This window comes from Ammospiza nelsoni, chromosome 3, assembly GCF_027579445.1.
Source record: "Ammospiza nelsoni isolate bAmmNel1 chromosome 3, bAmmNel1.pri, whole genome shotgun sequence".
In the NCBI taxonomy this organism is placed as follows: Eukaryota; Metazoa; Chordata; class Aves; order Passeriformes; family Passerellidae; genus Ammospiza; species Ammospiza nelsoni.
Genome location: NC_080635.1, coordinates 94746921 through 94976963, shown reverse-complemented (window position 1 = coordinate 94976963; position 230043 = coordinate 94746921). Strand labels below are relative to the sequence as shown.

The following is a 230043-nucleotide window of genomic DNA, read 5'->3' as shown; positions in this document are numbered from 1 at the left end:
TATCTGAAGCCAATGTTGAAGAAAGTGTTTAATTCTGTCTTCCAGTTTCTTGCTCTATTCTTTACAGAAGTGGAGTGCTTTTAACTGTACTTGTATAGAGCTGTTGTTTGATTGCACTGGGTTTGGAAACTCTGGCAAATTTGACCCTAAACATCTCAAACTGGGCACCTGAAAATAAGGATGTAGCTAATGATTTCTATTTGTAAGTATTGAGCTAATGATAAGTATTTGTAAGTAACTTGCCAAATGGATAATTTTCCTATAGCAATATATCATGTGCTCGTGTTTGAAAACCATTACTTAAGATGATTTAAAAAGTGATACTTTTTTTAAAATAACATTCTCATTAACAATATGAATCATACAGCTCATAGTTGTCTTTACTGTGAAATTTGAAGTTCCCTAAACTGTTAAGTTCCCCAGCAGACTTAGCATCTGTGGCAAGAAGTAGTACCTGAAGAAAGTGCGATCACAGAAGGGGAGTAAATTACGACTCCTTATACAGTCAGAAAATTTTTCGACGCTTTCTATCTTCTTAGTGCTTATGTTTGTCTTACTTAATATGTGTTTTGTATTGTGCACACTTTGGTTTTTCTGACTTCCATTGTCAGTCCATGCGATGGTCACTCCTAGAACTAATGCTACAGTTCTCATTTTTGTTTCTCCATAAGCAGTCATAGTGTGTTGTCATTTTCCTGCTTACCTAGATGAAGACATGTGAGGGGAGAACTTGTTTTGGTGGTTTTTACAGATTTTACCCAAGCATCACTTGCCCCTTGCTGTTTTCCCTCCTTACAAACCCCTGATGAGATCCCTTGTATACTGGTTCTCCTCCCAGTCTTTCTTGGCTCTTACATCTGTTAATCTTTTATCATGTCTCTAAGCTCTATTCTTCTATCTACACTCTAAAAAAAAAAAAAGGCCACTGCTATCTTTTTCCCTCTGTGATCCTGTGTTGCCAACTTCATCAGCAGAGAAGCTGAGGAAGTATGGGCTGGATGAGCAGCCAGTGAGATGTATTAAGGGCTGAATATCTGGACCTGGAGGTGTGATCTATGGTACGGTATCTAGCTGGAGGCTGGTAACAAACTGGCCAGAGGCAATGGACACAAACTCAAACAGAAAAGGTTTTCTCTGAGCATCAGGAAACACTTTTTTACCCTGAAGGTGACCAAGCACCGGCATGGGTTGCCCCAAGAGGCTGTGGAATCTCCATCCTTGGAGATACTCAGAAGCTGTCTGACATGGTCCTGGGCAGCTGGCTCTAAGGATCCCTGTTTGAGCAGGGGATTACCAGGTAACCTCCAGAGGCCCCTTCCAACCCCAGCCACTCTGTTATTCTGTGAGTTTGCTCTGAGTTCCTGCACTTGGTGTGACGAACGTGGCTGATGCTGCAGAGGAAATACCGGGCACTGCTGCTGCAGGAGTGCTGCAGTTCCAGGTGTGCTGTTCTGAGAATGAAGCTACAGGGGTCAAGGCCAGGCCACATCTGATGCTCATCAGAAGTTCACATCTTCACAAAATCTGGTTATCTTTCAAGACTGTTGGCAAAAGGCACAACTCTGGCATAAAACACAACCTGCTTGCAAAATTTAAAACTATGCAACAAGTCTCTGGGCAACTTTATTAGAAAGTATAAACCATGTTACTGTTCTTTAACTGAGTAGAAGCATTTTAGCTGGCATTCAATTTGCAGCAAATACCTAATTTGGAAAACTTTAAACTGGGCAGCCAAAGGTTAGTGAAGGTATTATAAGCAACTGAAAGCAAAATGCAGCAGGTTTTGATACCTGCTATTTTTCTGCAATAATTTGAGTAGTGGTGCAATTCCTAGAAATGTTTGTGAACAGATAGGGGCTTCAGATTATTAGCAAATTTAGTAACTGAGTCAGAACTGGGCAATTTGGCAGTCTCTGGGCCAAATAAGCATGCCAGGAGAGAACACCATGCTACAGTGAGTGTTTAACTTCTCAGTGAAGTTTGCCTTATCTTGCACTTAGTCCTACCACAAGGGGTTGAAGAGCTGGTGGTGGAATTTAAGTGTGGGTGTAAAACCCAGCTCAAGGGCTGCTCACCACCAGGAAAGCACTCAGGGTGAGGGTTAGATAATCTAGTTATTATACATATGGGAAGGGTATGGGGAAGCAACTTGAGTCTGTCTGTGCTTTTGGTACCATTCAAGTGCATGTGTAACTGTGCTGCGAATGGATAGAGAGAGCTGAAACAATGTGCTGCTTTGGCAGCCTATTTTTCTGGCAAAAGTGTATTATTCCTTCATACAGTAATTGGGGGTCCCCCAGCAAGCTTGTTAAGTGGTTTGCCCAGATGGATAGCATCAACAGAGTTCACATCTTTGAGAGTGGATTTATTCAACAAGCAATGTAAATGAAACTCTCTCTGTTCTGTATAATAACCCTACAGTGATAAGTGAAGGCTAGACAGGAGGGTGGTGCCTGCAAGAGCTTTGCATTCCTACCTTAGTAGCGTTAACTATCTTCAGCATTTTTCTCATGCGTGTTTTTTTCTTTTCTTGCTTCTTACATCAATATGAAGCTTAGGAGAGCTACAGCTGGACCCCCATATTTTGTGAATTAGGTGATTGCCAGACCTCCTCTGGTCCCTGCCCAAAGGTGTGTTAGAATTTCAAGGGGATTACTTACTCCTCTTAATCTCTTCTTTCCCAAAACTAGCTCAAAAACTAAAGCGAAAAATGCCTAAAATGAACAGTCTGAAATGGGATGGAAAAAAAGTCTTCAAGGTATGTTTAACAGGCCATAATTGTTCAGGAACACACTATAAGAACAGTGGTTTTTACAGTAAGATTTACAAATTAATTAGTAACCCTACAGAATTCCCTTTGCTAAGAAGTATGAGAAGCTGTCAGTACCCTGATCTCAGTACTGAATCCACTCTGAAGTTCATTTAACTGCAGGTGAGTAGCCCTGCTCCACGAAGGAAGGACAGCTCTATTCCTGACATTTACAGGTCACCTATTTACTGCAGGCTACTTTTGGTTTTCAGCTGAGCCTGTGGTTATTTCATTGGCAGCTGCTGTTCATCGCTGAAAATTAATTCCATGTAGGTGATCACAGAGTGCATCGAGGGGGAGTAGGGGCAGGAAACAAAAATTTAAAAAAGCCAATTCTGTGGTAATTGCTATTGTGTGTCATCTGAGTTGCTTTTCCCGGGTTCTCTTTCCTCCACCAGAGCTCCTCCCTGTCCTCCAGATGATATATCTAAACCAGTGGGGTCCATTCTCCCTTTAAATATGCATGAGAGTGGGCCCATGATATCTTTGCCAAAGAGAAGCTTCAGCAGAAACAAAAGAAAATTCTTTCCCCAGAGACATGGGGCGTGTTCTACCAGGAATGGAATCCATCTGTCTTCAAACACTGGGATGGCTCCAGGAATATCGTCCAGCTACCCTGGGGTACTGTAATCTCATTTTCCTGTCCTCACCATTTGTGTTTATAGAATGGATTCACTCACAAAAGTAAAACAAAAAGCAGTGGACTTCTGAAGGATTGCAAGTTCACAAGTCAGGGATTCCCCTTACCTCCTTTCATGCTATTATTTATGCAAGCCTTGTTCTCTGGAGCTACCCACAATTCAAAATATTCTATTTGTTTAATTGAATTATCCTTTAAGAAGAGGAAATTGAAAAATGGGGCCAGTCCAAGAGACTTACTCTCAGTCAAAAAACAGCTTCAGAAACCAGTCACACATTGCTAGGGGTGAAAATGCAAAACCATCGATCTTCCTAAACTAACATGTTGTCAAAGAAAAAACTACTCACGAGTTGAAATGAAACAGGAAGACTTTAAATAGGAACTCTTTCCTTAAAACATAATGTCTAAAATTTTTTGTAACTTGTATGAAGCTGTTGAAATAGAGAAGGCCTGTGGAAAAGTTAGAATATTAAAAAATATGCAGGCATAGTCAAAATAGATGTTTATATAAACTCTGCCAGCAAGAGGGAAAAAAAAGGATAATTTCACTACTGTCAAAATTGGAGAATTATGTATGTGCACATAACATTAAGTAAAAAGGAGCAGATCAAATAAGACTTACACATTTCTTTCCAGTAAATAATTTACATGATAAGGAAATGAATGGTGCTTATCTAGAGTAAGCCTGCTTGGAAAGAAACTAAAGATTGATCCTGGAAGGAACGTCATCTACTACTGCTAAAATCCCAGCAAATTTTCTTGTTCTTTCTCTGAACATAAGCTGCTCAACCTTGAGCCAAGTTAGAAAGGTTCTTTTGCAAACATATGAACAAGCTATTCTTTATCCAGACAAATAATAGATAAATTGTGCTGGCAGCTTCAGCAGCCACATTTGCAAACCCTGCATGGGTAAGTCCAAAATTGTTCTATAACCAGTGACTTTAGTTTTTATCAGAAACTGACTGTAAAATTATAAAATAATTTTTGGAGAGTATCTAAGTGCTAAATCAGCATACTCAGCTGTTAGGAAACGCCAAGAGTTGCTGCTGGCAGGCTGTGAGGAGTTTTACCATGACCACTTTACACAGATACAGTGTCATTACATCACACATGAACACTCAGAGTATGCCAACAAAACAGTGTAAAGCAAATGAACTTCTGGCCTCACATTAAGTCATCAGCTGGGACTTCAGTCAGTGCCCATGGACGTTTTTACAGGCAGAACTTTACCCATTACCTGTGATATGTAAAACAGTTGTAGCTGTGTGGAATCCACAGGGAAAGCTAGCTAATATCAACGTGGTTCAAAAATAAGCATTCCACCTGGAGAGATGCATACAGTAAAGGCTTGAAATCAAGTAAACATGACAACCTGGATTCAGGTTAAAATGTTCCATTTTAATATCTGGGTGAATGAAGACACCTTGGACATCTGAAATATATTGTCAGCTCTTTGCGGCTGGGCTACAAGAGATGCATGTGCACGTCCAACATCAAAATGTCCTGCTGCCTTGTATTGTTGATCTTTCTGCCTTTGGAATGCTTGTGGAATTCCTGGTAGGCCATCCAGAACATGGAGTTTGTGCATTGAAGAAGGTGCTTGTACAGCTCTGGTATTACTGTGACTTGAGTGGGTCGCAGCTGGTGATAGAGAGACGGTGAATCTTGTTTTTTGATTAGAAGGCTTGATTTATTAATATATGATATAATACATTATAGTTATACTAATAAGAATATAGAGAGAGGTTTGCAGAGCTGCTAGCTAAGCTAAGAATAGATAGAAAAGAATCTACAACAAAGTTGTGTCTAGGGACTCAGTCTCCTAGCTTGCACTGATGATTGGCCCTTAATTATAAACATAGAAAATGAGCTAATCAAGGTGAATCTTGTTACATTCCACAGCAGCTGATAATAATTGTTTACCTTCTCTTCGGGGGCCTCTGGCCTCCCGAAGACACAGAAATCTGAAAGAAAGGATTTCTGTGGAGAAATGTCTGCGACACTCTGGTTCCTCACAAGAGACTCTGTGGCTGTGGTATGTTCAGTGTGAGCCTGTCCCGAGTTGGGCAGTGCTGACCAGCACCTCTGTGAATTGCACTTGGCAGGGCAGGCTCCTCCACTGCTGTTTGCCCTGCCTGGTGCACAGAGGTGCGGGAGGAGCAGGGTGGTGCTAAAGGCACTCTGCCCTCCCTCCCAGCCTCAAGCTGCATCTGCTCCTCACACAGCTATTAAACAAAGACTGCTGGGCAGCTCCAACCCATCCGCACTGTTCCTGGTGTTCTGAAAGACTGAAATTACAGAGGTTCATCCAATTTTCCTAGCAATGAAACTGGAAATGCTCCTTACATACAATGAGTACAGTTTTTTTACAGCAAAACATATTTTGCTTTATTTTCTCTTTCCGCTTCCCCCCGCCCCCTTCTTTGCTTAGGCTGAAGTTTTTGCACTCTGATTTCACTTGTGAGTCTTCCTGTATTTTCCCTGAAGATTCACAGAACAGATGTTGCTGTGTCTTGGGTTATTTTTAAATTTCCCAGGGAGAAAAGAGGAGAGAAAGTAGAGACATGCTTCTTCTGTTGAGGGAGGGGCACATCAGAGGGTAAGATAGTGCTCAGCACTGCTTGGATTGTTTACACTGGAAGTATTTTGTTGATCGTTTCCTGACATTATATCCTGTTTTGCTAACAGAGGTGGTTTTAGCCAGTCACCAAATTTACATTTTCATTTACTTGTCCATTCACTTCTTTTTTCCCCAGATAAGTTATCCTTATCTCTCTTTTACAAATAAAAGTAAGGCTGACTGTACAAAGTACTGAAAGGTAATGCCAAAGACAAGCTTCTGTGCTCTAGAAGTTATACAATGTTTTGATTGTCCAAATTGTCAAACATTCTAAATTATGTCAAGTGAAGATGCAACCATCAAATTCACCTTCCCACTTTGCAGGCAAGTGGAATGTTTTAAAGACCAAAATAAGTCCACAGCACATTTCAAGAGTTGTAGGAATGTTAATCCTACAGGACACAGGATTGAACTCCACCCGTGCTCTGCCCAGGATGCAGATTACTCACGCACCTAATGCACTGCCATTTTCCTTCCATGGGTACATCCACTCTGATCCTGACAGAACCCCCTGAGTTTCTCTAGGTTCCCCCTAAAGGAGCCCCTGGGATTTCTCTTTATCCTCTAAAAGAGGCCAAGGCATTGTTATGACAATCATATCTACTGAGCAGCTATGGTTTGAAGAAATTGATGTAAATTATTTATGAGCTAGTGGCTGTAACCACAATGTCCCTGGTGTTGTCCAAACACTCAAAAAGGATGCCATGAAACACACCTGCTTAAAGAAAGGTAGCTAGGACTGCAAAATCAAAGAAAACACAAGATTTTAAAGTATTAACTAGTTTGTTTCCCTTTGTCAGCAAAAGACGTATGAACAAACCATCATGTGGATAGCAAGGAGGGTTTGCACGTACAGTCGGGGTCATTGTGCTGCTCTTGAGCTATTGTGGGGAGAGAAGGACGGTGCTGTGGGAAAACTGACAAACCAGCTGGCGACGCCAGGAATGAATCGTGGTAAAGCCAAGGGACAGGGAGGTGACCCAGAGCTGCGGCACGGGAGGGGCGGCTGTGAGTGGCACCGGCGGTGTGACAGCCTGGCTGGGCATGATGCAACGCCGCCCGGCCGGGCCGCTCTGCCCGACTCCCAGCAGCGCAGCAGCCGCGCAGATGAAGGGCCGGGCGAGGCACAGGCCAGGGCAATCCCGCAGAGCCCCGGCTGGCCCGGGCTGCCGGGCAGGAGCTCAGGGCACAGGGCTGCGGCGGGCCAAGCTGTCCTGCTGCTCAGCGGGTGGGACCATGGCTGCTCCCAGCCCTGCGACACCCGGCAAGGCAGGAGCCTGGGGACACGGCAGGGAAAGCACAGGGCCAGGGCGAGCCTGCGAGAGGAGCCAGGCTGAAACAGCCTCTGACTGCCGAGGTTTGTGCGGCAGCAGAGCCGCCACCTGCTCGGCGCCTTTCTTTGTGGGGCGATAGTCAGTGAAGACAAAGATACCAAAACGACCCTTTATGTAACCGCATCGGTAAAAAATAAAGGAAGAGACCCAACACACACAAATAACCAGGGGCCAGCCCCTCAGCACCACCTCTGCCGCGGAGGGCGCGGGCTGCGGGCCCGGAGCTCCCGGCCGGGCGAGCCCAGCGCGGGGAGAAGGCCGGGCCGGCGTCCCCGGCCGCCCCCGCCCCGCCGGCGCTGCCCCCGCCCCCGGCCGGCCCTGTGGCGGTGACGTCCCGGGCCGGGCCGGGCCGGGCCGTGCCGGGCGGCGGGGGCGGCGCAGAGCAGCGCAGCGGCGGCGGCAGCGGCAGCAGCAGCAGGGCTGGCAGCGAGCGGGGCGCCGAGCGCAGCAGCAGCACCTCCATCAGCAGGTAAGGACGCGGCCTCTCGGCCTCCGCCGCCCCCTCCTACCCGCGGCGGGAGGCGGCGGCCGTCCGGGCCGGCCTTGGCGCTGCCCCGCGGCTGCCCCCGCGCCCCTCTCGCCCGGGCAGGTGAGGCAAGGGCCGGGCCCTCGGCGGGGCAGCGCTCCGGCCAGCGCCCCGCGGGACCGACCTGCCGGAGCTTAGAATCCCTCTGGACTGTGCTGGACTTCCTTAAATTGTCATGGAAATTCTTTCCTTTGTGGGCTTGTTTGGGTTTTTTAGTATCATCCTCTGTGAAATTCCATCCCTGCGGAGTTACAGCTAAGCTTCCCTCTTTGGTTCAGAAACATTTTTGTGCTGGTGGGATTGTTCTTGTAAGAGAAAATAACATTTGTGTAGCCTTTACTGGCCGGACACAGTACGACTGGTAGTTCAGTGGAAAAACGCCTTCTGGAGTTTTTCTGCTTGAAGTACTTTTGCAGGCTGCGGTTTGGAGAGCAGCGGGTGTCACTGTGATGTACAACTAAAAACCAATACCCCATTCCTGTAACTTACATCCATTACTGAACAGGAAAGCTTAAAAGAGTTTGTCTCCTTAATGGTTAGAATACAACTTGCAGCGCAGCAAATATACTGCTGGTGCTTGTCTGACACTTGGCGCTCAGGTTCTGAACTAGTAAATGCCACCAAGGCCTGTAGGATGGAGGCAGCCGAACTAATAATAGTTGGCCGGTTCTGTAAAAGGATGGTTGTTATCGGTTGTTTCAGCGAGCACTGCTGACTGCCAGCCCTGTGTTCCAAAGGTGCAGGGAAGTGTATGTCGTGACTTGTGCCCTGTGGTGCTCCCGGAGGGATCAGACCTTTGAGGCCGCCCAATTCCGCACAGTTCAGCGGGCATCGCCGGGCTGCGGGCAGCCCATGCACTGCGCTAAGAGCCGCCCGAGTACAAAGGTTGGCCGCGGGACTGAGCCTTCCTTCTGTTGCAAGTGTGACAGATTAACAGGGTGGAGATGAACTCGTGAGCTAAATGTCATCTGCGCTTTTAAACTTTATTTTTTAGTGGAAAAGAAAAGCCTAACAAGACCAGAAATATTTTAATTTTTTAAATGTTAATTTTGAAAACTTAAAAGTGTAAGCAAATCTCTTGCATTATTTGTTTAAATGCAATAAAGCTTCTAACACACAAGTTAACTTTTAAATGTATGGTTTATAAAATAACTGCAAAAGATCTGTGTTATTGAGGTGGGAGAGTAAATATCAGAATTACCAGAGCACAAGTTCCAAACCCTTGTGATGTTGCTTTTAATAACGTAGAAATTAAGATTTAGCTTGACACTATTTTTAGTGGATGGGTTTTTAATGTGTCTCAGTTAATAAACTATTTAGTGAAGGCACAGTTATGCCTTTGACTGTAAAACTATAAAGCCAGCAATGCAAACATAAAAGCAGTAAACTTTCCTGCCAGGCTGAATAGCTTTCTGAATTAAAACCAGGTCAGTATTAGTTAGCAGAAATTCTAAGTTGAATAATTTCCCCACCCCCATTATTTCTAGTCAGAGGGGGCATTCCTCTATAATCTGCACTAAGTACTGTGTCCTGCAGCCTCCGGCACTGCCATGTGCCTTTGTTTTGATAATGGGTCAGTATTTTGACCCATTAACAATAATGTTCTCATAAGGAAGGTGAAATAGTCCTTCCTTGTGCCTGGTCTGCCAGGGTGGAGAAGGCTTTGTATTTCTGTGCTATTTGATAACACTGGTCTGAGGAAAGATTTCAGGTTTTAGAAATTTTGACAGTCTTATGAGTGATGTGGCAAAGTTGAGTAGGGGCTAACTTTTTATCAGAACAAAATGTGAAAGCATACGATTAAGCTGGCAGGTTCAAAATGAACAAAAGAGGTGTGTTTTTGGTTTTGACCCAATGTGTGGTAAGTTAAGCTTTGGAAATCCTTCTGAAGCATGTGGATATTGAAAGTTTACAGGGACTTGAAAAGCAGCTGGACAAATTCATGGAAGAAAAACCCACTAAGGCTGACTTGTGTGGCGTACCTGAAGTAGCTCAGGGAGTCACCAAGCTGAGCTCAGAGCTGGGACAATAGACTGGGAAAGTACTGTCAATTATTTATCAAATTTTTATATTCATTTCAGGCATTGACATAGTGCAGACAACAGTCCTGCTGTCTGACCCAGTAGGGCTGCTCTTAGGAAAATTGCTCAACTGAAGTTTTTGAGAAGAGCTGAACCAAAGGGACCAGGTATGGAGATAACAACTCTAAGTGTTAATTCTCAGGAAATGATTATGAGTCACCATCAAACATCAGTTTAAGTGCTGCTGGGGGCAGTTCTGGCACCTTTGTACTTGTTGACATGGATATCTTTGATCAACAGAATTAGCACAAAATATGAAGGAGAGTGAGTAGGGCTTTCAGGCTGTGTTTTTGATGCTTTGCTTTGGAGGACAGAGGTTTCTGGTAAGTTCCAAGGCAGTATTTGAGTACAAGATACTATTTTCAGGAAGAAGATCCCATAATGCAGATGGGTAAAGTCGACTTGGCAGCAGCACCATGGAAGCAGATCTGAGGGTTATGTGGGATCACAAGAAGCACAGGGATGCAGTACTGTTGAAGTTCAGCATTTAGCTTTTCGTACTAGTGCAGCTTAAGTTAATAGAATAACGTGTCCAGTTTTGGCCACAGCCTGTTAGGAAAGATAAATTCAGATGACCAGGAATGGTCAACCGGGGCTTAGGAAGGTTTTGGAAAATGGATCTGCAAAGAATATGTGTGTTTGGAAAGTGTGTTCCACAAAGCTAGACATGCTCATTTCCAGCAGAAAGAGATGAGATGAGGGAACAAGAAGATGCTAGAGTATTAAAATTAGTGAGAAGTGGTTTGTGTTCCTCTGTCAGTGACTGTATCAAAAAAGATGAAACTAGTTTGCGCCAAAGACTTGATGAAGTTCCTAAAATCTGTTATGCCTTAGGGAAAACTGAAAGAAAGTAAGGTTGTGCAATCTCATTTCTGCAAAGGTTTTTGAAAGTCAAATAGTATTTGTGTTAAGGATATATTAAAAACACTCCTCAAAATTGTTTTACTTGTTCACATGCAGGGGCTTGAGTTTGAGGATTTCTTCAGGTGCCATCTGTATTTGGGCTTGAGTTTATATGGAAAAAAGTAATCTCAGTCCTCAAAAGATGAACAGTTTCTCTGATAAAGTCCTATAATCTTTCAGTTGCTGGTCATCTCATGTTACAGCTTAAGGCATTTGGTTTTAAAATAATAAGTGTTGAGGCAAACTACTGCATTTGACAGCAAAATGTTGTGGTTTAGGAGCATAGCCTGTAATACTGTAGGAAATGTAGGTGTACAACCATACTGTGATTCAAACCAGGAAAACCAGAGGGATAAAACCTGAGGTATTCATCATCTACTCTAGAATATACTGAGTGTGGCTTCATAACTTGTGTCCTAGTGTTACAGCATGTTTGGTCTGAAACACTTTCAAAAAGGACTTTCAAAATACCTAACTTAAAAAAAAAATTGCCATTTATCATATGTCTCTCATTTTGTATCCACTTTTTAAAGTATGAGAAGGCATTTTCTCATGGCAACATTTTAACATAGCTTGCTATCTCAAGTTTCTACTTTGTTATTTCTTAGAATAACTGTTGCAGGTTTGTACTAAATACTAGTGACAGTGACTTGTGTTTCTGAAGTATTGATAGTACTATATCAATATAAAGAACACAGAAAATTGTAGTTTTTGAATTGATGGCTGTGGATGAATCTTTCCCCCCTGCCCCCCGAAAAACCCAACAAAACCAGAAGTTTTGCAAAGCTGAATGAGAAGCATCAGCAGCCTTCATAGATTTTACTAAGGCTCTGATGTCAAGAAAAAAACAGATAAATCCATGGGCACTTTAATCTCTGGTAGACTGATTTCTGTAAGTAATGACCATATAAATTCAATATATGTATTTTATTGGGGAAAGAATGCTAAAGCTGTCTTTTGTTAAGTGACCATCTTAGACTACCTATTCAAAAATCTGATTTAGCCAAAGCAAGTTCTTGTTTTGTGGCTGTTGTTGAGCTGTGTGCAGAAACGGAGCAGAGGGTGATGAGGCTGGGGAGGGCTGGGTCTCTTAGGCCACTGTGCCATGGTGCTGCAGCTCCGAGGCAAAGCCTGTTGCCATCTGTGGACAGCTTAGCCTGGCCTTGAAAAGGTGCTTTGGGACTCCCTGGTGCACCTACACATCTTAACTTCTTCCTGCTGCCAAGGGAGCTGCAGCCGGTATGTTTAACCTGCTGGCTACTGCTCCTGTAGGCTGTGTAAGCTCTGCGAGCTGAACCGCAGCTCTGCCAGCAGCAGGGCACGCGTGAACGCTTGCTTAAGTGTGGGCTGGTGTCTGGCTGCTGTGGCTGTGCTGCCAGTCACACCCAGGCACTGTGTCACTCCTGAAGCACTTCTGTCAAGCCAAGGGACCTTCCTTGTACTGTGAGTGCTTCTTCTTCCTCTGCAAGTGTGTGCATAAGGGGCAGTTTCTGCTTGCTCCAGGGAACGAGAGCTGATGAGGCATCTGGAATTGAACTTCACTTTCTGTGCGCACAGCTTGCAGCACTGCTGCTGTGCAGAATGTGGCCAGTCTCCAAACTGAGATCAGGTCCTGGCAGTGCCAAACAGAGGTGCCATGAGCACTACCAGAACTGGGGTGGCCACTTCCATATGTGCATCTTTTAGGGCTTGATCTACTCTCAGAGAAATTAAAGAGAAATTCTCAGTCTTGAGCTGAAAGTCTGAATGAACCCTGGTTTTGTAAATGTTCAGCAGATGGCCTTATTTATCATAAAAGAATTTTTTTCTTTTTTTTTTAAGCAACATCTCTTAAGAGATGCTGAATTCATTTTGCAAAGGTAGTTACACAGACAAATTAAGAGTATTATTTACATAGTGGATAATTGTTTCACGAGCAAATTTGTTTTCCTTGTAATTAACAAGACTTAGTGGACAGATTTGAAATTCGTGGAGAAAAAAAAAGAGGAGTATTTACCAAAGCCAGTTGTGCACAAAAATCTCTTCAATATTAGCAAGATCTCTGGCTGTATTTCAGAAAAATATCAGCAACCTTCTGAATTATATCTAAATGTTTCCATGGATCCTTCAGGCCTGAGCTGAAGCCACAGAAATATCATTGCTTTTTACATTTTGAGCAAGTTCAGATTTGTATGGTCCAGAGCTCTGTCCCTCTCCTCTGCTATATTGTCTTTGTTGCCATGCACTCAGCAAGGTTTTGGTCGTGTTGGGTGCATTCTCAGAGTTCCAGATCCAAAGGAGCCCAGCTGTCAGGTGATACTGCAGTAGCCATGTTCAGGAAGAAGCTGTCTGTGGGAGGACAGCATGTCCTTCTCCAGTGCCTAGGTGTGCTCCGTGCAGAGGTCATGCCTGTGGTGAGCTGATGGCACCCTTCCAAGTTCACACCTGTGCTTTGCTCTTTCCTGCTTTCTTCAACTTCAGTCCATCACAGCTGCTCTGCAGTGAGGGGACTGACAGCAATAAAACACTTTCACCAAGTCCTCTGTGCCAAGGAGAGACAGTGTTGCTGTGTCTCCTTTTGCTTTGTCGGGGTGAGCGCTGTGTGCAGGCACACCAAACCTGCTTATCGTGGCACTCTGCTTGTTTGAGGGGAGGCACTGGAGAGTTTTGGGGAGGGTGCTCTGTAGCTGCTCATCCAATTCAAAGTTTAGCTGTGTGCAGTAATATTTTGTGTTGTTGGCCTTGCTTACATACTGTAAGGTTTTCAGCACAGGCAGCAGAGCATTCAGGAATGAAGAATCTGACAAGCATTTTTGATGACTTCAATTTTAACAATTCTGTTGGGTTGCAGTTTTGTAAGCAGTTGGGCTGAGGTAATTGACTGCTGGACCCTGAAAGGAGAAATGGCTGCATCTTCTTGTCCTTCCCAGCAGTGTGCATGGTCATGGGGCTCCTTCACACCCCAGTGCAAATGGCTGGCTCTGCAGAAAGCAACAAATCCCATCGCCTTTCTCTTTTCCATATCTGTGAAAATCCATATCCATATTTCCATTTCTCTCTGCAGAGGCAGAGCAGCAGAGAGGAGGGGAGGCAGACAAGGTGTGATAAGTCATTGTCGTTCAGCTCACCCTCTCTGAGGAAACCACAACCTATTTTGCAGTCTCAGACCTGTGTAACCTGCATTGCCTCTACCCAACGTTAGACAAATGCCTCCAAAGCCCTTTGCAGAGAGAAATAGAGACATAAAGAGTATACATAGGGAAATTTAATAGAATCATACAACTACAGAAGGGCCTGGGTCAGAAAAGACCCTAAAGATGATCTAGTTCCAACACCCTGCTGTGGGCAGGGACACCCAGGCAGAGTCACATACAAGGACAGAGTCACAGAGTAGGATGGGACAGGATTGTAAGATCATGGACTTCAAAGGGCCCTAGGATAATATGGACTTTTATTACTGTGTAAAGATAGAAACACTTGGGTTTAGTGCATGTTTTAGGGGAGAGAATGAGTAATGAGTTTATCTTGTGGTTTTGGGGGTGGGCGTTTCTTTGTGTTTTTTTTTTTTTTTTTTGTTGTTTGTTTGGTTTGGTTTGGTTTGGTTTGTTTTTTTTTTTTGTTGGTCTTCTTTTTTGTTTTTGTTTTTTTGTTTTTTTTGTTTTTTTTTTTTTTTTTTTTTTTTTTTGTTACCTGGGATCCTTTACAAAGATAGGGAAACTGGTGATATAAATATTTGTCTCATTTTCCAGGCACCTAAGGGAGTTATTTTTTCAGTGTTTGCCAATTGCTTTAAAGCCTTGGCAGCATTCATGCAGGCAGCCTTTATGGCAGGTGCTTGTGCACACAAATGGCATTCTGCAGTGGCTTCTATCTCCCTACTGGACAGCAAGGAGTGTTACTGATGTGGACATGCCAGGAATGATGCTGTTTCTCCTTCTCTCATACTTGTTGCTTTGCTTTTCAATGAGTGTACTGCTGGGCCTGTCTGTCCTCCTTTTCTGATTTTTTTCCAAAATAGAGCCACTAATGGTTTTTACAGATTTTAGTAGCTGATCTTCTTTTGGCTGTGGTTAAGAGCATTGCTTCAAATTTCAAAGTTCTTGGGAAACAGGAGAGGTGGGCTGTCATAGTTGTGTTGAATTGGGGTTGTTGGGAACAAAGCACTCCTGTTTCTTCTGTACACGTGCAGTTTTGCAGACGGTGGGATGATCTCTGTCTTCAGTTGTCATCCCATTACAGTACTCCTGCATCTTCTCAAACACCTGAAATTAGTATGGTCAGACACTTAATCTTGAATTATTTGGACCTTGAGATAGTGTTTGGTTCACTGCATGAATGTCCTACATTAATATTTTTTCTCTTTGGGTGTTTGGACATGCACTATGGACTTTTAAAAAAGTCTTACACCTTAGTATTTTTTATATCATTTATGCAAAAACAAATTTTAAGCTTTGTTTAGGGGAAGGATGTATTTTGAAATACCTTTTATGTCGTATTCTGATGGTAATCTGAAAAAAAATTTAGATCTTGTTTTATGTTTTGCTGTAAAGTTCTACATCCTTTCAAAGGAAAAAGATTATTTCTTACTAAGCCAGGCAGAGGAATGTGAGCCATGAAGTTTCTTAGCCTTTTATCATGCTGTACAAGTCATGTCTTGCTCAAAAGGTCAACACCCACAGAACATGCTTTTCTACAGTTCAGTGGTCTAAGCAGCTGCTTTTCTTGTGGCTGTAGGAATCTTTCCTATTATCAATGAACATGCAGTCTTTTGATGATATGACATCTGATGCTATGGCTATTTCTGGGTTATGTGTTTATAATGTAAATTATATCTATTCAACACCAAAGCAGCAATGACAAACATAAATAATGTGTTTGCCATGTACTCTTACAGATTATTCTTTCAGTTTAAATCCTTGCAGCTTTTCCCAGTTTTGCATACATGTATGTATGTATTTTTGTGAAATATTACATCAGATTTCTTTTAACTTAGAACTAAAAATAGTTTATTTTGGCATCTGTTGGAGTTTAGCTTCTTTGTTTCTGTTGGTACAGAGTTCTGTGTCTGTTCATGTAGTAGTCAGCCTAGCAAGGGTCATAATACATAAAGTTGGTTCATAGACTTTCTGGTTTTTTAAATTGCCCTTTGGAGCTTCTGTTACAGTCTGGGATCAGTTACTGATCTCTTTAGAAAGAGTTGTTTGGTCTTTTTTTGGTTTTGTTTTTTTTAATGCCTTAAAAATGCAGTTGTATTTCCTGATATTTTGTTTGCTTGTTTTTGTCTAATAAAATCTTGGGATATTGAGTGAGTAATAAGTACTGACTGCTTGAGTACATAGGATGGAAGTGGAAATTTATATGGTTTTAAAAAAAGCCAAACAGCTGTCTGAGATGAGTTGTTTTAGGATTAATCCTGGTCTCTTTACAAATCCCTTTGGGAGAGAAGAGGGCAGACAAAAGGCACTTCATGTCACTGGCATGTTTACTGAGTGGCTCTGCTGCTTTAGCCCAAGGGAGGAGGCGGGAGCAGGGAACGGGAAACTACGGGGATGAGGAGGAGTACTTTGGGGTGAGCTCCTTAAGAAATACATGAAGGCTGAAGGGTGACGCCAAGGTGGGAAAGTCTGAGGAGCTGAGAGGACCAAAGGGACCACAGCAAGAGGAAACACTTGAAGACTGCAGTAGAAGAAAAATGACTGCTTTTGTGAAAACAGGTTAGCATCGGGGGCTGCCCTTCCTGCCGTGCCTGGGCAGGACTTTGCAGCCGTGTCTTCCTCATCAAACGTAAGGTGCTGCCTGAGCCCGGTGCATGTCCAGGCACTGACCCTGGGTGTGCCTGCTGTGGGTGTAAGACCACGACACCTTGCAATTTGGGCTAAGTATTTCACCCCAAGACAGGTAAAGTTTTTGGAGTGACATCTGAAGGTGTGCTAAGGTGTGGTTAGTGGTAATTAATGAAAGCTAATTGGCTGATGTTTCTCTAGGACTCAGCATGTTCTCTCCAGCAGCCTCTTGTTTCCATTGGTCATCTTGTTGGAAACGTCCAAGTAGTTTTTAGGGGACCAGGCTGTACATACTTAAAGGAGAAATTTGAATGGGCAAGATGCAGCTGTGCATGAGGCTGCTGTAGCTTTGGTTTGTTCAGTTTCATCAGCTGCTTAATTTTAAATTCATGGCCTAATTTTGTGTGGAACATTTTATAGGCAGGCAAACCCACAAAACTCTAACAAGTAATCTCCAGTCTGACACTGAAGGAGGCACATCTGTGTGAGGATTTTCTTCCCAAGTGTTTGATTTTATTTTGTTTCAGGCCTTTGTGTAAGGAAAAGCTGTGTAACTTGCACACATGTAAAGACAGAGAACTGAGTTGAATGTGAAGTAACAGCCATCTTATGTAGTGAAAAATTAGCCTAGTAATATTAGCAAGCATTTGAACAAAGTTTGCTGATTGGTGAGGGTGCTGTTTATTTTTGAAGCTTGTGTTTTAGCACACTTCAAGTTACTACTGTTGACAAACAAGGATGGTTTTTTTCCTTTTTTCTAACAAATCACTTCCCTCAAGCATCTCCTGCAAATGTTCGGACTGTGCTGTTTTTCTAACATGAGCTAAAAGCTTGTACTAACAAGTAGGGAAGTAAAGGAAAACTATTGTGCCTTTGCTATTATTATACTCTTGTCAAAGTCTTTGCATCTGTTTAAATACTAACCAGAAGAAAATGTGGGAGGAGAATAAAGGTTTTTTAAAAGTCTTCCCTTAGCTGAGTAGAATTTCTCCTTTTTCAGACTATCTTCAAGGGCTTCCACCCAGCTGGGACAGGAATGGCATGGTGTGGAGCTTGGGTGCTGCAGGCTATAGCAAGTAATGGGATACAGACCTTAGTTCAGTGATAGCTGATATCACCTCTTTGCACTGTTGAATGTAATGGCAGTCAAATTTTGACCCAGATGCATGTGATAGCATTCATTTGGAGCTCAGTGGAGTGTAGAACATAATGAATGCTGCAGCGGATGTTGTTAGCATGTCACCTGGATTGGCTTCTGGGGTTGCATTGTGTCTTACCTGTCATTCATCTGCCTGGATCACTCTGGTGCAATCCAGATCCTTGCTGGTGCTTCATGTGCTGATATTTGTTGACAGCTTCACAATGTGTCTCCCTCTGCATCAGACTTCTTTTTTCAAGATCAGCTTCTGCCCCTAAAGAATCTCTGTGTAAATTATTCCCAGGACACATGCCTTTTTTTCATTTATGTTACAGTCCTTGCAGGATATCCTGCCTTTTGTGTTTCACAACCTGCTGGCAATGGGAAGGATTTGCATGGCGTCAATCCTACAGATGAGCACGCAGCTTCGCAGGCTCTGTGTCAACTGCCTATACCAAATCAGATTGCAAATGGAGTTTGTACAATCCAGCAAGTAAAACTGGCTGCATCACTGTGGTTTTCTGAGGATGAAAGAGATGCTGGCTTTTGCTTTACTTATCAGCCAGGCTTGGTGTCTAGTCAAAAGGGTAGTGGAGAGATGCAGGGCAGAACATTGGTAGAAACAGAATTTGAAGATTGGGAAGAGAGTTTAATCAAAATCTGTGTTTTCTTCTTTGTTTTCTGCCTTCCCTAGTGGAGAATGACCAATGTCATACCAGTTAGCACTGGATTGGGAATGGCTGTAATTGCTTGAAAGCTGTCAACCTGCAGTTAACCCTGCTCATCAGGCTGAGGTTTGGAGAGCGATGTGGAGGACACATTTGCTGCAGGGAACATTCCTGTCCTGGCAAGCTTTGCTCATGTGTGCCCAGCACTGCCTGGGAAGCCCTGCAGTAGAACGTGCTGGCTCTCCATGCGAGTCAGCAGGAAGGAATACTTTGTCTTGTTGCAGGCTATTGTGAGCTGCTGCTCTGCTGGGGACTCCTTTGGCTTTTCACAGTGGTCCTTGCACCAGATGATAACGTGCTGAGCTTGTTCTGGTCAGCAAAGCTCCTTGTCACTGTGCCAAGAGCACCCTCACAAAGAAAGCCCTATGCCTTTTACCTCCTAAGTGAATCCTAATGTGGATTCACTACATTCCTGGATCAAAGTAGCAGTCAGTCTTCCTGTTTTGAAAAAATGGAACTGGGGACAATACTGTTGCTTTGAGATGAAGATCTGCTTTTCAGGCTAATTTTAGGTGCAGCTTCATGTGTAAGTAGGAGGCAGTTTAGAGCAGAGGGGCTCGACAAGGGGACATCCAAAATGATGAATGCTGGTGTTGGGCAGGGTGGTGTGGGCAGATGCAGCCACATGGGAAGGCATGATCCGGAGCAGTGGCTGCTGAGCTGGGTGCATGCTGGACAGGGCAGGCTGAGCAGATGTGACTGACCTTCCAGGCAGAGCCTTGCTGCCTGGGCTCAGAGCCTCAGCACAGGGCAGGGTGAGCACAGCTCCACTGGCAAGATGGGCAGCTGTGGGCCTCTTGTGTTCCCCAAAACAAAAAGCAGTCCAGAGCATTGCAAGGCATTTCTTAGATTACAGTTTTAATTCCAAACGAGAGTTTCTTTCTAGAAAAAAAGGCATTTTTTAAAGGCATTTTGAGGCTGGGAGAAAAGATAAACTAAGGGATACCTAGAGAAAGGGGAGAAGCCAAGTATCAAAAAAGATGAAAGTCATTCACCACAATCAAAGCCTATGTTTTATTCCACTGCTACAATAGAAGAGCAGGTCAGGTAAAAAAATCAGTTGTGTGTCCTAAACCTCCCTGATGCTTTTCAGCATAAATCTAGTTGAAGAGACCTTCAGTGGTAGAAGCTTACAGGAAGGCTGCTGTAGTTATTACAGCATTTCCTGGGTGGCTCAGCCTTCATCTCTGAAGCCACACCTGGTGTATTAGGGTTTCCTATGCTGTTATTTCTGTTATGCTGGACACGTTCCCAGAATTCTGTCAAGAGCTTCTGTATCAAAGGAGGATCATCCCACAGCACAGGCTGCTGAGTGCGTGGAGAAATTAGGTAAACTACAGCAGCCAGTAAAACTTGAATGAGTTTTATAGAGGGAAGCTGAGAAAGCAAATGCTTCTTTTATTACCTTTGAAATATAATTGTGTTTCTCTCTTGTAATTGAGTGCCAGCAACTTTTGCTAACTTGTCACTTCTAAAAAAAGTTTTTTTTTCCTTAACAGACATGCAGTGATATTTTTATTTTAGGAAATTTAGATTTCTGTTCTTCACAGGTCATAACACTGGGAATTTAGCCAGCATATTTCACCCTTGTGTCTGAAGGCAGCATAGAAACTGGACGTGCAGGCATTAGAGAAGGCATTTGATTAATCTTGTTTCCTTTATTGTTCCCAAGTTATTGGAGTTATTCAAGAGGCATGCATTTTTTTTTGAAATTCGAGTAAGCCGTAATAGCCAGCAAGTTCTTTTCATTAATCACCCAAGTAAAGAAGAAACTCTGGGAGCTGTGAAATTCCTCTGAACACAACATTGATACCAAAATGCAATTGTTTGTATTGTTTTTTATTTATTAATAGAAATAGTTTTTATTATGGTTTTTATTTATTAATAGAAATAATAAGAGAATTCTTCAGACTTTGTGTCCTTCCTTCAGTCAATAAAAGGAAGCACATACCTCCCTGTAATTGAAGACAGGTATGCTATTGTGGAGGGTGGAACAGGACTCTCTGTAAGGAGAGGTGGAGTCTCCATTAAGTGGTGTGATTCATATGTTGATGCATTCTGCAAAATAGGTCTGCTGGTTGGTCGTGTTTTGTTTTGGCTTTTTCTTTAGTTCAGTGGGTGGAAAGTTGTATCATTGGGCTGTTCTGTACTACATTTTACTCTTTTTGAATTCAGTTGTTCTTGAGTTCTTGCCTCAAGACTTCATGCAGGTCACTGGGAGGAGGCTGAGCCCCATGTGATTGCTGCTGTCTCAGCACCAGAGGAACTGGAGCTTTCTGGGTTCCGAGGAAGTCCCTGACTTGTAATAATCCTCCAGGATCTTCATTGTACTTACATTCTACACAATTGTTTCTTTTACACTGTTTTGAATTTTTTCTAAGATGACCTTAGAGGATCTCTAGTCACATGATAATGTGAAACAACTGTACTTAAAAACTTTTAGTTTTTTAGTTCCCATGAATGATTCAAACCCAAAAATTCATCCCCAGGGAGGACTTTTTACTCTAGAAAGGAAATACGGGAAATCTAGGTGGAATTTAGTGTTAGCTTCCCCCTGCCCATCCAAGGTGGCACTCAGGTCATCCAACTGTGTGAAGAAATATCCATCATGACAGCATATTTGAAAAATTTATATTTGCAAGGAGGAATTTGAATTAATCATATCTAACTTTTGTGTTGAATTCCTGATCACTGTAGCTTAAGCTCCCATGGAGTTCAAATTTTGGTGAAAGAAAATATATGGGAAAAAAAAATCTATCTGAAGCAATGAAATATATTTGCTGGAATATAGGAAGTGCTGAAGACTTCCAGATTGGAGTTCTAAATAGAATGCTTGAGTGAACTTGGCTTGCTGCACTACAGACTACAGGTCCAGGAAGCTGAAGAGGATGCTCTGTAAAGCCTGGAGAAGAGGAGCAGCAGGTTGTCTTGTTGTGGGTCCGCTGATGATAAGTTTCACATGACCTCACAGTCTTTCCTTCTATAGCAGTACAGTCTCTTCTGCATTGTATTCCTTGTCTTTTAAAAACTAGTTATATACTAGTTTTCCATGAAAAAAATCAAGGACTGTTGACTGTTTTGTGGTTTGCTGTTTTGTAATCAGCAGGGTAAGGGTCTTGCTTGTAATCAGGAATATGTCAATTAAATGTTTTTAACCTGAGGACTTTACATGTGACTTACTGAACTGTGTTCTAGGCTTTTTGATTGACATCATTAGCATTTCTGAGTCCATGGAATATCTGTAAATGCTGAAACCAGCCAGGAATCTGGCTGGTTCTCAAGTGTTTTTGTCAAAAGGCATTAGTGCTTACCTTTGACTGTGTCAGTGTGTATAGTGAAAAAAACCCAAAGAAGCTGCTTTGCAGACTAGGTGTGACAACTTGTAAACCAGATAGAAAAATATTTAACTAGAAAGAAAAAAAATTAGTCTTAATTTAAAATCCGTGTTAGTGGTTAAAAGTAATTCTTCAAATAATTTTCAAAATTGTGTTTAGAGTAGTTTCTGTATCTAGTCTATATGGTTACTGTTTCCACTGGCTGTGTATTACAGCTTTTTCTGCTAGACTGAAGTATTCTGTAGTTTGTTTTCCATGTAAATATTACATGTACTTAACCTGTCATTATATGACCCTCACCTTTTCTTATTTGGTAAAGAGTTGTTTAAAACCAGATGGAATTTTTGTGTGGCTGGTACTGAGCATTTAGAGGAAAGTTGTGCAAGGAAGTGTCTTACCTTAGCCTTGTAAGAACAAAGGGATGTGTCTTTGAGGTTAGAAATTAGTAATAATGTATTTTCAGTGGGAAGGATTTTGAAACTATTGATTTAGATTGTTCTAGAACTGGAGGAAGGCTTTAAACATGCTGCTTTTGATCACAGAAGGTGTTAGAATTAAAGGAAAAAATTAAGACGATTTAAATATCTTTGAAGCATGCTTAAGAACTATTTCATGTTATCCTCTTCTCTAATTGATTAACTGGATAATAGGTTTAAATGTACCAAATAACAAAACCCCTGGATTTCATAGCAACTGATCTGAAATGATCTAATTAAGTTTGGGTTTTCCTCTTGAGTCACCTGGGTGAATCCTAATGATTTATAGCAGATTGCATTAAATTGAGTTGTGCCTGTTTCTTGGAAATAGTGTTGAGAAAATTAGAAATTTCTGCAAGAACATAAATTAGATAAAAGTACTGAGTGGAAGTGTCTGTTTCATGCTTTCTGGTCCTCCTCACTCATATAGGCAAATCCATTTGATTACTGTTCTTGATGGTTTTGATATTGATATCGACAGTGGTATATGCAGACATGTAGCTAAGACATGGTTTGAACTTGTGATGTCAGTTTTGCTAATTAAAAAATAATTTAATCTTTTTGATTTTTGAAGCTCCTGAAATTTCTGCTGAGCACCATTCTGCTGAATTTCAGTTATAAATTTCATGTGTGGGGTCTTTGAAATATTACTTTTTCTTAATCTTCTCAACCAGCAGTTATTTTTAACTGTTCTAGAGGAGTGTTATTTAAATCCCAAATTTTATATGGGCCGTATCTCTGTGATCCACAAAAAGTGCCCTACTTTAACAGTTGAGAAAAGCATTGAATGTGAACCCTGACATTTCTTGACATGAAGTAGCTCAAGGAAACTTTGGTAGTAAGTTCCAGAAAGTTTGGTAATGGAGGTTCTGTTACACTTTCCTTTTTTTCCCTTTATGTTGCATAAACACAAGAACAAAGAATACAGTTGTTAGGCAAATGCTATATGTACATTTTTTTCTTTTTGAAATGTTAAAAAAATAGTATTTATTTTCTGATAATCAAAGTCATAATTTTCTAGACTGGCCTTGAAAATCTGAAGTCAAGTTGTGTCCAAATAATTCAGGTCATGCTTGTATGTATTTTAGATTTATTTTATTTTTTTTTTTTATTAAACATTGTAGGTAATATCAGTTGGGAAGATAAAAACACTTGCTGAACAAAATTTTCTGAGCTATGGAAAAAACCATGGGGTTTGGGAAGGTCTGAGTTTTAAAAACCTGAATTGTGAAAATATGCTTAACATTGTGGATATGACTGTATTGTTGTATCAAGTATTTTGCTTTTAATAAAGGGAAAGTTTTATGTCTACAAAAGGATTGTATGCTCCTCGAGTCTACCTGTAATTCAAAGTTCATGTAGACTTTGTTTATTTTTAACACAGAATCATAGAATGGTTTGGGTTGGATGGAATCTTAAAGCTCATCTAGTTCCAACCCCTCTGCCATGGGCAGGGACATGTTTCACTAGGCCAGGTTGTTCAAAGTCACACTTTCAGGATGGGGCATCCAGAGTTCTCTGGGCAACTGTTTCAGCTCCTCCCCACCCTCTCGGTAAAGAATTGCTTAGAAGTACAGATCATACATGTTCTCAGAGATATTTCTCTGTTGTTCCTGGGACTTGTATTGCCTCTGTGGGGAAGAAGGACACCAAGAAATGGGAAATGTGACTCAGGTCCTGAGTACCTCTTGTCCTGGCAGAGGGATGAGAGAGCTTTACTTGGGTTTTTCTGGTGCTGGTATCTGTGGTTTTGTGGGGAAGAGTTAACATTGTGCCAGTCTTGTAGTTGGGAACTGTAAGCGTCTGTGTGTGAGCCTTTTGTGCTCCTCTTGAGAGTATTTTTAATAGTATCTTTATTGGTTTTGAAACAATTTGTGTTTTATACATTGTCCATAAATCAAATAAAAGTTTACTTTTTATAATGTGATGTTGGAACAGGAATAGAAACTTTGATACACGGTATTTGTATTTTTGACTTAAAGCCCTAATTCAAATCTCTCCTGTCTGACCAGCAGCAGCAAGATTAGTTACCAGAGAGGGGGATCTATACCCCAGTTTTAGACAAAACACGCTGATTAAAGTTATTTGTGGGCTGAGTAATACAAGCCTTTGTTTGGACTGCTGAACAGGGTTATGTTGAAACCTGCAGGAACAGGACTCACTCACATTCCTGTTGCTGTTGCTTCCACATTTCTAGTCCACAGCATCATCTGATGATGCTGAGCCAGTGGTGAGTTACCAGCTGAGCATGCAAGTAATGTTTTACTTTGACACCTGTTTGATCAGACAACAATATCTCCGTGTGTCCTTGCACAGCTGGGGGGAAGGCTGCTTGACAGGCGCTTGGGGTGCAGTGTCCCTGGGTGGGCTGGGGAGAGCTGCCTGCTGGGGGCTCACAGGATGGGCACTGCCAAAGCATCTTGGTCAACTGAGGTGGAACTAAAGATCATTTTAATCATACTTTGTGTTTAGAGGGCGAGATCACCACAATTGTATAAGCTCTAAAGGGTAGAACTTGTGCTTAGCTGGTGTTTGAACTCCAAGAAGCATAAATTTAAAGTGTTGAACATTGGAGGTCTAAGGCAAATTTTTGTGTTATAGTAGCAATAGTCTGTCCTTGAGGAGGAAAGAAAGAAGAAAAACTTTGTTTATGTTACTTAAAACAACTCTCTTGGTTTAAGCTGTTTTTTCTGGTTAAGTGATGATGTGTGATTGGTAGCTAGATGCTATATGATCACTCATGCCTGGTATTAAAGAATAAAGCCTAGATAAAAAAGACAATAAAGTTGAAGTGCAGATAAAAAAGGGGGGAAAGTACTGTAAGCTGGTTTGTCACTATATTAGAGCAAGAGTCTCTTCTCATGCTGGCAACCATCAGCAGCTGGATAAAGAATGAGTAGAGGCATGTCTCCATTGGTGTTTTAGTTCGTCTCAGGAGTTTACTGTGGTACTGAACCTCCTGGTTGTCTGCATTTGAGGCACTGCAAGCCCAGGCACCAAACTGCATCCTATTCGGAAGAAACCAACCTGGAAGATGCTCCTTAGAAAAACACCTGATACTCTGCAGCTGTGAATTCATATTCAGTCACGGAGACCAGACTGGAGCTACATGGTACAAACCAGAACTAGTAAAACCCTCCAGATGGTGCACAGTATGGGCTTAAAATCTTTACAATTAGTGAAAAAGAAAAAAAAAAAAAAAAAACCAGAAATATCTTAAATTGACCATTCAAGTCTTCTGTAAGATGTCTTTGATTTTGAATGCATAATATTTTGTTTGCCCTACAGTGAGTTCAGTGTAATTCAAAATATTGTAGGAAGGACTAAAAAGCAACAAAATGAAGGAAGTGTGTTACTTAGAGTTGAAAATTACATAGGTGTTTTCATTTATCATTTTGTTCCTGAGGTGAAAATTATTGTTATATGCTCCTTATCCCATCACAATGTTAAATTATTGAATATTTGATAAGACAGGAAAATGAAACTGAAACTAAATATCCATGTAATTGAAAAAGAAAAAAGTAAAAGTGCCCATGATAATTACAATATATTATTTAGCATAGTTTCACTCTGTTGTCTGATCTTAGATCCACTAATTCCTTAAAAATGTTTTAACAATCAGATTATCACTGGATTGAAAGTTCTTGAACATCTAGATTGAAACCATTGCAGCTGAATTAAATGAAGATTGCATGAGCAGGACTCGGTGACCTTCTTTTATTTCTTAGATGAGTTTCCCAACCTCTGGAGATTCATTTTTTGTATAAAATATTTTGCACGATCTGAAATGAAGGCTCAAGTGCCACGAATAAATGCTTTGAGCTGATGACCCCAATTGGGAAATAGCAGTGGCAGCATGACCATGCTCATTCTCCCAGCTATAATTGTTCAGGAAGTTTTGAATTTAAAAACACCTGAGCTGCATTTTGTGTCTGAATTTACAGCCTGACTAAAGCTTTCCTTAACTCCACTTCTTGCTTCTTTGCCAAAATAAACAGGCTGATCTTAGCATGTGACTGTGGCGGTTTGTCCTCTGCATGAGCTTCTGTATAGAATTTGTAATTATGCTTAAGGGCTGGTCCTGGGAGCTGTGATTCTGCATAAATTGTTTTCAGTTTACTTTCACTTCAGATGCATTGAGACTGTGTGTGCCTGTTCCCAGCCCCAGGGGTGGTTCTCTTCTCTTGCCTGTGCAGAGACAGTGTTTGCTCTGTTGCCTGCACATCGACATCTACCATTGAAAACCTTAAAGCTATCCCAGGATTTTTCTAAAATAGGCATTTGGCTAAGCCTGGGCAGAAAATTTATAACCATTTTTGTGGTGTTGCTGGTTGGTAATTTTTACTCATGGTTGGCTTTAACAGAATCATTAGCAGGGATGCACTTTCTTGCAGCATGCATATTAAATTAATAAATAACATTTTATATGTGATGGGGATGGGCAGTAACATTTAGGTAATCTATTTGAGATTAAAATCAGTTGATGAAATGCAGTTGGACTTCGATCTCGATCTTCTGAATAAGAAGTGAATGTGATGTTCTTGAGCTGCATTTCCTGTAACTTGAAGAGAGTGTGATGTTTTTGAGTTGGATTTCCTGTAATTCATGGTTCATAAAAGTATTGGAGCTATGGGAGCTGCATCAGTCCATTTAAGATAGTGAATCAGTAGTAAGAAAAGCAAGCTGTTTGTCTTCAGCTGTGGCAGAATCTGTGCAAAGATTAGTCCAGAGTCTGTAATCTGCATGACCCTGTACCAAGGTTTAGGAAGCCTAGAACTTTCTCAAACCTTGCAGAGAGCAGTGTCTTGCCAAAAAATGAGAGTTGAACTGTGGTCAGGATGTGGCTGATGTGGAAGTTGTTATGGCCTGCAGCTTTCCCTGCTGCCAAGATCCTGTCAGTCCTAATAGCAGATTTTGTCTGGTTTGCTGCTGGTCAGATGCCAAGCCTTTACAGTACTCAGCCTTCTGTGAAAATACAAACTACTGGTGAACAGTACAAGAATTAAAGGTTGTTTTAGAGTCACAGAATGGTTTGAGTTGCAAAGGACCTTTAAAGAGATCAAGTCTTACCCCTCTGTCCTCACTAGGTTGTTCAAAGTTCCATTCCACCTGACGTTGAAGGTTTCCAGGGATGGGGCATTCACAGCTTCTTCAGGCAAACCTCATTGCAAAAAATTTCTTTTTTACATCCAGTCTAAATCTGTCCTTTTTTAGTTTAAAACTATTGTCCCTTGTCCTGTTACTAGGGGCCTTGACAGAAAGTCTCTCTCCATCTTATAGGCTTCCTTCATATATGGAAAGGCCACAATAAGGTCTTTACTGAAGCTCTCTCTTCTTTCTTCTGAACACCCCCAACTCTCTCAGCTTTTCTTCATAGGAGAGATGTTCTAGCCCTTTGATAAATTTTATGGGTTTTCAGTGTATTTTATTCCTAAATTATCTACTCCAGAAAATTTGAGATTATATAAACGATCTTTATCTTTTGTTGTAACTACTGGGTTTTTGTCTCATAGTAATGGGCCTTCTATACTCATCTTTCCAAGGAAACAAATGGAGTTGCTGACAAAACACGTTCTGTGTCACTTCTTGGAGTAGCTTTCTTGTCTTTGCTGTTAAAATTGTCTTCAATGACTCTCATGATCTCATGATGTTAAGAGAAAGCTTTCAGTCACCTCCCTCAGAATTACTTTTATCAATGAGATCTGTGAACTTGGAAACAGGTTCTATTTTTTTATTTATTTATTTGTATACAGTATTTGAGTAGATTTTGACAAGAATCTTCCTTTTTTTAGTTGCGTGTTTCTGAAGAGAGGGTTTCTCATGAGTTCACTGGTCTATTGCAGATTGTCTGTGTTTCAGCTCATTGCTTATAAACTACACCCATGTAATAAGTACAAGCTGATATGGAGAGAGGAAAAAGCAGGTAATGTAAGTGTTTTTAGGAACTAATTCTGTCTTTGGAAGAGTTATGGATTCTGTACAGCAAGGGATGGTAATAAACATGGATTACACCTGTCAATTTGCATATGCTGCTGCTTGTCATTAGTTTCTAGTATTTTCTCCTCTAATAAAGTAGCCAAATCAAAGTTAGTACAATTTGAAAACATCTGATATACTTGCTATTTGTTATACTGGTACTAAGTCAGAAAGTACAAATATATTTTTTCCCTGCCCAGGCTCTTTGTATTGGTTTGAGGTCAAGTATCTGAGGTTTCCTGCACACCCTCCAGCAGCCTTTGATGATGCCATCTGAAGTGCTTAGTTTATTTGGCTTGACTTGGCTCCTGGCTGAGTATGTATTCTTAGTTTCCTAAAATATCAGTCCCATTTACACTGATATGTACCAGGAGTTTGGCAATGCTTTTTATAGTTGTACTTTAAAAAAACTTACCAGGCAAATGTGTCTCTGTTCAGTTATTTATGCATATGTATTTATCAAACTGATCAAACTCAGTGCAGGTTGGTTGCTTGCTTATTTCTGTATTTACCTCGTTTCATTTGATTATTCTGCAGCGAGAGGGTTATACAGCTGAAGTTCAAAACTTGACAAGACATGGGTTCAGAGGAGAGGTCAGAGGGTGTGTGGGTCACCCTCAGGAGCTCCTGGGGCATTTCTGAATTATTCACAGAGGCAGCCATAGAGAACCAAGTTACTGATAGGCTCTGGCTTATGATTCAGCTCTTGACTTTCTCTGCTGGAATTGTAGGGCTGCTTGAATGTCAAGGGCTTAATATCACTCATCTAAAAGCACAAAATAGATGGTACTGTCACTAGGTAGTGCAGGCTTTCTACTTCAAGTATTTTTCTGAAAAAATATTTAAGTTGTGAAGAGTTCTTGAATTGCTGGTGAATTAACAAAAGTACAAAAGCACTCAAACGTGGGATTTATTTTGTGGTATATTTTTTTTCTGTTTGGCTTGGGTTTTCCCCCCCTAAATCAGTGGTTAGGAATACTGTTCTGATTTTTTTGTATGGAGAGTATGAACTTTTTTTGGGTTTTTCTGTGTTCATATGAGTTAGAATAAATTACTGGGATTCAGTCTATCTCAGCCTCTTTTTGAATCAACTGGACAAAAGCTGGTATAAAATGCAATATATGTTTGCTTTAACTGGTACAAGGCCCTGCTGGCTGCACCAAGATGTGCTTTAGCCAGCATTGATGGTGGTCTACACAGGATTAAAATTCTGGTGTCCTGATTGCTTGTCATAATGGTCAGCTTCTGCAGTTCAGATTATGGAAGCCAGTGACCAGGTATTGGTATTTATATGATAAATAACCAGTATTTATGGTAAGTGATCCATCTCCTTTTAAGTATTTGGGAATCAAATTAAGGACTTTCTTAGTGGTTTATTTGCATAATTAGATTTTCTACTTTTTGTGCTGGAGGTGAGGTCCCTTGTATTTGATAGATTTAGGCCAATTGGTTGCTTTTGTTTTGCCTTGTATATGAAGCTCAAAGAGAGACTGTTGGGTGCATAAGCCTAAGAGAGAATAAACATAATCAGTTCTTGTATTAGGTCACCTGAAGATGAGCAATAGCTTGGCAGCAGCACATGCTGGGTGGGGAAACAGGGCACTCTAATTTGACAGTAGGAGAGTATGAGATGTAGAAGATGAATGGGTGGGGAAGGCTGAAAAATGACATAACCAGAGGAGAATTTAGAGTTCGTTAGCTTAGAGAGAGTCATTCTCAACCTTCAAGAAGCATTTGCTCTTTCTCATGTTTACACTTGGAAAAAGTGGCACATGAGGATATAAATAAATACACTGTTAAAGTGCTAGCTGAAGGAGTTTGAGGCTGCTTATGGAATATGATTTAAGCCATTATGCTTGAGTACTGCAGCCAGTGGTCACACAGCATGACTACTGCTATGGAGAGTTAATTCCAGAGTTCACCTCGTCTGCCTGAACTACTCCAGCTAGATCTGCAGGAGTTTATCCTATGCGTTCTTTATATATTATGAGATGGCTTAAGATACTTTTGATTTTGCTCTGATGTCTTTGTCTGTTTGGTGACTTCTGCCTTGGTATGCCTTTTCTTCCCCTCTTGCTGCCTGCTGGTTTCACTAGGGCTGACTTGTAAAGCCTGAAAGCATTACATTTAACAACCTCTTTCAAAAGTGTTTTTATAGCCTTGTTAGTTCTGTTTTTTCTAGTCCTCATTTCTCTTTTGTAATGCTTCTGAAGTGGTGTCCAGACAATAACTGAGGAACTTTTTCTTTAATTTTAACTTTGCTGCTCAAATTTGACACTGTTTTTTGTGTTTTGATACTTTTCCTCTTTCTGCTTGTTGCTATTACTGTAGTAGGCATTGCTGTTGGTTGAAAATGCTTATGCAGATCCCGTTGGCACACTTAATTCTTGGTTTGTCAGGAAACTCCACTCAGGTTATTTTAATGAACAAGAATTGGGACAAAGACCTCTCTATTTTCTTAGTAGGAACTAAAATAAGAATAACATTCTTGAGAGAACAGTAGCTTAAAAATTTGACAGAAGAGCAGGAATCACAGAGGAAATCATCACATCTTGCTGATTCTAAATGAATTGAGCTTTAATTTCTCAGTGTCACAGTCAAAAGACCACAACCTCTGTGATTAAAATTTTACAAACTTACAAGCTGTACAAAATTCCTCCCGGTCTTGTATAGCAGCAGTTGAATTGGACAAATATTTGCTAGTTAACATACCATATATGTTGCTGTCTTTTACTAGTTAACATCACATATATGTTGTGATCTTTTACTGTGTACAGCCTCTCTTGTGGACTCATTTCCTCTGCCACATCTGCAGAGTTGATGTGTTTGTTAAAATTGCCGAAATTGTCCTTCCTCTGCCTCCAATGGCAGATTTCCTTGTTCGTGTGAGGTTTATTTTTATTTCTTGAGCAATACTGAGAATTTTGCTCTTAGTGAACAACACCTGAAAGACACTTGGCCTTAGAGAAATCTGTTCAGTTGGTGTACAAATTATTTTGGATAGGCTTCCTACAATAGGTGTTTTTTTAGTGGGCTACAGTTTTGTTATATTAAAAGTGCACAGACTTTCAGAAGTGCTGACTGAGTCAATATGATGCATTTGAAAAAACCATAAAAGATATATTTCAAAACTGAGGGTTCTTGGGCAATGCCTGTATCACCTCATTTTCAGGATAGTAACATACATGAAATTCAGTTGCTGGAGGGAAATTTCCTACCATTAACTGAATTCCTTCTTTTTAACATCTTATTTTGACGCAATAGCTATGTAAGTATTTGCAGATAAAGCAGTATTTTTTTTTTCAAAACACCTGTTCTTACTCAGACCATCTCCTGCCCTGGATCAGTACTTCTCAAGGTGGTCAGGAGGAGAAGAGGCCGAGCAGGGAGCAAGGCCAGGAGAGCAGCTGGGCTGAAATGCCTCAAGCAGCAATTAACACACAGGAAGGTGAGATGGTTTATAGGAAGCTGTACAGGTCTTTGGCTAATCCTGACCCTACCAGACCCCTTCTTCTGCTCCTTAAAATTTGTTTTTCCAGGAGCATGGATGTTCCAGACAGAGGTGTTTTCAGCAATTGCAGCGGTCAGGCTAGAAGGACGGCCCGGCTAGACAGCCAGCAACCGCTAGCAGCACGGGGGCACTTAACCCGATAGCCGGGCTGCAGGCCAGCGCCTCAGGCAATCGCCCGGCGCTACAGCTGGCGACGGTGCCACATGCAGGACGAGGCTCACTAAGAGCTGCAACCAGCAGAATAAGAAAGCAAACTCCAACTGCGGTGAATTCCTACTTTTAATGAAACGCAGGTAAACCAGCAGAAGAAGAGCCAGAGGGAAGGATTACAGCAGCTTTTAAAGGGTGAGGGGTACAAGGGAGGAGTCAGTGTCTGCACCAATGAGGACACTGAGGGGGTGGGATCCAGGGGACTGACATGAGGAAAACACCAACAGGGACAATTTGAAGGAGGGGCTCCAGTGCCTGAGCCAATCATTCAGCTCTCCAGCTGGAAGCTTCTAGTAATAAAGGAGGGAGTGGAGAGTGAGTGGCTGGCACCAGGGAGGGGTTGAGAAAGGATACATTTGGTTACCAAGACAACCGGGGTGGATTTGGGGTAACTGACAATAACTGGAAAGGAGGGAGGAGTTGGGGCAGAACCATTACAAGATAGGGGGAAACAGAACATTCCAACCTAACACAGCACAACATCTCCCCCTTTTTTGTTTAAAAAAGAAAAATAATTGAAAGTCTAAAAAGAAATAAACTGAACTTGATTAGTATATTCAGAGTATATGGAGTATTGCAGTTGTGTTTTACTGATTGGGAATTGCCATGTTTAATGTAGAGAAAATAAGATTTCTCCTTAGCTTAACTCATGAGGGACTGTCTTGCCTTTTCTTATTGAATAGCAAAAACAACAGCAGAGAAAGCATTTCCTATGTGAATGTTAAATAAGTGAATACAAATTCAAAAGAGTGGTTCATCTGGAAATACTACAAAAATCAGTTTCTGGTTGCTCAGTATTGAAAATATGCTGATATATGCAAATACACAAAGAAGAAAATAAGCATGCTATGAGAATAATTTCATCAGCTGTTGTGCTCATGTTGTCCCAAGCAGTCAGACCAGGTAGCTTTAAAACAAAATTTTTTTTTAGTAATTCTCAGATGTGGACCTCAGATACTCTGTTTTGCATGCATCCATCTGCAAAGGTTGTGACAATTAACAAGTTGGGGTTAAGATTTTCAGATCAGGTTGGTTTTGGAAGTACTTCTGCGCTGTGCTGTATTGCAGTCTATTTCTTCTTTTCCAGTTTGGCAGAAGTCCCTGCCTCACTGAGTTACTTTACTGATGTTATTTTAGGTATGAAAAAGCTGCAGTGTGACATGAATAAACTAGAATGTGTTAGAGCAGAGTTTTGTAGTAAATTGGAAAAGTAAAGAATAAAAATGGTATCGGTTTAATACTGAGTTAAACAATAGAGCTATAACTGTATTGTAATTAGCTCAAATAAAAATAAATCTCTACTATATCTGCGGTTCATTTGAAATACTGTGTCACCTGCAGTAGAATGTTGCACACTGCCTGAGCTTTGATTTGGAGAAGTTTCAGTTGAGCAGTAAACTAGGGTTGCGTAAGTAATTTGTCTGACAGTAAGGTACCACTCAGGATGAATGTTTTTCTCTGTCTAGTCTCTTCTGTATGTTTATAGGACCTTTCTCAGAGCAGTCTCATGTGCCTGCTGTAATCAGCAGAATTTTGGGCAGCTCTTAAACACACATGTGCAAGGTGGTTTTAATATTAAAGCAACATTGTTTTACAATGATAATTTACTACTATACCTATTCTAATTAGTTCATTTTCCTTGGACTTAGCCATTTTAGTGAGTTACTGTTGGTTATTTAATGAAGTCTAATTTTTCATTTGTTTTAATTAGTTAATTGAGCAATCAGTACAGTGCCTCGGTATAGCAGACTGTTCATAGGATTGTAAGTAGGATCAGATCATGCAAATGCCTGTCTCTGAGCTCTGGCAACAGGTTTAAAATTGCATTAGTATATTTTGCCTTTGTAGAATTCTTTCACCAGATGGTAGCGTTTTATTTCTATTCAAATAGTCTATAACACCCAAATGTAGTTGTATTACATTATTTTAAAATCAATACTTAGGTAAACATAAGTGGGAGGAGCATAGTGTGTTAACTTTCAACTGAAGAATTCTTGGTTGTTTCCTATACACAATGTGTTACATAGATAATTTTTTTTTTTGAGAAAAAAATGTCATTAAGCATTCTCCAAAAGGGGGAATAATAGTGCAGAAAAAAAGTTACAGAAATATTGGTGGGTGTTTTTCTCTGAATCTGGGCAGTGATTTGTCTTGCAAGTTGTTTGAACACTAGATCTAGTGTTTAGCCAGTGCTGAATGTGTTAAGTACTCTTATTGATAATTAAGGAAAGGTCTATTACTACATACCAATTATAAAGAAATAAAATCTGACATTTGAAGGAATAGCTATTAAGTTTACCAGCTTCAGGCAAAGGCTTATTTTATATTGCTATCCCTCTTGTGCTCAACAGAGAGAAAAACTGCAATACTCCTGAGGTCTTTCTATGTAGAAAGAGAAAAGGGCAGCTGGCTTCCCACTTCTAAGCATAATCTCTGCAAATTCTCCTCTTTGTTTTGGAGATGTCTTAATTGTGGAGACCAAAATGATCCAGTAACTTAAAATCAATTAATGTAGGTTAAGTGCATATATACAAATACAAATGTGGATGATAACTTATTTTGTCTCCTTTTTTGGAAGCATTGTCCAGGTTACTCCTTGTGTTTCATGGTGTTGCTATCAAATTTGTTGCCTTAGAGCTTTTAGCCTGGGCATGAGTCTCTTTGCTTTCATTGTTTTCAGAAATGGTGTGGTGTTTTAGCAGGGTGATGAACTGCATGTAGATTGGATTTAGATGGATGCAGATGGGGACAAAAGTTGTTCCCACTGGTAGTTCCTGTTCATATAAAATGCTGGTCTGTAAACTGGCTGTTCAAGAGCTTGTTCAGGACTAGGCTTCCTGCACCTGTCTCAAGGCAATGGCACAATACATCAGATGAGGGTGTAAATAATAGAGCAGGTAATACCTGGTAAGTTTTGATATCCAATTTCAGTGTGCTCCCTGCCAGAGTCCCAGCTGACAGAGATGAAGTGGTGCTAAACCCAAAATGTTACAACTGGTTTTATGTCACTTCTCAGCCAGAAGACTGTATTTATTAAAATTAATTGTCCTATTAATATCTGACTCACTTGTATTTGGATTCCTTTCATCCAATGGCATCTTAGATGCTTGCAAAGCCTCAGGTACTTTTCTTAAATTTGCATTTCCTGGTGGTGGCTGAATTCAACCACTGCTCGGTCCTTCAAGAGGATTTCTTCAGCTTGTGACACTCCTCTGTCATAATTTATTAATGGAGTATGTAGTTGCCTTTAAGAATATGTAAGAATGCAAAAAGCCCTGTCAGTGAACAAAGCAGAAGCATCTGGATGTGAACTGGAGAGGTTGGATTCCTACTTCTGCTGAAGTTTTGGCAGTAATTTTAGGGTTTGTTTTTCGTGCAACATGGTGATGTCCAAAGCCCTGACCATGGTACTTGGGGTGTAAAAGACAGCCTTGTTTTTAGTGGTTGTGTGACATATCGTTTAACTACTATTTTGAACTAGCATTTTAAAAGCAAATGATAGGTTTGTGAAGAAATGAAGGCTTGGTTATATCCAGAAATAAACTCGGCTGTTTAGAAACTCTGCCCACAATGGCAGTTGAATCTAGAGGTCAGGTCTGGCTGGAAAGAAATTCCTTTTTCAGTATCGTAAAATAAAGAAAAAATGGCCAGCAGCCAGTTGTGAGTGAAGACAGATGTTGTTTACAGGATTTATCGTATAGTGATGGCAACACATGATGAAGATGCTATTTTGTAGAGTTCATGGGCTGTGGCAAAAGGGTGGAAGTATACAGGAGAAATTGTGATACTGGAGGTTTTAGAACATAACTTTCTGTGTGTAGTTAAAAGAACTTACTATGTTTTGTACATGGGAGAATAGAAAATCACAAGTTTTCATCAATATTTCACAATAAAGTTGCCAAGGAATAAGACAGCTTGCTGTTAACTAAGACCAGCAGCATTCTCAAAGAGATCACAGCCAGCCTTTTCCTTCCCTTCCAACTTTTCTGACCTGTCCTTGGAGGCAGTAAAAAGCAGATTATGTGCAGCATGTGGTGACATATCCTCTGAGGGGCAATGTCCTTTTCTGCTTGTAGTTGTACAGCTTTCTGGCTGGCCAATCACTCTTTTCCTTGCTGCTGCTCATGGCAAAGGGATCGGTAGCCTTCATTGTTCGTGAGAATTTTGGATCTTCTTTTTCCTTCAGATAGGGGAAAAGAAAAATGTGGGACACTCTCCCAGGCTTTCCCTAGACTTCTAGAGTTCGTTGCCAGTGTTTTCTTTGCTGCTTGGCAGGCTCATTTCTTTCATGCTAAGAGAGGCAAGTTACACCTTGGTGGTATGAGATTACTTTTTACAAATTTTGGAATCACTAAAACATGTCAGTTTAGTAGGTGAATGAGTTTTAGAGAGGAGTAAGGAACAGCAAGGAGAAGTGAGCCTTTTAAGCCGAGTGGACTCTATTCTTATTAGGGTAAGGACTATAAAGTAGGTTTAAAAGAAACCAAAACCAAGCTGACAAAACCCCCCCCAAAACAACCAAACACTAAAAAAGGGACCAATTCAGCATATCTAAAATGGCACCATTAGCTATTCAGAGTGTGCCAACCTTGGCAATTTTCCTGGTTAGCTCAGTGAGTATTGCGTGCAATCAAGTACTCCCTTTTAATTGAGAGCTTATTTAGCTGTATAACTTGAGGAGCATAAGGTTTGAATATCTAAGCCTTTGCATCTTTTTCACTTGCAGATAAAAATTATTTTTAAAACAATTTTCATATAATTTTTAATAGAAAATAAGATTCCTTAAGAGGAAGACCTGTAATGTTATAGTATCACAAGGGTCAGCCCTTAAAAGACTTACAGGATGATAAATCAATTGAGACCAAATATATTTGTGGGTTATTTGAAAGCCATATGTTCAGCCACACAAAAAGAGTGAACACATTCATTTGTCTCAAATGCCAAGAGACTGGATTTCTGCTCACATGCCTCAACGTGTGCTGTTGCAAAAATACAAATATTTGCACACCAGTTCAAATACAGACAACTAGCCATTAGTCATATGCCCCACTGCATGCACATATATATATGTGTATATATATATATATATATGTGTGTGTGTGTGTGTGTGTGCGTGCGTGTCTTTACATATGTATCCATATATGTGTATATACACACACTCCTAGTATATTCTTGGCTTTGAATCTATCTTGCACTTCTACTTTGATCATGAGATAGACTCCCTTCTTGATTCACAAGTTAGGGAAGCTGGATAAAGAGCTTCAGGAGGCAGTGTGTGGATGCTATGAAAAATGATTCTGGTCTTCAGTCTTGTCCATGCTGAAGTCCAAGGGGTGTCCTCTGTAGGCGAAGCATTGCGAGTTGGAGAAAGGCTGGCTCCAGTCTGCAGGGGCTGTCTCCTTTCATACTGAATAATAGATGTAAACATAATAAACTAAAGTCTGTGTCATAAATCCTGTTGGTTTATTCAATTTGTATACAAAGTGTTTTGATTAATTTTAGTTTTATTTTTTCTTACAGGAAATACTGGATAGATCCCACAATGGAAGACGGGAAGCCCGTTTGGGCTCCACACCCAACTGATGGGTTTCAGATGGGGATGATTGTGGACATTGGTCCTGACAATTTAACTATTGAACCTTTGAATCAGAAAGGCAAGGTAAGTGTGTCACAAACAAAGGAACAGAAAAAAAATACACAAAGAAACCACCTTACCTGTAGGCCACGTCTTTGCCCCTATCTTCAACCAGCTTTCTGTTCTAAGTTTGGCTAAGGATCTTTGTTCAGCTTTAGCTTGTATTGCAATGGACCCCTCACACTGACAAGAAGCATGTATTTGTCAGTTATCTGCACATGCATTGAGTATGTGCTCATGAAAGAGAGGAGGCTTGAATCTCTGTAGCCATTTGATTCAGTACTGTATGCTTTATTTTTCTCAATTAGACACTGATGAAGAGCCTGCTGTTAAGATTAGCTTCTCTCTTTTTCCTTACATGCATGGGAAGGGTCCTACAGGGATGTGCTGGGCCCTGGCTAAGATTAGACACCATTAGACTGATGAAGACTGAGAGATGAATCCTCTTAACTCAAGTGCCTTGAGAAGTAATATGACAAAAAAAAAGATGCTGTGGAATTGCTACATCAAATTAAAATCAAATAAATGTAACTTTTAAAATGCAGACCTAATTCATCCTAATTAGTGTGTTCCAATGGCTTGATTTATCATGACATCTTTCGGACTCATTATGTCGTAACTAAATGTCAGTTTTTGCAGGAAGCACCTTCAAGCTATCAATTATCCTAATTCAAATGGTCAGATTCCTGGGTTGTACTAGCTAGAATAAGATTAGCATTGCCTTAAAAGTTGTGGTTTCAGTCTTTTTGAGTATATTTTTTGTGCCCTTTCTAATAGTTTTGGTTTTTCTTGTGTTCAAGGATGTAAAAAAGACAACAATGTGTTTTGTTGTCTTTTTTTTATGTTAGCAGTAGGAGAGAATGCCTTGTCACAGGTCAAAAGGTTATGCAGCAGTCCTTCCTTTTGGGGGAATATTTATAGGCTTTCTTTTTTGTGCATCTTGGACAGGAAGTTGATTTTGCCTTCCTTAGAAATACAAAGTAAGTATAACAACTGATTTTTGAGTGAGAGAGATAAAGTGTATAGGTTTAGTAGTAGCAGTAGTATTCATTTGTCAGTTTGAGGAGGAGCAAGATTATTCAGACAAGGATATTAAATATTCCAGATCTATGGCTAATATGAAAATGACTTAAATAAATTTCACCCCCACTGCTGTTTCCGTTTATATTCCCCAATGGTCCTGATGCCATAAGGAGCAAAAGACTTTACTCTGAGACAGAAGCAATAATAATGATATTTCTGAGTCACTATTTATTTCTAACATATGCTCCTTTCAGGGACTATAAATAATATAAAAAAAAATCAACAAAAACCAAAAAATGATCCTAAAATACAAATAGTTTGTTTCATGGTTTTCTCAACAACAAAAAAAATCTCGTTTGTCTAGGGAGTTTGTTATTCTGCTGTTGGCTGTTTTGAATTAAGCAGATCAATTAAGAGCCTAATGTTCATTCAGCTAAGGGAACAAACACTTCACAGTCTAAATAGAGATTATGGTCCAGTATTTTAAACTATCAAACTTAATTTATTAACCATATATTAATAAAGGTGGACTAAAAGGTTTTCTTGGTTACCTTCTCAGTCTTTTCAAGGTGTCATTGGTTTCTTTTTCAAGAACTATTTCTCATTGCTTTTTGGCTTATTAAGACAACTCTGTCCTTGTGCACTTAGACCATTCATTTGAAGTAGTCAGCATTTATACTCATTATCACTTTGTTTTCTTAAAATGGTAGTTCAGAAGTGCTCTTCAGCAAGAATGCGTGATCCAGCAGCTCTGGAGTTGCCCATGATAATTACAGGGAGGAGAGGAGTAACCTGATCTTGTAAACATATCCCGGCAGTGTAACTTATTATTATTTTTTAATCTGGGTCATTACCATGTCATATGTATTCTCTGTAGGCACTGGTAGCTTGCCAGAGGTCACAGTCTGAAAAGGAAATGTGTATGCATGTGTTTGATTATTGCCTTTTATGACACTGTTGTCAATAGCTGCAGTAGATGCTGCAAGGCAGCAGTTTCACCGTGTCTTAAACCCCTCCCTCCCTTGCCCATCCGTGGCCAGCTCTGGCACTGCAGAGTGGCACCTCCCAGCTCCGAGCTGTGCGTGACACCCCAAACGAGGTCAGAGAACAGATCCAACTGGAAGAAGTGGAAAGTTTTCAGGATGGCAGAAAGCAGTAGAAGGGGGGCAGAGGAGCTGAGGCCATTGTGGTGGCAGGTTGCTTCACATTTCATTATTAAACCAAGTTACCCAGTCCAGGCTCTGCGAAGGTCCAACACACCAATTCACTTAAACCCCAGCAGGAGCAGTTTTGGGCACCACAGCCCATGCCCAAGTGTTTGCAGCTCTGTGCAGAACTGTGTGTCTAAGGGAGCTGGGGATCTGAGTCACTCAGCCTGCCCTGCATGTAGAGTACGGTGAGCCACAGGAGTGTTTTACTGGAACAGAGGATGTGTGTTACATGATGGGAACCTTTTCCCAAAAGTAGATCATTGGCTTGTAAGGTTTATAAATGCCAGAACTGGAAAATAAATACCAGGAAAAAACAGCTGGAGAAACTGGAGAGGCTTTGGTAATGAGCATGGTCACACCTAGAGCTGGAATCCTGCCCTGAGAACAGGCTCCAAACTGGATTGGTTGTACCAGAGCTGGCAGTCCTGGCCCATGGCCCACCAGCAGTCACCTGCTGGTGGTACAAGGAAGAAGGCAGGTAGAGAGGGAATCAGCTGTTAAATTCAACTAGTATTGTGCTTTCATTTCTCCTTAAAGTGTTATTTTCTGAATGTACTGGGATTCGTAATCTTGGATCCTGTTGCATATATCTTCTTTTTCTTTGAGGCTAAAACAAGGAGAAGGCAGATGACAGTGAAATTGCTAAACAGGGGATTTACTCTTTTCTTGGAGGTAGCAAATGTAAATAAAGTGATTAGGAAGAGATGCACTGGAAGAGCTTGCACCTTGAGATACCATTCTGGGCACCATGGGGCCCAGAGGAGTAGGGGGCAGGCACTTCTTAGAACATCAGCAGTCATGAGTTTCTGGCAGTCACTGGGAGGGTGTGAGGTGCTGCAGGCACTCGCTGACACCCCTCCTGCCATCGACTGAAAGACACCTTATGGCTCTGTGCCTCTTCTAAAGGGTCATGCAAGGCTTTATGGGCCACCTGCTCTGGTATGCTGTGAATAACCAGAAAGGTATTTTTCCCAGCTAAGTATAAAAGAATACATGTACTTTGAAAGTAAGGATCAGAATGTTCAAAGTTCAGTGCTTCAAGCTAAGGTGGTTTTGTTTGTTCTTTTTTTTTTTTTTTTAACAGTGAGCACAACTTGCTTGCACAAGTGAGACATGCTCTTGTCTGTCTTACTCATGGTTTGTTCTGCTGTAGGTTGATTTTGGAAATACAGCTGAGAGTAGGGATGTCTCCTGTCTGTATCTGGAAGGTATAAAGGAAGGCATGGTTACACGTATTGGATTACATGGTAGAAAGAAGATCCTGCTTGAATGGAAAGATATCTTTTTTCACTCATCTAGTTTCTGGGAGAATAGTTAAGATTGCCATTGGATTTCAAGGGTTGCTTCATTACAAAGACGACAAAAAAAAAACCCTTTCAGAATGCCCTAAACCTTGTTTTGCTTCCTAAGACCATTTTATTGTCTCATAAGATTAATACACTCTCCACTCCCTTAGAACAAACTTGTCCGAAGTTATGGTTAATGCAAAACTCATTAAGCCCCTCAAGTATCTGAAGGGCTTTTTCCTTAAAATAATTGTTTAAAAAAATTAAAAATAGTAAAATATAGTAAAGAATTTCTTTGAATATTTTCTTATTGATAGATTAGATTATTAGCTTATTTTCTTTTTAAAATACTAGATTTTAATACTTGGAGCTGTGCATGTCTAGCTATCATACTTATCTACATGACAAGTACCTTACCTTACATAAAGTATTCCAAATGTGATGTATGGCAGTGAAATTTTATTTTTTGCATATTGAAAGTGTACCTATGTTCTTATCTAAAAAAGCCCAGCGGAAAAGCATTAACTTTCAGATAGGAGATAAGACAGCATGACTTCTCTGAATTGTTTTTTTTTTTTTTTTGGCGGGGGAGGGGTTTGTTTGTTTTTTTTCCTTTAAATTTATCTTGACTCAGAAGGCTTAGTGGTGAGGACATTGAAAAAGCCATTCCTCTTCTGGGTTAGTTCTAGCATGACTGACTTTAGCTTCAGAAATGTTAAAGTATCAGAAGGTTAGGAAGAGTCTCACAGAATAGCTGGGAATCGTGTTTATTCTCTCCTGTCTTTGTTATTGATTAATGGGTTTACACATCAGCAGACAAGAACAAGAAGTGAAGTTACATTTTTGTGAAGCTCATCATATTATTTTTAAACTTTCCCACTGTTTCATGCAGAGGGAACTGATCATGTAGGGAAGTGTTGTATTCCAATACATCTTTACCAAACAAGATTTACCTTCAGTGTTGACGAACTTGTAGAGAAAATGATGATGATGATATGTAGCTACGGTAATACTGTGAGAGGGAGGAAAGGGTGTGGTGAATCTCTGCCCTGCTAAAACTCTGAATAGCAGCAGGCATCTTTCTGAGGTAGGTAAAGACACTGAAGGCTTCCATGGCCCTCACAAACTCTGATAAAGAATATTTTGGAGGAAGTTGGTGTGATGGATGTTCAGATGTTCCATCGTTATCGAGCAGCCTTGTTTCTCTTAGGAAAACATCTTGTACATACTTTTTTGCATTAGATCCTGACAAGGGGATGACAAAATGTATTTCATTATGGCTACAAATTGCATACTTTATGATAACTTGGTAGGGAAGGGATACTGTAGATTTCATGCTTTCTGTCTGGCAGCAATTAGTTCTGCTCTGAGACATTTTTAACTATTCCCACTTCAAAGAGGGTTGCAATTTGTGGCTGTTAATGATGGTGTAAGCCCCAGGACTTCTCAGACTGTTGTGCCCAAGAAAATATGAAACAAGTTGCTGTCTTTCTCCTAAATTTCCCTGTGAGATGTTTCTCATGGTACTACCTCACTGAGTACAATGTTAAACAAGCAAACATGTTTGTTTATTAAGTTCTTTAGATCCAGTTGGTTGCCTTTTCAAATATTAGACCAGACTTCTTGTCTCCATTTCCATGGGGAAAAGGAGCCTGTGCCTGCAGTGGCATGGCGGCTGTCATGTTTAATTGGTACAACAGGGGTTTTGTTCATTCATCACTGGCTCAAACGAGCTGTTACTACAGTAAACAAAAAAAAAAAAAAAAGATTTAAAAATCTCCTTTGTACAATAGGTATTTTTGTGCAGATGCTGTAATGCATGCTTGCTTGGATGTTTTTCCTTCCTTTTTACAGCAATATAAATTATGATTTCTGGAGATGAAAAAAGAAACAAAGATGCTTTTGTTATGAATTTTTCCAGTTGGATGTGAACACTTGATAAATGGTTGTTTTGTATAACTGGAATACAAGGGTTGAAGGAAGGTCTTGTTTTATTGATTTATTGAAGAAAAAAACCAAAAAACCAATGACCAAAGCTACAGTATTTGGTGATACAGAGGATGTTATGTATTGAACATTAATATTTTAAGTAGGAATATTTTAAAACAGACTATCATAACAACATCACAGTCCTTTGACTGAACTAATGATTTGCATTTTATTCTTTCTTCCTTGCAAAACTGAGGAAATTGTGTGTAATTTATAATGCTGTTACATCTGCATCACTTTTTTAGTCTTATCTTTTGTATTGCACAGTATGGCATGCAATTTTCCACCTGAGAATCAAATATTATTGCACTAAAATATATATTACAGTGAATTCATTTTTATAAGTGTAGTAATATAAATGCAGCACTTTTTGTCTGCATCTAGTAATTCAGTAAAATTTCCAATTCTGAAGTATAAATCTGGTGACTTCATTTGAAATCATGCATAATTACAGTGCACTCACTTGTATGATTGCATGAGATGTCTTTGAACTATATTTCTATTTTATGGAATTCTGACAATGTTAATGTTTCTTATCTAACAGACTTTCCAGGCTGCTATCAACCAAGTGTTTCCTGCAGAGGAGGACAGCAAAAAGGATGTGGAAGACAATTGTAAGTTATGAATTTAAAAATAAATTTTGCATTTGAAAAACATATATACAATGAAATGAATATTGTTTCCTTACAAGCTTCCTCTTTCTTCCTGGTTGTCTTTGTTTGAATTTATGTATGACCTTTGCTAGTCCTTTAAACTTCTCAAAGGAAGCCCATTTAAAATATAATTTATTGTGGTTTTTAGTTTTCATATGAACACTTCAGAGGAATGGACAGTTACCTAATTCCCATATAGAACTATTGCTTAACTTCAGAAATATTCTGTTCAGCATTATGGGTGTAACTATACTTTTTATATGTGACAAAAGACTCGGTGTCTTTATCAGCACCTGTATTTGTATAGCATTTTCCTGCATTTAAGGAATTTCTCAGATAGCATTCATGTGGAAGTAGAGGTAATGGAATATAAGTTTTAAGATTACCTTCCCAAAACTGGGGATGGGAATCTAGACCTATCAGGACCACTAAAAAGGATAGACTTGAATTGAATATAGGAATGCTGGTGGAGAAGGAGTTTTGAGGTGAGCTTGTGTAATAAATGTCACTGTTGATCTGCAGGACTTTTGTTTTGTTGAGTATTTTGTAGTTAGGTGGATGGAAACAGTTGTCAAATATGGGGAGAGGGGAGAGAATACTGGGAAAGCTGAGTGAGTGCTGTGATCAGCTTTTAGACAACTGTTAAATATTTTGCTGTTGCTGCACTCTCTGAGCAATCACAGAGCCTCTCCTGTCTTGAATACGGATGAAAGCAAATCTTTTCAACATTTCCTATAGTGTTTACTGCTTGGTGAAAATACTGAAGACTTTGTAAATAGTGGGCAAAAATACCTTCTATTGTTCTTAGTTTAAAATAAAGGCTAGGGGTCTGGTCTAGGTGATGTAACTTCAGTTCCTGTCCTTTAATAGGGTTTGGTATTTGCATCCCATGACAGGAATTGCAGCTGTTACAGCTCCTCCATGAGAAACAAAATGAGATCTGAGTCTTATGCTCTGACTTAGATGGTGCAGTGTGGTTAGAATCAAGCAGATAGCTTTGCTTCCAGCTGCTTATATTTTTGTAACAAGGATGTGAGTTCAAACTTTTCAAAGCTGTTATCTGTATTCTCTGTACATGGTGATTGTTAGGGAAATGCACTTAATCTGTGCATCTGTCCCAATGATTTTACTGAGATGTCCTGACGCTCTATGTCCTGGTCAGGGAATTGAAACGAGATTATGGAAATAATTTAAGATTCCAACAGAATACTATTCAACTAAGTTAGTCGAAGAAATTATCTTCTTTGGCTTTGTGAGAAGATAAAACTTAAAAATCCTTTGTTCAATAATCCCTTCTGTATCAAACATTATTTTAACTTTCCAGTATACTCTAACTTGCTGCTCAGAAGTTGCAGTTCATTTGCAGGATGTGTGAATCCCAAATTCAATTTCCTTCTCTGTCAGAGAGTATTTGCGTTCACTATCATTGATTTCTAGGAAAAACAACTATACTGAGTGCTTATAAAACTGTTCTAAAAAATCCTGAAAGGTAAGTAAAAGGACAGGGTATTGGATAAGACTGTTTAAAAAACCCCAGTTCTACAGATGCAGATCTGCATCTTGCCATTTCTTCATAAAATAATTTTCAATAGAAATCCTACTTTGTGGTATGGGCAGGAGAGCCACTGTGAGTAAATTTGGCATTGACATTCCCTAGTTTTTAGTCCTTCACTTCACTTATGTGAACTATGTGTGTGTGTAAGTAAATATATGGAGAACTAAATGCACATGTATACACTGGTTATATTTAGACACGAGCCATATGAATATTCAGAATTCTCTCTCTCTCCGGTGACTTCCTTTGCCTTTGGATATGGATGCCCCTTCCAAAGGATTTATTCTAAAGAAGATGCATTTTGAATTTGCTGACATAAGCCTTAGTTTGCATGTCTTGAGGTGGTGGCATTCCCTTGGGGAGCATGCTCCTATTGCACATGGAGTCTGCAGGTACAGCTGCTTTAATTGCGATGAGGGCACTGGGGACACAATGAAATCTGGAGTCCTTTGCTTTTGAGATAAGCAACCTAATAAAAAGTTGATGATTAACTGCTTCCTTTAATATACTGCAAACTCAGAGAGGTTCCTAAAAAGATATGGTCAAGGATGTTGATAGACAATTACTATGTAATAATTTCTCATCTCAATACTGAGAATCCAAATGACTTCAAGTTTGCTAATTTTTTACCACACTGTCCCCTCCCAGGCACATAGAGGGGCAGAAGGAGACTTCAACTTTCATTAGAGCAAGCAGGAGTTTCTGTTTCTGGCCCATTTCCTTTTAATGTCTCTTTCTCTTGGGATGACCTCAATAAAAGAGGTGAAGGCAGACCTGCAATCTGTGGTCCCAGTGCCATTTTCTCAGGCATGTGAGCTGAGAATGCGCGGGGAGGGGAGGATGAGTCTGGCTGTGCAGCACCGGGTGTCTGTGCTCGGCTGCTGCAGCTCCCGGTGACCGTGGGCTTGTGGGGGAATGTGTGTCTGCTGTGCTGGCAGAGGAGGAGCTGTGGGGATGGGGGCCAGCCTGCTGTTTCATGAAGGAGCTGTGCACGGCCACAATTTCAAGGCTGTTATGATCCAAAGGAAGAGTTTACCTAGGGTAAAGCTAAAGCGTGCCTTGTGTGCTTCTGTCAGGGCAGGAATATCAGTGCAAGGGGTTTTGTGGAGGGAGGAGGTTTCTTCTGAACAGACCAGAAGCTACAAGGTCCTTTGAGAAGTGTAAATGATTCCAGATATTTTAGACAAAGCTGTATTTAGTCGTGTAATGAAGGGAAGGGCTGTTATTCAGCAGAGCTATGCAAGCCAAAGGGAGGCTGCAACTTGCTGGTGAACCTGACTTTGCTTCAGGCCAGTCTAGTGCAGATAAGGAGGGGACAGAGCCACCTCCACTCCTCAGTCCTCTGCAGGAGGAAAGGTAAAATGCAAAACAGAAACACAGGTGTGTTTGAGAAGCTCCCATTTTCCTTTGTCAGTTCAGCAGGAGGAGTGTTGAATGAGATGTTAAGAGCTGCTTACTGAACTTCAAGTATCCTTGGGGGGATAGGTGGCTGGGTAGGTTGACTTTAGGTCATGCAAACTGGCAGCCCTTTTTGCACATTTATGTAAATAAGTTAGAATACTTTGCTGCTGCAGCCCTTGAGAAAGGGTGTCAGTTCAACATAAAACAACCTTGTTGGTCATTATAGATAAGAGGTGTGTATGTGACACTTGTGTGAGGTGCAAGCTAGTGGTTACTATTACAGAATCACAGAACCAATTAGGCTGGAAAAGACCTCTGAGATCACTGAGTCCAACCTCTGAGCTAACACCATCGTGTCAACTCGATTGTGGCATTAAGTGCCATGTCCAGTCTTCCCTTAAAAAGAAAAGACATTATTGGTACAGTGCTTATTTCATCCACAGTAGTTGGATGGATAGAAGTTTTTGTACTGTATTACTGTAAGGTTTATCAGTGTGGCAGTCTGTCAGTTGTCACTACACAAAATAGTGTTGTACATTTGACTTGAAGCAGTGAGATAAAAAGTATTGAGCATATTTAAAAATGGAGGCTGTGTAATGAGTAGTGCCCTCATTTGGTTTAGGGAAAATATTTTTAACAGTGTTATAGTGGGAACTGAAAACTACCTCTGTAATAAAGGCTGCTGACACTTTCCAGGGCTTTGTAGCTGAAAACAAGGACCAGCTTTGCCAGAATGTGAACCTCTGAAAAGTGAAAGTCTGAAGCTTTCTGTGGGTTCGACCATCCTGTAACAGTTCAGCAGTTACAGAATCACAGAATGTTCTGATCTGGAAAGGACCCACAATACTCATTCAATCTAGCTTTTAAATTAATATTGGCCCATAGAGGGATCAAACCCACAACACTGGTCTTAGTAGCACTGTGCTCTAACCAAAAGAGCTAATCTCAGGGTCAGGTGTTTTATGTTAAAGAACAAAGGAGAAAGATACAGCTAAGTTTTGATGTGTTCGCATTTTTTTACCCCTGACAGTTTCTCTGAGGAGGCCTAGTACTCACAAAATTCAGAACCGAAGCAGGGAAGGGTTAGTGCCTGGTATTGTGATGCTGCTGTTGCTGCCTCCAGATCCAGATTAGATGTTTATATTCAGCAATTCAAAAATCACCAGAAGCCAGCTGTTACTCCAAATGTCAGTTGGGTGGCATTACCCGGGGACACTGTGGCTGAGATTGGAGAGGGAAACAGGAAGTGTCGGAAGGAAGGAAGTGTCGGAAGGAAGGAAGTGTCGGAAGGAAGGAAGTGTCGGAAGGAAGGAAGTGTCGGAAGGAAGGAAGTGTCGGAAGGAAGGAAGGAAGTGTCGGAAGGAAGGAAGGAAGTGTCGGAAGGAAGGAAGGAAGTGTCGGAAGGAAGGAAGGAAGTGTCGGAAGGAAGTGTCGGAAGGAAGTGTCGGAAGGAAGTGTCGGAAGGAAGTGTCGGAAGGAAGTGTCGGAAGGAAGGAAGGAAGGAAGGAAGGAAGGAAGGAAGGAAGGAAGGAAGGAAGGAAGGAAGGAAGGAAGGAAGGAAGGAAGGAAGGAAGGAAGGAAGGAAGGAAGGAAGGAAGGAAGGAAGGAAGGAGGGAGTCATTGGTGGGGATTTTGGTAGGCAGCAGTTTCTGTGCTTAGAGGCTGGTGTGAAGGCAGATGCTCCATGTTTGACAGACAGGCTGTTTAAAGCAGCTTACACTGAGCAGAGCCTGTGTTTGAGGCTTCTGCAGTCCAATTGTTTGTTCAGCAGCTTTCTGTAACTTCAGTTACAGTTAAGAGCAGGTTAGTGGTTTTTAAAATGTATATAGAGTCAGTACTCCTGTTCTCAAGACAGTGTGAAGAAATGATAGGGTTAAACTGTAAACAAAGAGAGGGGAAGAAAATTTTCCTTAATTGAAGATTTAGGTTTTTTTCTGTACTTAAAGGTAGTCCAGAGCTCTTAATGGTATGTGATTGTTTTTTACTTGCAGGTTCCCTGATGTATTTAAATGAAGCCACTCTCCTTCACAATATCAAAGTTCGGTACAGTAAGGACAGAATTTACGTAAGTATTCTGTGTCATGACAACCAATCTAATAGATATGTCCTTTCAAAAATTCACCATGTGTTTCCACTTCTGTTTTTTTTTTCCTATAACAGAACTGCTAATGTGGAAAGGTCGAGGTTGTAGGCCTTTTTTTTGCTTTTTTTTCCTTATATTATACTTTTAGATCAGAATCCCATCTGATTTTTAGCAGGCAGAGCAGTAGGTTTTTCTCTACATGACTGTTTGTGTGCAACCATAGCACAGCTTTGTATCACAAATGTTCCTACAGGTAACTTATTTCACTGTCAACAAAGATGGTTTTCTTTCTTCATTATTTTTGAACGAAGCAAACAGGTGCCGTCTTTGACACCTCCTAGCTCAGATGTCCATCTTAATCTTTTATATTGCTATCAAATTGCCTAATTGTACTTAATGAATTCTGACTAAATTACATTTTGTCCTTGCCATCTGCCCAGATACTGACAGCTGTGAAACAGAAGATAAGAGTTTTCTTTCTTTTTTATTTTTTTTCCCCTAATAGAAAGCTGGCTAGGGATAATACAAAACAGTTCTACATATTTTAAAGTGTCTGTGTTAAAATAATCAACCTTTCTTTTAGCACATATTATAAAATTAATTTAGCTAAACCTTTTTATATAAATGTAAAAAGAAAGTATAATTGTTTTCTTCTGTTGCAGTTGATTTACATAGCTTTAAATTTTTTATGGCTCAAGGTCAAGCGCCAGCTTTAAAATATAAATAAATAAAAATGGCCATTTGAATGCTGCTCTGGAAAAATAATCCTTAAAGAAACCAAACCAAACAATAAAACCTCCCAAAGAAGCAAAATTCTGAATATGGACTGAACATGGGATAGGATAGTATTTTCATAAAGTAGGATAGTAGTTCATAAAGCCTTTCTTCAGTGTAAACAAGTACTACTAATATGTTGTCCAGAACACGTGTATTTTCTGAAGGAAAAAACAACCACTTTTTTTTCAGTTTATAATTTAACTGCATTTCCCTTGTGAACAGTTTTATGCCTTTTTAAAAATCCTGGTTAACAATATTTATCTTGTTATTAAAAGGAAAGTTAATATTAGTATTTGCAACTCTTGAAGGAAAGTTTTCCTTTGGTGAAGTAAGTGCTGAAAAGAGAACTACTTAAGAATCATCATATATTGTGTGATTCAGTCTTCTATTAATGTATCACACAATAGTTTCCAAATTTTAGTCTTCTAGGGACATTCTCAGTAACAACAAAGCAAATAAGTTATTCACCTGAAGGTTTACCTCATTTTCTTCAGATCTTTTCCTGCAAATCTGATTTTTAATTTGATTTTGACCCCTCTTCTTTCCTGTATGTAACCTGGCAATTATAACTGAGCTTTAAGAGTTTCTTTCAGAAACATTAAAAATCCCCCTCTCTTCAGTCTTCCTTGTCCTATGGAAAGGTAAAAAGCAGCCTTTGTCTGAGATTCTTCTCAAATTCCTTCTCTGTAAGAGAACATTTGCATTCTGTAGTTCTCTCTGTGGAAGCAGCTATAGCTAATATTCTTTTGGCTGAATGCTTTTATTGCCTGGCTTGAATGCATTCCCAGGCAGGATCCTGTCAGTCCTTCCTGCTGAGTTGCTTCCATTAGATATTGAAAAGCTATCCTCCTCACTGGAGGACAGTGTGTTATGCTATCCATGAGCTTAGTTCATTCGCTTTTGAGCAGGAGGATTTGGCGTCCTGTCCTTGATCCAGTAATGCAGACAATAGGAAATAATTTAAAAGGAGACTGGGAGAAAGGTCAGATTCAGGACATACTCCACAGCTCGGTGGTTAGGGAATTTTCCCAGGAGAATTTCATAGAAATGCTGAGAAGATAATTAAAGGAACTGTAAAAATATATCCTATCTTGTGTTTGCATTAGCTGGAGAGGATCATAAATGTAATTGTTATATGGAGGCTATAGTCTGTAATAGACAATTGCTGTTAACCACTTGTTTGGATACTGCCTAGTAATTTGCTGTTATTATTTTCTTCACAGACCTATGTAGCCAACATTCTTATTGCAGTGAATCCATATTTTGATATACCTAAGTTTTACTCTTCAGATACTATTAAAAAGTACCAGGGTAGATCGCTGGGAACATTGCCACCACATGTTTTTGCAATTGGTATGTATTGAGCCTGTATTTGTCTATTAAAAAACAAACATTGAATACTTCAGAGTTATCTGTAAATTGCAACCTGCAGCAGTAATTAACTTATTTTGAACTATTATAAAATAAAAGTACTAATGGCTAAAATTGCAAATCTTCTCATCTTTTTGAAGAACTTGTAAATGAGAAACTGTGACAACTCTATTAGGATTATTCTGCACTTCCAGTGTTTTAAGTCTAAGCAATTCAAATATAATTTGCTACCATTAAAAAAACCTAAAAAAGAAATAATGAAATTCAAATTTTATAAGTTAAAAAGGTGTAATAATGATTGGCATTGTCTTTCAGTGTAGTAATTTTCTTTGCCTTAAATTACATTGCCAGAGCACATTCACTATTTCCTTTTATATGCTTATGTTACAGACAGAAATACATTGAAATGTTATTTATGGCTTAAATCTGATTTCAATCACTTTTGAAAATAAAAAATAATTGGAAACTATAATCAAAGCCTGACATGTTAAAGGCCTTCTCATTGTTTTGTATTTTATTTTGAAATAAAAAATATAATTAGCTGGAGTTTTCATACCTGTTACATAGTAAGAGAGATTTTTTCCCAAGTTTTCTCAGATGTTACTTGTTGCAAAGTACAACTGAAAGTTTCCCTTTAAAAATATATATAAAATAAACACAGACTACTATTTTGCAAATACATTTCATGAAAAAGATTTAGCTTTAGATTCTTGATTTTGTTTTGTTTCATTCTGGAAAAAGTTGAGTAAGCCTTTGTTTCCAAGACTTTGAGTTCTTACATGTCAGTGTTGGAAGAATTACAACTGTAGTATAAATTAAAGGAAAACAGAATTTAATAAGCTATAATTAATTTAATTGTAAACATTTAGTTTCTATTCCTGAAAATGTTACATTTTAATTTTCTGCATTGCAGCTTAACTTTATCCTTGCAATTCTGCTGAGTATTAATTTTTGTCATGTCAACCATATTCTTCTTTTTAAGCTGATAAAGCATTCCGTGACATGAAAGTGCTTAAGATGAGTCAATCCATCATAGTCTCTGGAGAATCAGGAGCTGGCAAGACAGAAAACACTAAATTTGTTTTGAGGTTTGTATGTGAACCAAAGTTAGTATTTGAATTCCTTGTGTTTATGCATTTGGTTGACATAGAGGCAGAGCAAACTAAGGTCATCAGTGGGTTTAAGATACAATTCAGTAAGATATGTATTAGCTTCTATGTGCACTTTATTACAAGAAATTGAGTTAAAAGCCGACATGATAATGTGCAGAAATAGCTACATACTCACAGAAACTTTAACTCAGTTGTACTGACATCATGTAGTTATTATGGCTTATGATACAGTCGTTTTGGTATTGCACATCTGGTAATGTGGTTGATAAAAAATGTAACTAGACATTAATTGTATCTTGCAAGACACTGTTGGTTTTGCCATAAATGTGTGTTTCTGTGTTCCCCCTGACGTTTTCTTTTTAGTTTGTTTATCTTTTTAACTTTAAAATACTTTACCCAAGTTTACTGAGTAAGACTGAATAGTGGTATTTATTTATTTATTGATGTTCATGTGCGGCCGATACTAAATCAAGTTTATTAAATTATATGGAAAGCCATATTGCTGATATATATCAGCCTTGCTTCCATATCTGCATTATCTTTTCATGGCTTTTTATCACTCTGGAACACTAACTGGAAAGAACTGGTCCTTTAAATACACCTATGTCAATAGGTGGCCTGATGATGCAGGGAAGCACAGTGTGGGCAGTGTAAATATGCTTGCCACCTTGCCATGCCTTGGACTTGTTTCCCTCTACAAATATTTAATTCCCTTTTCCCTAAAATAATGTATTTTCTAGTATTTCTCTACAGTAGAGGTATTATTTTCCACATCCCGTGAAGAACTGTCACAACTGCCTGTCTGTCCTTCATACTGCTCTGCACTGGCCCTGGGCAACCTTTCACAGATAGCTGTAAGAACTACTGCAAGGTGCTGGCAGTTTTTTACAAGGGACACCTGACTCTATTCCTGATAAGCGTAACAGAAAAAGACAGCAGGCACTGGAAGAATATCTCACAAGAGATGCTCTTCAAGATTATTCTTCCACTTCTCAGCAAAGGAAGAGCTCATTATCCAACAGGCAAATATCATCGCTGCTGCTTCTCCCCAGCACCCTCCACCATAGAGTCCCTCTACAAAACATAACTGAGTTTTAAAAGCTGGAAGATTTTACCCTTGTGGGTTTAGAAAGTAAAAGCTGCTAGTACAGCTCTTTTAGTGCTTCTAAATTTTTTTGGAAAGCCCCATTTTCAAGAGCTGTTTTTAACTTGTCCCAGATTCCCTTGTGAATTTCCAGAAAGCATGCCCTGTGAACAGGGAAAAAAAATTTAAAAAGACTGGGACTTTGGAGCAAGTAGATTGTGGTTCTAGTTTCTAATTCTTTCTTCAATTGCTAAATTGAATCCTGCCTTAATTGTATACTTGTAATTCCTTATCCTTACCATCTCCATGTGGAATTTTATTAACACTGATAGTTATTAATACAGAAACACTATGGATGGCAACAGTCTTAAATTCAGGAAATAGACATGAAACCTAATGTATTTAAAAAGATTATTAATAAATACACATAATACAGTAATAGTTTGATTATATTTCTATTAAACTGTAATTTCCATATACATGTTAAAAAGAAATTTCTAGCAGGCCTTGGAGTATTAAAAAAAATTGGAAGTGTGCAAGAATATTTTTCTTTTAGCAAAAAAGAAAAGTAAAAGTAAAGTTAAAGTTTATTTCAAAGTGCATAGGTATTTGAAACTTTAAATCGGAATGCGTTTCATATAGTAATTAGTATTTGTGCACAGCCATGTTAAACCCTGCTTAAGTGAGGAAACCTGACATGAGATGAATGATACTGATTTTTTTTAATCTTACTTTACAGGTATTTGACAGAATCCTATGGCAGTGGCCAAGATATTGATGACAGAATTGTAGAAGGTACGGAAGTTTCTTTCATTTAACTACAGGTTCCAACATGATTTTTTTTTTCAGAAATGTGACTCAACAGCAAGCGAATAAAAGTAGCATAGAAATGCTATCAGACTTTCTAGAGCATAATTTATAGGCAGTTGATCTTCATCCTAGGTTTTGAAACATTTTTTATTTTTAATTCACTTTATTTATTATAGTATCATGCTGTCATTTATTAGAAAACATTTATGTGTGTGTTTGAATTGAGCTTTACACATATAATGTACTCAAGGTGGTACCCAAAATGGAATTTTAAACTGCTTAAAATCTTCAAGGACAAGATTGTTTTTTCATTACTATCTGTTAGTACCAGGAAAATATAATTCCTCGTCCTCATTATCAAGTTCTCAAAGTCAAATAAAGTAGGGAAGTTCTTTTAAATTATGATTCTGGATCATATTTCTGTTCTAACATTTTTTGTCAGAAATCACATAATTCAGAATAGCACTTTGACTGTATCTATCTTTACAGTAGACTCCAAACGAGGTGAAGAGAGGCTGTGTTGATCCTTCTTATTGAGCCTCTTGAATGTTGCATATACTTCCTTCTTGGACAGAAAATAGCTTTTTGAGAAAATAGAAATACCTGAAGAACAAACAACCTTCAGCCAACCTAATAATTCCTCATACATCAGTTTTAGTCCTCTATAGGATAGCATAAATTTATGTGGAAATTTCTTGACTCTGTGTCTCTTTCTTAAAAAAAAAAATTACTTTTGCTTTAGATTTTCCTGCTTTCAAATTTGAACCACTTATTCAAGAGAAGTACTTCAGGCTTTAATCTCTTGTTGCTGTAACTGCTTAAACCAGTTCCTTAGTGAAATCCACTGTGTGCTAAAGGAACTCAGAAAGTGGGCAAAAGTTGGATAATGCCTGATGCAAATTAATTGGTACTTGTAGGTATTCCTCAAAGAGTTTGGGCTTTTTAATTTAGAACAGCATCTGATGCATGAATTCTGAAGGTTTTTAGGCATGATTTTAATGAATATGCTTGTGGCATATGTATTACTAGAGGAACCTTCAGCCTACCTGAAATACTTTGTGCAATTTGGTTTTGTTCATAATCCTTTCTTTAAAATTTCATATTACATAAAATGCCTGAATAAGTATCAAAGATCTTGTAAGAAGTCAGATTTGCATTTTTATGAACTTTAATTGTTAAAAAAATGAAAATACAGCCAAACAAAAAAAGGTTAATTCTCATGTCCTATTATATGATGCATTATCACCCACATTTTATTCAAGCATTGATGTTATTTCTTCATTCTTTAATTTATGTAGGAGCAGATATTTAAATGGTTGTTAGTGGAGTTTTAAATCTGAGTATCTGCTCACTTAGTTTCCAATGCTTATTTTTAGCTAGAAGCCTTAAAATATCTTGCAGATATTTTTAGTGGTTTATTGATAATGTGGTTTAGTAAACTATTTTTCTTTGATCCTCAAAGCTAGTAAAAAGCAGTCTTTCAGAGGCCTTCTATTTCATAATTAATAAGCAGTTTCAAACTGTTTAAACTGTGCATGATATTTGTATGAGTGTGTATATATATAGATATGAGAATTAGATTGCTTGCTGCCATTCTTTCTGCATGGCTTTAACATGCTGAAAAGCAGCAGCCAGTAAAAAATAAAATCAGCCAGTCACTTAATTGACCTAATTTGAAAGGACAGGGTTAAGTGGTTTTTGAAATCAACAGACTTTTCTAATATGATATTTATTAATTTCCAAGTCAATCTAAAACATTGCATGCATGACATTTAAGTGACATTTTTGTCTGCGGAATAAGTGAGTAGTTTAGATTTCATGAATAATAAATAATTGGGAAGCATTAAATTCTGCTCTGTCTCATGTAGTTAATGTATCAGTTATTTACCTACTTCCTATAGAAAAACATCACTGAATAACTTTTGGTATTTGTCTCTGAATTTCTGGCAGTATTGATTCAAGTACACTGCACTGTTACAAGACATTTAAGTACTTAATTTCATGGTCCACCACAATATATCCAGTATAATTTGCAAAATATATTATTCCTAATAGGTAATATTTTTCCTTTGATTTTCAAACCTTATTCCAAATAAGTCCCCCGGTTAATTGTATTTGTTCTCTGTTTCTTTTTGGTAGTTTCCTGATTGAATTCTAACACTACAAAAATTAATTTTTTAAACAGCAAATCCCCTATTAGAAGCTTTTGGAAATGCAAAGACTGTTCGAAACAACAACAGCAGTCGTTTTGGGAAATTTGTTGAAATTCACTTCAATGAAAAGGTACTGGAATTTTGTTACAGATAACCAGTGATGGGTTTTTTTGCCATATAATGGAAATGCTAGACTGGCAGACGGCTGAACAGACTTACTAGTCTTGCAGCAAATAGCCACTGTCCTACTTTACAGATTCGATTTGAATTGTGTCACCTTGAAAGAAAAACCAGAGCCACACTGTACTGTCTCATTACTGGAAAGCAGTGGCAACTCAGTAGGAAAATTGCTTCTACCAACAAAAGATTAAAAATGGGTCCCTTCATTGCATATGTGAGTCTTCTCATATGAAGACTAACTCACTTGCTGTTAGGTATCCATCCATTCCTTTAATGCTCAACTAAGTGTAAGTTATGTATTAGACATAAATGTATTTTGACTTCAAACTTTTTTATGTATTTGTATGAAATTTTGAGACCTTACATAGTAATCTATGTATGACAGAAGTCAAGGAATTGGTTTTTTGATAAAAATACTATTCAACTGTGTATCTTAATAAAAATTTTCTTTGTTCAGGTGTAGTTTTGTTTGGGTGGGATATGTATACACACATTCCACAGTTAAGGATGGCTGTATGGTTGGTCAGTATGTCCAAGGTGACGACTCCTGTGGATGTTCTCTAGAGATTAAATACATGCTTCCTCATCTTTCTGACTGAGGACAAACAAACTGCAAAAATTTGTTTCTTTTCCTGCAGACTTAAAGCTCATTTGTTTGGTCTTGAGCTTGTGGTCTTTTCCTAAGTTTTCATCACTTGGTTTGTAATTTAACTTCAGAGCTTTTGTTAATAGTTTACCTAGTAAATAACCCTCTGAATATCTTCAGAAACTCCTTCAAGGTTGCTTCAGCTTTCCACTGCAAGATCAGCCTGTTTACTTGAGCCCCTTTTTTACAAGGCATCACTTCTCACTTTGTGGTCACATTTTTAGGTCTGGTTTCTCAAAGTGATATGAGTACAGACTGAGACCTCCTGAATAAGGGAATGACTGCATAACTGCAATCAGATTTGTCAGTCAGCTAATCCTTCTTAGTTCCTGTAATGGCCATTAAGTTCAGGAATTTCCTTGCCATTAAGGTTTCTCAAGGCATAGGGAATTTTATCATAGGCCAGATAAGAAATAGCTTTCAAAAATATATGTCAGAATTCCTTCTCCATAAAGAAGTGCAAGTGTTGGAAATAAAATGTTGTGTCATAATTAATTTGCCCAAGATGTTGTCCAAATATGTACTCTATAATTTTAACCTCTCCTTTTATTTTACAAGAATCTCAGTAAAATGCACCTAAAGAAGGCTGTAATAGCACTGTCATACAGAAAGTGTAAGGATGGCTGTAGCAATGCTCTTTGCAGTAACTCCTGAGGTTCTGCTATGGATTTCTGCTTTTTGGGGTGAAGAAGACCTTTCTTTTAAGAAGAGTGTATGTATATACAATACATGAGCTGGGGAGAGAAGTAATGGTAAAGACAATGGTTTTTTCCTAGGCTTAATATGTATCAGGTAGAGATAGTTTTAAATCTTTTTTGGAGCAGTTTCTATTGAGCAAGTCATGATCAGGTAAAAGTAAATTGAAGACCTGAATCTTAAATAATGCTACAAATATTCAGATAATCAGAAAAATATTTCTTCTTCCTAGAACTCGGTGGTTGGTGGATTTGTGTCACACTACCTTCTGGAGAAATCTAGGATCTGTGTGCAAGGCAAAGAAGAGAGGAATTATCATATCTTTTATAGGCTTTGTGCTGGTGCTCCAGAAGACATTAGGGAAAAGCTATATTTAAGCTCTCCTGACAACTTCAGGGTGAGTAGCAGAGTCAGCATTTGTGAAGTTTGTCATATCGTCATATGTGGATTCTTCATATAGAACATATTAAAATCTCTATTTATTATCTTTGGCAGACTCATTATAATTAAAAAACCTGGATTTTCTTTTTGTTAAGTCTATTTGATCTTGGACTAAAGCTACCTGACATTTTTCTTTACTGGAAGAATTCCTGTACTTTTTCTCTGTCTTAAAATTGAGGAATCTGTGCTCTTCCAGAAAATGTACTGTTGCATACCCAACTGTTAGTAATGCTGTTACGGGCTCTTCTAGAGATGTAAAGTGTGAATTTCTTCAGTGCAAATCAAATCTGGTACATATCAGTCAGTTCTTTGCTTGTGTTCTGTCATTTGTTTCCATCTCTCACCATTTCTTGCCTTATATTTGGCTTGGAACATTATGGAAGTGGAATTTTGTTTATTCCTTAAATAAACAGACCAAATCTCTTGGGTTTTGAAGGGTTTTGTAATACAAAGATGTGGAATTACAAGGACATAAGTTAAATGACTGTCATCTCTTTAGACTTCTTTGATCTTAAACGAGACAAGAAGCACTGCAAACAAAGAATTAAGTTATTGTGCTGACTGTTTTCTTTGTTGGTTGATCTTCCTACTTGTTCTAAATAAAACTTGGACTGTGCTTATAGATTGCTTTCCTTTTTGTACTCAGTTCCATCAAAATTCAGCGGAGCTTTAAATATACAAATGTCCTGCCAGTTTTGTGCAAAGCAGAAGGTGAGACCTGAATCAGTGCACTCGCTGTGGGGAAGGTGGGGGCACCCTGCCCACCAAACAGACAGCTGCTGTTTGGCCAAGGCAGTCAGTCTCTCCTTATGGATGAGCCAGGAAATGGGCACAGAGCTGCACTTCCACGTTGTGTGCATTGTACATTTGTACTGTGGTGTCAAGGTGATCCTGCTCTCTAAAAGCCATGACTGTATTCTAGGACAAGTTTCCTTACTTTCTCAAGGCATTCTCTAGGCATTCATAGATCTTACATTATTTCTTTAAATATTTCGTTTGTATCTTTTTTTTTTTTTTCTATTTGTACTCACCTGTGTGATGGAAACTTGTTCTGGTGCTTATGAGGAAAGAACTGCTTCCATTCCCTAGAAGGAAAGTTTTTCTTTTGAAACACTCAACAAACACAATACTTAAGAACAGCCAACACCATTTATATTTGTAAAATGTGGAGCTAGTTTTCAAAACTTTCTTTTTTACTCTGCAGTTACTCCATGCAGTATTCTCTTGTATGATTTAAAGCTAAAATGTTGAACAGATTTTCAAGTACATGTTTTTATTGTGCAGTCACTTTTCCATTAAAATTTATTTCTTGAAGTTAATAGATTTTATTTCTAGAATATGCTGCCTACCCACCTTGGGGATTTTTTTAAAAATCAAGAATTCTGCTCATGAGAGAACCCAAGGTTGTAGATGTCAGGGTCAGACATAAAACCTTCTTAAAATCAGGCTGATGCAGGATAGCACTTAATAGCCTGAGTTCTTTTACAGAGGACATTTTATTGCATATTTCATGTATGAAGAGTCTGTAGTCACACCAGCCTCATCATACTGTGACCTGTTTTTTTACTTCTACTAAGACTATAGCTGACACTTTAGTTTCCATTAAGGATTTTATTGCTTTATCATAAGTTAGTACTTGAATTCTGAGTTCTTGCATGTGAAAGGTCCACTCTGCATGTTAAATTGCAAAACTTTAATGCAGCTTCTTTCTCTCTCTTAAAGTAGATTATCTTTAATTAAAAACCAAAGAAACAAAACCTTAGGATATTTTTCATCTTTGTAAGCTTGTAAATGAATTTAAATATTCTTAAAGTTTATTACTCGTATTGCACTAAATTTTCATCAAGTACCATTTTATGGGAGATTTTTAGGAAAACAAAATTGTAAAAGATAATTTTCCTCCTAAATTTGCATTTCTTTTGTCAAGATGATTTTTGTGTTCTTTGTTCTCATTTACTACTTCAGTTTTCATCATAAAATGGTTCTGACTAAGCATACTTGTGTCACTTTTTTTACCACATTTTGTTGACTGCACATCTGTTTCAGAGTTCATAGAAATGCCATCTTTCGAGCTTTTGATAATAGATTGTGATATTACACAAGGCAAAGTTTGATGATTGATCAGTATTTTCCAATCAGTACTAAATTTTACAAGAAAGATATTAATAAAAAACCTTGAACTCTAAAATTGGTTATTTAGAAAAGCTCATCCCTTAAGTCACATTGCATTGGCTCTATTGTGCCCCTTGTCTTGAGCCTTATGGCTTATCGAGGCAAAGTCCAAATTAGGGCCAGCTTGAGTTCTAAGACTCAAGCCTGGTTTCTTTAAAGTACACTTTGTTAGAAATAGGACCATCTCAAGTTTTTTTTTTTTGTTTTTTTTTTTGTTTTTTTTTTTTTTTGTTTTTTTTTTTAATTTTGTTTCGGTTTGGTTTGGCTTTTTTGGCGGGGGGGGGGGTGTTTTTTTTTTCTTTTTCAAAGAAGCAAAACATTTTTAAAAGATAGAGGATAAATTAATTCTGTTAAATCTTTGGGCTTCCTGCTCTTTGACTTAAGTGATCCCTTGGAATCTCCTCCCCATCCATTTGGCCATCATGGCATAGGGACACATTGCTCTGGGCATATAAACCAAGACACTGCATTGGCTGCACCTGCCTGACCTGTCCTCTGGATTGCAGCAGCACTGATGGCCATCACCTCTGTAATAGTTCATCCTTCCCCTGCAGGTTCCCTGGGGAAGTGGGAATTTACTTGGCCAAGTATGAGGACTGGGAAGGTTTCACTGGGTGAATGGTGAAGGGATAAGTTAATTAGAGTGTAAAACACAGGGTTTAGGATTTCTGTACAGGGGGGTCTAAAGAAGTAAGATGGAGGAATTGGGGCGTGTCCTGTTCTTCTTCTTCTTCTTCTTGGCCTCCATCTTCTGTGGTGATGGTGGCACTTTGGGATTGGTTATTACTAGAAGTGCACCGGTTAATAAGGGTAGAAGGTATTGGGGAAAAATGATAAATATTGTACACGTAACTTCAGGTATAAAGATAAGTGACTGCCCCGGGGGCTCGCAGTGTGCCCATGGCTGACTTGCTGTGCAGACCTCTGTCGGGCTGAAAGAAAATCTTTTAGATAAACAATTAATAAACACCGAGACCGAGAAAAGATCAGAAGTCTCTTCTCGTCCTTTGAAGCATCGGCTCTTTCAAGGCCATCCCTGGGCCTTTCCAGGCCGCCTAAACAGCCGGGAGAAACAGAAAACCTACAGCCAAGGATTATGCAATAGCCCTGCAGTTCTGCAGGTTTCTTACACACCCATTGTCCAGCACAGCCCACATGAAAGCGTGCAGTCCTGGGGCTCGTGCTTTAGGTTGCCCTGCAGAAGCTTTCAGAAATTCAAGGTCACGAGGAAACCATGTGCTGAACTTGAAGGTCTTGGTGCCTTGGACTGAATCACATGGCTGTGAAAGTAAAGCTGCACAGTAAATCTGGAATAATTCTGTACCTGGAGAACAGTAAATGAGGATGAGAAGCTGAACTTTTTTCTCATCTACATTTCAGGAAGAGAAATGAAATTGCCTTATGTTTGGGTTGCTGAAGTTACAATAGTGTGTTATACTTCACAAAAAAAAAAAAAAGGTCAGACAAACCATACAAACCAAACCCCAAGTACAATGGTATTTAGATGTACTGTATGATAACCTGAAACTGTGTATTTGTGTTCTTTTAAAAATATAATTTCTCCCTAATTTAATATATAAATTTACTCAAGGTTTTAGCTTTCAAATGAAAGCCATTATCTTGTGATTAAATGTCTTTTATGTAGGTTATCATTTAATACCACTCTGGTTCACATTCTCAACCTGTCAGATAAGTTTCCACGCTCTCTTTTTGAAAAGTATGGCCTTTTTCACTTCCCATCCCCAGTTTCTGGGATCGTGTTACTAATGCTGTAATAGAGGATATATTGTGTTTAAAATACACTGTGATTTGCATTCTTATTGACTGATGAAGAAAAATTCTGTACTTTGTTAAACACCAAGCTAGCTTTGAACAGTTGTCACTTAGTTTTAATATTAAATTTGTCACCAAGTTTTTTCTACTGTTAGAAATGCTTTGAAGAATATTTTGAGGTTTTGGAATTTTGCATGTAAATTTTAATCAGAGAGTAGAATTGTCTGTGTTCACCTCTTAGAAAACATCTTTGTTCAATTAAAGAGTAAAGAATCAGTTCACTTCCTTCAGACAAAGGGCTCTGTCCAAGCTTTTGGACAGAGTTCTTACATTCAGATGAACAAATCAGTAAGGAAAAGCTGGTGATCCCATTTTTCAGAAGGCAACAGTAATTATTTAAATCTAAGTTCAGTCTGATTTACTGAACAGTAAATCTGAGATTACTATACAACAAAAGGTGGATATCAGAAGCCAGGTTCAAAATAAGGCTTCTGCTTAGACCATGCTGTAAGCTTTAAATATTCTTCAGACTTTTTAATACACTATGTCTCCTACTACCTATAGAAATATTTGGTGAGAAAAAATTAGTAATTTCACATTACATGTATGCCAGAAAATGAGTTCTTTTGGTTCCTAATTTTGGTTGTCTTTTCTGTAATCCTGGACTCCTTGAATAGGTTTAATAAAATCAAAAAGTAAGAAAATATTGTGTAGCTTAATAAATATCCCATTGTGTCAAAAAGTGTTTTAGTTGTCAAAATCAAGAAACTTTCAATAGAAGTTTGGTACTGTTGCAGTTCTTTAATTTTGTAGCTGTAAATAAATATATTTTCAAGGAATGAATTATGAGAGCACTTATCATGTTGTTTGTATCAAATTGTTAAATCAAGCCATGTAGGGCAAGCTTTAAATAAAAGCATATGTATTCCTTACTTCTATCTTTAACTATGCATTTCCACTTGTTTTATTGTTCCAGTATTTAAATCGAGGCTGTACCAGATTCTTCGCTAACAAAGAAACAGACAAGCAGATTTTGCAAAATCGCAAGAGTCCTGAGGTATGTTTTTATCTTCAGTTAGTTTATATTGTTACATAATGGAGATAGAGTTGAAAGTGATTACAATTTTATAGTGTGGAATGAAATGTTCATTTTACACATCTTTATAGGTCTAAGAGGGTACTCTCCAAGATGCTGTATTGAGAACTCTGCTTTGGAGTTCAGTCCTAGAAATACATTTTAACATGCATCATAAAATCCCAAATGGAACAGAGTATATAAAATGGTTTCCTCTTCATTTTTATAATAACATAACACTTAATGATGCAGCTTGTCTTCTGTGGAAAACAAAAATCTAATACTTTTGTAATTTTCTTTTTAAAAATCTTAACTACTGGCAGAAATAGGTCAAAAGCCATGTTTTTTTCTGGAGCCATTTTTACTACGTGGAGTTTTGAAATGATGCTCCAAACTGTTCTATAAATCAATAGTGCAACCTCACTTCTAGCCATGACTATATTCTTCTCCTCAGTGCACTTGAAAGGTTTTTGTTTTCCCCTTGCTATTAACTGCTAGTTATGCCAGAGCATGGAATTTCCTGGACAAAAGTCTGAAGCTTCAAACATTTATACCTCCTTGCTCCATCTCTGTTTACATTTTTTAGAACTGGAATTACCAGAATTTGAGCACTTAAACCTTTGAGCTGTTCACATGAGGATACTAAAGAATTTGTTCTGAATTAATAGTATATATGAATTGGAAGTTATTAAAACACTTAATTAAACTTCTGCTCTGTTCTCTAATAAAATTTTCATCTACTCAAAGTATGAAATTCACATTTGTGTAGCTGGAAGGTATTTCAAATATTAATCAAATCCATATTTGTGATTCAGTAGCAGGGCAAGCTGCATATATATCTGACAAAAATAACTTAAGAGCCTCATTCCACCAAGTGGTCATGCCATCTCTTTCACAATGTGGTCTTGGAGCTCGTGCTCAACTACAAGGGACTGTATAGATAGTTCCTTTCCTCAAGTCAACATTGTCAAGTCTGCCCCTGGATTTCTAGTGGTTGTATTATTGTAACATTCAGCATATAGTCCTGACTTCTGTTGTTAAATGTAGGCTATTTTTTTAATCAGGGATGATGGAGAATCAGATACAAAAATACTTATTTGACATCACTGTGGGGCAGAAGGCTGGTAGATACAAGCATATAGGCTAGCTGGGGAATTTTGCCTCAGTTTACCCAGTTTGCCTTTGACAAAGAATTGCAGTGAGTAGGCATAGAGTATCAACATTCGCTTATTTTTTCTTCTGGAAGATGAACCTGTGCAATTTTCTGTTATTGGTGTGATTTACAGGTGGGTGTTGTCATAAAACTGGTCCTCTGATGGACTTGAAATAAGAGAAGACTTGATTTAAGTGTTTGTCTAAATTAAAGCATATTCACAGAATAGTTCTGAAAATATATATAAGATATGAAGTAGCAGAACATATGATACCATAACACTTATATGTAACTGCCATATCCATTTGAAGGCTCAACAAAGGATCAAAGTTAAATGATATTTAAACCTAGTATAGCTGTTTAGACAGGAAATGTATTGTCTTGTTCAGGTTTTTAAATTGGAAGTTTAGTATTTGCTGTCATTTTACTAAAAATATTAAGATTGTTGTTTTGAATAAAAGTAGCTGGAATAGTCAATTAATACTTCAATTATTTTTGTGTTTTCCTTATCAGGAAGATGAGGTGATCATTTTACATAATTAACATGTAGTTTAATGTTATTGATGTGCCTACATGTTGTGTGAAGTGAATTTTTCAGATGCATGTGGTGTTTTGTTTTGATAAAAATCATGTTAGCTTATTTGACAGTAACAAAGCTTTTATTTAGTGAATTATTCTTTTTAATTGATAACATTTAAAAATAAGTGTTAAAATGTAGCTCAGTCTGTGCATGTTCATGTAGTTTTTTTGATTGCATGCAGATGTGTTACTTTCCATTATTTAAACTGGTTTATAGCTAAAATAGCTTTCAATGTATTTAAATTTGAAAAATAAGCAAAATGTTAAATTAGTATTTCAGAACATAGTTAGAATTCTTCTAAGCCATAGACCACTGCAAACAACTTTTCTGTTTCTTTATTACACCAAGAAGTTAACTAGTATTTTTCTCTAAATAAGCCTGTTTATAATAGGGGAAGTGCTCCTGGTTCTGATTTGTCCTGTGCTCCTGTCCTTCTGTCATTCTATTGCAAGGACCTCCATCTTCTTTTAGCTGCTTGGGGTTAGAAGGACTCCTTTGTATTAAATGCTCCAATAGCTCCCTTAGCAAAGTCTTCCTTCCCCCTGCTCATTATCTCATATCTCCCTGTCCTAAGCAGTCACATTCTTTCTAGCTTCTGCTTTCTGGAGATAGTTTGAAGTTTGCTGTGAAATTTAAGTTTGAAGATCATGCTTCCAAGTATCAACAATTTAAAATAAGGTTCTTGTGAAGCCCATATTGTATGAAGAACTTGGATCTACTTTGTTTGGCATGCTTTTGTATGCTTTTTGATGTGACTTATCCTTGACTGGAAATATTTGCTTACATTTACTTTAAAGCACTTACATAAGATTTTTGGTTTTTCGTGTTTTATAGTATCTTAAAGAAGGTTCCTTGAAGGATCCACTGTTAGATGATCATGGAGATTTCAACAGAATGTGCACAGCCATGAAAAAGATTGGACTGGATGATGAAGAAAAACTTGATCTGTTTAGAGTAGTGGCTGGTGTCCTTCACCTTGGAAATATCGATTTTGAGGAAGCTGGGAGTACTTCAGGTTAGATCAAAATAGAAATGATTTTTCCTAAAAATACTGAAAATGCCTCTTGATTAGAGACTTTCCCTTTGCATGTGAATTACTGCTTTTGAAAGCTTCTTTGTGTTCATGGGTAATTCCATCCTAATTCACCCCATTTTGAAGTCAAGTTTATCTGTTTGTTTTAAAGTTGTACTTCTTTCCATGCTCTGAAAGCAAATAGGGTTGCACTGAAACTGTTCAAGAACCTATTCAGTGAAAAGTTTCATATAAAGAAAAGAGCCATTATGCATTTTAATGACAGGTTTAAAATCCAACTTCTCTCTAATATCACAAAAAGATCTTGACTTTAGAAATTAGCAACTCCATCTGTAGGGAAAGGTATTATGTCCTTTGGCTTCCAAAAATAACATCATGTTAGTATTTTGAGAAATGAAAAAAAACAGTTACAGCAAAAACGTAGGTAAATATAACTTTCTCATTTTAAGACGTTGCTCACAAGGTGAAGCAGTACAAGTGTAGTTGGGACTTAATTGCAGAATGTGCATGAAGGTTGATGAAGGAGATTTAATGATTTGGGAATTGTTCCTATTACCTTACTACTGAAATCAGCCTCTCTAAATTGAGAACTGCTGTCCATATATTCTTGAAGGGTTGATTCCTCTGGGTCTGGATGTACTACAAATACAACTATAAGTATGTAGGTCTAGCTTGAGTTGCAAGACAGTGAAATTTGTTTCTCCTGGTCCTGCTTCAAGAATGTATAGCTGTTGGTGCAGTTGTTTGGAAGAGCAGACCAAAGAACATTTTAAAGTGTTCTGAATGATGAATTAAATGAGTGCTAACCTTACAGGTTCACTAGCTCCTGACCCCAAGTACAGAATCAGCACAGTACTGTACAAAACATTCTGTTCAGAAGAGATCTTGGGTGGGCTTCAGTCCCCTGTGTCAAATCAGGGCCAGTGCTGAATTCAAATTGGGTAGTTTAGGATTGGCATAGAGGTAGGTTGTTTTTAGTTTTTGTTTTCCTTGCTCTACTCTATAGATCAAATGACAACCTCCCCAGTGTCAGTTCATGCTGTTGCCATCTACATGAAGATGACAGAAATGAACATGATTGATGAGAATGAATCCGGGAAGATGCACGTGTAGAGATGGGTAGTGGCCTCATGTAGCTCAAAGCAGTAAGCTTCCCAGAGAGCTTCCCTGTTTGGGCCTTTTGTGAGTTGTGACATGGGCATTGATCAGGTTAAACAGTGAAAGAGGTGCAAATGTGAGTTTGAGGAGGAAATGAATGAGAAGAGTGGGAACCACAGATGGTTAGGAAAGTCAGGGTTTAGAGAACAGAATGTCACCAGAGAACCTATGACCTCTAAATACTGAAATTCAGACCCACTTTTTTTCTGGAATAAATTATAGATCTTCTAAAATGTAAATGAATGTATTGAACTTCTAAATTCCAAATACATGTTTTGTTTTTCCCTCACCATGCACACAGGGTGTGCATTTGAACTGCTGCAGGCAGTCTCTTACCAGAGAGAGACTGGTAAGACCCTCTAGAGTTCTGTTGCTCCTCTACTGCAAGCAACAGCAAACACATGTAAATAAGTGCTAGATTTTATTAAAGTGGGTGGTGTGCCAGTTGGAGATCTCTGCTGGCCGAGCCCTGGCGCCGAGGAAGGTGCAGAGCAGCAGGACTGCACCTCCTGTTGTTTACCTGGGACATGTACAGAGCCTTATCTGAAAAATCCAAGTGCCAGGAGCCTGCCCTAGCCGCCGCTTCTGCTGCATTGCAAGAGAGCCTGGAGGATTACAGGAATATTACAGGAGGATTACAGGACTAGCTGGCGACCAGCCACAAGTGGTGTCCCTCAGGGTTCTGTGTTGGGACCAGTTTTGTTCAATATTTTTATTGACGATATGGATGAGGGCTTAGAGTCTTTTATTAGTAGTTTCGCTGATGATACCAAATTGGGTATGAGTGTAGATCAATTAGAGGGGTGTAGGGCTCTCCAGAGAGACTTGGAACGGCTGGACAAATGGACAGAATCAAATGGGATGAACTTCAATAAGTCCAAGTGCCGAGTATTGCACTTCAGCCATAATAATCCCCTGTACCGATACAAGCTGGGGATGGAGTGGCTGGATAGTGCCCAGGTGGAAAGGGACCTGGGGGTGCTGGTTGACAGTCGATTGAATATGAGCCAGCAGTGTGCCCAGGTAGCCAAGAGGGCCAATGCCATCCTGGCCAGTATCAGAAATGGTATGGCCAGCAGGAACAGAGAGGTCATTCTTCCCCTGTACTCGGCACTGGTGAGGCCTCACTTGGAGTACTGTATCCAGTTCTGGGCCCCTCACTTTAAGAGGGACGTTGAGTTACTTGAGCGTGTCCAGAGGAGAGCAACGAAACTAATAAGGGGCTTGGAACACAAGCCATATGAAGAGCGACTGAGGGAGCTGGGGTTGTTCAGCCTGGAGAAAAGGAGACTAAGGGGTGACCTCATCACTCTCTACAACTTCCTGAAGGGTGGCTGTAGTGAGCTGGGGGTCGGTCTCTTTCTCCGGGCGACAACGGATAGAACAAGAGGACACAGTCTCAAGTTGCGTCAAGCTAGATGTAAGTTAGAAGTAAGAAGGAAATACTTCACAGAAGGAGTGGTCAGAAACTGGAATCATTTACCCAGTGAGGTGGTAGAGGCATCATCCCTTGAAGAATTTAAAAAAAGACTGGATGTGGCACTTGCTGCCATGATCTAGCTGAACAGTTAGAACATCGGCTGGACTAGATGATCTTATAGGTCTCTTCCAGTCTTGAAAATTCTGTGATTCTGTGATTCTGTGATATCTAAGTTCAAAAGTATTAAGTCACTAGAGTTAGTTTGTAGGGGTTAGCACTTCTCCATTTTGAGGTAGTTCTTCCCTCCAAGCAGCCTGGAAAGTGTTCTAGAAATACCGAATTTCACGTATAGTTTTTGGGCGAGATGTTATTTTTGTGTTTGTTTTGGGGGGGTTCCCTGGGCTCTGTGAGCTGCCTCTTGGCCCCGCGCTGCTCTGAGGCGCTGTGCAGAGGCAGCGGTGCCGCCCTGAGGGCGAGGGCGGCCGCTGACGCTGTGTGTCCGCAGGGGGCTGCACGCCGCGCGCGCGGAGCCAGGCGGCGCTGGAGCGCTGCGCGGCCCTGCTGGGCCTGGACGAGGACGACCTGCGCGGGAGCCTCACGTCGCGCGTCATGCTCACCACGGCAGGGGGCGCCAAGGGCACGGTCATCAAGTGAGTGGCGGCGCCGGCGGGAGGGGCGGCGCCGGCGGGAGGGGCGGTGCCGGCGGGAGGGGCGGTGCCGGCGGGAGGGGCGGGGCGGGGCGGGCGCCGCCCGTGAGGGGCCGCCCGCGCTGCTGCCATGCCGGGGGCCGGCTCCGCGCCGTCCCCTGGTCACCCACCGGCACAACCGGCCCCAGCTCCGCTTAACCAGCTGCCGGGCGGAACTGAGGTGCGCTCGCACCAAGCGCAGCTAAAGCGCTTCTTTTAATGGGTCACCGAGCACAGGTGCACCCCCCTTTGGTCGTAAAGAAATCACAGTTATACACTTACACCAGCTGAAGGCTAGCAGGCTTACAGCACTTTGAATAAGTAACTCCTGTGCTGTATAAAATCTCTCATGTGTTAGTGAGTACGCTGTGTGGCCAAAGAAAGTATAGCAGTCAGCCAGTTAAATCCACAGCCTGCACAGCAAATTTGATATGCTAAATCATTTCTCAGATACACTCTATTAAGGAATGTCAATGTGGTGCCTGAAGTCTTTCAGAAGGTGCTTGAATCTTTCTCCTGAGGGCTGCGCAGTGCTCCCGTGAGTGCTGCTCTGTAATAATTGGGGCCGGGATGCTTTAATTAGAGGGCAGGATGGCCATCCTTCTTAATGCCTGAGTGATCACTGTCCTTGTGTTTGTCATACGTAATTCTTCTGAAATCAAATTTTAACTTTAAAAACACCCCTGCAAATGGTAATCCAGAAATTGCTGCTTTTTTGCTGGTTTTGGTAAACACACATTTAATCTTGACTGTAAATAATGTTTCACAAAAACACAGATAGAAAGTGTGGTGGTTTTTTTTTAATTTTTTTTTTTTTTTTGAAGCTATGATCCAGGTAACTTCCGAGGCACAGAAGCAAGATAATGGTTCCTTTCTGTATGTACATGGAAAAGAATTAAGGGCAAAGAGTCTGTATAAATATGGTACTGGTGATAACATTTCAAACCCATGAAATTTATAACTCTTGCAAAACAGAGTTTTATGAAAATGACAATGCAGTTACCTTTTATTTATGAGAAACCTCTAGCTTCTACCACAAGTTTTCTCTTGCTGAGATTGATCCTAGCATGCAAGCTGTCAGGGATGCCTGCAACTGAATTGTGTGTTTTAACATTTAGTTTTCTGTGTTGAGTATTTTCTGGAGTTCACATAAAAGGCTGAGCTTGGACTAAGCAGTTTTGTGCACATTAAAGTAATTCTCAGCATTCAGCTGAATATATCAATCTTTTAATTAGGAAGCTAATAAACATTCACTCCTTGGAAGAATACAGGTGTGCTTTTTATTAACCTATGGAAACAGTCTGATTGTTTTAGTGAATTGGAAATACTTTATTCACATTACACCAAATGTTTAACATATGAAACTCATCATTTTCTGTACTAATGGGGTTTATTTGAGTTCCTTGCATATTTTGTATTTGCAATTTCTTTGGAAATGTATTACAGAAATTATTATTATAGAAAAAATTCTAATAAAGTGACAAATGGTAAATAATGTTGGGGGAAGTGGGAGAGGGTAATGTGTTACTCTACATTCAGTTAAAAGCTCAAGATCTAAACCTCTTAATTATGTATTCAAAAGTCCATTTCTGGAGAGTAAATTCTTCTCTCCCTGCCCAATGTAAATTCCTCCTCTCTCTCCTCCAGAAGTTACTAGAAATTGGGGACTTTGAGTCGTTGTCATCTTGCTTGTCGTTGTCATATCCAGATGATATGGAGTGTTACAAGTAATTTTTTCCCCTTCATTACAAGCTTAATGTATAGGAAGATGTCAGTCTTGCAGGAAAAAGTGTCTCCAGTGGAAAATATTGACCGAGCTTTAACTAGTTGCTCTTTTCCAGACCATGTCTAAATTGACAGCAAAATCTTTGATATATTCATCCAGGAGAAGCTTTATCAGTACATTAGAGTAGAAAATTTCTTATTTTACAGTACAGATGGCACTCACAGTAATTCATGGCAATATGAACATTGCAGGTTTTGAAAGTCAATAACATTTTTTACTTAATTCAAGTTGGGATGCACAATCATTGCTGATCTTTTTCTGTTGACTTACTGCTTACCTGGTTATTCTCCATCTTCCATTTGCATTTTTAAATTCTTCTCAGCTTACTACCACCCACTTTCCTTTACTGAAATATATCTTGTGAATTTTGACATTATGAATTTTTTGGAAAATAATCTTGTATGCTAATCTTGTTACAAGATTTTCTGCATTGTTAATTCGGTATTATTAGAGCCCATTTTTTGAGAATACCCTTAGTTTCACATTCCTTTTAAGTGAAAGTGTTAAATAGAAGCAGAAAGGCTTTGAACGAATTGTATCCATGTCAGATTCAGATGGCACCCCACTGGAAATGCTCTCAGGGAACTGCTGGTTCAGCCTCTGAGAAGGCTAGAAGCTTCATTTTGGCTGTTGTACATGTAACACAGACATAAAGCTTGTCTGTATATTTTCCTTTTGAGAATGTCTGGTGGGACATATCAAGCTACCACCATTATGAGGCAGACCATGTGATCACTCCTCAAGTGACACTGTCAGGGAATGTTTCTTAATTTTTGTTACAGCTTTGAGTTTACTTTGGATTAAAACTGTAAAGATTTTCTGATCAGTGAATTTATCCTGATACTCCTGTAGTGTTATTAGCACTGTGCAGTTTCAGAAGTCTGCAGACATAAGGAGCAGCAGATCTTACTTTTCCCGTGTTTTATTTTGGGGATGTCAAAAATGAGTTCAGCAGACTCCTTACACCTCTCAATGATTATTGCATTAAGCCTCTTTTGCTAGCATTTTATAAACTTGTGCATCTAAAAGCAGACATACTCTAATAAATACACCAATATCATCTTCTCACATGGCTTACTGCATGTAAAAGTGGATTGGACTATTTTAGACATTTTTTACATAGACACAATTTTTCTGTGGTAGTGTGGTTTAGAATCTACTTGACTGCTATCAGTATTAGAGTTTTGACAAGTACATTGTTTTTTTTGTGTTCCAGCAACCCAAAGAGCTGGTCATTTCTCTCTCTTTCTTAGGGACCTTTTGTGTGCAAGTAGATCATGTGAGTCCTATTAGGTCACAGTGAATAAATAGCTCAGCTGAAATCACTGTGCTCAGAGTATAACAAAGGCTTTGTTCTGCTGGGCACAGTGGAGCCAACAAGGAACAGTAGGAGGGTGATGCTAAATGCAATCTCTCTGAATTTTATTAAATAATCATGTGCAGTGAATTGCCTGGGGGACTTGACAGCTGCACTATGTCTATCTGTCTTTGTCTCCCAAAACCCCAAAATAATTACCTTGCTCGATGATGGTTTTGCCATCCATGTGAAGTGTATTTACAGAGAGAAATAATGTGTTGGATTCAAAATCTGGTGCTTCTCTTAGACTGTAAATGTGCTACTGTGCTTTTCTCTTGCCCAGTTTCTTCTTTTCCAAGAAGACTTTCACAGAGGACTCCATCATCACAAACTAAATTATTTAGCAAGGTGAAAAAAATTAACTTGCATCATTCCAAGTCCTTCAGCTTCTTTTGCAGTCCATTTTCTACCAAAATGCATTTTTTAAGTGATGCTACTGAAGTGTCCATCGGAAAAACTTTTTCAAAACTTTTTTGAACTTTGGCTTTTTTCAAATTAGAAGTTTGCTGCTTATATTCTTTAATTATGTGGAGTATTTAACTAGGTGGGGTTACTTAATCCAGGCTACTTTATTTATGAACCAGTAACCATATTGGATGACAGTAATTGATGGATATCACTTCACCTGCTATCTCCCTCAGTTGTTGTCAACCATGGGCAAATTATACATGGTTTTAATTAATTTGTTCTGGAATATATTTGGGAACTGCATGGAGTTTGCATGGAGAGATTTTGTCCACAGACTAAATCTACCCCATCCATGCTTTCCCCTAGGTCTCAAACTCTAGATCATTGGAAACCTTGCTGAAGAAATTGGCATGAAGACCAACAAGGGTTTTTCTTGCAGCCTTACCAAAGTATTTAGAATTTGGCAAATTTTTTCCCTATTGCATTCAAGTAGCTGATAAATTCAGGAGAGGGAAAGAAGGTAAAATGGAGGAAGGAGAATTTATCTTTTCCTGTTCAGGCAAGAAACAAGAGAAAGAAAGAGATTCATTTGTCTTTGTGCAGACCAAAGAAAGGAAGAGCTGAGGGAAAGCAAGTTCATGAAAAGAAAGCTACTTGTTCTGAACATCAGTTCTGTGATGGGGCTCTTGTGTATCTACTGTTTCAGGGCATTTTCAGCGTTGTTTAGTGGTTCTGAACTTTCAGTTGTGCAAAATGCTTTGCAGGGTTACATTTTCTTTCCATGCATGTTTGCTGCATACTATGAAATTTAGCAGCAAGGGTTTGCTTAACAGCAGCAGAATTTGCTATTTTGAGCACTGGGACCATTTTGTAAATACATGCTCTAGGAGTACAACTATTTGTCATGTTGTTTAAAAAAGTAAGTGAAAAACATAAATTATTTCAATATATTGTATTATGTAATAGGTCTGCAGCTGACAGGAATTAGTATTCTGATCTCTTAAACGTATCAGAACAGAATGCAAAGGTACCTTCCTTCTATTTATAAGCTGAGATTTCTGTCAGTGCTCATTACCTTAAGATGAGATAGATACTTAGTGGAAGACAAGATTGTGTGTAAAGCTAATTACTATCAAATGTAAGGTAGCTGCAAGTGTCCTTTGGGAATGGAGACTCTGGTTCCATGCCTTACCAGTCACAGTAGAATGTGATCTCCATCAGAAGTATTATCTTTGAAGAAATAAAAAAATAGTAATTATTAGTTAGTTAGTTTAGTGCTTATGAATTCTGGGAAGTGAAGGAAATTATGGATAAGCTGTTGTTGTGGTTTCACTCCAGCTGGCAACTCAGCCCCTTGTAGCCACTCACTCCCTGCCAGTGGAAGGAAAAGGGGAAGGGTAAAAATGAGAAAACACATTGGTTATTGATAAAGGCAGTTTAAAAGGTAAAGCAAAAGCTACACATGCCAGAAATGCAAACCCAGGAATTCGTTCTCTACTTTCTGTTGGAAGGTCAGTGTTCAGCTCCCCAGGACAGCAGGCTTCATCAAGTGTTGTGGTTACTTAGGAAGACAAAATATTAAATTCATAGAATCATTCCCCTTTCCCCCTTCTTCCTTCAGCTTTTATTGCTGAGCATGATGCCATATGATAGGGGATGTCCCTTTGGTTAGTTGGGGTCAGCTGTCCCAGCTGTGTCCCCTTCTCAGCTTCTTGTTCACCCTCAGCTTCCTCACTAGTGTGATGGGGTGAGGAGCAGAAAAGATGTCAGAGCAAAAACTGAACTTTAGGCTTTATTCTAACATAACAAATCATAAGTAAATAGTAGAAATATTTTTGTAGATGGTGTTGTATATAGTTTAAATATCTTTCTCTGGAAACTGTCAGTAGAATTTCTAATTATTTAATAAACAATTATGAAAGCATCTGAATCTCACTTCTACTGATGGTAGCAAAACATTATTGTTTTTTACAGCTAAGATAGTCTAACTTGGCAAGGTTGTTTCCTGCCTTGGCCTAGAGATTGGGGAAGGTTTTTTAGGTCCTAATTTATGGTACTGGACAGGCTGGTTTTAGGTTTAGAGTCTAATCTCAGCATTTCACAGCAAGGAATTATGAAAAATAAGGTTTGTATCTTATTTTTTTAGGGTACCCTTGAAAGTGGAACAAGCAAACAATGCTCGCGATGCCTTGGCTAAAACCGTGTACAGTCATCTGTTCGATCATGTAGTGAAAAGGGTAAACCAGTGCTTTCCATTTGAAACTTCTTCTTTCTTCATTGGAGTTCTAGATATAGCTGGTTTTGGTAAGTATACCTAAAATAATTTCTAGTTGTCACTTTTTTCCACCAAAGATTCCATAACAAATTCTGTAATGAAGAGTGGGAGGGTTTTTCTTTTTGGTGTTGATGGTTCTTATAAAGCTTTTGCTTTTTGCTTCTTTGACTCACTAAAATTCAAAACAGGGCATGTTTTGTGATGTGCTCTAGTCCTGCCAAGGTTGTCCAGGGGAACAGCCTTTGGTTTTCAGGTCTTTAGAGTTTTGGTATCTACTGCTAGCCTGGTGTATCATAGATGCATGAGGGTGTATTGGTACAATATCACTGTCTGGTAGCATCTTGCTTTTGTTTGCTGCCAACTGTCTGTCATTTATCTTAGAAATATTATCTGCTGCAGTATTTTTAGATGGCTTGTGTACAACTTGAAAATCTGTAAAAGATTTCATTTTGCTGAAAGAAATGACTATGGATTTGAACACATCTTTAAATATTAGCACTGTGAAGCTTCTCTTATTTACTATTTAATTTAAACTCTTGAAACACTGTTTTATCATAAAAGTTTAACTTCTGTCTTTCAGAGTACTTTGAGCACAACAGTTTTGAACAATTCTGTATAAACTACTGTAATGAAAAACTGCAGCAATTTTTTAATGAAAGAATTCTGAAAGAGGTATGATATATTTAATGTTATATTTGAGGATTTGTTTTTTTAACTGTTATATTTGAGGAATTTTTTTTTTTTGCTGAAGAGATGCTTTAAATAGCACTACTTTTCATAAGCTTACACGTTATGTTTGAATAAAAAAAAAATCAGTTGACATACTGTTTCCATATTATGTGACATCTGGTTGTGTCAGAAAAGAATGTGGATTTTTGAAAACCAGTAATGAGCTGTCCAGAGATTGGATAATCACCAATACCTAATGAAAATATTGAATTGAACAGGCTTATCATTAAGGCATTAAAGTTGGAATACATTAAGCTGTGTAAGAAAATTCTTAAATGTGTGTTGATTCCTGCTATATTTTTAAAAATTGTTTCATGTTTATTAGAAAAAATAACTTTTTTCTTGATTTTTTTTTTAGAAAAAAAATTAAGAGTGGTGTTTTCTCTTTTCAATTACTTTAGGAACAAGAACTTTACCAGAAAGAAGGCCTGGGAGTTAATGAAGTTCGTTATGTAGATAATCAGGACTGTATAGGTATGTACTTCTTGAATTGTCAATCTTTTTTGTTACTGTCATGGGGAAAAAACCTTCAAGCAGAGGAGGTGAAATATGCATAGCACTAGTAATTATATGGTTTTATATATATCCTCATTCAATTCACGATCTTCAGTGTTCATAGGCATTTCTGCAGTACAAGATTAGCAGTTTCATCCTTTCCACAGGAAAAAGTTTGTAGTAAAAATTCCTCTTAAAAGAGCAGTTTCATAGAGAATGGAAAAAAAAATTGCAAAACTGTGAGTTTGTGTCTAATAGTTTCAAGAGCATGAATTTCTGTGTCAGCTTTCAAGGGCTTGGGAATATCTGTGTGAGATCAAGGCAATTCAGTTGTTAAAAGTTGTGAAACCACCACTGTATGTTAAATGCTGGTCTGCCTTTCCTAAAACAAATTTCTACTTCTCACTGGGTCATGTTGTCAAATGGAAATATTAACCTTTTAGCTTTGACATGTGGTAAAATGTGTATGAAAAGCTTAAAAATCTCCCCCAGCAATTGAAGCTAGACCTAGGATCATACTGTAAGAAGTTTTAGGTGCTTTTTGTATTACTAATTTCAGCTTGAAATCAAAAGTTAAAATCAAACAATTGTTCCTGATCTTTTTCTCCCTTGTTCCACAAGCTTAGAACTTCTAGATTTGATGGATAACCTATACATGCCTATTAAGATCTGCAGAATTGATTTGCCATGACTTCTTGTATTTAGTTTAATGGCTTTCCATAGGTACTTTTGTAGAGAATCAGATCAGCAGCATTTTGGTGTGTAATGTTCAGTGGTGATACAAGTTGATATATTCAATTTCCATAAATATTTGGGGTTTTTTTATTAACAGATTTGATTGAAGCAAAATTAGTAGGTGTACTGGATATTTTGGATGAAGAAAATCGTCTTCCCCAACCAAGTGACCAACATTTTACTTCAGTTGTGCATCAAAAACACAAGGACCATTTCAGGCTCTCGGTAGGTTTATTTTTGTTGTGTCTTGTTTTAATGAAACAGTTCTTGGAACAGTTGATAGTAACACTTCAATGTAATAAAAATCTTTCATAAGAAATCTCATACCGCCCAGTCTGCACAGTCTGTACCTCTTTGTTAAGGACAAGGTTGGTGATTAGATTTGATGAAAAGTTCACCGAAGACTTCAAGCAATTCTAATATCCTGCTAAACTAAAGCCATATTCTTGACTTGCATTTGAAGTTTAACATGTAAAACATGAAAAGGAAGTAAAAACACATTTTAATTTAGATTGTTTCATATCAGATGAGCTATTTTGTTGTTCTTTTAAAAAATTTCTTGCTTTGGAGAACGTTTGACTCATGTCTAGTGTCTAGCTAGCACTTCAGAGATGAATATAGGAATCATACTAGGAAAATTTTTTTGTTGCTTATTTTTTAACATACAGCACTGTCTGGAAGATTAAGGCAAATTGTTGAAATTTATATCCATGAATTGTGTTGAAATTTAACAAAATGCCTAAAAAATATGAGTAAAGGAAGCCATCATTTAAAATCCATTGACATTTACCAAAATTGTCATACATTTACCTTGTGTTAAGTTTCCACTTAATCCTGCTTGCCTGAATTGGTGTGCAGTGAAACATTCTGATGGTATGTGTATGATCAGGTAGTGCTTGCCTGTTAAGATATACCATCTAAAGCCATATCTTGAGCTTCAGTCTAATCCTATTCATATAACAAGGTTTTTCATCAGCTGTCAAATTTATGATGAAGTGTTGATTAAAGGCACAACCAAAATAAACCAGCTGGTATTAGCAATCCTGGTGACATGTATTTTGAATGCAATGTATTTAAGAGTGTGAAGAGTTTGAAACTGGGTTTTTAGAACATCATGGTTTGGACAGGAATGGTAATGATCAGCACAATTGTATTTACAGGAAATATGATTTTAGCACCTAGTGCTCCTGGCAGATCATGATGGTGTTCTAAGAATAAACTTTTTCTTAGTCTCCATTGCAATACTTCTTTGTAATTCAACTTCTTAATTCCAGATTCCAAGAAAGTCTAAATTGGCCGTTCACAGAAATATCCGAGATGATGAAGGCTTCATTATCCGACACTTTGCAGGAGCAGTGTGCTATGAGACGGTAATTTTGTCTATGGAACACTATGTTTATTGTGTTTTGTAGAACATTTATATTTTTTCACTGTGTATAGCTTAAATGACAAAATTTCTTGTGATCAAAGGAGAGGTTCAAACATTGATATGTCTTTGCGAATTGACAAATTTCTTTTAACTTTTCAGGTTACAGCCCATTTTAATGACATGTGTTTTGTGTAAAAGTTTGTTTCAAATCTACAGGTAATGGTGTCAGTATTAAATATATTGACTCACAGCCTACTGCAAATTTTGCATCAAAAGGTGTTTACATCCTGGGGAGAAGAATAAACTGTGATATAAAAGTATTGTTAGTGAAGAGTATTTGGAAGCATGATTATCCTTGTACACAGTCCGCATCATACTTTGTGTTTTCCATTTCTACTGGCAATGGACTCATTCGTGTAAAAATACAAAATACCTGAAATTGCTACCCTCAAAATACATTCCAGATTCTTGTGCTGTTTTGGCTATTACTTATTGTACAAAAACATTGTAAGACCTGAAGCCGGTATCTAGACCATCAATTTTCAAAAATGAAAGTTTAAGTTAAAATGAAGATCCATAAGGCTTTGTTGGTCTGTATAACTTCATCATGTATGAAGGATGCTACTTGCATTACTTACTTGGCTGCATACATATTCCTCTCTTGTGTCTTCATGGCCCAAGGAAACTTTGGAGGCCTGTGTTAATCCTTTGATTCTTATCAAAGAAGAATCCCACCCTTTTGTGGGACGTCTGGCATTTTCTTCAAAGAAGTCTTGCCATCTTTTGTTCATTAATATTAGGGTCTCTATTAAGTTCCACCAAAAACTGTTGAGGATTTTGTAAATGGGAAATTGGATACTAATATATTGACCTCTTGACTTTCTCTGTAATGTATTGTTCTTCTCAAAGTTAGTGATCCAGTTTAAATAAATCAGATATATAAAGTCTGTAGGAAGTGACAATATGTTTTAATAAATCAAGTGTTCATAAATAGTCATAGTACTTCTAAAATAACCTGTTTTCATTTCATTTGCCAAACTGTGTAGGTTTAAGTATGCACATTGATTCCCATTTCAAAATAGATCTTAAGTGATATTACAGGCAGTGAAGAATTAAGCTTCTCAGAACTCCCAGGTGATGATGATGTGCTGCGTGCTGGAAGTGGAAGTCAACAAAAAAACAACTGCTCTCTTTAAAGGCACCAAACCTTTCTTCGGGTTTCATAATTCCAACAACATCCTTCAAATTTAGGAATGTCTTTTCTCTCTGGCATTAGACTTTTGTGTATCCAGCTAAAAAGTTGTTTGAAATAATATATTAATATTTACCCCATGTGTTCTTGCTAATTTTTTAAATATGTAACTATATTTCCTTTAGTTTTCTAATTAGACTGCAGTAACTTGGACAGTAAAACAAATGTGTTTTTATCTTTTGGGTTGTATTTTCAGATGCAATTTGTGGAAAAAAACAATGATGCTTTGCACATGTCTCTTCAATCTCTTATATGTGAATCCAAGGACAAATTTGTTCGACAGTTGTTTGAAGCCAACACTAACAACAACAGGGATCCCAAACAAAAAGCTGGAAAACTCAGTTTCATCAGTGTGGGTAACAAATTCAAGGTAAAATCATAGAGTAAAGAGTCCTATCTTGTAATATATGCCAGTTTTATGTTACTTGAATTAAATAGAACATAAGGTTGGGAGAACTAGCAGTAATTTGAGATTCAGAAGAAAATTTGCTTAAAGAGATGGTTTTCTTCTGGTGAATTATAAGAAACTGGCATTTTAAGCTACATGCTCTGCATTTCTGTAAAAAGTATCTTCCATAATAGTCCTTACAGAGGTTATACAGTGATTTTTAGGTCAGAATCTTTCAAAGTCACATAGAAGTCTTTATTCAACAGGTTTTGAGATGTAAATTTGGATTTGGTGGACTTTAAAATTTTCTAGATATGACAAAATGTGTTCTTCCATCCTATTGTAATTTTACCTTCTAGAAGATGTATTGATTCCCTACAGTTGGCCAAACTCTCAAAATTCAGTACCTAATTTAACCATAGTTTTTCCTTTTCTGAAATATATATATACTTAGTCATGGCTTACACAGGAAGATATTAATTGTGCTGAATGTTTCCCTTCCCAATACCTGAATCTGATGCTTCTCCTCATTTTCTCCTTTCTTCTGATATTGCAAAGCTGACCTTCAAACCTTGTCTTCTCCAAATGTTTTCTGCATCCTTTTCTCATTCAGCAGTTTTATTTTAGCTGGACTATTCCAGCTCAGGATGGCTAGAAAGAGAACAATAGGGGAATTAAGAGATGAAAAGCAGGCACATCGTGGGCTGCAGGTAAATTTTTCAGTCTCGTGGATTTACAGTTGGTAGAGCTGCAGCAATTTCAGCAAGAGCTCTTTTCAACACATCTGGGCCAGATCCAATGAAGGATTTATATGCCTTCAAGTCAAGTGCTGAAACAGTTTTGGTATGCTATCTTACCTAGGGCCACCAAAAACCCCCCTCATGTTCCTAGCTAGACTCCTGAAACAATCCCTGGGGAATGCAAGTGTCTTAGATAGTCCAAAACACCTGCACATGGAGTGAGGCATTGCCAGTAGCAGAAGAGTGTTTCTGCATTTCTGCTCCATAGCAAGGTTAAGTACTGGATCAGGACTGCAAGGTAAATTCCTTCTTGTATAATCATATTTTGTGGCTAGCATTTAGAACTGTTTTCTAAAAAATTGTTTTCTTCAGCAGGGGCTAAAAACCAGGAAGGATAACCTAGCAGCACACTTGCTTTTTATAGCGATAGTATTCTGCTCCAGGTCTATACTGTATTGTGTTCTATGGCTATTTTATTTCCTGTAGTGAACACCAAGATATTGGTCAGTCTGACAAAGGGTATTCTCATTACACCTTCCTGGAGTTGTTTGGTTAGGTAGCCAGAAATAAATTTTTTATCATGCCATGAAGAGCAGAATACAGGGCCTGACTTGTAAGGTAGTGGTTTGGGCATTTAATTGGGAATTGGGCAGGCTGCTCTCTTGAGTTTTGCTCTGATGAGTCTTTTTAACTCCTTCCTATTCTATAGTAGTTGTTGATTTAAAGTGCAGCAATTGGTTTAATATAAAATACATGATCATCAGGTAGTCTGAAAAGTTGAAAAGTTGCATACAGATAAGCCATGTCCTGAGCAAACCCTGCAGCCATGAGTCTGCTTTAAATCAAGCTAGGATCCACTATTTTTTAGAACTGTATTTTAAACATGAAATCAACTGGGGGATCTTTTGAGGTAGTTTCCTCTTCCTTCCATCTGGATTTTCAGTTTCTCTCGGATTTGGCAGCCCACCTTCAGTGGTGCAGTCTTGTGCGTTATACCACTGCCCAAGGAGAGGTGAATTAAAAGGGAGGCACTTTTAAAGTGAAGCAGAAATTTTGTGGGGAACTTCTTTGGATTTCCTTCTGTTACTTTGGTATTCCCCTCTCCACCTAGAACACAACTCATGTCCTTCTTGGATCTGGCCCATCAATCTATAATTCTTTCAATGTTTTCAAGTTCCATGGCATTTTGAATGTATGTGTTACTTCAGTAATTCATTTAGTGTTACCTTCCCAGACACAGCATGTGATGCTGATGAACACTAATAGCCTTGAATATTTCACTTCAGATGACATCAAAATAAGGTCTTTTCTCTTACTACATATTTCATCTCTTTAAGAATAAGAATTCTTTGTGCATTAATTTGTAAGTCAGTCTTCTGAACTACTGAAATTAGAACTTCTTCTAATTATATCAATTATTGATGATGTTACAGGGACTTCTCTTTATGAAATCCTTCGCACATCCCTTCCTTATAACTAATTAAAATTAATTCTCATTAATCAGTTGAGAAAATAATGATTCATTTATCACTGGATCTCTTCAAGATTGCCTGAGATGATTTTACCTTATGCTAATGATGTATTAAATTGTGACAATTCAAATAGCAGTAGTTTTAGCAATATGTTTTGCTCATATACAGATTTTGTTGAAGAAGTTCACCTGAGAATGTCTTTGGCTTATTTCTTGTCAAATCACAGCGTATAAGGAAGGGGTATTTTTCCTCAAGCAGAAATGTATTCTGTTGATGGAAATTAGTCTGTCTCTTGCAAACTTCAGCGTTTCTGACTTAAGAAAACATAATTATTATGATCAAGTTGAAATATAAACAGTATGTGTAAGTGAGAACTGAGCAGGAGGTTATTAGTGTTTGTCATGCTTCTTGTGGCACTCTTTCTAACCACATCCATGTTAAGTTAAAAAAATCCCAAACCAATTTTATCTACCAGAGGGACAACTGGCAGCTGTAGGTGATGCACACTACCCATACAGATCTTGTTTCTTGGATTCAAGGTAATTGAAAGATCTGGCTAAAAGAAATCAGTCAGAAGTCAGATCCTTCGAATTTTGCTACCAGTGCTGAAAAAGAATACGTTAGGACATACTGAATTTTGTATTGCTGCAGTCTATATACTTAAAGTTAGCTAAAAAACTAGAAAGGCTAGCCCAGCAGTAATTATGTTTAAAAAAACCCCAAAAAACCAAAACCCAGACACACCTCTAAAGTAAAAATATTGCTATTTTTCTGATGTGGTTTTGGAGTATTTAAAGTCCCTACCAACTACTTTCAATACCAACTCTAAATTATTTTCTCTGGTAGGTTTAAGTCTCTGATTATCCTGAAAACCTGACTGCAAATAATAGTAGTATTACAGGCTTTTCTCATCACAGTATATTTAAATGTAACCTCAGCAAGTGTAATTTTAAAATTGTAGTTTTTTGTCATCAATAGAGAATTAAAAAGTTGGAAGTTTGGAAATAGAAATAGATCATTGCAGGTAAATGTTGACATAACATAAAAAAAAACCTCAGAAGGAAAGCCTGGGAATATACTTTGTGTTAATTATGTAACACACAAATAATGCTTGTTATAGATTGAAATTGGGATTTCACAAAATTTCAGTGTGTTTTTTAAAAATGATTGCTGATTGGTCTAATTTTTTATATAATTTTATTACATAGTCATTATTTTTTATTTTCCCAAATGGACGTGCATGTTTTTGTAATAAGTGACTAGTCCATGCAGTATTGTTGTAAAGTTAAATACAAGCAATTTCCTCAGGGCCATTCATGCACACTTGCATGATTTTGTCTATTAAAATTGGTGAATGTTTGGTTTATCAGTTCTGTCTCACTAACAATGAACATGCATGCAGTAATGCTGTACCTCGATTTGGTGTGTACATTTCTGTTCATGCCATGGCAAGGCTCTTGAAGTACCTGTTTTCTTTTACAGACTCAGTTAAATTTGCTTCTTGAGAAGCTTCACAGCACTGTAAGTATATATACAGATGAAGGTTCACAGTTTTCTGATGTAAAACAAAGTAGATAATCTCAATATTAGGGCTTACAATAAATGTGATTAGTAATTACTTTAGAGTTTGCAGCTACGTGGAACATCTTCTTGTGCATGTAATGGTTATTTATTTACTGGAAAAAGGAAAACCAACCACCTTCAAAAAAGTTGTAGAATGAAAGTTAAAAAAACTGAATAAGCAGTATGAAATCTGTCTGTGCTGCAATCTCCTGTTTTGTCTCTTTTACTTCTTTCTGTGCATTGGTTATCATTGATGACTAATTTATAGAAAATTTAGAAATGTTTATTAGAAGTAAGTAATTTAAGAAATAATTTATTATTAATTATTGTTTTAATGTTCCATAAAGTCATTTAAATATTTTTTCATTTTACTTTTTTTGATAGGCTGTAAATGCACAAGTGGTCAAGGAAACTGAGTCCCCTAATGAATATTTGTTAATTTGGCTGATGTAATTAGATAGCTTGTGAAATTCTCCATGTACAACATGCCATTTTACTTTAGAACTTGGAATTGTAGGAACACAGTGCTGTTTCTCTTGACCACATGTTCTAACCAATTATAGATATTAGGTTATGCTCTGTCAAAAAAAGAAAAAGGGTGGAAAATTAAGGGAAACAAAGGAGTGGGGTGCTTGGAGTATAGCCAGCATATACGATTTTACTGCAGTCATGAGACTGGTCTGAAGGTGATCTATTTCACCCAGAACATTCTGGAAATGAAATACAGTCCAGGGAAAAAAGTGTGTGGCCAGGCTTGCTGTACTCTTGAGTTTAGCTAATCTGTGATTGGGGAGATATTGTTAATGTAGAGTTCCCTTGGCAGGTGCTGTCTCATTCTCAACTGAGAGATGGAAAAAGAGAGAATATGCCACAAATCAGGCTTAATACTATGTTTTCTCAGTCCCAATTTTGTTTTAGAATATGCAAAGTTGTCATTAGCAGTCACCTGTTAAAGGAAAATCTGAATAATTGGGTGGTGCTCGGCAAAATGTTTTCCTTGCTGAATGTCAAATCATCAGAGAGAGCAGTGGTGTAGCACTGTAGCACGCATGGTCATAGCAGAGGAGCAGACTGGAACATCAGGGAAGGGAGACTGCAGCTGTGAGCCAAAGGAAGTTGTAAAAAGTAGAAGTTAAGGAGGGTCAGGTTCATCTGGCATGATTCTGCTGTCAAGAGTCTGGTTTGCTCATGTGAACTCTGGGGCATTTTAGTGTTGTGACTATGGAAGATATTGAGGGTAGTAGGATCTAGAGTCATAAAACAGATTATATACATGTTAAAGAGAATAGTTGAGTGAAAATTCAACAGAATTGAGGATCCAATTAATGGCTTAGCATTGAGATCAGTTACATCAAGATCAAGGTTTCAGTGCAAAACTGGTATAGGAGAGAAAAAGGGTGGGGTTGGGACTTGATTATCTTTATGGCCCACTTCAACCCCTCAACATTCCATGATTCTATGATAATGTCAGCATTTCTCTTTTAGAATACTGTTATTTTGTATCTTCCCCTCCCCCCCACCCCCATAAGTCTTAATTATTTAACTGTTATTTTAGGAGTTTTAAAAATCTGTGTATTTTGCTAACTTCTTGCTTTGGTCATAGGGGTCGAGCTTTATTCGCTGTATCAAACCTAATCTAAAGATGACAAGTCACCACTTTGAGGGAGGACAGATTCTCTCTCAGCTTCAGTGTTCAGGTAATGTATGCCTCTGGTATTTTTCCCTCTGATTTTTACTTTGGTGATTATAAATTACTGTAAGTTTGAAATATGTGGGATGAAAGCAGTATTTCCTTGCTTGATCTGTTTTCTAGAAGGTAGGTTATTTATGCCTTATAAACAACTATTTAGATTTTTAATGACTTAGCATTCATTTTAGAAATAATTCATCTGAATTGGCATTAGGACTCTTCTTGCAAAGAAGAGTTGCCCACAGTATTAATAGGGCACCAGTTCAGCCTGGAACAATAAAATTTAAAATTTCTGTGGCAGTTGAAGTGTTAGAAACCCTGTGTGCATTTAGAGGCAGTCACTGTTAGCTGAGATATCTAGCAATTGAAGCACACCAGCATTCTTTGATTTTATAGATACTATGATTGAGTTTAATTATACTGGTTTGCTTTCTCAAAAGTTTCTTTTTATATCACTATTAATTTGATTTGGAGCTGAACACCTAACATGGATGAAATGCTGCATCTTTGTTATTCTTGAAATGCTAGATGCTTTCCAAATGTATAGCTTTATTTGCTCATGCCCCACTGAACTTTTTGAAAAACAAAGACAGTATAAACAAATTAAATTTCTATTGAAAGCAAGTATGCAGAAGATTAAGTTTTATGACAGCAACCACAAGTTAAGGTCTAACTTAAAAACTTACCTGCAGCCTCTGTGGATAAGAATATGTAAAATAGGGGTAAAAGCTGGTATAGCCTCTGCTGCTGAAGTAATTTGAATCTTACTGACAGTGTCTGGGATTTACTGATACACTAGTTGCAGCCAAAATATTGTAACATTATTGGGGACATTGATGTTACATCTTAGCAGCTGATACTTTGTACTTCAAGTACACTAAATGTTCTAGCACTGCCCTGCACATGTATTTGCACGTGGTATCTGCACCAGGTCTCACAAATACCATTCACATGATTGAAATAAATGCCTGGTTGGGCATTATTTGGTGGTTTGGGGTGTAGATTTGGGTCTTTTCGTCTTCCCTTTAAAAATGAAATTGTCAAATCTGCTGAAAAAGAAAAAAGGTTTTGGAAGAAATATTAGAAGAAAAATCATATGGATGATTGAGTGTTACTTCTCAAATAGGGAGAAAACCTTATGGGCTTTTCTCATGTGTTCAGTATTAACTTTTTGTGACTGATCACATAATCAAAAAATGCTACAGGCTTGATCAAATCCCAGGTGAACTTTGTGGTTTAGTCTCTGAACAATGTCTTTGAGTCTTATGTCATAAACCTACTTACTGTTTATCATAAAATTCACTGCTTAATTTGCATGTTACTAATCCCAGGTTTTATATATGTGTCTGTGAATTTAGGGATGGTGTCAGTTCTGGATTTGATGCAAGGTGGTTTCCCGTCACGAGCTTCATTTCATGAACTGTATAATATGTACAAGAAATACTTGCCTGAAAAATTGGCTCGACTGGACCCTAGGCTTTTTTGCAAAGTAAGAAAATAATTCTTCTGTATCATCCACATGAGAAAATATATTGTGATGTTGGTTTTCATGTTTCTTTGAAGGAGGCAGAATTTAATCCTTTCTGTTTTCTGTGTTTCAGGCCCTATTTAAAGCCCTGGGACTGAATGAAAATGATTACAAATTCGGACTAACCAAGGTGTTTTTTAGACCCGGCAAGGTAATCTTTTTCTTGGAGTTCATGATTATGAATCTTAAAATAATTTCCATTTGAAAGGACATTTGAAAGTGACATTGTTTAACACATTGATAAAAGAGTGGCCAACCTAAATAAGGTTGCCCAGGATTTGTATAAATAATTTTGTTCATTTTCTTTGAATAAACCACAAAATTTGTATGGATACAATTGGGTTTATAGTCTTGTTGCTGATGCTGCAGTATTTCTAATGCAATGTTTGTATTCCAAGAATTATGTTGACTTTTAGAAAGATGAAGTCAGAGCCAAGAAGAAATATTTTCTAGTAAAATCTGTTTATAACTGAAATCTCCTTCTGTGATTCTGAACATTGCTGCTTCTATTCAGAGTAAGGAGATAAGTTGAGAGCTATTGTGATGACAAAGGAAAATTATTGTAATCCCAGAAAAATGTTCTTCCTGTCTTATATTTACTGAAAAGCAGAAGAGCAGGATTTTCAGAAAACGTTGCCTTCAATGGGAAACTTATACAAAGGTTAAAAATTGAGAAGTGCTTTCAGCTTTTATTTTTTTCCACAGATACATAATTAGATGTGTTTTGAAGTTGTGGAAGGCCAGAGTTCATCTCCAGGATGTATAAAAACAATTGATTTTTAAAAATTTTGACAATAAGTATTTTTGGTGTTTAGTAAACGGTTATATTATTCAAAATGCCAAGTGTTGGACATCCATACAGCAAACATATAAAAAATCTGCGCTTTTAATTTCTGTTATCATCAAACAACAAAGTGTAAGAAAATTATCTACTGACTTTAATTGAAACCGGATATAATGACATACAGTTTATGTAAATAATTTCAATTCAGCCTGATCTCAAATAATAATACCTAACACTCTCTGTTCTCCTAATATGTAAAACTTGTTTTAATTGTCATTTAGTTTGCAGAGTTCGATCAGATAATGAAGTCTGATCCGGATCACTTGGCAGAGCTGGTTAAACGAGTGAATCGCTGGCTTATCTGCAGTCGTTGGAAAAAGGTTCAATGGTGTTCTCTCTCGGTGATTAAATGTATGTGTCTTATGTTTTATTAACTCAAAATGTTGGTTAAAAATACAGCAAAGCAATTAATAACACCTTGAAATGTGGCCAAGGACATGTATAGCAGATACATACTGAACTCTGAGTAACTGATTTCAAGGTTGGTGGGATTTTTCTTGAAGTTACTCAGCAGAATAGGAATAAGGTGGTGTGCAATAGAGATTGGCACTTGTGGTGTGCTTCAGAAAAGGTACCTGGGAGATGGGGAAGGGTCTGATGCAGAATGTCAGCAATCTGATAACGTGGAGGGTGAAAACTCTATTAGAATGGGGAAGAAGAGCATAAAGGCCTTATGCCAGTGTACACATGGCTGTGCATTTGGGCCAGCACAGTCTGTGACTGATTATTATTTGTTGCTGTTTATAGTGAAGAAAATAGAATTTCTGAGTTCTTAGGAGATTTCAGACATCAGAGATTGTAACAATAAAATCTTGGGTTTGCTCTAACTTTTAACAAAAGTTACTGGTATCTGAATCTGGAGGGATGTATGAGTGTGCCCACATTTCATTGTTCCTGTTGGCTTTGGGTGGGAGCCTCTGTGCCTGGCCCAAGATTGTGAATTCTGCTATTCTGTTTCTTAAATGTTGTGGTTCCAATATACAAAAAGCTCTCAGGCACACATAGTCTGCATACAGTTTTGCGACATCAAATGTATAAGGAAGATAGAAGTTGTGTTAAACTGTATAAAACATTAAGATTCTATCTTATGTGTGTTTACAGTGAAAAATAAGATAAAGTATCGAGCCAGTGCCTGCATTAAAATACAAAAGACTATTCGTATGTGGCTTTGCAAGAGAAAGCACAAACCACGGTAAGAAGATACTCCTTGGTTGAAGAAAGTATGTTTTAAATAATATTTTCATGGGACTGTAAGAGGAGGTTTACTTTATTAACTAAATCTATCTGAAATCATAGAGTGATACTAAGTACAGTTGAAGGAGACTGAGAGGTTCTGTGTTCCTTCACTCTTTTCCAAGGATGCATAGACTAAATCTGAACCTTTCCTAAAGATGTTTCTTTATCTCTTTGTTCATAAAATCCTTCAGTGACAACCTTGTTTTTAAAATTTTTTTAAGTCTGTCTAATTTAATTTAAGCTTGTTAATTGTTGTCCTTTACCAGTTCCTACCTTTATAGGCTCCCTTTCATTTTTATCTTAGAAATAATAAATGTCTTATCTCCTCATGAAATTTATTCCATTATCTGATGGCAGGGAATACTGATGGAAAAATTGCTTCAATAATTAAGCTCTGCTGACACCTTAATGTTCTTCGACAGAGACACAGCTCTGTTCTAGTTGTGGGCTTCTCATAAATTCTTTTACATCCTTTGAGAATTATGTTTCATTTTGAATCTTGGCGTTTCTGACATTTTTTTTTTAGCTAATTGGTGCTCATCTTTAATGATTTGATTTTGTTTCTACTTTTGTGTGTTGATTTGCAAATCCCAGTACAGTGATATCTGTTTAGGAAGATTGTCTGCAGTTTTGTAACTTCTGTGTGCGGCCTTCAATAGTGGTTCTTAAAAAAACTCTTGAGTTTTCCTGAACTCCTCCCCAGCCTTGTTTTCTCAATCCTTTGGGGTGTAATGGTGTTCATTCTGGGATGTAATACTGTGTAGTAGAGTTTTATCTGATTAATTCTGTTACTGCTCTTTGAATAAGTAGCCCTACTCAGCCTTTATCCTTTCCAGTTAAAATCCTCTAGTGGATACTAATAATCATTAGTATCCATTTATTATTGTGAGAAAAACATAAAGCCTACCCAAATTAATTCTCAAAATAAAAATGCATTTTTCCATTTTGAGCCACTGTTTGCTAAGTAATTTTAGTTACTGCTTGGAAAAGGCTCCATTGCTTAGTTACTTGATGTGATAATGTTCAGATTTCAGAGAAGAGGGAGAGTTTTGTCAGAAGGCATAACTTCTCTCCCCGTCTACCTTTTTTATATGAGTGACTTGTGGAGTTTTAATAATATCACCTTCCAAAATTATTTCAAATAAGCAAATAAGCTGTCTTACCTTCACAGCATTGATGGCCTGATAAAAGTACGTACACTGAAGAAGAGACTTGATAAATTTAATGAAGTAGTAAGTGCTCTGAAGGAGGGAAAAGCAGAGACAAGCAAGCAGGTCAAGGAGTTGGAGGCTTCTATTGATGCATCAATGACCAAAATTAAGGTATGTGATAATAATGAGAGAAAAAGTAGCTTTGTACTGGAATCTTTTAAAAGCTTCATCTAAAGGAGAAGGCCAATGCATTTTTTTTAACAGAAAATATACTTTAAAATTGTGGTCTTAATTTTCAGTCATTGGGTAATTCCTGTTTAAAACTATTTGTAAATATAACTGAAGTGAATCCTGAAAATAGGTGCATATGACTTTGGTATCTGTGTGTCAAAATTGGCACTGAAGGTTTTAAAGAAAAAATGCATGTTGATATTACGAGACAAGTGCTGTCAATAAGTTGTTTGTTGCTTTCACTATTGGAATACCAATTACCATTATTACCATTATCAGAATACCAATTACCATTGCCAATATTTTAAGTTAATAAGGGCTGAAACAAGGCATTTATCACAGACTAGAGACATTTCCAGTTATGAGGTTTTTCAAACTTGGTAGTAAAGAGAATTCAGCTTGCTGATTATGCTTCAGATCTGTAGTCCTCTCTTTCTTACCACAGAAGCACAAAGACAAAATGAAGGCACACTGGCATTTATTAATGTTAGAAAATGTTTCATGCAATATTATAGCTTTCTTAGTGTACCATATTAAGACTTCTCTATTTAAAATCACTGTTGAAAAGATGGTAGAGTTAACCTATCAGCTTAGGGTTCTCTTTTCTAATGAAAATGATGTCATTTGATTATCATCATGATACACTATCAGTAAAGGTCAGCAAACCCCCATCTTGCAGTTTTATTAGTAAGATGTGAATTGTAAAATGAAATTAAATTGTACCTGTCAATAAGGTTTGAAAATGTGTCTAGCAAAGGCTATTTTTGAAGCATTTTCAACCTGTAATTTGTTACTTATAACTTTTTAGAAAAAGTCACAACACAGTGCAGTATTTTTTCTGAGTGCTAGCAAAATATTAAGAAAAACTATTTTATACTATGACATAAAAGCAGAGCTGTAAATAACCACTAAAGAAGATAAGAGCACAATGCAAAATACACAGGGAAGGCCTTAATTTCCATCTTAGCATGCTAAGAATTAATTTCTGTTGCTTAAAACTGCAAGATTTAAAATATGAAGGTATGTTTTGAAAGGAAGTTAAGGTTAATTTCAGTGATGAAATGGAGATGACTTTGTATGGTTTTATAGGAGAGGGGAAGAGCAATGGGTCCTTAGATTTAGAAAGAAAGGGAAGAGTGGACTCAAGCTTCCCAACTCCGAGGTGTATTTATGATTTAAATATAGTGCTCAGTGATCTCATTTCACTTAATATTTTTAAGTATGTTCTTTTAAAAGTGAAGTACAAATAAAAAACAATTACCCCCTTATTATTTTTGCAGACCACTATAATGACTAGAGAACAGATACAGAAAGAATATGATGCTTTAGTTAAAAGCTCAGAGCAGCTTCTGAGTGCACTGCAAAAGAAGAAGCAGCAAGAGGACGAAGCAGAGAGGCTACGGCGCATCCAGGAGGAAATGGAAAAGGAAAGAAAGAGACGTGAAGAGGAAGACCAAAAACGAAGGAAGGAAGAAGAGGAAAGACGCCTGTGAGTCTTGAGTTTGAATAAGTTGCTGGTTATAGAATCAGAAGAAAACAGGAAAGGCTTTTAAATGAAGTTGTTTTTGATACATTTTCACTTACAGAATAATTTGTATTGTATTTCTGTGCAGTGTTGAAACATTTCCTTTCCCAGTGATTTGTAAGGCAAGTGACAGAAGATCATATGGAAGAAATTATATGATGCAGCTGGAAATACAGATGAACTTGAAAAATTTCATAATTTACATATCCTGTAATCAGAACTGTACTGATTTGTGGACTACCAATCAGTTTTATGAAAGAGACTTCGTATTTCTTACTATTTCTTGTTCATTTGTGTCATAATAACATGTTTTCATTTTCTTCTCCTCTTATGTAATAGGAAATCTGAGATTGAGGCAAAGAGAAAACAGGGAGAGGAAGAGAGAAAAAAGAGAGAAGAAGAAGAAAAGCGTATTCAGGTTAATGCATTAGCTGTGTGTGGCTTTGGGGGATTTCTTGTTACTGTGATGGTTTTGGGGTTGTGTGTTTTGTTTTCTTGTATTCATTTACTTATTTATAAATCTTTTTTATAGCATATGTTCTCCACCAAGTCTACTGGCTTCTTTCTATAAATGCATTTCTCAGAGTCATTCACCAGTGTTGCTTTATTAGTAAATATAGGGCAAATGTCATGTTCAGGATATGCCAAGACAGATGACCTATTTCTAGTTCCTATGCAACTTCAAGTATTCTGAGGGAGGTGCATCTGTTTTTAAAGGATTTTAAAAGTTATTTTAAAAACATGCAACGTTGGAGAATCCTAGTTTAGCCTTTGAAGATTTTGTGGGTGGTCCATGTCAGGCAAGTTTGGCATTATTTTACTAAAGTCACATCTCGACTTTGATTGTGTTATTTACTTGCTTAACTGCAAACACTTTGAGAGTACCAGTAATAATGAGAGGAGGCAGGACTGTCCTTGGTAGCTCCTTTGGCTGCACTCATGTACACTAAATACATGCAGCTCAAACCCCACTCCTCTACCTTTCCCCTTGATTTATGGCAATTCTTACTGATTTCATGATGAGATCTCCTTCAGAGGTGTGTTTGGATCCTATATCCCTCTTTTCCTTTTTTGTTGGAGATTGCTTGGGTGACCTGGGATAGCAGTCTTATGAAAAAAGAACATCTATAGTGATTGTCTTTATCAATGTTTCTTGGCTTCTGAGCTGTGGATATCTGCGATGCAGAATGTAATTTACACTTTTACTTTAAAATGCTGTGTTTGGATCCAAGTGGATACATAATCCTGTAAGGTGTTTCATTCTCCCACATACACTTCCTTTCTCATTATCTTTCCTCCTGGTGGTTGGTTTTATCAGCTAATCTAAAACAAGATTCATAAAGTAAAGTCACTGGTGTAATGGTACAGGTTTTAGTGGTGCAACTTCACAATGATGGGTGGGAAGCAGCTTTGTTTCCTTGTTAATTTTTGGGCACTGCTAAAACTTGGTGTATGTGCCTTTTGAAGGTATGAATTGGATGGTCCTGTTCTATTTACTGTGTGTGCAAGGCTTTTTGTGAAATAATGATGGTAAACTGCTGCTGTTGTTTGACTCTGCAGAGGCAGTATATTTGAATTGCTCCTGCACTGCACTAAGTTGGAAGTTTTACCATTTGCTTAAATTCAAGTTAGATCAGTTCCACAGAGAATTCCAGTGTCTGTCTTAATCCCTTTTCAAAATGACATACAGACCTGTATCCAAAGTAGTGCCTATTACAAAGTCCTGTGATGCCAAGAACAGAATATCAAGGAAGTATTGTGTTAGTGCTATGGAGGAGCAGCCATAGCCTCTGTTTCATTTGAGTTTTAATGATTCTGAAAACTTCTGAACATTAATTTTTATATTAATCAACAAAATAATTCATATATTAAAAAAATTACTTGGCACTTTATTAAAAAAGTTAATATAAGTGGTGGACAATATTTGATAAGCTATATGAAAACCAAGATTCAGTTTGTAGCTGTTTCATTTTTCTTGGGTCAAACTAAATACTAATGCTGTTAATTTTTCATTTCTGTAAACTGTACGTGTTTTCAAAAGCTAATATACAACATAGCAGTTTTTTCAAATATTGCTCATGTAGCATTTTGGTTTTTATTGGGTAAGGCTAAAGGTGTCCTGTTCTCAAACAGGCTGAGATTGAGGCTCAGCTGGCTAGAGAGAGAGAGGAGGAGACGCAGCACCAGGCAGTGCTTGAACAGGAGCGCCGTGACCACGAGCTTGCAATGAGGATTGCCCAGAGTGAGGCAGAGCTCATCAGTGATGAGGCACAGCTGGATTTAGGTTTGCGCAGGTATGGAGTCAAGGAGTTACATTTTCCTCTCTGTGCTTTCTTTTCTACCTATCCTGGTCCCTTTGAAAAGACTATGCTCTTGCTTGGTTAATGGAACTTTGTGTTCATTAAATGGAGCTTTAAGTCAGTATATTGGAATGTTTTTCAAATTAAATTTTGAAATTTGTTAGATTGCTTTTGCTTAGACTTTCTTCATTTTGCATTTTGCTACATCAGTAATTTTGTAGGTGCTGTTGGACATGACTGTAGGTCTCTTTTTTTGAGTTCCAACAAGGATGGCTAATTTAGAATCCTGATTTTTATGACTCATTTAAAGTAGGGGATAGAATTTCTTCAGTGGTAAGTAATAATAACATACATCTTTGCTAGGACTTGATGGTTCCATTTTTACAGTGAATTTGTGTGAGATTTTTCTTTTTAAACAAGAAGCTCTCTTTGACTGCAGAAATAAAAGTAATTTCTGGGCCCTGACTGGTAAGTTTTTTCAAGTGGAATGAAAATACCTAACATAGATGAGTTCAAATGTTAAGTGTTAGTCTTGTTTTGTGTCAATTTTTGATGTGCGATAAGATGAGCTTCACCTTTGATACACAGAACCACACTGCCTGTCTGCAGAGCAAGAGCTCTCCATGTGTAAAAGGTGATGTCTTGAAGCAACTTAGAAGTTCCAGTAAAAATGGTACTTATTGGTCAAGTTGCATAAAGGGACCTGTGAACATGGTCACATACTTGGTGACTTCATTAATATGACTACTCAGCTTGTTGTTGTTGAAATGAGTGCAAGAAAATCCCTTGTGTTGCCACGAAATTTCAAGCTCCTAGATGTGTTTCTTTTGCTACCCAAATTTCATCTAGATGTATACTTTTTTTAATAACTGTATGCTTGCTTGAGATAGATGGGTAATTTTTTGTCATGTTCAATACTGACTTCTGGGCAGTTCCACTGAAATGGTTGTGTTTTTTCCCTCGGTACCACAATAGCTGTCAAATTGTCTCTGACTGAGACTGACATGCTCCATTCACAGAATCAGAATGGTTTGGGTTGGAAGAGGACCTTGAAAACCATCTCTTTCCTGCCCCCTGCCATGGTCAGGGACACCTTCCATTAGACTAGGTAGCTCAGAGGCCCATCCAAGCTGGGATGGGGAAGCCACAGCTTCCTTGGTAAGGCTGTTCCAGTGCCTCACCACTCTCCCTGTCTGGATTTTGGTGCAATACTTTAAAGGTAGACACAAAGTCACTCTAGTCTTGCAACCTGGCAGAGTTCTCTTAAATATGAAAGAAGGGATGCAATAGACAAGAGCTCAGAGAATTCAGTAACTTTCTGTCAGTGAAGCTCTAACCTCCACTGTGTTTCCTACTGCTCATAGGTGATTTTGGCATTGGTCTTTCTTGTATAATCCCAGAATGGATGATGAGCTAATTGTCGTCATAACTCTTTGACTGCCAGTTTCTCTGCTGTGTAGCTAGCACAGTTCTGCTGTGCAGCTGGTAGGTGACTGAAGACCCTTCTTAGTGTTTGGAAAGTACTCAATGGTCTGAACATGTTAGCATAGAGATGGAAATAATTTCTTGAGCAAGATAATACCTAAATCTAGAAAAGAAGTTATAGATTTTTCTGCTTATATGAATGATCTTTTTTATCTCATTGGCAAATTTTTTTCCCTTGTTTCCAAAGTCTACTTCAAATAGTTAATTGCACATTCAAAACCTGAATAGAATGCTTTTAATTTAATATTTGATTTTATTTTGGCTTGTTTAAAATCAAACTAAAACCTTACCCAGGCCCCAGTATCTTCTATTGAAATCAGAGGATTTTCATGTAATTTCAGGAGTTGCCTTAAAGGTAGCAGCTAAAGAAATTCAGTGAAATGAAAACTATTGGTTAGAACAAATTATGTAATTTAATAATTAAATCATAAAGTCTCAGGACTTCCTTTATATTATACCAATCAAAATTTTGCTAGACTCTAAAGAAGTTATAGTCTACAGTCTTCTACATTTGAGACTGACATATTAGCGTGTGATACACTAAAATCACTGGCTTTTCTATAAGTATCTATACCTTCCCTGTTAAATTTTGCTGTAATAAGATAAAGCATGTGTGACTTCATACTGAATTCATGCAGTGTACTGCTTTTACAGTGTTATGGCACTTCTGTAAAAATTGGTTTCATCCTTACATATTGGCATGAAGAAAATAAAGGTATTTTCCATTGTATGGTTGTAACTGTTGAGTGAAAAGAGGAAGAAAAGTGTGATTTTATGTGCTCAGTTTTAAGAAATACACGACACTTTTGTGTTGTCATATTTGAACTTGAGTGCCTGTAGTTTATTTCTTTTTTTCACAGTGCCTTGCTGTATTCACTTTCATAGCTTTCATAGATATTTCAAGGGGCATAAGTATTAACAGTTTCCTTGAAAAATATATTTGTTGGCTTCTATCAAAGAAGAAAAGTTGTTTGTTCTGGCAGCACATCCAGGATTTTCATTTGGGCTTATTCTGTGCTGGATCTGCTGGACCTCTTCTAGCTTTATTCAATTTTACTATTCATCCACCATTTGAAAGGATGTGTAATATGTGATTTACTGCACCCAGGGGTAAATTAAAGGTAATGATTAGCAGTTAAGTAAAAAAATAATTTAAATAGTAGGTATCTGCTTTCAACTGGTAGTTTTTATTCATTTATGTGGCTTATTGAAACGTACAGTATGGCATATAACATCAAAAGAAAGCTAGTCTTAGAAGAGTGTTGTGAGTGTATCTGTCCTGGGTTTTGCATTGGAACAATCCAAAAGTCCTAATTTAGCACAGATAGTGCTACCTGTGCTCACCTGTGTGTTTCCAGTACAGCAGTTAGACTTGGGGTCTGTTCACAGCTTGCATGAAGAAGCACCCATTCTGTTCCCAGAGCAGCTACAGGAGGATTGCTGCTATTTCTTGTGACACGCTTATCCAAGCATGAAATAGATCAGTAGTATGCCTCAAAGTCTCTGATTTTGAAAGATTGGACCGGGGAGAAAGGCTGGGGGAAGCTTTCACTTGTACATTTTTTTTTCCCCAGATTACAATTTAAGTCATAATTGAATGAGAAAGTTTTGGGGGGGAAAAGAGGTTTATATAATCAGCTAAAAATAATAATAATAAAAATTCATAAGATAATAAAGAAGATGTGAGAGAGCAGGAAATGCTATGACCCACCTTTTCTTGCTTCAGATTATTAAAATATTAACTAGGTAGTAGTTTGTCTAACATTAAATGTCTTCTGTTTGCAGAGCCAATGGAACAAAGCCACAAATGACTGCGTATGGCATTTTTTTCCATTTGAATGCTCTAATAGATAAAAGCTACATTAATTAATCAAAAGAAATTGATATTGTCATCTTATTTACTAATACCCCATAGTAATCTTTGTTAGTATGCATCTGTAATTTCTAAATCAATTTTTAATGCCTTATATTCATTACTTTGCTTACATCTAATAAACCCTTTAATAACCAAATATACCAAATAACATCTATTCAAAAATCATTATATAATTGCTGTAAAGTTTTTCACATACCATCCATTTTTCACTGCCCTGCGTAATTTGTTCTTTACAGAATCAGGGCTCTGTGTGTATGTGTGTGTGTGTCTGTCTGTCTGTCTATCTATCTATCTATCTAACTATCTTTGTGTGTGTGTCTGAATTGAAATAATTAAAAATAAGTAGTCGTTTCCTGTGCACTTAATTTAATTTCAGTTTGATTGTCAAGACACTTTCACAGTTATGAAGGCTGGTTTTATATCCATATATTTGGTTTATGCTCATTTACCAATTTTCTTGTAGGGAACAAATGGCCACAGAAATGTCAGAAATATTGTCTAGGTAGGTGAGAAGGTATAACACCAGTGAATCAATCATTTTCTAAAAACAAATCACACATTAAACGGGTTGAATTATTATGGAATTAAAAGTAATGGAATCTGAGTTTATTTTAAATGATAAGCAGATAAGTAAGTTATTTCTTTCAGATAAATTGCGCTTACCATTTTTTTTAGCAATTATTTCTTTGCTATTTTAATTTATTATATTGAAAAAGAATAAGAATAGTTCATGTACCCTGTAATTTTCTGTAATTTCATTAATGCTTCTCTAGCTTTCTTCTCCTCTCACCTTTGTGATAAACAGAGCTCAAGGCTCCACATCTTTTAAAGGCATATTTCTACAGATTCAGCACAAAGCTAATGAAGTCATTTAACAGTAATGTAATTGTTGGTGCATTTAATAAGGAAATATTCTCATTAGAGTTCTCTTAAAATAAAAGCAGTTTTGAAAATTTCCATGGTAAGACCATATTAAAAACCCTCTTAAGATATCCAAACAAAATCCCCTTCTGGGATTTCTTGAATGGTAATGTGAGATTTTATGCATGATGCAGAAGAAAAGATAAATACAGGTTTTGGTCTGAATATACTAGTTGGTAAAATACTGATACTCTGTTCAAAGAAATGTTTGAGATTGTCTTCCATATCAGCAAGTAAATAGAAAGTGTTTTCTGCAACTTGATGGTAGAAATAACCTCTGACATTGATTTTATGAACCTTACAGAAGAAGAAAAAATGTTTAGAGGTTTTGAAAGGGAATCTGTTGTTTAACAAGTTACTAAGCTATGTTTAGCAAGTTACTAAGCTATGTATGTATAGTCTGAAGATGCTCAGTCTCACATGTTTAATGGATTTTCTAGTGGTATCATGGATGATTGGAATGCAGCTGGTAACTAAATTTTTCTCCTGCAGTGTTATTTTAAGAATAGGAATAAACCACATCATGTGTAATTAAGGTAGCATATGAATTTAAATGGCCATATTGTATTGCATATATTGACATAGTTCCAATGACAGTGGCCAATTCTTAATGTACAAAAAGATGAAAAAATTTTGGGGCCAAATCAGGCTCTGTGTTCTGGTTGAATTCAAAATGCAATGCTTCTCAGTATCTGCTTGTTTAAATAAATTTGTCTCACTTTTCATACACTGGAAACTTTTGACATGAGACTATCTTTTGTATTTTTAGTCTGAAAATACTGTTTATGATAGATAACTCTCATATGGAGCAGTGAAGATGGAATATCAAATGTGATGCTCCTCTTACTGACAGACTGTTATGCTTGAAGTCATGTAGAAAACAAGCAAGTGGTCTTCAGAGTGCAGAGTAGTACCCTAATAGAAAGACTAAGCCATTCAATTGGATTAGCATTCTTAAAGATTACTAGTTTAACCAGAGAGGGTACAGCTCTAGTTCTGCTGTGCTAAATTAGGCAGCAAACTCTTAGAGTGGTGGGTAATGTTGCTAAATAAGGAAAATCCTTAAGATTTGTCAAATTAGGTTCGAAAAGGTTAGACACCAGGCAGTGCAAATTATTTGTCAGGAATCCTTGATGTCCTACAGAATATAACAAAATCTTAAACTATATATTTTGAAGAAGTTTGTCCAGTTATTTGTTTTACAGTCATGAGTAGTTCTAAGTCAATTTTTTAAGTTCAACTTCTCAAGCTCCAACTGGAAGCTGTGTGGACTCGGATTAGTAGTATGAGTAGGCATTAAGCTGCTACTCCAACAGCAAGATTCTGTAGTTTTAATTATACTGAAGAGATGGTTCAGTTGTTATTAAGAGGAATGTTAGGTTTATTCAATGAAATTTAAATTGCATTTGTTATCTCTGCTTTCAAAACTGCTGTATCTGCATAAAGAAAAAATTCAGGTTATAATAGTTTTTTATAACCTTCTAATTAAAAAAGGAAAATAAACATAAAACTTCATGGTACCACATGAGACCTTTATGGAAAAATAAATGTTAAAATAATATTCACTAGATTATACCTATTAATACTGTGCCTGTCCCACAAAGATATTACTGCACAAACAGACCTTCCAATGAAAAAGCCTGTTTTTTCTTATTGCATCAAGAACTTTGCTACCTTGTTAAAGATCTAGTTTCTTTTGAAGAAATTCCCTCAGATCCTGAAAGAATTCATTTTTTGTTCTTAGTCATGAGCAGAGACTGGTAAAATCTTGTGTCTACTCTTGAATTCCTTAGTGTTTAAAAGATGTGCTGATCATCACTGAACATTGCAGTGTTTTCAACTTATTTTATAAGCAAATAATCCACAGGAAGTTTGCTGTTCCTGAGAGAGGGTTCTTCCACTTATCCATACCACATTTCTTGGGGAAAAAAAGAAATTCAGGCTTACGTTTATATCTAATGTTCATTTCGTACATGGAAACATTGTACATTTTCCTAAAGATGATTGAGATTTTAGTAATAATTCCTCACTTGCATTTGCTGTTGACTTACTTTGACATTACCTACACATGGTGAAGACCTTTTGCCTTTGGAAAATACTGAGTTTCAATGAGTCTTTTTTTACTGGTCAGCCTTTAGTTCGAGTGATCTTTTTTACTTTGATGATAAATATCATCACTCTTGATGACCTGGATGATCAATATCATCATTCCCAACATAGAATAAATATTGCTGTTATTAGATGGCCAATATAGAATTAGTTTGGTTTCTTCTCTCAAGTTAGGTTTTTGTCAAAGACAGAATATTTTCTTAAGGTTAGGAACAAGGACTTTGTTCTAGATCAATTTTAAATAGCAGAGGAAATGTCTTTTCTTCCTTCTCCTTCAGGAATATTTTTCCTTGTCTGTTTTTTGAATGGAACTAAAAATGTTCAGTCTTTGTTTTCTGCATCTTGGTTCTCACAAAGTAAAATGTACATCAATGTGGGATGAGATACTCAGAATATGTGTCTTTCCATACCTGAAAAGTATCAATGGCAATTCCTTTTAATCTTTAGGAGGCAAATCAGATTATGATATGATTTTGAGCATAAAATATATTTTCATTTTCTCTTGATAATTTAAACAACTTGAAAATACTATGGTATTTTGTCTGTGTGGTAATAAATATGACACATTATTGATCATGGGATCTCTTCCTCTTCTTAAAAAAATTCCTGTTTAATACTTGGAAAAATATATATTGAAAATACATACTTTAAAAATAATTGCAGAGGTCCTGCAGTGCAAGCCACAAAAGCTGCTGCTGGTACTAAGAAGCATGATCTCAGTAAGTGGAAATATGCAGAGCTTCGTGATACAATCAACACTTCCTGTGGTAAGTGGTTTTTTTCTCAGAAAGAGTTCAAGTTGTAGTTATACAAAAAGTGTTACTTTCTTCCTATAACAAAGATTAAAAGTTTACATGACTTTGAGTGAATAAAAAATTAATTTAAAAAATTCTCTTACCCCCAAAGGAACAATACACAAAGCTATTTCCATATTAAGGAAACAGAATTTCCATTGTTATGTCTTTTAGGGATTATATATTTATGATAATAAACATCTTGGGCATAAAATACATGCTATAACTTCTTAATTAAGTTCACTCCATTTGATGTACTTCCACAGAGGGAATAGTAGTTATAGTGCTTCACCTAGGATTTGCATGTTCTAAGAATTTTTTTGCTATCAGTTCTTGCTGTCACCAAATCATAAAGAAAGCAAAAATATGTTCTGTCTTAGATATTCCTATTATTCTTTAATTTTCACAATGTGTAACTTCTTTTTGGAAGCTTACAGTGGGGCATTACTCACCTTGGCCTCAGTGCTCTGAAGATAGAAATAGATAAGAATTATTTGTCTTTTAGATATTACTGTTTCTTCCTGCTTCTTATTGAAAGCACTTGGTTAATTTGTAATTTAAGATCACTCAGAATTTCTTCCTGGATGTAGAAATTGGAAAGTAACTCATTCTCTTTTAGTGTTTTTACATATGCAAGACTGGAGCAATGTTTTCAGCTATGTAGATGGTGCAATAATAAGTGGAGTTCTTTCCTCATGAAGCCAGCTTGGATACTCTGAGATGACTAATGAAAAATCCTTGTCATCATTCAATTCCTAGCATAATGAAATTCAGAAAAATTAAAATACATACATGAGAAAAGAATACAAATCTAAGCAGTCAAATTTCTGTTTTTATTTTTTTTCAGTTGCAGAAATAATGTTCAGCAGTGCAATTAAACTTATTTAAAATTTGTTTCTGTGCTGCTTGTATTGTGATACTGTCAACAGAAATATTTGTAGCACTTTACTGCTCCAAATATCCCAGTACAACAGCTACTTTGGGGAATGCCTTTACTCTAAAGCAGAAGGGATTCATCAAATCTGAGGGACTTTTTGGGCCATAAAACACAGGCCCTGTGCTGCAGAGAGTGAGGGGTTTTTATATTACATTTTATCCTATTAGTGTCACAGCTTGATCTCCAATCATATATCTTATCAATATAGAAAAACATTTAAGAAATATTTTTTTGACTTTTCTCACTCATGCCTTCCCCTTCTCCTTTTTTTTGGGATAGATATTGAACTCTTGGCAGCTTGCAGAGAAGAGTTCCACCGAAGGCTAAAGGTGTATCATGCTTGGAAATCCAAGAATAAGAAACGCAATGCAGAAACAGAACAGCGTGCTCCCAAATCAGTCACAGACTATGGTGAGGAGAGATAGTTTTGTGTTTATAGTAATTTTGGCGATAATATTCTAAAGAGAACATTTCTGAATGTATTCTGGGTTTGCTAGGTTGAAGAAACTTGGAGTTTTTTAGGAGTGTTTTATGTTGATTTAAGGTAAATATTTTGGAAAGATTGAAACTGGCAAATTCTTCACAGAAATTAAAACACTTTTGGTAGACCCAGCTTCTTATGCTGAACAGCTCTCTCTTAAAACCTTTTCTCACATCCATCTGACATCTGTTAAAAAGAGTTCTTGATCTACTGATGCAGTTGCTGGCATTTTTGTTAAATGTTCATTGCTGTACTACTTTAATATAATATATAGCCATGTAGACATAGGTGTAGATACTTTTAAAAGGTGCTACTAATTCTGTTGTTTACATCACTGCTTACATACATCATGTTACATCCTCCTTTATAAAATCTGAGTGTTGATGCTGTAATTCTGGCTCATGGGGTGACAAATTTTATGTAGACCGTGTTTTCTATTTAGACCCCTCATTCTACTGATTTCACAGGCTGGTGCTTATTGACAAAGCAACACACTAATCAGAGTAAGTTTCTCTTGCATTCATCAAGGAAGTGTGGGAGTTTCAGACTGCCAGACCTGGAAATTCTGTACCTGGTTTCTGGAGTGGTGTTTACAGAGTGGATTGTTACTCTTTTCCCAACATTCCACCTCAAAAGTCTGTTGATCATCTGTATAAAAGGAATCTAAGAAATTTATAGGATCAATTTATAGTAAATGCATGGAACCATTTAGTCAGATCATTCCTTTTGTCTTTTTGTTCCATTATATTTGATATTTGTGTTCCTGTCACATAGTTCATGGGAGAGACAAAGGAAAGGGAAGATAGGGAGAAAGTGCTCTCCCCAAAGTCACGTGAGCCTGAGATTAAGGCATTGTCCTGAGACATGGAGAATAAACATCCCAGGGAATCCAGGTGCCCTAGGTAATCTCAGTCCATGTACAAAAGCACCTCCTTCTCCTTGATTCATTTACTGGAGTTATTCATTACTTGAGCATTACCTGAGTTTGAGGTTCTCAGGGAATTTTAGTATGGATATGTGGCAGGCAAAATCTGGACTCCTGGAGAAGATATTATCAAAGAATGGGTCCTTGTGTCTGAAATGTGGTTTTAGCTGCTTAAGAAAGCTTGTGACTGAAATGGCAGGAAAAGGCATTTGAAGCACTTCTGCCAAGTGGTAAATTGCTTTGAACGTTCTCTCTGGAGCTAAATGGGTAAAATATTCATACACAGTATTGCTGATGGGAAGTATCAAAGAGCAGATGATCTTTAGATTTTTGCACACAAAGCTGAGAATATTCATATTCTTATCACCTTTCAGATATTTGCTGCATTCTTTTCAGTGTTTTTCATTGTATTTTTTTAACTTCATTGAAATATGTAATAATAAGAGAATAAGAGAACGTTGCAGTTCAGAAGAAATTGATAGTGACCTTTAGAGAGTCTTAATGCCAGTATAATTCTTTGCATTGCAAATAATCATACCACATGGGCATTTCACATACATATGTACTGTAGTCATCTGAGAAGGTAGTAAGAAGAAATTCTGATTTCTTAGGTGTTTAAGCTAAAAGTCTTTCCGTATCAGTGGATATGGGCTTCAAGTGATGTAGTGTTTTCTTTACATCTCTTCATTGATTTAATGTAGTTTTACAGTATCCTTTAATGTAATTTTATAAGTATCCTTTATTTAAATTCATACATTCAGTATAGAAGCTAAGCACTGGTTTGTGTATTATTACTGGTATTGACAGAGTCTGGAAGGTTTTTTTTCTAGCAGAAATGTCAAAAAAGTAAAGTACTACATTAATTAACTAGCAGATTTGTCAGAGCAATATGGACTTAGCATATATGCCACTGAAGCTTTGTAACAGGAATTGCAAATTATTAAGGTGATTAATTTTGAGGTTAAATCTCAATGAAAATAGAAGTAGAAAAAGAGTAGAAACACTTAGAATCTGCATTTATGTTGTAGCTAGAATTCCTATTTGTCTGTTATCAGCATTGGTGAAAAATGTTGATGTTGTAATGAAGCCATAACTTATAAGGGATCAGCATTTTCATGTTTTGTTCAACATGTAATATTTGTTCACAGATTTTGCACCATTTTTGAGCAACTCAAGTAAGTGAGGAGACAGTTGTTTAAGCTAACTTTGAAGAATAGGAACACTTGAGAGCTCTGTACTAACATTGATTAATCCAGTGTTTTGCTACACATGTACATAGAAGTTAATTGTAAAAAAAAAATAAATTATAAGTTGACAATGTTATTCATCTGATGGTAATTATACATTACTCTAGTAATTAAAAATGTACTTATCTGCATGAAAACCTACCCATTTGAGGAGGCAAGGGAAGGGAGAGTGAAATAACCTTCTTATATAAATTATTGAAAGATATAATGTCCGATTTTTTTCCACAACCACCAACAGCCCAAAACCACTCTTGTTCTAGCCTTTTTTTAATTGTCTGCACATGGCTTTTTGTTGTAGCAAAACTCTGGAATCAACATAATGTAACAACTATTTTCCTAGCACACAGACTAACATTCAGGTGATGGTTTCTTCTGAATAGAGAGCCACAGTTCTACAGCACTAATAGAGGCTCCATTGGCTGCTTAGCATTTCTGTTCTCTAGATTTGCCCTCTTCTCTAGATTTAGATATGCCTAGGGGTAGAAATGAGCCTTAGCAATTACCATTGCAGTGCAAAAAGTATTCAACAATACTTAAGTACTGATCTGCTGGGATAAATGTTCAGACAATGCATAAAATTAAATTAGTTTTTTATATATACTGTCTTCCTGTAAGGTGTGTGTTTTATCAGAGTTGATGTATAAAAGTAGCATTCACGTGTTAAAATCTGGGTGCTTTTTCTTCTATGTTTGTTGTTAATGCACACATTAAAAAAAGGAGATTTGATATGTATTACATATAGGGGTTTGTTAAGGTTCTGCTGTTCAGGTTTAGAAAAATTATTTTTGCTTGAATCTAGGCAGAAGAAATTTCAAGGTGTAGTTGCTAGTCTATATTAGTCCTGTTCATGACTGTAAAAATAAGTTATTAAAAGTAATTGCCATTTTTTATATTAATAAATGTTAGCTCAGAAATTCTCTTTGTTGCTCAACAGACAAGGAAAAAAACTGAATTCACTTTTAATTATTCCTTTTGTGCTGAAACATATAAAACGTTAATCCTGATTTTCTTCTGTAGAGATGGTAAAGGTTCATAAGCAGGGTATCTGTATCAGTGGTGTAAACCACTAAAACAAAATCAGTAACAAACTTTTGCAGGGGCAGCTATTAAAGGAAAGGATGTTGCTTTTAACTGCATTTACTATTTAAAACTGATTATGATAGTGTATATATAAGATTAAGAAGGTTGATCATTTGATGAATTAACATAGAGTATCTGCTTTTATTTGAAAGCGAGTTTCTCTCTAGAGTCTGAAATATGGGGAACTTAAAAAGTCCAAAAATGCATGTGGAAAATATTTAGCAAAAATATATATGAAACTTGAAAAAATTTCATGTAACTTTCTCCTTTAGAAGTTTAGTCAGCTGATCTTAATGGTCTGAAATAAAAAATTCCTTGAAAAAAGAAAGCAGCCAGAAATTACTTCTAATGCCAGATTTTGACTTATAGAAATGTAGGCAGAAAATTGTTTGGTGGCAGCTTTGTAATAAGCAGTATTTATTGCCAACATTTCTATTAACAAATTAGTAATTTCTAACAGTATTATACATCCTTTTGTGTCGACTGTCAAACATCAAGTGATGCTTTTGTATGTTTGCAACTGAAAATGCTTCTGTGCGTTGTGATCTTTTTTTACAAAGAAATGGACTGAACTAAAGCAATTGCTGATAAATGTTTCTGGTTGGTAAGAAATTTTACATGGCAAGTTTTACCTTAGATATTGATCAAAAGCAGAATATGTTATTTTATTTAATTAGTTTTGTTTAAACTTGCCATTGCGCAACATGTACAGGGGTCAACATGAGCCATTTCTGACCAGTGTTTTAGCTGTTGCAATTAACAGAATGCACATTATATGAGATGGGAATACTTTCTAGGCTTGCTGAGACTTCAGATGACCTTGAGAGATAATATCTTGGGTTTTGCGGGGGGTTTGTTTTCTTGTTTGTTTTGTTGTTTTGTTTGTTTTTTAATTTGCTGATTAATAAAAGAAGTAATATGGCTTTCTTGTTTTCTAATTGCTTTGTTCACTTATTTTTGGGGGCATGATTTGTATGATAGCACAACAGAACCCCGCAGCCCAGCTCCCAGGCAGACAACAAGAGATTGAAATAAACAGGCAGCAGCGCTACTTCCGCATCCCCTTCATCCGCCCCGCGGACCAGTACAAGGACCCCCAGAACAAGAAGAAGGGCTGGTGGTATGCACACTTTGATGGGCCCTGGATTGCTCGACAAATGGAGCTTCACCCTGACAAGGCACCCATTCTGCTTGTAGCAGGTTGGTGTTGAAACTTCCAGAAGGTTCAGAGTTGATAACAAACTTCAGAAAAAGAGGATGAAGTTCCAAGTTCCGACCCTTCCTTCCTTCCTTCCTTCCTTCCTTCCTTCCTTCCTTCCTTCCTTCCGCCACTTCCTTCCTTCCTTCCGCCACTTCCTTCCTTCCTTCCGCCACTTCCTTCCGCCACTTCCTTCCGCCACTTCCTTCCGCCACTTCCTTCCGCCACTTCCTTCCGCCACTTCCTTCCGCCACTTCCTTCCGCCACTTCCTTCCGCCACTTCCTTCCGCCACTTCCTTCCGCCACTTCCTTCCGCCACTTCCTTCCTTCCGCCACTTCCTTCCGCCACTTCCTTCCGCCACTTCCTTCCGCCACTTCCTTCCGCCACTTCCTTCCGCCACTTCCTTCCGCCACTTCCTTCCGCCACTTCCTTCCTTCCTTCCTTCCGCCACTTCCTTCCGCCACTTCCTTCCTTCCGCCACTTCCTTCCGCCACTTCCTTCCGCCACTTCCGCCACTTCCTTCCGCCACTTCCGCCACTTCCTTCCTTCCTTCCTTCCTTCCTTCCTTCCTTCCTTCCTTCCTTCCTTCCTTCCTTCCTTCCTTCCGCCACTTCCGCCACTTCCGCCACTTCCGCCACTTCCTTCCGCCACTTCCTTCCGCCACTTCCTTCCGCCACTTCCTTCCTTCCGCCACTTCCTTCCGCCACTTCCTTCCTTCCGCCACTTCCTTCCTTCCACCACTTCCTTCCGCCACTTCCTTCCTTCCTTCCTTCCGCCACTTCCTTCCTTCCTTCCGCCACTTCCTTCCTTCCGCCACTTCCTTCCTTCCGCCACTTCCTTCCGCCACTTCCGCCACTTCCTTCCGACACTTCCTTCCGACACTTCCTTCCTTCCGACACTTCCTTCCGACACTTCCTTCCGACACTTCCTTCCTTCCGACACTTCCTTCCTTCCGCCACTTCCGCCACTTCCTTTCGCCACTTCCTTCCGCCACTTCCTTCCTTTGCCACTTCCTTCCTTCCTTCCTCTCTGGGGAGAATTTCAGGATTTGGGACTGCTGCTGATGGTGGCCAAATGTTTCAGAATATCACTGGGACATGTAACTGGTCCTATGTTTTACTGCTACACATACTTCAATTTGGGAAGCCATAGACAGTGGGAAATCAAATGGAAAGAGTTGTATTATTACAAACCCTGAGATTATTCCTTGAACTGGAGACAGTGTGAAGATAAAACATCACAGTTTATCTGGGAAAGGTCTACTCATTATTGTACTGTTTTTTAGTTATCTTTAAAGAATTACAAGCAGTTTGTATCAAAACAATTTGTACATATTTTACATTGTCTGTCCGTAGCATGGGGCTAATAGCAAGCTGATGCTTTTACCCTATTTATGCTACTTAGTATGGGAAAATAGCTTTTTAATCGTAAAAATTTTAAATAAATGTTGCAATGGATAAGTAGAGATTTATCTGGTAGTGAAATGTATCCTCCTTTTCTGGAGGGTAAGGAACAGGGGAGAAAACACTGGAGAAATGCTGCTTACACTTCTGTGTTTTGAGATTTTGTACTTAACTTAGAGACTGAGGAAAGGCCATAGCCAGTTTGTTTCACTACAGGATTATGCTTTACTGGCAACAAAAGTTTGTTTTCTGCAAATTATTTTAAGTAGAATTCCTTATACCAACTGTTGCTGTTCAGTGCCAAAGCCCATAGCTAAAAGTAGCACTGCTGTCGTGAGTACCTCTTAAAAATAAGATTACGATTTAGTTTGTGAGCTACACTATAATTTCAGTGGATTGCCTGTGTTGGTCCCACTGTTTGTTTTGTGTGGTAGGCTGACAGATTAGCTACTTGATCCAAAGTCTGGAATTCTTAGTTGCTTTGCTACATTTAACCATAAGTAAAGCAGTTCACTGTGAAGTGGCCTGAAACTGAAGGTATATGTAATCCAAATGTGGTTGTCATCCTGTAATGAGTTTCAGAAGAATGTATCAAGATGATGATCTTTCGGCTTCTTCCCTTTATTCCTTTTTGCTTGCTGTTTAAGCACAGCTTTGTCAATTGCAGCATCTGATATTAGTTTATTCTCATACTGTTTTAGTGTTCTCTGTGTAACAAAAAACCAGGAAACTGAAAAATGCCTGTATCTGAGGACTTCCTCATAAGCTCTGAAGTCTACCAGCAAACCAGATCTACAGAGAGGAAATGTAATTAACAAGGATCTAATTTTTATTGATGGGATTTTTCAATGATGTAAAATATGTTTTCTTTTTCCCTTTACCATTTCAGGTAAGGATGACATGGATATGTGTGAGCTTAACCTTGAAGAGACTGGCTTAACCCGAAAGCGAGGTGCTGAAATTTTACCGAGGCAGTTTGAAGAGATTTGGGAACGCTGTGGAGGCATCCAGTATCTGCAAAACGCAATTGCAAGCAGACAAGCTCGCCCCACCTACGCTACGGCGATGCTGCAGAACCTGTTGAAATAAGCGGGCAGGTGGCACAGGAGCGTTCGCGATGACAACCTGGCCCGCCATACAAAGGGAAGAGTTCCTCTGTGCTCCAGAGGGCCTAAACGTTCTGTAATCAGAGTAGAGATGTTTAATGTAAAGTGAACAGATTTTATTAATCATGTGGTTTGTTAATTTGTACTTCATGATGTTTAACCTGTGTAGTGAACTTTACTAGGTATGAGGACCCTGAAGAAACTTCAGGCAGTGTAGTTTGCTGCATTTTGTTGTTATGTTGCATTTTCTTTAACAGTTTCTGTTGTAACTCTTAATACTTTCAAGCAATCTGTCTGTACTTGGGTACATATTGCAAAGAACTGCACTGCAACCAGCTTTTTATAAGATTCCTTCTTTAAAACACTGAGTAGCTGGCTTCAAGTGGTGGCCTAGTAAAGAGAATATGTTATTTCTAATAACTGGAATTGTGAGGCCTTAGCTTTGACTTCTGTTATGGAGAAGTTGGAGTATACTTTTATATAATCTGAGACATTTTATGTCCTGATTTGCAAACTGGTTAGTGTCTGTATTTAATGATTTTTGTTTTTCCAGAACCTGATGGGAAATCCTCCTAAACTTGAGACCTATAAACCCCTATTAAATTCATTCTCTGTCTTGGTTTAAGAGAAACAGTTTTCTGCATGTTCCAAGAAAAGCATTCATATACGTCAAAATAGTATAATATTGGAGGTCCTCAAAGAATGTACTGCTCTTTAGGGCTTATACCACTTTTCTTGTAGATTTTTTTTCTCTCTTTTTAGTACAAATCTGCTTCAGACTTTATTTTTGTGACGACATTTCTATTAGCGATTCTTGGACAGTTTGTTTAGCCAGGTAGTGTAATTTCAACATACTAGACAAAATTGTCCAAGCTTTGTATCTGAAGGTATATAAGATTAAGGATAGCACTAAGGGAAATATGTTCAGCTTTTTGCTGGCAGTATAACTTAACTGAGTATTGAGGCCTGAGCCTCAGAAATCCTCTTTATTTTAACTGTAACAAGATATACAAGGTCTGTAACTTTTGTTAGACTGTATAAAAAATTGGTCCAACAACACAATGCATCTTAATAATATGTGCTGATGAAATAGTTACAATTTTTAGTGTGCTGAAATATCATAGTGACTTGGATGCTGAGCTGTATATTAATCTCCTCTATCAAGTTTCATAGCTTGTAACAGTTCCCTTATGAAACTGTTTGTTTGGGGAGTTTTTGTGGGTGGGAATCATTAATTTCATGCAGTTTTAAGAAGCATCTCTTTCACTTAAGTGAATGTTGCTTTACCTTGCTAGCCATTATTTCAACAAATTAAACATTACCATTTATTATCTCTCTTAATAGAAATCCAAAATATAAGTAGCTTGATGTCCAATTCATAGCTTGATTTAAAAATGAATTTTTGCCCTTTTTAATTGAGAGTTTGCTTAGAGTATGAAATAATTTCCACACTCCTTACTGAGCATGAAACCTCCTGGAAACTTTCATTTTTAAAAGGCATAAATATACTGAATTTTCAAGAGGGGTGATTCTGTAGCACAGAGAAAAGTCCTTGCTGACCTTAGACTATGGTTGCGTGCCACAGTCTGCTTGTTGTTATAAACACACTCCTCATGGGAATAATGTGGAGATATTCAAGTGGTATTTAACTCACTACTCACCCACTGCATCAGGGAATCTCAGCTTCTGCTGCAGACCCACTCTACTTCCTGCTCATGTGATTGCAAATGAGAAAATTGTTTTCATTTTACCCAAATTCTTCACTGAAACAGTCTTTTTTGGCTGGAAGGTGAAAGGAGAAGGGCATCAGACTACTGGCTGGGAAGTTGTGTGCAAACCTGTACAGTGTTGCGTGAGTTTAAAGGTGCAGCTTATGAAATTTAGATTACTGGTTTAATGTGTTACTGCATTGGAACCAAAATGTGACAGCTTCCAGTCCCCAAACACTTAGCACTGCAAGAAGCTGTGCTCACTCACGCGATCCAAGGAAGAAAAATCACTGACCTGACCTGTGTGTGTTTCTGTCTGGGTTTAGCTGCTGGACTTAACACATTCCATCTCACTGTATGTATCTTTAAAAATCCATGGATCTTATGAGACTGAATATTGTAAGCAAAGAACCTCAAATGCTTACACATGTGTAGGTATGTACACATATATGTGCTTAAATATTTTAGTATGTGTGTGTGTAAATTTTCTCCAGAGAACTTTGAATAAAATTAACTACATGTTTCCACTCTCTTCCTTTATTTATGTCAGGATTTCCTTGACTGGCATTTGAAAGAAAATTTTTACCCTTTTTTTCATCAGAATGGGGTGTATGGAAATTTTTCTTTACTAAATGACTAACAAATATGAGCTATCATGAAAATAAAATGGACTTTGAAATAGTGGAAGAGGGTCTGGTGGCTGGACCCTTAATGAGATGTTCCCACCTCCCAGCATTGCTCCAGAAGTATGCCTGAGGGAAGCAGAACATGCATTCCAGAAATCGGGGTATTCTACTTTGCACAGTAGCAGACTGCTTTTCTTTCCCTTTTTTCACTCCACACCAAAAGCAGCTTCTGCTTTTAGTTTTACTTATCTTTTTGTGAAACATAATTAATTTTCAATTAGTTTCAGATGATTTTATTTTTTTTACATGTCTGGTAATATTTAACTGCCTACCAATTGTTTCCATGGTCCTTTGTAATGTGTCAGATAATTACAGTTGGTTGATTTGGAGAGGAAATATAAAAGGAGGCGAGAGGGTTGATATTTAGGACTGTAGTATGACCTGATGCCTATCTGATTTATAATTATAGAGAAAATTATAGAGGTTTTTGAAGCACATTGACTTGGTTCTTTGCATGTTTCATTAAAAATAAATTCTTCCTGCCTGTCAGTGAAGCTGTCCATTATAGTTGAGATCTGCCTAAAATGTTCCACAAAACAAAGAACAGGAAGAGGAGCACCACACTAAGCTGCATTCCTGACTAGGTGACCCAGGAATATGCATTTTCTTGAGAATGTTATTCTGAAGATCGTAAGGTCATTCAATACTTGTCTTTTATCCACTGATAAGATTGTGTTTTTCTTTACCTAGTTGAATCCTCTGGGTTTTTCTTCAAATATCTTTATTTAAAGTATTTAAATGACCTCTTAATACTGTAATGAAAATTAAAAATAAAAAATAAACACATTCCATGTTGAAATCTTACTTGTATCTTCTTACTGTTTTGTCTTTGAAGAGTTGAAGCATAAGTGTTAATTAAGTTATGAGAAAGGCAAAAATATTCCTTTGCTGGTTATGTCTGCTGCTTTTCTATGAGATATTTTTGGTGCTTAAACCTACTTTTTAAAGCTTCATTCTAGTAAAGATTTTATCTTTACTTTCTAAGGTAAGTGTTCCTCCAAAATAACATTCTGATATTAGAAAATTCTGATTTTGTTTTCCTAAATCTCAAGCTTCATTTCTCAGTATTTATTGAAACAAGTATCTTTTTACTTTCAATACTTTTTAAAAAACATTTACTGCTATCACTTCCAATGTGTCTATCATTTGCTATGCTATGTACTCTGCATCCTTTTAATTTTAGCTTGTGTCAGTCAGTGACTGGTGACATCAACTCTGCTGCTTGGAATGTGTGCTCTGTGGGGGAAGCTTTATGTTTGGGATGGAGATGTGGTATTGCTTTTGTGAGGGTTTTGTGGTTTTGTGTTCTCCTTAGAGTCTTATAGAACTTGCTCATCTTAAGGGCCAAATTACAGTGGTAGTTTTTTAATTTAAAAATATTCAAATAATTCATACTTTGTCTAGGAAATGAAATTTTGTTTCAGTTTCCTTATGCTTTTTCGCCAACTGTAACTTTATATCAGTTTTAAAGTAACATGATAAGCTTATGTGCAATATTAGGTACCACTTCAATTCCCTGTGAAATTTTCAAGTAAATAATTTTATTATGTTTTATTGAAATACAAAAGGTTTACGTCCAGCAAATATTTGGTAATTAATTGTTGAGAGTGATAAATACAATCATGAATAATCATTATTAAAATACACATTTTAAAATTACTTATTTTTTAATCTGACTAATGATAACTAGTATAAGTTGAAATACACTAAACACATACAAAAATACATTTGTAATGGAAAAAAATGGAATGCTATCAGCATTCTTAATGCATTCTTAGCTTACATGAGCAATAGTGAAAGCTAGCAATTTTAGGCAAGGATGACTTCCTGTTCCTTGCAAAAAGTACTTTTAAAGTAATTTTATTCTGAAATGTTACTGTGTAAAAACACGTCTTAGGTTTCTCCTTTATTTTTCTTTCCTACTTAAATGAAGTCAGTAAAACCACTATTTCGGCTGTGGAAACTCAAGCTTGTGTTCTTGGTGCACTGCCTTCATCCGTACGCAGTCACCAGTTCCGGTGGTTTTGCAGGCATACCCGTGCAGTTGTTTGGAATTCATAAACCGTTCTTTTGAGAGGACTTGAGAAAGGAAATCAAAGTTCAGTCTTTGCTGTGGTAACTGCACGGCACGAAGTAAGAGTTTTTGTCACCAAAGTCAGGTGCTGTCCTGAATACACAGAAGTTTCACATCTGGATGAGGGGTTGTCATCCAGGATAGTCATGAACTTTGTAGGAGCTCAGTTTGAGCTGTAAGTACGACTTCTGGTGTGCACCAAGCAGCAAACCAGTGCCTGAGTACAACACTGGTGCAGAATATAAATAGACACACATACTCAAGAAAAAGATACTCAAGGTAAAATAATGCTCCTACTCAAATCAGGATTGTTGATTCATAAATTAATAAGCCTACAAAATACTTAATGGCCCCCTATTGTCTGCTTGGATTTCTCCTACAAAAACTAACAGTAACCTCTCAAAATTATTTGTGTGGATACTGACACTAAAATGTAGGGTCTCATGTGCAATTCTAATCTACTCATTACCAGGCGGGTGCTTGTGAATACAAATCTCATGTTCTAAAAAGATGAAGCTCCACATATTGTACCTCAGCAAAAAGGTTAAATCCTGTCACCAGAATTCTGTCACCAGAATTAAACAGCTAAGTAAATATGTAGGTATGTAAAAATTATGTATTTATTAACAGAAAAATAGGAATCTGATGTTCATGGAAACCCTTGAAAAATTAAATGCAACTTCTGTGTGATTTGCCATGTGAGCATTCAGAGAGGGAATGAAGAAGTTCCCAAATTTTTTTAATGTGGCCTTTGGTCAATGATAGCTCTAATTTCCATTCACCATTTGCATCAGTGTGTGTAAGGAAGGTTAGTAGAGGGGTACAGAAATGCACTGAAGCTCCACTGAGATTTTTATCAGAATGGTTGTAACATACAATACTGAAAAATGTCACATCTCAGCAAAATCTGCTTCTAGCACTCAGCTCTTAAATAAAACAGTTAAGGTGTGTAAGCACCAGACGCTTAATGCATGCATCTTAGTAGTGGGGGCTTCCTACCAGGCATTTTAGACATGCTCAAAAGCTGCTCAACTTGGTCATTTGTTTTCCTTCAGTAAAACTATTCTTTTTAAATGTGCACTGATTTTAGAGCCAAAATACTGTATCTTTAGAAATCTTTTTTTTTTTTCATACTCATCCTGAAGTCCAGTCTTGAATAATGCAGACCTTCTTTCTTGAAGACCTATAAGAGAAAGTCCCTTAAGTAGTTTGAAAAGTATTGTTGAATTTGAAAGTGTACTATTTATCTAGTGGCTAATAGGCAAGGTCACATGAAAATCTGATAATTGTAGTTCATCATAAGAATCGAGCTTTGAGAAGAGAAGGCTTCAGGGAGACCTTCTAGTGGCCTTTCAGTACCTAAAGGGAGCCCAAGAGTGAGGGAGAGAGATGTTTTGCAAGGGCAGAGAGTGATAGGACTAGAGGGAATGGCTTTAAAGTGAAAGAGATTTAGATTAGATGTAAGGAAGGAATTCTTAACTGTGAGGGTGGTGAGGCACTGAAAGAGTGCCCAAAGAAGTAGTGGATGCACCATCCCTGGAGATGGTAAAGGTTGTTACTTCATGAATGACTAATTGGGTAAAACTCCACCCAATCAAAATCCCCTCTGATAAGGAAGTTTTAAAATAATTTTCCATGCAGTGATTCTATAACTAAACTGGAGACATTTTTCATATTTGGGAAGGATTTCAGGGTTATTTTAGCTTCTACTGAAACTTTATGCCTATTTTCATATATGCCTTTATAAATACAGAGCTGTACTTACTCTAGATAATATGTCCTAAAAAGCTGTCACTTCTGTCATTACGTATTGCAAACCAGAATTTAAATACTGAATTCTCAATTTGGCCTACAAGCTCTAGATAGCCACATCCTGAAAATACAGTTCAAGGGCCATATTCTATTTAAAAAATCTTAGCCCTGAAGGAGTTTTTTAGATTGTGAAATCAAAGTGCTCCTCTTAATTTCAGCTAATGAAAGGTGTTCGACTTTCATTTTCTTCTGCCATTGACTTTTTTCAAATCATTATAAACATGTTGAATCTAAGGGTGATGTAAACATTCACTGTGAACTTAAGCAACAGTGAAAAATAGACTCAGTGTTTTAAAATCCATTTTAATTTTGTGGTTGCTGGATTTCTTACTAAATTAATTTACTTAACTAGATCTTGAGAAGAGCTTTGTCAATGTACTTTTGGCAATTCAAATATGGTCTAGATGACACAGACTGTGTTTTCTTTCACAGATGTGCCATTTTATTACTTAATAAAATATTTAATTCTTTTCTATGTAGAAATTTTAAGTAGTTTAGCTATTATGAAAGTTTATCGGTCTACAATTGCCCACAGGCACATTTCTTTTAAGGTGGGTGTAAAATACTAATTGCAAACATCTGTGCTCATGCTTTTATGACCAGTGAAGTGAGTTCATTCTTGAGCTTTTCCAAACTGCTACTCCCTGCTGCTTTGTCCATCTCCACCTTTCTCCATCTCTATCTTTGCATTCCAGTCCCCCCATTTTCAGCTCAGTCTATAACTGTACGTGAAATAATCACACCTGGGAATGATGAATATCAGTGACAATAAATCTTTTCTTTATGGTATCTTTGCTTGTTCCTTTATTTACATAACAACAAACATGTTAGGAGCTCAAGATTCATGTAGTTGATATCCTGTCTTCCAAAATGTCCAGCTAGTGCCAAGAGCACTCCTGTACTGATATTCCCCACAATAACAAAGGGTGCTAACAGCTATAGCAAAACCTTTTTATTCCTAATTGGGCTGTAATTCAGAAAAATGAAAATGGCAAAGTAAAAGCTTTTTATTTTACCTAACAAGAGGACATCCTCAGATACATCAGAAACAGTCTGTCAATTTTAGAGGAAGTTTGACTCAGCTTTTCTCCTTTCTGTCTTTTTTCCCCCCACAAAGATACAAGGTGTTTCAAGTTGCAAAACTTGAAATAATACTTGAGATATGAGCTATATTCTGCTCAAATTAGAATTCCTACTTGCCAAACTCTATGTAGCTTAACCAGACTGAGTGATCTGAGATGTTTTTAGCACTGCTATTTAAACCTCTCCTTTGGATTGCATTTTGTGTAACTTCGTCATTTCAGGTATTTCTTCTTCCTTCACATGTTCCAGTGACTGCCACATTACCACATGGTTATACAAAATAGAACTTTGTTGCATAAAAACATTTATGAAGCAAATGTAGTTGTCATATCAAGCATCAAAAAACCCTGAGCTTTTCTTTGTATGGAATTACTACAAAGAGGCTCCCTGATAACATTGACAATGGGACACAACAGATTTTTAAGGCTCTTGAAAATAGTCACAAACCTTGATTTTGCGTGGCTGATGCTGGAAACGAAGAATTCCAGGGACTAACTTGTCAGTCTTGGTTTTGTAAACTCATCTGGTGACCTACAAGAGTAAAAAACCCAAACCACTAATTATTTCTCTAAATGACTAAAAGCACTCAGCTAGGATAGACTGGCAGAGCCATGCAAGACAGCTGTAAGAAAAGCAGTTCTACAGTCCTGTTATGAGAACTACACTGCAGTAAATGTGGAAAGCAATGAATGCATTAGTATTTTCAGTTCTGAAATTGCCAAGCAAGAGTAGCTTCAAGTTTGATTTAGTTGTGGAGTTAATACACGAAGGTGGACCTGTTATTTCAGGTAGGGCTGTTGGTTGAGGGATGAGAAAGGGATTTCCATGCAGTTTACCTCCAGGCTGAATTGTGTTTTCAAGTTCATGTAATGCTTCGTGATCAAGGATCTCTGAGGAACTGAGACAAGCACTTACACTGCAAGCCGTGTGACAAAAGCTAGATAGGGATTCATCGTGTTCAAAAGCAGGATTAATCCTTACAGCATTTTCTGGATTGCAGCTGCTGAGAGTAGGACTTCTACAATGCAGAACATTTTTGTTTCGGTAAGATTTGAAATTGCAAAAGAAACAAAAGGAATAATTTGAAATGTGAAGGAAAAGATGGTGAGCAGCTTACTGCAAATTAGAGTTTCTTTTGCACTTTCTTCTTATCTTAATAATTAAAATGATGAAAAGAAAACCAAGGCTTCCTAAGCCAAGAATGAGAGGTTTAAAAATGAAGGGTTGTGTGGGTTCTGGAGCAAATTTTGCACAGCGCTGTCCTTGGTAAAGCTGGTGTCTACGTACAGGGCATCTAAAATAAGGAAAGGAAGAGAAAAAATGTACAGAACTTCAAGGCAAAAAATACTGAGTATCTTAAACAAAAAGAACGGAAAATCTCCAATGTAATATGAACTCATTATTTCCACTACAAATAATTATGTTTCTGCATGAAAATTATGTGATTGATCATAGGGAAAGATAATATTTTTACACTCAAGAGTGAGTTTTAAATAAAAAGAAACTGACATATTCCTTGCCAACCTACAAATTTTAAGGAAACCACGCATTTTAAATATCTCTGACAAATTTCTAACCCCACAGGTAACATTTGTGGTTTAGAACTTTGGAAGTTCAGGTGTGTTTTAAGGTAATGTCTGAACACAACTTTGAAGCTTATACTCTGTTTTCTGGTGATTTCACTCTGGGGAGTAAGGTCTGGAATAGGAGTTCTACTACAAGTAGCAGAACTCTACAAGACAAGGGGGAAGTGAATTCACAAGGAGCACAAGGGAAAATAGTAGGCTATAATTTTCTCTCTGACAGTACTAGTTTGCACAAGCTGTCAGTCCAACACTGGTGGGAATTTGTGACTTGCTATAATTCACAAAAAATTTAATTTATTATTTTTAGTGCTTTTATAAGTCCTCATGTTGGTTTAGTAATACTTGTACATTCAGGTTTTTTCTGGATGGGGAAAGGATTATTTTGCTTAGTGCATCAGTCTTGGAGGAATAGGTCAGACCCCTTGCTACCTCAGCGAAGTTTTGAAGAGGACCTTTCTAGGTCACAGGCTCACTTCCACATTCACTAAATGCTGCAGCTGCTCTACTGTGACTCTAAAAGTCAGGAATTTGGCAGTAATTGTGGTGAATTCAATATAATTCCTGTGATACCCATTGAAGAAAATTAATTTTGGTAGTTGGGTTGTTCCAGTGAATAATTTGAATAATTTTTCCAATGGTCTTAATTTTTGATGTTAATCTTAAGTAAGGTAAAAGATGTATTGTGAATCTAGTCAAAGTATTGAGAGAAAATAAACAAATGCAAGAATTGTAACTTGATCCTTGCTTATGTACATGGCTGGTTAACTACTGTGTGCCAGTCTAGTATACAGTTTCACAAAAAGCTGTGAATTGTCTAGTCTTACAATGAGAAGATACTTGATACTTTGGAAGAGAGTGAATATGTTCAAGTACTGTGAAGTTCTCAGTATTGACTTAAGATAATTCCATTTAAAAATCCTTAAGAAATATATTTGCAGTAAGGAAGAGCTGCTAATCTTCAAGTCTTTCCCAGAAATCCCTGAAAGCAGCTTCACCCTTCACGTGCTTTATTGGGTGGTCTGGAATCGCAGTCCAGAAGCCTTATGTGAGAGAAATAATTTCCACTCTGATTATGTGGTCTTAAACACATAATTTAGGGCATGACAGAGGAATGGAATTAGATTATTGAATATTGCACAATCCTAAGATCTGCAATGTAGAAATACTGTCATATTCCAAATAAAGGTTTTCTTTTTAACATATCTCACAAAAATGTAACTGCTTAAAATGCTACAATGTAATTGGTAGCAAAACTGTGAATGTGTTATTCCATTTTTCCAAAATGTGTTTGGAAATCTGAAATGAATGCATGCCTTTGTGTGTGTCATCACTGCCAATGATGCTGAATTTCTAATAAATTTCTGAAGCATCTTTAAAAATAACTAGATCATAATGTTCTCTGTATACTAACAGGCAGAAATGGATTTATCCATGGTGAGACTATTTATACTTCAGAAGGGTATTTGCAGTGTGACTTACAGCATCTGAATGTCGAGCTTTTGGCTCATTAGCATGGTTTCTGGGGCTGTTTAGAGAATTCATCAATCCGTTTACCTGCAGACAGCTCCTGTTCCCGGCACCAGCTCGCACTTGCCGCCGTTGAGGCAGAGCTGGGGCTGCAGCTCGCACAGGCTGCGGCAGGGCAGCCCGTCCCGGCTGGCGTAGCCAGGCCTGCACAGGCAGTCGGCCTCCCTGGTCCACTCGTTCAGCACGCACTCGGAAAACTTGTCACAGGCCAGGAACTTGCAGGGGTCTGCCTGGTCAGCTGTAAAGGAGGGGTGAATCAGTAACTGAAGCGTTACCCCAAAGGGCCTTGGCAGGGCTTGTGGCAGCCAGAGAAAACAGCTCGTGTTCACTGGCCTGCCACTTGGGTGGGCTGAGAGGAGGATGCTGTCCAGCATGGAAGGACAGACAGCCTCTTCCTGTACAGGACACGACCACGTCATGGTGACGTCTGCACTGATTTACCACATCTCTGTTATGCACTGAGTTTATTTTCATCTCACTGACAAGGATTTTCACATTTGGATGATTTTACCCTGTTTTTGCTGTGAGTGCTATCATCATACTCATGGATCCTGTGCTACAGCCTTATGAAATAATTTCAACTCTGATTATGTGTTCTTAAACACATAATTTAGGGCACAACAGAGGAATGGAATTAGATTATTGAATGTTGCACAATCCTAAAACCTGCAATGTAGAAATACTGCCATATTCCAAAGAATATGCTTACAGGCTTTGTAGTGTGGGGTTTTTGCGTGGGTGGGGGTTTTTATTGTTTGTTTTTTTGGTTTTTTTTTGTGTTATGGTATAATAACATTGGAAAGGCCTGTTTGGTTTTTTGTTTTGTTTTTTAAATATTAGTAAGAGATGCCTCTGTGAGATTAAGGGAAAAGGACCCTGCTGATGTTCATGGGAAGGCCCAAATCAGAGACAGCTTTTACACAACTTTGGTTCTCCTTTCCCATTCTCTGCCAATCCAACTTGTACTGATGGGGTGATGAGGAGGAGGGCTGCATCCACCTGTCCTGTCTGATGGAGTCTGTGTCCTGGGTACCATGGGGCAAAAACCTTAGAAGGCAAAAAGGTGAGAAGCAGATCAGGGGATAAAAAATCCTGTTCTTGCCATCAAACAGCCCTGGTAAGATATATGAACACATAAAGGAAAACAAATAAAAATAAAAAAAAAATGAAGAAAAGAAAAAGAGAGCAGAGAAGGAAAAGAGAGCAGAGAAGGACACAAGAGCAGATATACAGGTATGAGCTGGGCTCTGTGGCCCTTTATAATGATGTAGTTTGAAGGGAAGGTTTGTACTGGACATTGCAGCTTGTAACTGGGATGAGAGTTATCTTCTGCAGCCATTCATGCTTTATACACCAGATGCTCAGTAACACTAATTTAAATGGAAAATAAAGGTTGCATTTGTTATAGGAATACTGGAAATCTCAGACAAACACTGGGATATTCTTCAATGGTAGAAATGAATCCATCAGAGTTGATCACTTATAATCAATCCCTCGATAATTTTATGGCTAATTCCTGTTTTTAATTTTTGACTAGTGGTTTAGTGTGCACCATTTCCCTTTGCTATATGCAGTGTGCATGTTGGCTTGATACGTCCTGTGCTCCTGGACGGGAGTGTGAGCACAGGTAAACAACAACAACAACAAGTAGAGCTTGGCCCAAGCATTTGGCTGGGCTGAGTTCTTGTGATAATATTTCATCTTCCTTAACACATACATGCATACTTTGTTATATTTTCTGTTTCCATAGAAAATAATTATTAATGATTTTTAAAAAATCAATTATAAAAATTAATTATTAATTCTTAATGAAATATTTCATGCAGGTATTTTGAAAAGTCCTTCTTTATGGTATTATTTAGGACCAGTGCAGTCAGCCCTTTACAGCTGCTGACTCTTGATGTGGATTTTGGACTCTCAGTTCCCATCCATGTTTTGCTTTGGTAGATCACTACCACTAGATGGCTCTCAGTTTCACAATAAAGAGGAATTTGCTTATATTACCTTAACTTGATAGACAGGTTGGATTTAATTTTTTGGGGTTTTTTTCTGAAATTAAAACGCACCTGCTTTGCCACACCTGTACTGGAATACACTGGCTTTGTGAACACAATTTCTTCTATTTTGACTCTATAAGCTACTTTATAAGCTATATATACTACTATATATTACCTAATAAGCTTATAAGCCTCGATAAAACAGCTCTCTCCACAAATTCTCTGTAATGAATTCTCTGTTTTCTTGAATTAATGTTGAAATACCACATCAGTAAAGCATATCAGATGAAGATGAAAGATTTAAAATTTTTTATGAATTTGCATTTTAGGATCTTTCTCATTTTAATTTTTATTTAAAGAAAATTCATTACTAAACCAGGGAACATATGGCAGTCCAAAGTTTACTCTTTATAATTAACTAATTTGATATTTTATTAATCAAACATCAGTTTATTATGGTTTATTTGGAGGGTAGAATACTGTGATTTTGTTAGCTTTCTTTACCACAAGCTACCTATGCTTTTAGTGGCCACAAAGACATATGTAAAAAGAAAACTGGTTAGAAACTGAATTTTAAATGGATTTTTGTTCCAGAATAGTCATAGATCTGTACATAAAAAACCAGCTTAACCAAAATTGCTTGAGGCATCTCCATACTTTTGCTATTGTTCTTCTCCATGACAATGAAATTAAATTCAACCCTGAAATAATTGCCAGAGCCTGAAAATAGATTTAGGCTTCAATTTTATAAAATAGTGTAGTTTTTGAAAACACTAAGTTTTTGACGTAAGAATAGTGTCCAGATGTGTAGTTACTGGCTTTCCACTGTTTAGCAAGGACTACAAACTTATTTGAAAGATATAAATCCAGAGGGATTCTAGAATTACAAATCTATGGAGTACTACATAAAGTCATGCCCAATTAGTGAGTATCTGTAGAATCCAATTATTCCTACACATTGTCTCCTTTTGTTTTGAATGCTGTATCTCTTTAGAAAAAGATCAAATAATGCTCTAAACCATGGTTTGCTTACAACATTGCAATAATCACCAGAAATTATGTTTCCATACTCCAATGCAAGACCTGCAAACTGCACATGAGCATTTCTTATACCTGTCTCCACCCAGCACTTATTCCAGAGATCACTCTGTCTCTGAGCAGCAGCTGGTGAACAAGCACAGCCCAACAGCTCCACCCAGCTTTTCATTACAGTAAGAAAATACATCTGCAGAGAACTTGCAACATCTTTTTTCATCTTATTACCCCCTATCACTGGAAGGATATTGCTAATGTGGTTGTTTCCAACACAGTCATACTTCTGAAACTGTAACAGTCTGAAAAACGATTGTCTGCTTAGTTTTGATTTAGCATATACATTAGTAATGCAATCTTACCTGGCTCAATATCCAGGGAATAGCTGTCAATCTCCAAATTGAGGTGCTGAGCTGCAGCATCACAGAAATCTTCCAAAACACAGTGTACTGCTTCTGTGATATTGTATGGCACTGTCTTGGCAAATTTCATTTTGCTGTTCACAATCACACTTCCATTCCTGAAGTTGAGAATTTCCAGGTGCTTAAAACCTGTAAGGTTGGACTGAAGGTATGGAAGTAACTGCAAAACAGAAATTTGCCTTTATTTTAACTTGCTGTCAGTGTCTACCTGCTATTAATTTCTCTTATAGTCAATTTTCATTATCAAGTACACACATCACAGATTTATTTCCCTGAGTTTAATACAATTGTTAAGCTCCATGAACAAATTAACTTTTCTGTTTAGCAGTATCTTCTTCTGGATTTCTGCTCTTTTCTCAATAATGTATTGAGATGGATGGGCAGCAATTTCCCCTGTAATGAAATGCATAGCAGTTGGGAGGTTTATTCATCTGGAAGAGAAAAAAATTACCTCACTTTTTGCCAACTTTAATTATTTTCAAACATTCAATCCAGGCAGGTTAGGGCATAGTATAATAGGCATGTTATAGCTGAGCTGACCTGTGCCCTATTGTACCAACAGAGAAAATCCATATCTAATCACAGTCTATGCTATGATATATTTTTAAAAGCCTATTTTTAAATGCAGCAAGCAGACACAAGTCTCAGATATAATCAGCACTGCTATAGTGTTGATGTGGATCTAAGAAAAAGCCAAATAAATTACATGCTAGGCATATATCTGGGTTCTCTTGATCAAGTAAAATCTTTCATCACTGACTTCATAAACCCTGTCTTCAGACTCTAAGAGCATCCCAGGCTTATGGATCCTTTAAAATACAGCTTATCAGACTGAATTCTAGTAGGGTTTAGTATTGTTAAAATACTGTTCACTTCAGTGTATTCCTTTAAATTGCACCCAGCTACCACAAATGCTGTTCAGGTCGATTTTCACCCACCAATTGCATGAACTGTTGTTCCAGTGCTTTGTATTCTGTCGAGCTCCTGTTGAAGAGGTCGTCAGAGAAGTGCATGTTGGTCACCCTCAGGCTGAAGAAAACCACGAGCTCTTTGCCCTTGGCGGCAGTGGTCATGGAGCTGGTGGTGACATACTTGAGCACGGGTGCAGGGGTGGTTTCTGCAGGCTCCGTGGTCAGCACTGGGATGGAGCCACTGCCCTCGTCCAGCCCCGCCGTGCTCACGGCGCCGATCTGATCCAGCTCGGCCGCGATGTCCTGCACGCCCATCCCGGTGCCATCCACAGGAATCCCCTCAGAGGCTGGCACTGAGGGACCTGGTAACTCAAGGGACTGCTCAATGATCTCAGAGGGGCTGTAGGACGGGCTGGTGGCTGCGGGCAGCGGTGCTCTTGGTGGCAGCACATCGGTGATGACAGCTCCAGGCTGCACGGTAGAGACACCACTTGGAGCAGTAAAGAAAGGCAACCCTTCATAAGTTCTGGCTGTAACAAAAATGTCATCCCCTGATGATTCTGGTTCTTCCATGATCTTAACTGCTGCAGGAAAACATGATAAAACTGAATTAGCTATGCTGAAAAGCAAGCACAAAAAGCATCAAGCATGGTAAAAAGAAATGTGTACGGTATTTCCACTGAACATTTTTAACAATAAGTTTAACCTTATGTAAATATGAAAATGTTAACGCCATCACCAAGAAGGTCTACTGAAACAAAATACCTCATACACATGTTTGAGTCATGGGATTTCTGCAGGTTCTATGTCTAATATTTATGCTTGGCAAGTCTTTCCTGAACCTCTACAGCACATTCTTGTTCTGAAGGTACATAATCACACTGTCAGTTTATATTGTCTGAAAGGGGAGATTGGAGCTTTGAGCTCTCTGCTTGGAACGCTTGTATGCCAGAGTCATTCTGCTTCGCTCTGTGAAAAGCTAAAGCTATTATTTGCCAGTAATCATAAAATGTGATTACAAAAACAATACAGCCCCTCCAGAAGCAAACTGTGTCAATTTACCCAAAAGACAGCAGCAGCAATGAAAAAATATTCAAACCTTAAGAAGCCATCTACTGCACCTGAAGCAGAACTTTTATGATATTCCCATGGGGGCTTGGCATGGATCTAGGATATGTGCTAACTGTAGCTGAAATCCAAATCTAAAGTGTCAGGAATGTGACTCTTTGAATTTGGCTTGAGGCTACCTGGCCACAATGACTTCACAATAAATGATGTCCTCTACCAAGCCACCTGCCCAAACTGGTGCCTTTGTCCTTTTCCAGGGCTATACCATTCTTCATGTGGAACTTTTAGCAGCCCCCTTCAGGCAAAAACACTTATTGGCAGAATGGAAAGAAATTTTTCTCCCTTCCTTTCCCTACATCCTAATATTCTCCCAGTGGCCAATGAGAACATGAAAGGAGAGCAAAGTTTTGCATTTGGAATATCCTTGCCTGAATGAGGTGGCAATTGTCCTGCCACCCCATTTCAATGAAAGACTCAGATGCTCTTCTCTTGCCATGTCCTCATGTTTCTTGTATGATTAAGGATACGGACAGATTAGAAAAGCAAAGCCTAGTGATGTTCTCTGTTTACAAAGCTCTTGCTATTACTTGTTATGCTTCTAAGGAGTGAGAGTCACTTATCAGTTAAGAGAACTCAGAACAGCTTTGCTGGCATTAGTGCCCGAGGCATTAAGGCAGGATGATCTACTGATGGGATGAGCCTGCAGCCCCACAGACATCTCTCTCAGCACGAGAGCACACACTCCAGCACACACCATTGTGATGGCATTTGTTAGGCAGATTATATTTTAGAAAGATAACTACAGGAGAAAGTTGTACTGAAGTGGCTTTGAAACTGCAGCAAATTTGAAGCAGAAATGCACAACTATCTATATATTGCATGCCTGGCACATAGCTATGTGTATATATATCTACATATGGTCTATACATAGACTATAAAGGTCTTCTGGCATCCTCTTATTACAAGCAAAGTAACTTAAAAGGCCTTGAGGGCATACCAAGATGATCTCTGAGCATCTATCACCTGTTTTTATAAGCTGCCAGTTCTTAGCAATCACCGTGTCTCCATCTGAAAGCAGTGACCCAACAGTTTGTATTGGTTCCTGTTAGTAAATGGGCTCACATCAAGGGCTGCTGGGCACCCACTGTGGCACAGCACCATCCCAAACCCAGGAATCACTGACCTGTTCTTTGTCTAACAGGTGTCATGTTATTGCTGCCAGACTTGCCTACACCAGTGACATGTTGAAATCAGCACTGCAATGATTTACAGCTCGTTTTACCAAGATTTTCATCTGTCTACATAAGGCTTCAATAAAATTCAGTCCTAAGAAGTTAGGAACTATGGATCAAACAGAGAAGACCTAGCCATTTCATAGAATCAAAGAATGGTTTGGTTTGGAAAGGAACCTAAACATTATCTAGTCCAACCCCCCTGCCATGGGGACCTTCACCTTCTACTACACCAGCTTGCTCAAGGCTACATCCCACCTGGTCTTGAACTTCGGGATTGGGCATTCACAACTTGGCTGGGTAACCTGTTCCAGTGCTCACCACCCTCACAGTAAAGAACATCTTCCTAATATCTAACCTAAATCTACACTCTTTCTGTTTAAAGCCATTCTCCCATGTCTTGTATCTACATGACTTTGTAAAAGATCCCCATCCAACTTTCTTGTACACCTCCTTTAGGTACTGTAATGCAAAGAAAGGCTCTCCCCAGAGCTTTCTCTTGTCCAGGCTCAACAAGCCCAGCTCTCTCAGCCTGTCTCCATAGGAGAGGGGCTCCTGCCCTCTGACCATCTTCCTAGCCCTCCTCTGGACTCCGTGGTCTTTTTTGTGTTGGAGGGGCCAGAGCTGAACAGAGTACTCCAGGTGGGTTGTGACAAGAGTGGAGTTCAGAACTGAATTACCTCCCTTGACCTGCTAGTCAGTGAAATGAAAAACAAACCCTTCCCAACCCTTTGCATTTAAAATGTTGGGTTTATATATTACATCAATATATATTGATTTTCAGACTAGATGTAAAGAAAACACTTTTTTATTATGAGATTGGTGAATATGCAGCCCAGAGAGGTGGTGGATGCTGCATCCCTGGAAATATTGAAGGTCAGACTGAATGGGACTCTGAGCTACCTAATCTAGCTGAAGATGCTCCTGTTTATTGTAAAGGGGTTGAACTAGATGGGCTTTAAAGATCCCTCCCAATCAAACTTATTCTATGAATATGTGAATCCATATGCACATAAAAATATGTGTAAAATTTTTCAACAGAACACAAAATACACTTACATCATTCATCACAAAGGAATTATTTGTAAAAACTTCACCAATTTGCTTTCTAGAAGAGATTTTCACATCAGAAGACAATTATGTTATGAAACCTCTACAAGTACAAATTCAGAAGATTTAGACACAGTCTCAGCAGATTTCATTTCAGCAAAAAGTTTAGTTTATAGAACTATCACTCAGGTGTAGGGAATCCACAGAGGGCACAAAATAAGTCAATGAAATCAAATATATTCCCAGAGTAACCACATTGAAGGTTAAAAAATACAATGCAATTAAAAGCTGATGTCTGCAATAAAAACTGCAACTCAAATTTCAGCCACCTCTTACCCTCTCACAAAGTTGTTTGTTGAACTCCCCAGATGGTTTTTTTTTTGTACTGTATAGCCAAGGCAGGACAGTATTGTACTGAGAGTGTTGTAACAAAAATTAGACACCCATTGGCAAAGACATGAAAACACTAAATTAAGAGGCATTTTCCTGTGCCCATGCTATATTAAATCTTTGTAAAAGGAGTTGTCCATGTAGGCATTTATTCCCTGCTGAGGGAATGAAATACGCAGATTTGACTTGTCAGAAAAAAAATCAACTGCCATTTCAACAACTTCATTTTAGGTATCTGATTAATTGGTCCTCATATTTTTTTAAATGAGGGAAACCCTTCTAATTGACCATGAATAAGGAGTAATTGTTAGGGAAAGGTCAAATTGTCATGAGACATTTTCCTAGAGGGTTTGCATTAATGAACAGGCCCAGAATGTTATACTTTAAGGGGTCCTGGCATTTGCTTTCATTCATGAGCATAATAAGCACTGACATATTTCCCAAGTCCACTGGTGGGTATTCTGTACATGCTCTGTATATGAAAGTTACAGTGCTACAATGTCTATGTATATATTTGCATACTTGCTGGCTGAAAGAAATAACCAAAGAAGGGAAAATGTGCTGTTAAGAGATTGGTTCATAATACAGGGTAAGAATCACCTTGTGTGCAGCTCTGCTGATGCCAATACCAGATGGATACAGAAGGTAGATGCATTGGTGCCTGAAATGTCACTAAATCCCTGGACACAGGACTGCTGTGTATAGACAAAGTGCTGAATTTATGTTCGAGGCCTTTAATTTTAACTAAGACACAAGTAATATGAGGATTAAGAGAATTAAGAGAAGAGGATCGTTAACCTAATGCATCACAAGTGTCTCCCAACACATGATTACTGATTACATTCATCTTTCTAACTGCAAAGCCAAGACAAAAGAGCCACAGTGATCTAAGACTGTCATTCTGTCTGTCTGTTTGGACCATCCAGAAACGAGGTTCAGTGTCCATTGAATCCATAAAACTCTTTCTTCACTGACTACAGAGAAGCTAAGTTCTCTGGGAATGCACACCATCTCTCCTCCATCCTCCAGTCCTAAAACCTCTTTTCTCTATTAACCTTTTTCCTTAGCATCCACACTGGAGCTCTTGACTAGTCTAACTTTTCATAGGGCAGCGTGAGAGCACAGCTCTAACTCTGCTACTCACTCCACTACTGTGGTGTTCTGTGTAACTTCTAGAAGCCTTCATCTTATTTTGAAAATTTCCATACCTTGCAGCTGTGCTTCATTATCAATGTTCTCAGCCTCAAAGATAAATGTCATTCTCACATGATGTCACAAGAAGAGTATTTTCTATCTTAATAAAATACTGCTTAGTAATGATAATCTTGTCTCATTATTCTCAGGACTATTTACTTCTATCTGACATTGAAAACTTAGAGTATGACAAAATTTGTGAAATCAAGACCTGAACATTTAAACCACTACAGAATTCAGGGCACTGAGCAACCAAAGCTCACTAATCTTGTCTATATGTTCATTATGAATGAAGGATGATTCTTTAGCTATCTCCACATGGGTATCAAGGCCAACCTTCTGTTCAGCACCAGACAACCAGACAACCCTGTCTTACTGACTTTTCTGCTTAGCTAAGTAATTTGTGAAGGCCACAGACTGTGTGTTTGACTGGGGATGTGTTATGACATTGCCCTCATCTCATTGGGATCTTTACCATGAATTCTTTTTGGGAGGTCAGTAGCATTATTTACTTCTGCAATGACTGAAGAAACAAAATGCAAAGAACTTTTCACTTGTTTCAACGCACAAAGATGAAGAGAAAACCATTAAGAAAAAAGCCAAGCCATGACTGCTTTTATTGCTCTGCAATTTTCCCCTCACAGTGGCCCAGCCTGCCTGAGAGCAGCAGAATGATGCAGCTCACTAAAGCCTGACTGTCCATAAGCATTTCACTGCTGCAAGCCAGCCAGTCTTTTTCAACTTGCACAGAATTTTCAGTACAGGTGAAGAATTCTCTTCACGTAATGCCTGTCAGTATTTTGATTGATGCAACTGTCCTTGGGAAATGGAGGCTCCCCTAGACTTTATGGAAGTCTGTTGCAGAAAGGAGTCACATCTGCCTTGAACAATTTCATATTTGGTCTCTGTACCAGTACAAGCCCTCTGAAATATCAGTTTCTTGTGGTATTAAAATTCATTCTTTCTTTGATTGTAATTTTCACATGCATTGGCCATAGCATGGCCGAAAATAGTAATTCAGCTTGCTGTTTTATAAATATGTTTATATAAATAATTTGCGGTTTTATAAAGGACTTCTGTCACTTCAATTAAAAGTTTTCTGAAGAAGACTCTTTCTGTAAAGCTTTGAAACAATGAAATCAATACATTTAATATTTTTTTAAAAAAATGTTTGAATTCAAGTTAATAATTTAAGTACAACAGGTGGAGATAGAACAGATAACTATTAACTGAGCAATCTTACTTTTTAGACCTGTATCAAATTCATATGCTGAGAAACTTGATGTTGAACCTTAGCTAGTGTCTTTGGCATTTTCATTTTTCAGCAGTTTTAGAGGATTAAGCATTTCAGAAACACAGATATAATTTAAACAATACAGGAATAGCTGCTGTTTAAAGCATACCCCAAATTCTGAGTACAATATATTTTAGAGAAAGTTGAGGTGCATTATCAGATACCTTGTATGGACAGTAGGTCAGTGGTAGGTTATTTCCATAATGTGACAAGTCACTTTCACCATTTTCAGAACCTTTTACCTCTTCTGCTACTGAGATTGCTCGATAAAATTACATACTAGTGCTCAAGCACTCTGAAAGTCAGTTTTCTGAGTAAAGTCCTTGCTAAAAATTATGCAACCAAGAATAAAATACTCTTGTGAAGTAAGGGGATTTGTAAGTACATTTACATAAAAATATGTTAAAAATGCCAGGGATACCATGGCTGTTTTGTATTGTAAGATATTTTGTATTGAAGTTCTGCATAATTTTCTACCATAGATATATCATATGAAAATATATATTAAACAAGAAAGATACCATGCTAATCTTGGAAGCAAACCCCAGCAGCAGTGAATTTGCAAAGAGAAAAGCACTTTTACAAAGAAAAGAATCAAAACCAAATAAGAAAACTCTTGATTAAACAATAGCTTCAGGAGGATTTAACATCTCTTATTCCCATTGTTAAATGCTCTCAATCAAATTTGAAAAATTCCTCTCATGAATTTAAAATAATGAAATCTATGTGAAAACAGCCTGGGCCTTTACAAACACTTAGAAAAATAAAGAGACATTCATCTAAATGTTGCAAACACTGCTGTATGACACTAAAAGTTTTAGAGAACCCCAAATGGAGAACCTGGAATACTCTTTTTGATTTATTTTATATTGGAATGTTTGAAAACAAAATCTGACAAGTAACAATGCTTATCCTTCAGAACTTAAAGTGATTTCCAAATTCCTGCCCATTTTCTCTATTTTTCTCAACTGTGCAACAGACAAAATTCAGAGCAAATTTTTGTAGAGGATGGGACCATCAGACAGTTTTGTGGTAACAAAGTTTATTAGTTTACAAAATGGCAAAAACAAAAAAACAAAATACAAGTTACATGATACAAATTCAACTAATGTGTTGACCAAGGACCTGAAATGGAAACGAAAAACATGAAATTAGAACGTTAAAACCAGTGATTCTCTTATAATTTCATAATCAAATGAGCACTTTAAGACTTGCCAAGAAAAATGAAAGCACTGAACTTTTTTCCCCCTTGTACTATGTAGTCACTTGTGTGAGAAAATGGTTCATGCAACTAAAGTTATAGAATGAGGAGGGTTTTGGTCTTCTAAATTGTGCCTTGAATGTATGTAGTCTGATTTTTCTCAGTGTTTTGAAATGGAAAATGTGACTCTGTGAGAGAGATAGAAGGAGATATTTAAGAGGGAAGATCCTTCTGGCTTTCTGTTTCATTGTAGGAATGCATTTCAGTCTTACTGATACGGAAAAGGACTTTGGGTCAGATGCCTTAGTGCAGACTTGGCTTGTTAAACGCACCCATCGTGCTTGGATTGTGGCCTGAGCAGCCAGAGCAGCCAGGGCACTCCTGTCAGGGGGCAGGCAGGATGCTCAATGATAAACCCACAGTGCAGGAAAATTGTCCTTACAGCCATGGGCCCTAGGCTTGTGTGCAATCCCCCAAGAGACCCTCATGTAACAGTGGGGTGCAGAAGTCTTATGCCATGAGCTGGCTTTCCAAAAAACAACACTTAAATTAATATTTGGGATTGTTCTCACATAAAATGACTGGATTAAGGTACATGAGTTTCATTTAACTTTTCCAATTGTTGTTGAGTAGCAGTGACAATACAAAGATTAAACATTGTTACTCAAACTGCTCATAGAACTTACAGGTACATTGGGAAGCTAGAAATAGGAAAAAAATAGCTAGTGAGCTGTCCATAAAATACTCTCTTCACTCCCCATGAAAGAACTAGTAAGCATTACTAACACTAACCTTCTTGCCATAGTTTTTAAAGGAATTGTTAATAAAAGGGCAGAACCTCCTTTTAACAAGCAGGGGAAAAAAAAAAAAAATCATTATCTTTGGTAACTGCAGCTGATGCTGACTCTATTCTCTTCTACCCTGCCACGTATCACCATTAAAATCATCTGCCTTGATGCTTTCAGGCATGCATTCTCCTCAAGCCACACTACTATTACTACTACTACTACTACTACTACTACTACTACTACTACTACTACTACTACTATTTATTATTATTATTATTATTATTATTATTATTATTATTATTATTATTATTATTATTATTATTATTATTATTATTATTATTATTATTATTATTGTTATTATTATTCAAGGTTTTCAGTATCATGTTGCATATTGTGAAGTTCTTCAAGATTTATTCAGCATAATTTTGATTTTTATTGTTTCCCTTTGAAGCGTCAGTGTCTGATTCTGACATGGTGAAGAAGACACAGGGATAGATAGGTGTAGATATAGATGGTTTAGAATAGGGATGAGAATGGAACTTTGAGTTTATTTTAATTATTTAATACAAGTTTAACCAGGGCTTCAGCAACTGCTATAGGCTAAATATACATTTAGGAGAAAGGACTGAAATGTGCTGAAATATTTTCCCAACTTGATTTCTTTCCACCTCTAGAAAGATAAATTAAAAATATGGCAATTGTTATTGGGTAGATGGACCTTAGGAACTGAAATCCTCAGCTATGAAGATGCCATTCATGAATAATACTTTTTGTTTTTACAGTCAACCCCAGCAGACTTTTCTGTGCCAGCAATTCCCTGCTCCAACTCTGCTTGAAAGCCCATTATTCCAAACTGCATGGCAATAAAGATGGTTATTAAGGAATGTTTGACTCTCTATAAACTTTTGACTATAAAACTCTGTTGTTGGCACCACTATTCTACAAATATTGTATACTACAATAATTTAATTTTAAAACGTCTATCAACTAGGGAAGAATGAAAGAGAAGGCCAAACATGTAAATTCAGTAAAATGAAGAAGAAATAAAATATTTTGCATCCAGGCTTGGTTTAATCATGTTCTTACTGATGCATGTAATGATCCTACTGTTCTACAGAATGAAAGTGAAATTTCTGTGTCCTTCTAATTTACACCTGGATGTCATTGCTTGAAATTGAGTTTAGTTTTTTCCTCTACAGAACTTCATAGAAAGTTTAATTGAGAAAGAAATGTTAAGGACTTATGGGAGAAAAATTGCATGTTATCTTCAACTTAAAGTCAGAAGTTACTTGCATTTGCAACTAAAACCAAAAAGTCTATGACACCCCTGACAGCAGTTTAAGTTGTAAATTTAATGTGATTATTGCAAATATGCCTCCATTTAAGATTTTTATGTATTTTTGTTTGCTGGTTTTAAACACTGTAGTGTTTTTCAAACTGACTAACTAGCAGCTTAAATTGATATTAGCATCTGTGCTATCGATGTAAGGCATCTTAAGATGGCTGAGAAGATCAAAGCTAGAAGGCCAAGCCCTGTCTGTAGACAGGGATACAAAATTCCATTGAGATATGGAGCAGATGATGGAGCAGAGGTTATTCAGAGCATTCAAGTTACAACTTGTTTATAACAGTCCAATGCAGGTGGCATGAGTTTTTTTCTAACAAGGAACAGACTAAAAAAATTTCCAGTCTGAGGTCAAGTGGACTCTCCTATGCTGGAGCATATTGAATTCTCCAAAGAGAGGAGATTAATAATTTAGAAAGTCAAAGTTTTAGTACCATTTGATCATAACACAATTTTTTTAAACCCAGCATTTCTAGCAAGGCCAAGGATTTTTAATAAGTGAGGGAAATGCATTATTTAGGGCATGTTAGTCTCAGCAGAGACACTTTGCCTAATATTTGTTCCAACTGGAATACATGACATGTAAACTTCATTAGTTTCATTCATTTATGACATGACAAATGTTAACCTTACACTCCCAGCACAGATGTCTGTATTATTTGTTTTAGAATATCCTTCTGACTATAATGCTGCAAAGACCAGGGGTTTTAAATTAATTTTATTCAGGACAATAATATATTTAAAATACACATTTAAAATTATTTGTGATACTGGCCCTTCAAATTCTGAACTTATTTCTGCCTTTTATATTCGCCTTTATTAGACAATTAGAATTATTGCAGTCATGTCTAAAATCTGTGAACTGCCTCAAGTTTTTAGCCCTTTAGTTCTAAAGAAAATTAATTTTCTGGAACAAAGTGGAATTAAACCACATGCAGCAACACATATATACCCCTCCTGGAGTGAGAGCTCCTTCATGCACTGTAACAAAGAGGAAGAATTGTGGGTGGTTTATAGGCTTGACTACAAAGTGTGACTGAACAAGTGTGGAGCACTGAGGTCTATCTTCCTGCTCTTTTCATAGGTGCACAATGGGATGTTACATTTTTTCATTATTATACATTATTATACATTTTTTCATTATACGAGAAGATTTGCATATGGATAAGCAAATTTTCTTAGCAGCAATATAAATTGTTTTCACTACTTCACACAGTCATTTTAATGAGTCATTGGAATTACCAACTGAGTTTAAAGAAAGTTATCACTTGTTTTGGTTCATTTGTGTTGTGTATTTGGGGGGTCATGAATAAGAAATAATATTTGAAGGAAGACAAGCTTAGCCTTAAAGTAAAACAGAAGTGACTGGATAGCTTAATAATTTAAACAAGTCATGTGTTAAATTGGAAAAATAGATAGTGCTCACTTTCTCTCAAACTGTTTTGCTTGGATTAGTCATTTCTTTTCAGCATTTCTAAGTATATTTTGAAGACGTGATGTAGATTTTGTTCTATTCCAATTGCTCCTGCTGTTCCCAGCACAGAGACAGCTGGGCAGATTGCTGTCATTAAATTCTGACCAGATGCTAATAACTTACTTTAATATGTTTAGGATTCCTCAGGAATACTCTGTGTAGGCAGTTCTAATTGATCAAAATATTTCCTTCAATCCAGCATATCCTAATACGAGCCTGCTGGAACTCTTCTATTCCCCCTTATCTTCAATTTATAGACAACTTTCAGACTAGTGAATATTGTATAAGGTGCTTGAGAAAATGACATTGCTAGACTTACCTGTTCACTTCTCCAAACGTCAGGCAACCTTCACAAAAAACACTCTTTGCAAATCTGAAGCAGCAAGAGACAAGAAGAAGGGCACACAGAGAAGCTGATGGGGAAAAATGTCAAGAAAAATCCTGTCAGTTTATGATCCAAGAACATATAAAGAAAACATAAAAATATTTAAGGGAACAGAAGAGTTCTTACCTGCTCTATCCATTGATGTGAAAAAACTGATGAGCGTTCCTGGCACAATGAATGGGTGAATTCCAATCCTGGGAACACCCAGAGAGATTCTTGCAAGAAACAATGGGGTTTTCTTTTCTGTGACAATGCTGGTTATGCCAAACAGAAAACTGTGCTAAGCAAAGACACTGCTAAGGCAGCTGAGGTTGAAACAGAGACGGAAAAAATCCACAAATGCACAAAGCCCTGAGATTTTTTCCTAAAAATTACTTGGAAATAAGACTGAGTGAAGAGTGTGCCACCTAATTAAGTGTTGGGCAGCAGGATAATATTAATGGGGACAACTCACAGCAGGTTTGTGTGAACATGAGATTAATTATGGCAATAATTAATGAGGCTTTTATCAGTTACACATACAGAGATGTGACCATCATGAAACCATAAGAAACCTTATCAGTGGTTTCTTGTCACAGAAAAAAACCCTGCAATAAACCCTGCAGAGTTTTTGTCTCTCAGAGTCCTTCTTGAAAGCCTGAGGATCATACAGGCTCCTTAAACAGATGCAGTACATCTGAGTAGCTGAAGGATTTTACTGCAGCTTTGTTTGTTTTGCAATAACTTCTCCAGAAATAATGCTGCTTCCATGATGGCCAGGATTTTGGGATGAACATTTACCTGGACAGTACGCCTGCTCCTGGCTCATCCCTCCCCCGGCTGCCACACCTGGCAATTCCCATTCTTCCATGGCTTCAAAGGACACCTCTCATGGACTCTTCATCCCTCACCTCTTTCTGCTCACCTTTCTCTAGGTGTTGTATGCAGAACTTTGCCTGTATTTATGTCTGTGAGGCTGAGGCTGGTTATCTTTTTAAAAACTGTGAAAGAAATTTTTAAATTACTTGCTTGGTGATCTTGGGCAGGCCCAGGTAAAGTAGTTGGTGTAGGATGTAGACATTCAATATTCAGGAGTCTGTAGTGATGTCCAGCTCCCAGGGCACACATGTGACAGTGCAATAAAGCCCACCTCTGAAACAGAGCTAATACCTAAAAAAACCTCAGACTATGTTATTTTTGGTAGCCAGTTTTTCCTTTCATGGTAAAGAAGAGTGAATTTAGATTTCTAAACACATGATGAAGAAATGTGTTCCATCTTCTGGAGAGTAGGGTGGGGAAAAGGTTGAAAACTAATACAGTAGAATGTCAGACAACTCTTTAGACCCTAATCCTCTGCCCAAACTTATACACACTGTCTGAGTAGTTCCTGCCATTTCACACCAAAAACAGTTTAAAGACTTTTTTTCCCTTCAATATTACTAAGAAAAACAGCTATGAAATGCAGCCAGGAACAAAGTGTGAAATATTTTGTACAAGGTACGTTCTGCTGCCATATTAAAATTAATAGTACTAACACTGGTGACTTTAATAAAACCTGAATTTCCAGATTGAATTCCATCAGTTCCCATGAAATGCACAATATATCAGGAAATAAAAGGCTACAGGAAATACCATACACACAGGACTGCCAGAATTGAAAAAGGCTTTAAAAAGGGAAGAAAGTTTTAAAGAGTAAAGAGTGTACATTTTAAAAACTCAATAAATAGGTTTTCAACAGCTCTCCTGACTGTTAGGCATGCAGTATGCTTTGTGTAGTATAAGCTTTTAAGAAAATATAATAGCTGCAGCTTTGAGCCATTGCTAACATGGCATTCCTACTTTTTAGACAGGGAACAATTATTTTTTTCTCCTGCTACTCAGCTGCAGAAATAATGATGGAATTCTTATACTCTGGTGCTTGTTTCAGACATTACTTTTATTCAACAAGGTGAAACAAGATAGGATGCCTTATTTTGGGGTAGGCTTTTTTTTTTTACAGCTCTAGATTTTGTTCTATTTTGCAGTTTGACAGGTTCTAACCTAAATATGCAGCAAATAATTTCTTAAGGAGTCAGTGCAAGTGAGTTAAAGATCCTCAGCTTCTTCCCTTCAGTAATTTGGAGCTCATAGGCAAGAGATGTTTAAGAAATTGGGAAATAGATATGTGACTTTATGCAGTTTTTATGACATCAAGTCCCTAACACAATGAGTGAACAGAATGAAAAATGCATGACTTTCCTTTCCCTGCAAATGTAGCACTTTTCCACACTTATAATGAATGTTATTTGAAGGTATGCTGTGCTTTTATCAGTAGCACTACAAGACTTCTCAGCATGCATTTGAAAATAGTTGCATGTAATACTTTTCATCACAAACATTATTTCAGGAACATTTGACAGCTGATTCTTGTAAGAAGTGATTTTTCTAAACTTTAAGTCACTCTGCTAATCATAAAGTATTTGTTTTTCTCTCATTTCCAAAATCTGTTTATAAAGGAAACATTATAGAATGGGAAGTTTATATTCAGTGCATTAGCTACCATGCAACAACATGACCATGAAATGTGCTGTGCTCCTCCCAGTCAGGAGCTGAGGGTTGTGTGCTCCCAAGTGGGGTTGTGTGCTCCCAGGTGGCACCTGTTACATCCTCTACTCTCTAAAACACTGATGTAGTGATTTGCTTGATCCAGAAAAACACAAATGGGCATTAATCTAGAAAAACACGAATGGATGTTAATCTAGAATTTCCTTTTTTATTTTGCCCTGACATGTTTTTTAGCTCTGCCTTTTTGAAATTTTACCATAATACTCTGTACTAAGTGTTCCTTATGTTTGGCATCGGTAGGGTTTTACAGGCTGTGTGATGAATGGACATTCCCCACTCCCACACCTCTGCCAGGCAGGCCCGTTGTGAAGGACTGTGAAGGATGTTATCACCATGCAATCCCTGTCCAGCTCTCCAATCAGCTCTGCCTGGCCTGTTTGCCTCACAGGATGTGGGCAGGCAGCAGGGATGAAGGTCCCTCCCTGCTGGCTTTGGGCATGCTGGATAAGGAGGAACATCTTCAAAGGAGGAGAAGTGTTCCCTCTTCTGACTTCAAGAGACTTCGGAGTACAGAAGGGACACGAAAGGCCAAGGCCTGGGCAAGGAGGGAGCTGGTTGAGCTGGGACACAGCAGAACCTCCTGTGGGAACAGGGAACTTTCCTGCAGCAGGGAGCAAACTTACAGGCTTTGAGCGTGATGTTCTTAGACATCCAGAAACACCAAGTGTCGAGTGTTGTTGTGCGAGTTAATGCATGTTGTTGGAATTTTGCCTTTTGTTTGTTTTCCTCTGCAGATTTTTTATTATTGCTTAGAGACTATGTGGGGACATCAAAGAATCCTGCTGACTCCCATGATGTGCTTACCTGCCTCTGCTTTCCTTTTGAGAGAGTCAGTCAAAAATCTGAGACAAAGCACATATGAATATTCATCCAAGAACTAATTCCTCCCTTGTGCCTGTAGTGACCTCTTGCATCTTACACAGGAAGCACAGGCTTTGAAGTGTAAATAAAATTTAAGTTTACTGACCTAACACTGAGATGATAAGGCCAGGCCAGGGAGCAGGATTGGAGAGGGAGCAGACAAGAGCTGGGACAGATGGAGGGCAGCTCCTCCTAATCATGGCTATTCCTGCTTTGCCAGTGGAGGCTCCTGCCCTGCACAATTCAACTACCTGCACACCACAGTGGCTCTTATGGCTTTGTGGCTGCTGGTGGAGGTGATGGAAGCAGTAACCTTACAGATATTTCGCTGTTCTGAGGGAGAGCCTAAATTGCCTGTGCCCTAAAGCTGACCCCACTAGCTTTGTCTGAACTTTCTTTAGTTTGCAGGGTCAGCTGTGGGAAATGTGTCTATCATGTACTTTCATTTGAAAGGCTGCATTATCCAGACTTTTCTTTTTATATATATTTTGTATTTTTCCTCATGTAGATGGGTGCTTCCATGACTACTGCATAGATAAAACGGAATAAACAAACAGAGAAAACAGAAATTAAAAAAAAAATTCACATTAATCAGACCTGTAGATATGGAAGCTTTTCTGAGCCATGGTACTCTTTGTTGAAATAAATTATGTCATGTTACTCTTGCAGCTATCATCCACAACTGGCAGTAGAGCCCAAAGTAATTTACTTTCCATGTTCTAAGTACCAATTTTTTAAATGTTAATCTAGAACTTCCCTTTTTTTTCCCCCTGACATGTTTTTTTGCGCTGCCTGTTTGAAATTTTACCATAATACTCTGTACTAAGTGTTCCTTATCCTTTGGCATCTGTTGGGTTTTACAACCTTGAACTGAGGTGCATTAGGATTTTGTAGAAGAGACCATCACAAATGTACATTTTTCACCTTTGGTTGTGAAGGAGAATTTCCTGTCCCAATGGAAAGGAATGCTTACTGCTCTGACAAGTGACTGCATGTGTCACAACAGCTGCACCTCTCCTACTCTCTCTTACACAAAAATCCCTTACCTTGTCCAGACAGGCTGTCTTGGTCGACTTCCCTGGGAGGAGGTTGTGCTGTGTCAGTCAGTTGTCTGTCCCCAGCGTCCCTGCCCGGCTCGGTGGCAGGCAGGGGATGGGCAGTGGTGACACTGCCCGTGGTGGCCGCCTCCCCTGGAGGCTCAGAGCCACCCGTGAGCGAGTCCTGGCCAGCAGAGTCATCCTCTGGGGGAGGCAAAAAGGAATCCTCTGGTTTTGGAGGGCTGCTGGTGCTACCCAGAGCGCTGAAAGGCACTGTGAAACTTGGGTGGTCGGTAGCAAGAACTTGGGTGTATGGGTATCTGTCCTGGAATGGTTCTCTGGACGGTTTGGTAGGAAAATCAGGTTCAGATGTAATAAAATTATTAAATTCTTCAGGGATGCTGATTTCTTCACTTATAGCAGGGCTTTCAGTTGGAAATTCATCAACAAATACATCTCCTCTTTGATCCACTGTTGCTGGACTGGGATAACCTAGTGGGAGTTCCTCCTAAAAAAGTTTTTAAAAAGCATCTTTCATTATTATGTTGAGCTTCATTGCTAAAAAGGCAATAATCTTTAGCCACATGAGCTAGCAAATAGCTAAGTCAACATGGGATTGTATTATGGGTTGGGTTGGAAGGGGCCTTAGAGCTCATCTAGTCACAAACCCCCTGCCATGGTGACATCGTCCACTAGGCCACGTTGCTCAATGGCACATCCAACCTGGAATTCTGCCAGGAATGGGGCATCCTCAACCTCCCCAGGCACCCTGTACCAGTGTCCCACCATCCTCACAGTAAAGAACATCTACTGCATATCTAACTGAAATTTCTCATCTTTCAGTTCATTTTCCTTGTCCTGTTCCTACAGATCCTGACAGGATCTGTCTGACAGATCCCTCTCCATATTCCCTGCAGGCCCCTTCAGATACAGGAAGGCTGCTATGAAGTCGTAGGATGTGTAAAATGTTTGGCATGTACATATGATCCTAATCACAGTTCCTGTAATTTCAAAAGTGGTGGAAGAAAGATGATTTTAACTAGCCCTGTAAACTGCTGTCCTTCTGTCATTAAGATGTACTACTGAACTGATGAGACACTGTTTATGTTGTAATTAAATCTGGAAAAGGTAATCAGGTAGTAATATTCACCTGTAAGTGCTTGAAACAGTGTCCCTGTTGCAGTAAAACAACACAACATTCATCCTTACAGAATGTACAAAAAGCACATATGTTATTCCAGCATAAGAAACTTTTTGTGTGTTTATCTACCTCTTAAACACTGTTTAATTTCTTTTCCCATGGAGAAATAAATAAACATGAAAAGTGTTATTAACCTACCAAATCAGGGCCTGCCAGAGGAATAGTGACCACACCTTGGATATCATTGTCTAATTCACTAGGTGGTATAATAGTTTCTGCAAAGAAAATCAAAAACATTAGAAAGAGAGAGAGACAGCACAGAATACTTCAGCACCAACAACATTGAAAACTGATCAAAACACATAAACTCAATTGAGAAAAAAGTACTAAAATGTTCTCCATCAAAAAATTGCTTTTAAAAATCCATCTACAGACAAAAAAATCAGTTCCCATTCAAAAAGGAAATTATAAAGAAAATCAAATTTTATATACACCTTTTTTTGTTTGCTTTATTTAGCATAAATGGGATAGGTCTGCAGACAGCTGAACCATAGAGGAATGCTTAAAATCATCTGAAGTGTGAACCCCTCAGTTCAATCTGCATGGACTACAATGACTCATTATATTGTGCTCATTAAGCCTCAAGCCATTCCAGTTTTACCCTGAGTCCACACTGTTGCAATGTTGGTGTTTCGGCTTTTGTGCTCAAGTTGCTCCTTTCACCTCTCAGAGAAGATCTTAAAAGTACCTGCATGCAAACTGTTTGTTTGGTTATTAGAATTAACTACTGGGAGAAAGTTGATTAAAATATTTATTATTGAAGTGTTCTATATAATTTTTTTCTTGGGACTTTTCCTCTACAAAAAAATATGACACTTTATTCTTACAGAAAGTATTAGTTTAACTGAATAACTTTTTTTTTGGTAGGAAAATGCTGCTGTTTGCAAATGAAACACTGTAGCTAAAATTTGGTCTGGGTTTTGAGGTTGTTTCAGTAAATATTCATATGAAAAATTATTTCAGATTATTTTCCCCCCTTTTTAACACATCTCTCAAAAAGTAGTTTGCTAGCTTTGCAAAAATGGTTGATGAATTAGAAAGGGATATTTATTAGCTGGATTACTGAATAACAGACCTTCAGCTTCTGCTGGAGGTTTTCACACCCAGTTTGTCTTCTACGCTCCCTCTGTGTTTCAGTGTGTGAGTGAAACACAACTTTACTGATTTTATTTTGGGATCAAATGCTGTTTAAGGTGCCAATGTCTCTGATGTTGCTGAGAGGTTAGATGGCTCGCTTACAATAAAGATAGAGCTTTCAGAAAGTTAGAGGCAGATCTAACTTTTTTCTTTTTAAAGAAAGAAGAGTGTCCATACTGGAAGTTAAAATGGTACAGTGAATAATCATGATATTTATTTTATTTTTCTCCTCTTCATGATCTTAGTGTGCAAAAAACCAAAAAAACAAGAAAAAAAAACTTCTAATACGGTTGCAAGTTAGGCAGTATAAAGACACATTTTGCTATAAAGCTTAACTTATTTCAACACCAAGGAGAATGGACTATGTCAGATGAAAATCATCTGTTAGAGAAGCAAAGGACACCTTACTGAAATGGCATCAGTTTGGGAAGGCAAGATGCAGGTTTATGCCTGGCACCTGCCACCTCCTTTACTGACCATCAGTAAACTGAAGTGTTCCAAGGTCCACTGGCAGGGACTGGTCTTCATGGAGTGCAGTGGCAACCAGCTGCTGAAGGTCTGTTACTGTCAGTTTGGTTGCTGATATTTCCCTCTCTTCAACTGGAGAAATTGGAATTTTTTCACTTTCAACCTTATTAGATCCAATAGTGGAGATGTCATCTGCTGTGCCTTTGGTTTCTGAGCCATCTCTCTCAAAGTTCACCACGTATCTTGCTACTGTGCTGCTGGATCTGCAAGGGGGAAAGGTGAGAATGCCCAGAGCAGCAAAATCAGTCACTGGCTGAGAAATGATTTTCCACACCAACAAATCTGCAGCCATAACATATTCTGTTAGAGTAATGCAAATTTACTTCTTTCTAATGAGACTGTCATCTTCAAATTACTTTTTCTTCACCTAACTCCTTTTTTTTCCCATGCATAACTTTTAATAAAATTCCCACATTGAAGATAATTGCAAAAATCTTCTAACATAATCTGATTTAATCTGACTACTCAGAAATCGGTAGAACTGGTAATATAGTCTGAAGTCCTTGACTACTGATTCAAACAGCTATGAAGGCATGCTGCGGTTATTAGAACCCATAATCACACATTAATTATTCAGGAACCTATGAAAAGGGATTAGATAGTTCATAAAACTGCAGATAAGCAAAAATCTTATCACAAGAGACTTTTTTTGCTCTTTTTCAAAGAACAGCCAGCTAATGTGGCAAGCAAATCACTTTTTCACAGTGGGAGTTAGCTTTTCCCGGTGCAAATGGGTGAGTATGGCTTCTCCCTAGACATTTATGTTTAACAGAAGTCTCAAATATTCACCATTTTTAATACATCATTTTTTATACATGTTAAATTCACCTAATTAAATGAAAAATAGTGAGTACATTGTAAACATTTCTATTCCACTATGTTACTTTTTTTTTACTATGTCAAATAACATTAAAGAGAAGAATTTCACTTTTATCTAGTGTGTGCAAGATATTTGCATTTATATGACATTGCAAGAATTCAGGAAACACATTAGAAAATTCTTCCTTTTAAAGCATGAGCAAAAGAGAAATTCTGGGAAACTGCTAGACAAATTATTCCCCAGTAGCACTTTTAAGCAGCAACAACAATAGACTCTATAGATGTTTGTATTACCAATGAAAAACTTCCTGCATTTTATCAAGCTAGTAACTGGTCTCTTTGCTATTCTATTTGCCTTGATAATGGAGATAAAAAATCAAATTCTACATACTTATTGGAAATATTGTGTACATGGGAATACAGCTAGGAAACAGCAGATCAAAAATGAAAATTTGAATATAAAGTTTTCCTACTTTTTTCTTTCAGTATAAAGCTGGTATAAATCTTTAGTCATATAAATGTGAATTTTCTTAGGTCAAAGATTCTTTTCTTCAGAGACATCCTGACAAAATTTGATTACATGAAACATTCAGATTAAAGTTAAAGGAGTCCCTGACACTTTCCAGTACAGATTTTGTACTTAGAACACAACCAATTCACTTTGTCACATCAAGATAAAGACATTTAAAGATTTATCTATGTACATCATAAAGTTATTAAAATCATAATTATTATAATTAGTTTATAAAACAATTATGAATTACAGAAAGATTACCCATCTTTCTCCTTCTTCTGTCTTCATTTCATCGCAGAATTAAGAATGTGAGAAAGGATTGCAAAAGAAAGAAAAATAAAGATTCATGTTTACTGGTAAATCGTTGTCACACATATCACAGCCATCTTTTGACAATTTATCTTAACTTCTACATGTCATCTACAATTTTTAGCTCTGTGTGAAATTGACATCAGTTCATTTTTTCCCTTCCAAACAATGGGAATCACTGTGGTTTGTGTGGGGAAACAGGAATTTTATTTTACCGTGGCAGTCTGAAATATCAGCTTTCCTATTTCCATCATGAAATGGTGCAGTTTGAGCCCTGTCACTGCCAATCTCTGTGGTGGCAATGGGCACTTGTGGCAGTACTTTCCATGATCACAGTTACCACCCATGATGTCTACTCAAACTGTAGTCCAGGGATAACTTGAACCATTAATTACCTCTGGAAGACATGACTATGTTGTCCTACACATAATGCTCAGTTATTTTCCCTGGTGAATTCTCCAGAATGCCTATGATGTTGTCTTTTTTCATTGCTTTGTGGGAAATGCTGCTAGAATGTGTAGTACTATGGCAATAGTACTACATGGAGAGAATGGACAGCAACATCCATCTTTGCTGATCTGTAACTCCTAAAGCTAACTAAATTACTGGATATTAGGAATCAATCCAATTTTTCCACCCTGATGAATGTTCTTTCATACCAGCTAAATCCAAGATATGGCAGCAAAATGGATCCCAGACCTCCTGGAGTCACAACTTAATGAGGTTAGATATTGCAAGTTGTAACTATGAGATGCTACTATAGATTTTCTCTGCTTGTACTGCAGTAGGCAGATTTTTATTTTATTAATTTCAATATAAAAATACAAAGAACTAATTTTCAGACTATTTTGCTCTTCTCTCTCCTTTTCCCAGGCAATTTCTGCAGAGAGAAATGCTAGGAAGAAGGATGTTCTTGCCTAAAATTGCATTGCAATATGAGTGTTCTTTAACATGTATTAAATATTGCTAGAAGTACTGAGTGTTCCTGATGTTGTGCTGTAAGACCACATAAATTTGTCTCTTCCCCCCTGCTCTTTCTTTCCTTTTTGCAGTTTCTTACTACTATTATTTGTTTTTCATTTGATTCTTTATGCAATATCCTCCCCCTCCCCTATAGATTCTCTATTCTCTGAAAGAGTAAATGAGGTTGTGTTATAGTAAACACACAAGGGAGCTAAAACTAAAAGAAATGGCAAGACAGAACACAAATTTGCTGAAAAACTGAAACTTTTTTAATTGTCAGGAAGGCCTGAGAAAGAACTACTGAGAAAGTTTTATATGTGTGAACACAAACCTTCCTGCAACCCTCTCTTGCCAAGGCACCTTCACTGCAAGGTATGAAGGGCAACAAAAAAGTTGTCACCTAACTAATCAGGCTACTAACTTTCTTTATCTTGTCATTTTAAAAAGTCCTTAATACAGGGTTGTTAACAAACAATTCAAAGAATTTATCGTGTCCTTCAAGCTTCAGGGGAATCAAAGATACTTTTACTACTTCAAAACCTCATAGTCTCACTTGGGATGTGTCTCTACTTCCTGTCAGATTGCCCCTATGATATTCCCATAAAATTGCTTTCTGTTTACAGAAGTACACAGCCCACTATTCTACAGGTCTTTTCCTTTTTGAGGACAAGAAGGAAGAGGAGAACCCTCAGAGCCAACAAAAAGGAGAGCCCCATTTTTATACTTACTTGAATCCTAACACGCGGATTTCTTTGAATCCTGGAAGTTTCTCAAATATTTTTTTCATCTATAGAAAACCATAAAAAAAGTCAGCATTAAGATCTATGACTAAAAGGCAATCATAAGATGACTACATAGACAATATTTTTCATATTTCAGAAAGAGCTTTAGGAAAGTCTCAATTGTTCTCTTTTGGGTATCATAATTGCTGAGTTTAAACACAATATGTGCTTTGCATATACTTGTTGTATTACCTGTTAATATTGTTTTTCTTAGTAATGTAACTATGCAAACAAGGGATAATCTATTTCATAACACAGCAAGTAAAACAACATGAATCAAATGTTTTTCTCATTTTCAATAGTTTTGGTTCATGAATAATTTTGTGATTCAAGTCACCTGTAAATTGTTCATTATTTAGAAATATTAAGCAACTGTAGATGAGTTTAGATTATCTGAAAAATCATTTAGAAATTAAACAGTTTTAACTGTCTTGTACAAACAGAATAACAATACATTTTTAATTCTAATGTAAACAAGAGTACAATTACATGGTTTTGAATAGAAGAGGCATTACATGTGTACTATACAATGTCTGCAGGCACTTCTGTCTGAGGGTAATACTGAAAATCTTCAGAGAAACCATTTTTTGCCAGCTCTGCCAATGCATCCTTTACCATTTTTCTACACATATCTGGAACTGAACCAGGAAAGTGAAATAGCTTCCATTAAGGAATGCTCATGAAACTGATGAGAGGCTTTAGTTAATTTTACTAAGAAAACCTTTTGGGAACCTCAAGTCATTAATTGCTATCAGTTAAACTGATAGCTGAACATTCAGTTAATATTATTAACTGTATGAAAATATGACAGATGCTCCAATTCTTACATAAACCCTGGTAATGCACAATGAGTGTATGTCCTTTGAAGAATAGTTCAGACAACAGCAGCTAATTACTTTTAACATTTATATTACATTTCTCATTAGGTTTATTGTAGAAATTAAATTATGACAAAGTGCTGCCCATGAATTCCTGATTAAGTCTGAACAAAATTCCTAAAGTTATTCTGTTCATCCATTATCTGAGGCTTCTACTGATGTCAAAGATGTTGACTTCTTAGCTTGCTGGCTGAATAGATGGCTTAAATCTGGGTATAAGCTGATACTACACATGAAGGTCTTGAGAAAAGAGGAATGACCTGTTTAAAGTGAGGGCAGTACATACTAATCCTATTTCATGGTGAAGATAATTTCATAGTATGAAATTATGCCAAGGTACAAAGTCAACAATTTTTTGCATTCACTAAGCATCCCTACCTGTAGCTGAAATTTGGCAGCTAGTTGTTGGTACTCTGGGGAGTTGGGGTCACTAAGTTCAGCTGTGTACTCCTGATCAGTGAGAGTCACACTGAATTCCACCATTTGCTCCACAGGCAATTCAGGGACTGCATTTGTTCCCAGGTCCTGGAAAAGAAAAGGCAAGGGCAAAAAGGGAAGAAATAAAACTAAGAGATTGTTTTCCCCTCCACAATTCAGTATTTAACAGGTAGAAATGTTCTCATTTAAACTCATCCCCAAAATAACTTTCTGAACTACATTCCACAAAAGGTGAGAGTTCCTAGTAGATCTGTTGGCTTATTCTGTCTTTGCAAACAAGTTTCTATTACTTGAGAGGTAACTTGAGAGTTGCCTTTGATATGCATAAATGAAGATGAAGAGAATCAAGCCTTTCTTGCACAGAGACTGTTACCAAGTCTTAGTTCCATCATCATAAAGTCACACAGCTGTTTCATGTTCAGAGGTTTGCATTTGTTTTTTGCTGATAATAAAATGGAATTATCCCTACCCATGATACACCTTTCTTATGCAGCTGACTTTGCTGCTCTTTAAAGTTGTTGTATTTTGTATGCTGTTTACCAAATTTACAATATTTGCAGCTTTTCCCTCCACTGTGAGGCCACACATCTGTGCTGAGACCACAGCAGCCAGGACAGAGAAAACAACAGCCTCTTCCAGCACCCCCCCTCTCTCAGAGGTGCCTCTCCCAGCAGGTGCTGTCAGTGTGCACAGGGGCAGTCCCAGTGCCTGCTGCACGGCTGCTCTGAGGACACAGCACTGGAGATGCCTCTGACAGCTGGCTGGGCAGGAAAAGGCAAGGAAGGCCCAGTCCTGTCTCCTGTGTCATGGCAAGCCCAGCAGGTATCTTTTTTGGCATTATTTAATGAAGAGCAATGTTACAAAATGGTGCAAAATAGGCAACAGGCCCCTCCTTGAAAGAATGAAAACTGCCCAAAAGCTGGTTGCCATGCTTTTGTATTTTCTACTATATACCCAAAACCCATCATGCCCTACTCCAGTATATAACAGATGTTAATAAACCCCTTCAGTCCTGCTAGCTGAAACAGAGGGGAGCACTTGTTTTGAAGCACTGTTTATAAGGTTTCTCCCTCTTTCCAGTTAGCTGAGCTCAAAAGCAAAAGGTGAGTGAAAAAGTGGGTGGGAACACAGGCTGCCCTCACCTTCACAGGAGTCTTTGTGTCATTGAAAATTTCATTGAGCAATGTGCCATTGGGTGCATATGGAGAGAGGGGTGTGCCAGGAGAGCCTGCAGGGGGAGAGAAAGAAAAGTCAGGAAAGAACAGTTTGCACATCAAAAGCCTCCCCTTGGTGTGTTGGTCAGGGGTCAGCTCACTGGAGCAGCTTTCCCTCAGGAGGGAGGGCTTGAGCACAAGCCTGTGCCATGACTTTGGGTGTGGGTAAAGCTGCTGCATTCTGTACAATAGACAACCTTTCTTCCAGGTCAAACATTAGTGGTGTGGCATGTGTGTGACTGAAAGCAAAATTAGCAGTGACTATGATCAATGAAATTGTGTGAGTCAATAATATTTGGTCATTTCCAGTTATGCCACATCATATATCACCAAGTGTCTAGGCTTAATTTTGAGATCTTTGTCCCTATGACAGCCACTTTTCTTTAGGGCTCAATTTATGGTGGCAAGAGATGTTGACAGAGTTTTTCACCTAGAGGCCAAATTACCATGCTGGAAGTCCTTCCCAATAAGATTCTGTTATATTTCATAAGAATATATGTTCAGGATGGTTTCTCCATGAACCAAAATGATCATATTTACAGATTTTTATCACTGTGTGAATTAACAGTATTTTATTAACATCCTAACATTATTTTAAAGAACTGAAGTACACAACAGGTCTAATTGTAATAGTCTGATCAATTTATTGTCTTGGCACCACTCTGACATTCTTGCTTGTCAGTCTTAATTTGCCTTGCTTGCTTGTTTTGTTTTTGTTAACAAAATGCAGCAGTTGACATTCTAAATGGTATTTTTTAACTGAAGAACAATTAACCCAATATTATCTAAGTTTGAAACTAGGCAAACACATACATTTGAAGACAAAATTTGAATGCAACATTTGAGTAGCAAATATGTTGTAAAGAGATAAAAAATTATTCTCAAAGATTATTTTGCTTACACATTTTCACTCCACTGACTGTTGTAGAAGCATTCTACAACATTCATTAAGATATGGCCTTCTAAGAACCATTTGCCTTAGCAATTTTATTTAACAGACAGACACAGAACAAACAGATTTGATTTTACCTGTAGAAATGGAGGGAATATCTTCCACCTTTTTGCCTCCTGTTTTCTCTGCTGATATTTCATCTTTCCTATCAATCAAATACAAATGAGTGATTTAATTATCTGCATATTGTACTGGCAATGACAAAAGGGTAAAAAACCAAAAACATAGGGAAATGATCCCTATATTAAGCACAGTTTAAATGAGAGAAGTTATCTCTAATAGAACATTTTGTGACCTGATTAAACAGGCAGTGGAACAGCATAAGGACTACCAATCCTGTCATGAATCTGCTCATGAGGTTTTGTTTCAGATTTTATCAATGCCACCAGAGGGATGGGATCACAGAGATTAAATCAGTGCACTGGGTCTGTTTTTTTTTACTCTTGGAACTCATTGAAGGGTTGACCACTATCTAAAATGGAAGAAATCAGCCTTTTGTCTTCTTTGCTATTTCTCATCCTATCAAGGTAGTTCAGTGAGGGCTTTGGGATTCTTCTCATTTTAGAGCCAATGGACATTTCAGGTTCCATGTGTATTTCATATGATGTGGTGTGAGAAAATAGTGGGTGGGCATATTTTTCAGTTGTCAGCCTGCATTATAATACCATAAGGATGCTTCCAAATAATTATTGTATCAGAATGCAGATTATTTTGAGGTGTAGGAATGTTAGTGTTTGCTTCTGGATGTAATATTCATAAGTTAATGCCTACCACGGTCCCCAAGGAGGACAGCTAAAGACTCAAGTAAGAATATGGTGGGTATGAGGTATCACAGGATTTTTATGGTTTTGTTGATAATTATTTTCTGATTTAAGTTTTACAGCCACATGGTGAATACATTTTAAATAGCTACTGTTGGCTTGCTTGAAAAACAGCAATAGTATCTATCTCTAAGTACATTTAAAAATAAATAGATGTATCAAAGATTCTTTTACTTGGACTAGAAATTATTCTATAGCCTTAAAACCAAATTGTTATTAATTTGTAGCTTTTGGGAAAATTAAGGTTCTTAGATAAGAATCTTCTAAGGGATATTTTGAGATTTTTCTCTCCTGAAATTCAGGAGTAAAGTATAATTCCCCAAATTTTCTACAGTGCATACAGATGGAGTACTTGTGAAAACTGAAAGAAATATGAAACGAGAAATATGAATGAAAGAAATAGGGGTACTGCAAATTTGTAGTATGGTGTTAATTGAAACATAAAGCATAAAGCTTGTAGCAGAGACAGAAAAGGTGTCCTGAGCTACAGGAGCAACATAGATGTTTAATAGCACAAAGAAAGAACGTGGATGAATGATAACTGGTTTACCACAGCCTGGATATCTTGTGTGGTGAGAACTAAAGTATAATTTGTAATGTTTTCACAATATTAACTAGTAATGTGTTATATTTATACATGGAGACTGATTTATCTACATGACATCTACAGAAGATACAAAATACTTTCTAGCCTACAAAGTAGTAAAGATGAAGTCCAACCATGCATAATCATTGCTGTCTGTATTTCTGATTAAAATACAAGAAATTTCATGGAATTAAATTCACCTTCAGTATTGTGTCTAGGGAAACAGTACTGTTCACAGAGAACCTAAGAACTCTGAGATCAGTCACTTCTCTTAATGCCTTGCTGCTGCTGCTTGCACTAGGATGAAGGAAAAGGCCTCCCTTTGGATTCCAGGAGAGTTAAATTAGGCCTTACATTATTAGAAATATGTCAGATCTCCCATGTCAGAATGAATTAACATATATAAGACCTCTGTGATCAGGAGACAGTGTAACCTATGAATGGAAAATATTATTTGCCTGAAAATCTCTTGAAAATCAAAGAAAACTTGAAGGGAAAAGAAACATCAGTCAGAAGTTGTGGACAATGATTTTTCTGGCTGTGCTGTAGTATTTATATACACAGAACCAGAGTTCAGTATGGTAGCTTTAATCCTGCCACTCTCCAACTTCTGAGCATTGCCAGGAGCATACTTTTTCCAAAGAGTTTACAGAATAAAGTATCACATCAATTAATATTGTCATGATGTATAAAAATACAGGAGAAACCTAAAGTGAAGGCAGAGAGTTTTCACGCTATTGTTTAAAGTAGCCTCTCAGTTAAACTTCTATTAAGCTGACTTTCCTTTTGAGAATTACAGCAAGTTTTGTCACACTCCCAGGCAACACTAGCCTAATGCCAAGCTATGTCTCTGTCAGAGTTTCATGGCCACATTAGTCTGAGAAAACATTCAGGGGTGTTTTGAAATGAACAGGTAACTCAGCCATTTGGCCATATCCATTATTGTGATTCAATTGCAGTGTCCTGTGATATATCCAGTAGACACATCTCTCACAGCACACACCAAATACACCACAGTGCTATCTGCATATCTGCTCACATCCACACACATCTACACATATTTTTACAAGGGAGGCAGTAACATCAAGTGGCAAGGTTCTACTTGTGCTACTTACCTTTCCTGGAAGGTTCTATGTTTTACTCGCTGCAAAAAGATTAAGAAAAACAGCATTTTACTAGTGGGTGTATCCAACCATTGAGCCTGTTAGCTCTTTTGTTTACTACACTTTCATGCTTTCCTTCTAAGACACATCCCCTCCTTTTCCTGAGCAATACTTTGCCCTTAAATAAGCAGGTGGGGAGGGACTGGGAAGTCTGTCCCAGTTTCTAAGCAGATGTCAGCAATCCTTACCCGCTGAATTATTTCCAGGTGCTCTTGGGAATTGCTGAAGTTTTTCCCAATGTCGAATATGCAGAAGGTTTCTTTCTGGCAGGCACTAACCCAGTTCTGATATTCAGAAGTATCAGGAATCCGATCCAGAAAAATACGAAAGGCTTCCCACACAGCTTCCTGGCAGACTGAGTAAGAAGAAAGGGGCTGGGGATAGATGCTTTGTACCAAATGGTAAACATGAAAGCCTTTTAACAGTGATTTGGCATTTACACATTATCACTCAAGATGAAGGAACGCACTGCTTCAAAATGTTGTTTAAAAATTCTTTTAAAGAAGGGGATTTTCAAACTTATCAGAAAAAAACATTTTAACCAAAACTTGCTGGTAATTTAAAAGCCGTTGCCTTTAGGACTTTACTTTGCAAAGCTCATTACTGTGAGATGGGACATTTATTTTCAGTACTTGATACCTACTTTGCCTTAGAGTGAGTTCATTATCTGCATTATCTAAAATATGGGTGTCTCTGAAATTAGTGCAGTAAGTTTACTCTAAACTTGCTGTAGGGATGTACTCACCTAGCTGTGTTAGGGCCCCTCAATAATACCTCAGGAACGACCTGCCCTCCCAGTAGAGCAGCTGCATGTGGAGCAGATGTGGTCAGGTTATTAAAAAGGAACAGGCTATCTTTTGAAGAGATTTATTTATTATGAGCTAGCAATTAAGGCTACTTTCTATCTCCTTTTTCTTGCAACTCTCTGGCAGTTGTTTTTCTGAGCAGTTAGTGCTGAATAAAGATATACCATCTGATGATAAGTAATCCAGTTACCAGATAAATGTGACACATGACCAGTGGAGGAGGCATTGTAGTGTGCTCTCCCCGTTTGCCCCACATAAGAGACTGTCCTCATGGTGACCTAAGCTATGATGTGTATCTTCAGAGTTGGTGTAAGGTCACAGGAGGCTGAAGAATCCCACAGCAACTGTCTGAGCTCCTAAAAATGAGCTGTTTTGTGTTGTGTGCTCATCCCTGGAAGCACAGAATACATATATATGGAAAAAAGAATAAAATTGTCTAAATTTTCTTGCAGAAAAATTCTCTAGATGACTGATATGATCCACAGTGCTTTTTCAGTTGCAAATGTGTCATGGAACTTGAAGGGGGGGAGGTCATCTCCTAGGCTTTAGACACAGAAAAGAACCTGAAAGTATATATCCAAAACACATGAATGTCAGATTATCCCACAGATGGGTACAGGCTCTCAGGCTCCAGCATAGCTACCAGATTGCCTTCACATGAAGGATTGTACTGTGGTTACAGATTCAAGGATGAATCTTGTATCACCACATTTTCAAGTGTAGCTCTTTTTTGTTTGCATTTATCATTTTCATCAGATAAATTATCATGCTCAACTGGGAGGGCAGAAGTCTTTACCAGAAGTTCGGGTCTTTCCTTGAAGGAAAACTTTTTTTAGGTTTTGATGAAAGACATTGTAATGGAAAATATGCATTGTTCAAGGTAGCAGAAACACCTTTTTATGAGTGTGCAAATTATTCAGCTGCAGAGTGTGTTTTGTTGCTTGCTTTTTGGGAAGTCCTCCAGTTTCAGTTGAAGAACTGGAAGACACTCGCTTAGAAAATTTTGTGAGTGTAGGACACTGTTGAGAAAAAGGAGCATTTAAGTTAAAACCTTCTTGCACTACAAGACTTATAGAGTCCAATATCCCAGCTGATATCCCAGCTCTCCAAAAAGCTGGTAGTTCTGTCATTTTCAGATTTTAAATGAAAGGGTCACAGTTATAGTCTTTTGAGTTCAGATTGATGATACCTGTCTGTTTCAGGATAGCCTTGTTTTCAGGCCAATCTGAGATGTAACCAGGGAGTTTCAGGGACTTTGAGGATTTCTATTTAAGAAATGCTTTTTGGATCAGTCCCTATGACACATTCCAGATTTCTGTCTAATGCTCATTGGATGCTACAATGGATATGAAGCATTTTTATATGTATAGGAATAGCCACAGACTTTAGTGTAGTTCTCCCATGCTGCCTATAGCAAGTGGCTGCTGCAGTAAAATTTTTGAAGCTTAACCTCCAGGTGTCATTTCAGAGGGAACAAGTTGGCTCCCCAAAAGAGATCTGAGGAGCAGCCAGGTTACACAGATCATTGTGAATGGATGGTGTCTGATAAAGAGGAAAAAATGGATAAGGAAAGGTGATTTAGAGAGTAGATGTTGCCTTAGATACTTATGTCCCAGAAATGCTGACTAGGTTTTAGAATTAGCTTTGGACTGTCCAGCTGCACTGCAAATATACACATTTCTCGAATACAAAATAGAACAGCAACAGCATAAAAGACTGGGAGGGATAGATGAAGAAAGAGAGAAAATTTGACCAAAAATTGGAATGGTAACTTTCTGTAGGCAAGGGAAGTAAAAAAAAGAGCTGGGAAGTGACTGACTTGGTTGAAAAAGTCTTATTAATAAAATGTCTGAAATATTTCTTCTTCCCTGAGCTTTTTTTCATGACTTGCTAGCAATTATCTCAGTGTTTATTGTATACCAACACTGCCATAGACTTAGTATAACTACAGATACACCAACACGATTGTGCAATTACCATTTAATGATTCCAATACTTGTCCTAAACTGGTGCTATTGATTTTGCATAGCAATGATGGTACCTGCTCTTTTGAGAAGGGGGATGCTTCTTTCAACACTAATGCAAGCACAATTTGTTTTTCATGTTCAGCCATGCTAGAACACTGTGCAATTACTCTGAGTTCATTAGTCCTTTGAGTGCATTGTTTTATTTTCTTCTGGTAACTGTCTATCTTGAACCCTGCTGATGCACATGTAATGTTTGATTATCTATGTAAAAATAAAGCATTAAGTCAATAGCACTTACACTGCCTAAAGGTGAAGAACAAGTTTCTGGAAAATTACTGTGTTTCCTCAGTTAAAGGAAAGACTTTGAAGGAGGAAGTACATACTACAATAATCGTCTTACCTCTTAATCTGTAGTAAGCTTGGTGACTGGCTAAAATCTGCTTCACTGATTCTTGTGGGCAAACTTTCACACCAGTTGAGAAAAAGGATGACCTCTTTGTTCGGTGTTTTGCCATGTCAAATATCCGCCTGATGGTTGATATCCTGGACCTCTTTGTTGTTCTTTCTGTTTTGTCTGACCCTGAGGTAACTGCAAGTTGTTTGGCTTCAGCACGGTTTATTTTATCAGGAATTTCTGTAAAAAAAAAAACAAAAAAGAAAGTACATAAACATACCTTGCCTAGGCAGTAGGTATTCGATGCAGGTTCATGTCTTGAAAATGGACATGAACTTGAGAATTCTTTTTGCTACATTGTAGTGGAGTCAATGCACTGATTGAATAATTGTGCTGAGGAGAACCAGCCCCTGACCACTCGAGGGAACTGCAGCTCAAGTGACTTGGTAAATAATTTCCTTGCATTTCAACACGTGACCCCAGGACACACAGGGTAAAAGTTTCAGAAGCTCTAAATCCTGTTTTCAAAAGTGACTTTGGATTAGATTCACAAAAGACACTTAAGTACTTGAACTTTGTGCTACAGCATCTCATTTGTGAGCATATCGCCCTGCAGGGAAATTTACAGTACAGTGATAAGTAATGTCTACACTGCAGATAAGTAAAATGAGAAATAGGTGTACCTTAAGTCTTTAAAATCTTATCTTTCCTTTGGGCTTCAAGGAACATCTCCCTTCAAATCAGGTTCATAACCTTGAAGCTATCCCAAGAACTAGACCCTGAAACTTTCAGAAGTTGAACAGAAGTTTTATTACCTTTGGGAAAAGAAAGACCTCTTTCCAGTCTCTTTTACTCCACAGTGCATGCTCTATCCTTCCCTCACATAAACTGAAGTATTTACCAGCTGAGACTTTGATTGTTTCTTTGCAACTGGATGATAGGTGTTGTGAATTCTCTGGCATCATATTTTAATAAAACTTTAAATGTTCCTGGCAAAGTGGAACAGTTACAGGAGGAAAAAAATGAAATCTGTAACTAGGAATTGAAGACCTGGGATTAAATTTTGCTTATGAAGCTATTCAATTATGAAAAATGGAAAAGCTTCCAGGCTGTCAAGATAACTTCAAGCATAGGAATTTCCATCACAAAAATTCAGGACTCATCTGGTTCCACTTCCTAAGTATTTGTGTTGCAGTATTACATGAATAGCAGCTAAATTTGATATGAAAAAGTCAATGCTAAAAGCAGTGTATAAACTACAGATTTAAATGAGGTGAAATACAGCCATCATGTGACAGGAGCAATGAGTATCTTTTAGGTTATCTTCCAAAATTTTGTATCCATGTTAACAAAGATGTTAATAAATTTTGTATCCATCCAATAAAGATGTTAAATTTTTAATAATTTGATACAGTAATTACAGATGAAAAATAAAGAAAAATCTAAGCAGAATAGAAGACAATTTGAAAGAATTAGAAAGCTTTAAGCAAGATATGTGTGTCCTGATGAATGAAGTGAAAAAATTACTTTGAAAAATGGTTTTAAAACTTCTAATGGAGGAATAATGGGAAATAATAGGGTTAAAAAGGAGTAAGTTCAGTAGGAGTAGCACTAGCAAGAAAAATAGGGGTAAAAAATTATCAGTTTGCTGGAGAAAGAAGAAGTGTCATGCTGCATATAACAAATATTAATTACCCTGTTCTTAGGCAAATCAAGAGAAAATAAGGAAGGTTAAAAACACATTATCTCGATACTTTGGAGTAGTGTTAATTAAACGTTTAAAGAAAAGTGGGTAGATAAATGATGAGAGAAAAATAATTGAAAAACATACTTTTATAAAAAGAACAGTATATGAAATGAAGAATAGGGAATGTTCTACTATGTGTGTCAGTAGACATATATATGTGTATCAATATATGTCTCAGTTCTGATTAACTTCCAAAGGAAGTTAACTTCCATTGTTTATTGTGTAGAAATCATAGTAGTAACATCTATATTTTGAGACAGGTGCTACTCTGATATGGAAAAAAGTCAACTGTTTGGTTGTGATGAATATTGTCTAAAAGAAAGGAAGTTATATAACAAAGGTAATAGGTCATTGTTATTACTTTTTAATTCATGCCAGGGACAGTGACCTGCAGACCTAGAACTGCCTAATTGTTGCAAGGTAATTTAAAATGATGATGCAGTCATATAATATTTGATATGAAATGAAATGAAATGAAATGAAATGAAATGAAATGAAATGAAATGAAATGGAAGTAATTTTTCCACATTAATGTCAAGTCACAAACCATAAACTGCATAAAAGGAATTTCCCCTGTGGAAACACGTCGGGTTCAACAGAATCCCCAAATGGCCAAACACTGAGTCAGCTGACACACAGAGTTTTTTAATGTTATATTCAAATAACTGAAATCCTCTAGAAGAGAGAATCAAAAATCCACATGGAAAGCAGCCAGTTGTAATTCTATTACCTTTCACAAGGTGTATTAACTGAGCTAGACCAGCTGCCCAGGCAGCCTCACCAACTGGGGCAGAGGATTTTGTCATTAAGCTCTTTGATAGCTTTTGTATGGAGCAGAGGCCTTTCTTGAAGGATTTGCTTCTTCTCCAGGATTTACCTCTAAGTCTTTAACTTGAATTAAGAATTATACTATTCATAAAACTGACAAAGGAGATTCTTCTCAAATGATTGCTATAATGATTTCAAAGTCTCCGTGTTAGGGTCCCTATTTGGTCTTTTCACTATGACAAGTGACCAGTTGTTGTCTGCTCTCAGTTTGCACTGTTCTGCTACCCTATTTAGGGTGGTTATAAATTTTTAAAATTATTTTTCTTTTCATTCTTTCCTCCAATTTTTTTTTTCCTTTCTTTCTTTTTTTTTTTTTCAGGACCTGTTTCTAAAGCATATATATTGGAATAGGTTTAATTTACTTTATATCTTGTGGTTAGTAATTTTCTCTTACTAGAATAACTTTTATTATCATAATTCTTTGAAATCACTTTTTTACTTAAACAAAATTTGAATTGGAAAAAGCATCAGCCTTTCTCTCCACATGATTGTCCAGGATGAATTTCCTAATATTTGCTGATTGTGACTGGAAGAAAACTTGCCTTCTGGCATAAACATTTCCTCATAATTCTTCAGATCTGTGTTTTCCACTCTGACTGGGGAAATTCTCTGAACTGAGAAATTTTTACCTAAGCCTCACAGATATTTCATCCATGTACTTTACTAAAATATGCCTCCATCTATACCTTTTTAGATGCTTTGATTTCTTTGTCCTGGGTTGAAAAAAAATCAAAAAGACACAAGCTATTGCCAATATGAAATTGAAACCATAGATATTAGTTGATCTCTTTCCTTTTTTACTATGCAACATAGTAATTGAACACACTGGAGTGATGCAATTTTTACAGGTACATCATTTGATCATCTAAATAATCCAAATACCACTAGGTTGGTTAACTTTTCTCAAAATAAATAACATCTGTAATTTTTTTCTAATTATTTTTTATACAAGAACATGCAATTAAAATATTCAGTGTTTATGACAAATATACCCTGTCCAATCTGACTTTTTATTATTTAACCCTGTTGTTTCACAGAGGTGACTGTCTCAGTTTTAAAAGGTATGTTTAAGTTTTTTAGATTTCTTTCATAGTTCTAGGGCAGAAGTACAGATAACTGCAGAAGTCTGATAATGCTTTAGTCTACTTAGGTAATCTCCAAGATTCCTTAAACAAACATCTAACTCTCCTTTATTTTCACATGCAAGAATCTACACCATGTCCAAATTTTCCAGGTGACATACTTGCAGAAAAATACTGAGGTAGTTTTACCAAGGTTATCTACAGAATCACTGTCAGCTGTTATTAAACTCTGGAGTTCCTGACATCTAGTCCTGAACTTTCACAAATATTACAAAATTTTTTCAAAACACCATAAAGCAATTTCCCATATATGATACAGCAATGTAATTCATATGGGATCTAATCAAAGTGCTTTGATATCCATACCAATCTCTCAAGTGCATAGCACTGCTTTTCAGGTTTTGGTTTCAGGCAGATAAATGGTATTCATTTCACATATTAAAAAATTGAAATTCTTGAAATTAGGCCAGGCCTCTTCTCTGTGTCTCTTGAGACTTGAATTATCAAATTTATACCCTAACTGAAACAACAAGGCAGGAGGAGCAGATTTCAAAAGTTCCTATATGGTCTTAATAATCTGCATGTCAAAAAGGGAAAAGTACATCACTATTGAAATGGATTCTAGAGAAAAAGAGTTTAAAGTTATTCAAATAATTGGTCAGCTTTGGTTGTTTTTTTAAATTTGCTTTGATTAACATAGGAGCAAGAGGGCCTTATTCATACCTTTTTGTGTAAATGGAGTGGATGCTTCTCTATACAGCTTAACTAATTTCTCTGTTAATAGTACTAGGTTTGGAAGGCCTCAAATTTTGGAGTTGGTAGTTGGAGTTGGAGTTGAAAAATTGCATTTTTCAGGAATGTAGATGATCTTTGGGTAGGAACATTTATATACAGCATTATTTAATGGGTAAACATTTATTTTTATTTGACCTGAGAAAATTTAGATGCCATCAAATACTAAGAGAATAATTAAAAATATGATAGCTAAAGATTTGATAGCAAAATTCCAGGTGACAAAATTGTTGAAGTCTGAATAATTCATCATTAAAATCATCAAAAGTTTTGAAATGTGAAAAAGCAGATTAGTCTGAAAAATCAGTGGATCTTCCTAGGATAGAGAGGAATGCTTGATTGATAAATGAGACATACTGCCTGCACAATAAAATAATAACTAAAAGACCAGGCTTATGTAAAGGGAAATGTTGAAATAAAATGGAGAAAGCTTATCAGGAAGGTTAATTCAGCAAAGATCCATAAACATGTTGAGGTTAAATTGATAGTGGGGCTAACATTTTGTTGATAATTGAGCCAGTAACAAAAGCACAGCTAGTGCTTTTTACAACTAGTCCTGAAAAGTTGATCTTGAGATTTCTGAGTTGGCTGATCCATGTAAACACCAGATGGAGCATAGAAAGTACACAGATGAAGTACCAGGGCTCTTCACCCACAGGCACTCTCCTCATTGCACCAGTGGGGATCCCACATTCTAATGGCACTCACCAGCGACAGACTTGGTGCCCATGACATGTCCCCTCCTCACATTCCTTTTCAAATCTTTTATTCCATGGCTTCTTTTCCTCAGGTCTGTTGCATGGGAAGAGTCTACATGGATTTGAAGGGGCTTAGATGAGCAGGGACAGATTAATATATGGCAAGACTTTATTAACAAATGCTGCCGGCATCCTTTGTGCAGCAATCTCTATCTTCCCATTCAGATGTGAAAGTGGAGGTTTCACTCTTCCTGATGTTCAGGGCTGCTTTGTCATTGCTTTGCCAGATACTGCTACTTTGACTGTGTTTGCTTTGCATTTCCAAGTGTGTTTCACAAACTTAAAGACTCACAGTTTGGAAAAGTTTAGGGTATGGAATTCCATACTAGAAAAATTAATGCTAATATTTAATCTGCTCAGGTCTTGTCTGTTCAATGCCCTTAAACCCAATATTGTAAGGCTTGCATTAACTTATCTTCCTGTCCAATATGTTATTGAGCTGTTTTTGATGCACACAGGAACTTTGAAAGGAATTCCTGAGGCACTCAGCCATGGTGATTGTTGCATCCTGGTGGGGCTTACCTGGTCTGTAACTGGGGTAGCTGAGGCACAGGGGGGAACTCACTCTGGATCTCACTTCTTCAAGTTTAGTGCACCTTGCCAGTGAACTGCTGAGTAAGAGGGCAGTGCACACTACTCTGGGGAAGTTTTGGCGAAAGCTGCTGACACTGATGCTTAGCTTCAGTAGAAATGGAAATCTGGCTGAGAATGCCTTCATTTCCAAAAAAGGAAAGGGGGCTAAGACATATATATAAAAGTAAGTATTTTTATTTTCTCAGAATGAATATGGACAATGATGAGCTTTGTAATGACTGTTTGGTATGTTGGCTTTGTAAATTCCATTCTTAAGTGTGACAGTAGCATCCATTCTTAAGTGTGACAGTAGCATTGCCTGTGGAATGAGGCCTGGATCTCTAATTTTGGCAATTCTGTATCTATGGGGGACAGTTCAGGCCTCCAGTTTGGAAGATCCTGCGTCTAGCTGGCTAAAATTCACTTGTGAACTTTCTGTACAAGAACTGCAAAGATGATGGCTACACACTATAGAACCCTTCCTGTACATACTAATATCTCATATTATGCAAAATTCAGCATCACCTTTGCATGTCAGGGAGGTGCCAGGCTCTGCTTGTGCAGTGGAGACTTTATACAAAAGACAAAATATGCCAGATCCCTGTGTCTCTTGCTGGGGTTCAGCATGACAAAACAGCACCTTCACATATTCACAAGTTGCACTCAAGCTGTCTATGACACAGGAGAGGAGTTCCAGGCTTCTGCTTAATAGGTAAGTTTTGCAAGTTTCAACCTTTCAAAGGCTATGTTAATTTTTAAAATTAGATCTATACCAAGGGACTTCCTTCTCAAGAATCCAGGAAAAGGGGGGGTTTTCATACATCCTGCTTCTTGTCAGAAACACATGATAATTCTTCAAATGTCTATGAAAGCTGAAGAATCTGGTACTGTTAACATAGTGCTCTAATAAGGTAAGTCTTCCATGAATCTTTGTGATACATTCCTATTGTAATCCTTATGTTAAAAATATTAAGTTTTTGATTATAATGAAACAACCTACACCTCAGAACATGCATGGAAATAAATCTGAAGAAGAACATGATAAATTATTCAGAAATATATGATATAAACAGTGCCATTAGTAAATGTTCAAATTTTAATAAAAACTCCAAAATTTTTTGTTTTAATGGTTTTATGTTCAAAGCTAGGAGATGACATTAGGTAACGGTTCTTTTTCAGAACCCTTCAAATTAACCTGGATTTACATTTTGGTACCAAAGATCATAGTCAGCTAATGTGCTCTTGGATTTCAATAAATGTGGAGAATTTAATTTCTACAAGTCAGTTACACTGGGAAGGTAAAATAGATATCAGAATTCCTCAGCTGTTGCCCTCCTTCTCTGCTCATGCATATCTGTGTGGTTTCCTATGCCAAGTGGAGAAATACAATTGAAAACCATCTTCAGGAAGAAACAAAGAATTTGGAACAATTTTGATGAAATTTATGCATGGGCCTTATAACAGACAAACAGTTTTGTCTCTCTCTCTCTAGAGTAGATAATTTAGTATCTTCTTCGAATTATACTAATTATACAATTCATGGGAAAATAATTGCAGCATATTATCTACCTATTATAGATGAGAATAGAAAGCATAACATGCAACTGGTAAGATTTTCCTGCTTTTGTGAATATAGTTGTCATATACTAATGATGAAGCCACATTCACAATAAATGCTGTCTGTACACACCACAAATATTGAGCATGCTGAAATCATTGAGTCAACATATGATTTTGATATATTTTCTTGCAGCCTGACAAAAACATAGTAAGAAACTCATGTATTCATAGACATAATGTGTCATTAAAGGTAGAAATGTTTACATTCTCTTTCAGACAGGTGAAAATTTTTATTCATCAGCTGTGCTCACTTCTGCTGCTGGAATACATAAAAAATATCAAAGGCCATCTATGCTTTCATTGCCAGATTGTGAATCTTGCAACAGTCTGCTTGAAGTCCAGAACCTGGACTAGAAACAGCATTGAAGAGTGATTGGTTTTAATGCTCATGTATGAAACATGTATCTATTTAGATTTCTTTGGTCAGCTTAGAAGCATTTGACCTGAAAGGCTGTTCTATTAATTGATAGGGATATGATATCAAAGGATGCAAGAAAATGCCTTAAATGTTTGAGTTCTTGGAGGGATGTATCCAATTGGCAGTGATGAAACACTCAACTGAGCACCTCTGCTCTTAATTTTCTGATTAGTCATTCTCAAGAGGTACAGCCTTCTCTGAGAAAGTCAATGAGACAGAATAAATTCAAGTTCCAGTGATGCTTTGCCATTTCAACATTTGTCAACATCATCAACATTTCAACAGTTTTGATAGTAAGAGTCAAAGAGTTGCAGTGCAGAATGGGTTTATTGAGGTAACTGTATGATAACAATTAGGATATCTGGTGCCAGAAGCCCCAGTGTCGTCTCTTCACTTCAGCTTGTGTAATTGGATCTGGTTGATTTTCCTCACAGTTTGGGGTCACTTGTTCTGCAGTACAATCTACAGCCTCTGGCTAATTGACTACACCTCATTTTGACAGAGCATGACTTGCACTTAACCTTACTTAGTTATGTATCAAGCTGCATGGACCAATGGTTTGGAGAACACCTAATCCAATTCTTGATCTAAGCATGACAATTTACTCATCTAGTTTTGAGGGAGAAGAGGAAAGAGGAAAGAACTTGAATAGAAATGTCTTCATTTTGTGCCATCACCATGAGATCACAAAATTAAAGATGAGTGCATTGCTGTTTCTTGCCTGAAACTCCTGGGGTTTCTATGATCTGTGCTGAGTCATATGTATGAAAGGTATACCTGCAACACAGCCACTGAAAACAGTATTTCAGGTAACAGGGGTACCAAGATTGTCAGTATAAAGTTGGGTAAAGTCTCAGGGAGTTATTGAAACATTTGAGTGGCCAGGAAGAAGGCAATTCACTGAAGCAGCACTTTAGAAGCCAGTAGAACCTCACCAATGGAAAGACAAGCATGGTGGCCTAAGTGCAATTAATTATGTAGCTCTGAGCCTGGGTCTTACTGATTTGCAGATGTCTGTGTAACCAGAATCAGCCCAGCAACCTCTGCTGCTGTCCTGCTCTATGACTGCAATGCCAGGGCTTCAGTTTGTGTGTCACACCTCAGGCCCTCATGCTTTTGTGAAATGAGAATGACAGTGCACTCTGTCAGAGCAGGTGAGGGTGAAACTGCTGCTGTGCTTGCCTACAATGATAAGGCATGCTACAATTATGTAAGGGTATCTAAACACACCTACGCTGTGGCAGGTGCCAGGGTACTCCCAGATGATTGTTAATCTTGTGTTTTTCAGACAGGTTACTGTTCTGAAGTCTCTGTCTAGTAAATAGCAGCTGACTGTGACTAAATGCCAGCAGACACATATAGGAAAGCAGGTAAATATTTCTTTCTTTTTAAGAAGTGTGTTGTTCAAGATCACACATTCAGAAGGGGAAGAAATTGAAACACAGTAGGGCTTACAAAGTACAAACCTCACAGAGTGTACAAGATAGTGCACCTAATTTCTGATTAACATGGAAGAATTATGCGACAGAGAATGATCAGAAGAGTAATTTTAATCCCAAAGGGACTAGGTTGGACAGAGGGAAAAAAAGAATGAAAACATATTCAAAATATTTCAAAGCATCAAAATGCAGAAGAATGCATTCAGAATTTTCCTTTGGGGAAGAAAAGCTGTCTTGTGGAAAGGAAACCATGTTTGCTACATGATGGGTGTTGTCCATGTCACTTAGTGCACTGCTTAAAACACAAAGACTCCAACATTAGCTGAAAAATGAATATGAACATTCCACATTTCTATTAGGTTAGGACTCCCAGTTATTTTATTACAGCCTGTAACTTAATGTTCCAGCAGAAGGAGAAAACCTTTGATCATTAATATTGACCATCTTGTCCATGGGTGTTTTCTGAGAAAAATTTCACATATTTTGCTATTCATTCACATGCAGTTCACCAATCCCTATGGCACAAGTGTGACTATTCCTGGAATTAATCTTTAGGATTCAGTGACAATGGCCTAGTATTTATATTGCAGTTTGGCTTTTAGCCAGAAAACAGAAAAGATCAAATCCCATATATAGTGCAGTGTTACATTTGTTTGAGAAAGGAGAGAAAAAAGGAAAAGTCTTACTTTTCATAAGTTTATAAGCCCATCCAGGAAAGCCAACTTTAACATGATAATTCTTATTTTATGGATGAGAGTAGAAGATAATCCTAGTGCAAAAAGCAGACACATCTTGCTTTCTTTCTTTGTTTGAAGCTTTATATTCCTTGATTTTCCTTTTCCTTCGGCACAAATTTGCTTAAACCTTTTTTTTTTTTTGAGGGCAATTACAGTAATGAAGATCTGAAACATTTATTGTGGAATTAGAACAGCCTAGCGGGAAGGGGTGAGTCAGAATGAATTAAAATGATTTCATAGAGCACACACAAAGCCTTTGTGTCCTAAGGAATGGCTGAGTAAATAGCAGATATTTGCTTGCTGAATAAAAAATGTCACAAAACAGCCCTGAACACGCTCTGGCCCTCTACGTTCTCAGTATCAAGTGCGAGGATGTACTCAGCATCAGGGCATAGTTCTGAGACTTCAGAGCTCCTCTGCATTTTCGAATTTAGTCTGGCTGTTCAGGAGTTTACTATTCAGATTGTGTGCAAAGACTTTTCGCTGTCAAAAAGTTTTAATCCCTCTTACTTTCCCTTTTCATTGCTAGAGACAATTTTTGTCAGGACAGTGGCAAAGTTATGGCCAAAGTTCAGTACTGTAACTCTTATTTAGCTCTCTACAGTTTCCTGATTGTTTACTGTGGAATTGGAGGTGCTCCTGGAGAGCCTCCAGATGGATGGGGGAAGGACTCTATGGGTCCTTAAATAGGGACAGGGAGGAAGGACCAAAAAACATTACTAAGCAAGCTCCATATTTGTTAACCCACCTTTTGTTAAATATAAATGTGAGTAAACAATTTGAATTTTAGTTTTTAATGAGGAAAAAAACAACTGACTAACCCTTTAAATATTTAGAAAGGATCTCTATTTTTTTTTTGTTTAAGATGGGGCTGTTTTATATCTTAGTCTCTTATTTCCTAGTCTGTCACAGTTTACATACACTTCAAATCTGAGCAACTGTAAGGGTCTCAAAATTCCCATGTTATGAGCCCTAATGAACAATTCATGCAAATATTCAGACTACTGGGAAAGCCTATACACTTAAAAAAAATATTTTCTGTAAGTGTCTGACCCTAATGCTAAGTCATAAAATAACAGCTCTGGAAGTATCTTTGTTCTGAAAAAGAAGTTTCTTAACACAAGCATTAATTGTTTTGAGATCTGTGTGCATATATTTGAAATCAAATAGTTTAAAAATATTATGTATGGCATGACTAAATGTCAAAACCAAGTTGTTATTATTATGCATTTATGCATACCACCTGCACTTTATAGAACTGATGGCAAGGAATATTTCTAGTTATTTAGTATTCCTCTCTGTCAAGATAGTCCCACATTATTTTGCTGGTCTTTTATGGAAAGTGTATTGTAGTATACAATCACAATTTGCAATTGATGAAACTATGAGATGCCACTTTTACCACTATTGCTTTCTAAGTTGTAATTATAAATAGGGACTGCAATAATGCCATCAAGCATGCTTGAACTGCCTGGAATTCATTCTGTCTCTTTCCATCACAGAATATTCAACTTAAATGCAAAAACATTGCATCTTGATAAAACTTGTTTTCTTGTCAGACATGAAATATCATCATTCTCTCATTTTTTGCCACATGTCCAAAATATCATTAGTGATTAAATTAAACCATTTGCATAGAATCTAAAAGTAAAATTAAAGAGCCGCAAAACATAATTCTAGTGCTAACTATATATTTTCCCAAGGATTTTTTCAGTTCTTTATTTGTCCACTAGAGAAGATTTACATAATTTAACTGAGATACAAGAACTGTGGTCTGTATTTCTGTTTTTCTTTAAGAAAAGCAGGAGTTTCTTTAAAAAACCCAAATGTGTAAATAAAATTTTCCAATTAGTATTGACAGCAGGCTATATTTCATATTGTCTCCCTAACAAATATTTAGATAATGTTGAGGAGACTTATCTTTTATAATTTTACATTCTTTGCCTTTAATTAACAGGCCTGACATAAAAATAGAAGGTCATTGTCTTGAGCACACATAGCAGTTGTAATGTTAGCTTTTAATTCAATTATGCAAATATCAAAGTATAGATGGAAAAATTTAATGAGAAATCTTCTCCAAAATTAAACGCATTCCCCAAAGCTCTAAATCTTTTGAATATGGGACTAACCAGGGAAAATCACATCACTGTCTTTTCTTTTTTGTTGTTGAAGTAGCTTTATAAATGTTGTGGACTTTTAAATGTTTCTAAACAGAGCAAGAGTTAGCTGACGTACTAAGTACAGATTAGTTCCCTGTATTTCTGTTTTCTTGAAAATAATTTTATAGTTATTATTACATTAATCTATACTGGTACTGCCATTTTTGTATATTTGACAGTATGGTGTATTCTTCCAGAATTTGTCCATCTAGAAGTTTTTGAAGTTGTTTTTAATAATCATTTAAGACATTTAAGAATAAATGTCTTTACTAGTAAATGCAGATATATTTTGCTACTTTCTCTTCATTTCAGTGATGAAAGACCATCTTCAACCATATCAACACTGAGATGATATTTCAGCCTTTTTTAAATTTCCGCATATTTGTCTCACAGATAATATTGTTTTTCATAACAGAACCTGTTCAGGTAAAATGAAGCTCAATTGCATCTCTTATAGATATTGTAAAACCTGCAAAACACACGTAAGAGATAACATCAATATTTCCTTTTTCAGCTTTATAGCAGTATCAGTAACTGTAATGGCTCCAGTAGTATTGTCAAAACACCACACTCTACACTAAAAATTCTGTAATAGGAAAGCCTTTGATATTGCAATTATTTTGTTTCTCAACATATGCAATGCAAAATTAATCTAAACTTTATATATCAATATATGAACTTACCTCTGCTTCCCTGAACTTGGAGAGCAAGGCAAATGATCAAAAATATTAATCCAGTTTTCAAATGCATGCTGTCTATTGATCATTCACAGTTTTCAAGACCAGTCATGCAGGAAACAAAAAAATTTTTGTCAAGTAGAAGAATTCTGTTTTCTTAGAGAACTAAAATCCCCAAATGTCTTTATTTTTCACGTGTCTCCAGCCTTGGACTGCATGGAATTGCAGCTGGGCAGAGTGCAACAGGTGCCAGAGTGCAAGAGCTGGGTGAACCCTCCGACGCCCACACTTCTAGCCCGGGGAACTGGAGTGGTAAGACAAGAGTGACGAAGTTTTAAAAAAAAGCAGTGTCTGTTTCTGGAATAATCTGTTTATCTGCTGCTCAGACATAATCCCTCTTACGGTCCAGCTGGAAGAGCTTTCTTCATCTTATTAACCTTCTGGAGCGGCATCTGTCAACCCCAGGAGACTTCAACAGCACCATGATAAACAACGGAAGTCTCTTCTAGTTGCCATTGCCTTGGATTGTTGATCCTTTGGGCATTCTGGAGATATGGCATGTGAGCACGGGGAGAGATAATGGTGCTGTTTCCAAACCAGTGACCACAAACCTCAGGGAACTCCCTTAGGATGGCTTTTTCCTGAAAGAACACTCAATGCTCAGCTCTTCCACTGCCCATGTCTTGCAATCCTCTCTCCCTTCTTGTACCACAGGGTTGCTGTTGCAATATTCCTGTTGGAGCAGTGATGATGATGTTCTGTGACATTGGTGAAGTGATGACTCAGCAGTGAATTGCAGCAGTGTTCAGGGCTGGCACAATCTGATGCCAAACTGCAACTGGGGCAGGGAAAGTGCTGCATGGTGGGAGGAAAAGAGAAAGTGGTGGGAAATGCTGTTCCAAGCACACAGCTCTAACTGGGCCAAGAATTGGCAGCAGCTGAATACACTGTTCAAACAGCTCTGCTCCAATTTCACAGATAACTGTTTCAGTTACATATTGGCAAGTGTAGGTGTTTCATATTTACACATTTATTTTCCAATACCTTTTTTACTGTTGCATTACACCTGAAAATGCTACCAGGTAGGCATTTCTAGTGGTCTCTCCCCCTTAAAATTTTTTGTCCAAGTGCTTTAACATAAGAAGTATCTCGACTGCCAGCAAGAATCTGTAAGCACAAGTTACTTTAAGAACAACCTTCATTTGAACCCAATCAGTATTCTATTTTTACTTAGGATTTAAACAATGGTAACCTCCCTCCCTTTCCAAGATTGCCCGATTTTAACTACTCAGACCAGCTATGGTGCAGACTGAGCTGGGTTCACATAAGATTTGCTTTTTTTTTTTAGTGTATAAACTTTCATGCACATTGTTTTATTGGTCCAACAAAACAAATTAGAATACCTTGTATAATACCAAAACAAAATTTAGAATACCTTGCCAGCAGCACAATGCAAAGCAACAGTGGAGATGATTAGGATTTCTACTGAAGAAAGATGTATTATTATATAAGGACCATTCTTTAGCAGTACCAATATTTGTCTTTGCATGTTTTACCTATAATAATAATATTGTGTACAGTGACATCATAGAAATATTACCTGTGTGAACCAGGTAGTTTTTAGTAAACATTTCTATTGGTGTTATATTTGGAAGATGAAGCTCCCCCCATATGTTACCTTATTTTTAGTTACTTCAGCTTTTAATCTGCAATAATTAGAAGCAAAGAGAATTTTTCTCAGGGTGGTGGAATGTGCCATTTCTGGTGTCATCTGAGAATGTGGAATTGGTGAAAGGAAGATTATTTCTTCAGAGCACTCTGGGTACCAAACTCCATATGGAATTTGTTAGGAATTTGATCCTTTAATTCCATTAGGAATCTAATTTGTCAGACTACATTTTGAAAATGTGCAATAAAGAGATTTACTTAATTACTCTAGAAACTGGTTAGTGAAGCCTGAGCCAGGAATCAGAAATCCTATGTCACAGCTTTCACATAAAAGGGTATTTTTGAGCCATTCACATGTTGGAGAAGGCAGACATTTAATAACACATTCTTATCTTTCAGAGATAAAGGAACAAGAAAAATCCTAAAATATGGCACTGCTTTTCATGTCAAGATATGACTTAAGGAAAAGATTGAGCTCTATAGGCAAACTATGATTAAAATTTTGTAGGGCAGGAGTTTGCACACTTTGAGATTATGCTTAAATCATGAATATTTCAAGGTGTTTTCTGCTAAGACAGTACCTTCCCTGTAGTTCCATTTAATTAAGAAATTTTGTAACTAACCTTGATAACTGCCACAGGGGGAGCAAACAAGAATGATAAACACTCATTAAAACTAAAGCAATATTATCTAGGGACCACTCCATCTCTAAGTACTGCAGGGTTTAATTATAGGTCACTGTTAATTAATCTAGAAGTGTTTCTTCTAGTTGGTTTGCTGTCAACAATAATTATATATTGTTTAAAAGGTGATTAAAAAAAATTCTACTGAAACTCAATAGTACATTACAAACATGCTACCAAGACAGGGAAGGGCAAAACTGGAAGCCAAAATATTCATTCACCCAGAACAAGTGTTTAGAAATGGGTTAAATTCGACTTGTTACTGGTCATCTGAGTGCACTGCTGTACATACCTGGAATAATCACTGATATGCTGTTTAAATACAACTAAAGCTGTTTCCTTTGGGTTGCAAAAATGAGGAAACCTGGATTCTTCTGGTCCCATCTCTGCCATTGAATTTGGCCAAATCAAGCCTTGTCTCTCAGCCTTCTGATCTGCAGGAATAAAATGGAAAGAAAAACTTTCAAAAAAATGAAATTGTGTGTCATACTCTTGTCCTGCAACAGCAATATTGCCTAGTAAGACTAGAAATTTGAATGAGATGGTGGTGAAAGTTATCAGAAGAATGGAAGGGTTTCCCTATAAGGAAATATTACCAAAGCTTGAAATCTTTGGCCTGAAAGACAAATGACATAAAGGTTAAGAGAATGTCTTAGTTTTTCTTGTAAAATGGAAGAAAAAAGAGAAATATACCCAATTTCATTTTCAGGCATCTATTGCCTACTTTTTTCCTGAGCTTTTATATTTTTGGTCTTGGCAGCTTGCTGAGACAAAATAATTTCCAACTTAATTGTGACATTATAAAATTTTTCTTCCTTTAAGAATGAGAAGGAATTTGAGACATTTTTGACCAGTAAAACCATCTGGGAATGGGATACACAAGCTCTTCCAGTTGCAACAAAACTAGGTCCTGCAAAGTCAGTCAAATGCACTGAAGGCAAGCTGGGAACTGGGTCACTTTTGCTTTCCTGTTCTTTATGTTATTTCTTTATCCATTTATTTGCCATAAACAGAGATGAGATAGTTGATTAACTGAGTCTTTGATTTCATCCATGACTACCTTTAGGCACTGAGCTGTAGTCCCTAACTCAGACTAACTTTCCATTAAAAATCTAGTTTACTGCTCAGGCTGAAAGCAAACTTGTTTATTTTCTGTGACACCTCTCTCCTCCAAAACAAGGAGCCTGATGCTCTGCTGTCCTGCAGCTGCAGAGACCATGGTGGAATTCTAGTCTGACCACAAAATTGAAGTATGTGATGCATGAATGCAGCTCTTCATCCCCCTTTATGGACATAACCCTAGACTACTGCAATCCAAAAATATCTCTAGCTTTCTCTGGGGCCTTCAAGAATCTTTGCTGTTATGCTGTTGCTATCACATTTGTGATGTCCTAGAACCCCTTATCAGTTAGAATAGGAAAAAGTATCATGCCTACATTTAAACGATGAGTTATCAGTCAACATATGTCTCAGGACTGCTTTACCTCTGCTTTCAGGATATATCTTTCAGGACCCCATTACCTCTGCTTTCTTCTGAAACTTTTTTAGACTGTACACTCTTAAAAGGATTAATGTATTTAGATACTGTTTAGTGTGACAAGGGAGATAAGGGTATGAAAAAAGCATGGTAGTAATTGAGCAATTCCACATAATTATGAGGAAAATAGCTCAGCCTGCTTTAAGATGATCACTGATAAACAAATGATGCTCATGTTGATAGTGATATGACTTTGGTATTTTCCAAAATATAAACAGAACTGATTTTTTTCCCTGCAAGCTGACCAGTTTCCAGTAAATGGAGATAAAGACTACAGTACATCTGCCCAAGGAGATTATCATTCACCTGCTTGCTTACCAATACACCACCTTCTGTTACTCGTGGGGCTGCCTTAGGCTTCTATCATGGGGAGTCATAAGGAGCTGAAACACATTTCTTCCAAGGCTTGGCACATTGCTTTTCTCTTGATGCTGGGAAAGGATCTTTCTAGATTTAGCTGATAGAGTAACTGGTAGATTTACTGGTAACAAATCTGTCCTCAGCAGGGTAGCAAATTAAGTTGAACATTGTAGTTATCAGCTTTAAAAAAATGAAGCCATCCAAGATGTCTCTACGTGAAGAAAGCCTGTGGAGATGAGGTCTTTTGCCATATATTTTCTCTAAACAGAAGAAGAAAGCTGGTAGATCAATTTCTTTTAGTGGTAATAGTAGATGATTAGCAGTGAAAGAGAAGGCAAGGAGGGAGATGTCTAAAGTACCATATGTGCTTGTATCTTTATGCTGGCTTAGTTTTTTCCCCCTTTGAGTGTAAGATAATAGTTCCTCTTTCTTGCTTAGCCAAGCAGTGTTCACTTTTTTCTTTCACAGTTTGTAGCTATTGCTTGTCATCCACAGTGTCTGCATTTGTTCATCAGGGTTTTACTTTCTACATTTACCATGTGAGAGTGAAATATGAAATTACTGTATTTCCTGTGCACAAGACTGATCTAGTAGGCAGGAGTTTCTGGAAAGGTCCTGCAAAAAACCCCTAATGTGTGCTCCAGGGCTCTGTGCCACTCAGCCTGTGGTTAGAGGGAGAGATATTAAAAACCTACCCAGAGAGATAAAAGTTTATGCAAATGTATGGAAATTTATCTTTATTGTGGAAACAGTAAATATTTTTTACTTAAGAGTTTCTTACTCTTCTTTTTCAGGAAGGGATGGGTACTGTTTTCTGAAAGGGACAGGTGACAGTCAGCAGGACCCCTAAGGATCTGACCTGATCTGTATCTGTTGACTGTGATAAACAAGCTGGCTGTCATAATTCATAGTCCAGCAGAAGTAAATATAAAAATTTAATTCCAATATTTTTAACAAAATATAGGCAAGTAGAAAATAGTGTGGAGATTCCCTTTAATTAGACCTGGCAAGGCTTGGGAATTTTTAAAAAAATTAAACACTACTATTATGTATATTGTCAGAATTTTTGCTTCAGTTGCTTTTAGTAATCTACTGTGTTTGAGCTCAGAGAAATGCTGTGAAAAACCGCTTCTGACAGAGTTGCTTTGGGAAGCACGTTGTCTGTCAACTGTACAAGTACTGACCCCTCGTCTGACAAGATTGTTTCATGCTTTTGATGGAATCCTATCTCTAGGGTCTGACAGTATCATGCTATCATTGTGTACATAATGGATCCTGTGTATGTGCAGAAGCTGGTTTTCCCAGTACTGCTGATTCCCTCCATGGAATCTCACAAAATTAATTTTGATGTTGTTCTTACCACCAATAAACTCCCTTATGGTTTATCTACTATACGATTATAACATTATAACAGTGTGACACTGCCATTACTCCTATCATGCTTTGTTCCTTGTATCCCATGTTACCTTATCTTGCTCTGTTAAGTGAATTTCTTCTTCTTCTTCTTCTTCTTCTTCTTCTTCTTCTTCTTCTTCTTCTTACTATTATTATTATTATTATTGTTATTATTCTTCTTATTCTTATTGTTATTCTTATTGTTATTCTTATTCTTATTATTCTTATTATTCTTATTCTTATTATTCTTATTATTCTTATTCTTATTCTTATTCTTATTCTTATTCTTCTTCTTCTTCTTCTTCTTTATTATTATTATTATTATTATTTCTGAAGGCCTCTGAGCCAACAAAGCTTTATCTGCATCTTGTAGGTGCATTTTTGGAAATGTAGGTGATGCAAATTACGGGTACGGAAACATTTTCTCTCTTTCAAACCATGCTATAGTTCTTGGTTTTATTGCTCAGTTGCTGTATCTCATTTTGGTATTGAAAAGCTTTAAGGGAAATATCAATTAGATGCGTTCTTAGTCGGTATCCCTTTCAAACAGAAAAAATTGAATATTTTTTGGCCATTTTATGTGACGATGGGTATATTTTTATTGTTTCCAAAAGTAGTTATTGTAAAGTTGCTCTCATACTTAAAAATTGCCTCTTCACTTTCATTAAGCAGCCTGAGAAGTTGTTATGTATAATTTAATAAGGTTATGACCTTGTTTTTCTATGAAGATGTCAGTTACCTCTCACTTACAGGTTTTTTTTCCCCTTCTTGCAGATTTGTATGTCTGGAAGTGTTTGCAGTTTCAGTGTGCTATTCCACAAGGCCAAATGCATTATACATGTATTACTCTGCATGCTGGATACAGCTGGGATTGTTTAGCTTTCAGAAGAGATGACTCAGGGGGGAATCTTAACAACATTTAAAAATACCTGACGAAAGGGAGTAAAGAGGCAGAACCAGATCCTCAGTGTTGCCAAGCTAAAGGGCATGAGGCAATGGGTACAAACTGAAATATTAAAAAAATTCTATTTGAACAGAAATTTTTAATATAAGAATGATTAAACACTGGGACAGTGGTCTCCAGAGAGGCTGTAATGTTGACATTCTTGGAAAAACAGCTGAGCAGCCTGTTCTAGCTGACCCTGGTCTTCCTGGGGGCTGGACGATGTGATCAGCAAGGCCCCTTGCTCACTCAGCCATTCATTATACTCTCATTCTATGACACTCTTTTCAGATTACTGCAGGGCCTCTGTAAGCAACATTCAGCTCCAAACAATATTTTCAAAAGGATTCGTTGATGTGGCAAATATATTCATACACAAAGATTTCAGAGTATAATACACAGCAGGAAGAATTATTCTATGTACAATTAGAAGTCTAGGAAGCTGAATTACATTTCAAAGAAGGAAAAGTTTAGTCTGAATAGGAAGAAAAATATTACAGAATTCCTTCATTTCTGGAACTGAATTCTGTGATGAGATAAAATTTTGTGTATTGTTAGAAATGGTGTTAATAACCTGTTTAGATTTTATTATCATAATTTCCTAGAATAGGCTTCAAAATTTTAAAAAAACATTGTACATACAAATTCTCAATTAAAGATGACTCCTCCTCAGGAATGAATGCAAGAATTGATCAAAGTCATAGGATGGGAGTTTAAAAATATTTTTGCAATATAGGATCAGTTGTGGTTCAGTTACTTCCAGTGTAAAACCTGCATCCTGAGATGCACTGATGGGGCATATGGTTGGCAGGAAGGGAGGAGCTGAGAAGAAAATCTGTTGTACACAAATCCCATTTTCTTTCCCTTCCAGTCCAGAATAAACCCCAAATTCTCAGTCTTTCATTGATATTTTGTATCAATTTTTAAAAATCACATTTTCCAACCAATTATTTGTCCAAGTACCATTTTTTGGTTCTTTCCCCTAGTCACCATCTGGCCTCTCGTCTGGTCCCTTTTCCCCGTGTTGCCATCTGCTTTCTCTGTTTCTGACCTTCCTATTTCACTCCATCTCCTAATTTCATTGTTTCTTTCTGCAGTTTTCTCATCTCCTCTGTGTCTCAGCCTGAAGCTGCTTTCCAGCCTACTGTGGTACATTACTTTGAAAGCTAAGAGTGGAGTGAAGGATTGTAGTGTCTATTGGCTATCCCGGGTAGATAATGGCAAGGTAAGAAGTGAGAAACTGCTTCTTTTATCTTATACAATACCACCATCCACTGGCAGCTCCTCCATCTTTCCCTCTGCATGTCACTGATGGCTACAGCAATACACAAGTAGCTCCTGTCTTCAAAATTTACCAGAGAATTACAATTTGGAAGGCCAAATAGCTTACCTTTTATTAGGAAAAAATAAGCAACTGCTGTGAACCTTCTTTTTACCTCCCAGCAGATTGTGTTAACATGAGGGTTTATTTAGCTCCTTTTCAGACACCTTTTTAATTTCAATTTCTCATTCACCATTGCTACCTTCAGGTTCCCACAGTGGCTCCAGCTTCCTCATGCCTCAATTCAATGAGTGCCATCCCTGGAGGATGCAGGCTTCAGAAACCAGGCTCTGTTGTCAGCTGAACCTGATGCTCTGCTCAATGCTGATAGAAAAGGATGTGTTGTGTGGGTTCCTCTCACCTTACCCTGAGATAACTGAGCAGTGAACTGGGATTCCTCATCATTCTGGTCTGAGACAGCAGAGAAGAGGCCCCCTCTGGGATTTTTGCATCTCACTGATGATCAGCCAGACAAATGGTTTTGGAGGAGCCAGTTCAAGGCTGATTCTGGCACAGAAGAAGTTAAAACCAGCAACTTTTTTACAGCCTCATACCTGTGTGAGACACTCTGGCTGGCTGTGTGTCCTTATCACGAATTCAGGGCTGCCTCTGTGCTATGCACTTGTTAGAGGCAAGACAGGGTAGTGCCTCTGTCCCCATCTGGTTCACACATAGACATCTGACTGCTTTTTACAGTTCCAGCTAGGAACAGTGCTGCCCTGTGCCATGCAGCCACCTTCTGCAACCCCCCTGAGCTTCATTTCTTACAGACTCTGAGCTCAGCCCAACTCCAGACTCTTTCTGTGTGCCTCTCCTCCCTCCCTCTGGCCATCTTTAATATCTGTCCCCTGTCATCTGTCTTTTTGTCAAGCAATCCCTTACTAATTAAACTCTGCCCAAAGGACAAATATACAAAAGTAGGTGAGCTGACACGAAATTTGCCAGCTCTTACTCCTCTTGCCCTTTTTGTGTGTTTAATCCTCTCTCTGGTTTTTATCTGCCTGTCTATTTAGATAAGAAGCTGTTGTGGAATAGGGATGTTGTGTGTGTATTGTACAAGCCCCACTTTCATAAACACTCTGGCAACACATAAATGCTACTATCACACTATATTTGAAGGTCATCATGCCATGTCTTGCAGGTGTTAGTGGCAGCTGTTTTACTGCTGCCTGTTTGAGATCTGTTTGGGATTCTGCTTCTGCAAAAAGGTATTTCTTGTGAAACTGCTCACATTCTCACCAGGCTGGAAGCTTTTCTTGGGCTCAGATGCTTTCCTAGATGCTAGATTCCATGGAAATATTCCAGGAGAATTTTCTACACCAGCACTTTCAAATAAACAGATCTCTTTACCCTATCTTCACACGAGGACTTGGCGTTAGCTCCACCTTATCCCCTCAAACAGCTTGAATAACTTGGGATGAAAGAAAATGAATGGAGTGTCTTTGGAGGGATGTCACTGCCCTGTGCTTCCTCCTTTTACCACAGATGCCTCTGTTTTCAGTTTGAATGTGCATTTTTGAGAACTTCTGTAACTTGTGTAGCAGTTCCAAAAGTCCATCTGTGTTTATGTGCAGCTAGTGTTGAAGCTGTAGCAGCACACACTCAGCATTGCTCAGAAAAGTGAGACAAGGAAAAAAGAATTAAGCAGCCAGGAACTGCAAAGCTCCATATTAAATTTTTAGCAGTGATTTAGTAAGTGATTTAACTAATTTAAAACATGCATGGTCATCCTTATTTAATGCACACAATCCATGAAATCCCAAGTTAGCATTTCTCACAGGGAGCCCATGCAGGATTTTAGAAACTGTCATGTCTTGCCATAGAGTATCCACGTGAGTAAGTGTGGTCATGACATGTGAAAAAGTTCCTGCTTTCCTGGGACCTGAGTTTTCTCTGAAAATTATTTGCAGACTCTGCATGAGGCCCATTTGCTCAAATACCTTTGAGGCATTCATCAGTCAAATTGTCTTGCTTTGTAGGAATTCTTTTCATAGGATGTTGGCTTTATCTTAAAGAAAAGTGATAAGCATATTATTGTCTAAACTTAAAAGAGTGAAAACAGTATTCTGTCCTACCTTAACTATCAAATTAATATTAATCCTTTATTTCTTTCCATATATTTTCCCCATTTTCTCACTTTCATACATGAAAAAAATGTCTGTATATCTTAGTGCTGAAGTTGGCTCTCTGTTTTTGGCTGGAAGGTATTAACTATTTTGGGAAATCAAACACCTTAGGAACAATCCAAGAGAATACTTCACTAAGCTAAAATTCCTGAACTGGTATTGTTGTGTCTTAGTAGTAATGCAAGCTAGAGAGCTGACTTTAAAACAGAACAATACTTATTAAGCATCTTGTTTTGGTGTGCAGTAAGGGCTTTCATGAATTTGTTTGTGGGATATCTCTGGATGGTCCAAATTCCAGGTCAGGGGTTCAGGTCAGATATATAGGGCAGGGTGCAATACAAATTGTTGATATTCAGACTTTCTAACTGGCAAGAGGGGCAGTTTCCCATGCTGGTATTTCTAGGACTGTAGTTTCAGGATTTGTCCTGAATATGGGACACTTTTTATGCCAGAGAATGAATTTAAGGGTGAGATGCTCACTTACACAGAAAATCTGACACTGTTAGGATATGAAGACATCAGTGGCCACTTTTGAGAAAATTGCATATCTTTTTTGAGACTCTGTGTGCTATAAAGTATAACTTATCTATCAATAAAATTTCCAAAAAAATTGGGACTCATGAAGCTCAGAAAAGTTAACTTACATTGATTAATAGAATGAGTTCTTGGAGTTATGAAAATGATTAGAAAAAAATCACACTCTGATTAGAAAAGATCCCTCATGATGACCAGGTCTTCATTCAGAAGCATAATATGAAAGCAAGTGTAAAAACCCCAACAAACCTACAAAGTAAAAAGAATTTGGAATGCAGATATTGTGGTGAAATAAAAAGGATCATAAGGAAGAAGTAGAGACAGAAGTAGGAGGTCCTGTAGTAGTAGACACTTAATAGCAACAATGAGATAAACAGAAATGCTAGAAAGCAATGGAACATAATGTTATATATAATGGCTCAGGAAACAGACATAATTTTTACCTAAAACATCCTAGAACTTTGCAAAACCAGGAAAAAGGAATGCAGAGATGGACTGAGTTAAATCTTAAATAAACTTTACAAATCCATGAAAAGGACCACTGTCACTATTCCTACGAAAGAGAGCTAATGTACTCCATGTTCTTCCATAATGTAATTCTTTGAATCTAGAAACTGGCTTCTGTTCTGCTAGAGTATGACAGTCTGATCAAGTTTTTATCATATATAATAGCCTCTGATCAGTATTCAATTTTCTAATGCAGTAACAAAGTCTTATCCCATATATGACAAGATTCCTGATAACAAAAGTAAGATAGATTAAGTATCATGTTAAAAAAATTCAAATGCATTAGAATTCTCCCAGCAAGACTTTTGACATTGATTTCCTGATGTACCTTGGAAACAGTGCTTACCCAGCAAATTTCACAGCAAAACAGGTAAATAAGGAAAACTGGTGCATGAAAACATTTCCCTACTGGATTTGTAGAAGCTGTACTGGAGCCATGTGTGCTGCATGCCTCATGGGAGCAGACTGGATAAAAAAATGGAATCTACTGTGAGGAAGAATGCTGGTTACATATACCTAGACCTAAGCATAAGTGATTTACCTGGCAAAAATAACATTTTTTTGTAAGACAAAGTATTGGCCATCGCCATGAGGATGATTGAGAAGCATGATGCAAAGATACAGAGCTCCTTATTCAATATCATAGAGCCTTCAAAAAAGTACAGAAATGTTTCTGTAATGCATCATCATTACTTCAAAATTGGGTCTTTATTCACAATGGAGGAGAAATGTTTTCAAGTTATATTTTGCTTTTCTCCAGGAAAGCAGTTAATGGCACATAAATTTAAATTGCTGTGAATTATGTTACATGCTTAATTTTATTGCATTCATTAAATTATATTACTTTCCACAAAGAACAGTGTGCTGTAGAATAGTTGTCAGTTTAAGTGTTTTGTAAAACTAACTGAAAAGTCCCACAAGGGACTTAATAATTTTCTTCTATAGAACTCAGATATGAGTGCAGACAGTTCTTTTGAAAACTTGCAGAGACTGAAGACAGAGCTGCTGCTGAAAGGAAAGAAAGATTCTGCTTCCAGAAAATTGCACAGATCCAGCAAGAGCAGATAAGTATCTTATATTTGCATTACTGAGTCTTCTCGTAACCTTCTTAGTAGACTGGATTTGTGTTTTTTTAGTGAAAGTGCATTGCCTTTCAGCTCTTAAATTAGCTTTATTCTAATTCCCATTACCACACAACAGATGGAGAGCTATAATCTAAAGGGTCCTGTAACTAAGTCTGCCAAGTGTACTTGTGTGCAAAGGACTTGATTCCATCATGTTTTTGACTTGATTTCTACCAAATGGTATATCATTGACTTAAAGTAAAATGATCAGTTTCATGAAATATACTCAATCAACTTTGAGCAGAATGTAGCTTACATGCATGTGTTGTAGCCTTGGGTACATTCCTTTCTCATGTTTATGGTTTTCCATTTCAACATGTATTAGATTTTTTAGATTGTCAGCTATGATTTACAGAAGTAGAAATCTTAGAATGATAATAAGTGTCAAAGACATAGTATAAATAGGATGCTAAGGCAAACTAGCAATTTGTTTGGGATTCATGACTTGTATTTGTTCTGGATTGTGACTGGATTGTAAAAGTAGGTTGTAGTTTCAGAGACACTTTAAAAATTTTACACAGGAATCAAAATGCATCTGACCTTTTCAAAGGTTGGTGTAAATTTAGAATGAGAATGTATCTGACACTTACTCACTTTCTCAGAACCTCTTTTATAATATATAGTTTACTTATGTCATATTATACGGAACATAAAAATAGTGAAAAGAGCAGCAAAAGGTTCACTAAAAATCCTTTTGCTGAGGTAACTGTTGAGGGTGGGGAAACTGACACAGTCCTACATGTTCACAATACATAAAACAATACAAGTGAAAAAATAAGTATGCATATGTTTGTTAAATTGCAGAGATTAACTTCCCATCAAAGTGCCATAATTTCTTTCAGTGCTATAGGAAAGCAAGTAGAAAAGTTTCTACAGTTGTTGCTTTTGTTAAATTTACAGAGAAAAAAAAGTTTAATATCAGGGAATTCTGATGCTTCTGAGTAAATTTCCACTTCATAATATGAAAGGACTAGGTGTGAAATTAAATGACAGCTACTGAAGCACTAGGGAGTACAACAATATTGTACAGCACTCATTCATTTGGCCACCTGATAGAGAAGAAAAGCTCCTTTTCACCCCTGTTTTTGTGAGACATTTAACATCCACAAATACAGAATGGATACTTCGATATTGATGGTCAATTCTGAAAATTCCTGTTGAATGCATTACAAAAATGCATTCCTTCTGTTGATAGAACTGATAATATCAGTTCTTTTGATGTAATGCAAATGGGACTGTTCTACTTTAACTGTGCAGTAGGTGCTCCTGTTGAAGTTATTTATAGTCTCAAGGGAATCAGGGTGTAGTTTTTTACGCCTGAGTTTGTATTTTAAGGTTTATTGCTTATTTTTTTTTTAAGGCTTAACTAATTTGTAGTTAAATTTGAGAGGGAATTGGTTATAAAATTGCTGAGTCCGGAAATCCCATCTAATGAGAAACTACAGTTTATGAGAAAATCAACAGGCTTTCATCCCCACAGAATCTACTTATAAGAAAACCAAAATGTTTTCTTCCCCACAGAAATGACTTAATTGTTCTGAACACTGCATATTGCATAAGGAAGATGAGTAGAGAGCAAATGCCAGAGCTGTACAAAGGCACAGACTCAACTGAGAGGGATGGGGAAAGTACAAATATGTTTATGGCACATGAACAAGCCAATTGCATCTTTAATATTCATTGGTAAAGCTATTAGTTTAAACTGGACAAACTGCAAGAGCTAACTTCAAGGACAATCAACAGCATCTTGTTCTACTGAACAGAAGGAACAATGCTGTTTAACTGGGATTAACTAGCTGATATTTCTGGGAATGCAAACAGCTGGATTACATCTTCAAAATGGTAAACAACAGGCCTTCTTAAAGAGGAGACCTGTTAACAGGATAGTATCAAGCATAAATACAACGACCAGACTTCCCAGAACTGACCTAGTTCAGCTTTGTGTTGTTTACCAGGACTATACCTCCTGCAGCATCCTACCGAGCACGCAGGGACATCTAATGACCGAATCAGAGACTGCAACTCAGCACACTTGGGCCCCCTGAGCACTCAAGAAATAAGAGGTGTACACAGCAGAAGCTGGGGTGGGTGCAGGCAATGCAGGCGTTAAAAAAATTGCCTCACATGTGTGCAAATATCTCCTTATAAAACGCAAAGAAAATTGTTATCTGAGTAGGAATGCTGAGAGAGGTTTTAATTGAAATAATCTGGGCCAATGCAGCATTAAAGCTAATTGAAACAAAGTAAAACCAAGCAGCTCCCGTCCCCTGCAATTTTGCAATTGAAGGGTTTGTAGTTTTAAAGTGATAGGATCTATCTAAGGGTAAAAAGTCAGAGTACTGCTCATACAGGAAAATCATCTCAGCAGTCTACTTAAGGCATAAGGATTTGGGGAAGTGTAATTAGACCAGTATTCTGGGAATTTAGAAAGCTGGATTGAATTCTGTGCTCATCTACAGACAACTGTATGACCTTCAGCAGAGTCCTTGGGTCAGATCACCAAGGCTGCAGTGAGGGGAGTTAGAAGCTTAAAAGCCTTTGATGATCTGGAGCTTTGTTGATCAGTCTAGCTCATTTCCATAAAACTTTCCTCTCTCAAGGCAATACTGCAAGGATGAATGTGTTAAAACTGTGCTTTTATGGTGGTAAGAGAAGGACCACAAACAGTTCAAAACTGGAAAGCTGTTCTTGTGCACAGCTGCTGATCAACCTCTGCCTTCAAAAGTTGCATGCTGGGGCTGGATTGAATCAGAATGGTATAGATTTTCTTTCTTGCAAGGGAGAAGTACTTTTCTTGTGTTTTGTATTTTGGTGGTGGGTTTTATTGGTGTGTTTGTTTGGGTTTTTTTTTGGGGGGGGGGCGTGGTTTCTCCAGGTATCAGACAACACAACTTCAAATCTTGATTAATCTGAATAAAAACACCAGCAAAGGAACTTTTAGCTGGCCAGTTCTGTTTTCATCATGAGATGATTCTACAGTTAATGTGAATTGTTATAAAAATATTCACGGTACTCTGATGTTATTAAGACCCATAATGATGTCATCATTACCTGCTTAACTTAAATATTTTTCTAGTATTTAAAAAAACTCCTACTTTCCACAAAAATAATAAAAAAAAAATAAAGGAATCAATGAAATTTTTTTTTTGTGTTGGAAATGTTTCCCCTCAGTGGGCTCTGGGGACATCTTCTCTTACTGTATAGGCTTCTCTGTTGCTTTTTAGTCATTGATGTTTCTCCATGCAATCTTTCTTCTCTTAATAAAATCTATATGAATGTTTACCTCCTAAGGAACGAAAGCAAATTTCTACCTTTGAAGAGTCTCTCTGTATCGTTCTCTTATAAAGTGGATTATCAGGAATCATCTTTATCATCTTTTCAGCGGTTCCTGAAGGATAAGTGATAACTTATTTGTAGAAAAGATAAGGACTGTTTTAATTTTGTTTACATAAGACTAGAATAAGGATCTTACTTTTGGATTCAAAGAGATTGAATTGTTTAACTGCGATTAATTGTCCACAGAATTTTCTGAACCTCCTAAATTATGTTTATGTGCTTCTAGTTTAAAAAAAAAACAAACGAAGAACAAACCAAACCCCCAAAACAAATTAGGCTTCTTTCACAGTTAACCAAAGGATTCTGATTGACAGATCTGACACAGTGCCTCTGCTAGACCTGTGAGCTCCTGAATCACTAGGTGGAGGCCAGGCAGATAATTCTGGATCATTTCAGACCTGAGACCTCAACCATGGTGTGGCAGAAGCATTCTGGAAACTGTGTGAAGCTTTGCTGAAGCAAAATACGTTCAGTAGTCTTCATGGATGTTGTTGTTGCTCATTTAAAATTACTCTCCTTGAGTCTGATTGCCCTGGAGAACTCCAAGGTGCTAGCCAAGGCCTGGCTTACTGCTCTTCCTTAAGGGTGCACCAACAGTGCTATCTCCCTTCCACTGCTACCTTGTAGGTTGGTTTGTGGGCTAATTCCCTCTCTTGAAACTGTCTGGGAAATAAATGCCTCAGTTCCATCTGTTTTTCTGGGGATTAGCATTGATTTGATTAAATTTGTTTGCATTTCTAGCATTTCACAGGCCACGTCCAGAGGGGAATTAAGACTTTGCTGTACTTTGGCTTCACTTGAGTTTCTCACAGAGAAACTCTGGTAAAACTCTGGAACTATGTTTCATCTGAATTAGGTCTATGCCTATAATAAATTACTGGTTTTACTGTAGCAGGGGAGTAGCTCTAGAAACACTAAGGCTTTGAAGAAGTGCTCAGACACTGGTCCAACTGGGTTGCTTTGTTCCTGTTAAAGAAGGATTTAGTCAGAACTGTTGGAATGTTTAAGCAATAATATGACTTGGAAGTAATTTATCTGAGTGTGTTATGGTAAACGTCTCATCTGTTAGATCTATAAAAAGTTTGCATTTTTTCTTGTAATGAGAGATTCTCAATAACATACACACAGGTTGTATAAATACATTAGCTACTATTTTCATGCCATTGAAGGAAAATTCATTAGGCAAATGTTCCTATTCTAGCATGGGTAGATGTGATTTCAACAATTTTTTAGATTGTTTCAAGCCCTTAAAAAGTTTTTGGCTTCAGGCTATTTTCTTGCATTATACATTTCTTAGACATTCAAGGTAAGTGGAAACATTTGCATGTTCTGGAAAAACTGATAGTTGGGTGATAAGTACTTCTACTTATCCACATTTTGTGGTTTTGGAGCTGCATTTAATTATTTAATAATTTTACAGAAAAGGTTCTATGAGTAATATTTCTTTATGCAGTTGTATATGGAAAGTATAGTTTTTGTTAATGTAATTGCTGTGCTTAACCAAGAAAGTAAATTCTAACTCACTCTGATAAGTAAAAGAAACATGATTGGAATTTCCTTTTAATCTGAAAGATGACAATATGTTGAGGGCTTCATCTGAGATCTTTATGTTGTGGGAGAAGAAATTTGTCAACACTAATTCATGTTTGTCTTATATCTTTCTTATTTTCTTTTCAGAGCCAACGCTTCAAAATCCTCAGATATGTAATTGAGCACTGAAATGGCACTGTTTAGGATTTCTTATGTTTGGGTGCTGTGATAGTCTGGGGTGATGAGGCATTTCTCTATGTTGTAGCAAAGACTACTTCTGTGAGATTCCAGATTGGTTGAGGTGATGATTTGGAAATTATTGTCCTTTTTCTGAACTTAAGTTTGTGAAATAAATGGAAGGGACGTAAAGACTGTGATGCATAAATGTGATAAAATTGCAGCAGTATGCAATTGCCTCAGAAAAAGAAATCATTTAACCCAATGCCTACTTATTTTGTGCCATATTTGAAGTTGATTGCAGGTTTGTAGTTTTGGATGGCATAAAAATTATCTTTAAACACACAGAGGCACACCATAGCACTTAATACATAAACTGGGAAAATGAATGATAGGCTGTAGAACTAAAATCTACCATCCAATGTTTTGTCAGACATATGAGATGTGTTTCTGAATGCTGATTCACACCTCTTAAAATTTACTTTAAATAACTAGCTTTTGTAGGCCTTTTAAAGTGCTGGCATTTTAAAGTGATGTCACTCTTAGTGCAAAGTCAATTAAAGTTTTTCTTATGAAAGAAGGAAAATTTAGATATTTTATAAAAAGATTCCTTTGACTGATATTGGAAAGCCTTTTTATTGCAGATCATATATAGGACCAGCATGGAAAAACCTCCTCTGTGGCTTCTTTTCCTAGGGCTGTACAAGTCAATTTCTCTCAGTCATTTTTCATTGCCGCTTGTGCTCTGGCCCTTGACCACTCTGGTGGCTCTCACGGAACTTGCTGCAGTGTGTTAATGTTTTCCTTGTGCCCTGGGAGCCCGTGAGAGGAAACAAGCCCTGCACAGACAGAAACTCCAGAGCATTCTGTGGCACCGGCGCTCACGTCAGCCCGTGCAGGGCAGTGCATCAGCCCAGAGAGGAACAGCTCCTGCACGGCCCCCTTTGCATCCAGTGCTGAAACACTCAATCAGTGTCCAGGTTTAGAGCAAATTTGGGAGAGAATCCCCCAAAGCAGATCCAATCGGCCCCTCCCCACAACTGGTCCGGGAGAAAATATCTCCTTGAAGAAAGGTGGAAAAAAACTGTTTATTAAACAATAAAACCTAAACAATATCTAACAATAAAATCCCTTGCTGCTGCAAAAGAGATGACAAACTGAGAAAGTGCCTCCCCGGGTTGCAGCTCACTCAGTCTCTGGTCAGTGCCTCCGGTGCTGGAATTGTCGCAGGCCAGGCCCGGCCCTGTGGGCCACAGCTGCAGCTGCCGGTGCTCTCCTGGGTGTTCAGGCCAGAGCAGGTTTCAAGAGGTCCAAAGAAAAGGGAAAAAAACCAAAAGTCCAGGGAACTTCTTTGCCTCAGCTAGCTAACGCTAACTAAAAGCTAGCTAAAAGCTCAGTCCAGCTGTCTGTGCATCTGCAGACAACACAGTCCAGAAGGAGGAACGTGGAGGAGTGAGTGCAGTGTCTGAAAACAAACTGCGCGCTTCTTCTCTCCCCCCTTCACTCTCTGGAACACTCTTAGAGGTGCAAAACTTATTATTCAACATAAACAGAATGAGATGATTGGGGATAGAAGCATGATATAGGCAACCCAGGACAATCAGCATCCAGCCTAGGTCAGTAACCTCAGCAATCCCTACAAGTTTTGGAGAACATTCTTAATTTTAATAATTATTTTTTCACTTTCTCTTTGCTAGCACAAAAAGAAGCCAAGTCACTCTCTAGTGAAAGGCCTTTTCTAAAGTCAGTATCACAAAGTGATAGTGGCAAAATGATTTGCTATGGCCTGGACCTAAGGAAGATAAACAAACCTGTAAAAGAAACTTGCAAATTTTCTAAATTCAGAGTAATTATCTTGTTTAAGAGTAGTGGTTGCATTTTTTACAAAAGGATCAATTTTATGTCTTCCTCCTCATAGAATAAGCTGAAGTTTTAATTTTCTACTTGCTTAGCCCTTTTGGCTTTAATCTTCTAGTCAGGACTAGCCCCCCTTTTTCTCAGCAATGTCAAATTTGTTATTTTATGCCTTTTGATTGAGCCTTGCTGTGGCCATCTTTTCAAAGCCATCAGAGAAACGATTTGCTGAGGAATTAGTTCTGTGATGTAGCTAAAGAAAGAAAGAAATGAGATAGGCTCTGTCTTACAATTTTTTCAGTTCTAGGAAAATAACAGAATTCCTATATTTCATTAGGACTCATGTTTTATTATTTGGTAATAAATTAATCTGTGTTAGATGTGAAGGAACTATTTTCAAATGGTTATTTAATGACACAGCTACAAAATTTATTTGACCTTGCAGCAATCATGGGCATGTTAGAAGACATTCATATTGATATTCTGTGTGTTAAAATGACAAAAGCCAAATTTCAAGTATTTGTATAATCATGGAAGCTCATTGAAAAAGAATAATAAATTTATTGATCATTTATCAACAACCTGAGAATTCACAGAATCCTACCCTCTCAAGATGGTAAAAGCATAGTTTTATTTCTCTCCAACAGTTATTTTATTCAAAGATATTTAAAAATGTTAAGAGGGGAGAAAACCACCTCTTAACATTTTTAAAACCAGTGGTTTCTTATGCTGGCTTTGTGTCATACTTTTATTTCCAAGTCCTTGCACTCAAAATTATTTACCAGTTGTAAGCTCTAGATAATAAGGACCAACCTGGAGGAGTTTCTGCCTTTCATGTGTGAACTGCTCTGTGTCAGGGTTTACAGCAGAAGCAGTGATGTTATTATCTGCTAGATACAAATGCATTCTGAACTTAACTGGACCTGCTTGAAAGTAATAGGAGGTCAACATGTCATTTAATACAACATTGTTTGAAAGCTTTCTGTTGAATATGTTTAACTTTGTCCAGAAGACACAGAGGCACATACCTCTCTCATCTCATAAAAAACCTCAGACATCTTCCATTTCATTTATATCACTGGCTTCCTTTTGAAGTTTTGTTCAATTTGTTAATCTGTGAAGATATTTACTAACAGTTAATTTACACATTTGTACTGAAGGTCAAGTGGTCACATGCTATTGAGGATTAACAGCCTCCCTTCCTTTCTTTTGGTGAATTTATACATTAAGGTGCTCTCACTTCAAGAGAAAGCTGCTGTAAAAAGAAATTGACTTTTTGTTGTGTTCCACTTGTGCTTATTGAAGAAATGTGCATTTGAATGAGGAATCTTTCCTCCTAGATACAACTTAATACAACTTGTCCTTTTGCTGTGGTTTGAAAGGCATATTCTTATGTGTATAATATTACACTCTTCTACTGGGAAAGAATGTATCCTTTAATAACCTTGGATTGGCTAGGGACATTGCAGGATTAGTTGGAAAAAGGTGCTGACTGAAAAATAAGGAAACACAAAAGCCTTATTCTGAAATTAATAGCTAAAACAAGAACCTTTAAAATCATAAGTATATCTCTACAACTTGGAGGTAGGGAGGGAAGTGGACTTCAGTGTCTATTACTTCATTATGAAGATATTTCTCTGCCTTAAAAATGTTATTTATGAACTTTATGTATGAAGTTCATACTTAAGATCAGTTGTGGTGAGGGCCAGAATTAGGAAAATCATTGCTTAGAGAAATGAATGAAACATCAATTTTGCTGCTTTGGGTTTGCTGTAACAGGGTATACTCCATCTGCAGGGGCTGAGTGAAGAAGCTCTGCTCACCCCAGACGTAAAGAAAAGGAACAATGAGGGATAAATAAATAGAGGTACAGGATTGTACCTTTCATGAGAGTGGGAAAAGATATCCAGTGAAACCGTCAGACACCATGCTCAAAATAAAACAGAAAGAAGAGCTGCCATTCAAACTTAATTAAACTTTGGTATCTACTGCATTGGGATGCTGTGCAGATCAAATACTTTACAGGTTTTAGTAACAGATGAATTTATGGAGTAACTGAAAAATCTGATCATCTATCTACAACTTCTGACTGAAGCAGCTCCACAACATGCTCTTTTCAGGAAGCTGGAGAATCCTCTAAAGAAAGGATCAATCTTTAATCACTTTCTATTCCTTTCTTAAGCCACTGTCCCATGGGCAGACAGAGCCTGTTGGGCTAAGGAGCTTTCCACTTAACTGTGTTCAAACATGTGGTTTTTACCTAGCCAGGAATCTCTGTGGCTTTTCTGGCTGGCAGAAAAAGGATTGCTCCATACAGCTGCTTCTTTCAAAGACTTCAGTGCAGTAAACACAAAGCTGAGCTTAAATATTGGTAGAAAGTCAGAAGATCTAGAAATAGTGATAGTGTAAAATATTAACATTGTTTTCTTATACTCTGCTGAAGTGTTTTTACAATTGCATTTAGCTGAGGAATTTCATATGGAAAGAGAAAGTACTGTAGAATATTTTAAAATATTTTTGGTTTCTTCTTCTTTTCCTAATCTGTCCACCAACAATAGTTCAGGATTGTCCTTTAATTAGAATTTGGTCTAGTTTTCCTTTGCCTTGGAGGAGATGCTGAACACCTGTGATAGCAAAGACAAAAAGAAGCTGGAAGAAATTATAACACTGGATGGATATAAAAAAGGGGTCAGTGAAAAACATTGCAGTTTGGAGGTTTTGCCTACAGAGAGAAATACAGGAACAGCTAATTGCACAGAAAATGCACTTGCAAGAAATTTATTGTTACTTAGCTTCTCATTTTGATTGTTTTACCCAGGAATAGACAGACCTATAGGGAATCTTCTTTTCTGTAATACATTTGAATGACATGACTGACTTAATGACTTTTCCTTCTTAGGTCCTATTGTCCTCTTCTGGACTAGGTTAGGAGGCATGAAGCCATGTCAAAAGATAGTAGCGTATGTGTATTATTTGCATTTACACAATAATACCTGTACATCACACACCTGTATGTCTATTACTTATGTTTCTCTTTTCTTTCTTTAGCCTTTGCTGTCTACTAAAAATTCTCAGTAAAGCAACTGAACACTTCTTTCCTGTAACATGCCATGATAAACCATTCATCAGGCATCTGCTATGCGGTTGCAAAAATAATTCAGTGGCAATTATAAAAAAAATTCTCTGTGTTTCCCCAGGCTTCTCACCTAGATATTAAGGACATTAAATACTTTCTTTCACTAAAATGGAAATTGAGTGTGGGGGAGAAAATCTACCTGCTTTATAATGACATAATAAGAGATGCTGTTTTGAGGGGCAATTGCTTCTTTTAAAATTGTCAATATCTCTCTTGACAGAAAGGTCATCAGGAAAAGTATCATTATGGATATTTGGAGAGCACTGGATATTTTCATAAAATCTAATTTGAACAATGGAGAATTTTAACAGAGTGAAAATAAGGCCAGGTGAATTAAAGGTGTGTGTGCCTGTAGCTTTCATTAAAAATGTAAATACTTATTTAAAGCATTTTTTTGCCTCATTTTTCTAGTATCTGATTGTTCTTTAGCAAGTGATCACATATTAATACAATATTTTGTTGATAAAGTACCAAGAAAAAAAAGAGCTCTGCCTAAAATTTGTTCTGCTTGCTGAAGTTGCTCCTAAATTTTGCAGTGCCTAAGAGCTAGGTTTTGAGCCCAGAAGCATCAACTGGTGGCTAGGTTCCCTACTTGAGCATTTAGGAAATTGTGGTTATTTTAGATCCATCTCAAAAAGCCACAAATTGAGTTAGATGAATGCAAACACTGCATATAAAATATAAAGGAATGTAATATAAAAATATTTGGTTTGAATTCTTTTAACCTCATGTCTTACCTTTTAAAAAATCTTAGAAGTGAGTAGGAATCCTGGTTGAATATGATAATCACACTCTATGTCAATACTCTCTAACAGCATAGATGTGGTGCCTATCTTGTTATAGACCTGCCTAATGGTTGGACTTTTCCAGAAAACTGGAAATGAGGCTCTGTGCTCCCTTTTCTGAGGAAGGCCTGACATTTGTATGGGGACATTGAAAGATGGATCCAATAGACAGAATTTGGTAGGTCCATATTCAGCAGTGTTCAATTTTTAATGTTTTTTTTTAATTTATTAAATTATTTGGGTTGCGCTGAGTGATGTCAGTATTTTTTATTTGCATTATGAATGACCATAGCATGCTCAGTATATTAGACCACTGTAGTGATTAGTTGCTCTGTCCTCAGATTTTGTGATTCGTGTCAGAGGCACTCCAGAACTGATCATGTGTCCAGACCATGCAGATCATCTAGCCTCTTGACCACACTTGAGGATATCATGAGGTGTCCTGGTTGTAACTTTAAAGTAAAACAGAAAAGAAAAATACCATCAATTTCTAAATTTTTTCCCCTACTTGTGCAAGCTCCTTTTTAGCATTAAACCTATTTAAACTATATTCTATGACTGAGGCCATACAGGGAACTATTTTTATTACTGTGGAGAATGAATGAGGGTGATTTGGGATAAGCATCTGAGATTTTTTTCCCCTCAAAATTTTACCTTATATGTGAATAAAAAAGACATATTTTTGCATAAAGTATTATTTTCTTTCTTTTTCTGGGAATCATTCCCTTTTTCTGCCAATGTCTGATTAAGCAGAGGGATATAATATTCAGTGAATGAAAGAATTATGTTTTTAATATAGCAGTGTTTGAGGTTTAAGTATACTCTAGCTGTTTGTCTAGGTATTTTTTTCATGTCTTCCTTTGAGAATTTTAGCAACTGTGACATGTATGGCTAAGGAGAAACACCAAGGAATAGCAAATTAAAATACAGAGACATATTAAAGGCCAGATGGTGGGAGCTATTGTTTAATTTGAGATGGAAAGGAAAAAGTATCCAGCAGTTTTTATTATCTAGTAATCTCATTATTCAGATAGAACATCTCTGAGGAGCAAATATTTCGACAGTGCTTCCACCCACTTTTTGTATCATACATTAATCACTTCTCAATCAGAAGGGGTTATCTCCTGCCCCTGGCCCTGGTACACTAAATCTCCTCTTTCAGCAAGTTCCTAATAATAAAATATGTCTTTAGTGAGTCCCTGAGGTTAAGATTTTCTTCCTCCTTTACTAGTTAACTTCTTGAAACAAAAGGGAAGAGATGCTTGTTGTTTTAAGTCAGGTTATTATGTGAGTACAATTTCTTTGCCCATGCTGTGTCTGACAGTACTCAGGGCTCACTCTTTAAAGTCCATTCTCTGCTTATATGTGTCCTACAGAGAATTACTGAGCTGTAACTAAACACAGACACTGTGACTCCAGAAAAAATTCTTGTGATCTTTTTTCTACAGATGGTTAATAAAAGCATGCACTTCTGCATCTCTTTTTTTTAGAGATAAGCAGTTAACTGGGATCTGATGCAATATTATTTGCTGAATAATGCCATTGTAGAAGAAAATTATAAAAAGAAAGGTAGAGAAATTATAAAAAGAAAGGCCTCATAAAATCAGGCCTGCTCTGTTAAACCAATAGCTAGCCTGTCATTTCTTCTAAGTGCAGCTAGTACTTTGCAAGTTCCCATGCAAAAACAATCTTGGTATGAACAGTTCATTAACATAACAACTAATTTTTGGGTGAAAAATAAGTGCACCCACATAAACGTTAGATCTGGTCCATGAGAATCCACAAAAGAAAAATGTAAACAACCTGAACCCTATCAGAAATCATCATCTGACCAATAAATGAAGTAGTAAGAAAACTACCAGCCAATAGATGTTGGACACGAGGTCTGTGAAAACTGTATTAAATAAGTTATGTGAATAAATAAAGATTTGGCTTTTCCCTCATGAAGAAAATGGAGTCTTGCTTGATTTATTCCAATGTCATTGTGCTTAGTAAAATCTTAATAATTATAAAAATATATAAAAATATAATGATAGACAGCAGGTTCATCAGTCTTGGCCAGAGAATTTCGATTGGTCTGGTGCCATTAATATTCATCACTGCAGAATCAGGACAAACTCCATCCTTAGATCTAAGTAAGACAATTAATACAGTTTTGGAAAAAATAAAAGCGCAGATTCTTTCCTGTCTTTCTGACTCGTTGCAAGGTAATAATGCAGAATCAGTGTGTCCTTAGGTCTGCACATGGGTTGGGAAGTAACCAAGCATGTTGCACAGAAGTACTTTGAAAATAAGTATAGGTGTCTTTGATCCCAGCAAAGAAGTGGTATCAGTCTGTGCTGTGTAGACCAGTAAAAAGAGCAGAGATATAATAAATTTCTTGCATTGTTTTTTTGTCAGTGCCCACTATAGCTTTTATGTCTGAAGTCTGGTAATAAAGTTTTTTGATATTCAGATTGTTATGTGTGGAATTATACATCTTTCATTCCATTTCTCTCTGGATATGTACAGGGTTATTGCCATAGGTTAGGTAGAATGGAACCTGGGAATCTAAGCAGAATTTAAATGAATTTAAATTACTTTGTTGGTTATTCACTGCAAAATTAGCACCTGCCTTTTCTGGGAGCAGAAAAGAATGGTCAGGATTAGACACAAAATATGATTGTGATTTCAAATGGATCTCTCAGAAATGTACCTGTTTGTGTCAGTTCTGACTAAATTCAGGCCTGCTGAATTTAGTAATTCAGTAACAACCATGCACAGGGCAGTCTGTAGCCAGAGTATTAAGTGCACTTCATTCCTGTGTACTTGCAACATTGAAGTTTTCTTCATGTAAGGTGTCTATTCAGTGCCATTTGGCATAACTGAAATAAATTCCCTGCATAAAGACTGACAAATACTAGAGAAAATGTGATAAAATCCTGACTTCCTTCTGTTTTGAGTCTTTATCCATGCATCTTTTTTCCTTGCAGACTTTTTGCAGTGGACACCCTGGGATGCTGCCTAGAGCACCACTGTCAGCTTCACAGTCACTTCACTCCCTTTCCTACTGTGCAACAATCTTTCCTCATCTTATTTTTGCCTGTGGTTTTTGTCTTTTTTGTTTGCTCTTTGTTCTGTCGTTTTGTTGATCCACAATGTAACAAGTTCCCACACAGAGAAACAGTCCTGCCAACACCTATCATCCCCATTCCAGAAAAAGCACCAAAGTGATAATATGATCGTTTCCCCTGTAATTTATACCACTTTATTGTGCTTTTTGTAAGTATCAGCTACTTAAGATCTGTTTATTCCATTTTGTGAAATGGCCTGCAGAGTAGGATCCCATTTAATATGACTTCTAAAATGGACCAAATTTTCATGTTGCACTCTTGAAATACTTACTAAGGCTTGTTCTTAGCTGCATGATTAATTATGTAAGGTAAATAACTAATTTATAAATTAAACATGTATGCAACTTTTTAATATACGTAAGTAATTATTTAATTTGTTCATGTGTTCTTTTAGAATTTCCAGTTAAACTATTATAATTAATGCTATTTTAAGAGCAAATGAGTGTAAAATTGCAGATGTCTTGGAAGGAACAGACTTCACTTAGGCAGGAGGTGGTAATTGAAATAATTGAACTTCACATTGTAGTTAAATTTGCCTCCTGCTTCTTTCTTTTAACAATCACAAAAGAATATGGAATTAAGCCCTTTAAACTCTCAGATGAGATTAATTTCATGTCAGTGTACTTGAGACAAAGATAAAAGAAAGAAGAGTGCTTCAAATGGGGCTTCCATGTTCTTCCTCACGAAACAACTCCTGCTATAACAAATCTTTCTGACAGGACTTTCTCTCCGGATATATAAAATGCAAGGCTGTGTAGTGTCAGAAACTGGCAGGCCTCAGAACTGGTTTTTCCATACATTTCAAAATGCTTATGTGTCTGTAAGGCCCTTTCCTTGGAACAGGAGGCACACAGCCCTGAGAGCCACACGCCCCTCCTGAGAATGCCCCTGACAAAGCTGAGGGGGCAGCTCTGTGTGCCCAGGCTGCAGCCACTGCCCCATCCCTGACGTGCCTGCTCCACTCTCCAGAACAACACCCAGGCAAGCTAGATAGGTGTGTCCATCTGTCTCTGGCAGCAAAAACAACTGAGGGGACTTTGTTCTTGCCTTTTGTCCTCCTTCAACCCCATTCCCATGCCTTAACGCGGTCCCCATTGCTTTGCCAGCTGTGCTGGAGTAATCTGGGCTAAAGAAGTCTTCTAAAAGGGAGAGGTTTTCCTCCCCTTCATACTGTGTTGTGCAAACCATTGCCCCTCACTGACACATCTTGAAGCACTCCAGCAGCACTCTCTGCCAACTGGGAATAGTGGATTCAGTGGTTCAGGGTCCTGCTGAGGGCTTGTAGCATGTGGCTGACTTCTGCAAACGAAGCAGAAATCACAGGCAATTGTGAAATCATCATATCTGGGAGCACATGGCTGAGCCTAAATGCATAGAGGGAGGGGAAAGGGAGCAAAGGCTGGCTGTGGGTGAGCCAACAGGTTTAGAAGTTAGGTTTTGGAATGAAATGAGGAATGTAGAGGTTACAGCAAAAGGAAATGAAAAATGAAGCCATGGGATCCACCATGGGATAGGAATGAGATCCAGCAGGCTAATAGCCATTAAGCACTCTTCTCCTTATTGAGTAAGTTCCCATTTGAATAAGTCTCCATTTGGACAATACTGTTATTCATTTATCTTCTCTTTCTTCTACTGGATGAGGTCTTCTTCACTTTCTGACTATCTTAGGGTTACTTAAACCATGTTAATGTAATGCAAGTTTATACTGTGCCATTTTGTGTAACACTTTGCTTGTTTAATTCTTACACCATACAGTTCGTGCAGCTGCTACAAGACCCTGACAACTTCCCAAAAGGATGCGTTCTCCTAAGTTGAGGTTTAAGTGTGAAAGAAGAAAAGGTACCTTACAAGAAAATAATCATATTTTTTGTTGCTTTTTGACTGAAAGGGTGTTCCAAAGACAAAATAAAATAATTTTTACTAAAATGAGATGAGAAGGAACAGTTATGGTAACTATGGTGACAGAATTCACAGTAAATTCCAGTCTGTGTTTACACATAGGACTGTGCCTTATGACTGTGTGCCTTATCCCCTTATGAGGGATAACCAGCCACAATCCATTAGAATGTACATGGAATGTATTTGTAATTGCCCCCAATATTGAGCATCTACTTTTGCTCATAGGATCCTTCAGACTAGAATCATGCCAGCCTAGAACCATACCAAGAGACCTCTCTCTGCTTCTGACACCTTTGTCAGAGAGCTTTTAAACAGTACAGTTTGTACCATTCTGTTTCACTCGGGCTTTGGTGGACTTCTATGAACCTATTCTCCTTAATGGCAACAGATTTTCTTTTCTAGTTTGACAGCTTAGGTGATCAGCCCTCATATAACTACATTTTGCCTATTTCCTAAAGGCAAGCAGCATTTTGCCTACATTTCTGAAACCTTTAATTTAAACCTCTGGTTTAAAGTGTAAGTACTTTAAAATTATTTGAAAAGCTGGGCAATGTTTAGTAGAGAAACAGATTTGCCATCTGGAAGGTCCACAGCTGGATGCAGGACACCAGGTCGGGGTCTCATGAGAGTAAAGCCACCAGATTACTTCTCTCTACCTGCTGGTCGCCCTTCTTGTGATGCAGCCCAGGGTATGGTTGGATTTTGGGCTGTAAATGCTCATTGCCAGGTCATGTTGAGGCTCTCATTCATCCACAGCTCCAAGTCCTTCTTTTCAGGGCTGCTCTCAATCCCCTCTCCACCCAACTAACCTATACCTCTGCTTGAGATGGCCTGGACTCAGGTGCAGGACCTTGCACTTGGCCTCATTTATCTTCATGAGGTTCATGTGGCTCCACCTTCCAAATCTTTCAAACCTTTGTGGTAGAGAGAGAAATGTGCCAAAGAAATTAGATTGAGCCTGAGATCTGGATGAATCATTGATTTCTTTTTGCTGAACTGACCTTAGCTCACTGACTCTGGAGGGCAGAAAACCAGGTCATGGAGAAAGAGCCTCTTCTCCATATTTTTCATATTTTCTGAATACTGTTTTATAAAATTGCAGGTTTTTATATGGAATTTTAAATTATTTTATTTCATTCTACGCAAAAGCAGAAAGAAGAACTCTCTGAAACCATATAGTGTGCTTTTCTTTAGTTCTGGAAGGGTATACTTCCATGAGGTTCTGCATAGAAATAATGATCTGCTTGCAATTTAATGTGAGCTAGAAAATTCAATACAGAAATTATACTCATTAAATCAAACAAACAACTCCCCAAACCATTTCATGCACACACAGGTCCCTTTACCCACAGTGGATAAATAAGCAAAGAATCTCCCTTGCTCATCAGAAGAATTAATTTATATGCCTCATTTGGATAAGAGTTACTTGGCCTGAAGGCATTATAACTACAACAATACATATGTTTGCATCAAGTTCCTTCTTAAATTTTTAGAATTCAGCCATAAAAGGGACTTCTGGGAATCTAGAAATTGGTAACTTCTGCCTACCCTGTAAGAGTCTGCAAATTCCTCATGTCACACAATCCACACAGATTCTCTGCAACTAGCCCTGCATGACCCCAACAAAAAAGTAAAGCAAGTTTTCTCTTCCTGTAGTCTATCTGTTCAGCTAAGATAGCCATGAATTTACAGGCTACCTAGCTTATCCAGCTAATGTAACAGCTCCTGGCAATTCTTTCAATTGGTAATGAGCATCATCTCTAATTCACCTGCTGAGACCTCATGCTGTCTTGCCTTCCTTTCCCTTGTAGGCAAATATGAACCTTCATGCAAACAGTTGTAATTCAGCTTTAAAGCTCAGTAATATTGTTCCAGGGTCCTGATTTAGATCTTGCTATCTTCCCTTTGCAATGTGAACTTCAAAAGGGCCACTCTTGGTTTGTGCTACAGCTTCACAAACCTCATTGACAAGATGTGCCTACATTGGGGTCCTGGTTTGGGGCAGGAGTGCTTTTCTGAAGTCAGTGTCTCATATAGAGAGACCAGAATGAATTAAATCCCTTCTGATAAAATCCATCCCGGAACTCACCTGCTCTAGTCCAACACTCCATGGGACCAGAGTAGGGCTAGACTATAGTAAAACACACAAAATATGTATATTTGTGTATTGCTACAAAGAGTAGGGGCTCAGAACGAATAGTTCTACCTATAAAACTTTTTCTATTGGCACCTCTACCTCTTGCTAATGGAAATGTAGCCTCAACAGCCCTCAGATATTTTAATTTCTGTGTTATCTTTGTGTGACTTGTTGTAACTAAAATGGCTAGAGGCAAAATACTCAGTTGGATAAATTTAGCTGCAGTTAACATAAGCAGTTACTGCTTCTCTTTATATGTTACTGATGTAAAAGGGATTTTTTAGGCTACTGATGATGTGAATGCCCATAATTGTAGTCTAAGTGTGTGTAGGTGTAGTATTTGTAAAAAGGGTTATGTTAATCTGAGAAAATAGGTTTGAAAGAAAAGTTAGAAAAGCATTAATCCATCCTCTTGTCCCAAATCAAGAATGACTGCATGCAAACCATTCCTGGTCAATATTTGTGGAACCTAGAAAGACCTAGAGTTTCTTATTTGATAATTAAAATTGTAAATACAGTATGCAAAATGTTACAATTTTTTCCTAATAAATAATTTAATTTCCCCAGAAGCACAGGACTTAAAAGATACATGAGCAGAGTTATATAAATCCTTTTGCAGCATTTCCTTATAATAAGTGGTAATTGGAAACTTTTCTGTATAGGATGCCTTAATGGGTACAAAGCTTTTAAATTTTTGCATGTTTGAAATTTCTTTTGGAAATTTCAGCCAAAGTGATCCCATAATTTTTTTTTCCAGTAATTTCCTTTCATCATTCTCTCTCTGCTTTGCTCCTCACAAACAGTAGCACCATCAGGGAAGAGATCTATATTTTTGGCCATGCTATAATGTTCTGAGATTACATCTTTAAAAATTCCTAGTCTTCAAAGTTGTTTGAAAAGTTGTGGGTCTTTTATTTGTTTGCTTGGGGGTTTTTTGTTGGGTTTTTTTTTGTCGTGGGCAACCTTTTTCAATCTCTGTGAAAACAAACTGGTGAGTACAGTAGAGAATTTTTAAATTTTTAAATTTCTATAGTTAAAATGGCCAAAGAAATTCAACTGCCATTTTTCTTCAAGCTAGTTTTCCTCAGACAGATCCCAAAATGGTGCTCAAGCTACACCTGTCCCATTCCTGTAGAATAATTGGACGTGGTTCTCATAGCTCAGAAATAACCATGCTGAATAACTGTTGCTGCTACAAATTATTTGCGTATGCCTGAGCTCAGGACTACAGAAGTTTCAGCAGCTTTCCCTTAATTGATTTCTGGTGAGCCTAGCCTCTTGAAGAAGAAGAAGTAATATTTTCTTGTTGTGGGGAGTAGAGTAAAAGCAGAAGGGGGAAATGGAATAAATTCAAAGTGCAGTTAGACGAAGACTGCATGAGAGTCAGAAAACTGGAGAAGGACCCAGTGAAAGCATTTGGTAATGAATTAGAAAGAAACGAAAGGAAAATATACTGGATTTTGCTGTGACAGTTTGGTGAGAAACAATGGATACCCAATTTTTTGAATTGGAGTAGGGGAATAAATGGGAAATTGGAAGTCAATTGTTCAAAAACATAATGCTGAGAGCAGGAGCTAGAATTGAAAAGTTTAAGAATGATCTGGGTTGGTCATCAGTAATCTATTTACAGAACAGGTTGGGCATCTCTTGAGTGAGGCAGAATCCTAGGCCTGAGAATTGTGTGAGAAAAACTGATTTTAACATCTGCCTCAGATTCAGCCATACACAGCTAATGCCATTGACCTTTTTCACAAAAGTATTTTGGGAAGATGGCCCATGAAGTCTTCAAAAATTCTGTCGAGGAGCTCTGTAGAAAGAATTGTGAGAGAGCACTCATAATCATATACTGCCTATGTAAAAAAGTTTTAAGAGTGTGCAGAAGAGAGGCAAGCCCCTTAAGTCCATTCTGCACATCAAATCAGCCTGAAAGAATGATGTGTGCCTCATGTTTTTTTCTGTCTCTCTGTTCTCAATCTAATAAATCTGGACACTATGAAAGGAAGCAGACCACAGTGGTGAATCACCAGGGTGTACATCACCTACCAGGTACAACTCCTATCCCACTGCTTCATCTGTGGGCAGCACACAGAGTGGCTGGCTGACTGACTGACTCAGATCCACGTGCTCTGGGAGCCTGATGTGAAGTCACAGGACAAGAGCAAGATCATAGGTTGTGCTGAGAGGTGTAGAGTGGGAGAGAATGGGATGTGAGCCCCTTGTGTGTAGCAGGCACCGAGCTGGCTAGGGGCCCATGGAGGGCTGAGGCTTAAAGATAGGAATTGCCAAGTCACGATGAAATAGCAAAGGAAGCCCCTGCCTTCCGCCTTTCGGACCCCAGCTTATCTCTCTGTAACCCCACAGGTCACTTTCCCCTAACCCCTACTAATAGACAAGTTTGGATCCCCTTATACCCTATAAAAAGGGGCTGTTTTAGCCCATTCTGGTTAGAAGAGCCATCGTTGGAACCCTTCACAGACCCCTCAATAAAACCACTGCTGTGGAATGCCAGGACGTTTTCTTCTTCCTCGTGTCTGCTTCCCGACTAGCCTGGGCGCCTTAGCAAGCAAAGAGCTGGAATCCCGAGAGAGCTGAATCACTAAGGAGCTGATATCCTTTGGGCTTGCTAAGGTAGCCAGCGGCTGAGAGCGGCCTGGGTACTCGGACACTCTGTCCCCATGAAGGACTGAGCTGTCCGGCCCGGGCTGCCTGCTTGGGGGCAAATGAGCCCAGCACTTGTGCACCTGTAACTCTGTGAGAGTGGATCAGTCTGCACTCGGAGTGTGATTATGCAACAAAATATTGCGGTAGTTTATATATTTCTGGAGAGGATGGCAGGTGAATCATGATGTCTCTACAGACAGTTCTGTCATTTCCTAGGTCTGAATTCCAGCAGCTGAATGGCAGCTTTAATAATGCTCTTTAACAAATCCTTCTGTGTATCATTAATTTGTAATTTTGCAATCTAGCTGTAATTTGAGACATGTATTTATTGAGTTTGCTTCAAGAGGATGGGAACCTGCCTGCAATTATGTGGTGTCTTTTGACTTCTTCATTCAGTAAGGAGTATAATTTGCCCCAATTTTTTGTTTCTCTCTCTGCACTCATTCCAATACATTGCTATATTTCTAGATATTGTGATGTGAGAATTAATCCTGTAAGAAGTATTCCCTCTTTTCTCCAACCCCTTTCTCCAAACCCTCTCTCTTCCACAGCAGGCTCTGACAATACTGATGGCCAAAATAGCATATTCATCTTTGTACAAGTAGATCAAAGACTTTCAAGCAACATAGGTAGGAATATATCAGATTCCTTTCTTCTTCCTTATGTAACTTGCTCTCTTTCCTTAAGGTAATAGCTCTTGGGTGTAGAAAGGGAAGAAATAAGAAGATTGGGTTGCACTCCATCTTGAGAAAAATGAAAATTCCCTTGAATTCAGAAATGTCTTTTTAAATTCTGTACACATGGAGATTGTGAAGAGCTGAAAATATAACAGACAATGATGTAGTGACTAGTTGCTAGTTTGAGCCATTGCCAAAGGCATTGGAGATTGGAAGCCCAGAGTTTCAGGGTATGCTGAAGTTGGGAGGGAATTGTCTTAGGAGTGGTCCATGACAGTTTCCTTACGGCCTAATTAAGCTGGTACTATCAGGAATTCAGCAATTCAAGAAAATTGTATTAACCTTTTGGTCCAATTAAATAGGATTTTTCTTTCATATTCTTCACCTCTTTGGATTCTTATGCTGAATTGTTTGATTCCTGTCCATTGCTGCACACTCAAGTGCTTGGGAAGCTACGTGCATATTCTCTGAATTGTCTTTATTAAACTTTGAGGAAAGCTTTTTCTTTGTTTTCTTTGAGCACTGAGATTTTTAATAAAAGCTTTGAAGAAGAGGTGCTCACATCTAGTGTTTCAATCAAGATGTCATGTAATGCTTTTTTTGAAGACATCAAGGTTTTCGCTAACTTCCTTTGTATCTGATCATAGCCCATAAAAGGGAATCAGTATAAAAAAATATGTGGCCATTTGAATTTCATAATCTTGAGAGACAGGATAAGTATTTTATGATATATCTATTTTTTCCCATTAGTACACCTCCTAGAACATTAGAAATAAATGCCCAGTGAGCCACTGTAGTGATACAGCAGCTGGTATAAAGAAGTTAGTTTACTGTATATAATTAACAATGTGCAAATATGCTATTTTTACCCTCGTAAAAGTTCATGGAGCTCATTGGCCATGAGTCACTGCTGAGTCCGGAGATCTGATTTTAGAACAACATTCTTAGAACACGAGTTATCATCTTTCATTATTCTCTTTTCTTCAGGCAGTGGTGCTGGCTTTGCGAAAGCAAGGAATAATGTGGACTTCAGCTTGGGACACAGGGGAGAGCCTGTGTTTTCACGAGACTCCTGAGTTTGCATCTTCAAGCACTCATTCTCAGACTCTCCCATAATGCTGTTTCAAGGCCAAGAGCTGATCCAACCAGAGTTTCCTTTTGAATTTATATCCTGATCCAGTGAGCTTCCATGACCACTTCTTGAAGCCAGTTCTGCAGAGCTCTGTGTGGATACTGTACAAGGCCTTTCTGTAGAGCAAAGGGTTTTGCTTCTTTGAAGGCTCAAGTTTATTCATATACTATATATCCCTTGAAGTATATGAGACAGAGGTGGTCAATTAAGATTCTGATCCCTGTGCATTCTTGGAATATGGAATGTAACTTTGCCATTTAAGTAATGACTGTCTTATTTTGCCTCTAAATTTCTTCTTGAAAAGTTTTCTGTCATAATCTCTATTTTTGAGAACAAAAAGAGTGTTTTAGATAGTAATGGAGTTAGATATAAATATATGATTCTATCTGGAAAATAGTATCTCAAAAAGTACAACATCTGATCAGCTGGCAGCTGCTACAGTCTGGCTGTTGCTTTGGAAGTGCTGTGGGCTTGCCAGCTGTCTGTCTGGATGAGTTGCTGTGGATTTTTTGGGCACTCTTGAATGATTCCCTAAACTCATTTCAACAGGTACTGCTTACATTTTAGTTTTCTAAAATTTGCTTCTTCTTGCTTCTGTTCTTTGGGAAGCATCCTTTATTAAAAGGGTGTGCATATCTTATGTGTTCCATATAATGTGTTACCATAGCAAAAATACTTGCTTTTAAGTCACACTCACCTAGAAAACATGGGTGGGCTTTGGCAACTCCACCAAAGGTTGTGGGGAGCTGTGTCCCTCAGCTCATCAGGGGTTACCCATGTCTGACAGAGGAGTCCAATAGAGACATTCCTGAACTCCCACACATCCCAGGACTCCAACAAGTATTCCCCTGACTCCTTCCACCAAACTGGAGCTGGAGGCAATGCAGCAGATGTGAGCTAAGCATTGTTCATTTGCTGATGAAACACAGTCAATTCATTTAACCAAGTGTCACTGGGATAAACCTGCACTGCTTTGGGACCACCAGCTGAAACCCTGCCACTGCGTCTGCCCTGTGCCATTCTGCCCTACAGCGAGGCTTGGGGCTACGTCAGGGATTTCACTGCCTTGGGTTATTCTGCCTTCACAGGCTTGCTTTGGCAGCTTGAAAACACTTTGACATCTGAGGTTTATCACGAGATTGAATTAGGGTTCACTTTGATAGTTAAAATATTGCCTGCTAATTCATGCTGGTCGAAATAGCAGCTCTTTCAACACTTCACCAGAAAAATAGAAGTGATTATTTTTGGTTGCCTGTGTGGTTATACAATTGAGCTGGAGGTGCACTGCAATCTTTTCCTAGTTTGGTATGTAGACCAAGATTTGGAATTTTTTCTTGTTTTTGTTTTGTTTAATATGGGCCGACTAGGAAAAACAAACAAGGAAAAATTATAGCAGAACATAAGACAGACATCTGCAAACCCTTGCAAGTTTTTTTAAGTGCAAAATTTAACTAAAACCCACTGATATTTTCAGATATCAGAGCCAGTACTGACACAACTTGCTATTTGAGGACAGTGAAAGAGACATTTCTTAAAATCCAACTTTGTAAGTGTTTTTTCCAACTGTCAAAATAATTTTTTTCAGAAATGTCTGGTTGGCCTTTCGATCCATGATATAAATAGTTTAAGGCTATTTTGTTTATCTAAGATATTAAAAATTATTTTAATGAAAAACTCTGTGAATTTTGAATGGGATTTTTCTGATCATTTAGAAGAAGAAATATTTCAGAAAAATTAGAAACAGACAGTGCTTTCCAGAGCTTTTTAACCAAATAATCTTCTGTAGCCTATTTTGGACCAAATTTTCCATAGACAAATTGTGAACATGTCATCCCTTGTGGTCTGACCTGTGATTTTGCTTGCAGAAAATGCATTGTAATTGAGGCACAGACTAAAACCCAGGGTTTGCAGTAAAAAAAACCAAACCCAAACCAAGTCTCATTTGCTTCTACCAGCTATATAATAGTTACTACTCCCTTTCTAATGCAGTGTATAAAACTCTCTATAAAAAGTATTGGTGTCAAGAAGAGGGAATGTGAGGAATTTACTGAGCAATACACAGAAACCTGCTAGTAAAGTTGCTCTCCTTGGATATAATGTTTGAATGCCGTCAAAAAATAGCAGATGTGTGTCTGAATGTGTCTTTCAGGTGACTGAAAGGCCCTACTTTTAAGCTGCTTGGAAAAAAAATAAGAGGCCACACCTTCCCAATCAATTCTATAATTTTCTTCTCAGTCTATTCCATAAATTGAAAATATTTAGGTGCTCAAAAAAAGGGAGAAGAGAGATCCTTAATTCATCCTGAAATAAAAACCCTACTTTTTTTCTTTGCTCAAAACCATGAAGATTTACATTTCTGATTCAAATATATAATTTTTCCCACCTGATTTTTAATTGATATTGAAATTAAAAATATTTCACTTGAATAGAGAGAATCATAGATTTCCAAGTTTGTATAGGAAATTAATTTCTCAATAGGAAGAACAGATAGCACAGCAGATAGCCCAGATTATGCCTCATTTCAGAATTAGCAGGAAGAAAAATATGGGAATGAAGCTTAAAAAGAAACATGATTCTTCCTTCATTGAAATTTGCACTGTCCTTAGGATGGCCTGGGCAAAAAAAAAAAAAAAAAATCCCATCACATCCAGCTATGGTACTATTTAGAAATTTAATAAACTACATTTGCAACTCAGAAAGTTCCTTTATATCTGCATTAAAAACCACATATCTCCACCACAGTTACAAATAATGTGAGATTATTCAATTTCTAATTCTTGTTCTGAAGGATTAATAGTACTAAAACCCATCAAATAAAAATGATTTAACCTGTTTAATACTGGAGATTTAATGAATTATTTATGAAAGTAATTTCATCTAGACTGTGCTAAGTAGCAGAATTGTGTTTTGCTTTTTGTTTGTTTACCACTTTTTCTTCTCTTTTCATAGAACAGCTTATGTAAAGTAGTTCTAGAGGAAGTTTTAAAAGCAGTCTTGACTTTGTGCCACCATCCACTGATGAAAAGAATGGATGTGAGTATAAATAACAGGATTTTGACTTCAATACACTGGGAAAAGTTGGATAAAGACACACGTGATGTCAGGCACATTTGATGTCATAAATTATCCTTCTGGACATAAACTTAAGGTCTGAATGGTCTTGGTACTCAAAATTTGGTCCTAAAACTTGTACCAGAATTGAATTAATAAGATGAAGAGCTCATGACATACAATTTTGATTGTACATTCAGTATTTATTTGAAATTTATGCTAATATATTAATAATGTGGGGGTTTTTTTAGATTTTAACTGAGCTCAGAATGATTGCTTTTTGCCTACTCTTCCTAGATGACCATGGATAAAAAAATCCCTGTTATTCTGTGTGTTGTGCTTTTGTAGCACTATCAAGTTGGTCAAATCCCATTTGCAGTTATTTGCTGCAGAATAAAGAGTAGTGTTGTTTCTCCTTGAAAACTTCTGTATCCTTTCAGTTTATCTAAGAAGTACCTTCCTTCCTTGCAAGAAGCCTCTCTTGCTGAATGTTCCTCATGAACAAATTAACAAAGGGTCTCTGAAGGGAGTCTAACAAGGGAAGTCTAAAGCACTCTGTATCTATGCCAGAGAAGATTGATAAATCACTTTTTGTAACCATGCTTCATTAATGCACCTCTCCTATGCAGACTGCAGTTTCAAAACAGTGCTTATCAATATCAAATCTGGTTAAATCAAATGTTAAAACACAGCATGAATGTCCTGATACTTGTCTTAGCATTTGTAGCAAAGTTCCTTGTGTAAGAAAGATCAAAAGACAAAAGAAAATGAGGAATTGAATACAAGAGTTAAAAGGAAGATAAACAACCAAGACCCACTGCCTGCAGAATATGGGCAGTCATACAGCTGTACAGAGTGTATATACAATGGTATACAGGACAAAAAGTGAAAACAATCATACAAATTATGTAAGTTTGCTTTGCGTTATTATATATGGTAATTAGTGGATTATATTCTTTGAAAGAAAAGACTTCTGGGCTTGCTGAAAACATCAGTACTTGAAAAGATTGCACAATAATTGACTGTTGGGAAAGTAATCTTTGAAGCAATCTTGAGTTGTAGACGTTGTTAGCCGGACTCAGTTTCTAGAACTGAAGGGAGATTTCTCAATCCTGAAACATTCTTCTGTGTGCACCTTGAGTGAAAGGACACTAAGTATCTGGGACAGCAGCAGTGGTAAACATGAACTAGTGACCTGTAGTTCATATCTGCAGTTCAGTGTTCTGGAGATATCAAATTGTTGCTAACTGCAGGGCTTTTGTCAATCAACTGTATTACATTTTTTATTATTGCCAGTGAACATAGGTGGGTCCTAGGGCTCTATTGTAAGGGCCCTATCCCTGGGCTCTATCCTAGGGCCCAGGCCTGTACAGAGCTCAGGAAAAAGGCTCTCCTTGCCCCAAAGGCACATGGTTGAACCACTGGGGTAAAATGGGGGTAACATAAATGAAGAGTATAGTATATTAGGAAAAAACAGCTCATCAAGAAAGGAAAATTTTTACAGAGCATTAGCAGACTGAATGTTCTCAAGCTTTTTGTAAGCATCCCAGACATGCAGGTGCAATTTGAAAGAAGGCAGCAGAGTGGCTATTGAGAGCTGCTACCCCATACAGGGAAGAATTTATAAGAACTAGCTTAGAAAATCTAACTGTGCATACTACCAGAAGATTTTATTCTTGAATGGTCAAAGCAGATATGTGTTTTAGAGCATTATAAGAGACAGTTTAATTAGAAACAGTCTGCTGGAACTCTCTCTGCCTGTGAGTGCTTTCCACCACGTGCTTCAGGTCTCACTGTCTGTGGTTGTCTTTGGTGAGTCCTGATCCTGAGTTTTGTGCCTCTTATTATGTCTTTAGGAACTAATCTTTGAATACTGAAATGACAGATAGGTTCTGAATAGGCTGTGAAGAATTATGAAATTCAATCAGATACTGTTCTAGATGACATCTGCTTGAAATGTATGGGAAAATAAAGATATTTTTCCTGGGGACTCCCGTCCTTTAAAAAAAAAACAAAACATGTAATTTGAGGAATACTCAAAGTTCTACGAATTTGAAAATAAAAGGTGACTGTTATGTTCATTTAGTGACAGTCCCTAAGCTGTACATTATTTCTGCGTAAGATATGGTATATGTTCAAAAAAAGGTATAAGTCAGAAATACAAAATGACTGAAATGTAAACCTAAGGCTGAACTTCATATTTCATTGTTTTCTGATTAATGAATCTCATTATACATTTTTAAAATTATTATCTTACAGAGCTAAATGCCATGAATATTTTACTTACATGTATTTACAGAAGCTGAACAAGTAATACTTTAGCCTACTAATTAATAAACTAATTAGAGCTTATTAACACTTTTACAGATGGATTTTTCAGGTTACAAGTTATTTTGAAAACATTTTTAATCCTTCTAACTTGTGACTCAGTAATTTTTAAATTGTGTACTGCACAGCACGACATAATATTCCAGTAATGGTCTCACTAATGCTCTTCACAGAGATAAATACCAGCTCTTCAGTAATCTTAGTATTTGCTGGCTTAAGCATCCAGGAATCACAGTCATTTTCTTATCTATAGCACTTTGCTGAATATTCATGCTTAATTAGCTCATTTACTCTATGACCCCAGGATCTTTCTCAGTGTAAACACGTTTCAGAATGTGGTTGACACTTTTACAGAATTATAGGATAGTTTGGATTGGAAGGAACATTAAGGAAGGGGGTTCCAAACTCCCCTTCCATGAGAGGGATATCTTCTACTAGACCAGGTTGCTTTTATATCCCATTTTGCCCTTAGATCTCATTTTTGTCTTTGCAAATTTCATAGTTTTCAAAACAAGTACATTTGGAACAATCAGATTACTGTGCAGAGTATCTCTATACACTGTAACTTGGCACTCTACTGATTTTCATGAAATTTCAGACTGCATATTTATAGCATTTACCATTTGTTCATCTGATATCTTCACTGTTTACAGCAGTAAGGGAGAATTTGTAGACATTAATTGAGATATTAATGAAATGCAGACAAAACCAGATGGATTAAAGTTGCATGGCTGAGGCAGCTGATGCTTTCTGTTGTTTGTTCTGAAGCAGATCTTGCTGCAACAAATGGCAGGAGAATTGAAGGAAACATGAACCAGTTCCTGAGCTGATGCACTCACAGTCAAGCACAATAAGGCAACTGAAAATGAGCATCAGGGTATATGACAATGCTTCAGTGGGTTTGGTGCTATTCTACCTTCCTATTCTACCTTCCTGTCTAGCAACAGCAGTCAAAAAGCATATGGTGAATATCTTGTGGCAGGAGCCTTTTTAGCTGCCAAGTTGGATACACCAACAATCACAAGCCAAATCTGCAATATGATAACGTAGCTACCATATTTTAGGAATGATAATCTGAGGTGCATCCTTCGCTACAAATACTCCGTGTATCTGGAAAGTTTGCAGGAGGGTAATAGTGCTTCATATGCTCTTGTTCTGGATTTTGCTGTTGAGTTGTGCTGCAGAAAGAAAACTGTTGTGTGAGGAGATGGCTGGTGTACAGTGACAGAACAACAGCTAAGAGCATGGGATTGTTTTTGAGCTCTGTGGATGAAAATAACACGTTACTGTCAGTGCACCTGCCTTGGAATGCTCCCTGCGTACAAAAAGCCTTTTTTCTGTCTCATTTGAGGCAAAGAGTGTGCATGCCTGAAAAATAATGCATTATCTACCAGGTGCAAATTTAGGATTTTGCTGCTTGAGTGTGTTGTCATTCAGGCGATAATGGACTGGCCTGAAGGTTTTGTTCATTAAAGACTGTTTAATTGCTAGGATGTAACATGGAGTTGCATAAGAAAATCATGGACTTGGAAGGCTGGCCAGAAAAGCTACGTGATTGTCTGTGTCTGCATACAAATGCTTCTCACAGCCCCTGTGACCTGTAGGCTGCATTTTTGATACTCTATGCACCAGCATTGGGATATTAAATAGTGAACTTCCAAAGAAGAAAATTAAGATTTTCTACTCACAAATAGTATTTTGAAACTGTGTAGCTGGATAAAGTCCAATTTATCCAGAACTCTGGTGACCAACAGTGGTGATAACTGATTGCAAATATATACATAAAAATATTAGAATTAGAATAAATGTGCCATATAAAACTGCATGCCTTCAGTGAATTCAGATTAATTATTCATATACCTGTGTATATTATGATTTCATGACATAATAAAGATGTCTCTTTAAAACAACAACTGAATAATGTCTAACATTATTACATGTAGAGGACACTAGTTAATTTGCAAAACATTTTAAAGGTTCTTTTTAATGCAACACCTATCTGATGTAGTACTGATGTGGCAGTTTGTTTACAGCTGTTTTTATAAGATCTGAGTTTAAACCAAAATATTTCTGTTTGCACTAGTAAATAAATCATCAGCATCTTGTCTGGGGATTCCTGGTAAACAGGCTGAGGTATTTTTTTTCAATCCCATTCAGTTTTCCGTAATAAAATGTAAACAATTAAAGAAGGTATTTATGAAAAAGTAATTGCGGTAATAAAAGGCTAAATAAAAGAAGATACTGAAAAGATGCTAGGGAAATGGTTTGTTGGTTTGTTGGTTATTTTAATGAGACATTCTAGCAGCATACAGCCTTTCAGGGGTCTTCCATCTCTTTCTGATTTGTTGCATCAACTTTAGGAAAAATCACTTTTTACCAAACTATTGTTATCTGCTATAGCATCTACTTGCCTTACCCACTGATACAGCTTTTTTCCCCTGACTATTAAAATGGATCAAGTAGAATGCTGACATATACACATTCTTCCCAGAGGAAAACCTTCACATTCCCTTATTTAGGAATGAGCTTTTAAAATTCATTCAATCTGTAAATGACCTATCTCAAACTAAATGGAAAACAATACCCTTCCTCGAGTAGCCCACTTGAGTTTTCAAGGATAAATTTATCTTGTGCTTTTTCATGTAGTACTTTATTGTTCTATTTGCAATCCCATTTGCCAGATATTTTCATGCTGACTATTGCATGATCTCAGTGGCTCAGCAGTGGAAAGAGCTAAGCTGAGAGTCCTTCCTCTGGCGAATGTTTGTCTTGAGGTATCCTTTGTTTAAAAGTGCAGCAGTTGTGGTGACAAATACAAATTTTCATACTGAATAAGTACAAGGCTTTGACCCACCATCCTCATTGTGTGGGAGAGCTGACTATGCTCTGCAAGAGGAGAGAAGAAGGCCCTGAACATGTGAAGTGCCATGCAATGCAAAACATTTTGTACTGGGTTTATGAATACTTCATATGGCGTTGGCTGTGAAGTGAAATTATTGAACATGGTATTACATTTTCTTTTATGAAATGAAAGAGAGAAGAGAAGCAACAGTATGTGAGAGACCAAATAACAGAAGGAGGCATATTTTCAAACTAATCTGCGAGTCTGGAGGTTGGGAAAGCTAAATAGTTGAAAACTCTCTGTGGAAGAAAGAAAAGGGAAGTTTCTCACACACCCTTGCAGAGACTTGATGCAGTTTGTAATGATGGTAAGGAGCTGCAGGAGCTGGTAAACCTTGAAGAATTAAAAATGCACATAGTTTGTGATATTTTTTTAAATTAAAAATTATGGTTCTTAACATAATGTTTAGGTTTAAGAAGGACTTTATGGAAATTTGGTTTTTTGCTGTTCGCCCAGACAAATGCCAATTAAAGTGGTGTGACAGCCTTGTGTTTTGCTGTCAGGATGCTAAAAGCTTTCATTCCAATCTTGCATGGCGCGAGACAGGGAGGGCTGCCTTGTGCAGATCATACACTAGAAAAAGTTGTTGGCCCATAAACAACATCATTTCTGTAGCAGGGGCATATTTCAAGTGAACTGTGTTGCTGACTGTGTTCCTGTTAAAAAAGAAATGTAAAATATACATCTGTGTAGAGATATACATGGTAAATATCCATTGATGTTTGCATCAGCTGGAACTCTGCATACAGACGTAAAGCAAGTAAAACAATTAAAATCATCTGAATAAACATAAGCTTGAATTTTGCCATAGTACTCAAAAGACATTATCTTTTTTTTTTAGGGTTCCTGTGGTACCACAACAGGGGTCAGGGGAGGAAAATTGAGCTCTTAGAAAGAAACTGAAATTCAAGCTCAGTTCTTGCCAACAGAATTCTTATATTTCATGTTTTCACATGGCAGCTGCCCTGAGTGCATAGCCTCTATTTTCTGCTCTTACAGGTTGTAGCTGGCTTTTCTTTTCCCCAGCTGACTCCTGTCCACTCTCTTCACTGCCTTATTCCTAGCAGCTTTTTTAGCACTGTGAGGGGCATCACTTCTGCTGCTCTTTTCCCAAGGCTGCCATGTTTTTCATCTTAACTGATCTTTTATGAGGCAAAAATGGGCATAGGCGTATGGGAAGAGATTTTTGGGGTACTTCAGAATTACAGAATTAAGCTTACTCTATTTAAATGAATAATATAAAAGAAGATGGAGGAAGGTTTGAAGGCAATTTTGAAGAAGACCCTTTCAACATGGTGTTGTTTTTATTTATTTTTTTGGGGTTTTTTTTCTGTTTTAGTTATGTTTTGCTATATCTCTTTCAAATACTGTGTTCATACTCTTTTCAGTCTCCTGATCAGCATTTCCAATAATGAATATGTCATCAACTAAGATTGTGGGGGTTTCCTGATCTTATTTCAGCAGGAGAAATGAGATTCAGTGTGTGTCTGGATTTTTGAGGCATGTTTTTGGTAGTGGGGAGTTACAGGGATAACTCTTCTGCAGAGAAGAACCTGCCAGAAGCTTTCCCCATGCTTGGTGGAGCCAGTGCCAGCTGGCTCCAAGACAAGCTGCTGGCCAAGCTGGGAGAGCTTCTGGTATAACAGATTCAAGAAGGAGAAGAGAGAAGAGTGAGACCATGTGAGAGAAAGAGCCCTGTGGACACCAAAGTGCAGGAGGAAGGGAAGGAGCTGCTGCAGGTGCCAGAGCAGGGATCCCCTGGCAGCCCATGGGGAAGGTTGTGGTGAGGCAGCTGCGCCCCTGCAGCCCACACACATCCACAGTGGAGCAGAGATCCACCTCTAGCCTCTGGAGGTTCTCATCCCAGAGCAGCTGGATGCCCAAAAGATGCTGTGACCATGTGGGCAGCCTGCACTGGAGCAGGCTCTTGGCACAATCTGTGGACTCATGGAGAGAGAAGCCCACACTGGAAGAGGTTTGGTGGCAGAACTTGTGACCCCATGGGTGACCTCACACTGGAGCAGTTTGTTCCTCAAGGATTGCACCCTGTGGAAGGGATCCACAGGGGAGCAGGAGAAGAGTGTGAGGAGTGGAAGAGAGCCTGATAAACTGATCAACTGACTAAACTGCCTCCATTCCCCATGTTTCCTGGGGGGAAGAGGTAGAAAAAATTCAGGAGTGAAGTTGAGGCTGGGAAGACGGGAGGGGTGGGGAGATGGTGTTTTGAGGTTTGGTTTTATTTCTCATTATCCTACTCTGATTTTATTGGTAATAAATTAATTTTTCCACAAGCGCAGTCTGTTTTGCCTGTGGCAGTAACTGGAGTGATCTCTCCTTGTCCTTATTCCAACCCACAAGCATTTTGCTGTATTTTCTCTCCTCTGACCAGCTGAGGATGGGGAGGATAGTGGGGTTTGGTTTTGGTGGGCACCTGGCATTCAGTGAGGGTTAGCAGGTGCTCTTTTAAAAACTACAAATAGGAATATCAGCTATCCAGATTGACTTTTCCTGTGCTAACAGGATCTGTTCTTTTTAGACTATCTTTGTTACACTGTGGTTCAACCTCATTTTTGGTGGTTTTTATCTTAGGACTGTTCATTAAAATAATCCCTAAACACAGATTAACAACTTGTTATGATTTTGGCCTGATCAACTACTTCTGTCTCTACAGATACAGTGAATATTGGCAAAGTGATAAATATATAATAAATTGCAGGATGAGATATTTAATTGTAATTTATTATGCCTCTAATGTGTTATCTACTTCATCACTCTTCTGTCTACAAACCTAAGAACCTTGGCTAGAAAAAATGTAAAGCTCCAAGCCTGTAAGCTTTAAAAATCTGCCTATATAAACTCTTTAAATATCTGCCTTGTCTTTATAAAATGAAACTTGATTGTTCCTCAGCTAAGGAACTTTACCTTCAAAACAAGCTGGTCTTAGTACAGAGGGACATTTTTCAGTCATGCACAAGGGATGGCTTAAAACCTATTTATTAGCACTGCAGGGTAAAAATGTGGACTTCATATCTCTTGACAACATAATGTCCTCGATGTCCAGCAGGGCCATGCAACTCAGCTTCTTAATTTTCAGCTGTCTGAAAGATGGAAAAGTAAGCAGTATTGGTTTTGATAGGAAAAATACCAGTTGGGTGCCATCTTTTTTTTTGGTAAGAAATATGTGAAATACATCTTCTGCAGTTTTCTTTCCCTCAAACCTCCTTCCAGTTAGAAAAAACTAATAATTTTAATAAACCATTTTGTCTCCAAAATTTTCCAGCATTTGAGCATAGGTTTACCTCCCCTCCCTGCCAAAACATGTCAAATACTGCAGTACCAGAATTTTTAATGCTTTCTGGGACCGTCTGCAGAATTCCCAAGCAGGTAATGCTCCTCTCAAAGAATTGGTGATGAGCTATTTGATCAAAACCCCCTACTTTTTTACCTTAAGTTTTACCTTAAGAGTGTATCTGTATGTGTATTACAAAGTGGATACATATACACATATATATATATCAAAATACACACACACATATAAAACAGTATAAAACAGGCTGAAACTATGACTGGAGATACATTTCTATATGTCTGAATTTGCATACTGATAATGCAAATTCAGATATATTATTTATTCTATGCCAATGAAACTCAGAAAAAAAATTCATTTTTCTCAGTGCCTTTATGGTTTGCCATATACAATCTGAGTGTTTCATGAGCATTTTGTATTGACACCACTCTAGAAAGTGAACATATATATTTTATAGGAAAATGATGTGATCCAGAAGACTACATTATATTAAATTTTTCTCTTGCTTTGTGGTTCCTAGGGCTTGAATTTTGGTGGTTTAGGTTAAATTAAACTTCTTTTCACAGTGAATTCAAGATGTTGCTGTGAGTCATAAGAATTTTTAAAAAATCTGTGGTGAAGATCAATGCAAGTCAGAAACATTTCCAAATTGCTGTTGTTTATCTTGCTTCTTTCCCTGGATGCTGTTCATAGCTACATGAATTGAAGCAGGAATTCTTTGGTAAAAAAACTGAAACCTCCATAACCAGGAGATAGGAAAATAGAAGACGATGAATGATGGGAGAGGTATTGTAAAGGGAAATTTTTCATGGTGTTGGAGGTGGAGTTCAGAGCAACGCCTTTTAATTCAATGGAAAAATTAAAAACCAGTCAAATTCAGGTGCAGTTGGAGGTGGAGATCAGGTAGGTACATGAGACAACAGGAATAAGGGTGAGCTGTTCTTCTGCAGCTGAAAAGCTTGAAATTCTCCAAAGAGATTTCCTGTCTTGATAGTGAGAGGTGAGTACACTTACATCAGAGGAAAAGTTCACGATATTTTGAGGGTGTTGAACTGAAGAAAATAATAGAAAACCTCTGGAAATTTCACTTACTTCAGTTGTTTACATATTCTATATTAACTTCCCTTTGCAAACCTAGTATTCAAAAAGTGAGAGTTCAGTTTAAATGAGAAATCACCTTTTTTTTAACTTAAAAAGGAGTCTTTTGTTTGAGATGTCACTGCAGTATAATTTATCCTGCATTTATTATAATGTGCATTCAGTCACATTTCATTTTTTACTTCCGAGAGTTAATTAGTGTTTTAAAGTCTTTTGTATACTTACTCCCCCATGGCTGGATAATTACATTTTATAATGAATAATCTCTGAGTTTTGATTGGCTACCCTGGCTTTCATAGTTTAACAGATAATCCTGAAAATAGAAAGCACACGATTCCCGTACTTTAGGAAAAAAAATTAGTTTCACCTATTTTAGCCATCTGAGAGCTAAGTGTCTTATCTACCCTTCTTGACAAGGCACCTCCTGTGACTGAGGACAGGTAGATAATGGATGGAACAGTTTGCCTCCATCACCATCTCCTTTCACTCCTGAATCACAGCATCACGGGGGAGAAGACCCTGCTGTCTAATGGAGAAAGATCAGTAGTCTTCAACAGCAAAATCATATAACTATCATATCATTTTACCCACTAGTCATGAAAAGGACCTTTAGCTTCTTCAGGTTCTTGTTGACTACAGCTCAGGTATTCTCTGAAAATACTGAAACCTTTAATTGTCTGTACACATCTTGAGCACGTAGTTAAATGCTTGCTAGAATATCTTCCTAAAATAAGGACATGCAAGCATATATTTAAGTGTGGGGTTTTTCTGGTTTAAGGTCCAGGGTGGAAGTGCTGTGTTTTTTGCAGAGCTGCCTCTCAGAACTAGAGAACAGTTTATTTCTTGCCCAAAGAAGGGAAGCCTGATTTTGGGCACGTCTCAAGAGGCAGCCATGCAGGGGGCAATGCTCTGTGCAGTTCTGCACTGAGAGGCGCTGTGCCAGATGTTATATATGATCACAATCTGTGTGAGGTAGATGTAGTTCCTCGCCTGAGACTGGCCAAGGCTTTTTTTTAGTGGCCTTTGGCTCTCATCAGAGTAGTGGTGATGGGCTGTGATCTGTCCATCTGCAAATGGGGTTGTTTATATTAAAAGTACTTCAAGGAGAAATTATAAATAGGCTTAGGCAAACCAACAGCAGTTTTCTTCAGTATTATTGCTTTTATTCATGTGAAAGCTACAGGTCTCATTGAGTACTGTTACTGCCTTTGTGTGATCCATAGAACTTATTGAAAATACTGATAGCTGAAAATTATTTAAATGAATGGGTTGAGACAGGAATTTTTAATTTGTTTCATTGTGAAATCATTTTATCATTGTTAAAATGTTAAGTATACATTTATTTTTTGATGGAAATGCTTAGGCATTTATTTTAGTTCTTTTCCTGGAGAAAATTAAATTATTAATTTAATGTAATTTAAAATTAAATTTTTTAATTAAAACAGTTTCTCTTTAACATATTTTTATAGGAGAATTAAAAAAAATGAATATTTAGATTTAAAATGTTTTTAAAAAGGTTTACAAATCTGAGTGGTACCCTTATCTTAAAAAAATGTATCACCATGCAAAGAGAACCAACTACTTCAGCCTTCATTTTCGAGTTGTTTTGTGTTCTTAGAGTTGTGGAGAAGTCCAGCTTACTTCAAACCACACTTTATGCTCTAGAGGGACTATAAAGTTTTACATTTAGTTGCTTCACCTTCATTTTTTTCTTATTTTAATAATTGTTTTAGTGGATTATTCTTTGGCAAATGAACTAATTAAAAAGCAATATATTGATAATACTGCTTATTCAAGTTCTACATTTTACTTTTTATTAGTAAACTTTGACAAAATTTAAAAAGGACTGTAGTGTGGGTTTTGAGTTTTTTTATTTACTGGTAACCACATACTCAACCAACAGCTGTAAAGTGATGAAGACCTTAGGAGGGATTGTGAGGCTGAAACACCCTTACTTTTAAAAAACATGCCAGTTTGTGTCATAAAAAAAATTTACTTCCAAATCTTGTTTTTACTTAAACTTGTATCACCATAGATACAAAAATGTTACATGGCAGAATATGTTTACACACAAAAGGGATAAAACTAAATAAAGAAAATAAAAGAATCAGTGTGGAGAACTCTGCCTCTATTGTAGCCAAACATCAAATTGTTCACCACAGTAAAGAGATGATCCTCTGTTTCCAGTGCTTCATCCAGTGTCCTTTAAGCAGTGAAAACCCACACCAATTTTCCAGCAGGAAGTGCAAAAAATGTTCATGTTCACAAAAGTACTACAGTGTGAATAACAAGGTCTTGACAGAATTAACTCCTAGAACAATATAGCAGATTATCCTCAAAGACAGTGCATGTGTTTCTCCCACACAAATTTATTTTCTTCAGATGAGAGCGGAATAATTTTATCTTCTTAAAATTTCACCTTCTTATTTTATTACTTTCAAATACCAATTATGTGCATAGTTCCTGTATAAAAAATTTCTGACATGACTTTTACCCATGGTACACAAGAGCTTTTGCACTTGCTGAAGCTTATGCTCTTTGCATAATGAAAAAAAATTGCAGTCTTTTTAAAATAATGATCTCTTGTACTGAAGAAAATGTAATTAATATAATTCTGACTTATTCTAAATTAAAAATTATTTTAAGCTATTTCAAACTTATGTCTCCAAAACTTTAGTACTTGGTCAAAAAGATACCCAAGCAAAATTACCATTTTTTATTACCTATTCTCTGGCACATAATTTTTCAAGTTTATTGATTCTTAGTCCACTTTAAAATTGTTACAGCTTCCATAATTCATGCTATTTTATTAGGAAAAAAGAGTTTTCTTTGTATCTAAACCCACATATGGATCTTTTTTTATCAATTAAATTTTGAATAATGCTTATTGCATTTTCATAATACAATACAGACTGCTTTCTGGCTTGAATAGAGAGAGTGTGGGGATCTTCAGAGGAGATCTGGGGGCATTCTCACTGTTCCAGAGCAAATAAGTGTTAAGTATCATGAACAAAGTGAAATGTTTTAACAAGGGCATTTTTAGCGTGATGCTCTCCTGCCACAGTAATGATCAGCAAAAACCTCACATATATGACAGCGTCTCTGGAAAGAGCCTCAGCACTTTGTGCCAATTCATGTGAATATTGACATGTTCACATCTGACACACGGTGGGACTGGGCCCTCCTTGCCAAAGCGGGCAATCAGAAGTTGGGTCCCAAGTGGGTTTCTCACACCCCAGTGGGTACAGCCACCAAGGATGACCCATGAATATGCAGCACTTATTCTGTATTTTAAGAGGTTGTGTGCTTCTTTTTGGCAGGACTAGAAATCCATGCAAGAGGATTCTGCTTTTGATTTTGTTCATGGTTTCTACACAGAGGGCTTTATCACCTTTCTGCTATCTTTGCCATGAAGCTGCTAAAAGTTCTAGTCAGAATTGCACAGGAGCGGCACAATGCTTTTCTGCTGCTGCTTCACAAAGACTGCAATGGAAACTTCCTATGTAAAATCAGCTCTAACACTGAAATCAGGAGCTGACATATGAAAAGCCTGTTACTTTTTTGCTCATTGCAGGGGGATTGGACTAGACAACCTTTAAAGGTCACTTCTAACTCAAATTATTCTATTACTCTATGATTTTAAGATTTTATGTACTGAGTGAGGTGTTTGGGAAATTTTTTTCTTTTAATTTAGATAAATAATGATCTTTATTTTTTTTTTTTCCATAGGGGTAGAAGGACAGAAAGAGCTGCTTATTTTTTTCATGTTTAAACAATAGGAATAGTTATTCATTATTTCCGAGCTTTTGTTCATCTTTTACTATCCAGCCCATCTTAGCACCCACTGGATTACAATCTTAAAATAATTGTAAGACTCTTGAAAAATGTTGTGTTCCAAAGCAAATTCTAGAAAGCTATTATATCAAAGCCAAACAAATAATTAAATGAATCATTACTTGCCACCTTGCACTCAATGCAGTGTTACTGCATAATAAAATCATCTGAGTGGAAGGAGAAATAATAAATCCAGAGAGAAATCAAGTCTATATGCTTGAAACTACTAGAATTCATTTGAATAGAAACAAAAGCAAGAAGGAATGATGGTGGTGATCAATATCAGCCTAGAAAATGTCTTTTATTACACCTATCCTTGCTGCTGTATTGCCTTTGCACAACAATTCGTGATTTGAGCCTGCACAAATCCAGCAGCTGGACTCCTCCAGGAGATCATTTTCTTCTACTGCTGCTACTGAAATCTCGGCCTTTAGCCTCAAGATCAGAGAAAAATAAGAAAGTATTACCATGCAAACAAAAGAGGCATGAGATGGGGAGTTACAGCAGCTGAACTCTGAATCCTTCTTCCTAACATGCTTGCTCTTAAAACCAACTTTTTATTTTGTCCCTCTGTACTAACAAGGCCATCTGAGGAGTGGTAGGGTAATGGTCACAGCTCTTAATGACTTGGTAGGACTAGGGGTGCTTGATGTCTTCCAAACCAAGTTCACAGACAATGGAATTTCAGGCCCCTGAGCACAAGAAGAGAAAAAATTCCTGATGCTGTAAGGCACTCTGCAGTCCTGGTCATGGAGCAGGATGAGGCCATAGCTCCAGTTTCTCATCTTCAACCTTGTAACAATGCAGCAGGAGGCTTACAAATATTGCTTTTGAAGCAGATGTTGGAAAACTGCCACTTTGCCTCTGACCTGCACTGGGCCTATCACAGCCTCTTTATTTCCCACCAGGTTATTACCCATCTCCTGCAGGAGAGGCAGCGCTGGGCCCTGCAGAGGGAGAAGAGGCAGCTCCAGCAGCACCTGCTGGGGGCGAGGCGGGAGGGCAGGGTCACCAGGGAAAACAGCAAGGGACTAGACAGTAACTCCTGGCATCAATCTCTGCGATGGAAGCGAAAGTTCTCTTGCTTTGCATCCAGCTGACAAACAGGAGTTTTCAGTTGGCTCTCCCTCAGCTCATAATGGAGGGAGATATATTGAGACTGAACAGAACCGAGATTAAAAATTAGGTACTTGAACATCTAATAATGGCAAGGAAGTTTCTAGGTATCTGAAATGATGCTTTGTATTTGTAAAGTATCTTACCAAACCCAGGCATTTCTTTCTCACAATGGAAACCTGAACTAGTGCAGGCATGCTGTAATTTCCATTCAATAATTGCCATAAGCAGTGCTTCCAATGACACAAAATCAAGGTATGTATGGTTGAGGTTTGCACAAGGTCGAGCAAAAGCTGATTAGCTAAGTTTTCAATGGTTTCATTTTAACAGAATGGTGCAAAATGACATGTAAAACATATAACATTATGTGGTCTATTGAGTTATAAGTGGTATTTCTTAGTCCTGCAGCTGTCACAACCATTGCCATAGCCCCAAGCTACAGACATATTAACTTAGAGTTCCAAGAGTGGATAAGACATGTTGTACAGCTCCAACAGGATTTGTGGAATATAAGCACCACAGGGATAGCACGTATGTTGTCATAGTACTTATCAATAAGAGGAAACATTTGTCCATTTTGACAGTGGTGAATGGAAAGGCATGGGAAAAAACAGTATGTGGCAGGAGATAAAGAGTAGGTGCACTCTGAAATTAATTAGCAACATAATTAATTTGATCAGCCATTAAACTGGAAACATATATAAGAAAAATGAACTCTTTCTAAGAAAAAAGATTATACACATCCAAGCCTTAATTTTTAGCTGCTGTAATTTTACACAGTAAATATTTGAATAATAAGAAGTACTGTAATATTCTGGATACTTAGTTGCAAAGTAAGAACGATTTCATAATATCAAGAACGGAATATAATTTTAATAATAGGAAAAAAAATCAGAAATATGAATAAAGGAAGGGTTTGCCAAGTTATTTGCCAGTGACTATCAGTGAAATACAGAAAACACTTGCATGTAGAAACAAAGTGAACCATTTCCAGCATACTTCTGTTCTGGATAATTTCACATTTGCCTGAATAAGTTATTATTATTAGGCTCCCTCTGGTTTGAAAAATGTGTTTCAGCTGTCAGATTGTGTCGAAAGGCAGCCATTCAATCCTTTGTTTTTAGCCCCAAATTACACTTGACATTTATTGTTAAACTCAAGGTGCCTCCTTACAAAACCGATTCACATTGTAATTGTGCATTTTCTACTAACTAATCAATAGATAAGCAGTTTACATGGCCTTTGGCTTCTAGTTCAGTCACTAGCTTTTAACAAAAATCACTGCCTTGGAAGCAACAAAGACCTTTAAAGGGATTGAAAGAGTCATATACAATTAAGCTTTTCTGCTTATATATTTATGCTTTTATACCAGAACACAGAGAAAAAAATTAAATCTGCAGGGATTTTGCCTCTTTTATTTTAAAAAACCCTCCTGTTCTCAGTTTATGTATTTTCTTTACTCATGGACAAAGAGGTTCTATGCTATTTGGCAAGAGAGAGCTAGGAAAAAGACAGAAATCAGTGGAATGCTTGTAGAAAATGTAGTAGTGGTAACACCTCTTTGTAATTCTTTAGACATTTTGGAATTTAATCCTTGCTGAAAATTAATGGTTTTGTACTGGGAGGTTGGCTAGGATCCATTGGCTGCAGATGCAGAGTTGATGACCACTTCCTACCTCTTGTTTGTGGCCCCTAGGAAATTGCTGTGTGACAGTGCACCAAAATTCTAAAGATATATCCTTGATAAGAGTGGAAGAAGAGAGAGAAAAGATGATTCACATTCTCATGTTTTGTATTTACAATTGCTGACAGAAGACCAAAGAAATCTGTCTTTCATACTCAGTGAAGACTGCAGAGCACTGTACTGCTGGTAAGTTGTACTATGTCACATTCATGATATTTTCAAATAAAAATATTATTTCTCATGCACCAAAGTTAGGTGAGATATCCACCTACAATGTATTTGATATCTACCGGAATTACTGACTTTAAGAGAGCCTTCTGCATGAATTGTGGAGTAGCAGCATTTAATAATATCCTCAGTGTGAGGGTGGAAATAGTTTCCATGAGTCAACAAATAAGTACTATTGTACCCTTCAGAAAGACAAAATGCTTGACAATATCTGCTTGATATCAGTAGAAAGCTGAAGCTTTCATACACATGAGATGAATAAAAGCAGGTAGGTAAAGGGAGACATTGAATTAAAGAGCTGACTCAGTTTGTGAAGAGGATACTTAGATGTCCTGTTTCAGGTCTGGGAAGCCTCAAGTATCTACTGCCTGGAGAGATCCAAGATTAGGGGAACACACACCCTTTTAAGTTTCACTCTCTGTGGCTCCCTTCCTGTGATAAAATTTAGAGTGTACCTTCATGGCATCTGCAGATTCATCTGCAAAGGCAAAATGTTGTAAGTTGGACATTGGAGCAGTGAACACAAAAGTTCTTTCTGTGTGCTCTTTCTTTCCCCATGGCTTTGCAGTGCTGTCCAGGCTCATTCATTCAGTGGTCCAATTTAGGACCTTTTTTTCTTTTTATTAAAATCTTCAAAGATCTTTCTGCCTTGCAGTCTGTACACTTGACACATTAGACACAATATAAGTAGCTCTTGGAGACCAAAGGCTCTCATGCTCCATAAATTCTTTTGAGACTTGTTACCATCTGTCAATCATGAGCCTGATAAATCTTCCTACTTAAGGCAGTTTAGAACTTTTCAGTAGGTCACTTGAGCTTACAGCATCTTTTAAAAAATTGCCTGAAAGGAAAAAATGTTGATGAAAAGCAGAAGACAAATAACTTTCATTCCAGTGGGTGTTTTTTAAGTAGTTTTTTTCTGTCCCAGTGTCTGTCTTGAAGCCACTGGGCATCCACTGGGCATATGCTTCTTAATAACTGATGTAGACACTGTTGTCCACGGTCTTGTTTTTCAAGCTGCCAAATTCTGCACTCTAAGTGTGGTCTAACAAAGAAGGCAAATGCTGATTTAAGATGGATCAACAAACCAGAATGTGTCCATGAATGGATTTTACATTATTTAACAGAAGCATCAAGTCTCCACCCTATTGAGTTAAGGAAAAGCTAAGTCATGTTAAACAGGAAACTAAGGGTGATATCAATTACCCAGTAAAGTCTTTTTCTCCTTGTTCCAGCCAGAGGTTCAAGGTGACAGGTAATTGTGCACATAATTATTACTGGTGAAAACTGAGTACATGGAGATTTATGTGACTGCAAGATATATTTCATCTTTAACCATCAAAGCTTTTGATAAATATGCAACCAGTTTTCTGTCTGTTAATTGTATAAAACTTTGGACATGCTTTGAGTAAGAGTAAAACCTGATATTTCTGCATTACAAAAGCAGAAACAAACACTTTCATATTTGACTTGCTCAGTGTACTACAGAAATGATACCAGTAAAACACATTTGAAAACCTGGAATCACTGAGAACAGATAATGAATAATTTCTGTCTCAAGTGATTTCAGGTGATGACCCTGCTAAAACAAGAGCCTGACAGAGCACAGCTTGCTGCAGTGTCATAAAAAACCTAAAAATGTCTGCAGTGGAAACAATCATCATCTCATAAAGACAATGTGGTAAATTTTATGTAGAAAAATGTGTATAAAAGCTCAGGGTTATTATTAACAAAATGACTGACAAGTTCTTTTTATCTTCTCTTCCCTCCTGGAACCACAGTCACGCTGTGTCATTGGTTAGAGGTGAAAACCAAATAGCTAGAACTAACTATCAAGGAAGTATAAGTACTTTTGGCTACTTCTGTCATTCAAATAAACCCTGACTAATTACACAACCAAATGATTCAGTTGCATATCAACAAGAAAACACAGACCTTTCCCTTATCTGGGAGGTGGTTGAGATGTGCACAGCATCACATCAGAATACCTCTGGGGCTTCCACATAACAGCTTACAAGTAAGCAAGGATCCTTTCTGAGCTCAAGAAATCCTAGAAACTAATCAAAATCCTCTTGCTTTGAGGTAAAAAATACATCCATCTTTCTTTTTTCTAAGTACTTTGGTAATTAATTTTAAGAAAATCTAACTTGAAACAATAATTCATTTGTATTTCAGGAATATTGTATGTAGTTGCAATGATTCAGAGTGAATCTTTTGCTCTGCAAAACAATTAGATATTGTGAGGCTTTGTTTTGCCTTAGAAATGTAAATTTTGCAGAAATATGTTGACATGTTTAGCATTGTAACAATGTGTCCTAGTTTTGATTTGGAAAATTATTTGAGCAATGAAAAAAACTGGAAATTGGCATATAGAGCAACAAGAGCTGAAAATTATATTATTTTTGTTAAAGGGACAAAATAAGCCTCCTGTAGCTTTACATCATTCTGAGCCTTGGAGTGTGGGGTTTTTTGTAATACTTAAGCAAATATTCATCTGCAAATAGGGATTTCATTACACTGTTTTCCTACTAAGAAATGGAAATAGGTATAGGAGTTATGAGCTCCCCTAAAAGTTGGGATAATGTAGTATCTATGGGTGAAAGAGTGGGGAATTTAGGCCAAAAATCCATTAAATGTTGCATCCCTCTGGTTCCTAGAGAAGGAGTTGTGCTATCTTTTCCTTGCACCTTGTCTCAGTTCAGATGGCTAATTCTTTGTTGTTAAAGTGCTGGCTGCTCTTGTATCCTTTCCCTTCTTTCAAACTCTCGGCTTAGCTGCAGGACTGGTTGGACAGAGCTGTTTCAGTGGTTTTGGGCTGTGGCAGCTGATGTTCCAGCCGTGGGGATGGGAGAGTGCCACTTTCTTCCTAGGCATGGGCTGAGTCTCTGCCAGCTCGCAGCTGTGGCATATGCTCCTGACCTGAAGGGCTTGTAATTGGCTTTGGGATTCACAGTAGCAGGTATTGCCATGAGCAGTAGTCCTGTCTTGTCAGAGGGTGGTGTCTGTGGTCTGGTGTGCTGCTGTTGCTGATGACTGGGATTCTTCAGCTTGTGATTTTCTTGGAAAAAACACCATTAATTAGGTAAAGAAACCATCAAAGGTTTTTGCTTATGAAGGTGAGGCATCGTGGTGTGCATTTAACCCTCTGCATCAGAGGACACACATCATTCACCCTCATTAAGACTCCCACAGCATTTGCTAAGAGTGAATAAAAGCACTAAAGCTTGGTCCTTCTCCAGCTGCATGCTGACATTAAATGTTGTCAAGACAGGCTCAAAGGTTAGACAACATTTCTGCCTACTGTGATGTATTGATCTCGTTTTTATGTTGTTAAAGTAATTAAAATTATGTCTGTGACAGTTTGTAAAGTCTCTCAGTTATAGAAATGAACTGTCTTTAGAGAAATAAACAGTCCTGTAAGAAGGAGAAGCAATGAAAAAGAACACGAGTCAGAAAGAAAATTATATTCATTTTCACAAATTGAATTATCTGAAATAACTGCTAACAATTATAGACAGCCATTCTTCATTCCAAATGGCAGCAAAGGTACTGAAGCAAACTTACATACTTGTGCTTTTTTGGATGACTATTTGACATACTCATAAATAAAAGACATTTCACATTCTGGATTATGATATCTTGCAGCATCCAGAAACTCGCCAGTGGAAGGGGAGGAGGGGCAGGTTAATTGCAGGAGTTGGAGGAACTGAAAAGCTGCACTCCTGTGATGGACAAGATGATTTAGCACATATTTTCTCAAATGGCTGCCCAATAGCTTGACTATTTACTATTATCCTTCAAAATTACCATACAATTTTACTGTACTTATAGAATATCCAATTGTGCTTTCAGATATTTTTGTGCTCATAAGATAAATTTAGATGGAAGCAAAATCTCTGCTTGTATAAATTGCAAATGCAAGTACATGTTTGTTGGGTTATATGTCAGGTGACTGCTAGAGTTATCTCATGCAGTTACTGGACTTGTTCATGAAACCTAGGAGATAAATTTCTGTATTACCATAAAACAATGGGCTGTTCAGATGGCAAAATCAAAGAAATAAAGAAAAAAAAACTACCCTGTTTTTTAAAGTTTGAATGCTTTACATACAGACAATATATTTCAATCTTGCATTCTGTGATTATCAAAAATTTGTATTACAATTTTTTCAGGCATAGTATGCTCCTCAATACAGGAGAGACATGGAGCTCCTGGGGAGGGTCCAGTGGAGAGCTTTGAAGATGATTGTATTGGGTCAGGGTGAGCTGAAGTTCATTTTCTCTTCACAGTGCTCCCTGTGCTGAGCTTTGCATTGATAACCGGAAAGGTGTTGATAACCCACCAGCATGTGGGCTGCTGCTGAGCAGTGCTGGCACAGCATCAGGGCTCTTTCTCCAACTTCCCTTCCCCTCATCAAGGGGCTGTGGATGGGCAAGACCCTGGGAGGGGACACAATCAGGCCAGCTGACCAAAACTGTCCCAAGGGCTACTGCTTACCATATGGCATCAGCTGGGATGTGAAAGATAAGGAAAGGAGGATGAAGGGGAAGCATTTATTATTCACAACATTTGCCTTCTGGAGAAACTGCTACATGTGCTGAGGCCCTGCTTCCTGGGAGGTAGCCAGACATGACTTGACAATGGGAAGTTTTACAAAAGGAGAGAATTTTGTCATTCTCCCAGCAAAGTAAGAATTCTATTAAAAAAAAATCCCCCCCACCACATAGGAGGGGTAGAGAGAGTGCAAATGGTTAAGAAACAGGATCCTAAGAAGCAAAGTAATTAGCAGGTACTCCCAGGTGCTACAAGAACCTTCTTTTTCAATGTCTGTTCTTACTTCCTTACAAATGGCAAACTCACATTATCAAATGAAAATACAAATAAACAAACTGGAAGCAAATTTTATGACTGCCTGATTGTTCTTCCTAAAATGTCTTTATTCCAGGAGAAAAGTAAATCAGTATATTAAATACAGGTATAGGAAATAAATATCTAGTAACATTGTGGAAGAAAAATGCTATATCAGATCAGAAGGAAGACGGGTATCTGACTGCCATTAGAAACAGAAAAGACATCTGAGAGGCAAGGACATATCCAAAAGTATTCATGAGCAGCAGAAATCATCAGTGAAAGGTGAAAAGCTTTCAAATGTTCATGATTATGAAAAATATTTGATCTTTGAAAGCAATGAATATGATGACTGCAATGAGAGTATCTGATAGTTCTTCTGACATAAAATCCTTAGTCAAGAAAGTTTTCCTGGTAAAGAACATTTTGTTGCTCTTGTTTTACTTTTCAGCTCCAAGATAATGTTAAAAATAGTGAGTCTCACTATAACTAGTGATCACACTTTCTCAGTCCATGATAGTTATGCATTACCTTCTTATTGCAGTTAAAAAGTAATAATAAAAGAAGTAAAGTACAAAAAAGAAAGGCAGATCACGGTTATTTTCAACATTACTTGCTACTTCCTGTTCCTGGGAGAATTCCTCCCTATTGCCTGTCCCATTCTATCAAATGTCTCAACTTCTTTTCTTAACTTGGGTGTCACAATTTGTTTTCCTCAAGAACCTTCTTTATCTTATTAATGGCTTCCCTGTTTATAGAAGAGTACAGCTAAGCCACGAAATGCAGTCTCTCCTGAAGAGACGGGGGTTTACCAATTGATCCAGGCTTTCAGAGCAGGGAGGGTGCAACCTCCTGAAGCCAGGGAGTGTGCTGAATGTGAGCCTGCACTGAAGTGCTGACAAGGCAGGGGAAACTCAGACCCAGGACAGTCGCATCGTAAGCATCTAGATTCAAAAGACATTCTGCCTGTGTATCATTTAAATGAAGCCTCAATCTTTGCATCTCCAGGTAAATTGAATTATGTCTTTCAATTATGTCTTGGTAATAATGTCTTGCAAAAGAAGAGACTGTATGGTGGAGAAAAACAACAAAAAAATCTTTATCATCTTCAGCCTATATTCATTACACATTGTTGGGAAAGATGTGAATATGTCTTTCTGAAAACAGGAGAGATTTCCTGCCAGGAGACTTAGTGATGAGTTGAAGTCCTTAATACAAGCAATAGTAGTTTAAACTAATATGTAATGCAGTGTTAGGAAATCTGTTGCTGTAATTATAAGATTTTTCTTCTCTGCTGATCAGTATTCTACCAAAACCCACTCATTTCAATTTTGTGGTTGGAAGACTTTTTTGTTTATTATCAGATGGCCACAACCATTGTGTATTCAAAGAAACTCTTCAACATGTCTTTATTCCTCTCTGTAGTGTTGTTTTATTTTACTTTGAGCCTCTTTCCATTACTATAAAACAGCATCTCATTTAACAGACCAGCAGTTGATGCTGCTGCATTGCAAGCTGTCTGTCAGGTGATTCTGCAGCTGCATTGTGGTTCACCTTGGAGACCACAGATGAACAATGCTTCTGGAATCAAAAACCAGTGACAGTGATGCAGAGAAGGAATACAAATTTGATTATTTTCACTGTACTCTTGTTTTCAATATTATAATTACCTGGATCAGATTACAGCAGACTAGATTTTTTCTAATCAAATTTAGCTCACCCTTGCTTCTGTCTGTGCTTATGATATGCATACAAATGCCTCTCCATTTAGGATAAAAAATTTGACTTTATTCTTTTCAGGTTCTTGTTTGACACTAGTGCATTCACTGGAATATACCCATCTAGTGAAGGGGAAAATTAAACCTATGGATAAGCAGTTGAAAACAATTATTAGCACAAAACTAAACAGCTTTACTCTAGTACTTGCATTATTTTAGGAGCAAGTGTGTGGAAGAAAGAAGATTCTGCCAGTGAATAGCTTAATGGCACATGACATGAAGTTGAGGATTTTATGGTGCTATTCTCTATGTCCTATGAGTGCTAGAGAATAACATCAAGATGTCACAGGAAAGTCAAAGTTTTGATGGTCCTGAAGGGAAGACATTTTTTATTTCCTTGCTTACAAAT

General features: G+C 37.6%; 2 protein-coding genes across 2 annotated transcripts; one reads left to right on the top strand and one right to left on the bottom strand.

Moving 5' to 3' along the window:
* Positions 1-7831: 7831 nt before the first annotated feature.
* MYO6 (myosin VI) lies at positions 7832-113041 on the top strand. Its single transcript, XM_059467396.1, has 35 exons — positions 7832-7872; positions 37570-37708; positions 43738-43807; positions 48794-48867; positions 50886-51015; positions 52016-52121; positions 53969-54024; positions 56225-56322; positions 57947-58111; positions 63077-63157; positions 65743-65923; positions 69025-69169; positions 74903-75060; positions 75612-75703; positions 76162-76234; positions 77088-77215; positions 78265-78360; positions 79808-79981; positions 83694-83732; positions 85378-85471; positions 86823-86953; positions 87066-87143; positions 88058-88187; positions 88938-89028; positions 90244-90394; positions 91735-91943; positions 92319-92397; positions 94113-94273; positions 97550-97579; positions 98104-98142; positions 101334-101437; positions 102681-102812; positions 104956-104982; positions 107116-107334; positions 109626-113041. Exons 2-35 carry the CDS (start codon positions 37592-37594, stop codon positions 109823-109825), a joined length of 3858 nt encoding a protein of 1285 aa, XP_059323379.1. The 5' UTR covers positions 7832-7872; positions 37570-37591; the 3' UTR covers positions 109826-113041.
* A 4664-nt stretch (positions 113042-117705) lies between these two features.
* Positions 117706-168958, bottom strand: IMPG1 (interphotoreceptor matrix proteoglycan 1). Its single transcript, XM_059469264.1, has 18 exons — positions 168892-168958; positions 156062-156295; positions 153077-153243; positions 152841-152869; positions 150396-150463; positions 149295-149380; positions 148093-148239; positions 146783-146841; positions 145044-145064; positions 143399-143652; positions 141923-141999; positions 140593-141091; positions 124709-125265; positions 123711-123930; positions 120347-120557; positions 118324-118500; positions 118043-118224; positions 117706-117737 (listed from the first exon to the last, which is right to left on the bottom strand). The coding sequence occupies exons 1-18, from the start codon at positions 168956-168958 to the stop codon at positions 117706-117708; spliced, it is 3087 nt and encodes a 1028-aa protein (XP_059325247.1).
* Between the last annotated feature and the right edge of the window lie 61085 nt (positions 168959-230043).

Excerpts from the sequence above, each read along its gene's own strand:
- MYO6 (XM_059467396.1), top strand. The coding sequence starts at position 37,592 with ATGGAAGACGGGAAGCCCGTTTGGGCTCCACACCCAACTGATGGGTTT. Across the intron at positions 37,709-43,737 it reads CTTTGAATCAGAAAGGCAAG|ACTTTCCAGGCTGCTATCAA; the intron begins GTAAGTGTGTCA and ends CTTATCTAACAG. Across the intron at positions 75,061-75,611 it reads TCTAGATATAGCTGGTTTTG|AGTACTTTGAGCACAACAGT; the intron begins GTAAGTATACCT and ends TCTGTCTTTCAG.
- IMPG1 (XM_059469264.1), bottom strand. The coding sequence starts at position 168,958 with ATGCATTTGAAAACTGGATTAATATTTTTGATCATTTGCCTTGCTCTC. Across the intron at positions 148,240-149,294 it reads ACACAAAGACTCCTGTGAAG|GACCTGGGAACAAATGCAGT; the intron begins GTGAGGGCAGCC and ends TTTCTTTTCCAG. Across the intron at positions 146,842-148,092 it reads CTGCCAAATTTCAGCTACAG|ATGAAAAAAATATTTGAGAA; the intron begins GTAGGGATGCTT and ends GGTTTTCTATAG.